The sequence below is a fragment of the Delphinapterus leucas genome, chromosome 1, assembly GCF_059928025.1.
Source record: "Delphinapterus leucas isolate spDelLeu-1000000601 "Yukka" chromosome 1, BTC_Dleu_Yukka2, whole genome shotgun sequence".
Classification (NCBI taxonomy): Eukaryota; Metazoa; Chordata; class Mammalia; order Artiodactyla; family Monodontidae; genus Delphinapterus; species Delphinapterus leucas.
This window is the reverse complement of record NC_143129.1, coordinates 64103745-64368198: the sequence shown is the minus strand read 5'-3', so window position 1 is coordinate 64368198 and position 264454 is coordinate 64103745. Positions and strand designations below refer to the sequence as shown.

The following is a 264454-nucleotide window of genomic DNA, read 5'->3' as shown; positions in this document are numbered from 1 at the left end:
CAGAATTGAGTTCAACTGTAGGACACCCTGCTGGTCTCCAAGAACTGCTCGACAGTGTGGGGGGAAAGCCCACACACACGCTGGAATTGGGAGAACACTTAACGTAGGAACTCATAAGGAAAAACTGCTCCACTGAATATAATCTGAATGACTTCTTGAAATGCTTTTCTCTCCCGTGAAGCAGAGTTGACACTTTAGCGTTCCTCATGAAGCTGGCTGGGGAGGTTCAGTGCCCAGGGTGAAACATGGCAAGGTAAACTACCCAGGCAGCCACAGGGGCAAACCACGAGGACTCAAGCTGGAGCCTGAACCTAATCTCAAGTACTGAATACATTGTGCCACGAGACTAAATATACAGACTATGGCCAAACCATCCACAACAATAGAACTCTGACCCGTAACTTCTGCAGCAATCAGATTAGAACACTCAGGACCAGCACGTGGTCAATGAGTGCCAGCTTCTCTAACTGTGGTCCCCACTCCAACCCAGGACCAACAAAGAAAATCAAATATACTCCCCAAACCAGTCACATGTGATGACTTGCTTCTCGTTAGCCCGCCTCCACCTTCCCCATGCCGACAACCTCCAATAAGAGTGAATCATTCCCCTTTTCTCACTCTTAAAAAAAACTCCTCTGCCTGCTTTTAAATCTCTGCCAAATGCTAGTGATGGTAGCTGAGTTTCTTGCTATAGCATGCTGTGTCTTCATGCGGAAGGCTGTACTACAAATTTAACAAATAAGAAACAGGCAAGGAAACATCAATTGATTAGTCCAAGGTAAAAGAGCTCATAAGTGGCCGAGTCAGGACATAGCTCTGCAGAACATACATCCAGGGCTCTTAACTTCACCATTTAAGCCTGTGGTTTCCAATGTTCAAATAAATGGCTTCAGAAGTCTTAACAGTGATATCGTGAAAGTCATACTGCAAGGATATTGCTCCATGAAAGCATCCGTGTCTCTCTTTCTCACCCTATGAGTGTGTATGGACCTGCCTCTCTATCCACACACATCTTTCCTGCTTTGTCTGGGATTTTGAAACTCTTTTCCATCATGTAGACCACTAGTTTCTGAACCTCCACATGCATCTTTTTCCGTGTTTATCCCTCCCTCTTCTCTGACCATGACTATTCCAGATGTACTCTGTGGCCATAGTGTAGAACAGATTCAATAGAAAAAAAGGGGCTCTCATTCCTCACCTTGGAATTATTCCATAAATCATACTGGGAAACAGTTTTATCCCATTCATAAAGATAAATGAATTTAGTTATGTCCCAGAAACCTAGCAAAAGAGAAAACTTATTACACACTTCGGCCTCTTGCTCATCCTTTAAATCAGAAGGACTTCTAAGGCATTTCAACTTAAGAGTAATTTTACATTTTCAGAAATTCTTTTTAGTGTATACAAATAGTACCACCTACTGGGCCTAACTTTTTTTACAGTCCAACACTCCAGGTCTTTCAACATGCCCCCCTGGGGGGGTTGCATAGAGAACTGAAACCAGTGCAGAAGTTCTGCCACTTACTAGCTGTGTGAACTTCAGCAAGTTACGTACTTTTCCAAAGCCACAGTTTTCTTTTCTACTGCATAGAAATTATAACACATCCTACCTCGTAGGGTGTTATAAGGATTAAATAGTGTAATCCACATAAAGTACTTAGCATAATTCCTAGTAAGTATTTAATAACTGACAGCTATTATTACTATTATTACCTAAGCAGGATGCACATTTTATTGCTTGCCTTATTTTTTCTGAGCCACAGACCTAGCGCCTCAATGGACATTTCAAACAGAATATGCCATGAGCTTCTCAAATGCAATATGTACAAAGTTAACCTCATTATCTTCCCCAAAAGCTCCCTTACTCAGTCCCTGATATCATCCTCCTTATCCTCTGCAGGGAAAAAAATGTGTTTCAATAAGTAATTATGTAAAATTGCACAGCTTAAAAATAAATGGTACTTAATAAATATTTGTTTCCTTCTTTCACAGTCAAATAAATAAATAAACAAGCATTGTTGAGAGCACTCCTTTCGGGGTTATCTTATTTTGATTCTGAGAGCTATTTTGAAACTGTAAATTATAGACAATTAATAGCAATGCAAAATAATTCTTGTCTATAGACATGTAAATTATATCCAATAGAGGTTTAAGTGGCATTCCCCACTGTGAAAAACATTAGTTTTGCCTTCATTCGCATGTTCATTTTAATATTCCTGATCTGTAAATGTGAGCTTCTTTTGAACTAGTGGTAACATCTTACCAATTCCCTCTTTAACAGCAAGTTAAATAAAATCTTTAAACTGTGTTCACTTTATATTTGTATAAGAGGCATGATTTTGCCTCCTTTGAAAATTATCTTTTAATACCTCTCTCAAGGAATAACAATACTATTCATCCACAGTTTTCCACTGAAACACAAAAGTCACCTTGACGCTCTGACCCTCACACCCCACATCTAACAGTCAACAATTCGATCAGGTGTGTCTCTAGTTCAGAGAAGGGATCACGGGGAACTGCCTGTAAAGCATTTAGCCCAGTACCTAGTGTACAGTAAATACTCACCTAAAGGTAACTATTATTAAATCTCACAGACTTGTCTGTCTCTTACCCTCCCCCCTTCCTCACTGGCTAGTTCAGGCCCATTTCATTTCCTGTCTAGGTCACTGATTCCTGTTCCACTTGTCCCCCTGGCCCCATCTCCCCTCACTTTTCCATCCTCCCCCACAGAATAATGTAAGGGTCTTCCCATTCCCTGTAGTGGTCATTGTAAGAGGAGATAAGCTTAAGAGCTTCTATATTCTCCCAGTCCTAGGGCTCACTCCCAATCACTGCTTCCCAGTTTAGAAAGTTTCACGTGTAAGCTGTAGACAATCGAGAAAAACAACACCCTTTACGGTTGTCCTGTCCTTGATAAGATACATTATTATTTTCAAACAGTCTCTAACTTCAGAACATTTTGATTTTTTTTTAAGTCTACACTTAGTTTGTTCTCTTAAGAAAAACTTGATTAGTGATTTTAAAATAGACCTAAAAACTCTAAGCCAAAAGGAAAAATATAATGAGACAATTAGCTTGTATCAATAGGCTAAGACTATTGAGCACATTTTCCTACAGAGTAAAAGTTATACTGTTTACGCAACGTTTTTATTTCTGACATCTGTTTTCATGGAAGTGCCAGCAGCCTTTATAAAGAGTGTGACTGTGATTGGTTATGGCCAGGTTAGTAAACAGAGAAGGAGCAAGGGCAACATGTGGATGGAGAAAGAAACTAAGCCTCAACGTCAGCAGAGGGGAACACATGTCACCAACACGCTATTCTACAAAATCAAGACATAAAAGGAGTCAAAGGGAGACATTCCAGAACATTAGAGAAGGAGGGTGGTGATTGTAGAAGGAAAACGTTACTAAACGCAGATTGGGGCAATTTGGTGGTGTTCACCAAAATGTTAAATGCACATATCTTCTGGCACAGCAGGGATACATCTTAGACTCTATCCTATAGAAATAGTTATGTGTACAAAGTTGTTTATTGCACTGCTTACAACGACAACAAAGGGAAATAGTGTTAGTAGTGGAATGGTTAAATAATTTGTGAAACATCCTAACTTTAAGAAACAGAGACTCAACTAACTGGCATAACAAGGAAACACTGTGGCTCATATAGTTGGGAGTCCAGTGGTAAGATGGGCTTCGGGGTTGCCTACTCCAGTGGCTTCAGTGCCATTTCTCCACAGTTCCCTGGGATTTGCCCTTCTGCTGGGACCAACATCATCCTCAGCTTGTGAAGAGAATAGTTGTTGCAATTCTAGGCTACAACCTGTAGAAAAAGAATCACTTCCAGAATTCTTCCAGAAGCAGATTATGGCAGACAGCAACCTGTATTTAAAACGTCTGTTTACTCCTTCTTCCCGGTCACATGGCCACCTAGCTAGGGACAACCCTTCCCAGTCTTTCCTGCAGCTGGTGTGGCCACGTGATCACTTTCTTGCGAATGGAAAGTGAATGGAAATAATATGTGTAATTCCTCCTTCATTTACTTAAAAGGAAATTGCTTACTCTGGATTTCCTCACTTTCTCCTTTCTGCAAGTTGTATCGTGTTCATGGCAGCAACCCAGCTTCAACCATGCAAAGGACAAAGTCCTCAGAGATAACAGAGTAACAAGATAGAAGGAACAAGGTTTTCTGAGTGACCCAGGCAAGAAAGCTTCCTTACCAGCCTAGAGTGGTCAAATTGTTGCATGACAGAGAAATAAAATTTTGTCTTATTTATTCCACTGTATTTAGGTGTCTCTGTCACATCAGCTTCCCTTTTACGCTAATAGAAATATCTTAAAATCTCCAGTGAATCTCCCCTCGTGTCTCAAGTCCTCATATATAAATTGAATCAAAGCCTGCTTCTAAGGCAATCATGTGCTAGGGGGTTGGGATTCTCCTTTGACCAAAAGACCCACACATGGAGCTGGGGGTGGGGTCAGCTGTCTCTGAGAGGCTCAGAGCTGCATGGAGAAGGCATGAATCGACCTCTAACTCAATTTCTCTCTCTTCCCCATTACTCCTGTCATAATTCTCAATGGTTTCTTTAAGATAGATTTTATTAATTTTTAAATTTTATTTATTTTTGGCTGCATTGGGTCTTCGTTGCTGCACACAGGCTTTCTCTAGTTGAGGCGAGTGGGGGCTACTCTTTGTTGCGGTGCACCGGCTTCTCATTGTGGTGGCTTCTCTTGTTGTGGAGCACAGGCTCTAGGTATGCAGGCTTCAGTAGTTGTGGCTCGCAGGCTCTCAGTAGTGGTGGCGCACGGGCTTAGTTGCGCCACAGCATGTGGGATCTTCCCGGACCAGGGCTCGAACCTGTGTCCGCTGCATTGGCAGGCAGATTCTTAACCACTGCGTCACCAGGGAAGCCCAATTCTCAGTGATTTCAAAATCAACTATACAATCCTTCCATGCCATGTCCTCTCAGCTCCTTAGCCCACTCTCTCTAACAATCTTATCCTCCACTTGTCTCATCCACCTACTACTACGTTCATATGCTAGACCAGTGCTGCCCCATAGAACCTTCTGCCATCACATCCGATCTTCAGTCTCCAATGCAGTAGTCACTAGCCACGTGTGGCTGTCAAGCACTTGAAATGTGGCTAGTGCCAAAGAAGAAATGAATTTTTAACTTTATTTAACATTAAGTCATTTAAATCTAATTTTAAAAAGCTACATATGCCTAGTGGCTATTGCATTAGACAGTGCAGATCTTGACTGTGTTATTCTCAACAAGTGTAATTCTCCACAATCTGAATTACAAACATCCTACTCTCCACCAACATCATCATATTCTTCCAGATAACTCTTCCAATGTAATATTCTCTTCAAACTCCTGGGACTTGCAATCCACACACTCTATCATCTTTCACTGTCCCACCTTCCTTTATTTCTCATCTCCCTCATTGCCCAGCTTAGAGTTCATGATCTTATAACATCACATTTGCATACACTCTCAACTCCATTCATTCACACTTGGAAGGCAGGACTCCAACTCTAGCCAAAATCCAACTCTCCACCTACTTCAAACCCCACCTGAGCACTTAACCTTAAGTAGAGGAAAAATGCTCAGCACGCTAACTGATCACTCTTCAACTCACGCTTACCCTACTGCCCCACAAATCCTGCTAGATTTTTCTACTTCCTTCACACCTCAATCTCATCTCCAAGATGACTATTCTATATCATCCCTTCTCACTACAAACCTCTACCATTTCCTTCTCACCTCTCTCTCAGATGAGAAAATAGTAGCAATTAGCAGATAACTTTGACAGATTTCCACCAACTTCTCTCCCAAATTGTTGAGTTTTCCCTTTCTACTGGGTCATTCTCCACAGTACATAAAAATGCCTTATTATTCCTGTTTTTTAAAAACCCTTCCAAACCACACATCTCTTTCAGCAAACGCTTTTGTACATCAGAGTAACATGATCTGATTTATGATTTAGAAAGATAGTTCTGGAGAATGGATTATAGGGGAGCAAATGCAAGTAAGAAACCTAATTAAAAGGCTATTTCAGGACACTAGTTCCAGCAGTAGTAAACTCAATAATGTTGATCATTCTTAAAACAGGACCCTTTGGAGGCTGGAAAACTATCACAGAATAGGACAAACTAAAGAGACCTAACAGCTAAATGCAATTTATAAACTTTGATTGGCTATTTTTTTAATGTTTATTTATTTAGTTAGTTAGTTAGTTGCTCTGGGTCTTAGTTGCAGCAGGCGGGCTCCTAGGTTGAGGCTTGTGGGCTCCTTAGTTGTGGTTCACCAGCTCCTTAGTTGCAGCATGAGGGCTCCTTAGTTGTGACATGTGGGCTTCTTAGTTGTGGTCCACTGGCTCCTTAGTTGAGGCATGTGAACTTTTAGTTGCAGCATTCATGTGGGATCTAGTTCCCTGACCAGGGATCGAACTCAGACCCCCTGCATTGGAAGCGCAGAGTCTTAACCACTGCACCACCAGGGAAGTCCCTCGATTGGCTCTTTAATCAGGAGATATATAACCATAAAAAGTGGCGTGTGGTTCAATGTATGCAAATCAATTAATGTGATACACCACACTAACAAAATAAAGGATAAAAATCACATGATCATCTCAATAGATGCAGAAAAATCATTTGACAAAATTCAACAGTTTCATGATTAAAACTCTCAACAAACTAGATGTAGATGGAATTTACTTCAACATAATAAAGGTTATATATGGCAAGCCCACAGCTAACATCATACTCAATTGTGAAAAACTGAAAGTTTTTCCTCTAAGATGAGGAACAAGACAAGAATGTTCACTCTTGCTACTTATATTCAATATAGTACTAAAAGTTCTAGCCAGAGTAATTAGGCTACAAAAAGAAATGAAAGTATTAAAATCAGAAAGGAAGAAGTAAAATTATCTGTTTGCAAATGACATGATTTACATATAGAAAACCTTAAAGATGCCACACACAAAACAAAGTTAGAACGAATAAACAGAGCTATGGTGTTTAGAACAGTATGGTACTGGCATAAAGACAGACATAGAGACCAATGTAACAGAATAGACAGCCCAGAAATAAACCCACACATATACAGTCAGTTGATATTTGACAAAACTGCCAAGATCACACAAGAGGGTAAAGAGAGTCTCTTCAACAAATGGTGTTGGGAAAATCAGATATCCACATGCAAAGTAATAAAACTGAACCCTTCCCTTATACCATGCCAAAAAATCAACTCAAAATATATTAAAGTCTTAAATTTAAGAACTGCAACTATAAAACTCCCAAGAAATAACATATTGGAAAAGCTTTTTGACATTGTTCTTTTTTTTTTTTTCACCTGCTTTTAATGCTAACCTTGTTAAATTAGGGAAGAAAATAATGTTTAAAATGTCCTGTTAGGAGAATGCAACTTGAAATCGGTTCCTTAAAATCAGCTTAATTTTTTAAACATCTTTATTAGAGTATAATTGCTTTACAATGGTGTGTTAGTTTCTGCTTTATAACAAAGTGAATCACCTGTACATATACATATATCCCCATATCTCCTCCCTCTTGCGTCTCCCTCCCTCCCAACCTCCCTATCCCACCCTTCTAGGTGGTCACAAAGCACCAAGCTGATCTCCCTGTGCTATGCGGCTGCTTCCTACTAGCTATCTATTTTACATTTGGTAGTGTATATATGTCCATGCCACTCTCTCACTTCGTCCCACCTTACCCTTCCCCCTCCCTGTGTCCTCAAGTCCATTCTCTATGTCTGTGTCTTTATTCCTGTACTGCGCCTAGGTTCTTCAGAACCTTTTTTTTTTTTTAAGATTCCATATATTTGTGTTAGCATAAGGTATTTGTTTTTCTCTTTCTGACTTACTTCTCTCTGTATGACAGACTCTAGGTTCATCCACCTCACTACAAATAACTCAATTTCATTTCTTTCTATGGCTGAGTAATATTCCATTGTATATATGTGCCACATCTTCTTTATCCATTCATCTGTCAAGGGACACTTAGGTTGCTTCCATGTTCTGGCTATTGTAAATAGAGCTGTAATGAACATTGTGGTACATGACTCTTTTTGAATTATGGTTTTCTCAGAGTATATGCCCAGTCGTGGGATTGCTGGGTCGTATGGTAGTTCTATTTTTAGTTTTTTAAGCAGCTCATGCAGCTCAATATCAAAAAAACAAACAACCCAATCCAAAAATGGGCAGAAGACCTAAACAGACATTTCTCCAAAGAAGATATACAGATTGCCAACAAACACATGAAAGGATGCTCAACATCACTTATCATTAGAGAAATGCAAATCAAAACTACAATGAGATATCACCTCACACCAGTCTGAATGGTCATCATCAAAAAATCTACAAACAATAAATGCTGGGGAGGGTGTGGAGAAAAGGGAACCCTCTTGCACTGTTGGTGGGAATGTAAATTGATACAGCCACTATGGAGAACAGTATGGAGGTTCCTTGACATTGTTCTTAGCAATGATTTCTTGAATATGACACCAAAGGCACAGGCAACATAAACAAAAATAGACAAGTGGGATTTCATCAAACTAAAAGGCTTCTGCACAGCAAAGAAAACAACAGAATGAAAAGGCAACCTACAGAAAGGGAAAATGTTTGCAAACCATACATCTGATTAGGGGTTAACAACCAAAATACAAAAGGGACTCCTACAACTCAATAGCAAAAAACAAATAACCCAATTTAAAAATGGGCAAAGAACTTGAATGGACATTTCTCTAAAGAAGACATACAAATGGCCAACAGGTATACTAAAAAGTACTTAATTTCACTAATTATGAAGGAAATGTGAATCAAGACCACAATGAGATTATCACCTCACACCTGTTAAGATGGCTATTATCAAAAGCAAAATAAGAGATAAGTATTAGAGAGGATATGAAGAAAGTAGAACCCTTCTACTCTGTTGGTGGGAATGTAAAATAGTACAGCTGCTGTAGAAAATAGTATGGAGGTTCCTCAAAAAATTAAAACTAATATGATATCGCTTATATGTGGAATCTAAAAAAAGGGTACAAATGAACTTATTTACAAAACAGAAGTAGAGTCACGGATGTAGAAAATAAACCTATGGTTACCAGGGGATGGGGGGGAGTGATACATTGGGAGATTGGGACTGACATATACACACTACTATATATATAATAAGAACCTGCTGTATATAGCACAGGGAACTCTACTCGATACTCTGTAATGGCCTATATGGGAAAAGAAACTTTAAAAAAAAAGAGTGGATATATGTATATATATAACTGATTCACTTTGCTGTACGCCTGAAACTAACACAACATTGTAAATCAACTATACTGCAAATAAATTTTTTTTTTCAATTAAAACTAGAACTACCATATCATCCAGCAATCCTACTTCTGGGTATTTGTACAAAAGAATTGAATCAGGATCTCAAGAAGATATTTGCACTACCAGGTTCATCACAGCATTATTGACAATAGCCAAGATATGGAAACAACCTAAATGTCCATGATGAATGAATAAAGAAAATGTGTTATATACATACAATGAAATATCATTCAGCCTTAAAAAAAAAGGAAATCCTGCCATGGGTGACAACATTGATGAACCTAGAGACATTACTGTAAGTGAAATAAGACAGTCACAAAAATACAAATCTGTATTATTCTATTTATATGAGGTATTCAAAATTGTTACACTCATAGAAGCAGACAGTAGAATGGTGGTTGCCAGAGACTGGGGGGAGAGGGAAAGGGAGAGTCCTTGTTCAATGGATATAAAGTTTCAGTTATTCAAGATGAATAAATTCTAGAGATCTGCTGTTCAACATAGTACCAGTAGTTAACAATATCTTGTGCATTTTAAAAATATACTAAGAGGGTATATCTCATGTCAAGTATTCTTACCAAAAACAAAGGGGCATGAGGAAACTTTTGGAGGTAATGAATGTGTCTATTACCTTGAGGGGTGATGGTTTCACAGATGTATGAATATGTCCTAGCTCATTAGATTATATACATTAAATATATGCAGATTTTTTGTATATCAATTATACCTCAATAAAGCCATTGAACCTAAAATGAGTGGTATACAGATAAATGTTTTAAAAATGGGTGGGGAGGGCTTCCCTGGTGGCACAGTGGTTGAGAGTCCGCCTGCCGATGCAGGGGACATGGGTTCGTGCCCCGGTCCGGGAAGATCCCACATGCCGCAGAGCGGCTGGGCCCGTGAGCCATGGCCGCTGAGCCTGCGCGTCCGGAGCCTGTGCTCTGCAATGGGAGAGGCCACAACAGTGAGAGGCCCGCGTACCGCAAAAAAAAAAAAAAAAATGGCTGGGGGTGTGGGGAGATCACAGATTTGTAGTGTTTGCCAGTTTCCATGATGTAAATACCCCCACCATGAACAATGTCAAGCTATTGTGTAGAGCATTACTGTGTGTAATGCCAAGCTATCACTGAACTTGGAAGAGATGCATATTCTCACTCTGCAAGCCAGCTCCAGTACACCACTAGATAAGAACATTTTGGGGACAACTGGAGAAATCTGGACTGTATGTTGGATGATGTTATTGAATTTATACTTTCTTAGTATAGAAAGGGAGAATGCCCTTACTCTTGTGAAATATGTGCTGAAATATCCTGATGGCATCCTGATGTTTGAAGACTACTTTCAGATGTGTGTGTACAGGTGTGTGTGTGTGTGTGTGTGTTTCTGTACGTGTGGAGAAAGAAAGAGAGGGGGAAGAAAATTTCAATGTGTCAAGTGGTTGCTAGTTGATGAAATGGGTGAAGGATACATTAGTGTGCATTAATAAAATTGTTCTTTCAACTTTTCTGTGGGCTTAATATTTTTCAAAAGAAAAATTAATTTGTTGCCAATAGAAGATTTTATATAAAAATCTGAATTTGCAGTTTCTATTGAAAGGAACCTAAAACCTTGCAATTTGGGGCTTATGCTCTCAAATTACACCATTTAGCTGAACCTAATAGGTGGGGGATGTGCTTTCCAGTCAGATCTTATCTCGGCCCTCTTCCCTCATTTGGTTACCTTCCTGACCCCTGTGGGCATCTGCATTTGATGTCCTGGTCTGGAAACTGTTTAATGAGCTTAAGATGGTATTTTATGCTTGTTTCCAAGCACTCAATGGAGAAGAAAAAAAAAAAAAAGATGTTGCCTATTATTATTATTCCCAGTGCTTACTTCTGTAATTATTCCTCTTCTTAGATATTAGCCCTAGGCTAATGCCTAAAACCAATTTTACGCTTTTTCAAACAGGTTTTCAAACAGGTTTTACCAGCTCCCTCTGCTAACCCTTTCCAAAAGGATGAAACAGCTTAAATTCCTTGTAAGTTCTGAATTTTGAAATCACACTTCTGGGGTTAAGGAACTCTAGACTTGGGAGAACTTGATGACGTGATAGTCACCTAATTGACTTTCTCCTATGGACAGTTCCTATGATGGCTCAAGGGACTAATTCAAGAGTCAGAATTTAGTACGTAGAATGTCTGTTTCACTGGGGATTGTGGTTTGGAGTGACTTGGCGCCCTCTAAAGGCTACAATGAGAAGAGCAGTCGCTTACCACGTGCTCCCCTTTAAGTTTAGGGCTCCGTCGGAACTGTGACGTTTAGGAGGGTGGGGAAAGGGGCAGAAGTCGTTTGTGGCCTTCGAATCTGAAGGCTTTATTCTAACTCGTCATTTAGCCCTCCTTCGAGAACACGGAAGTATCAAGCTGGTGCCCTACACAACTTTTTTTTCCTCGGTGAGTATACTTTCTGCTGTCACTAGCATGACAGGAAAAACGGATGGTTTTTGTTTTAAACCGAGAGTACTTTGATTAAAGTCAGCATTAGTTTTTTATTTTTCTTTTAGAACAAGGAGTTTGTGTTTGGAATTTTTTTTTTAAGACAAACACTGTCTTTGGCTTTGGGCTGTGAGAAATAATTTGTCAAAATATCTGCTCTATGCCAACAAGGTAAGTGTCCTGGATTTTTTTTTTTTTTAATGGGGAAATGTTTCCAGAAGCTGCTTTCACAGAGGATGAATACTTTCCTTGGTGAGTACACTCCTTAAAAATGAATGTGATCTTGTCCTTCGAGAGCCTCTTGATTAGGGTTAAAGCAGCAGAATTAGAGAAAACCAGGAAGCAAAGGAACGTGCTAAGGAAACAAAGTTATGTTGTAGGGGGAAACCACCCTGAAGGAAGGTGTGGGTGAGAATAACAGAATCATGGGACTGTCTGTGATTCCAGGCTCACTTCTGATTTCATCTTTTGGATGAGATGGAATTGTGAGGCATTGGGAAACACAAAATACTCCACAAGTGCTATGTTAGGAAATACTGTAGCAAAGGAAGAGCACTGGTAGAGTGATAATAAGAAATATAAATAGATCCAAGTCCAAACTAATATAAATCATAATCAGCTACATAATTTGCTAATCATCCAAGTCTTTCCACGTCTCAAAAATGATTCCTGCATTTTCTGGTCTGTCAGGTATGGGATGGGGTTTTCATGTTGTTCAAAAGTCCAGTTCAGGGCTTCCCTGGTGGCGCAGTGGTTGAGAGTCCGCCTGCCGATGCGGGGGACACGGGTTCGTGCCCCGGTCGGGAGGATCCCACATGCCGCGGAGCGGCTGGGCCCGTGAGCCATGGCCGCTGAGCCTGTGCGTCCGGATCCTGTGCTCCGCAATGGGAGAGGCCACAACGGTGAGAGGCCCACGTAATGCAAAAAAAAAAAAAAAAAAAAAAAGTCCAGTTCAGTAGTTTAGAGCTTCTTTCGATTAAGGAACTAAATGTCAGCAACCTTTTGACCTACAATGGACCTTATGTTTATAGCCCACTTTACAGTTTACAAAGAGCTTAACACACCTTATGTCCTCCCGCCCCTTCAAGCCTGCAGTCTTCTCTCCTGCCTTTCAATTCACATCTACTTTGGACACCAATTATTTGGCACTTAAACAGTCTCTAAATCAGTCTGTAAAGGACAAGGTGTTTTTTCCCAGGAAAAATACAGCCTACTATGTGTCTCTAACTAGGTCTCCAGGCATAGCTAAGCAGCCCAAGAGTGTCTGCAAGCATTTGTACCCAGAGCACACTGCTATTACAGGACGTACCACATGATATCATGTGTGTCAGCCTCTCTCCATATAGTGGCATCTTCCTGTGGACAGTCACTGGGTCTATATTTATTACTATTATTTAAGTCACTGGCTCTTAATCATCTTGGGGATCCCCACGCTTGGCTCAGTATCTGCCCTTAGAGGTACACAGGGTGCATCTGTTGAGTGAATTAATTTGCTGCCAGTCTATTCACTGCAGCACATTTTGCATTTTAACCAATCAATTAACAACTATTTCTTTCATATTATTATTGCAAAAACACAGCACAGAGGGATCTGCCAATTCCAGACCTCTACCTAGTGCCCTGGAGGTTTAAATGTTCTTATTGGTGGAGGCCATTTATTTCTGATTAAAAGCCACCTAAACCTTTTACTCAATCCAAAGGAAGTCATAGGTATGTTTGCCTATATGTTTCCAAACTTGTTGATAAATTTTATCTGCATGAGCTGTCTTTTCCGGGAAGAGAGGAAAGGAGGGAGTCAGTTAGGGAGGTGGGAAATGAATGCTGAGTAAATATTTGGTGCTAGGCAGCTCTGTGTAATTATTATCACTGTTTAAGACCCAAACAATCCTTCAATATGGCTATTTTTCTTATTTGCAAACAGTAAATCTTAAGGTGTGTAAGTGGGTTGTTTGGGGTCACATGCCTAGTCAGTGGCAGAGACAGAGTTCAAACCCAGTTCTGCTGCCTCCAAAGTCCATTCTTATTGCAGCCTGCCCAACTCTTCCAAATCAAAAGAGACTTCTAAATAAACAAAAAGTTTCAGGGGGAAAAGTGTAAATTTTGCTATAAATAATGAAGCCAGGCGTGAAGGTCTCAACCTTACAAAGGGTAGGGTGGCAGGTAAGATTTGGAAACAGGCAGCTCTGAGAAATCCCTCTGATCCTTGTTGCAAGTCCCTGCCTAGATCCTCCTCTGGAACCAGGTGAGTCCGAAGGGTCCAAGGGCTCAGCAGTCTTCTTCTGCCCTCTGTAAAGTCAGTAACTTCACTTTGGTTTTGTGCCTGGGGGTTCTGATCTGGCTAGGAGGCAAACTACAAAACCAAAAGGACAAAATCCCCCAAGCCCAACCAGAAGGTGTGGCAGCAAACCTGAGCTCAGGTGAGGGAAAAGGCTTAGGAGCAGGAATCACAGGACACTTCAGGCTCTCAGACCAATGAGATGTGCACATCCAGGCTCATACTCAGATACCCTAAGTCTCTCCAGACTCAACCTCTTATTAGCAGAGTGGCCTTAAGTCGTGTTCAGTGATGATGCTATATGTTTTCCCATTTACTGGTATTCAGGGCTCAATAAATATGTTCTCCCTAGGTTCCTCAAGGCAAACACCACTATGGTAAGTGTCATGACACTACAAAGGTCACATAAGAGTTATACAGCAAGATCTCTCCTCAAAAAGTACCATGTCTTCATAGGCAAAGTCAAATCAGTTAAGTATATTTTATAAAGCAAATACTTTGAGGTCTCAGCTACTCTTTGTGTGTTTCTCAGACTGGCCACGAGGGTTGAGGGAAAGGCAGCACTTGAGTGAGGACACCTGACACTTCAAAGTCTTCCATGTGACATAAACCTGATTTGCTGAAATCAACTCGGTGGTTAGCCCATCTGATCAAAGCAAAAGCTATGTTGATGTTTGCAGAAGCCCAAAACATAAAATCAAGAAAAACTGGTTATAAATCCCCATGACACACTCACACTTCCTCAAATCTTTCCTGACAACACGGCATCCCCATTTCCATATGACCATATGACCACAGTTCTGTATTATAGTGAGTCAACCTTTCTCTGTGCAAAGTTAAGAACCTCCCCTAAATGCATGTAATATCTCTTTTGCTGGCAGGACATGGTCCATGACTAGCTATTCTTTAGAACTTTAGACGCTTTGAATAAAAACTAACATTTTTGCTTGTTGCAATTCCTAGCATTTCAGAGGGACTAGGTGTTAGCAAAGAGTCCTTTTAATACTGAGAGGATCTAAAGTCTTAAGGGGATCAAGGTCCTGGCTACACTAGCTAAAAATAAGAGCAAAATTTAATTGAGCACTTACTATGTAGCAGACACACTTCTATCACCCTTCCAACATATCTCAGTCATTTAATTTCATAACAAATATTTTAAATTGGTATTATTATTTCCACTCCCATTGTGCTGAGAAAACTGAGGCACAGAGAGGATAAACAACTAGCCTAAGGTCATACTGTAAATAAATGAAGCGAGGATTCAAACCAAACCAGTATGATTTCAGAGCCCTCATCTTTAAACAACATGTGATTCTGCCTCAGCTCAAAGATGAAAGGATCACTGTAAAAGTTGACTTCTATGACAAGGGTTCCCTTCTAGCTTTGTCATATAAAGATGCTCTGCTCAACCTATCTCATACAGAACACACCATGGCCAAGCGAGTTGCAGTGATTGGAGCTGGTGTGAGTGGCCTGTCCTCCATCAAATGCTGCTTAGATGAAGACCTGGAGCCTACCTGCTTTGAAAGAAGTAATGACATCGGGGGACTGTGGAAGTTTACTGTGCGTAGTTCATACCCTCCCACTTCCACCAATCATAATCTGGCCGTTTGCTTTGTCCCTGCCGAGGCATGGTCGCTTTAGCCTACCTTGGTGATCATTACGGGAGCAGCTCACGGCAGCAACACAAGTTTGTTATGGTGTTGTGCTGACCCCAGGCAGGATGCAGTCTGATAGGTGATGAACTTGGACAACTGGCAGGGTAGGGACAAGAGACAGTTGGAGGAGAGAGGAAGAAAGAGTTAAGTCTAATACACAAACATAGTATTGGAAGTTACGATGATTTCTGGAGCAAGGACATTGTAAGACAAAGTAGCAGCGTGTCACATTGGGTAGCTGAATGGCATTGGTGAATATGGAGCAGGTGACACTTTAGGAAGGACAGAAGTTGGCATCAGGGAGTGGAGCCCCAGCCCCCAGGCATTGTTCAGGTCTTTGGGAAGAGAATTGGCAAGGGTGAGGCAAGAATCCAGACCTTGAAAGGTCTAGGGGGTATTTTTCACATTATCAGAAGAAAAAGAACACAGGCACTAATCCACCCTTCTTAGGAGTGTAATATGCAGCCTAGTGGGGTATGCTCAAGGCTAGGCCAGCTATTAGGTGACTTGAGCATCAGGAATTGGGGCTGGAAATGACTAAATACCCCCTGCCTCTGGCCAAAATTGGTCCTGGTTACTGGGAATAGCAGGGCCTTCAGAGGGAATAAAGGGACCTGCCTCAGTGGTAGGGTATAAGGTGTCAGAAGACGGGAGGCCCAAGTACTAAATGCTTTGGTTGGGGAGAGAAGAGCAGCCTTTAGTGGGAGCTCAAGGTTGGGGAGGGTGCTTCAAACTGATATGAATGAGGGAAGCCTTCTTGGAGTAGGCAGCATTTGCCAGTCTTTGATGGATGGTGAAGAAAACAGAATAAGCAAACACATGTAAATGATCACAACCCTAGGATTATAGCATACTGGGGGAAAATAATTTTTTCTGGTGTACTATGGGCCTCTTCAAGCCACCAAATGTCAATGTGGAAGAAAGTATTAGGTCTGCTGTTTTACCCCATGGTTGGTTTGGTTTCCTTCTCCTATTGTAAAGTGATATAGATTAATTTTAGAAAACAGTACTGAGTTAAACAAAAGAAAAATACAAACTAAATATAATATCAATTCTCATGAGTCAGCACTAACAAAATTTTGATGTAATTTTTTCCAGTCATACAAATACTTTTTTTTTTTTCAAAAATGCAATTGTAGTATTCATTTTCATCCATTCAACAAGTACTCGTGTTGTCCCTCTACCAGGACCTATGGGAAACAAGATGGACAAGGACCCAGCCCTCCTTACTGTCTGGTGGGGAACAGAAACAGTAAACAGATCACTACAATGCAGTGTGATTGGTTCTGTGCTCAAAGTACAGTGTGCTGGGGCAGGGCGCAATAGCTACCTTGTGAAGATCTGTTGGGTCATGGAAGGCTTCTTAGAGAACATGATGGTGAAGGAAGAGACTTGAAGAAGAAAACTTCGGCCACGAGAAGTTCACCGGTGCCTTTAATATAGATCTTTTTGTTTTGTTGTTTTGTTTTTGAGTGACAGAGATCGAGACAAGACAACAAGTTGAGAAGTCCAGGAGAAAACACAGGCTGCCAGTATGTGATGATTCTTTCATGACGACTGAGATAAGACAGAGAGAGACAAGGCTGGAAGGGGATACAGGTTGAAAGGGAGTTTTGTTTTGTTTTGAAAATTTGAGTCTTCAGTATTTTAAGTGTGGATGGGAAGGAGCCAATAAAAAGAGAGCGGTTGAAAATATCCATAGACAATAAATAGAAAAATTAGTGAGGAGTTCCTTAAACAAAGGCAAGAGGAAGAGGTGCAGAGCATGAGTGGACGGAATAATCATGGCAAGGGAAGAAGGAGAAGATAAGCAAGATAGACCGTGGGCCTGTGTTCATGGAATATTTTAAGGGCAGTGCCATTCTTGGAGAGCCCTATTAAATGTTGTTAGCTTCTTTGTAGATTGAGAAAGATATCATATTTAACAATTCCAACCCCACCAATGATTTCTGATAACTATAGCATGGAGACCCAATGCTAACTTTTCCAGGAACTCTTTGGAATTACAAGTGGAACGCTAACTGCTGATGATCTCTGTTCTCTTCCTCCTATCCCCCCACCACCCCATCAAGCTAACTGTGCTTTCACCACAGGAAACTTCTAAAGATGGGATGACCAGGGTCTACAAGTCATTAGTGACAAACGTCTGCAAAGAAATGTCATGTTACAGCGACTTCCCCTTCCAAGAAGATTATCCCAATTTCATGAAGCAAGAAAAATTTTGGGACTACCTCCAAGAGTTTGCTGAGCACTTTGACCTTCTGAAATACATTCGGTTTAGAGTAAGATACCTTGGGTTATGGAAGGTTAATGAGTAGGGGCTGGCCCATTCACCAATCTGATGGAAATGGGATACTTAAGTAAACTTCTTCCTGACTTTCTCTCTATATGAATAAGGCAGATAATAATCCTGCTGGTCATGTTTTACTCAAATAAGTCACTAAAATACTGAATTTCCTGGTTCTTCCTCTAAATTCAGACTCTCATTCAGGATAAAATTTAGAATGTTTTTGAGAGGAAAGGAAAAATGGATTTTGTTCATGAAACCCATTGGGAAGAAATGACTAGAAGTCTGAACCACAGATATTATAATGGGTCAAAACTCATTTTCCTAAATTTTTTCAACATTCGGTGTTTTAATTCATCTCCTTCTCACCAGGAATAAAAACTGAATGTTTCTTCCTTGCAGTGAAGGCATTCAGATGTTTTGGGTCCTAATCTATATGACCACTTTTGAGACTTTGCACAAGTTATTTAACTTCTCTAGGGAAAAGATAAGCCAATGTTAACAGACCTCCTATCGTGGGACTGACTTGGCCCACTTGAAATAACAGACATGGTTACCATAGGGTCATTGTATGAGGTCCCAAGATGACTGATGGAAAGCGAGTGTTTGTCTTTTGCTTTCAGACCACAGTGTGCAGCGTAACAAAGCGTCCTGACTTCTCCGAAACTGGTCAGTGGGATGTTGTCACAGAGACAGAGGGGGAGCTGGACAGAGCTATCTTTGATGCTGTCATGGTTTGCACTGGACACTTCCTGAATCCCCGTTTACCTTTGGAGTCATTTCCTGGTGAGTCATTTCTGCCTGAAACCAAGCCTACTCTTCTGGGTTCTTCTAGAAGTTACTGATTTGTAATTGGAAATACTTCCTCGTGATTATAGACAACTTTATGTTTACCCTCAGAAATAATATGTACAAAATAACTTTGAAAGTTATAAAACACTATAGAGGTGTCAGATTTTATTATTTACTTATTAATATAAATGCTGATGTTATCATTTAAGTTTTATCATGCCTGTCTGATTCAAGCTCAGTGATCACAGAAGGCTCAAAACTATCAGATTGGTCATGAAAAAAAATAGGCTTTGAATTTCGTCATTAAATTACAGGTCATTTGAATCAGGAGTGACCTGTAATTCAAGAACTTAAAGGAAGTGAAAATACAAGGAAACTTGACAGAATTTTTTTTAAGAACTAGACCAGAAATTATACATACAAAGAAATATTGTCACCCTTCAAAATAGTCATCACAATAAGAATCCATCCACCTCTTAAAGCAGGGCTATCCACACAAAGGAGTTTTAGAAATTCCCCTTTGGAAATGCTTTTGATCCAATGGCACATTCTTTTTAATATACTCACAATTAGCAAATCTCCATCTTTTGAAGTCAAGTGAGGATTACTAAAATGTAGTGAAGCTACTCTTCTTCCGTTACTCATAAGTGGCCCTAAAGGCAATTGAGTATGAAGTTTTGAAACTTCTTTTAGGAATTAAAAGAACCTTTAAGAAACGAAGATGTGAAGAAGAAAGTCTGCAAACCTTAGACAATAAAAAATGAAATATAAATCTTAAAACATAATCTCAAATTAACAAACTATTCTATTTTCAAAATGTGTTAGGGACCAAGGGAGAATTCAGTACATAATTTTACAAAGAAGCAATATTGTAAATGGTGGGTCAGCTTCAGGCTTGCTGCTAGTCTATGGGCTAAACACATAATCACATAGTACCAAAGGAATATATAACTGCCTCTGTAACAATGTTTCTATGAGGAAATGTGTCACAAGTGTCAAATAAGAGATGCTTTTGGAATTAAGTGTCTTGTCAGGTTTAAGGTGGCTAATCCTTTACTCCTAACTACCTTCAGTCCCACTGCGACTATAACTAAAGAACACTGCTGCAAAACAGCAATCAGGGGCTGAGAGGTGATGATCTTTGTGGCAGTATGAAGTGTCCAGACTGGCAGAAGTGGGCCCAAGGAAAGAGACTGGCTAAACATAAACTAGAGTAGCAACATAGTTTTGGATCATCTTGAGAGCAGACATTTCTACATACTTTAATGACCTCAGGGAGGTGGGGGAGGAATAATTGTAGTAGAAATATTGAGGTGCCCCTTTCTTTTGCCCTAAAACCCAGATATTGGAGAAGGAAGAAACCCACACACGTAGATTTTAGAGGCTCCCCCTGAGGGGGTCTTGGTTTATGACCAGACTTTAGAAGAATCTGTTACGGGGGACAGCAGGACAGATAATCCCAATTTCCTCTGTGTTTCCAGAGTGAGGTATCTTGGTGAATGGATACGATGTAAACTTTCCAGGAAGTTCTGGTCTGCTACAGTTCCCTGCAGGCAATAGCCCTGGATAAGTAGCATTTAGCATAATGGTTATGAACAAAGCTCTGGATCCAGACCCTGTGCTAGTTGCTTAATCTTGGATGAACATAACCTCTCTAAGCCTCAGCAAAGTGGAAATATAAGTTCCCATCTCAGAGTAGTGATGAGGATTAAATGAGATCATCCATGTAAAATACTTAGTATAGTACAGAGCACACAGTAAGCACTCTATAAACAATAGCTACTACTGTTACGAATCATGACCTTTAGTAAGCTATTATCCACCATCTGAGAATTGCTTGGAAGAACCTGCTTCCTAAGAAGCAGATGCGTCCCCCAGACGAAGAAGTATTTGTCCCTCTTAGTTAAGTTATAACCCCAGTTATAAGCCTCAGCAGCCATTCCATCTCAGAGTGCTGGATCCTTCCAGAGCCCATACAGGAATCACGGGATGGGTGGCACAAAGTGCAGTTCTGCAGGTCACCCCTCTTGATTCTTTTCTCTCCCACACCAAGAAGTTGTGTAAACGTGACTCTCTAAACACACATCAGTTGTAATCATTAGTTACAGATTAGTGGTCGCAAATGCCTAATTATATTTGATCAATTATTAACAAATGTTCTTAAACTCTGTGAGCGTTGTGCATGGACTTCAAGCTTCTGGTCTTCCTTCTCCTAAGGTAGTTTCTAAGCATTTTTCAACACATAACAGTAGGGGAATAAGTATAAGATGAAGAAACCACAATAGCAAACTATTCCAGAGATATTTGCTGACAAGGCAAACTAGGCCCTGTGCCTCCTAGCAGACCGTTTTTTTTTCTGAATTAGTAGTTTTGATTTACCAAATAGATTCCTTTGGGGTAGGGGAGGGGGCAAGGCATTATTGACGTATCATTGATTCAGAACTACCTATGCATTCCATACTTTTTCTTGGGTCCCCTGCTCAAATATGCAATTATGGAGAACCTATTATTTGAAAAGCATTGTGTTAGGTACATACAAAATCTATGAACCAAGGTTGAGCCCTCAGGAAGCTTCTCTCCAGCCAAACCTCAGTGAATAGGTTGAAGCCCCACTCTCTAATGCATTCGAGGCACGTGTTCTTCCCCCTTCTTGAAACCCTCTTAGGGCTTCACTTTTCAAATTCCTAATCATCTTTCTAATGTCATTCTTTGAAAAAAAAAAAAATCACCTCCTCCAGGATGACTTCCCTGGCTCAGTCTAGGCTGATGCCCCACTGAGGGCATCGTAACACCTCCTGTTCTGGGGGGCAGCATAGTATCATGCTTGACAGCTGAGCCCAGAGTCAGATGACCTGACTTCCCTTCCGGCTCTGCTACTTACTATATGGCCTTGGGCAAGTTGCTTAACCTCTCTGTGCCTCCACTCTCAGCATCAGTAAAATTGCATCATAATACTGTTCACCCTATGGGGTTGTTGTGAGGTTTAAATTAATTAATAGGTATAAAATCCTTAGAAGAATGTCTAGGACTTGCTAGTAAGGTCTGAATAAGCGTTAGTTAGCTCTTGTCTGTTTACCTATTTCTCACTCGAGGATGAACTCTTTAAGGGTAGAGACTGCCTTTTATTCTCACATCTCCTAAACCTAAAACCTGAAACAGTGCCTTGGGCTATACAATGTTGAAAGTACAGGTCATGTAATATAGAGTTATTAACCAACTGTACTTTTTCTTGTAATGTCCCTGCAGGCCTCATCTGTGGGGCTTGTCCTCCTGCCCTTGGTTGCAATTTCAGGCCATTCCCACCGCTTTTCTGCTCACTCTCAAATAATGAAAAGTCCTCCTCTGTCATCTTTTTTGTTTGTTTGGCCGTGCCATGCAGCATGTAGGATCTTAGTTCCCTGACCAGGGATGGAACCCGTGTCCCCTGCAGTGGAAGCAGAGAGTCCTAACCACTGGACTGCCAGGGAAGTCCCCCAACTTCTCATTTTTATAACTGAAATGTTCTGTCTCGTGTAATAGTAAAAACTGGCAATTACCTGTAATGATGAAGCTTCTCCCCTCCCCCAGCCGGCTCCTGCTTTGTGCTGACAGCAGCAGTGAGAAGAGATGGTGCGCTTGGCTGCTCTCTTCCTCTGCCAGTTCCTCCTCCAAACCTTTCACTCACCAGCTGCAGTCTCTGGCCCTTCCAGAATTGGAGTCAGGGCAAGGACAAGAAGAAGTAAGGGGGCAGGAAAAGTCTTTCTTCACTGGCACCAACCAGGTGCTAGTTCTCTCAGGCCTTGGGGGTGTTTAAGATCCATGCTTTGTGGGGTGCTTTCCTAGGCTCTGCTCCAGAGAGACTCCCCATGACTAGGGATCGTTCCGTGCAGCCCCTGTTGCTACAGACCAAGCACTCTCAGACTGGCCACTTTACAAGTTCCTAAACCCTAGCTCCTCCCCAGGTCATTTCCATAGACTATCTATTAAGGTCTCATTGCCAGTCCAGATGGCTACCTTGTGCAAAGTCCCTTTAAATTGGCATCAGACAGGCTCTCTCCTACATGGCTTTCATCTGGTCCACATGAGACATGTATTCCACACTGTCAGCAGTAGTAGATGAAAAACTTGCTACTGGTGCAGCCACCCCTTGCAGGCAGTTCCAGTCACAGCCTTTCAAGCGTGGGTCACACACCAGTCTCTGTACTCCATAGACTCCAAGGGTCGAGGTCTCACAGGGGTCTCCCAGAAGCCCCTCGAATATGGCTTCGTGTCAAGGAGACAAAAAGTGCAACAGCACTTTAAAATCCTTTCCTGAAAGTCTCCAATTTCCAACCTCTGGCCACTTTGACTTCAATCCCTGAAAGTGAGAGGCAAAGGATCACAAAACCGGTCTGCATACACCTTCTTTGCAAATTCTGCCTAGTGGGTTTAGCACCTCCCCGGGAATGTGGCAACTATTTGTTGCCATATTTAGTGCATTTAGTTTTCAGCTTTGGGGGCCTCAGCAGGCAAAGACTCCTATTAAAACATTGTGTTATATATAGTAGCTCTTCAATAAATGTTATTGAGTAAATGAATGAATCAGTGACTGTCTGGTAGGAGAATGATAGGTTCCAGGAGACAGTTTCATCTTTTTACATTAAAATTGCAAAAGTACTTGAAGTATTGGGGTGAGAGGCTGAGGAACCCTTTAAAGTGCAGCACCTCCCTTTCTGATTCATTGTCAGTGCTTCATTTCACCGGTCACAGGGTCTGAAGGTGGCTGGCCCCATCGCTGTTTATTTCCTCTGCCACCTCTCATTGCTGAAGCTGTTACCACCGACCCTTTCGAGCTGGTCCCCAATGAGGGTCCTCCTGCCCGGTGCTGTTCGAGCCAAGAGGTCAAATTTGGTTCAGAAGCAGAGGAAAGCTTTATTCTTTGATCAGAGAGTGGACAGGTGCGAGATCTGGCTCTAGAGCAGGCGACCCCCAGGACGTGGTGGGGCTGCTTTGCAGGGTTCTGTCAGCAGGGAGAGGGCAGAGACAGGCACAGGCTCACACTCCAGATCGAAGTTTGGACCCAGAGACTCTGCACACAGCCCATCACCGCCACCACCTTCAACTGAGGGTCACGTACTGCACTTCTGCACACTCCCCTGAGCTGAGGCATCAGCATAGCCATTTCACACTAGGAACTCAGGTCTGAAGGGCCAGAAGCGAGGCCTCTGCACGCAGCACCCTGTGAGCAAGTGACACTAGACTAAGCACAAAGGAAAAGACAAAAAGGTTAAACTTTATCTTATTACCCAGACTAGGCTCTGCTGGTGACAAACCCCTCCTCTCTTTTGTCCTTCTCCTCATTCTTGAGGGGCGCTAGGGGGCGCAGGTCCATCTTTTGTACCCCCCGGAAGAGGACCAGACTTCTTCCCAGATGCCTTTAGATGCGTTTGATGGTCACCAGGCCTCAACACTAACTGTTCATATTGCTGAGCGACCATCATTTATCTAACCCTTTGGAGACAAAGGACACCAGATAATTTAAGATGCATGGTCCAAATATTAGCAAGAGCAAGATTTTCCTAAAAATGCAGGTATCTAGGTCTTTTGCCTGTAGGCAAACGTGCCCTGATATGGAGGCTCACTGCAGTGGCCTAAGTATCCCTGGTCACACTTTGTTGTTTTTTTGGAAGAAAAGCTTCAGGTCAGAGAGAGGTTCGCATGAGTCAGGGGGAGTCCATGGCCCCAGGTTGTCTCTCCGGAGGTAGCGTTTAGGGTCCTCTTCACTCAAGGGTGATGTGCCCACAGAGCGATCCCTGCAATGTCAGGGCAGAGTAGGTGGTTAGGGTCACCGAGTGGGGTCCGCTCCCCTTAGGACTGAGCTGGTCTTGCAGGCTGCTGGTTTTCCAGGTTTTTAGGTGTCCCCAGTCTCCTTGCCAGAATGGGTAGAGGGCCAGGTTGGTGGGTGCAGGCAGCACCTGGTTACCATATTCCATGAAAGCTTTCATAGTTTCTCCTCCCTGGAGGGCACACTTGAGTTGTTCCATTTCAAGTTAAGGCGTCCCTTCTCTCGGGCTCGGGTAGTGGCTGTACCATAGATGAGTTCAAATGCACTTAACTTTCACTTATCCCTTGGGGCTAATCACATGCGGAGCAGGGCAACTGGAAGCAACTTCATCCAGTCTTCTTGAGTTTCTGGACATAGCTTGGCTAAGGCCCATTTCAAAGTCTGATCGGAGCTTTCTACTCTCCCCAACAACTGAGGTCTCTAGGCTGAGTGCAAAGTCCGCCCACAGTGCCCGTTATCCCCTTCATCACTTGAGACACAAATGCTGGACCATTATTACTTTGTAGGGACCCTGGAAGCCCAAACCTGGGAATTATTTCTTTTAGTAACGTTTCTATACACCCAGAAAAAGAGTACTAGCACCAAGAGATACCTGAAATTGCCAGGTACTCTCGCCATGCCAGTGAAATCAGTCTGCTAATCTTCCCCAGGATATGTCCCTCTGGTCTGAATGGGCCTCACCTGGGGGCCTCTAGGGGGTCTGGTGTTGGAGTTGTTCATTGTGCAGATGGGGCATGTCTCAGCTATCCGACTGATTATACTTTTCATGCCAGGAGTTACCATGACCTCAACTAGCCAATTATATACCTGTAGTGAGTTCCTTGATGAGCCTCCCTGATGGCTTGACAAGCTGCAGTTTGGGTGAAGAAGTATTGCCCGTGTTCACTAACTAGCCACCCATGGCCTCCTAGATCTCTGTCGAAGCCCCATTTTCAGGCTCTGTTTAATTCTTCCTCTGTGCAGATTGAGGAACAATTGGATGGATCTGGCCTTTGAGGTATGAGGGGTAATTGCCAAGTTACTGGTTCTAGGGCTGCCCGTTCAGCAGTTGCATTGGCCTTGTCATTTCCCTTTATTACCTCTGCATCCTTCTCTTGGTGACCCCTACAATGAATCACTCACCTTTTTTGGAAGCTGTACTGCTTCTAAGAGCTTCAGTATTTTTAAGCCATGTTTCACCTGTTTATCCTCCACAGCAGGCATACTTCTTTCCTTCCAGATAGCCCTGTGTGTGAAGGATGGCATATCCTGGGAATCTGTGTAAACATCCGTGTAAAATCTTCCCTAAGACTCAGGTGAAGACTATCAACTAGGCCTTTTGGACAGAAGTCCCTGGGGGTAGGCTTCTTGCTTCTATGACTTAGGTCTGGGAGGTCACTGCCTATCCTGCCAGCCTTTTTCCTTCTCTCATAAAACTGCTCCCATCTGTGAATCATTCCTCTTCAGTGTTTGGGAGAGGTCACTTCCTAGGTCAAGGCGACTGGAATACATCTTGTCTATGGCTTCTATATAATCATGCTCCAAGGGCCCTATTTCTGTGGGTAGCAGGGTAGCAGGATTTAGCCTGTGACAGTTTTTTCATGGTAACAACTGGGTTGTCTAAAGGCATAGCCTGAACTTGAATCAACTTTCTGGGGGTTAGCCATTCTGTTCCCTTAGAACTTAACTGAAGCCTGAACCTGGTGTGGAGTCCGTATAGTGATTGGCTGACCAAATGTTAACTTTTCAGCCTCCTTTAGCAGGGTTGTAGTAACTGCTATTGCTGGTAGACAAGAAGGCCATCCCTTAGTAGTTTGATCTAATTGTTTGGAGAAATAAGCAACCACCTGAGTAAGGGGTCCCATTTTTTGAGCTAATACCCCAAGGGCGATTCCCTTTCTTTTATGAATGTAAAGGTCAAAGGGTTTAGCTAAATTTTGGAGGGCCAGGAGAGGAGTCTGAAGTAACTGCTTTTTCAGTTCTTCAAAGGCCCCTTCACATTCTGAATTCCATTCAAAAGGATCATTATCTTTTCTTTTCAACTTTTCATACAGAGTCCCAGCTATTAAACCATAGTTAGGGATCCAGATGTGGCAAAACCTGGCCATCCCCAGGAAACGCCTAAGCTGTCTTTTAGTTTCAGGAGGGGTGAGGCAGCAAATGACTTCTTTCCTTTCCTGGGTATGCTTCTCTTGCCTTCTGTGAGAATGAAGCCTAGGTAGGTCACCCTAGTTTGTGGTGTTTGAACCTTTTTCTTGGATACCTTATATCTTTCATCTGCTAGGTTGTTCAGGGTGGTTATAGTATTTTTGTCAGAGGCCTCATTAGTAAGGCTGGCAATCAGAATTTCGTCTACATACTCGAGGAGGGTTCCCTCCTCCAGATGTAGATCTTTTAGGTCTTTAGCTAAAGTTTCCCCAAAGATGGTGGGAGAATTTTTGAACCCTTGAGGCAGGACTGTCCAGCAGTATTGTTGTTTTTGTTGCATGTTTGGGGCCTGCCACGCAAAAGCAAAACTTTCTTGTGGCTCTGTGGTTAATGGAATACAGAGGAAGACATCTTTTAAATCTGATACAGAGCCCCAGGTCCTGGTGGACGGTAAAGCGGCCAGCAGGGTATAGGATTAGACACTACTGGGTATATATCTTCAGTGGCTTCATTGACGGCCCTGAGGTCCTGTACCATCTGGTATTTCCCATTGGGTTTCTTTACAGGGGGAATGGAGGTATTACAGGCTGACTGACATGGTATAATAAGGCCCTGGTCAGTTAGGCCCTGTGACACGGGCAGTTCCCAACAAGACCTCCCAGCAGAGTGGGGTACTGTTTTCTATTAGGCCATGTATGTACAGATTTTAGATGGACTATCATGGGACTGGCTCCTACAGCTCATCCCATCCATCCCTGGGCCCAGACCTCGGCATTTATTCCAGGGAGATCAACTTGCTCTGTCTGGGGAGGTTTGTCCTCAGCCATTAACATTATCATCTTGTGCCCTTTGTCTAAGGGGACACCAGTCTCCCATTAGGTGTATAGTAGCTCCCAAGATATCTCTTCCTAGCAGAGGTACGGGGCACTCGGGAACATGCAGGAAGGAATGGGTGAGCCTGTGTTTGTCCAGTTTACATTCTGATGGTTCTATGAATGCCCGTTCTTGGACCTTCCCTGAGACCCCCATAATTTTACAACTCTTGTGACTGAGTTTACCTGATCTGGTGTTCAGAACTGAGTAAGTGGCATGAGTGTCAACTAAGAATTCAACAGGCTTTCCCCCCATGTCCAATATTAGCTGGGGCTCCTAGGGGTCAGTTGGTGTGCCAGCTTAGCAGCCCCCTGGCCCCATCATTCTTCATCTATCTGGCACTCCCTTCCAATGACTCAGGGTAGGTGGTAGTATAGATTCAGAGGCATTTCCTGAATGCACTTCTGCACACGGTCTGCTGAGCTGAAGTGTCAGGCACAGCCATTTCACACTAGGAACTCTGGTCTGAAATGCTGGGTACAAGGCCTCTTCACATGGTATCCTATGAGCAGGTGAAACTAGACTAAGTACAAAGGAAAAGAAAAAGGTTAGACTTTATTACCCAGTTTCTACTTTTATTTCCAGGGAATTGTTAATGGACTTTGCCAGTGACACAGCCACCACTGTAAATAGCTCTGCTTCCACTGTTACTACCATTCCTAGTTTATATGAATCCATGGTTTATGTCTGTTATATATGCCAAGGAGATAATTACCAAAAAAAAAAATCAAGAGGAGAAATATTTGGTAGCCCTTTTCATATATAGTATATCAATATCGTAATAGTGATACTTCCATTGACAGAGTGTTAGGAGCTTGAAAGATCAGTTAGAAATACAAATATAAATAACAAAAGAATAAAGTATAAATAAGCATACAGTATAATAAGACATTAAGCATATAATAAGACACAAAGTAAAATAAGCATGAAGTAACAAGCCTAAATCACAAGAATAATTACTTTATTTACATGAGAACATGCCACACAATTTCTTTTTGTAAAAAAGAAAATTTCTTAATTCAATTTGTAAACATGTTATATACATAAATCACATTCTGATAGAATATATCTATTGGGTAAAATAACATGCATCAACAGTCTACTTCTTGTCTAGGATGTTCAGGTCATGCATGAGATGTTTCTTATTATTGTCTGCAGTAAGCTTGATTTCCCTAAGTAATTGCTTTAAAACGGAACACGCATGAAATATAAGTTCTCCTATGTTTTTAACAAGGCATGTTATACTAAATCAGTATCTGAGCTTACAGCATCCAGTGGGATAGGGGATGATATACTGGTTCTACTGCCTGCAATTGGGAGCAAGAACAAAGGGCTGCCATATTTCTGGGACTTGCCTTTTCCCACAGACCCTATGCCTGCCAACGAAGGAGTTACAACTCTAGATATTTCTGATCCCTCTGTCCCTTCAGGAATCCATAAGTTTAAAGGCCAGATCCTGCACAGTCAAGAGTACAAGATCCCAACAGGCTTTCAGGACAAACGCGTCTTAGTGATCGGTCTTGGGAACACTGGAGGGGACATTGCAGTGGAGCTCAGTCGAACCGCAGCTCAGGTACACCATCTCTGAATCTGCACTCCCACCCCCAGCATCATTTCTGGTGTCTGGAGAGTGGTATTCAAGATTATAAAACACACCGGCCAATCGCTAAATTATGTGGACACAGGGTAAGTGAAAAAAAAATCTTGAAAATCCCTAAGCCTCTCATAATGCACGCTTTACAGAACTGAAAAGATGTCCAAGAGATGTCCAAGAAGGGTCTAAGAAAATTGTGTGGATGCCAGACCACTAAGTATTTTTCAGAGGTACCCCTGAAACAAGATCAAATGAGCAAATTGTTCTACCCATGCCAACTGTCTTTCTTTCACACTCTCTCTCTGTAATTCTGGAAAGAAAAACCATGTAAAAAGAGAAAGGGGAGGTTTTTTTCTGAACATCTCCAAGTTTTCAATTAGGAGTCAGATTTGTACTTCGTTTTGAGGTAAAAGCACCCGTTACTTTGCCCAAGAAGTATGCATAATGATTTTAGAAATTCCAAGCATAGATCCACAAATTAGAAATCTATTCCACTTTATCATAAATTATAGGACAATGATTAGATTTAGAAATAATAGATTTTTATTTAATTTAGTTAAAATTGCTTGCTCAAAACCTCACTTTAAATCCTATATTATTTACATGTAAAACATTGCCAGCTCAATAGCACATGTCTGCTAGTACTATAATTCTTTACTTTAAACATGATGAAAATACTTAACCAATACATAGACCAGGTCAAACTGATTTATGAAAATAATGACAGCAGGGGGAACACCTAGTCATTTGTAGATCTAGGTACAACTTCACCAGTCTTCTGTTGTTATAAGACCAGAATGTTATAAATCGTTTGAAACATATTGAAGAAAAATACTACAAAAATGATGCACATGTATTTATCCTTCTTGCCTTACTTTTTAGGTTCTTCTCAGTACTAGAACGGGTACCTGGGTCATCAGCCGCTCTTCAAATGGGGGCTACCCATTTAATATGATGGCTACAAGACGCCACAATTTTACTGCACAAGTTCTGCCTTCATGTGTACTAAAGTGGAGTCGAGAGAGGGGCTTGAATAAAAGATTTGATCATACGAATTATGGACTAAATATTACTAAGGGGTACTTATATTTTTATTTAATGGTAAAGTTATTTAATCAATATTTCTCATTCTATTTTATTCAGAACTCAAAATGTTCAATAATTGTGACATTGCCTTTGTTTATCCTGTTCTAAGCTTATTCTTTTAAGACAATGTCTATCAGTACCACAGAAGTTCTTGAAATAGGAGTACTCTCTGTCTGGTAGCAAAATAGTAATTGATGAGGCTAGAAGAAAATGAAGGATGGAAACTTTATTTCCAGTTTGAAAATTATGCAATTTAAATTGGCCTTGAGGGTTCACAGGATGGCTGCCATCCACAAATAGAATATTTGCAGCAACAGTGAGTGCAGATGGCCAGCTCTCACTAACCTTTAATAAATGTCTACTCTGGCTGAACGATTAGAGGTATGAATTGCCAATAGGAATTCCTAGAGTTATATATTTTAATACACATCTATATAGAGCTACACATTGGCAAGGAAAAGGAAAACTTTGAAATGCATGTAAAGTCATTAAATGTGATTTTTATTATATGCATGACCCAAATATTTTTTCTTGGGTAAGATGGCTTTCAACTTACAAAGAAAATTAATAACAACGAATGATTCAACATGTAAATTTTATAGACATTATGTCTGCTGCAATTAGGTAGAATGTTCATAATGAAAATATTTATTATGAAAATCTATCAGATTCAATTTTTTTAATCCAAAAATTTTTTTGTAATTTCCTCTTTGCCAAATGCCAATCCTTTGAGGCCTGGGTGATGTGGACCCAAAACTGACTATCAAATGGACTGTTGTGTACTTGATCCTGACATTGCTCCAGAAATTAGACCCAAGAGATAGAGAATTTTAAACCCCACAGGAAAGAGTAGGTTTAGTCATTTTCTACATGCCTTCTACTGGGAGCAGGAAAACAAAAGATGTTATAGAAACAGTAAGTCAGATAGACAACTTTGAATTAGACATTGGTCAATTTACTCCCTTGACGTGGCAGATATTCTGAATTGACTAAATAAATCATTTGCTGAGTGTCTTATAAATATAACCACAGTGAATAATTTTCTCCTCTGTGTCAAAGGAAAAAACCAAAAACAATTGTGAATGATGAGCTGCCAACCTGTATCCTCTGTGGGACAGTCACTATGAAAACCGGCGTGAAGGAGTTTACAGAAACCTCTGCTCTCTTTGAAGACGGGACAGTGGAAGAAAACATCGATGTTGTGATCTTCACTACAGGATACACCTTTTCTTTTCCCTTTCTGGAAGAACCTCTCAAAAGCCTTTGTACAAAGAAGACATTCCTGTATAAGCTGGTCTTTCCCTCAAACCTAGAGAGGACAACACTGGCTATGATTGGCTTCATCAGCCTTACAGGATCCATCTTAGCAGGCACAGAGCTCCAAGCACGATGGGCCACAAGAGTATTCAAAGGTACCTGGACTCTATTTAAAGCCCTATGTGAACAAATGAGTCTTGAAACCAGTCCCCTGAGATTTAGCTAAAATCAAACAAATGTGAGTTAAAGTAACATAAAACATCCAAAAAAATTTTAGTGAAGAATTAATTTTATATATGTGTAATATTATGATGGGTGTGCTTATGTCATTAATGTGACTGAGTGGAAAAAGAGGCTTTGACTCTGTGGATAGAATAAATTTGGACAACAAAATAAAATCACATTTCTCAGAGTAACTGAAAATATTAGAAGCTTCAGGATCCTGTTTTATACTACTCTAGTCAAATCAAGTCTAGTTTAGTCCATTTACTCCTAAGTCTTTCCATTTATGACTATCAGTAGAGTTTTATATTGCTTCCTAAGAAAGACACTGAAATAATATACACTGTGAATAAAGTTGGGGTCTAAGGAGATAGTGACTTTTAAGCAATGCCCATAAAAACACTGTAGACACTGGACACAGATTGCTATCAGTTATCACTGTAAGAGCAGAGGTGACAGAGTCAGGGCTACTGGGGTCCAATCCCAACTCATTAGCTTTGCGAGGACCTCTTTAAATCTCAGTCCCTTTTTCTGTAAAATGAGGATAATAAAACCTGTTTCACGGAGGTTTTGTAAAATGAATAATGTCTACAAAGCAATTAGCACAGTTCTTGGCACAGAGTAAATGCTCATTAACTTATAGCTGTTGTTCTTACTATTGCTATTATTATCATACCTCTGTAAAGTAGGGCAAGTTTTAGATTCATAAGCATTTTAAAGAATTCCATTTGTAACTGTATTATTGCATTTGTAAAAATATAAACAGCAATCACAGTTGAGCCAACCAGCTGTCCTTTAGCAGAATTATACCCTTAATGAATAAAAACAATCACCAATAATTTATAAATAGCATATAACACAATATTAAGTAATATTGATTTCTGTCACACTGTAAAAATGCATTAGATATCAACCATACTTTAAAATGTTCTCCTAAATTGACAAACATGATATTTTAACTGGGAGGGTGAGGAGTGGAGGGGAGGAGAAGGTGATTAGGAAATCTCATTTATTTGTATTACAGAAAAAATTCCATGGCATTTGTGATTAAATTATTACAAATGTTTACTTAAGGCTAATTAAAGTGCTTTCACAGCATTTTCCAATTATATTAAAACAATAGCAAAGATCAATAAAACTAAAAGCTGGTTCTTTGAGAAGATAAACAAAATTGATAAACTATTAGCCAGGCTCATCAAGAAAAAGAGGGAGAGGACTCAAATCAATAAAATTAGAAGTGAAAAAGGAAAAGTTACAACGGACACCGCAGAAATACAAAGCATCATAAGAGATTACTACAAGCAACACTATACCAATAAAATGGACAACCTGGAAGAACTGGACAAATTCTTAGAAAGGTATAACCTTCCAAGACTGAACCAGGAAGAAATAGAAAATATGAACAGACCAATCCCAAGTAATGAAATTGAAACTGTGATTAAAAATCTTCCAACAAACAAAAGTCCAGGCCCAGATGGATTCACAGGTGAATTCTATCAAACATTTAGAGAAGAGTTAACACCCATCCTTCTCAAACTCCTCCCAAAAATTGCAGAGGAAGGAGCACTCCCAAACTCACTCTGCGAGGCCACCATCACCCTGATACCAAAACCAGACAAAGATACTACAAAAAAAGAAAATTACAGACCAATATCAATGATGAATATAGATGCAAAAATCCTCAACAAAATACTAGCAAACAGAATCCAACAACACATGGAAAGGATCATACACCATGATCAAGTGGGATTAATCCCAGGGATGCAAGGATTCTTCAATATACGCCAATCAATCAATGTGATACATCATATTAACAAACTGAAGAATAAAAACATGATCATCTCAATAGATGGAGAAAAAGCTTTTGACAAAATTCAACACCCATTTATGATAAAAACTCTCCAGAAAGTGGGCATAGAGGGAACCTACCTCAACATAATAAAGGCCAAGTATGACAAACCCACAGCAAACATCATTCTCAATGGTGAAAAGCTGAAAACATTTCCTCTAAGATCAGGAACAAGACAAGGATGTCCACTCTCACCACTCTTATTCAACATAGTTTTGGAAGTCCTAGCTATGGCAATCAGAGAAGAAAAAGAAATAAAAGGAATCCAAATTGGAAAAGAAGAAGTAAAACTGTCACTGTTTGCAGATGACATGATACTATACATAGAGAATCCTAAAGATGCCACCAGAAAACTACTAGAGCTAATCAATGAATTTGGTAAAGTTGCAGGAAACAAAATTAGTGCACATAAATCTCTTGCATTCCTATACACTAACAACGAAATACCAGAAAGAGAAATTAAGGAAACAATCCCATTCACCATTGCAACAAAAAGAATGAACTACCTACGAATAAACCTACCTAAGGACGTAAAAGCCCTGTACTCAGAAAACTATAAGACACTGATTAAAGAAATCAAAGAGGACACAAACAGATGGAGGGATATACCACATTCTTGGATTGGAAGAATCAGTATTTTGAAAATGACTATACTACTCAATGCAATCTACAGATTCAATGCAATCCCTATTAAATTACCAGTGGCATTTTTTAGAGAACTAGAACAAAAAATCTTAAAATTTGTACGGTGACACAAAGGACCCTGAATAGCCAAAGCAGTCTTGAGGGAAAAAAACAGAGCTGGAGGAATCAGACTCCCTGACTTCAGACTATACTACAAAGCTACAGTAATCAAGACAAAATGGTACTGGCACAAAAACAGAAATGTAGATCAATGGAACAGGATAGAAAGCCCAGAGATAAAGCCATGCACCTGTGGTCAACTAATCTATGACAAAGGAGGCAAGGATATACAATGGAGAAAAGACAGTCTCTTCAATACGTGGTGCTGGGAAAACTGGACAGCTACATGGAAAAGAATGAAATTAGAACACTCCCTAACACCATACACAAAAATAAACTCAAAATGGATTAGAGACCTAAATGTAAGACCAGACACTATACAAATCTTAGAGGAAAACAGGAAGAACGCTCTGTGACATAAATCACAGCAAGATCTTTTCTGACCCACCTCCTAGAGTAATGGAAATAAAAACAAAAATAAACAAATGGGACCTAATGAAACTTAAAACTTTTCACACAGCAAAGGAAACTACAAACAAGATGAAAAGACAACCCTCAGAATGGGAGAAAATATTTGCAAACAAATCAACAAAGGATTAATCTCCAAGATATATAAACAGCTCATGCACCTCAATATTAAAAAAACAAACAACCCAATCAAAAAACGGGCAGAAGACCTAAATAGACATGTCTCCAAAGAAGACATACAGATGGCCAAGAGGTACATGAAAAGCTGCTCAACATCACTAATTATTAGAGAAATGCAAATCAAAATTACAATGAGGTATCACCTCACACCAGTCAGAATGGGCATCATCAGAAAATCTACAAACAACAAATGCTAGAGAGGGTGTGGAGAAAAGGGAACCCTCTTGCACTGTTGGTGGGAATGTAAATTGATACAGCCACTATGGAGAACAGTATGGAGGCTCCTTAAAAAACTAAAAATAGAATTACCATATGACCCAGTAATCCCACTACTGGGCATATACCCAGAGAAAACCATATTTCAAAAAGACACATGCACCCCAATGTTCATTGCAGCACTATTTACAATAGCCAGGTCATGGAAGCAACCTAGATACCTGGCGACAGAAGAATAGATAAAGAAGATGTGGTACGTATATACAATGGAATATTACTCAGTCATAAAACGGAATGAAATTGGGTCATTTGTAGAGACGTGGATGAATCTAGAGACTGTCATACAGAGTGAAGTAAGTCAGAAAGAGAAAAACAAATATTGTATATTAACGCATATATGTGAAACCTAGAAAAATGGTACAGATGAACCAGTTTGCAAGGCAGAAATTGAGACACAGATGTAGAGAACAAACTTATGGACACCAAGGGAAGAAAGTGGGGGCAGGGGGTAGGATGAATTGGGATACTGAGATTGACATATATACATTAATATGTATGAAATAGGTAACTAATTTTTTTAAAAAGCCACAATGAAATATCGCCTCATACCTATAAGAATGGCTATTATCAAAAAAACAAAAGATAACATGTGTTGACAAGAATGTGGAAAAATTGGAACCCTTCTACACTATTTGCGGGAATGCAATAGTGCAGCCACTATGGAAAATAGTATGGAGGTGGCTAAGAAATTAAAATTAGAAGTACCATATGACCCAGCCGTCTCACTCCTGGGTATATATCCAAAAGAATTGAAGTCAGCATCACAAGGAGATATCTGCACTGCCATATTCATGGAAGCATTGTTCCCAATAGTCAAGATATGGAAACAACTTAACTGTCCATCAGTGAATAAATGGGTAAAGAATATACAGACAATGAAATATTACTCAACCTTAAAAAAAAAAATCCTGCCATCTGTGACAACATAGATGAATCTGGAGAACATTATGCTAAATGAAATAAGTCACAGAAGGACAAATGCTGCATGATCCCACTTATATGAGGAATCTGAAATAGTCAAGCTCATAGAAGCAGAGAGTAGAATGGTGGTTAGCAGGGACTGCGGGAAGGGGAATGGGGAGTTGTTGTTTGATGAGTATAAAGTTTCAGTTATGCTAGATGAATATGCTCTACAGATCTGCTGTACAGCACAGTGACTATACTTAACAATACTGTATTACACACCAGAAATTTTGTTAAGAGGGCAGATCTCATGTTATGTTCAATGAAAAAAAAGAAGACAATCCCAAAACAAAAACAAAAACACAGAAGACTCTTAAGTACCTGGATTTTTTAGGTATTTTATAATGAGCTCAAAAATGCTTATCAGAATGACAGAGCTCGGCCCTGCCCCCTCCCCCGTTCAGAAAAAAAAAAAAAAAAAAGGAATGACAGAGCTGAGAAAACAAAACTTGATTAGATCACACCATAGCAGTGATTGCAAGCCTCTCCAGAGAGCCTCCAAGAGGCAGTCTGGGAACCACCAAGTAAAGTCTTTCCAGCTTTATACAGGATAAAATGATCCCAGTGGCAAGTATACTACAGAGCTAAGTCAGACCTTTCTCATGTAGGTTAGTAACCCCACACCCTGGGGTCAGCAGCTTGGCAACTGACAAGGGCAGGACTGGCCAGAAAAGAGAGACTGTCCGTGTCTAGGTGGATTATTGAGAACAAGCACATCCTCACAACAGCTCAAGCAGACACAGCCTTTGTGAGATTGAGACACTGCCTGGCCCCTTCCATGCCTGAGCCTCCCCATGTAACAAAATGAAGACATACCAAAGCAGGGTTATAAGAACGGGGTCATTTTAAGTGTTTACAGTTAACCAGCTAATAGTTTTAATGCACACACACAAATATAATGTGGAGGTATATATACAGTATAATATAAATAATATTATATGTCAATATATGTAAAGTGCAAGTGCAAGCAGATGAAGAGGGGCAGGTCCTGATGACCAGTGCAGTGCAGGCTCAGCCACGGGGCATCTGTCCTCACAATTCCAGCAGTACAGTACCCTGCTTAAGTGAATTCAGAGGGGGAATTTACCTCCAAAAAATTACCCTCTGCACTCTAATTCCATTCTAAGCTTTGATGACCACATGTTTTGAGGTTGGAGCAGTGGGGGGCCAGAAATCAGGGGGAGGAGAACTCAACAGAAGAGGCACATGTGACTTTACTGTTGTTTCTGACTTTTCTTACAGGACTCTGTAAGATACCTCCATCTCAAAAATTGATGGCTGAGGCTACGAAAAAGGAGCAGCTCATAGAAAGGTATGAAATATAGCCTGCTACCAATATATTCCATTACAAAAAAAAAAAAGATTTTCAATATAAAAGCCATTCCTAGAGAAGCAATGTGGCAGGATGGAAATAATTGCATTATGAGTCAGAAGAATATGTTTTCAGTCCTAACTCATCCACCAACTAGATTTGTGGTCTTAGATGTGTCCAGTGGAGGGACCAGGTCACTCCACTGAGCCTGGCCCAGGACAGATGGCAATCCTTTGTTCACTTGCCCCCAAAGCCCTGTTCTCTTTGTTCTCCTACTTCTCAGGCTGCTCTTTCTAGGCATTTACAGGTGTCTCCTCTTCCTCACTCCTAAAAAATGGTGGACCCCAGCCTTAATCCTCAGACCTCTTCTCACTTCTATTAACACTACTCCTAGGTGGCCTCACCAGGCCTGTGGCTTTAAACGCCATCATACACTCATGGCTCCCAAACTTGGATCTCTAGCCCAAATCTCTCCTCGGAACTCCAACTCTTTTTTTTTTTTTTTTTGCGGTACACGGGCCGCTCACTGTTGTGGCCTCTCCCGTTGCGGAGCACAGGCTCCAGACGCGCAGGCTCAGCGGCCATGGCTCACGGGCCCAGCCGCTCCGCGGCATGTGGGATCTTCCCGGACCGGGGCACGAATCCGTGTCCCCTGCGTCGGCAGGCGGACTCTCAACCACTGCGCCACCAGGGAAACCCGGAACTCCAACTCTTAATCCAACTCCCTCTAGATAGCTCCACTTAGATATGTAATAGGTGTTTGAAATTTAATATGTCTAAAAACTAACCCTCGACCTTCACCTGCACATGGGCTGCTCTGAGACTTTCCCCTTCTCAGTCAATGGCTACTTATTCCAGTTGAACAGTCAAAAACTTTAGAGTGACCTTTTTTTCCTCTTTTTCTCTCACATCCTCAGCAAATACTGTCAACTCTTACCTTAAAATAAATTCAGAATCCAGACCCTTCTCATGACCCTGGCTGCTACCACCCCAGAACAGGCCACAATCATCTCTCACCAGGACACTTGCTGTCACCTCTTATCTGGTCTCTGTACCTCCCGTCTGCTATTCTACAGTCTAACCTTGACGCTGCACAAGAGTGACCAATGCTAACATTGCTCTTCTGTTGAAAACCCTCTGACTGCTTCCCATTTCACTCCCAGAAACTTCCCTGCAGCTCTGCACCCCTTTAGGCAACCAGCTACCTCTATGCCCTCATTGCCTCCTGTGCTCCCACCTCACCCATACTGCTCCAGTCACTCCAGACAGCTCCCTGCTCTTCCAACATGCCAAGCATAGCCCCCTCAGAACCTTTGCACTTACTGTTCCCTCTGTCTGGAATGTTCTGACCCCACCCCGTACCTGTAGGTTCACTCTGCTCAAATATCACCTCATAAGAGAGAAGCCTTCTCTGAGAACACTGTATAAAATGGCAAACCACTCAGTCTCATCATTGCCTCCTTCCCTTTACCCTCCTTTATATTTCTTCATAATTCCTATTACCACTTGATATATTCTATATCTATTTGGCTGGGGTTTTTTTTCTACAGCCTGATGATTTTCCCTGTTAGAATGTAAGTTCCTTGATAGCAAGGACTTTGTTTTACTCACTGTTGAACTCCCAGCACCTAGGATGGTGCCTGTCATGTGATACACACTTAAGATTGATTGATTAATTGAAGGAAAGAATGAATAATTGAAAGAATGACATTGGCACATCATGAAGGTTTACTAACAACAGAAATAAGTGAGAACAGAGCCTTCATATACACTATACAGTTGACCCTTGAACAACACAGGTTTGAACTGCATGGGTCCACTTACGCGTAGAATTTTTTCAGTATATTGGAAAAATTGGGGGAGGTTTGTGACAATTTGAAAAAACTCACAGATGAATCACAAAGCCCAGAAATACTGAAAAAATGAAGAAAATTTAGGTATATTATGAATGCGCAAAATATATGTAGATACTAGTCTATTTTATTATTTACTACCATCAAATATACAAAAATCTATTTTAAAATTTATCAAAACTTGCACACATAAACACAGACCATGCATGGCACCATTCACAATCAAGAGAAATGTAAATAAATGTAAAGATGCAGTATTAAATCATAACAGCAGAAACTTAACTGTAGTATATACTGTACTACTGCAATAACTTCATAGCCACCTCCTGTTGCTATTGTGATCAGCTCAGGTGTTTCAACTATCAGCTTAATATGTCATGTGATGCTAATCATCTCTGCAAGAGCAGTTCATCTCTCCAGTAAATTTCGTGTCTCAGTAAAAAGTGATCTCTTGCAGTTATCACGTATTTTCCGTCGTGTTTAGTAAGCCTTGAATAATACCACAGGACCCATACAAAAGTGTCACTAGTGATGCTAGAAATGCTCCCAAGGAGGAGAAAAAAGTCATGACATTACAAGAAAAAGTTGATATGTACAATAGATTGAGGTTTGCTAGCTGCAGTTGCCTGTCTTTTCAAGATAAATGAATCCAGCATAAGGACTGTTATTTTAAAAAAGAAAATTTGTGAAGCCATCGCTGTAGCTATGCCAGCAGGCATGAAAACCTTGCACTTTTTGTGAAATACCTTTTAATCTTGTATTGAAAATGCAGCTTTTATATGTGTGCAGAATTACTATAAGGAAGGCATAGTTATAGACTAACATGACTTGAGAAAAAGTGAAGTCATTACACAACAACTTAAAGCAAAAGAAAAGTGAGGAAGATTGTAATGCCAGAGAAGGATGGTTTGATAACTTCAGAAAGAGATTTGTCTTTTAAAATGTCAAGATAGGGACTTCTCTCATGGCGCAGTGGTTAAGAATCCACCTGCCAATGCAGGGGACACGGGTTCAAGCCCTGGTCCGGGAAGATCCCACATGCCATGGAACTACTAAGCCCACGCGCCACAACTACTGAGCCTGTGCTCTAGAGCCCATGAGCCACAACTACTGAGCCCACATGCCACAACTACTGAAGCCTGCGCGCCTAGGGCCTGTGCTCTGCAACAAGAGAAACCACTGCAATGAGAAGCCGCACAGCACAACGAAGAGTAGCCCCCGCTCACCGTTAACTAGAGAAAGCCCATGCGCAGCAACGAAGACCCAATGGAGCCAAAAATTAATTAATTAATTTTTTTTAAATGTCAAGATAATGGGAGGAGCAGCTTCTGCTGACCAAGAGGCAGCAGACAAAGTTCCAAGACACCAAGACAATCATTGAAGAGAAAGGATACCTGCTTGAACAGGTGCTTAATGCAAACAAAAGTGCCCTATTCTAGAGGGGAAAAAAAGGCCACAAAGGACATTTATTAGTCAAGAAGAGAACTAAGCACCAGAATTTAAGGCAGGAAGGCATAGGCTAACTCTACTGTTGTGTTTAAATGCAGTCAGGTTTATGATTAGGACTGCCTTATCTATAAAGCTGCTAACCTCAAGCCTTGAAGGGAAAAGATAAATACCAGCTGCCAGTCTTTTGGGTGTACAACAAGAAGGCCTGGACAATGAGAACCCTTTTTCTGGATTGGTTCCTTCCATGCCTTGTCCCTAAAATCAGGAAGTTCCTTGCCAGTAAGGGACTGTCTTTTAAAGTTCTTTTGATATTGGATAATGCCCCTGGCCACCCAGAACCCATGATTTTAACACAAAGCGCTGAAGTGCTCTATGGAAGGAATTGTCAGTGCTATGGAAGAAAACAGAACATCAGGAAAGTCTGGAAGGATTACACCATTGAAGATGCCATTGTTGTTATAGGAAAAGCCGTGAAAGCCATCAAGCCTGAAACAATAAATTCCTGCTGGAGAAGACTGTGTCCAGATCTTGCGCATGACTTCACAGGATTTATGACAGAGCCAATTAAGAAAATCATGAAAGAGATTGTAGATATGGCAAAAAAAATAAAAATAAAAAGCAGGTGGTGAAGGGTTTCAAGATAAAGATCTTGGAGAAATTCAGGAGCTAATAGAGAGAGGGCTTCCCTGGTGGCACAGTGGTTAAGAATCCACCACCAATGCAGGGGACACTGGTTCGAGCCCTGGTCCAGGAAGGTCCCACATGCTGCAGAGCAACTAAACCCGTCTGCCAGAACTACTGAGCCTCCGCTCTAGAGCTCACGAGCCACAACTACTGAGCCCACGTGCCACAACTACTGAAGCCCGCATACCTAGAGCCCGTGCTCCACAACAAGAGAAGCCACCGTAATGAGAAGCCTACACACCGCAATGAAGAGTAGCCCCCGCTCACCGCAACTAGAGGAAGACCCAACACAGGCAAAAAAAAAAAAAAAGAGCTTAACAGAGGGAATTCCCTGGTCATCCAATGGTTAGGACTCTGTGCTTCCACTGCAGAGGGCAAGGGTTCGATCCCTGGTCTGGGAACTAAGACCCTGCATGTCACGCACAGTGCGACCACACACACACACACACACACACACAAAAGAGCTAATAGAAACCACACCAGAGGAACTAACAGAAGACAACTTGATGGAGATGAGTGCTTCTGAACCAGTGCAAGATGATGAGGAAGAAGACATAGAAGAAGCAGTGCCCGAAAACAAAGTGACATTAGACAATCTGGCAGAAGGGCTCCAATTATTTAAGACTGATTTTGACTTATTTTATAACATGGACCCTTCTATGATACAGGCACTGAAACCAAAGCAAATGATGGAAGAAGAATTGGTACCTTATAGAAACATTTTTAGAGAAATGAAAAAGCAAAAAAGTCAGACAGAAATTACAGTGTGTTTCCATAAAGTCACACTACATGTACCTGCCTCTTCAGCCTCCCCTTCATCTCCTCCACCTCTTCTGCCTCTGCCACCCCCGAGACAGCAGGACCAAGCTTCCTCTTCCTCTGCCTCCTCAGCCCACTCAATGTGGAGATGACGAGGATGAAGACCTTTATGATGGCCCACTTCCCCTTAATGAACAGTAAATGATCATCATGCCCTACCGTCAATAGATTTATCTGTTGTGTTTGTGTGTCTGTCTTCGTGTGAAAATCTAAAAACTGCACGGCAAGAACTGTATGAGAAGTTTTTGTGTCATCATCGTCATCATTGCTTAAGTATTTGTCATGCAGAACATCATGTGTAAGACTTGTACTGAAGTGGGTAGCCCATCCTTACATAGGTATAAAGTGAGTGATATTTACAGTAATATAAAATTAATAATGTGTTAGTTTTCTTACTATTTTCTAACTTTGCTTTCAAAGAATTACATTACTGTACAGTATGCCTCTTTCTCTCATATTTGGAGAAACTGTCTATCAGCCTGTCATCACAGGTAAGTGGGTTTTTTTAATGTAACAATGTTTCCAATACTGTACTATGAATATGACTGTAATGCTGTATACCATAAAAATTTTATAATGATTCATTCATGAGTATATAGGCTAGGGTTCCATGAAATAATCACATTGCTGCTTCTTTTTCATTATCAATGTATGATTCATTATACTTGTAAATAAATATGAATTTCTTTTTCACATTATCTTTTCATTTTTGATGTCTAGTGTTTGGGATACAAACAACATCTGCAGTATTTTGTATCATATAAGACAATATTGATATAGTTACCAATAGACAATTCATCTTATAAACAGATGACATAAACTCATGGTATTGATGAGTACAGTACAGTACTGTAAATATATTTTCTCTTCCTTATGATTTTCTTAATAACATTTTCTTTTCTCTGGCTTACTCACTCTATTATAAGAATACAGTGTAGAAGCATACAACATACAAAATATGTGTTAATCTACTGTTTATGCTGTCAGTATGGCCTCCAGTTAACTACTAATAATTTATTAGTAGTTAAGTCTGAGGAGAATCAAAAGTTTCATGTGGATTTTCAACTACATGGTGGGTTGGTGCCCCTAACTCCCTCGTTGTTCAAGGGTCAACTGTACTTATATCTGTGTCATGTTCAGTACTGCTACACCAATTACGGTCCTCTCAACTCAAAATTAACATCAATAAAAATAATTTAGGTAGCTATATATGTGATGCTTTCTTATCATGTTTATTTATTCAACAAATAAGATATTTGAACTGATCTGATTTTATCCTCCTATCAAATTCAAGAACCTAAAACATTATTTAAATCTCCTCTTCCAATTGCCTCCTTCTACCATCTCCTTTAACAAAATTAATTATGCTCACAAATACCCTATGCAAATAAACTCCTCTTATTTTTTTCTCTTCAACACAGAAAAACATTCCTGACATGGCTTGACTCCAATAGACAGAAACAAAATGGTGGGAGGTGGGGTAACTCATAACTTGAAAATCAAAAGTGATCCATCTTCTTTCCTATCAGGGGTTTGATGAAAGATACCATTGGAGACAAACTTGACTACATTTCCTACATGGATGAACTCGCTGCCTGCATAGGCACGAAGCCCAATGTCCCACTTCTGTTCCTCAAGGATCCCAGACTAGCTTGGGAAGTTTTCTTTGGACCATGTACTCCTTACCAGTATCGCCTAATGGGCCCTGGAAAATGGGATGGAGCCAGAAATGCCATCCTGACCCAGTGGGACAGGACACTGAAACCCTTAAAAACTCGAATAGTTCCCGATTCCTCCAAGCCTGCCTCCATGTCACATTATTTGAAAGCTTGGGGGGCACCTATCCTGCTCGCCTCCCTTCTACTGATCTGTAAATCTTCACTTTTTTTTGAAACTGGTGCCAGAAAAACTATGGGACAGAATTTCTCCTTACTTAATAAGTATTTGGCGAGGATAAATCTGCTTGGTTATGAGGGTTGTACCAAGTCATATTAATTCTATTCCCAAATATCTTGTGTTCTTCACTTCTCCATCATAACTGTTATCATCCAAGGTTAGGTCTAATCATCTCTTATCTGAATTACTGTACTATCTTTCTCTCTAGTCTCAGTATCCCCTTTTTTTTGCCTCCTTTACCTAAGCAATTATTCTAAAATAAAAAATATTGTCATTGTTTCTATCAAGATCCTGGCAGGAATAAGATAGAACTCAAATTAGGTAATTTAATATAAAGATTATGTCAAGTGGTTTGGGCAGAGTGTAGGGAAATCATAAGTAGAATGAAATTCTGCCAGACTAGTAACAATGAGGTGCTTCTACCATCCGTAGGCCTAATGAGGAAAGGGGAGAAAACAATTATGAATGAGAGAGAGAGAGAGATTATGTACAGAGGGCCACCTCTCAAGAACTATGACCTCCAGCTGACCAATGAAGGCAGTCCATGGTGACCCCAAAAGGGAAATTAATTGCCGAATCTTAGGCTCTTCCATCCCGCTGCCCGTGCTCCCCAGTGGCCTAACCCAACCAAAATTTAGAATGCAAGGTTACTGACTATTGTGGATTTAATTGCACACACACCCCCCCCCGCACCAGAAGATATATTCAAGTCGTAACCCCTGGTACCTGTGAATGTGACCTTACTTGGAAGTAGGATCTTTGCAAATGTATATAAGTTAAGATGAGATCATACTGAAGTAGGGTGAGCTAAATCCAATATAAAAAGAGAATCCTTATAAAAAGAGGATAAGACACACAGAGACACAGTCACAGTGGAGAATGCCACGTGAAGACAGGCAGAGATTGGAGTGATGCATCTAAGGATCGCCAAGCAAGCAAACACTGGAAGGTAAGAGAAAGGCACAGATCAGATTCTCCCTCAAAAGCTCCAGAGGGAGCAACCCTGCCAACAATTCCGGACTCCTAGCCTCCAGAACTGTGAAAGAATAAGCCACCCACTCTGTGGTACTTTGCTATGGCAATCCTAGGTTACCAATACACCCACTGATGTGTTAGGAGGTGAGCCTCCGAAGCCACAGAGCAAAGCAAAGATGATGGGGAGTGTATAGGAAAGGGCAACCAGAAAGGATCCAGAGCAGACATGTTGCTTTCCAATGTAAAAATCCTTCAAAGTTTGTCCCTTGATTAGAGATAATAAATTCCTTAGCCTGGAAGAGGAGACTCTTCATGACCTGAGTCCCTTTGCCTAGGTCACCAGAATCCTGTCCTGCAGCTACCCCTCCACTTCAAACCCTGCCATCTAGTACTACCAGACTACGGACTGTGCTGTACCTCCTCACTTTGGCACAAGCTGTTGCCTCTTCCAGCCCCTCGAATCCATACCTGACTGTCTTTCTAGAGAGAGCTTGATCTTCGCCCTCTGTGAAGCCTTCCCTGATTCCCCAAAGCAGAGTTGACTGCCCCTTCGTAATGATTGTGCCTCATGTACTACTCTGTCATTGTTCTGTTCTTACTACAGTATAATTTTCTTTTTGTGTCTGTCTCCTAATGAATGGTGAGTTCTTGAGAGGAACCATGTTCAGGTAAAACACTGCCTGATAAAAAGACTGCAAAATAAATATTTGATGACTGAACAGTGACCTCACTGGCTGACGTTCCTTGTCTCTCCTCTTCTACCCACATTCTTTTCTTCTGCCAACTTGATAAATTACCTCAGATTACCTCAGCTCTGCAAATGAACAAGGACAGTCCACCAACACCATTTCACAGACAGTCTTTGTGGCAATCAGAATAAATACAACTAACTAATCCATAACTGGGAGCCAGGTGTACTGGTTCAAAGTGCTAACTCTAGTATTCAACCTGGATTATAATCCCAGCTCTTCCATTAGCTGTAAGGCCTTGGCCAAATTACTTAGCCTCTCTGAGCCTCAAGTGTCCTCAGCTGGAAAATGAGGAGAAAAGAATAGTATCACCTACCTCAAAAGTAAACATTAAGTTTACTTAACAATATAGCGTGTTACTTACACAGTAAATTGCCTATTAACAGCTGAGGAGTCTGAGGACATTTTTAATTCTCTGAATTAAAGGATTTGAAAATGATTGCCTGTTGCCTAATCAGAGAGTATGGCCTTTGCTCTCTGTGGATTGTCTGGTAGCACTTTCCAACTACGATTACTCTTTTGTCCTTGTGCCCCACCCCCACCCAAACCTTGAGGTGTGCTGCCACCACCATCGCTGCCACTATCACTGCACCACCCTCATGCTTCTCAGATGGACCTTCCAGGATGCAGCAAGAAAATAATAGCAAAGGAAGAATTATTCTCAATCATCAAGAGTGGACCTCCTGTCAGAAGAACCTAGGGGCAAGACAGGAATAAAGACACAGACCTACTACAGCATGGACTTGAGAATATGGGGAGGGGGAAGGGTAAGCTGGGACAAAGTGAGAGAGTGGCATGGACATATATACACTACCAAATGTAAAATAGATAGCTAGTGGGAAGCAGCCTCATAGCACAGGGAGATCAGCTCGGTACTTTGTGTCCACCTAGAGGGGTGGGATAGGGAGGGTGGGAGGGAGGGAGACGCAAGAGGAAGGAGATATGGGGTTATATGTATAACTGATTCACTTTGTTATAAAGCAGAAACTGACACACCACTGTAAAGCAATTATACTCTAATAAAGATGTTAAAAAATAATAATAATAATAAAAAGAGTGGACCTCCTGATATAACTTGTTGATGTGTCTCTAGGTTTTTATTGGCAACAACCCCCAGTCAGAGAAGCACCTAATTCCCAATCTTCAAAACGAGCTAAAGCTGTCCAACAGGAGCAGTGTTGCTGGAGGATGGAGGAAACAGTGCCCACCAAACTGAGAAGGCATCTTGAGACTGAAAAATACGGCAGGTGGCTCCGTATAATCAATGGATCAGTTTATTATGGGGTAACTTACTCACAGGGTGGGATCTGAATCAGGCAGACAACGATCCGGAAGCATTCACAGCTGCACTCCATACCACCAAGGGGCCTTTGGAACAATTTTATAGTTTACCTAGGGTTTGGGGGGGGGGGTACGTGCTTAGATAAGGGACATGCATTCCTAAGCTAAGATTTATGAACAGGTTAACTAGTCTCGTGAGCACCAGAATATGTCAGGGAAGGTTTTCATTATTGTTTGGGGACTAACGGAGCATAGAGGCCACCTGGTCCTAGTGATTATTAAACAATATCTATTAACTACAAAGCCCCTGACAACAGAGAAGTGATTCACTGCACAGTACAGCCCTGGGTAGGGTCAGTGAAAGGACAGGAGAAATTGTAAGGGCCCAAGATGACACCAGTTCTGGCTAACAGCCATACACGTATCATATTTAAGCTATCTATACCCAAGTTCTTGAAGGAGAAAACAAAACTTAGATGTCTTTATTACCTCATTATTTTTAGTGTTGCTATCTTTTTCCATGTAGTGATCTTTAGATGAGAAATCAAACACTCACAGAAGTTAAATTTGCCCTGATTCACACAGCAAGCAGAGGCAGAACAGGGATTTGAACCCACATAGATGTAACACTAAAGCCCAGGCTGCGTCGCTAGTTGCCTTGGAAAGCAACTCCTCTATTTGCCTCTTACCACCTCAGTTTGCTTGTCGACGAAGCCCAAAGCTGGACACCTCCTCCTTCAGGAAGCCTTTGTCTTCCTGCTGTTTTCCTTCCTCTACACCTTGAATATACTTCTAAACACTGTCCCAGTTCTCAAAGAACAAGTGATACCAGGAAAAGGCTACTGCGTAGGAGTCATTTTAACTGGGAATCATATTTTCATGGTAAATAGTTGGGGAAATATCAGGTTTTATCAAGATATCAACTTGAGGGGCTTCCCTGGTGGCACAGTGGTTGGGAATCACCTGCCAATGCAGGGGACACAGGTTTGATCCCTGGTCCGGGAACATCCCACATACCGCAGAGCAACTTAACCTGTGTGCCACAACTACTGAGCCTGCGCTCTAGAGTCCATGAGCCACAACTACTGAGCCCGTGTGCCACAACTACTGAAGCCCGCGTGCCTACAGCCCATGCTCCACAACGAGAAGCCACCGCAATGAGAAGCCCGCGCACCGCAACGAAGAGTAGCCCGCTCTCGCCGCAACTAGAGAAAGTCTGCGCACAGCAACGAAGACCCGACGTAGCCAAAAATAAATAAATAAATTTATAAAAAAGCAAAATATGACAACTTGAGAAATGAAACAGATTATGAAAGTTTTTGCTTTGTCTCTTATTGAACCAAATTTTAATTATAATTGCAACTCTGTACGAATGAGAATTACCTCATTATCTGAAAATTTACATAACAGCAAATAAAACATCCTCCACCTCATATATTCTCACAACAGTGTACATGGAATTTAATTTCAGGAATCCTCAAATCCTGATAGTGGAGATACTGAGATCTGCTTTAAGAAACTCAGCCCAGCTCTAGTCTGACCATTCCCGATCAAGTATTTCTGATCAGATCTCACACACAGGGAAGGAACGACCGATCAAGTGACTGACCTGTTGTGCTGCAGTTCAATGGGAGAGGTTGGAAAATCCAGCTAGGGCTCTGACTTGGGCCTTTAAAATGGTCATGGTTGCAGCTGATGCTGAAACAGTCTCCCTCAGAAGGGGCGGCAAGGAGTCACTCCTCGGTTGAGAGTGAAACACAGGTCCCAAGGATGACTCATAATCCTATAACATTTAGAAATATTATTATTGGGCTTCCGGGAAGATGGCGGAAGAGGGCTTCTGGGAAGATGGCGGAAGGGTAAGACGCGGAGATCACCTTCATCCCCACAGATACACCAGAAATACAGCTACACGTGGAACAACTCCTACAGAACACCTACTGAACGCTGGCAGAAGACCTCAGACCTCCCAAAAGGCAAGAACCCCCCCCACATACCTGGGTAGGGCAAAAGAAAAAAGAAACAACAGAGACAAAAGAATTGGGACGGGACGTGCACCAGTGGGAGGGAGCTGTGAAGGAGAAAAGCTTTCCACACACTAGGAAGCCCCTTCGCGGGCGGAGACTGCGGGTGGCGAAGGGGGAAAGCTTCGGAGCCGCGGAGGAGAGCGCAGCAACAGGGGTGCGGAGGGAAAAGCGGAGAGATTCCCACACACAGGATCACGGCCGACCGGTACTCACCAGCCCAAGAGGCTTGTCTGCTCACCCGCCGGGGCAGGTGGGGCCTGGAGTTGAGGCTCGGGCTTCGGTCGGAGCGCCGGGAGAGGACTGGCGTTGGCGGCGTGAACACAGCCTGCAGGGGGTTAGTGCGCCACGGCTAGCCGGGAAGGAGTCCGGGGAGAAGTCTGGACCTGCCGAAGAGGCAAGAGACTTTTTCTTCCCTCTTTGTTTCCTGGTGCGCGAGGAGAGGGGATTAAAAGCGCTGCTTAAAGGAGCTCCAAAGACGGGCGCGAGCCGCGGTTAAAAACGCGGACTCCAGAGACGGGAATGAGACGCTAAGGCTGCTGCTGCCGCCACCAAGAAGCCTGTGTGCGAGCACAGGTCACTATCCACACCCCGCTTCCGGGGAGCCTGTGCAGCCTGCCACTGCCAGGGTCCCGGGATCCAGGGACAACTTCCCAGGGAGAACGCACGGCGCGCCTCAGGCTGATGCAACGTCACGCCGGCGTCTGCCGCCGCAGGCCCGCCCCGCACTCCGTGCCCCTCCCTCCCCCTGGCCTGAGTGAGCCAGAGCCCCCGAATCAGCGGCTCCTTTAACCCCGTCCTGTCTGAGCGAAGAACAGACGCCCTCCGGTGACCTACACGCAGAGGCGGGGCCACATCCAAAGCTGAGCCCCTGGGAGCTGTGAGAACAAAGAAGAGAAAGGGAACTCTCTCCCAGCAGCCTCAGAAGCAGCGGATTAAAGCTCCACAATCAACTTGATGCACCCTGCATCTGTGGAATACATGAATAGACAAAAAAATCATCTCAAATTGAGGTGGTGGACTTTGAGAGCAAGATATATGATTTTTTTCCCCTTTTCCTCTTCTTGTGAGTGTGTATGTGTATGCTTCTGTGTGAGATTTTGTCTGTATAGCTTTGCTTCCACCATTTGTCCTAGGGTTCTATCCGTCCTTTTTTTTGTTGTTTTTTTTAATTTTTTTTCTTTTAATAGTTATTTTTTATTTTAATAACTTTATTATATTTTATCTTACTTTATTTTATTTTACTTTATCTTCTTCCTTTCTTTTTTCTTCCTTCCCTCCTTCCTTCCTTCCTTCCTCCCTCCCTGTCTCCCTCCCTCCCTCTCTCCTTTCTTTCTTTCTTTCTTTCTACTTCTAATAATTCTTTCTTTCTACATTTTCTCCCTTTTATTCTGAGCCGTGTGCATGAAAGGCTCTTGGTGCTGCAGCCAGAAGTCAGTGCTGTGCCTCTGAGGTGGGAGAGCCAACTTCAGGACACTGGTCCACAAGACACCTCCCAGCTCCACATAATATCAAATGGCGAAAATCTCCCAGAGATCTCCATCTCAACACCAGCACCCAGCTTCACTCAACGCCCAGCAAGCTACAGTGCTGGACACCCTATGCCAAACAACTGGCAAGACAGGAACACAACCCCACCCATTAGCAGAGAGGCTGCCTAAAATCATGATAAGTCCACAGGCACCCCAAAACACACCACCAGACGTGGACCTGCCCACCGGAAAGACAAGATCCAGCCTCATCCACCAGAACACAGGCACTAGTCCCCTCCACCAGGAAGCCTACACAACCCACTGAACCAACCTTAGCCACTGGGGACAGACACCAAAAACAACGGGAACTACGAACCTGCAGCCTACAAAAAGGAGACCCCAAACACAGTAAGATGAGCAAAATGAGAAGACAGAAAAACACACAGCAGATGAAGGAGCAAGATAAAAACCCACCAGACTTAACAAATGAAGAGGAAATAGGCAGTCTACCTGAAAAAGAATTCAGAATAATGATGGTAAAGATGATCCAAAATCTTGGAAATAGAGTAGACAAAATGCAAGAAACATTTAACAAGGACCTAGAAGAACTAAAGATGAAACAAACAATGATGAACAACACAATAAATGAAATTAAAAATACTCTAGATGGCATCAATAGCAGAATAACTGAGGCAGAAGAATGGATAAGTGACCTGGAAGATAAAATAGTGGAAATAACTACTGCAGTGCAGAATAATGAAAAAAGAATGAAAAGAACTGAGGACAGTCTCAGAGACCTCTGGGACAACATTAAATGCACCAACATTCGAATTATAGGGGTTTGAGAAAAAGAAAGGGACTGAGAAAATATTTGAAGAGACTATAGTTGAAAACTTCCCTAATATGGGAAAGGAAATAGTTAATCAAGTCCAGGAAGCACAGAGAGTCCCATACAGGATAAATCCAAGGAGAAATACGGCAAGACACATATTAATCAAACTGTCAAAAATTAAATACAAAGAAAACATATTAAAAGCAGCAAGGGAAAAACAACAAATAACACACAAGGGAATCCCCATAAGGTTAACAGCTGATCTTTCAGCAGAAACTCTGCAAGGCAGAAGGGACTGGCAGGACATATTTAAAGTGATGAAGGAGAAAAACCTGCCACCAAGATTACTCTACCCAGCAAGGATTTCATTCAGATTTGATGGAGAAATTAAAACCTTTACAGACAAGCAAAAGCTGAGAGAGTTCAGCACCACCAAGCCAGCTTTAAAACAACTGCTAAAGGAACTTCTCTAGGCAAGAAACACAAGAGAAGGAAAACACCTACAATAACGAACCCAAAACAATTAAGAAAAGGGGAATAGGAACATACATATCGATAATTACCTTAAATGTAAATGGACAAAATGCTCCCACCAAAAGACACAGATGGGCTGAATGGATACAAAAACAAGACCCATATATTTGCTGTCTACAAGAGACCCACTTCAGAGCTACAGACACATACAGACTGAAAGTAAGGGGATGGAAAAAGATATTTCATGCAAATGAAAACCAAAAGAAAGCTGGAGTAGCAATTCTCATATCAGACAAAATAGACTTTAAAATAAAGACTATTAGAAGAGACAAAGAAGGACACTACATAATGATCAAGGGATCGATCCAAGAAGAAGATATAAAATTGTAAATAATTATGCACCCAACATAGGAGCACCTCAATACATGAGGCAAATACTAACAGCCATAAAAGGGGAAATCGACAGTAACACATTCATAGTAGGGGACTTTAACACCCCACGTTCACCAATGGACAGATCATCCAAAATGAAAATAAGGAAACACAAGCTTTAAATGATACATTAAACAAGATGGACTTAATTGATATTTATAGGACATTCCATCCAAAAACAACAGAATACAGATTTTTCTCAAGTGCTCATGGAACAATCTCGAGGATAGATCATATCTTGGGTCACAAATCAAGCCTTGGTAAATTTAAGAAAATTGAAATTGTATCAGGTATCTTTTCTGACCACAACACTATGAGACTAGATATCAATTACAGGAAAAACTGTAAAAAATACAAACACATGGAGGCTAAACAATACACTACTTAATAACGAAGTGATCACTGAAGAAATCAAAGAGGAAATTAAAAAATACCTAGAAACAAATGACAGTGGAGACATGACGACCCAAAACCTATGGTATGCAGCAAAAGCAGTTCTAAGAGGGAAGTTTATAGCAATACAATCCTACCTTAAGAAACAGGAAACATCTCGAATAAACAACCTAACCTCTCACCTAAAGCAATTAGAGAAAGAAGAACAAGAAAACCCCAAAGTTAGCAGAAGGAAAGAAATCATAAAAATCAGATCAGAAATAAATGAAAAAGAAATGAATAAAAGAATAAAATATCTAGGAATAAAGCTACCTAAGCTATATTCCTAGATATTTATATATATATATGTATATATATATGTGTATATATATATATATATATAGTGTCTGAGTCCTAGTAGGTGATTAGTGCATACATCACCTTCCCCTTCTCCCAAGGGGATGCTGGCAAATGTCTAAAGAAAGTGTAGTGTTTGTAGATTCTCACAGTATAAACACCCCCACCATGGTGATTTCAACCCATCAACCTGGACACAGAATTGGAAATATACATCCACTTGCCCCTCATATCCCTGTTCTCCACCTCTATAATTCCTCCTCCTCTTTCATAGCTCAACTGAAACACCTGTTCATCAGGGGAGATGCCCTGTTCCCCAGGTTAGGTCAAGTCTCCTATTATTTTTTCTTATAGTATTGTGTGCCTTTGCTTCAGAACCCTTCTCACAATTTGTAATTACACATTTATAACCATTAGTTAATTAACCTTTATCACATCCATTAGAGTGTAAGTGCCGGAAAGACAGAGACCATATCTGTTTTGGCCTCCATTATTTCCCCAGCACCTAGCTCAAATCTGGTACAAAATAAGGGTTCAATAAATACATGTTGAATTAATCAAGCAACCAAACAACTGAAGATGGATAGGAGGATGGATGGATAGATGGATGGATGGAACTGAATTTTTGTCCCTCATCCAAATTGTACATAGTTACTTCCCCTCTAATTGGTGCTCAGCCCTCCTCTGAATGCTTTTGCACAAAGTTTCTCAAATCAGTCCTCTCCAGAAGTAAAGCATTGTTTGATGGTTAGAGAGACGCAGTACGGGTGCAAACTTCCTGAATGGTAGTCATCTGACTACCTGACACCTCTGTAATTGAGACAGTTCTCCAGAGTCCACTTTGGAACTTGAGTCCACATCCAATTTCCTTCTCTTCTGCATATGTTTCTGTAAAAAGAAAAAATTAATAAATAGAAACCTCAATTAAGTAGAGTTGGGAAACCAGGAAGGGGAGCTCTCTTGCCCTTAGCAGAGCCCAACAGGAAGAAGAAAGACTCCTCTTCTTTCCTGGTAAGGACTCAGCCAATGAAAAGCCATGGACTCTTTTTTTAATATCGCCCTCCCAGCTTCCTTTTCCCCACTATAAAAGTGTTCTCCTTCCCTTGCCATGTGGAGACTTTCATATGGCTCGCCATGGTTGCAGACCCGGAATTGCCATTTTCTGCTGACCCCAATAAACTCATCTTTCCTGGAGAAATATCTAGCAGTCTGTTTGCTTTACGTCAACATTTCTTACCACTACTCATACGTAATGCCTTCTATCCAAGTTCCAGATTAAGATCAACATTTACTCAGCTTGACTCTTCCAGAGAATTTTCATTCATAACTAGAAGTATTTTTTCATTTTCAGAATTATCTTCTCCACTATTCAAAGGCAGCTTGGTTAAACTAAGTAGACTATCCCTCAAGAAAAGAAATATCCATTCTGAAGTATCTTCTAGTATGTTGTATAAAAAATAAGTCTTATTAAAACTTCTGGTTAAACATGGCATATAGAACATGTGATTATTTTTATTTCGTCTCTTTAAAACAACAGTAAAGGGGGAAAAAAGACAACAACAGATGGGCAATGTCATCACATTTTCAATAGATAAAAAGCATATGGAAGGTAAGTAACTGGCTAACAGTAGAGAAAGTTTACAGCCTAAATTAACATAGACATAAATATCATAAAAGGCCACAGAACCTTAGGAAAGCTCAGGATCTAGAGGCATCCAGCATGGCAAAGGGCAGGGATGGGGCAAGTAGATAAAACCAGGAGAGTTAAAGTCTCCATTCTGAAGGATGAGCCCCAGATCCCTTCTCCCTGCCCTGCATCCAGGCATAAGAGTGGCACTTCTCTGGAAAATCTGAATGGCTCTAGAGAAAAATTTCTGGATTCTAACTTTTAGGGGACCCCAGCAAAAAAAGTGGAGAGCCTAAAATCCCAGCTGATTACATCATGATCAATCCCACTGGCAGAAAAGTCCTGCACAAACACACAAAGTCACAAATCAACAGTTTGGTACTGTGCTCTGAAATGTGAACAAAAAGACAAGGGTCAACATATGTTTCAGGAAATCATCTCATACAGAAGGCAGGGACCAAAACAAACACAGAAGAAAAGAAGTTGAAGGAATAAAAATAATGCGTGAATTAACATCCAAAGAATTATAATTCAGGAAATTCAGGGAATTAACGTCAAAAGAATTATAATCCAGTGGTTAGGATTCGGTGCTCTCACTGCTGAGGGCGTGGGTTCAATCCCTGGTCAGGGAACTAATATCCCGCAAGCTGCATGGCACAGCCAAAAACAAACAGACAAACAAAAAAAGAATTATAATTCATGTCCTCTGAGAGAAAAAAGATAGTGTTGGGCCCATAAAACAAGAACAGAATATTATTGTAAGAGGAGCAATAGAACAAGAAGGAGCTTGTAGAAATCAAAAAAAAAAATGAATAGAAGATAAAGTTCAGGAATTCTCACAGAAAGTGGGACCAAAAAATAAAATGATGGACAATACCAAAGCAAAGAAAATTTAAGGACCCATCTAGGAAATTTAACATCTGAATAACAGGACTTTCAGAAGAAGAGATTAAGCATGATAAAATTATTGTAGGGAAGCAAAATTTGCCACCCCAAAATGTACCTCTTTGGCATGAGGATTATTTTTAAGAAACAGAAGTCTCAGGAAGTCTTTCTTTTTACCTCCCCCTTAGTTGCATAAAGAATAGATAAAGGGTCTGTTCCTGGAATAGTGCTATTACCAGAGAAGTCTACAAAAAATATGGGCTAGGTGTGCTGGGGGAGACTTGGCAGGACCTAGAGATCAGAGGCCACTCTGTGTCCCATTGTCTCTGTATGGCCCAGCAAACACCTGTTTTCCAAACATTTTCTTTTCCATCTCCATGTGAATTGCCCTCCTCCCCTTTAAAGTCCCAAACTACTACCCCAATATCCTGTTTAGTCTTCAGCTGAAGATGGTATTTAATGTGAGGGCTTCGGCCATTTTGGTGAGTTACTCAGTTTTTCTGGGTCTCTCCCATGTATATGTTATTAAATTTTTGTTTGATTTTCTTCTGTTAATCTGTCTCATGTCAGTTTAATACTCAGAGCAGCCATGAGAACCTAAAGGACTAGAGGAAATCCACGCCCCCCTCCGCCAACTGAAGACTCAGTGGAAATGCCCACTGAGCATGCAGCACAATGAATGAAAAAAGCCTCAAAGTGAGGCATGGTGGAGTTGTTTTAGACACATGAGGTTTGAGCAGCTGTTACAAATACCAGGGAAAATATCACATAAATAGTTCAATACAGGAGTCCACAGCTCAGGGGAGAAGTCAGGGTTGTGATGAAAATTGGAATGCATTAGCTTGTAAAAAGTATTTGAAGCCAAAACATTGAATAAAATAACCTACGGAGAGTTAAATAGAAGAGGAGAGAAGGGGGACTTCCCTGGTGGCACAGTGGTTGAGAATCCACTGGCCAGTGGAGGGGACACGGGTTCAATCCCTGGTCCAGGAAGATCCCACATGCCGTGGAGCAACTAAGCCCTTGAGCCACAACTACTGAGCCTGCGCTCTAGAGCCCATGTCCCACAACTACTGAAGCCCGTGTGTGAGCACGTGCTCTACAACAAGAGAAGCCACCGCAATGAGAAGCCCGCGCACCGCACCAAAGAGTAGCCTCCCGCTCACCGCAACTAGAGAAAGCCCGCGCGCAGCCAAAAGTTAATTAATTTGTTTATCTATTAATTTTTAAAAAGAAAGAGAAAAAGGAGAGAGGGGAAAAGGAGAAACAGAAAAGAGAGAAGGGAAGAGACTAGGGCTCAGAGCAGAGTCCAGCAGAGGAGATAAATGCTATGTCTCAGGGAACCGGAGAAAAGAGTACTTCAGAAGGTGAGCAAGATCAACTGTATCAAAGGCAACCAGGATGGAGGAAAATAGGAGTACATAGGAGATTTGATTGTTGGATTTACTGAGTTGGAGAGCACAAGTGACCTTAGTTAGAACTGCACACCTTTTAGCAGCATTAATTTTTTCAAGGAGTATAGTGGGATAGAGAAAAATGTGGGATATTAATAATTTAAGTGCCAAATAATGTAAAACACTGTTTTAGTGTTAAAATAAATGTGGACAATTTATGGAACAGAATACAGTATTTGCATTATTTTTTGAGATAAATCAGGGGACTTCAAAGAAATTGGGCCATGTGAGGGCTTTGCTGCCATATGTTCCTTCTCTCCCAAACCTCACAGAAGTATTTTGCTCAGTGCCCAGGGCTGCCCAGACTTAGTAATATTAAAGTATTAATATTATACTTTGGTGGGAAACTTTGAGAAGTCCCACCCAAAACATGAATACATTAACAAAGAGCTCCCCCTTGTGACTCAATTTTTAGAGAAGCCTTCAAAAGCCACACTACTATATTTAAAATAGATAACCAACAAGGACCTACTGTATAGCACAGGGAATGCTGCTCAATATTCTGCAATAACCTAAATGGGAAAAGAATTTGAGAATGAATAGATACATATATATTTATAACTGAATCATTTGCCGTACACCTGAAACTAACACAACATTGTTAATCAACTATGCTCCAATATAAAATAAAAATTCAAAAAAAAAGAAAAGAAAAGAATATTTGGGGTGAAATATTAAAAAGTCACATCTTTGGAAAAAAAAAAAAAAAGCCACCCTTCGGGAGACAAGATTGATAGACAAGCCAGAGCACATTTGGTGAATCCTCATGCAACATTGACGGATCCAACTCACATACTGCTAATCTTGGGCAGCCTCCTGTCACTGTAGACTGTATTAATGTCTGCTAAATATTTGAGGAAATTTTCCCGTAGAGCTTTCTGAGAAGTCATTTACTATGTTTACATTCAATTAAATTAATCGTATGCCTGTTTTTCAGTGGGGGTCACAACAATGAAGGGATTGGACTAGATCAGTGGTTTTTAACTTCGCTGTTATCTACTTCAGGGGATCAAAGATAATTGAGTGGGAGGAAAAAACTAAAGCATGGCTTCTCCTCAACCCAACCCACACTGCTGCTTTTTATCATTATTTTTTAACATCTTTATTGGAGTATAATTGCTTTACAATGGTGTGTTAGTTTCAGCTGTATAACAAAGTGAATCAGTTATACATATACATATGTTCCCATATCTCTTCCCTATTGCATCTCCCTCCCTCCCACCCTCTCTATCCCACCCCTCTAGGTGGTCACAAAGCCCCAAGCTCATCTCCCTGTGCTATGCGGCTGCTTCCCACTACCTATCTATTTTACGTTTGGTAGTGTATATATATCCATGCCACTCTCTCACTTTGTCACAGCTTACCCTTCCACCTCCCCATATCCTCAAGTCCATTCTCTAGTAGGTCTGTGTCTTTATTTCTGTCTTACCCCTAGGTTCTTCATGACAATTTTTTTTCCCCCTTAGGTTCCATATATATGTGTTAGCATACAGTATTTGTCTTTCTCTTTCTGACTTACTACACTCTATATGACAGACTCTAGGTCCATCCACCTCACTACAAATAACTCAATTTCATTTCTTTTTATGGCTGAGTAATATTCCATTGTATATATGTGCCACATCTTCTTTATCCATTCATCTGATGATGGACACTTAGGTTGCTTCCATCTCCTGGCTATTGTAAATAGAGCTGCAATGAACATTTTGGTACATGACTCTTTTTGAATTATGGTTTTCTCAGGGTATATGCCCAGTAGTGGGATTGCTCGGTCATATGGTAGTTCTATTTGTAGTTTTTTAAGGAACCTCCATACTGTTCTCCATAGTGGCTGTACCAATTCACATTCCCACCAGCAGTGCAAGAGGGTTCCCTTTTCTCCACACGCTGTCTAGCATTTATTGTTTCTAGATTTTTTGATGATGGCCATTCTGACTGGTGTGAGATGATGTCTCATTGTAGTTTTGATATGCATTTCTCTAATGATTATTGATGTTGAGCATTCATTCATTTGTTTGCTGGCAGTCTGTATATCTTCTTTGGAGAAATGTCTATTTATGTCTTGTGCCCATTTTTGGTTTGGGTTGTTCGTTTTTTTGTTATTGAGCTGCATGAGCTGCTTATAAATTTTGGAGATTAATCCTTTGTCAGCTGCTTCATTTGCAAATATTTTCTCCCATTCTGAGGGTTGTCTTTTGGTCTTGTTTATGGTTGACTTTGCTGTGCAAAAGCTTTGAAGTTTCATTAGGTCCCATTTGTTGATTTTTGTTTTTATTTCCATTTCTCTAGGAGGTGGGTCAAAAAGGATCTTGCTGTGATTTATGTCATCGAGTGTTCTGCCTATGTTTTCCTCTAAGAGTTTGATAGTTTCTGGCCTTACATTTAGGTCTTTAATCCATTTTGAGCTTATTTTTGTGTATGGTGTTAGGGAGTGTTCTAATCTCATACTTTTACATGTACCTGTCCAGTTTTCCCAGTACCACTTATTGAAGAGGCTGTCCTTTCTCCACTGTACATTCCTGCCTCCTTTATCAAAGATAAGGTGACCATATGTGCATGGGTTTATCTCTGGGCTTTCTATCCTGTTCCATTGACCTATATTTCTGTGTTTGTACCAGTACCATACTGTATTGATTACTGTAGCTTTGTAGTATAGTCTGAAGTCAGGGAGCCTGATTCCTTCAGCTCCATTTTTCATTCTCAAGTTTGCTTTGGCTATTCGGGGTCTTTTGTGTTTCCATACAAATTGTGAAATTTTTTGTTCTAGTTCTGTGAAAAATGCCAGTGGTAATTTGATAGGGATTGCATTGAATCTGTAGATTGCTTTGGGTAGTAGAGTCATTTTCACAATGTTGATTCTTCCAATCCAAGAACATGGTATATCTCTCCATCTATTTGTATTATCTTTAATTTCTTTCATCAGTGCCTTATAATTTTCTGCATACAGGTCTTTTGTCTCCTTAGGTAGGTTTATTCCTAGATATTTTATTCTTTTTGTTGCAATGGTAAATGGGAGTGTTTTCTTGAATTCACTTTCAGATTTTTCATCATTAGTGTATAGGAATGCCAGAGATTTCTGTGCATTAATTTTGTATCCCGCAAGTTTACCAAATTCATTGATTACTTCTAGTAGTTTTCTGGTAGCATCTTTAGGTTTCTCTATGTATAGTATCATGTCATCTGAAAACAGTGCCAGCTTTACTTCTTCTTTTCCGATTTGGATTCCTTTTATTTCCTTTTCTTCTCTGAATGCTGTGGCTAAAACTTCCAAAACTATGTTGAATAAGAGTGGTGAGAGTGGGCAACCTTGTCTTGCTCCTGATCTTAGTAGAAATGGTTTCAGTTTTTCACCATTGAGGACAATGTTGGCTGTGGGTTTGTCATATATAGCCTTTATTATGTTGAGGAAAGTTCCCTCTATGTGTACTTTCTGCAGGGTTTTTATCATAAATCGGTGTTGAATTTTGTCGAAAGCTTTCTCTGAATCTATTGAGATGATCATATGGTTTTTCTCCTTCAGTTTGTTAATATGGTGTATCACGTTGGTTGATTTGCATATATTGAAGGATCCTTGCATTCCTGGAATAAACCCCACTTGATCATGGTGTATGATCCTTTTAATGTGCTCTTGGATTCTGTTTGCTAGTATTTTGTTGAGGATTTTTGCCTCTATGTTCTCACTGATATTGGCCTGTAGTTTTTTTCTTTGTGATATCTTTGTCTGGTTTTGGTATCAGGGTGATGGTGGCCTCATAGAATGAGTTTGGGAGTGTTCCTCTCTCTGCTATATTTTGGAAGAGTTTGAGAAGGATAGCTGTTAGCTCTTCTCTAAATGTTTGATAGAATTCGCCTGTGAAGCCATCTGGTCCTGGGCTTTTGTTTGCTGGAAGATTTTTAATCACAATCTCAATTTCAGTGCTTGTGACTGGTCTGTTTATACTTTCTATTTCTTGCTGAAAGTCTCGAAAGGTCATGCTTTTCCAAGAAGTTGTCCATTTCTTCCAGGTTGTCCATTTTATTGGCATAGGGTTGCTTGTAGTAATCTCTCATTATCCTTTGTATTTCTGCAGTGTCACTTTTTTCTTCTCCTTTTTCATTTCTAATTCTGTTGATATGAGTCTTTTCCCTTTTTTTACTGATGAGTCTGGCTAATGGTTTATCAATTTTTTTATCTTCTCAAAGAACCAGCTTTTAGTTTTATTGATCTTTGCTATCATTTCCTTTATTTCTTTTTCATTTATTTGTGATCTGATCTTTATGATTTCTTTCCTTCTGCTAACTTTGGGGTTTTTTTGTTCTTCTTTCTCTAATTGCTTTTGTTGTAAGGTTAGGTTGTTTATTGGAGGTGTTTCTTGTTTCGTGAGATAGGATTGTATTGCTATAAACTTCGCTCTTAGAACTGCTTTTGCTGCATCTCATAGGATGTGGGTTATCGTGTTTTCATTGTCATTTGTTTGTAGGTATTTTTTGATTTCCTCTTTGATTTCTTCAGTGATCTCCTGATTATTTAGTAGTGTATTGTTTAGCCTCCATGTGTCTGTATTTTTTACAGATTTTTTTCCTGTAATTGATATCTAGTCTCATAGCGTTGTGGTCAGAAAAGATACTTGATACGATTTCAATTATCTTAAATTTACCAAGGCTATATTTGTGACCCAAGATATGATCTGTGCTGGAGAATATTCCATGAGCACTTGAGAAGAAAGTGTATTCTGTTGTTTTTAGATGAAATGTCCTATAAATATCAATTAAGTCCATCTTGTTTAATGTGTCATTTAAAGCTTGTGTTTCCTTACTTATTTTCATTTTGGATGATCTGTCCATTGGTGAAAGTGAAGTGTTAAAGCCCCCTACTATGATTGTGTTACTGTCAATTTCCCCTACAATGGCTGTTACCATTTGCCTTATGTATTGAGGTGCTCCTATGTTGGGTGCATAAATATTTACAATTGTTATATCTTCTTCTTGGATTGACCCCTTGATCATTATGTAGTGTCCTTCTTTGTCTCTTATAATAGTGTTTATTTTAAAGTCTATGTTGTCTGATGTGAGAATTGCTACTCCAGCTTTCTTTTTTTTTTTTTTTTTTAAACATCTTTATTGGGGTATAATTGCTTTACAATGGTGTGTTAGTTTCTGCTTTATAACAAAGTGAATCAGTTATACATATACATATGTTCCCATATGTCTTCCCTCTTGTGTCTCCCTCCCTCCCACTCTCCCTATCCCACCCCTCCAGGCTGTCACAAAGCACCGAGCTAATATCCCTGTGCCTTGCGGCTGCTTCCCCCTAGCTACCTACCTTACTACGTTTGTTAGTGTGTATATGTCCATGACTCTCTCTCGCCCTGTCAGAGCTCACCCTTCCCCCTCCCCATATCCTCAAGTCCGTTCTCCAGTAGGTCTGCGTCTTTATTCCTGTCTTACCCCTAGGTTCTTCATGACATTTTTTTTTTCCCCTTAAATTCCATATATATGTGTTAGCATACGGTATTTGTCTTTTTCTTTCTGACTTACTTCACTCTGTATGACAGACTCTAGGTCTATCCATCTCATTACAAATAGCTCAATTTCATTTCTTTTTAAGGCTGAGTAATATTCCATTGTATATATGTGCCACATCTTCTTTATCCATTCATCCGATCATGGGCGCTTAGGTTGTTTCCATCTCTGGGCTATTGTAAATAGAGCTGCAATGAACATTTTGGTACATGACTCTTTTTGAATTATGGTTTTCTCAGGGTATATGCCCAGTAGTGGGATTGCTGGGTCATATGGTAATTCTATTTGTAGTTTTTTAAGGAACCTCCATACTGTTCTCCATAGTGGCTGAACCAATTCACATTCCCACCAGCAGTGCAAGAGTGTTCCCTTTTCTCCGCACCCTCTCCAGCATGTATTGTTTGTAGATTTTTTGATGATGGCCATTCTGACTGGTGTGAGATGATATCTCATTGTAGTTTTGATTTGCATTTCTCTAATGATTAATGATGTTGAGCATTCTTTCATGTGTTTGTTGGCATTCTGTATATCTTCTTTGGAGAAATGTCTGTTTAGGTCTTCTGCCCATTTTTGGATTGGGTTGTTTGTTTTTTTGTTATTGAGCTGCATAAGCTGCTTGTAAATATTGGAAATTAATCCTTTGTCATTTGCTTCATTTGCAAATATTTTCTCCCATTCTGAGGGTTGTCTTTTGGTCTTGATTATGGTTTCCTTTGCTGTGCAAAAGCTTTGAAGTTTCATTAGGTCCCATTTGTTTATTTTTGTTTTTATTTCCATTTCTCTAGGAGGTGGGTCAGAAAGGATCTTGCTGTGATTTATGTCATAGAGTGTTCTGCCTATGTTTTCCTCTAAGAGTTTGATAGTTTCTGGCCTTACATTTAGGTCTTTAATCCATTTTGAGCTTATTTTTGTGTATGGTGTTAGGGAGTGATCTAATCTCATACTTTTACATGTACCTGTGCAGTTTTCCCAGCACCATTTATTGAAGAGGCTGTCCTTTCTCCACTGTACATTCCTGCCACCTTTATCAAAGATAAGGTGTCCATATGTTCGTGGGTTTATCTCTGGGCTTTCTATCCTGTTCCATTGATCTATCTTTCTGTTTTTGTGCCGGTACCATACTGTCTTGATTACTGTAGCTTTGTAGTATAGTCTGAAGTCAGGGAGCCTGATTCCTCCAGCTCCTTTTTTCGTTCTCAAGATTGCTTTGGCTATTCGGGGTCTTTTGTGTTTCCATACAAATTGCGAAATTTTTTGTTCTAGTTCTGTGAAAAATGCCAGTGGTAGTTTGATAGGGATTGCATTGAATCTGTAGATTGCTTTGGGTAGTAGAGTCATTTTCACAATGTTGATTCTTCCCATCCAGGAACATGGTATATCTCTCCATCTATTTGTATCATCTTTAATTTCTTTCATCAGTGTCTTATAATTTTCTGCATACAGGTCTTTCGTCTCCTTAGGTAGGTTTATTCCTAGATATTTTATTCTTTTTGTTGCAATGGTAAATGGGAGTGTTTTCTTGATTTCACTTTCAGATTTTTCATCATTAGTATATAGGAATGCCAGAGATTTCTGTGCATTAACTTTGTATCCTGCTACTTTACCAAATTCATTGATTAGCTCTAGTAGTTTTCTGGTAGCATCTTTAGGATTCTCTATGTATAGTATCATGTCATCTGCAAACAGTGACAGCTTTACTTCTTCTTTTCTGATTTGGATTCCTTTTATTTCCTTTTCTTCTCTGATTGCTGTGGCTAAAACTTCCAAAACTATGTTGAATAAGAGTGGTGAGAGTTGGCAACCTTGTCTTGTTCCTGATCTTAGTGGAAATGCTTTCAGTTTTTCACCATTGAGGATGATGTTTGCTGTGGGCTTGTCATATATGGCCTTTATTATGTTGAGGAAAGTTCCCTCTATGCCTACTTTCTGCAGGGTTTTTATCATAAATGGGTGTTGAATTTTGTCAAAAGCTTTCTCTGCATCTATTGAGATGATCATATGGTTTTTCTCCTTCAATTTGTTAATATGGTTTATCACATTTATAGATTTGCGTATATTGAAGAATCCTTGCATTCCTGGAATAAACCCCACTTGATCATGGTGTATGATCCTTTTAAAGTGCTCTTGGATTCTGTTTGCTAGTATTTTGTTGAGGATTTTTGCATCTATGTTCATCAGTGATATTGGCCTGTAGTTTTCTTTCTTTGTGACATCCTTGTCTGGTTTTGGTATCAAGGTGATGGTGGCCTCATAGAAGGAATTTGGGAGTGTTCCTCCCTCTGCTATATTTTGGAAGAGTTTGAGAAGGATAGGTGTTAGCTCTTCTCTAAACGTTTGATAGAATTCACCTGTGAAGCCATCTGGTCCTGGGCTTTTCTTTGTTGGAAGATTTTTAATCAGAGTTTCAATTTCAGTGCTTGTGATTGGTCTGTTCATATTTTCTATTTCTTCCTGATTCAGTCTTGGCAGGTTGTGCATTTCTAAGAATTTGTCCATTTCTTCCAGATTGTCCATTTTATTGGCATAGAGTTGCTTGTAGTAATCTCTCATGATTTTTTTTTATTTCTGCAGTGTCAGTTGTTACTTCCCCTTTTTCATTTCTAATTCTATTGATTTGAGTCTTCTCCCTTTTTTTCTTGATGAGTCTGGCTAGTGGTTTATCTATTTTGTTTATCTTCTCAAAGAACCAGCTTTTAGTTTTATTGATCTTTGCTATTGTTTCCTTCATTTCTTTTTCATTTATTTCTGATCTGATTTTTATGATTTCTTTCCTTCTGCTAGCTTTGGGGTTTTTTTGTTCTTCTTTCTCTAATTGCTTGAGGTGCAAGGTTAGGTTGTTTATTCGAGATGTTTCCTGCTTCTTAAGGTGGGCTTGTATTGCTATAAACTTCCCCCTTAGAACTGCTTTTGCTGCATCCCATAGGTTTTGGGTCGTTGTGTCTCCATTGTCATTTGTTTCTAGGTATTTTTTGATTTCCTCTTTGATTTCTTCAGTGATCACTTCATTATTAAGTAGTGTATTGTTTAGTCTCCATGTGTTTGTATTTTTTACAGATCTTTTCCTGTAATTGATATCTAGTCTCATGGCGTTGTGGTCAGAAAAGATACTTGATACAATTTCAATTTTCTTAAATTTACCAAGGCTTGATTTGTGACCCAAGATATGATCTATCCTGGAGAATGTTCCATGAGCACTTGAGAAAAATGTGTATTCTGTTGTTTTTGGATGGAGTGTCCTATAAATATCAATTAAGTCCATCTTGTTTAATGTATCATTTAAAGCTTGTGTTTCCTTATTTATTTTCATTTTGGACGATCTGTCCATGGGTGAAAGTGGGGTGTTAAAGTCCCCTACTATGAATGTGTTACTGTCGATCTCCCCTTTTATGGCTGTTAGTATTTGCCTTATGTATTGAGGTGCTCCTATGTTGGGTGCATAAATATTTACAATTGTTATATCTTCTTCTTGGATCGATCCCTTGATCATTATGTAGTGTCCTTCTTTGTCTCTTGTAATAGTCCTTATTTTAAAGTCTATTTTGTCTGATATGAGAATTGCTACTCCAGCTTTCTTTTGGTTTCCATTTGCATGGAATATCTTTTTCCATCCCCTTATTTTCAGTCTGTATGTGTCTCTAGGTCTGAAGTGGGTCTCTTGTAGACAGCATATATAAGGGTCTTGTTTTTGTATCCATTCAGCCAATCTGTGTCTTTTGGTGGGAGCATTTAGTCCATTTACATTTAAGGTAATTATCAATATGTATGTTCCTATTCCCATTTTCTATATTGGTTTGGGTTCGTTATTATAGGTCTTTTCCTTCTCTTGTGCTCCTTGTCTAGAGAAGTTCCTTTAGCATTTGTTGTAAAGCTGGTTTGGTGGTGCTGAACTCTCTCAGCTTTTGCTTGTCTGTAAAGGTTTTAATTTCTCCATCAAATCTGAATGAGATCCTTGCTGGGTAGAGTAGTCTTGGTTGCAGGTTTTTCTCCTTCATCACTTTCAGTATGTCCTGCCACTCCCTTCTGGCTTGTAGGGTTTCTGCTGAGAGATCAGCTGTTAACCTTATGGGGATTCCCTTGTGTGTTATTTGTTGTTTTTCCCTTGCTGCTTTTAATATGCTTTCTTTGTATTTAATTTTTGACAGTTTGATTAGTATGTGTCTTGGCGTATTTCTCCTTGTATTTATCCTGTATGGGACTCTCTGTGCTTCCTGGACTTGATTAACTATTTCCTTTCCCATATTAGGGAAGTTTTCAACTATAATCTCTTCAAATATTTTCTCAGTCCCTTTCTTTTTCTCTTCTTCTTCTGGAACCCCTATAATTCGAATGTTGGTGCGTTTAATGTTGTCCCAGAGGTCTCTGAGACTGTCCTCAGTTCTTTTCATTCTTTTTTCTTTATTCTGCTCTGCAGTAGTTATTTCTACTATTTTATCTTCCAGGTCACTTATCCGTTCTTCTGCCTCAGTTATTCTGTTATTGATCCCATCTAGAGTACTTTTAATTTCATTTATTGCGTTGTTCATCATTGCTTGTTTCATCTTTAGTTCTTCTAGGTCCTTGTTAACTGTTTCTTGCATTTTGTCCATTCTACTTCCAAGATTTCGGATCATCCTTACTATCATTATTCTGAATTCTTTTTCAGGTAGACTGCCTATTTCCTCTTCATTTGTTAGGTCTGGTGCATTTTTATCTTGCTCTTTCATCTGCTGTGTGTTTTTCTGTCTTCTCATTTTGCTTATCTTACTGTGTTTGGGGTCTCCTTTTTGTAGGCTGCACGTTCGTAGTTCCCGTTGTTTTTGATGTCTGTCTCCAGTGGCTAAGGTTGTTTCAGTGGGTTGTGTAGGCTTCCTGGTAGAGGGGACTAGTGCCTGTGTTGTGGTGGATGAGGCTGGATCTTGTCTCTTTAGTGGGCAGGTTCACGTCTGGTGGTGTGTTTTGGGGTGTCTGTGGCCTTATTATGATTTTAGGCAGCCTCTCTGCTAATGGGTGGGGTTGTGTTCCTGTTTTGCTAGTTGTTTGGCATAGGTTGTCCAGCACTGTGGCTTGCTGGTCGTTGAGTGAAGCTGGGTGCTGGTGTTAAGATGGAGGTCTCTGGGAGATTTCCGCCGTTTAATATTATGTGGAGCTGGGAGGTCTCTTGTTGACCAGTGTCCTGAAGTTGGCTCTCCTACCTCAGAGGCAGAGCCCTGACTCCTGGCTGGAGCACCAAGAGCCTTTCGTCCACATGGCTCAGAATAAAAGGGAGAAAAAGTAGAGAGAATTAGTAGAAGTATGAGGAAAGAAAGAAGGAAAGGAGGAAAGGAAGGAAGGAAGAAAGAAGCAAAGAAGGAAAGAAAGGAGGGAGGGAGGGAGGGAGGAAGGAAGGAAGGAAGGAAGGAGGGAAAGAAGGAAAAAAGACAGAAAGAAAGAAGATAAGTAAAAATAAAATAAAGTATAATATAGTTATTGAATTTAAAAATATTTAGAAAAAAAAAAAGGGACGGATAGAACCTTAGGACAAATGTTGGAAGCAAAGCTATACAGAGAAAATCTTACACAGAAGCATACACATACACCTTCACAAAAAGAGGTAAAGGGGGAAAAATCATAAATCTTGCTCTCAGAGACCACCTCCTCAATTTGGGGTGATTCGTTGTCTAAAGGAGGGAAGGAAGGAAGGAAAGAAAGAAAGAAAGAACGAAGGTAAAGTATAATAAAGTTATTACAATTAAAATTAATTATTGAGAAAAAAAATTTTTTTTAAAAACCATGGACAGATAGAGCCCTAGGACAAATGGTGGAAGCAAGAGTATACAGGCAAGGTCTCACACAGAAGCATACACGTACACATTCACAAAAAGAGGAAAAGGGAAAAAAATCATAGATCTCGCTCCTAAAGTCCACCTCTTCAATTTGGGATCATTCCTTGTCTATTCAGGTATTCCACAGATGCAGGGTATATCAAGTTGATTGTGGAGCTTTAATCCGCTGCTTCTGAGGCTGCTGGGAGAGATTTCCCTTTCTCTTCTTTGTTCTCACAGCTTACAGGAGCTCAGCTTTGGATGTGGCCCTGCCTCTGCGTGTAGGTCGCTGGAGGGCGTCTGTTTTTTGCTCAGATAGGACAGGGTTAAAGGAGCCGCTGATTCGGGGGCTCTGGCTCACTCAGGCCGGGGGTGGGGGGGGGAAGGAGGGGCACTGCGTGCGGGGCGGGCCTGCGGCGTCAGAGGCGGCGTGACGTTGCGGCAGAGGCCGGCGTGACGTTGCAGCAGCCTGAGGCCCGCCGTGCGTTCTCCCGGGGAAGTTGTCCCTGGTTCCCGGGAACCTGGCAGTGGCGGGCTGCACAGGCTCCGCGGAAGAGGGGTGTGGAGAGTGACCTGTGCTCGCACACAGGCCCCTTGGTGGCGGCAGCAGCAGCCTCAGCGTCTCCCGCCCGTTTCTGGGGTCCGCGCTTTTAGCCGCGGCTCGCGCCCGTCTCTGGAGTTCCTTTAAGCAGCGCTCTTAAACCCCTCTCCTCGCGCACCAGGAAACAAAGAGGGAAGAAAAAGTCTCTTGCTTCTTCGGCAGGTGCAGGCTTTTCCCCGAACTCCCTCCCGGCTAGTCGTGGTGCACTAACCCCTTCAGGCTATGTTCAAGCCGCCAACCCCAGTCCTCTCCCTGCGCTCCGTCCAAAACCGAAACCCGAGCCTCAGCTCGCAGCCCCGCCCGCCCCGGCGGGTGAGCCGACAAGCCTCTCGGGCTGGTGAGTGCCGGTCGGCACCGATCCTCTGTGCGGGAATCTCCCGCTTTGCCCTACGCACCCGTCGCTGTGCACTACTCCGCGGTCCCGAAGCTCCCCCCTCCGCCTCCCGCAGTCTCCGCCCGCGGAGGGTCTTCCTAGTGTGTGGAAACTTTTCCTCCTTCACAGCTCCCTCCCACTGGTGCAGGTTCCGTCCTTATTCTTTTGTCTCTGTTTTTTCTTTTTTTCTTTTGCCCTACCCAGGTACGTGGGGAGTTTCTTGCCTTTTGGGAGGTCTGAGGTCTTCTGCCAGCCTTCAGTAGGTGTTCTGTAGGAGTCGTTCCACGTGTAGATGTATTTCTGGTGTATCCGTGGGGAGGAAGGCGATCTCTGCGTCTTACTCTTCCGCCATCTTCAAGGTCCCCCGAAGTGGAGAAGTTGATAGGAAACTAGCATGAACATGCAGTCCACAGCGAAAGACTCCAGCTTTCTTTTGATTTCCATTTGCAGGGAATGTCTTTTCCATCCCCTCACTTTCAGTCTCTATGTATCCCTAGGTCTGAAGTGGGTCTCTTGTAGACAGCATATACATGGGTCTTGTTTTTGTATCCATTCAGCCCATCTGTGTCTTTGGTTGGAGTACTTAATCCATTTACATTTAAGATAGTTATTGATATGTATGTTCCTATTACCATTTTCTTGTTTGGGGTTTGTTATTGTATGTCTTTTCCTTCTCTTGTGTTTCCTGCCTAGAGAAGTTCCTTTAGCATTTGTTGTAAAGCTGGTTTGGTGGTGCTGAATTCTCTGAGCTTTTGCTTGCCTGTAAAGGTTTTATTTTTTCTTTCGAATCTGAATGAGATCCTTGCTGGGTAGAGCAATCTTTCATCACTTTAAAGATGTCCTGCCACTCCCTTCTAGCCTGCACAATTTCTGCTGAAAGATCAGTTGTTAACCTTATGGGGATTCCCTTGTGTGTTATTTGTTGTTTTTCCCTTGCTGCTTTTAATATGTTTTCTTTGTATTTAATTTTTGACAGTTTGATTAATATGTGTCTTACCGTATTTCTCCTTGGATTTATCCTGTATGGGACTCTCTGCACTTCCTGGACTTGACTATTTCCTTTCCCATATTAGGGAAGTTTTCAACTATAATCTCTTCAAATATTTTCTCAGTCCCTTTCTTTTTCTCTTCTTCTTCTGGGACCCCTATAATTCGAATGTTGGTGTGTTTAATGTTGTCCCAGAGGTCTCTGAGACTGTCCTCAGTTCTTTTCATTCTTTTTCCTTTATTCTGCTCTGCAGTAGTTATTTCCACTATTTTATCTTCCAGGTCACTTATCCGCTCTTCTGCCTCTGTTATTCTACTATTGATCCCTTCTAGAGTATTTTTAATTTCATTTATTGTGTTGTTCATCCTTGTTTGTTTCCTCTTTAGTTCTTCTAGGTCCTTGTTAAATGTTTCTTGCATTTTGTCTATTCTATTTCCAAGATTTTGGATCATCTTTACCATCATTATTCTGAATTCTTTTTCAGGTAGACTGCCTATTTCCTCTTCATTTGTTAGGTCTGGTGGGTTTTTATCTTGCTCCTTCATCTGCTGTGTGTTTTTCTGTCTTCTCATTTTGCTCATCTTACTGTGTTTGGGGTCTCCTTTTTGTAGGCTGCAGGTTCGTAGTTCCCGTTGTTTTTGGTGTCTGTCCCCAGTGGCTAAGGTTGGTTCAGTGGGTTGTGTAGGCTTCCTGGTGGAGGGGACTAGTGCCTGTGTTCTGGTGGATGAGGCTGGACCTTGTCTTTCCGGTGGGCAGGTCCACGTCTTGTGGTGTGTTTTGGTGTGTCTGTGGTCTTATTATGATTTTAGGCAGCCTCTCTGCTAATGGGTGGGGTTGTGTTCCTGTGTTGCTAGTTGTTTGGCATAGGGTGTCCAGCACTGTAGCTTGCTGGTTGTTGAGTGAAGCTGGGTGTTGGTGTTGAGATGGAGATCTCTAGGAGATTTTCGCCGTTTGATATTATGTGGAGCTGGGAGGTCTCTTGTGGAGCAGTGTCCTGAAGTTGGTTCTCCCACATCAGAGTCACAGCACTGTGTCCTGGCTGCAGCACCAAGAGCCTTTCATCCACACGGCTCCAATGCAGGAACTCGGCAGGGCGGAGACTCGGGCTCTCCTTCCCGAGGGTGGGAGAGAGGAAAACCCGGGACCCGTTTTCTCTGGAAGGTTCCAAAAGAAAGGTGCACACCCCCTCTCCACACTGCTGCTTTTTTATCTGTTTTACATATTGGGGTACCCAGTAATATTTTATTGAGGGAAAATTATACCCTGCTAAAAATTTAAAGGCCCGTCATTCCTACTAACTCTAATAGAAGAGGATTCTGTGTGTAAACGTTATACTCAGTCATTTCACGCTCATCCCTGGTTCTGCATCCAAGTGGAGATGCCCAGGAGGTAGCTGGATATTCAGGTCTGAAGCACCTGAAAGACAGTGGGTTCTCATAAAAAAAACAAGGGTTGGATAATATAGAACACTGCATTTCTGTGATAAAGTCAGGAGGAGCATTTCTTATAATGTTGCTCTGTGTATTAAATGATGTTATAAGTCACTAAAAGCAATTTTAGGAGGGACCAAAATAGCCAAGTACGAGTAAGCAGGTATCTGATAATCTGGAAGGACTACATATCCTTTAGAAATCTTCCCTGAATATTATTCCTCTCAAATGAGTTTTTGGCAATGGTTCAGCTCCCTACAGATACATGGCCAATTAAGGGAGTATCTTTGCCAAAGTATATAGAAACATTTGCACAACTATGAGGACTCAAACCTCTATACCATAGAGCTTGCCTGCAATAACTTTAGCCTGAAAAAAATCCTATGCTCCAATATAAAATGAAAATGTTACCAATTGCAACTGGTAAAAGAAAAATCAATGAAATATTTTAATTTTAGCAGTGCACTTTGCAGTGAACCCTTCAAGATATTATAGTTGAAATATGTAATCCTGGGTAATTAAATGAATTAATCTGCTTGTTTATTTTATTTTTAAAGAACTGGCTTTTTAATTATTTTTTATTTTATTCATTTGTTTTGGGCCATGTTGGGTCTTCGTTGCTGCGCGCGAGCTTTCTCTAGTTGCCGCGAGCAGGGACTACTCTTCATTGCGGTGCATGTGCTTCTCATTGTGGTGGCTTCTCTTGTTGTGGAGCATGGCCTCCAGGCGCGAGGGCTTCAGTAGTTGTGGCACACAGGCTTAGTTGCTCCACGGCATGCGGGAGCTTCCCGGACCAGGGCTCGAACCTGTGTCCCCTACATCGGCAGGTGGATTCTTAACCACTGCGCCCCCATGGAAGTCCCTGCTTGTTTATTTTATATGAATCAATTTAACGTTAGAGCATACTTCCTGAAAATGTTATATAAAATAGGTATAGTGCCTGCCCTTTTAGAGCTTACATTCAAGTGGAAAGATAGAAATTAAATCATCACAAGTAAATACGTGATTACAGACTGAAAAATGCTTTGAAGGAGCAGTCTAGTAAGAGAAAATGACAGACCTAATTTAAACTGTGAAGGGATTTTATCAGGGAATCTCTCTGAGGAAGTGACATTTAAACTAAAATGTAAAAGATTAGTAATAGCTCTCCAGCTAGAGTGGAAGGTTAAAGGTATCTCAGGCAGAGGACAGCAGTAGGAAGTCCTTGAGGCAGAAGATAGTACAGCGCTGCTGGAAATCAGTGAGCAAGATAATTGGGCAGGGAGGCAAAACCAAACAAGCCAAATAAAGCAAGACCTTATAGGTCATGGGATGGGTGTCTGCTTTTACCGAGATAATTGTTGTAAACAAAAAGTACCACAAAGGTTTTTTTAACAGCCTTATTAAGGTATAATTGACCTACCATACAATTAATCCATTGTAAGCCTACAGTTTGATGAGTTTTATTACATTTATACAGTTGTGCAGTGATCATTACAATCACCCAAAAAGTTCATTTGTGCCCATTTGCACCTATTTGTTCCCACCCCTACATGAGACAACTAATCTGATGTTGTTACTGAACCTAAATTTTGCACAGCAAAGCCAATCTACTGACGTAGGATTGTGGTGAAGGAAAGCACAACGTTATTGCAGGGGACCAAGCAAGGAGGGGCTTTTGTACCCAGGAGGGTCCCAAAGGGTCCTGCTCAGTTTCGATGTCTGTCTCCACAGTTTTCTCTTTTTTAGAAATTTCATAAAAATAGAATCATATACTATATAGACTTTTGTGTCTGGCTTGTTTCATTTAGCACAATGTTTTTGAGATTCATCAATGTCATTGTAGTTTTGAAACAGGAAGGAAGGGGCAGGGGACAACCTTTAAAAGAATGACATAGCCCGAGGACACAACATAAACTGATTAGAACCAAATAGGTCCAAGATGGCAGGTGAGTCAACTTCCACTAGACCTTGAGCCTCAGTACACACTCATTGTAACACACCAGCAAGCTAAATGACTCACCCACAGGTGCCATGACAGTTCCAAGGCCAACCACAAAGGTCAAAAAGTGAACCCAATTCCTGGAAATCCCCGTCCCTTCCCCAAAATAGCTGGAACACTCCTCCCACTCATTAGCCTATGAAATGACCTACCCCTATAAAAACTGACAACCCCATACCCTGGTTTCACTCTCACCTTCTGAGATGGCTAACACTCTGTGGAGTGTGTTTCTCTCTAAATAAATCCACTTCTTTTTTTTTCCATATTTTTCTTATTTATTTATTTATTTATTTTTAGCTGTGTTGGGTATTCTTTGCTGCACACAGGCTCTCTCTAGTTGCAGCAAGCAGGGGCTACTCTTCGTTGTTGTGCGCGGGCTTCTCATTGCAGTAGCTTCTCTTGTTGCAGAGCACGGGCTCTAGGCACGAGGGCTTCAGTAGTTGTGGCTCACAGGCTCTAGAACGCAGGCTCAGTAGTTGTGGTGCACAGGCTTAGTTGCTCCACGGCATGTGGGATCTTCCCAGACCAGGGCTCGAACCCGTGTCCCTTGCATTGGAAGGCAGACTCTTAACAACTGCACCACCACAGAAGTCCAATAAATCCACTTCTTACCTATAACTTTGTCTTTCACTGAATTCATTCTGCAATGAGACATCAAGAACCTGAGCTTCATTAAGTCCTGAGACCAGGTGTGTGATCTCAGTTAAAAGATCGTGGGTTCGAGCTTCCCTGGTTGCGCAGTGGTTGAGAGTCCGCCTGCCGATGCAGGGCACATGGGTTACTGCCCCGGTCCGGGAGGATCCCACATGCCGCAGAGCAGCTGGGCCCGTGAGCCATGGCCGCTGAGCCTGCGCGTCCGGAGCCTGTGCTCCGCAACGGGAGAGGCCACAACAGTGAGAGGCCCGCGTACCGCGAAAAAAAAAAAAAAGGATCGTGGGTTCAAGTCCTAATCTGAGTTACAGTTTCAGTTTGTTCCTTTTTATTGCTGAGTAGCACTTGAAGGTGTGCATATAACACACATTTATCCATTCACCAGTCAATGGACATTTGGATTGTTTTCAGGTGGTGTCTATTATGGATCTGGATGCTATTAACATTCATCTACAAGTCTTGGTGTGGACATTGTTTTATTTCTCTGGGGTAGAGAAGTGGAATTGCAAGGTCCTATGGTAAGTTCCTGTTTAACTTTTAAAGAAACTGCAAAGTGGTTGTGTGATTTTACATTCCCACTAGAAATACATGAGACTTCCAGTTTCTATATAACCTCATCAATACTTGTTATTGTCTGATGAAATAAAATCCATATTTTATAGCAAGATGAGAAAAATTTAAACATAAAATTTTTCTTTGCCATTTCACCCTCCTGCCTCCCCTTTAGTAGGTATTGTGCCTCTGCATTAACCAGGACTCTTTAGGAGATAACATTCCTTCTTAATCTCAGCAAGGGTCACAACTCCTTAGGAGATAACAGTCCCTGATCTTAAGAGGCCACCCACTACTTTGTACCTGTAGATCTGAATTGTGCAAACTGTCAAGAATACATCATCATTTAATGTACAGCACTCTGTCTCAAAAACTTATATAACTGTGCTTTGACCTTTAATAGGCAGAACAGTCCTCAGCTTTCTGAAAGACTTCTTCCCGGGTTACTATCCTCAATTTGGCTCAAATAAAATTTTCCATTTCTTTCTTAGATCGACTGATTAATTTTTTCATGGACAGTCTGACTTTTTTATCTTATTTTAGTGGGTGTGTAATAGTATCTCTTTGTGGTTTTAATTTGCATTTCCCTAATGAATAATAATGTTGAGCATCTTTTCATTTTTATTTATTTATTTTTAATTTAGCTGTAGTTGAGTTAAAATATTGTGTTAGTTTCAGGTATACAGCTTCAGATTCTTTTCCATTATTGGTTATTACAAGATCTTGAATATAGTTTCCTGTGTTTTACTGTAAACCATTGTTGTTTGTCTATTTTATATATAGCACTGTGTATCTATTAGTCCCACACTCCTAATTTATCTTTCTCTCTTCCCTTTCCCCTTTGGTAACCATAAGTTTCTTTTCTATGTCTGTGAATCTGCTTCTGTTTGTAAATTTGTATTATTTTTTTAGATTCCACATATAAGTGGTATCTTATAATATTTGTCTTTGTCTAACTTATTTCACTTAGTATAATAATCTCTAGGTCCATCCATGTTGCTGCAAATGGCAATATTTCACTCGTTTTATGGTGAGTGATATTCCATACCACATCTGTATCCATTCATCTGTCGATGGACATTTAGGTTGCTTCCATATCTTGGCTATTGTGAATAGTGCTGCTATGAACATTGGGTGCATGTATCTTGTTGAATTATCGTTTTGCCTGGATATATTCCCAGGAGTGGGATCGCTGGCAACTCCATTTGTAGCTTTTTGAGGAACCTCCTTGCTGTTCTCCATAGTGGCTGCACCAATTTACATTAACAACAGCGTAGGAGGGTTCCCTTTTCTCCACACCCTCTCCAGCATTTGTTATTTGCAGACTTTTTTTTTTTTTTTGGCCATGCTGTGCAGCTTGCAGTATCTTAGTTCCCTGACCAGGGGTAAAATCCATGCTCCCTGCAGTGGAAGCAAACACACAGAGTCTTAACCACTGGACTGCCAGGGAATTCCCATTTGTAGACTTTTTAATGATGGCCATTCTGACCAGTGCAAGGTGGTACCTCATTGTAGTTTTGATTTGCATTTCTCTAATAATTAGCGAGGTGGAGAATCTTTTCATGTGCCTGTTGGCAATCAGATATATTTTTTGTAATAGGGAAGAACAAGTCTGACTCCATATTGGATCTGTTTCTTTAACTTTTGTATTCTATCGCCCTGCAGCAAGTTAATCACTAAAGGAAGGTTGCCTATAGCTTAAAACATACATTAGGATTCATCTCCAGGAACCCTGCCCCCATGCCTGAATGTTAAGCTAAAACACTTTTGTTTAGCTCACAGAAAATATCCTGACCAGACCCACCTGTAAATGGCTGCAGGAAAGAATATTAACACATCTCCTCTGGAGTCTGGTCAGAACCAGGAAATAAGTGCAGTAGCTTATTGCCTTTTTAACTTTACCTTCTCACCTCCCCATCTCTGTACCATTAAAGAAACTAGCACTGAAACCCAGACAAGCTGTTTCTTTAGGACATTAGTCTGCTATACAGATCCTGGTCTGCTGGTTTTCTGAATAAAGTCACTATTCCTCACCCCAACACCTCATCTCTCCATTGATTGGCCTGTCATGTGATGGGCCATACAAGCTTGAACTCTGTAACATTGAAGGAGCAGAAGTTTTTGTTTTGTTTTTTCATATTTATTTAATTATTTGGCTGTGCCAGGTCTTAGTTGTGGCATGCAGGCGGGATCTATTTCCTGACCAGAGATCAAACCTGGGTGCCCTGTATTGGAAGCATGGAGTCTTAACCACTGGACCACCAGGGAAGTCCTGGAGCAGGTGTTTTAATTCTGATTTTCTGGCATGAAAATAGATTCAATAGAGACACCATTTTCTGATACAGAGCAGATAAGATAAAAATCAGATTTGAGAATGGGAAATTAGGGGTTCAATTTAAGTACTTTTGAGATGTTTGTGAATAAAAATACCTAGAGAAAAATGACAATGAAAAAATGACAATCCAAAACCTGTGGGATGCAGTAAAAGCAGTTCTAAGAGGGAAGTTTATAGCTATACAAGCCTACCTCAAGAAACAAGAAAAATCGCAAATAAACAATCTAATCTTACACCTAAACTAACTAGAGAAAGAAGAACAAATAAAACCCAAAGTTAGTAGAAGGAAAGAAACCTTGAAGATCAGAGCAGAAATAAATGAAATAGAAACAAAGAAAACAATAGCAAAGATCAATAAAACTAAAAGCTGGTTCTTTGAGAAGATAAACAAAACTGATAAACCATTAGCCAGGCTCATCAAGAAAAAGAGGGAGAGGATTCAAATCAATAAAATTAGAAATGAAAATGGAGAAGTTACAACGGACACTGCAGAAATACAAAGCATCATAAGAGACTACTACAAGCAACACTGTGCCAATAAAATGGACAACCTGGAAGAAATGGACAAATTCTTAGAAACGTATAACCTTCCAAGACTGAACCAGGAAGAAATAGAAAACATGAACAGGCCAATCACAAGTAATGAAACTGAAACTGTGATTAAAAATCTTCCAACAAACAAAAGTCCAGGCCCAGATGGATTCACAGGTGAATTCTATCAAACATTTAGAGAAGAGCTAACACCCATCCTTCTCAAACTCTTTGAAAAAGTTGCAGAGGAAGGAACACTTCCAAACTCATTCTACAAGGCCACCATCACCCTGATACCAAAGCCAAAGATAATACAAAAAAAGAAAATTACAGACCAATATCACTCATGAATATAGGTGGAAAAATCCTCAACAAAATATTAGCATACAGAATCAAACAACACATTAAAAGATCATATACCATGATCAAGTGGGATTTGTCCCAGGGATGCAAGGATTCTTCACTATATGCAAATCAATCAATGTGATACACCATATTAACAAATTGAAGGAGAAAAACAATATGATCTTCTCCATAGATGCAGAAAAATCTTTTGACAACATTCAACACCTATTTATGATAAAAACTCTCCAGAAAGTGGGCATAGAGGGAACCTACCTCAACATAATAAGGGTCATATATGACAAACCCACAGCAAACATCATTCTCAATGATGAAAAACTGAAAGCATTTCCTCTAAGATCAGGAACAAGACAAGGATGTCCACTCTCACTACTACTATTCAACACAGTTTTGGAAGTCCTAGCTAAGGCAATCAGAGAAGAAAAAGAAATAAAAGGAATACAAATTGGAAAAGAAGAAGTAAAACTGTCACTGTTTGCAGATGACATGATACTATACATAGAGAATCCTAAAGATGCCACCAGAAAACTACTAGAGCTAATCAATGAATTTGGTAAAGTTGCAGGATACAAAATTAATACACAGAAATGTCTTGCATTCCTATACACTAATGATGAAAAATCTGAAAGAGAAATTAAGGAAACACTCCCATTTACCATTGCAACAAAAAGAATAAAATACCTAGGAATAAACCTACCTAGGGAGACAAAAGACCTGTATGCAGAAAACTATAAGACACTGATGAAAGAAATTAAAGATGATACCAACAGATGGAGAGATATACCATGTTCTTGGATTGGAAGAATCAATATTGTGAAAATGACTATACTACCCAAAGCAATCTACAGATTCAATGCAATCCCTATCAAGTTACTAATGACATTTTTCACAGAAATAGAACAAAAAACCTTAAAATTTGTATGGAGACACAAAAGACCCCGAATAGCCAAAGCAGTTTTGAGGGAAAAAAACGGAGCTGGAGGAATCAGAGTCCCTGACTTCAGACTATACTACAAAGCTACAGTAATCAAGACAATATGGTACTGGCACAAAAACAGAAATATAGATCAATGGAACAGGATAGAAAGCCCAGAGATAAAGCCACACACCTATGGTCAACTTATCTATGACAAAGGAGGCAAGGATATACAATGGAGAAAAGACAGTCTCTTCAATAAGTGGTGCTGGGAAAACTGGACAGCTATATGTAAAAGGATGAAATTTGAACACTCCTTAACACCACACACAAATATAAACTCAAAATTGATTAGAGACCTAAATGTAAGATGAGACACTATAAAACTCTTAGAGGAAAACATAGGAAGAACACTCTGTGACATAAATCACAGTAAGATCTTTTCTGACCCACCTCCTAGAGTAATGGAAATAAAAACAAAAATAAACAAGTGGGACCTAATGAAACTTAAAAGCTTTTGCAAAACAAAGGAAACTAAAAGCAAGATGAAAAGACAGCCCTCAGACTGGGAGAAAATATTTGCAAACGAATCAACGGACAAAGGATTAATCTCCATAATATATAAACAGTTCATGCACCTCAATATTAAAAAACAAACAACCCAATGCAAAAATTGGCTGAAGACCTGAATAGACATGTCTCCGAAGAAGACATACAGATGGTCAAGAAGCACATGAAAAGCTGCTCTATATCACTAATTATTAGAGAAATGCAACTCAGAACTACAATGAGGTATCACCTCACACCAGTTAGAATGGGCATCATCAGAAAATCTACAAACAACAAATGCTAGAGAGGGTGTGGAGAAAAGGGAACCCTCTTGCTCTGTTGGTGGGAATGCAAATTGATACAGCCACTATGGAGAACGGTATGGAGGTTCCTTAAAAAACTAAAAATAGAGTTACCATATCACCCAGCAATCCCACTACTGGGCATATACCCAGAGAAAACCATAATTCAAAAATACACAAGCAAAAAAAAAAAAATACACATGCACCCCAATGTTCATTGCAGCACTATTTACAATAGCCAGGACATGGAAATAACCTAAATGCCCATTGACAGATGAATGGATAAAGAAGATGTGGTACATATATACAATGGAATATTACTCAGCCATAAAAAGGAACGAAATTGGGTCATTTGTAGAGACGTGGATGAAACTAGTGACTGTCATACAGAGTGAAATAAGTCAGAAAGAGAAAAACAAATATATTAACACATATATGTGGAACCTAGAACAATGGTACAGATGAACCGGTTTGCAGGGCAGAAATAGAGACACAGATATAGAGAACAAACCTATGGACACCAATGGGGGAAAGCAGCTAGGGGGGTGGTGGTGGTGGTGTGATGAATTGGGAGATTGGGATTGACATGTATACACTAATATGTATAAAATGGATAACTAATAAGAACCTGCTGTATAATAAAATATATAAGATAAAATTCAAAAATTCACACACACACAAAAAAACCCTTCAATGCCTTCCCATTTCACATAATGCCCTTGACCAGTATTTTGGAATGTATACATGGGGGAGGGAATCTGACATGATTAAGGTAGAGGGTCCCTAAAGATAAATGAGTTTATGGGAACACTGTAGGGAGGACAAATCACACTCTCACAAGTTACAACCTGGGATTTTCTCATTTCCTCTCAAAACCCTCACATTTCCTCCTCCCTTCCCATTTTCCATGCCCAAGGGAACTTGAACTTCTCAGGGCAAAGCTAGCCAGAACTATTGAGTCAGTCCCAGTTCTTCTTCTTTCCCACCTCAATGAAAACCTGTGTCCCGGGCCAGAGTGCCTTCTATGAAAGCTCACCTGAGGCAGGATGTGTACAGAAGGATCCCTTTACTATACAAGCACTAAGGAAGCAATAGAGCCCAGTGGTTAGGAGCACAGTCTTCAGAGACCCATAGGTCAGCACTGGAGTCTTGACTTAACCACTTCCAAGCTGTTAATACCTTTCTGAACCTCAGTTTCTCATCTGTAAAAGGATACAGGAGTACCTACTTGAGTTCCTGTGATTTTTTTTTTTTTTTCCACACTGCAGGTCATGTGGGATCTTAGTTCCCTGACCAGGGATCAAACCTGTGTCCCCTGCAGTGGAAGCATGGAGTCCTAACCACTGGACAACCAGGGAATTACCAGAGTTGCTGTGATAATTAAATGTGGCGTCTGACAATAGTGATGGCTCAATATTAGTATTAAAACCTTAATTCTAGAAGCTAGAAGTAAACCTCCTTCCTCCCCTCTCCCATACAAAGGAGTGAGCACAAACCTCATATTATTCTATTAGTCATGAAAAAATTCTAGATACAAATTAGATATAAATATAACAATAACCGTAATTCCCTACTGTTCTAGTTTGTGACTGTGTAACAGTGTACTTTCTGCTGGGCCACAACAACCTGTGGAAACAGTGGGGAGGACAGGGTTTCTGCTGTCTCTACCACTTCTACCCCCACTCTTTTCTTTTTTTTTCTTCTGTGCACCGTCTTTTGTTTAACGAGGCCACTCTTTATTGGAGTATAATAGCTTTACAATGGTGTGTTAGTTTCTTCTGTATAACAAAGTGAATCAGCTATACATATACATATATCCCCATATCTCCTCCCTCTTGCGTCTCCCTCCCTTCCCCCTAATCCCACCCCTCTAGGTGATCACAAAGCACCGAGCTGACTCCCTGTGCTATGCGCTGCTTCCCACTAGCTATCTATTTTATATTTGGTAGTGTATATAGGTCCATGCCACTCTCTCACTTCGTCCCAGCTTACCCTTCCCCCTCCCCGTGTCCTCAAGTCCATTCTTTATATCTGCGTCTTTATTCCTGTCCTGCCCCTAGGTTCTTCAGAACCATTTTTTTTTTTAGATTCCATATATATGTGTTAGCATACAGTATCTGTTTTTCTCTTTCTGACTTACTTCACTCTGTGTGACAGACTCTAGGTCCATCCACCTCACTACAAATAACTCAATTTCGTTCCTTTTTATGGCTGAGTAATATTCCATTGTATATATGTGCAACATCTTCTTTATCCATTCATCCGATGATGGACACTTAGGTTGCTTCCATGTCCTGGCTATTGTAAATAGAGCTGCAATGAACACTGTGGTACACGACTCTTTTTGAATTATGGTTTTCTCAGGGTATATACCCAGTAGTTACCCCCCACTCTTCATTCAGTCCCTGAACCCTTCCTTCCACACTGGGAACGTCCAGCCTAGTCCAAGCCCCTTGCTCTCTCTTGGAATCTTTAGGGGATGGTGGTAGCTCCCACCTTGTGTCCTCCCAAGACGGTCGTGCAGTTTCCCAGTCACTACAAATGGCCTCAACCTCCTGACTCCTATGCATACACTTGGCTTCCTCCCCCATGGATCACCCCCTCCCCCCACCCACTGCTTCACAGGAGCCTGACACCCCTACCCAAGTAGATTTTCTGCTTCCTTCGCTTCTGTCCCCCTCATGTCACTAGTCGTTTTCATCACTGCTGGTGTCTGGCAGGGTGCTGGCCTTGCCTCCATTTTTCAGGCAGAGTCTAAGCCATTTCTCAGAGTTCTTCTCAGGAGTCTCAGCCTGGACCAGCTGCAGAGAATCCACTTCCTTCCCTCTTCCTGAGGTCCCAGGAGACCCACAAGTCACTTTGGCCCTTCAAACAAAATGAATGACCTCATCACATTCTAAGTGCCTGATGCACAAAAGCATAGACACCACCCATCTGGGCTTTCCAAAGCAGTGTTAAGCAATAGTGTATAACCAAATGTAACTTATTCTTCACAGACTTTTTATATACATAAGTTCAAAATTAAAGAAAAATATTTTTGGTCAAAGTATCTATTTTGATTTTGGGTTCCATATCTAGAAGAAACTATGTTGATTTCTGAGTGTGGGGCATGAATCGGGAACTGGAGAAGAGGGAAACAAGGATAAATATGAAAGATTGTTGTCTATAACAGAGTATATTGGCAATCACACACTTACTGAGAACCTATTAGTTTCAAGAACATGCTAAGAGATGGTTGTGGATATTATACTTTTGAATATGAGGCTCCCTGGTATCTGAGAACTCATAAAATAATAAAGAAGACAGGTTACACAAATATCTGTAGTATACAGCTGGCCATGAGAAGTGCTACAATTATGCCAATTTTTGTGAGTGATTAGAGAGGAAAGGGTTCCAATTCATTCTCCACACCGCCATTAAAATGAACTTTTTAAAATGGAAATTTCATCATGTCATTTTCTGGCTTTAAACATCTCCAGTGACTCACCAAAACCCTCACAAAAAAGAACAGATTTGGCTTACAGGGTGTCTGTCTCATCTCCAAACTCTTTTAGCTGTCAGCCATATCAAACCCATCGCTCTCAACTACTTACAAACATGCCCGTTCTTTGAAGCCTCTAGGCCTTTGCACTTTCATTTTGCTCACGGTCTCCATTTCCTCTTCTTCCTCAACTACCAGCATCTCCACTCTACCCAGCTTGGCCTAAATACAAATCATCTCTTGAGTCCAAATGAAGACCTGGTCAGGAAGTGTTCCTTGATCTTCTCAAACAGGGTTAAGTGCCCTTCCCGTGCACTCCCGCACACACGCTCCACTAGATGTTCACTTATCATACTCTTACGCTAAACTTTTTACATACACAAAGACCATGATCCTGTCTTATTCATCTCTATGTCCTAAGTATCTTACCTTGCCTAGAACATAGTTATTCAATAATCACCTGTCAGAAAGCTGAGTATGGAAATTCTTCATGATGAAATTCACTTAGCAGGCTTCAGCCCGCATCAGCCTAAAATTTCTAAGAAGTGAGGCGCACAGCTAACGATCTCAGGCCTTTAAATGCACAAGGCTCAGCATCCAGACCTCACCTCTGAACTTGAGACTCAGGGACTATGTAACTCAGAGTTGCATGGAGCAGCTCTACAGTCGTTCAATCATACTAGGCATCAAACAGTTGGCTAAATTGGCTGGTTACCAAAATATAGTCTCCCCAATACCCTCATTCCCATATTGCTCCACTGCTTCTTTCCCTACCATACCTGTAGCCTCTCTGTACCCTAACTCATAGAATGCTTCCTCAATCCCTTAGTCATAATTAAGACCTGACTCTGGTCCAAGACCACCAATTTCCTGCTGCCTAGCTGAGGTGGTTGACCATTTTCCCACCCTACGTACCTAAAGGTGGGTAAGTGAGGTTAATGTCTTCCTTACTCCCAATCGCACTTCCAGGCCTTCACTGTCCTTGAAGTATCACTGTTCCTGTGACAGTTGTTCTATCTCTGACATCTGTTTACTTTACATGCTCACATTCTTGAAATGCCTGGTAAATTGGCACCATCTTGGAAGGCCTACATGTCCGTTTGGATAATCCTTCTAATATTCTAGTTTTGTAGCATCTTGATACCTCAATAATGACTGTTTTTACTTCATTCAGGTTTCCATCCTTGTGATCATACCTGGACCTTGTTACCACCTGGAATTGTTCCATTGATTAGATTTTTAGCTATAATAATTCACTCTCTGACTGTGGACTCCCATCTTTTAAGCACCATTATTTCTGACTCTTACTAGACAGCCCTACCTTTTGACCTTTCATTTCTCTCAATCAGCCTTTTCCCCTTCTGAACCCAGGATACTCATGTAATTGATCATATGCACAATTCTTTCATGAAATCATCAATTCCAAGGCACACCTATCTTTACATTCTGGATTATCTTCTATGCCTATGATTATCTTCTTTGCTACAACATTGGGACAATAGGCAAAACTGGATAGAATGATACACATTATACAGATGGAACCACTGTAAAAATTAATGATTTTCAGCCTCAACTGGGCCTTTTGTGATTTCTCTTATTTCCCCTTAAATATTATTCTAAACCTTAGCAAACTTTATCAATTCTCCTTTCCCCTCACTTCCAGCAAGTGATGTTTATCAGATTCCAACCAATTGACACATCTACAATTTTACCTAGATTCATTCTAATCCTCACTAACTTCCTTCCAATTTCAGAAGATGAGATATCCTTTCTTAACTGCATTCCCTCTTGCCTCAGGCAGAATGCTACCTCTTTCCTATATTACTAACCTCTTTATCACAGCTGACTCCTGGCCAGGGCAGAGGACAACAAACTTTTTCTGTAAAGGACTAGATAGTAAATATTCTAGGTTTTGCAGGCCATATGGTCTCTGTCACAACTACTCAACTCTGCTCTTGTAGCATGAAAGCAACCATGGACAATACAAAATGAAAAAGCAGGGCTGTGTTCCAATAAAACTTTATTTATGGACAATGAAATTTGAATTTCACATGAAATATTATTCTTCTTTGGATTTTTTTCAACCATTTAAAAATGTAAAAACCACTGTTAGCTCATGCAAGATACAAAAAACAGGAGGTAGGCCATATTTTGCCAACCTCTGCCTTAGCCTATATATAACAGTGGTTCTTAGAGTGTGGGCAGAACAGCATGAGCATCTCATGGGAATTTGTTAAGAATGCAAATTTTCCTGCTCCACCCCAGACCTACTGGATCAGAAACTGTGAGTACAACCTGCAATCTGTGGTTTAACAAGCCCTCCAGGTGATTCTGATATACACTCAAGTTTGAGAACTACTAACCTCTAAACAAACTCTCTGTTTATATAAACAAGTCTCTCCTTCCAAAAAAAAAAGTTCCCTGACTCTGCACCTCAAGCTCTTTTTCTCCTCTTTTCATCCAAAATTCCAAAGTGATCTGTCAATCCTTGTCGTCTCCATTTTCTCATACATTTATAAAATGAGGGTAAGAATACCACCGAGTAGTTGTAAGAACTACTGAAGATGATTGTTAGAGGTCATTCCACATTTCCATGGTGGGGGAAGGTGGGTAGGATTTCAACTTCACATCCCAGGAGAGAGAAGTATGGAAGGAACATCGCCTATGTCCCCAAACCCCCTCACTCACTCCTCCACGTGGAAGAAGAGAGTAAACTTACAGGTGAATCTGGGAGAGGGAATGGAGCCTGCTCTGCTCACATGGCCAGGTGGAACCTATATATCTCCTTTCTGCAAAGTCCAAAAAGGCATCTCCAAAGGCGAGCACAGCCCTGGGGAACAAAGCTTGGTGACTGGAAGATACCCTGTGGGAACTAGAATAAGACACACCTTCTCCAGGTGGACAGAGCCCAGGACAGGGTCCCGAGGGCCACCCCCAAGCCCTGTTTGTTCAGCTCCTGATGGATTCATTCTTTTCAGTCTCTAAGTTATCAAGATCTGTTGATGCTTCAAGCCTCTATAAATATCCCCTCAGGGCTTCCCTGGTGGCTCAGTGGTTGAGGGTTCGCCTGCCGATGCAGGGGACACGGGTTTGTGCCCCCGTCCGGGAGGATCCCGCATGCCGCGGAGCGGCTGGGCCCATTAGCCACGGTCGCTGAGCCTGCGCGTCCGCAGCCTGTGCTCCACAGCAGGAGAGGCCACAGCTGTGAGAGGCCCACGTACTGCAAAAAAAAAAAATAAAAATATATATATATATATATATATATCCCCTCAGACTCAATGAAATCAGACAATCTTGATAGAAATTTTTAAATGGTCATAGGTGGCCAGTGGGGCCCTGTACTTGCCCAGGACTGCCAGGACAACTTTCCCTATTCTTTCTATCTGCTGACCAACATCACAAGGGAAAAAGTGTTATGGGGTGTGTTGTTCTAAAACATAGGTGTTTAAATTTCCATCTTTCCTGGCTCCTAAGACCAGAAATGCAATATTTAATGCAGACAACAATCTTGCCTCCATCTTTGCTTTTGGAAAGAATTTTGCTTTTAAAAAAACAAGAACACACAAAGAATGTGCCAAGTCTGAGCTTTATTTAAAGTGCTGGTGAAGTGTCAGAGGAAGTAAGAGGATCATGGAAGTCCTCCCACATCAGTGAGAAATAAGTAGCATTTTTATAGGTGGATACGGAGGGAAAGAAATCCTAAGTGAGGGAACAGTATGAGAAAAGTGAGAAAAGTGTGGAGTGCCTGGAGCATAGAAGAATTGAGAGTTAGCACAAAAGGTAGGCCTGAAATTCTGGCAAATTCTTGATATTTATATGCCATGCTAAGCCCCTTCAGGGCTAAAGCTATTTAACTCATCCCTTTTCTTTAATGGTTCTAATAGAGTGCTTTGCGCATAGCAGCAGATTATTAAATATTTGTTACGTGAAAGAGCAAATGTGTGAAATTACATTTACTCACGCTTAGCTGAGTCAGGTGGCCTAACAAAGCATGAGGAGCCCCAGAAGATGGAGCAAGCTGAGAGTCAAGCTAGGAAATTTGCATATGAGTTATCCGATGAACTCATCAAATGAGTCAGAAACCATTTTCCCAATGTTCCTGTACAGTCAGATGGCAAAGGCAAACCTTATTTGCTTCCAATAGCTTTAAAAACAAACAAACAAACAGTTATTGCAAAAATAAAGCATGTTCATTTTCAAAAATTTGGGACATACCCAAAAATATATAATAAAGACAATTTAAATCCCTGTAATTTCACCAACTAATGATGTAATATTTTAGCAAGAACATTTTCTCATGTCATTAGATTCTTTGAAAGTATGGCTTTCATTAATATAATTTTCTATTAATGCACACATCAAAATATTTTCAATTTATTTAACCATTCCTCTATTATGGAACATGTAGTCTTCAAATATTTATTGCACTTGTGTAAATATATCTTTATATACATCTCTAATGATTTCCATACCCAAGAGTCCTAAAAATAGTCTTACAAACCTTATTAAAGCATAAAAGAAGGCCAGAAAAGAAAGAATATCACATTCATGCTGAATAGTTTACCAGTAAAAATGTATAGTTTCTTCTAAAAGTAACATATACATTTAACATATTTTCAGTCAAAATTTCCAGCACAATTTTGAAAGGAATGTGACAAATTGATTCTAAAAAAGTATAAAGGAAAAAAAAGTACAAAGAATAGCTAAGGCACAGGTAGTTAAGGCAATTTTGAAAAAGAACAAAGATGGAGGACTTTTCTTACCAGATATTAAGACATACCACAAAGCTACAGCAACAAAAATAAGTTAATACTGGCATAAGAATAGACAAATGGATCAATGGAATAAAATAGGAATCCAGAAACAGACCCACATGTATATGGAAACTTTCTATATGATAGAAGTGATATCTCTAATCAACAAAGATAGATTATTTAGGAAATGATGCTAGGAGAGCTGACTCACTACATGGAGAAAAATACAGCTGGATTCCTACCTCATACTACATAGAAATGCTAACTGTAGTAGATTTTAGATACTTTAATCTGAAATGGAATCCAATAAAGATCAGAAAGTATATAAAAATATTTTTCTGACCTTGAAATTAAGAAGGAATTAGTAAGGAAAGCCTAAAAACCATAAATCATCAGGGATGGGGGAGAATTTGTGGATTTCAGTATATTAAAAAAAGGATTTCTTTTCAAAGAAGGACATCATAGACAAAGTTAACAAATGACAGCCTACAAGAATATATTTGCCACCTCTAAAACTCAAGGAATTAGTATGTAGAATATACAGAAAACTTCTGTATATCAACAAGTAAGAAGCAGGAAATTCAATAGAAAATTGGACAAGGAATTAGAATAGGCAAATCACAGAGGGAGGAATCTGAGTGTCTAAAAAATCTATGAAAAGATGCTCAAACTCTCTATTAATCCAATAATGCAAGTTAAAATAACGAAATAGCACTTTATAAAAATTTTAAAGTTTCATATCAAGAATTGATAAGGGGCTTCCCTGGTGGCGCAGTGGTTGAGAGTCCGCCTGCCGATGCAGGAGACACGGGTTCGTGCCCCGGTCCGGGAAGATCCCACATGCCGCGGAGCCGCTGGGCCCGTGAGCCATGGCCGCTGAGCCTGCGTATCCGGAAGCCTGTGCTCCGCAACGGGAGAGGCCACAACAGTGAGAGGCCCGCGTACCGGAAAAAAAAAAAAAAGAATTGATAAGAATGGGACTTCCTGGTGGTGCAGTGGTTAAGAATCCGCCTGTCAATGTAGGGGACACGGGTTCGAGCCCTGGTCCGGGAAGATCCCACATGCCGCGGAGCAACTAAGCCCGTGCACCACAACTACAGAGTCTGTGCTCTAGAGTCCATGAGACACAACTACTGAGCCCGCGTGCCACAGCTACTAAAGCCCACGTGCCCAGAGCCTGTGCTGTGCAACAAGACAAGCCACTGCAATGAGAAACCAGCGCACCGAAACGAAGAGTAGCCCCCGCTCGCCTCAACTAGAGAAAGCCCGCACAACAAAGACCCAACGCAGCCAAAAATAAATAAATTTATTAAAAAAAAAAAAAGAATTGATAAGAATGTGGGGGAAGGTTACTCTCACATGCTATTGGTCTGCAACTATTAACTGAGGCAGCCACACTAGACAGTGAATTACCAGTAGTTATACAGTTAAGTATGTCCCAGCATTCACACTCCTAGGAAGATACCCCACAGGAACACGCATGCAGGTCTTTATGTGGGAATCTGTAAGAGGATGTGCATCTCAGCATTGTTTGCAACATCAGGGAGTTAGAAGCCACCTGGGGGCTAGTAGACAGGGCTATAACTATCAGCTGTGCTGTATGGCAGCAGTCAGAATTAATGAACAAGATATACATTTAGATCTACGGTTAGCACTTAAGACATGGTATCAACTGGGAAAAATGTAAGAAACAAAATAAAATGGATAGAACTGTAACAATGTAAATTTAAAACACTCTAAATAATATTTAAGTCTCAAGCATACTGGTGGATACCTATGAGAGATAATAGAAGTAATGAGAATGGGGAGCAGAAATAAGCAGGAGAAGAGAAGGCCTGGTGTAGACCTAAGATAACAGAGTGTGATTGATGCTATTCTTTCAGTCGCTCAGGGAAAAAAACAAACAAACTTGGAACTGTTAAAATAATCAAACAAAAAGGCCATAGACTGAGGTGGCTCCAGTGTCCCCATAGCCTAGGTAAGCAAACCTAAACCAGAGTCAATCCTGTGAATGCCTCAAGGTTAAGAAGAACAACAAATCACAAACAGCCAGCTAGGCTTTCCCAAATAACGCATCCGTTAAGTTAAAGCCATTCAAATAATTTCCTTGCTTCGCTTCCTTGTTTCCTCTATAAAAGCTTTGCCCCTAGTTCCTGCCAGTGGAGTGCTCTTAACCACTTCCAGTTTGGCACTGCCTGATTAAAATCAATGTCTGCTCAGATAAACATAAATATTTTAATATGCCACAGTTTATCTTTTAACAGAACTAGCCCTGATTTCTTTCTTTCTCTCACAGCCCCACATTCCTTTCTCTCACACCCCCACATTCCCCCACATAAATCCTTTATCTTCCAAATATATGCAGAATTCAATCATTTGTCTTTCTTTCCATCAATATCACCCTGGGCTTAGTCACCATCACCTCTGGCCTACTTTTGGCAACAGTCTCTTAACAAGTTTCTTTGCTTTTGCGTCTGCCAGCCTTTGGTCTATTTTCACTACAGTAACCAGAATGATCCAATTAAACAAGTCAGATCACATCAATTTCTGCTCTAGGTCTTCCGGTTTTCTGTCTCATTCAGAGTAAAAAAAAAGCAAAGTCCTAATGACCCACAAGGTCACATGAGCTGGACTCGGCCCCACTCACACACACCTGCCTCTCTGGCCTTATCTCTTAATCTCTCCCCTTGGCCACTCCCTCATGCCACACTAGCCTCCTGCTCTTCTAGAACATACCAAGCACACCCATTATTTAGGGCCTTTGCAGGTAGGTGTTTATACTGCTTCCTGGAATGCTCTTTCCTTAGTTACAAACAGCTCATACCCTCACCTCTTTCAGATCTTTGTTTAGAAGTCTTAGTGAGACCTTCTCCAACAACACTATTTAAAATTGCAACCCTCAAGTGGACAAAAGATCTGAACAAAGTGGGCAAAAGATCTGAACAGATACCTTTCCAAAGAAGATATGCCAATGGCAAGTAAGTACATGAAAAGATGCTCAACATCATGTCATTAAGGAAATGCAAATTAAAACAATGAGATACCATGACACACCTAGAATGGCTAAAATCCTAAAAAATGTTTATTGTATAAACATTTATACAATAGTATTCTCTAATTCACAGTACATATTCGAGTAACATCGATTGTTCCAGCAGTGCCTTCTATAGATTTTTTTTTTCCTAATCCAGGACGCAATCCAGGATTATGCATTGCATTTAGTAGTCACGTATCTTTAGTCTCCTTTAATCTGGAACAGCTCCTCTGTCCTTTTTTTTTCTCTTTTTGGTCTTTCTTCACTTTGACATCTCTTAAGACCATTTATTTTGTAGCTGTCCCTCAATTTGGGTTCGTCTAGTTCCTCATGATCAGATTCAGATGATGGGTTTTTGGCAGGAACACCGCAGAAGTGATGTGTCCTCAGAGACACGAGATGTTGGTCTGTGCCAAGGTTAGTGATGTTATCTCTTGCTTAAGGTGGCGTCCATCAAGTTTTTCCAAAAAGGGAATTTTGTAAATTTCATTCACTGCTATATTTCCAAAGCCTAAAATGGTGCCTGGCACATAGGCACTCAAAAAGAATATGTTGAATGAATGACTAAATGACTTCAACTCTGTGGAGTTGAAAAGACAAAGACGAGGATGTGGAAGAGAAAGGAAGAGGAGGAAGAGAAGGAGGAACAGAGGAAAGCAGTACGCTTACGGAACAGATCATCAGTATGCACATCTGAGGTTCATAATTATTCAAAGGATTTCCAGGGCATTTGTATTAATAATAATACCATCAATATTATGAAGTTTCCAGACCTATTATACTCTTGCTAGTATACCAAACACATTTTCTTTTTCTTAAAGGGTAATTATTGTTATTTATTTATTTTAGATTTTTTTGGATGTGGACCATTTTTAAAGTCTTTATTGAATTTGTTACAATATTGCTTCTGTTTTATGTTTTTTGGGCCCCAAGGCATGTGGGATCTTAGTTCCCGACCAAAAAACCGAACTTGCACCCCCTGCATTGCAAGGTGAAGTCTTAACCACTGGACCGCCAGGGAAGTCCCCAAACATATTTTCTAATGTACTTCTTAATGATATAGATTTGTCCCCAGTAATTACTCATTTTAAGAATATCCTAATTCTAAAAGTATTCTCAACTCTTTCAGGAGGAAAATCTCCTAAATAATATAGTAGAGAAACCACAGAAGCCTATTTCATAGATTATCAAATTTTATTATAGTAAGCAATCTATCTCTTATGTAAATATAATTTACTCTCAAGTCATCTCTAATTTGGTTTGTCTTGCAATTATAAAACAAGCAGTGTAAAAAAAAAGGTCACATGTTCAAGCAATATGCTAAGAGAAGTATTGAAGGACATGAGAACACTATTCTCAAAAAGTTAATTTTGTCAATTTTTATTGACTAAACAAGCAAAAGTCAATTTTGATCAGCTCAATGTCCATAAACACTTACAAATAAGTGAAACAAAATTGTGTGAACCATTTTGTTTTAAATCGTATTTTAAAAGCAATCTTGAAAGTGAAAATTTTAAGCTTGATTTTTAACTATCAACATAATAAATTTTAGCCTGCATAAAGAAGGATTTTTTTCTCTTCTGATTTTTAAAAAAATTACTGAAAAACTTAAATCATCTCTGCTGTTAACAAGTTTTCTCCAGCTCCCCACAACGGGGGTGGGGGGGGAAGCCCTTATAAACAAGTGTGTGAAGTAGAGACTCTTTGAAAGTCAATCCTTCTAAAAATCAGTTTCCAGGCTAATTGCTTCAGTCCCTCAGGGTTAGAAAATCTGCGTGCAGTTATTTCCCATATACCTTTGGGACTTTATTATATAAACAGATAATGACACACTCACCAGACAATACTTAACTGAATGATGGGTATGTTTTCTCTTATTTGTAAGTTCTTTCATAAGAAAAATGCAATTCTCTTTGTTTGACATAAATTTGAACACCATAAAAATGAAGTCTATTTGATAATTGGATTAAAATTTTGGATCTAGCTTCCTATTTTCTAAATGTTTCTTCATAACTCTTCAAATAAATTAATATTTAACAGGCAAAATTATTTGTACCTAATATGATTAGAAAGGGAGTAAACTTGGAAGTGAAACATCTACTAAAAAAAAATTAAAATTCAAAATATTTATGTGTGGGCATGATTAAAAGAGGAATTCCATTCGTGTTCAAACATCATCTAGAGAAAAAAAATTATCTGTACGTGAAATAGTTTATACTCAATGGTGACATCTCACCTAAATGAATGATTTTACTCCCACCAAATACTCTTTGATATACACCAATTTAATCTCTTATGCTTCTAATCTGTGGTGTTGAGTCCGATTCTAACCTTTCAGGCAGTGTTCCTTTTTCTGTAATTAATCATTTTTTCAACCTAAATATTTCAGGAAAGTAATTTGTGCAGAATTATCAAAAGGAAGTGAAACACATTCAGAGCCAGAATGACTAGTGTTTCACTCCTGAAGGGGTTTTTCAAATCCCAGAGCAGAATCATGGTTTTCCACTAAAGGGCATGGACATTCGAGGCACTCTAATATCCAGGGATCTTCCTTTCTACATTTTCCTGAACAAAAAAAAAAGAAGAGGAAAAAAAAAAAATTCAACCACTGCCATCCCAGTTAGACACAACAAGCACTAGTCTAACAATTCCAGCATGCCATTTTTATATACATGCAGCCCACAGGCAGCAGCACATAATAACATCCTCCTCCTCTCACCTCCCACTCCCTTCTGAGGGATGAAACACTGAAGAAAGTGAACAAGTGGATAAGCCAATTTAAGAAATTGTGGGTGAAGTTAGAAACCTGCTTGAGGATGCAAAATCTTCCAAACTGTGAGACTCCAAAACCATGGAAAACCTTGGTTCTTATCTGAAATGTCATGGCACTTAGAATCTGTACTAGCCAGTTTGCACTTAACCATATTATTAACTGATATTGTTAGTTCTCTTTACATATAAATCTTCACATTTTCTCAGTCATTAAGAAAGAGGAAGATCTCACTTTGCAAAGTAATTTTTTTTCAGGAACATTTGTTTGTAAATTATATTTTCATAGATAAAACATAATTGAAATACACCATTGAACCTAACAATTTAAGGATTCTTGCAATACCTTTAATCATTCACTATTAACTATTTAATTAGGTCCACTTGGTGCTTCGTACTCTGGTGTCTGAAAACCTCTTTATATTTGTTCACTTGTTTATTATCTGTTTCTCACACCAAAATAAAAGCTCAGTAACTTAAGGAACATTTTTTAGTCTTTTCCTCTGCTTGATCTACTGCACCTAGAACATAATAGGAGCTCAATAAATATTTATGGAGTGAACATGTGCCAGCACCTAGTGAAATGTTTTTTCTCCCTCTATAAAGCCACCTGAGTGTCTCTCTGCCGGCCATAAAATCCCAAACTGCTGTTACCCGAGTTACTGTCACACTGCTTTATGGAACTTGAACAGCAGTTCACTAACAAACTGCCTCAAAGATACTCCCGAGACTACAATTTGCTTATGTCATCAATGTTCTCCCTTGGAGTACTCATATTATTCCCTTTGTGCAAATCTGAGATACACAAGAATGAGTTTAGACTAGACGCTAACTCTTGGAAACTTTTACAAATTTTAAAATTTTGATGTTAAAACCAAGAACCCACAGTTACTCTGACATAGATTGGGTTACCTCCAGTCCAAAAAGTGAGCATCAGCAGATGCACGGGGGAAGTGCTGAGCTAAGCTTGGCATTCTTCAAGCAGAGCCAAATAGGAATTTTCCATAGGTACAGACAACCCGGAAATGGAATTAGGCAAATTTTAACCCATCTATCTCACCCTCTGCTTGCATAGAGACTCACAGAAGCAGGAGCTGCTCTGGCAGCCAGCGATTAATGGAAAAATTGGTTCTTCTGTATGTAACCTGTTCATAAGCACCAATCCTCTCTCTTGCCATCAATGCTTCTCCTGCTACCAACCTTACCCAGATTTCTGGGTGCTCCTTCTCTTCTCAGAGACTATCCCTGATATTATTTTGACTTGATTTCATTCAGATGGAAATGGCGAAAAGTGTTTTCCAAACTTGCCTGATCATAAGAATATCTGGAATATTTATTTTTAAATGTAGCTTCCAAGGGACTTCCAGAATAATTATAGCTGTGTAAATCAACATCGTAAACCTCCTGGAAAGTATACAAAACAACAAGGAAAGCAATAATAAAACATAAAAACAAATATATAATTTGTGTATGCAAATGTTCATAGCAGCATTATCCACAGAGCCCAAAAGTGGAAACGACCCAAATGTCCATTAAAGAATGAATGGATAAACAGAATGTGGCATAATATACAATGAAATATTATTCAGCCTTAAAAAGGAATGAAATTGATACATGCTACAACATGGCTGAAACAAGCCAGATACAAAAGAACAGATATTGTATGATTCCACTTATATGAGTTACCTAGAGTAGTCAAACTTACAGAGACAGAAATTAGAACAGTAGGACATCTTCCTTTTGGGTGAGAGGAAAATGGAGAGTTAGTGTTTAATGGGTTAATAGAGTTTCAGCTTGGGATGATGAAAAAGTTCTGCAGATGGATAGTGGTGATTGTTGCACAACAATGTGAATGTACACAATGTCACTAAAATGTACACTTTAAAATTGTTAAAGGGGTTTCCCGGTGGCGCAGTGGTTGAGAGTCCGCCTGCCGATGCAGTCCGGGAAGATCCCACATGCCGCAGAGCGGCTGGGCCTGTGAGCCATGGCCGCTGAGCCTGCGCGTCCGGAGCCTGTGCTCTGCAACGGGAGAGGCCACGACAGTGAGAGGCCCGCGTACCGTAAAATAAATAAATAATAAATAAACAAAATGGTTAAAAGGTTAAAGTTTATGTGATATATATTTACCACAATTAAAAAACCCACACTCCATTTTTAGTGAGACCAGGTAACAGATATAATCTGCAGATTCCAAAACATGTCAGGGCAGCTAAAAGCAGTTGGGAATGGACAAAATCCATGTGAGAGGAAGTGAGGAAGAGAAATTTGAAGGGTGGTGAAAAACCCTTATATTAGAGCTCAGAAAATAGCAGGAAAAATAATTCACTTTCTTAGGTGAATAGCTCACTTTCAGCTAAAAGGCAATATCATTTCTTTGCCAAAACTCTTGTGGAAATTTGGGTGAGCAAGGCTCTAACCAGAAGCCTTCCTGGACACGGTATGGTCCACAAGAGAAGTATGGGTGGAGGGACTACCCAAAGAGTCACACAGCTAATTCAAATCTTTAGGAGTAGTATGCTTCTGTAGCAACAGAGAAGAGAGAACCTTTGGGCTATAAAACATCAAAAGCCACCTTCACCCACCTCTCTTGCTGTGCATAATCTGCAAGAAGGTGGTTTATGAAAATCTAACTCATTCATTATTAGGCAATAAAAAAAGGTTCTGGCACTCCTGGGTTTCAGCACTAAAAATAAAAAAAAGGTAAAAGTTCTGGCACAGAACGATACATATATACTTTTTTTTTTAATGTGGAAACATTACAAACTTATCAGTGGGCAAGTCATGCTGACCAGGAGAAAAATAGCTATCAAGAAACATGAAATTTTAACCAAAATTTTCATCATGAATTCAAGAAATCTTAATGAAGTAATTGTAGCTCTGGAAGACACCCACAAAGTGGAAAGACAAGAATTCTGGAAAGAGATGATGAGACTATAATAGGAGATAAAATGTGAACAGAAAGAAGTACAGGAAAAAGCAAACCCAACAGAGATGAGTACGACACAGAGGGAACACAGGGAGAATAGACACAGAAGGAAAACACAGTAAGGATCACAGAGTATAAAAATAAGAAAAGTGATATAAAGATTTTAAAGGAGAGAGCATTATACAAGAAACAAGTAAAGAAGCACCAACACATGCATAATTTAAATCCTTGAAGAAGAAACCCAAAATAATGTCATAACAAATAGTTAAAGATATCCAGGAAAACTTTCCTGAAATAAATGAGGACATGAATGTACACTTTGGAAGAACATACTAAGTACCAGAGAAAATTCATCTGAAAAAGCCGTCAATGAAAAATTAATCAGTCGATCTAAAAAAGAAATGGAAAGTTTTATTCGAGCCAAATTTGAGGAGTATAACCCAGGAAGAGCATTTCAGAAAGCTCTGTGAACTGTTTTGCCCAACAGAAGTCAAGGCACAGTTATATAAGTTTTTTGAGACAGGGGGCTATACATCAAACGACGTATTATTGACAGTTTACATAATCCAGATCTAAGTGCCATGGAAGGAATGTTATCTTTAAGGAATTGTCTTACTGATGCTAGGAGAATATTGCTCTTTATGGTTGAGCAGGTATTTTTGCCGACGGGGAAGTTTGGTTGATGCATAATGCAGATACATAATGCACAGTGGGGGAAGAGAGGAGGCCAAAGGGCAGGGAAATTTTTTATTTAAATTTTTCTTGTCTTGCCATAAAATATGAATTTTATTTCACAAGCATATCCTAGGAAAGTTATTGGACTGAAAATGTAAATAAAGAATACTTTGGACAGCCAGGCAAAAGACTAAATCATTTATAAAGGAGAAAAAAATCAGGATGGCCCCAGGTTTCCCCACAGCAATGTTCAATTCCAGAAGACGTTGGAGGTTTGACTGGAGCCAGATTTCTCTTTTTTCTTTTTTAAAAATCTATAGTTAACATGGTACTGAATTTTTTTAAATATTTATTTTATTTATTTATTTGGTTGCACCAGGTCTTAGTTGTGGCCGGTGGGTTCCTTAGTTGTGGCATGCGAACTTTTAGTTGCGGCATGCATGTGGGATCAAGTTCCCTGACCAGGGATCAAACCCAGGCCCCCTGCTTTGGGAGCAGGGAGTCTTAACCACTGCGTCACCAGGAAAGTCCCCCAGATTTCACTTCTTAGGGTTGTGCCTGGATTTGATAATTCACTGATTAATTACTTAATTCAACAAACATTTAGAAACCATTCAATAAATGTTTGTATATTTGGACAATAGACGTATCATCTGACAACCTATAATTTTCCTGAGGATTAAAATCACATTCTAGGGACGTCCCTGGCAGTCCAGTGGTTGGGACTCTGGGCTTCCACTGCAGTGGGTGCGGGTTCAATCCCTGGTAGGGGAAGTAAGATCCTGCATGCTGCACTGTGCTGCCAAAAAAGCACAAAAGATATTCTATTAGTTTATATGCCCTTGGGAATTTTAGAAGCTCACAAAATAATATGAAAGACAAACAAGTAAATTATCACAATACAATTTGATAAGGGTCAAAAATCATGACAGGAACAATAGGAAAGTTGTGTTCAGATGGCAAGAATTTCAGGGAGAGGTGGAAGATGGCCTACTTTAGGGCCAGTTCATTATGAAATTTGACGTTAAATTATAGGTGACAGAAAGTCAATGAAGGGTTTTAACTTTGGGAGTAATAAGGAGAAAGTGTGTGTCTCTCTGTGCTGTGTGTTCACATGTGTAGGGATAGGATTCTTATTGGGCCTCAGATGCACAGGGATGAGTTAATCACTTGATAGGTCATGGCATAGTACCATTTTTTTTGGTCCTTTTATTCTCTTTTTATCCTCATATTCTTTTTCATTTCCCTTAACTCCTACCATATGTAATCATATTATGTTTAATGATATTTTTTGTTTTATGTGTTCTTACAAAATGTACATGTACTTTTAATTTCTGTAAATGATAGTTTGTCACACAGTTCATCTCTTTAGGGTTTTTTTTCTTTTTGTTGTTGTTTTTTTTTTAGTTTTTTTTTAAAGGGCCTTTTTAAAAATTTTATTTATTTATTTTGGGCTGCATTGGGTTTCGTTACTGTGCACCAGCTTTCTCTAGTTGCAGTAAGCAGAGTCTATTCTTTGTTGCAGTGCACGGGCTTCTCATTGCGGTGGCTTCTCTTGTTGCGGAGCATGGGCTATAGGAGTGCGGGCTTCAGTAGCTGTGGCACGCGGGCTCAGCAGTTGTGGCATGCAGGCTCTAGAGCACAGGCTCATTAGTTGTGGTGCACGGGCTTAGTTGCTCCCCGGCATGTGGGATCATCCCGGACTGGGGCTCGAACCCATATCCCCTGTATTGGCAGGCAGATTCTTAACAACTGCGCTGCCAGGGAAGTCCTTTAGCATTTTTTTATGTTTATTTATTTTTGGCTGTGTCGGGTCTTAGTTGCGGCACGTGGGATTTTTCGTTGTGGCGCCCAGGCTCTCCATTGAGGCACACAGGCTTTTCTCTAGTTATGATGTGCAGGCTTAGTTGCCCCTCGGCATGTAGGATCCTAGTTTCCTGACCAGGGATGGAACCACGTCCCCTGCATTGGAAGGTGGATTCTTAACTGCTGGACCACCAAAGAAGTCCCTTTAGCATTTTTTTCTAACTAAACATTATGGTTTTAAAGTATATCTGTATGGCTCTGTGTATATCTAATCTGTTTATTGTAATTGTTATATAAGGGTGTGCATTCATCACATTTTACTATCCACTCTCTAAATGTTGAATGCTCAACTCCTCACTACCATACCAAAAAAAAAAAAAGCTACAATGAACATCCTCTTATGTGTCCTGTTATACATCTGTATGAGAATTCTTAATTTGACTAAATCATGCCAGGCTGCTCTCCAAAGCAGCTACACCGGTCTACATTTTCACCAGTAATGCATTAGGGTAAATTCCCTCACCTTGCTTAAACTTTCTAATATTTGCCAGTTTACTTGGTATAAACTATTTCATTGCTGTTTTCATTTGCATTTCTCTGATTACCAATGACCAGCTTCTACTCATAAACTCATTAGCTTTTCTAGTTTCCTCTTCTGTAAACATCTTTGGCCCTTTTTTTTTTTTTTCTTTTTATCCTTAGCCCATTTTTTCATTGGGGTTGCTGTCTTTTGTAAGAATATTTTAAAATATTCTATATATTAATCCTCAGGTAGGTTTAGACATTACAAATTCTTTTTCCTATTCTTTCCTTTGTTAACATCATTTACAGAAATACTCAGTTTTGATATAATTGCCTTTGCCAATTTTTTTTCCTTACAGCTGAGGCTTCTGTTCTATTTTAAGAAGTCCCATCTGACCCGAAATCACAAATATATTCTCTTTCGTGTTCTTCTATTAACTTTGTCATTTAGCCTTTCACTTTTAGATCTTTAATCCATCCATAGCCCACTCTTCTATATGGTGTTAGGTGGGAAGTAGGTTTTAATTTTCTTCATATAGTGAGCCAATTTCCCCCAAATTATCTTTTTAATAATCCATTCTTTCTCTCTATTGATTTGGGAGCAAATTTGTTTTTTTTGTTTTTGTTTTTTTTTTTTCTTGGAAGTTAATTGACTGGCAGTTCTGCAGGGAAGAAAGATTAGAAATAGGGATGTCAGGTAAGATATACTGCTACAATCCAGATAGAAATAAGAACTTGACCAAAGACAGTAGCATGAGGGTTGGGGGTAATGGATAGAGAGGAGTATCAGATTTGAGAGATATTTCTGGGTTGGAAATGTGGGATGAAGGAGAGAAAGGAGTCAGAAACAACTTCAGTTTTGAACTCAGCACATTCTGTGGCTAGAGATGCCACTACTGAGGTAAGGACAGAAATGTGAACAGGTTTTGAAGAGAAGAGATGAACACAGTTGCAGAGGTGTTGAGGCTGGGGTGCCTGTAGATATGCTTTGGCTCTCACATTATTTAAAAAATAATGTGTTAATTAAATAACATCATTTAATAACTGGGAGGTTTTATTTTTTTTAAATCTATATTCAGCTTCTTTCAAAAGATCAGGACCACCGTAACACCAAAACTGCTTCTCTGTTTGGCTTCAGCTGAATGTAGCAGGAGCTCCACAGCTCCCCACAGTCTGCACTGGACCCTCAGTTCCTATAGACATTTGGGATTGGGATCCTGATGTATGCAAAGTGATGAGGTGGCACAAAAGTGTGGATGTTTTCCATAAACAGACAATTTGATTCCAGGGTTCAGCCATTTACTTAACTGCTCTAAACCTGTATCTTCTTATCAAAAAATGGGCAGAGTACCCATCTTACACGGGTTTCTTAAGAGAGTTTAAAGAGAGAATGCATGTAAAGCTTAACAGTAATTGTTAGCAAATGACAGCTAGAAAAAAATCCCATTAAAAATTGGAAATGCAATTCCAGAGCTGAGGAGAGAATCAGAGATATGAGCCATTGTGTATAGCTCTGTCCTACAATCTACAAATCATGACGTTTTTTGTTTTTTTTGTTATTTTGGCCATGCTGCAGGGGCATGTGGAATCTTAGTTCCCCAACCAGGGATCGAACCTGTGCCCCCTGCAGTGGAAGGACAGAGTCTTAACCACTGGACTGCCAGGGAAGTCCCATGACTTTCTTGATGATTGGAATGTCAGAACCTCTTCTCTATCACAACCCCATCTTCACTTCTTTAAATCCCTAAAAGTTGACACATAGAAAGAATTTCATAAACATTTGTGGAAAGAAGGGAGAGAGGAAGAATAGGTGAAGGATCTGAAAAAAAAAAAAAAGGCCTTTTCTTTCATTTGTAAAACAGAAGAAAAATCGAAGTTACCAACTTACCTACGTTTGCTCCTGCCAGCCCAGCCCCACCTCCCTGCAAATACAAATGTTAACTAAGGCGTACAGTTGCATTCTGTACTCTCAGTTCCCAGGAAAAGATTGCAAAAAGACACACAATTAGTCTTGTTGGCTGCAAAATATATCTCTAAGCCTCCCTGAGTAAAATACTATTTGGACAGTATTTAAAAATTATTTCTTATATGTAATTAATAATACCAACAGAACCCAAAGAATACAAAGACATAACGATTAAGATTAAGTGAAGAAAGCTTCAAAGAAAAGATTGTGGGGGTTGTTTTATCTTTTTCTGTTGTGACAAATATATATATTATATATATATTTATATAATATATATATATATAGTTCTGAATTCTCCACAGCAACATTCAACTCTGTAAACACATTTTGCTCATGCTTCTGCTAAACAACCACAGTTACTTTGAACTCATTTCTTCAGGATACCCTGGTATTTGTTCTTTTTATAGTATGTAAAATTGCACTGTTAGTGTGGTCCTGATCTTACTCTTTGTAGCTAAGGAAAATAACCATGTTAAGTTTGAGAATGTGTTAACTCCCGTGGGGTGGGGGGGACAAAAAAAAACTAGGCTAAATTAAATTATAAAGTTTTAATATGATTTTTTTTTCTTTATTTTGGCTGCGCTGGGTCTTAGTTGCAGCAGGTGGGATCTTTGTTGAGGCACGTGAGATCATTTAGTTGCAGCGTGCAGACTTCTTAGGTGCTGCATGTGGACTCTTAGTTGTGGCATGCGGGCGGGATCTAGTTCCCCAACTAGGGATCAAACCCAGGCCCCCTGCATTAGAAGCATGGAGCCTTACCCACTGGACCACCAGGGAAGCCCCTAATATATTTTAGAATGTCATGAATTTTCAAAGCTAGAGGATAAATTATCTGACAACAACTAGGTCATCTTCAACTATAAATAAACATTATTGCCAGCTAATTCCAAAGATTCACCTAACATAAAAACTATAGGGTAGGTTCTTGAATGCAATGATTTGGCTGGAAAACCCAGATTATCCTTGGAAAGAAATGAGCACCAGCAGAGAAAATAAAGGGTGATTAGCTAGGAAAGGAGTGCTATGAAGGGTATCCTATTACCAGATGAAGGAACAGGCATTTGGTGCCAAATCACCTGTTATTATATGCAGATGTATAAAGTCCAATTGTTTTACACTGTCTCAACCAAAAGATCATTATGGTCATTATTCCCAAGAAGCTAGATTCAAAGACACTTAGAACTGGAAGGGAATTATTGAGATCATCCAGTTCAGTTTGCTCATTTTCCAATAAGGAAACTGAAGATCAGAAATGTGACTTGCTCTCAGTAACCAGATCATGTGCTCCTTTTGAACCCCCTTGCTTCAGCAGCAACTGCACCAAGCATAAGTTATTCAGTAAGTGGTGCTAAATTTGTATTCATGAACAAAGCATGGGAAGGGTCATTTTCATGGTGCTTATATTCTAGCTGTGCTTTTGGAAGAAGGTTTGTCAACAGAAAGATTTCTAAAACAGGGAGAAGTAAGAATATGATGTAGAATGTGTCACTGAGAAAAACCTTTAAAAATTTTTATTGTGGAAATTTTTAAAAATTAATGAGAAGAGAATACAATGTATCCCTAACCACCTTAAACAATTATTGACATTCTGCCATTCTTATTACATATGCGTTTCCTCCATTTGTTTTTTCTTTTTGCTTTGTTTTGTTTGCCTAGAATATTTTTAAAGCAAAACTGAGACACTGTATCATTTTACCTATAAATATTTCTATATGTATCTCTAGGAGATGAGGATTTTTAAACAACATAACCACAGTAACATTATTATACCCTTAAACAGGCTAACATCTAGTCCAGGAGAAATTTAGTTCTATGAGAGTATTCAAGAATTGATCAAGATCTCAAGTCTTTCAATAAGGCTAAGAATTCAAAAGAGGAGAACTTCAAAACTAAAGATTGCAATCTCATTTTTTCTTGTATTGCTCTGCAAATACAAATCTGGATACTCAGATTCCAGAAGAAGATAAAAATAGTCTATGAATCAAAACCACTAATCATATCCTGTTATTTTTAGTTATGTTTCTTCCTGATATTTTAATTCAAAATCAGTTTAATATATTTAATCACACTTTTTTTTCAGGGAAAAAGTATTTTAGGTTGAGGTAGAAAATTTTGACCAAAAGATACATTTAAAGCTAAATTAAGGTGGTTGTCAGAGCCTATATCCATGACCTTGGATGAGGTGTTTACTTACTCACTTGGAAAGTCTCGCGTTAATAGTCTATTCTACGACTCAACTATCTGCCTCAGAGAGATAGTACAAAAACACCCTCAAAAAACTCACACCTGGAAATGTAAAAAATCACAAAAAATATATAAATGGTAATTGGGTGATAGGTCACATTACCCTCCATACTAAAAGCAGACACTAATAACAGGAATGTTGAGATAGCTTGTAAAAACATCTGGCTCTGAGTAAACTTAGAGTCAAAGTAAAGTACCAGAGTTTTACTTCTGTTGGAATATTTAGAAAGACCCCACCATACACAGTAGATGCTCAATAATATTCACTGACTGGATTTAATGCTGGAACCAAACTTTTGCAACACAGCAACTATTAAATTCCTGATTATGTAAAATGCAATGGATATGTATTATTCTACATCCTGGAACTGAATAGGAGAAAACGTTTTTCTTATACATGCTTTTGCTCTGCACTCAGCACTTTTTCTGCTGTCCCAAACCTATACGTTCATATTCAGGGTTCATGCTGAATTTGTGTTTGTGTGGATGGAGACATCCAGTGTCTCTACTTCATCCCCATCCCCAAATTTCAGGGAAGCCAGAGGACTGTCCACAGAGTGAGTGATAATGGGGGCATTTTCTGGGCATTGATAGAAAGGTACTTACCAACACTTTATTTTTACACTAATTCTTCAGGATAGACAGCCTACTTGGTAAGGATATCAGACCTCTCCAGACAATTCTATTTCATCTTTTCCTGACCTAGAATACACTAAACCTGAGTAGACTTTATATTATCATGTATGCTTATAATTACATACCAGCTTATATATAAACACATTCTATCAGTCCACATGTTTGTCTACCAGCACACTTTTACTCCCAACAGTAACATGAAAAAAACAATAGCACTTGGCCCGTCTGTGAAGCCTTAGGCTGTATTTTGCAGGAGGGATGATATGGACAAATAAATTTATATTACCTAGAGCCAAAATCAAACCAACAAACAACAACAAAAACTGATGTGGCTTGACTAAGTTTTCCTTATTAGCTATGCTCCTCTCCCAATCATCTTTGTGAATAGGAACAGTGCCTTCAGTATATTTGCTTTCTTAGAAGAGTCCATCAGAATCACATAAAGAATTTTTTAAAAACATGAGTCCCCAGGACCTTGCAGCCCTTTACCACAAATCCCAGAGTGTGAGACCCAAGAATTTATGAACTTAACAATTCCTCAGGTGCTTTTTCTGTGGCCAGCACCAAGAGTGTGTGAGAATCACTGCCCAGAATACCTAAAACAGCACTCTACACATAGTTATTTTATATAAATGTTTGATAACTGAATGAATGAATAAGTCAAGATTGTGGAAATTAGCAAATGCATGAGTTCTAACCACACCCAAGATCTACTGGTTTACGTACTTTCTAAGTGTCTTGCATCTTGCATAGTCTGGCCTAGATAGATACTGACTCAACTCTGATCTGTGTAATCTCACCCCCATTCCACCCTGAGCAGCCAGCAACAATCCCACTTAGCCAAGAAACAGTGATAAGAAAACTGCTTTATTTTTACCCCTTGACTGGTAAGGTAAACAGACTGAAATCATAAACCCTAACCTCACAGAAATACCTCCTGGCATTCAATGTAACTACTTATTGGTTATCTACTATAGACTTTATATATGTCATGCACAGTATAAGATACAAAATGATTACAAGGCTTGATACATGTCCTTGAATATTTTACATTCAAAGTTGATAAGACAAAAGGATGTGTCACGTCCTGTGCTGGGAGCTTTTTGATATCATCTTATTCATTCCTCAGAGCAATTCTATGGAGGGAAAAGTATTATCTCTATGTTATAGGTGAAGAAATTGAGGCTTAAAGAGGTTAAATACCATTTCAAGGTTATATATTGGCAGTTTGTATCTGAATTTCTCTTCTTTCTGACTCCAGAATTCAAGCTATTGCCCCAAAACTACTATGCACCGTGCAATGGAGATTACTATCCATTCAACATCCACCCCAGAAGTATGTAATAAGCGTTTACTATACACTAGGTCCTGGCATAGATGCAGATCACACAGGGTCTCTGTCTTCATACAGTTTCTAGTTTAATTGGAAAGGCAGACATTTAACAGTAAACACAACAAGGATTATAAGGGAGAACTAGAACTAGAACTAGAACTATAAGGATGTTATACAGGAACCTGTAACCAGGAACTTATTTTGGTCTAAGGATTCAGGAAGTAGCTGAATCCATGTAAACCCAGGAACTCCACTTCCTAGCTGCACAGTTTGGGGGAAATTACAGTTCCTTATTTGCAAAATAATGACAACACCAGTTACAGGTTTTGTGAGGGTCAAGAGATACAATGTATACGGGCTTCCCTGGTGGTGCAGTGGTTAAGAATCCGACTGCTAATGCAGGGGACACGGGTTCGAGTCCTGGTCCAGGAAGATCCCACGTGCTGTGGAGCAACTAAGCCCATGCGCCACAACTACTGAGCCTGTGCTCTAGAGCCTGAGAGCCACAGCTACTGAAGCCCACGTGCCTAGAGCCCATGCTCCACGACATGCCACCGCAATGAGAAGCCCGTTCACCACAATGAAGAGTAGCCCCCGCTCACCACAGCTAGAGAAAGCCCACGCGCAGCAACGAAGGCCCAATGCAGCCAAAAATAAATATATAAATAAATAAATATATTTAAAAAACCAGAAAGAGATACAATGTATGTAAAGCACAGAACCTGACAAAATAACTACTCAATAATCATTAATTAGCAGTTATTTAAAAGATTCATTCATATTTAAGAATATACAAAAGCAGGGGTAAAACAGAGAGAAAAAGAGCAGTAGAGGGAGAAGGAAAATGCAGGGCAAAGGCCCTAAGGCAAGACGGGCAAAGCATCACATAACTTGGTTTAAGATCCAGTCCTGCTGGCTAGAAAGTAGAGAGCTCTGCCAGAGAAAGCTGGAAAGGCAGGTGGGGGACCACAGCAAGCCTTCAGGTAAAGATTTTTACCTTTATACAGAGGCAACTGAAGCAATTAAAGGAACTTAAGACAAGGAAGAAACTTGTTGAGATTCAAATTTTAAAAGATTACCCCAAGGGAGGGTGGAGTGAATTTCTGTTTCCATTTTTTTTTATTGCACATATATATATATATATATATATATATATATATATAATTTCCAACTAGCTTGCACATGCAGCTTTTGTAATTTAAAAAATAATAAGATCAGTGATGAAAATGTTACCTTGATTGTGGTAATAGTTTCATTTGACTACAAATGACTAAGGAATAATATACATTACACTGTATTCCATGTGCGATGCCAAGAAAATTCACCAATTTTACCTAGACTACATAATATCCCAGTGTACATTCATCCAAAGGCTCCTCTTGCCCCTGGGGTAGAATCCAGACTCAGCTTAGAAGGCTCTTTGCGGTCTGGTCTCTGATCACCTCTGCAGTTTTGCTTCTTACTTCTACTTCTCTTTCGCTTTAAGCAACAGAGCTACCAAGATACTTTCTTTTTTTTTAAGATTTTTTTGATGTGGACCATATTTAAAGTCTTTATTGAATCTGTTACAATATTACTTCTGTTTTATGTTTTGGTTTTTAGGCCACGAGGCATGTGGGATCTTAGCTCCCCCACCAAGGATCAAACCCACACCCCCTGCACTGGAAGGTGAAGTCTTAACCACTGGACCACCAGGGAAGTCGCCCAAGATACTTTAAAATCCTCAAACATGCCATGTTCCCTTGGGTTTAGGGGTGTCTTTCCACATGATGCTTCCTCTGCCTGCACCATTCTTCACCCTTCTCTATATGCAAGTCAGCTGCCTCTCTTTCCCCAAACACTGTCCCACCAAATACTGCAATTACCTCCCCCATCACAGACACACACTCACTCTTAACATACACCCATATATGTAGCTAATTCCTATAAAATGTTAGGATACATCTTCCCTGACCAGCTCTCTCTGCATATTTGGTTTAGGTGCCCATTCTTCTGGCTCACATGGCACCTTTCAACTCCCTCATCAGAGCATTTATCACCATTAATTATAATTGCTTGTAATTTTTTTTAACCTCACCCCTTTCTCATCCCACTTGATTATACACTCCCTGAGAGCAGGAGTTTAGACTGTCTTATTTGTTGAAGGAAAAAAGAAATAAAAGTTAAGTATAACATATATAAAGTTAAATGCCCCATACTAAAATTAAAGCAAATAATACAGATTTATGATATACATCATGACATTTACAAATAGCAAATACAGTTTGAGTAATGTATTAAGAATTCCCCCCCCCCAAAATAAAAAATGCTTATAGGGCTTCCCTGGTGGCGCAGTGGTTGAAAGTCCGCCTGCCGATGCAGGGGACACGGGTTCGTGCCCCGGTCTGGGAAGATCCCACATGCCGCGGAGCAGCTAGGCCCGTGAGCCATGGCCGCTGAGCCTGCGTGTCCGGAGCCTGTGCTCTGCAACGGGAGAGGCCACAACAGTGAGAGGCCCGCGTACCGCAAAAAAAAAAAAAAAAAAAAAAAGAATTCCCATTCCATTTATTTTCTGCGATCCACTTCAAAAAAGGTAAACTCTTCCCCTGACATTAGGTCATCTCTGTGACCTAATAAAGTTCTATGCAATACTTATTAGCAAGACTGATGCCAATTCTTTAAAGCAAAATTCTCTCTGGGCTGATTTTTTTTGGGGGGGGGGCACACCTCACGGCATGCAGAACTTCCCTGACCAAGGATCGACCCGCCGCCCTCTGCAGTGGAAGTGTGGAGTCTTAACCACTGGACCACCAGGGAAGTCCCCTCTAGGCTGATTTAAGGAAATTTTCTTCTAATACAAGGCAACAATAGTTATGATTTGTAAACAATGCACTTCATCCTAAAAAGCCCTTAAACCCTTAACTAGTACCATGGGCTGGCTGACCAGCCCAGAAGTCACACTGCTAGAGAACAGGCAACAGGCTGTTGCTCATTGTTTTTTTCTTCCACCGTTCCTAGAAAAAACTTACCTTTTGCAAATTTGGGTGCTGAACAAAAAGCAATAATAAAAATCTTGAGCCCAAATTTTCTTTCATTCTTCGACTTTAGATAAAGGTCAAAATGTTAAGCAAATAACTAGAACTTATATTTGCATGGTACCACGTAAGCGTAAATACTTTCTCACTACCTCCTCATTTCATAACATTGATAAAGTTGGATAATTAATGCATTGCTGAATTGTTGATTCAATTCGAATTTTAAGGAGAGTGACTGGGGATTTCACTCTAAATCAGTAATCTAGTTACTTTAGTGTTTTTAATTGTATCAGACCAAATTACTGATGATTTATTACTTAATGATTTTAAGCAACTGTATTTCTTGCTTTTGGTGTTAATCTTTTAACAATGGATAGTATTTGTTCATGCTTATTCTTTCTGTGCTTTTTAAAGAATCCCTTTAAATCACCTTCTGTCATTGAGTTGAGGGAGATTTCACCAGCAATGGTCATGCAGCATAACACTCTACCAGCAAGAAAAGAGCCAGATCTAGTTAACAGCATCAGTCACTGTACCTGAAGGTCACAGAGCAAGTGATAAAGAGATACAGCCCTTCAGTGAAGGGTCAGAGAAAGTATGCAAAGAACCTTCCAGACTGCATCAGCTTTGAAGTTAGACCTAAGTTCAAAACACCAACTCTAGCACCGATTAGCATTGTGAGCTTAAAGCAAGCCCCTTATCCTTTTTGAGCCCAGTTTTATGATCCGCATTGCAATTTGCCACGTAAAATGATATGTGTAAAGGACCCAGAACAGTGCTGGCCAGCAAGCATGTGATAATTTGCAGCTATAACAGTGTAGAAGAAGTTAATGCAGCACTAACAGTCCAGTGAGAACCACAGAACTGATGTGTTCAGTTGCTGCCAGGGGCTCCTAAGGCCTAACTTCTTGGTTTGCTGCAGCCTGGCTAACCCCTCAAGATTAAAAGAACTTTCTCTGGCATCAGAAAAGGCTCCCTTCCTGTTAGTGGTCTCCAGAAAGGGCATCTTCTCAGGCAGATTGTAGAGATCAAAAGGAGATTTTAATGTGGAAGAACTTTAGAACTAAGATCTATGGCTCCACTTCATTGCAGCCAGCATAGGGTGACCAACAATCCCACTTTGCCCTGGACTGAGAAGTTTTTTGGATCATGGGACCTTCAGTACTAACACCACAAAAGTCTCATGCAAACTGAGATGATTCATTATCCCAGCATTTTCCAAGGTTGGGCAGGTGGCCTGGTAACATGTAGCCTAATAGGTGGTACTATTTTATTAATCATGATTAACACTTTCCAATTAAAAATCTCATACAGGTAATAATGAATATTGAAGAGTTTCATTTCACTGCAATTTACCCAGGCTGTTAAATACTTTGAGAAGCTTTTTCTCAATTCTCTTTCAATCACTATTCCTCTTTTCTTTTCTTCCTATCAAGACAGTGCCCTATAAAGTTAACAATGGTCCAATCCCTCGAGTATTGTGCTTACTATTAATTCCCATTTGAAGCAATTATCTCACTGATACTCTCAGCAACTCAAAGAAATATTTCTGAAATAACTGTTTAACCCCAGCAGAAATAAAAATGGAGAATACAAAGAAATAAAATCTGAACTGGGTGTGAACTACCGATACTCTGTAACACATGAAATTCTATTTTCCAATAGAAGCCTGAAAGTTATTCAAAAACCTAATCCCAGTGCTAACAAAGAAATGTACTATCATGAAATAATGCCATTTACAGCAACGTGGATGGACCTAGAGATTATCATACTAAGTGAAATAAGTCAGACGGAGAAAGACAAATATCATATGATTTCACTTATATGTGGAATCAAAAAAATCTTCCAAAAATGATAAAAATGAACTTATTTACAAAACAGAAACGGACTCACAGACACAGAAAACAAACATGGTTACCAAAGGAGAAGTGATGGGGGAGGGATAAATTAGGAGCTTGGGATTAACAGATACACACTACTTTAAATAAAATAGATAAACAACAAGGTCCTACGTATTGCACGGGGAACTATATTCAATATCTTGTAATGACCTATAATGGAAAAGAATGAGAAAGCATATATATATATATATATATATACATATATATATAATTTTTTTAACATCTTTATTAGAGTATAATTGCTTTATAATGGTGTGTGAGTTTCTGCTTTATAACAAACTGAATCAGTTATACCTATACATATGTCCCCATATCTCTTTCCTATTACACCTCCCTCCCTCCCACCCTCCCTATCCCACCCTTCTAGGTGGTCACAAAGCCCTGAGCTGATCTCCCTGTGCTATGCGGCTGCTTCCCACTAGCTATCTATTTTATGTTTGGTAGTGTATATATGTCCATGCCACTCTCTCACTTTGTCCCAACTTACCCTTCCCCCTCCCCGTATCCTCAAGTCCATTCTCTAGTAGGTCTGCATCTTTATTTCCATCTTGCTCCTAGGTTCTTCTGACCATTTTCTTTTTTTTTTTAGATTCCATATATATGTGTTAGCATATGGTATTTGTTTTTCTCTTTCTGACTTACCTCACTCTGTACGACAGTCTCTAGGTCCATCCACCTCACTACAAATAACTCAGTTTCGTTCCTTTTTATGGCCAAGTAATATTCCATTGTATATATGTGCCACATCTTCTTTATCCATTCATCTGTTGATGGACACTATATATAGATTTTTTTAAAAAAGGGAAATGTACTACAACCTTACTTCTCTTAATTACTATGTAGCAATAAATGATTTGAATTGGTGGCTTCACTTTTACATTTTATATACAATTGGTTGGGCAGCAAAAAAATTAAAAATGACTTATACTTTGAGAAATGCTACAGGCAGCAGCCAAAGTTACAACTTTAGAGGTAATAATTGAGTACTGTATTTACATCCATCAGCAATATATCAATTTTCTATTATCTGCCCTAAAACATTAAGAAATCACCTTTTCTGTATCTTCAATTACCACCTGCCTAGTTTCCTTTGTAATCTTTTCTATTCTGCATTCCCTAGACCCACTCCCTTTCCTATTGGTCTCTGGATCTGTGCCCTTTATCATTACTCACTACCTGACTTGTAACTTCCAGCCTAAGGCAAAACTGTGAACCAGTAAGTCTCTTTCCTCTAGTTCCTTCCTCTTCCCCTCCTTTCTTCTCCATGATATTCTCTGTTCATTAATGACATTATACCCTCTTGATTTAAATCCACTGCTCCAAGAACTTAGTTTCTCCTCTTAGCTAAGAAAATTGTTGGGAAATTTTGGGTGGACAGTAGACTGCACTTAATTCAAATTTCTTTGACATATGACTTGTGATAAATGAACACTTTTAGCCAAAAATGTACCTTTTATTCCATTATAAAAAGGGGTTGCTGAGCAAATTAATAATAGTCTGATAAATAATGAAAATCTTTATCCTTTACATATATTTTTATATAACATATATAGTAATATATTTAGTATATAACATCTTACAAGTTGGCAAAAGGTAATTTTTCAAAGCACTAGCAATATGTTTTCTTTATTAGCAAAATTACAATATCTGTTGAGGTTTATATAATGAGATTACATTTTCATACAGTATTTGGGTATTATGGTTTTCATTATAACAGGCTCATACTATTTCACAATTTTACTAATTAAGATTTGCTGGGCCATTGGTGAAAGGAAACCAAAATTGTCATGTGCACATAAATATTTAAGAAACACTATTACTAATGAAGAATGATACCTTCATTGGTTCTTTTGTTTTTCACCTCATACCCCATAAATGTTCAGTACCTATGGGTTTATAGAATCAATCCCAATGAGAAGGGTAGAAACAATAAAACCGCTAGCAAATAAGCCTGGGCAATCACAAACAAAGTAGGTCATACTGTTTGGAGAATCAATTTGTTTTCAGTAAGAAACTAGGTTGCCCTATTTCATATATCAATTGGCAATATGATGTTAACCTAAAATTAATGTTTAAAAAGCAGAACTGGAAATTAAATGCAAGTTTTCATTCAAACTGTCATGAAAACATTTTTGTTATGACAAATTTATCTACACTAAAAGGGTGTTAGGAGAGACGCAAATAATCCAAAACAAAATAAAATTTTTAAAGAGTATTATTTGGCTTTGAACACTGTACCAATATCTAGAGATTGCAGTCAGATTTTCCCCAAGATATTGGAAATAAGGATAATACGACTGCTTCCTGGAAGCTAAACTTTAAGATTATATACAATGCATATGAGCAGAAGTAGGCAAAGTCACCTTTAAAACACAAACTGGGGCTTCCCTGGTGGCGCAGTGGTTGAGAGTCCGCCTGCCGATGCAGGGGTTCGTGCCCCGGTCTGGGAAGATCCCACATGCTGCGGAGCGGCTGAGCCCATGAGCCATGGCTGCTGAGCCTGCGTGTCCGGAGCCTGTGCTCTACAACTGGAGAGGCCACAACAGTGAGAGGCCCACATACCGCAAAAAACAAACAAACAAACAAAAAAAAAAAACCACAAACTGGCCTGACTTGATTGTAACTTGACTTTTAATGAAGAATATTGTTAAGAGGTTTGGGTAGCCATGGAAACAGAGAAAAGAGCATACAGGGTCACTTTAGGGTCAATGCCCATCCAAATGCTGTCAGGAGAGAAGGAGCCCAAATCAACAGTGCAGCAGGATGCCCCGACTATATTGGAGATCAATGTACAAAGTTGCAACCATTGGAAACTGAGTATTTCTATCTCTGGGACAAAACAGTCCTGTCATGGAGTTACATGAATCAAGAAGTGTCTGTACACACAAGTCCACTTGTTCTGAACCTGTGCTCATCAAGCAACCTTCTGTTAATGCCTTTGGTTTCCTGAGTAGGTTTGTCTACATAGAAAATGCACTGGCTTTGCAATCTTGAGTATTCAGGTATATAAATTACAGCTCTTGGAAATTAATAACTATTCTAGCTGTATACACCAGTCTTGTGACCTCTGTTAAGGTAAGTTCATCTGATGGCCGGAGCTGTTCTACATTGCTAATGAAAGATATTTCTGTTCTAAAATACTCTAGACAACATCCTAGAGTATTTTGGAAAATTCACCAAAGTTATGCTTCCCTGTCTGCCTGGGGACAGTCAGCAGGCCTTTCACTGGCAATGACCCTATATCAGCCAAGCTTTTCCATTTCAAAAGACTATTGATTATCAGTGGGGTGGGGGTTGAGTGCCTGTGATTTACCTCTCTTTATTATTTTATTTATTCCAACATTGCTACAGTGACAATTTCATGACCACAGTGGTATAGAAGACAGCTCAGACCAGCACAGGTGGTAGGTAACCTTTGGATATAAAATATACCATAAACAATTTATAAAGTGGACACAAGTTACCATCTACTACACATCCACCATATGTTTAAACACAGTATTATCATTACAGTCCCTCACTTACAGATATCCTTGCCTCCCTATGTTACACTGCCTGGTAAAACTCAGCATGGGTGAATCTTTCTATCTTTTCTGTAGCTGTACCAAAGAACTAACATTGCTGGAGAAATCATATGAATAAACTGAATGGCATATTTTAGATCCATAATCACAACTTCAAAAAATGCTCTCAGCAGATCATGCGAATCCTACTCTTCCTCACACTAGGTTTACTTTTTCACTCTCTGAGATAACTTTTGAATCTCCTTCTCCTCAAACTCCTACATACCAAGCCCTCTCATCAGATTACTTTGCTCCCTACTTCGCTGAGAAAATAGAAGCCATCAATGGGACTTCCCTTATGCTCCCACCATCAAATCATCAATTGTCCCTAAAGCTGCAACTATCTTCTCCTCCATCAGTGCTCGGGACTCACCTCTTCACACCTTCTCATGGATTTCTCTCTTTTAGTTTCCCTCTCTCTATTACATAATTGCCACCTCTTCCCTCTTCTGGATTATTCCTATTATCATACAAACATGATCTATTGTCTCCAATGTTTTAAAATGTCTCTCTTTACTCCACATCTCTCCAGCCACTACTTTCTTTCTCTGTCATGACAGAGTTCAAGTTCTGGAAAGAATGGTTTATCTATAGTCTCCACTTTCTCAACATCTATCTCATTTTTAGCTCACTACCGTATGGCTTTCTGACCTCACTGCTCCACCAAAAATTCTTGTAAAGATACCAGTAACCTCCATGTTGCCAAATACAATGGACACTTCTGGCTCCTTCTTCATAAGACTTGACCTCTCAGCAGCATTTAACATAGTCGATTGCTCACACTTTCTTACAATACTCTCCTCTCTTGGCTTCTGTGACATCATCCTCTTGGGTTTTCCAGTTCTCTGGCATCTGCTCAGTGTTCTTTGCTTAATCCTCCACCTCCACCTAACCTCCAAATGTTGTTGTTCTTTAGGTCTGGCCCTTTATTCTTTTGTTTCTCTAATCTTCTCTCTGAGTTATCTTATCTCTTCCCACTGCTTGAAACACGTGAAGTACATATGAAACATGTCTATGAAGCCCAAATCTCTATCTCCAACCCCAACCTTCCCTCTGAGCCCAAGACATCCATGTCAACTGCATACTTTATCTACAGTTGGACACTATGGGAACACCTCAAATTTAACATGCCTAAAATCTAATTGTTCTCAATTTTTTCTTTTTAATATTTAATTTTTATTGCTCCACCAACCAAACTTCTTTCCTTCCCTCTCCCATCCCCATGGTCTCTATAAATGTCACTGTCATCCACCCAATTGTTCAAGCCATAAACCTATGTCATCGTTGTTTCTTTTTAATTTTTGGCCGCATTGTGCAGCATGCAGGATCTTAGGTCCCTGACCAGAGATGGAACCTGTGCCCCCTGCAGTGGAAGTGCAGAGTCTTAACCACTGGACTGCCAGGGAAGTCCCTAAATCTACGTCATCATTGATTCTTCTCTCTTCTTCACACCTTCCCCTCACTTAGAAGTGATCATCTCCCACAAGCAAATATATTCTAGCTCTAAAAATATATACCAAACCTGTCTACTTCTCTCCATCCCACAGCCTCTTATCCTACTCCAAGCTACTATCATTCTTCACTACTGTAATTACTTCATTACTGCCTAGTGGGGCTCCTTGCTTCTATTCTCACCTCCCTTTAATCCATTCTTCACACTCTTCACTCAGCAGTAACGGTGAGCTCCTTAAAATGGAAAATCAGACCATGTGACTCCCCTTCTTAAAATCTTCCAATGACTTTTCACTGTACCTGGAAGACATTCTGAACTCCTTACCCTGTCCTCCAAGGCCCCTCTAAGCCTAGCCCTTGTCTCTCCTTTTAGTTTCATCTTGTGCCACTCTCTCTTAACTAAGCTCCAGACAGACTCCTCCTAGTTCCTAGAACATTCCAAGCTCTTTCCCAAATCAGGGCACTTGTAATTGCAGTTCATTTGGTCCAGAGCACTTTTCCACCTACTCTATGCATTGCTGAGTAGGTCCCTACTCTTATCACTTAGGTCCCAGTTTAAATGGCACCTTCTCAGAAAGGTACTCACTGACCACATAAAGTAAATCTGGAGTGACTGTCTTCCTGGTTATTCTTTTCTTCCTTCCTGTTTCCCTTCCTTCCTTCCCTCCGTCTTTCCTTCCTTCCTGACCTTCTTTTCTCTCCCTTTTTCTCCCAGTTATTCTTTACCTTAATATCCTGTTTGTTTCCTTCACTGCACATATCCGAATCTACTATGTGATCTGCATCACTACACTGTTTCATTAGGACCAAGATCTTAACTTTTCTTTACCTTTGTATCCCAGTACCTAGCACATATAGTAGGTGCTCAATAAATATTTGGTGAGTCAATAACACAAACTTGAGAAGTAGGTGTTATTATCTCCATTTTACAAAATGAGAAAACTGAATTTGAGATGTTAATTTATCCATACTACATAGTAATTAATTAGCAGAACTGTTCATTCATACCTGTTTGAGTCTTATTTTAAAGCCTAAAAAATATGTAATCCTTTCTGTATCTTAAACGCAATGCTATATATATTTACATAAGCATGCACACTATATACACACATGTATGCACTATATATGTATACACACATTTATCATTTGTTTCTCATAACAATTTTATCACTCACAAAAATTTTTCTGATTGTAAAATCTGGAAATTACAGAAAGCCATGCATAAAATATTTTTAAACATCTGATGGCTCTAAGAAAACTATTGTTAAAGTGTTTAGCATTATAAACATTTCAGAGTACTTTTTTTTTTTTTTTTTTTTCTGCGGTATGCGGGCCTCTCACTGTTGTGGCCTCTCCCATTGTGGAGCACAGGCTCCGGACGGACAGGCTCAGCGGCCACGGCTCACGGGACCAGCCGCTCTGCGGCATGTGGGATCTTCCCGGACCGGGTCACGAACCCGCCTCCCCTGCATCGGCCACATCAACCACTGCGCCACCAGGGAAGCCCCAGAGTACATTTTAAAGTCTTTTTTTTTTTCTATGACTAAGCATATATGTGTGTTTTTAATAGCATATTTATGGCATAAGCGTATTATGGCTTAAGCATTCCCTTGTCCTGAATTTAATGGCTTCCAAATATTCCATAATATTGGTGTAACATAATGCATTTATCTCTGTATCTTTATTAACAAACAGGTTTTGGTATTATGAATACTGAGTATTGTATATGTACATTTCTAGAAAATACCGATACTGCCACATACCAAGGTTAAAGATTATGCATAGTTTTATTTTGATACACACTGCCAAAGTGTTGTTTTAACCAATTCACACAACTATCCAGCACCTACAAGAGTGCTCACTTCCGTGAGGCATAACAACCTGTAATTGAGGTCTCTAAGAGTTCCTGGAGAGATCTCAGGCGAAATCTTCACCCTGCATCTTGAGCTCTGATCGCAGGAACTCCCTCGGTCCAGCAAGCGGCGCCGTCTCCTTCCGTCGAGGTTGGGTCGTCACGGAGACCTCACGTGATCCGGCCGTCTCTGCGCCGGGGGGCGGTCTTCCGGGGATTTGCCTTACGTACGCCGCCGTATGACGTCGTACGTAGGGGCTGGCTAGCCGCCATCTTGCTTCTTTTTCTCGCTTGCTATTTCCCTCTCGAGAAGGAGCGAAAGTGCTTTGGTGGTTTGTCCATCCGCAGCTTCGGCTCTCTGGGGCCCGGGGTCCTTCCAGCCGACCCCTACCCCTAGTTTCCCCTTCCCCTTCCCCCTATCAGAGCTCTGCGGAGCCCCTCGAAGCGCGCAGACACACTCAGCTTGACACTCATCCTGGCCGGTAAGGAAAGCGAGGGCGTAGGAGCTGCGATCAAAGCGGGCCCTATCCGGGAGGGCTGGCGTGGGGCGGCCCGGGGCGTGGGAGCGCACCCTGACCCTGGCCCCCAGAGACGAGGGAGCCGCGTGGAGAGGGCCTTGGGTCCGGGCATCCTCTTTTTCTCTTTGGCTACCATCATCTCTGCTTCTGGGGGAGCCTCGGCCTCCTGCTTGGGGAGCGGGAAAAACCGGAGTCAGACCCGCCCCATGTGGTCTGCAGCGGGAGTTCCGGACCCGTCGACCTCCTCCCACTCAGGCCCTGTAGGGGGATTACGCGCGTTGCCGGGTAAGGGAAGGGAGTTTCCTTCCCGCGGGATAGGCGGGTGCGCGGTCTCTTTTCCTAGTGTGGGTATGTGTCCCCCCAAACAACTCAGAGGCTCATCTAGGCTCTTTAATGCCTACCTCTTCTTCATGTTTAGTGAGGGTGAAAATTGCAATGAGTAGTGTGCGGGAGAGACCGGGTTAAAGGCCGGGCTCGGTGAGAGGCTCTTCGGGGAATGAGGACCAGTCCTACTTCCGCTAGGAACGTGCTTCCCCAACTCCAGAGGCGGGTTCGGATAGTCTTTTCTCACCCTAGGCCTCTGCATCCCCTAACCTGCTTGGTGAATCTCACTCCGCAGCTTTCTCTCTTTGAGGTAGCATTAGTGTTGGTGTTACGGTAAAGGCCCCACTTTAGGGCTTGAAGAAAAGGGCATAGGGGGCCAATAGGAGCACTGATAAATTCTTCCTTCCCTTGAGAGGAATGTGTCTAATTCCTTTAAAGGGATGTGTATATGTTTTGACTTGATCTGAGATTCTTTTGAGGTTTCCGACATGTCTGATGTTTGCTGGCTTCTAAGGCTAGCCGGATTTCCGCATTGACCGATCTTCAGCCGATGTCCATAGATTCATACCTCGCCAGGGTACTTAGAATTGTACAGTAGGCAACTGTGCTGTAAGATTTTCATTTGGAATGCCCCCAGAAGAATCGGGATTTTTGATTAAATGCTTGATAGCTTATTCCCGCAAATAAAAATGATAGGGTGATACTTAAACGCCCACTAAGGCCAACTCCAGCATTTGTTAGAAGTAGATTAACCTCCTCTGTTGGTAATTAAGATGCTGCTCAGACTGGAGCCATTTTTAGGTGTGTGTCATAAATGCACTGCAGCATCTTTTCTGGTTCACTTCAAATGCATTGATCCCCTAAAAAAAGGAATAGGTTGAATTTGAGTTTCTAGCATATAGTGAACGAGTAATTCTCTCCTTTTCCATAATGGAATTTTCAGAATATAGACTTTTTACTTTTACTTTTGTGTTTCGGTATGTGGCTGTTTTCCCTCCACTAGTTGACCTTTTACCATGTACTGAGCACATAAATAAGCTCTTTACAGACATTCTCTTTGTTAATCCTACAGCAAGCCTTTGAGGGAGGTACAATCATCATCCCCATTTTACAGATGAGGAAATGAAATCTGAGAAATTAAAGTAGTTTGACCAAGGTCACACGGCAGTTATTAATGGTGCTGTATATATTCAAACCCAGGTTGTCTAAACGCAAAGGGGATGCTCTAAGCTGTCAAACTGCCTCCCTGTTTCTTGTAATTTTGCGAACTATAGGACCTAAATAAGATACAGCATTATTAACCTAGTTTTTGTTTTCCTTGACTTAGTATAGAAACATGGTTGCATGTGAAGGTTAAAGTGTTCCAAGGTGTAAAAAATACATTATAGCTACTCTGGGGATAGAAAAGCCAGTCGAGTAAAACTCAAATGCTGTGGTATGACAGATAAGTTTTAAATTTTGATATCTGGTCTATATTATTGATAAAATATTTCCTCATCTGTAAAATGGAGATGATAATAGTAGTAACTCCTTCAAAGGCTTGCTGTAGGTTTATCACAGATAATGTATGTAAAGAGCTTATTACTGTGCTCAGTACATAGTAAAAGGTCAACTAGTAGTGGAAGGAGAATGACAGAATACTGGTAGAAGAAAATACTCTTCTTCCAATCAGTGGGTAACCTGTGTATTCTCAGAATGGAGTATACCTTTGGGAACTTAAGAAATAGTTTTACTTTTTTTTTTTTTTTAAAGGCTTTTTTGGACTTAAATATCTTTTTTTTTACACTTATATATTGGGTTTTGTTTCTTAAAGATTTCTTCATGTTCTAGAGTCAGTACCACTGTGATCAGTATATTGGGCATAGCTGAAAATACAGAAGTTCTGCCTCATTCAAAGTCCCTGTCTCCCCTCTACCCCTACCCCACCCCACCATCCTTATGGTAAAATGTCTTTGAAGATTATATTATGTCCTCCTCTCCCTCCAAGTGCTTTCCTTCTTCCCCCAGCCCCCAAACACCACTTCAGTTTGTAATTCAGTTGAGGAACTCGTTTTTCAGATGCTATTTATGCCATATTTGTGTAAGGCACGAATTGATCATTCATAAAATGTTGACACAAACTGGTATAGAACCCTATTCTTACCATGAAGGAGATCCAAAAGTTGTGTCTGCCTGAGTTATGACTAATATACTCTCAGTAAAGCGAGCCTTGTCATCTTATGAATAGGCTGACACAATGAAAGCTTGTCTCAGTCTGTGTTAACTGTTGCTTCGAAGTCTTGAGAATTAATAAGTTAGTTTTGAGTCATAACATTTAAAAATTCTCAATAATGCCATTGATGCATCAGTCAGGACATCTTTGGGGGTAAAAGTGTTCTCTAGAGAGGGTGATTTCAGTAAAGTTTTTATTGTATGTGTGTCCTCCCCCCTTCCCCAAAGGCTAAATGTAGTCTGACCTTTTTGCCAGTTATATTTCTAGTCATTATTTTGCTCTAGATTGACAGAATGCCTGTCACATTTTGGGGGCTTTGTGTGCACATATTTTCTGGCAAATCAGAACAATGGCTATTACTGAGTTTCAACAGTTGTCTAGTTGACAGAAACTTTTATGTGGTTAGCCTATACCTAGAGTTGAACACAAGATAGCAGTGGAATTATTACTGTTAATGTAATATACTCACCCATGTGTGGTGCTGCTAGGTGCTCTACATTAAAGAAGAGCAGGACATAATCAGCATTTGTGAAGCACATCTAGTATTAAAAAAAAAACACTATTGAGTTTTTTTTTTAATTTATTTATTTTTGGCTACGTTGGGTCTTTGTTGCTGAGCATGGGCTTTCTCTAGTTGTGGCGAGCGGGGGCTACTCTTCGTCGCGATGCACAGGCTTCTCATTGTGGTGGCTTCTCTTGTTGCAGAGCATGGGCTCTGGGCACGTGGGCTTCAGTAGTTGTGGCATGCGGGCTCAGTAGTTGTGGCTCGCGGGCTCTAGAGCACAGGCTCAGTAGTTGTGGCACACGGGCGGCTTAGTTGCTCCGCGGCATGTGGGATCTTCCCGGACCAGGGCTTGAACCCGTGTCCCCTGCATTGGCAGGCATATTCTAAACCACTGCGCCAACCAGGGAAGCCCCAATACTGGGCATTATTTACATAACATTATATAGTAGTTTTCTGTTTCTTGTCTGCCTTCTGATATTAGTCTGTTTTCCTTTACTAGACTGTTTCCGTGTCTTATCACTTTGTACAGTGGTTGGCATGTATCTAGAGTTTATTATATGTTATTGAATAAATGAGATTAGGAAACAGAAAGATTAGACCCACAACTAAGGTTCAACTGACAAATGCCTTAGTGGAGCAAAAGAATACCCCGGTCATTTTTCCCCCTTTATTTACCTATTAGAATAGTATCAGATGCTTTCAAATAGTTTGTGTTTATGTTCTGTACATTGTGAGATTTCTTTGCATCAGATTATCCTTACTAATTTTTAGATTTATTCAACAAACATTACAGATTCTTTTAATTTTGTAAGGCACAGTGCATGAGAGGAAAATGGCTTTTGGTTCGTACTGCCAAGATGTTCACAGTCTTAAGGATTAATATTAAAAGTTATCATGTGATCTTTGGATTCATACCAGAATATAAAAATAAAGATATACAGACAGGTAATGGAAATTTGGGGCAGAAAATTCATATATGGAAAATTGTCCATAGTATAGGTCGAGTGCCCAGTTGGTTACAAGTAAAGGCATGATGGCCAGGAGGGACTAAGAATAATTGTAATTATTAATATTTAGTGAGCACTTACCATGCCAGGCACTGAGCTAAGAACACTTTGAGGTTTATCTCTTTCATTCCATACAATAAGCCTAGAATGTGGATTATTTTATTCCCATTACACAACTAGAAAACTGGATTTAAAGAGATGTAGTAATTTGTTCACAGTTACTTAGCTAGTAGGTGAGATTCAGATTCTTGACCCAGAGCCTGAGTGCTTAACTTCTATACTACATGGATTTCCCAGTGGCCAGTGTTTCTCAAACTTTAGTCATTCACAATTTTTGCTTTATCTTCAAACCATCTGTCAATATTTTTGTTTAATTTAGCTTCTATCTTTTAATTAAGTGAGTTTAAAAGAAAAATTTATGTGATTATTTGGTGTTAGAGTTTTTTACCCCCAACATGTGTTAAACATGTAATTTTAAATATTCCTCTATGGACTACTTAAAATCATCTAATATACCATCAGTACTCATTTGTATCCTACCCTTTGGGACATAACTGCTATAAGAAATGAATACTGCATAGGATCAGGCAGCAGTTGGAATTAATGAAGGCCAGAAGTGATGAAAGCCTAAAAATAGAATAGATTCATCAAACAGGAAATGGCAGCATTACAGGAGTAGAGATATAAATTAGAGCCTTAACTACATACTTGGGACAACCATTTCCAGGATGAACTGCAAAGTGGAGTGGGTTTATTTAGACAGAGAAATGTAACAGGATGTCTAAGATAATCTATGACAAGAGAAGGAGAACAAGAATGAATAACTTAAGAAAGAAGTCACTACAGAAATCAGGGTGGAAAAGGAAAATCTCTATAATAGGATTGTGACAGCCAAATGTAGCAGAGTTCAGAAAAATATGTGAGATAGGGCTCTTGGATTTGGCTTGAGTGATCCTTGGTGACCCTAAGAGAATTTAAGTCAATTAATGAGGCTGAAAGGTTATAAGCAGGGAGGAATAAGTAGTGAGACCTCTTGATTTTTAGGTGTGTTGAATACTCAAAGTGAGCTCTGGACTAGGAGTTTGAAAATCTGGGGTTAATCCTTTTGTCACTTGGGGGCAAGTGACTTGGCTTCTTCAAGTTGTGGATACACTATTCATCTGGAAAATAAGGATAATATCGGTTTCTCCTATCTTAGAGGATTGTTACAAAGATCCCATTAAATGTATTTCTTATACTTTTTGAGTTTAATATTCTTTGATATCACATGAGTCTTAACCACATTTAAAACAAAAGGGACGCGTGAAAAGTAGAAAGTTGAATTACTGGAGGATAGGTTCTCAACGAGATTGGAAGATCTCCTCATGGTGCATATGTAGTTAGAGAATGGGTGTCTAGGGAGGTTAATAATCGATCTTCCCCCTCCTTTCCTAATGAATAATCTGAAAGTGCAGGGCTGCTGTATATGGTTGTACCATTTGTGCACTGCACAAAGATACCTGGCTGAAGGAGGCAACAAGGACTGAAATCTAGCCCTTGATCTGCTTTCAGAGTCCTGTGCCCTGGCTAGGCCTCCAGCAGAAATTGTGCCTCCACTTCTCTTCTCCCTCACAAGACATCAGCCCTCTCACCAAGATGAGTACCTGTATCTTCCCAGAGGGTGTGTTTTTCTATTTGCACAAAGGCCCTGTGGAGGCCAGTGCTCCTTAAGGAGACATATTAAGGATATGTTTAGAACAACATCAAAAACATTTGGGAGACTGGAGAAATGGTCACTAGGAACAGAAAGCTTAGAACTTATTATGAAAATGGGTTAAGTAGTTGCCCAACAGCAAGTACAGAATTCCAGTTTATCCAGTGTATTTTAAAGATGGGCATTGTAACTTATTAAGTGTTTCTAGTAATTTGGAAACAAATAATGTTTATTAAAATATCATATGTAGATTATCAGCTTTCAAAGAGGAAAGAGAATATATGAATAAAACTATACTTAACATTTTAATCTTCAAAAAACCACTTTATACTTTTTCAGTTGCAATTACAATTTACATTTTTGGCAATATGACTATTGTTGCTTGGCCTATATTTGTATATATTTTTAATGTTATTTATTTTGATGTTTGAACTTTTTTGGGGGGCTGTGTTGGGTCTTCATTGCTGCGTGCGGGCTTTCTCTAGTTGTGGCGAGCGGGAGGCTCTTCGTTGTGGTGCGCGGGCTTCTCATTGCAGTGGCTTCTCTTGTTGTGGAGCACAGGCTCTAGGTGCGTGGGCTTCAGTAGTTGTGGCACGAGGGCTCAGTAGCTGTGGCTCATGGGCTCTAGAGCGCAGGCTCAGTAGTTGTGGCATACGGGCTTAGTTGCTCCGCAGAATGTGGGATGTTCCCGGACCAGGGATCAAACCCGTGTCCCCTGCATTGACAGGTGGATTTCTTTTTTTTTTTTTTAAACATCTTTATTGGAGTATAATTGCTTTACAACAGTGTGTTAGCTTCTGCTTTATAACAAAGTGAATCAGTTGTACATATACATATGTTCCCATATCTCTTCCCTCTTGCGTCTCCCTCCCTCCCACCCTCCCTATCCCACCCCTCTAGGTGGTCACAAAGTCCCGAGCTGATCTCCCTGTGCCATGCGGCTGCTTCCCACTAGCTATCTATTTTACGTTTGGTAGTGTATATATGTCCATGCCATTCTCTCACTTTGTCACAGCTTACCCTTCCCCCTTCCCATATCCTCAAGTCCATTCTCTAGTAGGTGTGTCTTTATTCCTGTCTTACCCCTGGGTTCTTCATGACCTTTTTTTTTTTTTTTCCTTAGATTCCATATATATGTGTTAGCATACGGTATTTGTTTTTCTCTTTCTGACTTAACTTCACTCTGTATGACAGACTCTAGGTCCAGGCAGGTGGATTCTTAACCACTGTGCCATCAGGGAAGTCCCTTGGCCTGTATTTTTAAGTAACTGGGTTTTTTTGTTGTTGTTGTCATTGTTGCTGTTTTTGCAGTACGCGGGCCTCTCACTGCTGTGGCCTCTCCCGTCGCGGAGCACAGGCTCCGGACGCGCAGGCCCAGCGGCCATGGCTCACAGGCCCAGCCGCTATGCGGCATGTGGGATCCTCCCGGACCGGGGCACGAACCTGTGTCCCCTGCATCAGTAGGCGGACTCTCAACCACTGCGCCACCAGGGAAGCCCTAAGTAACTGTTTTTAATGTTAGGTTTAAACTTTGTAGATCTTAATTGAACATAATATGAAGAATTACTTCTGAAATGGGACAGGTAGAGAAATTTTATTTTAAAAGCAGGGAAAGGATGTTATTGAAATAAGCCTTTTGACAGAGATGTGGAAGGTTGGTTATATTGCTGTATAAGTGTTATAATTTTGATTAAGAAAAATTGGATTTTTTGATATGTGTAGTTACATGTAGCCCACACCACAATTAGGATACAGAATGTAGAAAGATGAAATATCTCCCAACTGTAGAATCAGAGTCTTCTGACATTTTGGAGACACAAAATATCTCTCCTGATGAAGAAAGCTATTGAGTAAGGATTGAAAAGTCAAGAATAGCTTATATGTGCTGATTGCTTGATTTCCTGACCTGACCAAAAATTAAATAAATAAATTTCTTTGGTTGTATAGTTATATTTATGGCAAATTTGAAAACATGGAAAAAAATGAAAGTAGAAAGTAGGAGAAAGAGATGGGTAGGTTAACATGTCTCAAGACAGATCATTTTAATGGTAGAGGAATAGAGCCAGTGCTTGGTGGGGAGGGATGCTAACCCATTCTCTACACTTAAAAATTTAAACTTACAATTCCAACCCTTAAAGGCAGCCCTTTAGTTATATGAAAGGTTTAGAATAATTCATGATGTTGGATGAGCATCATGTTGGATGAGCAACAGAATGCTTCTCTTTTTCTCCCATAAAATCCAACATACTTGCCTTTCAAAAAATAAAGTTGACTAAGAACTTATTTATGCATTAGTTTTTATTTACTATGTATAAGTTTTGAAAATGTTATTACTGTTTATTAAGCTCATTATTAAGTACCAGACACCATCTGACAGCTTTATACCCACTTAAATCTCACAGCAGACTAGAAGATATAGCCAACAGATGAGGAAATAAAAATTCAGGATTATATTTAATGACTGTGGAAATGCTTATGCCATAAATATGTGTATGCCACAATTATGCTATAAAAACATGTAGCTACTAAATGTTAGAGCTGGGATTTAAACTGAATCTGTTGTAAGAGAAGTAATTGTGTAATACGAACAGTTTTAAAATACTACAAGTTGTCCAAAAGAGTGCTCTGGCAGTCACCTTATAGAGTAAGTGATAGACACGCAGCTTTACTTTGCTGGGATAGTAATTTATAATACAGAAGATTTGATAGCTACATTTCTTTTCTGATAAGGCTTTCTTGGCCCCAGAAACTTAATTCACATATTTCAGTTTCTAAGAACAGTCTGAGCCCTTCTACCATTTTGATTAAAATTGGAACAGATTTATTGGTATTACACTTTGTTTTTAAAAATAACAATTTTTAATGCTTTTGCTGTAGTGCTATTTGTAGTAGAGGCAGTCAACGTGGTGATATTCTTAGCTTTACTATTATAATAGCAGATCTTAAAAATATTGGATGTCACTCTAACTTTATTTTTTTAATTTATTTTTTATTGAAGTGTGGTTGATTTACAATGTTGTATTAGTTTCAGGTGTATAGCAAAGTGACTCAGTTATACACATATATATATATACATTCTTTTTCAGATTATTTTCCATTATGGGTTATTACAAGATGGTGAATATAGTTCCCTGTGCTGTACAGTAGATCCTTGTTGTTTCTCTTATATATATAGTAGTGTGTATGTGTTAATCCCAAACTCCTAATTTATCCCCCCACCCTTTCCTTGTTGGTAACCATGTTTGTTTTCTATGTCTGTGAGTCTTTCTCACAGAAAGTGATATCTCACATGTAAGTGATATCATATATTTGTCTTTCTCTGTCTGATTTACTTCACTTAGTATGATAATCTCTAGGTCCATCCATGTTGCTGCAGATAGTGTTATGTCACTCTGAATAACTAAGTGATTATAACAGTTAGCAATGGAAGTGACCTTAGAAGTTGACCAGTTCAACCTCTCACTCAAAGCAGAAGTTACCTTTTAAAATATTTTTGATAAAGGCTTATCTTGCTGTTGCTTGAACATATCTGGTGCCCAGGAAGACACTGTAGTTAACCTTTAACAATCATTTTAAGATCTTCTAAATTTCCAAATATTTGAACACCATGATAGCATTCAAACCTCTTCACTTTCTCTTGGCTTCCATCATTTGCACGAGGATTTGGCTTTCTTTTCAGAGCTCTTTTTTACCCCACAAAGAAACAGTTATGTATCTCTTCACGAGAGTTACTGTTTCTCTAAAAAACAAAACAAACTCTGGGGATGAGACAGCAGGAGAGATAGGGAGAGATGTCTAAGCTTATTTCCTAGAAGCATCCTTCTCTCACATACCTCATGGCATTGTGGCATTTTGTGCCTCAGGAAAATTACTTATCACTTCATTTCACAGCTCTTCGGGTTGCTTGGCTAATGGTGAAAGTAGAGAATGAGTTTAAGATATAACTTGTTTCCACCTATGGGTAAACTGAACAGTTACGAAGTTTTTCTTTTGTATCCAATTTAGTTTGTTTTTAATGTTTGTCTTAATGAAGACCAGAATTGAGCGTAATGCTCTAAACAATGTGATAAACACAAGATTCAGTAGAACTGTCACAATTCTAGATTTGTGCATTAGATTTCTATCAAAGTAGCAATTTTTGTAAAGCAGTGCTGTCACACTACTAGCTGTTACTAACTGTCCTGTTTTATATGAACAGGCTGGGTCTGTATTTTGTATTTATGAAATTCAGTTCTTGAGCTATGACTAACTACCTATTCTTTTTTTTTGGTACGAGGGCCTCTCACTGTTGTGGCCTCTCCTGTTGCGGAGCCTGTTCCGGATGCGCAGGCTCAGTGGCCATGGCTCACGGGCCCAGCCGCTCCGCGGCACGTGGGATCTTCCCAGACCGGGGCTCCAACCCGTGTCCCCTGCATCGGCAGGTGGACTCTCAACCACTGCGCCAACAGGGAAGCCCACTACTTATTCTTAAATCCAATTTAATTTTATCCAGCATTCCAAGAAAGTCATTAAATCTTAAGAAAATCATTAAGCGCATTGTTACTCTTTCAGATGTTTGTGTCATATGTGGTGTCTACTTTCCAGGTCTTTATTCAAGTTTTTGACAAAAGGCTTTGAAAAGGACAGGGTCCAATATATTAGTTTTTCTGGTCACATTACTTCATATTGACTTACTTGAATATAAAATAATTTTCAGCCTCAAATATTATATGATCCTCATTTGTATTTAAGGAGGAGTGTATAAAGACTAGTACTTTGATTAATGTGTTTAAAGTCAAACTGCGGGGGGGGAGTTAGTCAAAAGTAAACTTTTTAGAAAGGTAATATTTTACATTATAAATCAACTATACTCCAATAAAAATTAATTAAAAAATTTTTTTTAAAAAGGTAATATTTTGTGAATGCTGATTGACCTGGAACTCAGAGGAGTGTGGTGAATGTCTTGACTTTTTATTTTAAATGGAAAATTTAGTTAAAATTTGAGTTATAAAATGCTGTTTTCTGAAGTTAATACATCAATCCCCTCTATCTTTGTTAGCTACCATGAGAAAATACCACAGGTGAGGTGGCTTAAAAAACAAAGTTATTTTTCACAGTTCTGAAGGCTGGAAGTCCAAGATCACGGTGCCAGTGTAGTCGGGTTTGGCTGAATGCCTTCTAGCTGAGTCCTCGCATGGCTGAGTAGAGCTCTGATGTCTCTTCCTCTTATAAGAGAACTAATCCCATTATGAGGCCCCAAGTTCATCACTTCATTTAACCCTAATAACCTCCCAAAGGTCCCAGCTCCAAATACTTTCTATTACATTGGTAGTTAGGGCTTCAACATATGAATTTTGGGGGGACACAGTTCAGTTCATAGTAACCCCCCCTTTTACAGTCTATAATGCATTGATTTTTATGCTTTTTACATTGTTATACTTCAAAATAATATTTCTACAACAGTTGGAATACATTCATTAATTGAGATATTACTATGTTTTGTTGCTTTAATTTTTTTATCCTTGATATTCAACTCTGTATTGTAACGGAGTAAGTTTTTTTTTTAATTAATTAATTTTTTGCCTGTGTTGGGTCTTCATTGCTGCTCACGGGCTTTCTCTAGTTGCAGCAAGCAGGGGCTACTCTTCATTGCAGTGCACGGGCTTCTCATTGCGGTGGCTTCTCTTCTTGTGGAGCACAGGCTCTAGGTGCGCGGGCTTCAGAAGTTGTGGCACGTGGGCTCAGTAGTTGCGGTTGGTGGGCTCTAGAGCATAGGCTCAGTAGTTGTGGCACACTGGCTTAGTTGCTCCGCGGCATGTGGGATCTTCCCGGACCAGGGCTTGAACCCGTGTCCCCTGCACTGGCAGGAGGATTCTTAACCACTGCACCACCAGGGAAGTCCCCAGAGTAAGTTTTGATACGAAAAACTTGAATCTTTTAAAATCTCTTAACCTCAAATGACATGTTATTTATTATGTATTTTAAAGGTTTGATGCTTATCTCTTCTATAATGAAAATTGAGTTCTGATTTTCATATGGTGAGGTTATCTTGGTTACTGGCTTTGACAGTAATCTTGGCTCCATCACTTCCTAGCCTTATGAGTTTTACTTCTCTAAGGTTGTTTCTTCATTGGTAAGTTTTGGTGACTTGGGCTTTGAGCTCTTCTTATTTCCAGTCTGATATTTTTACATTCTAAATCTCTAGAGCTCAGATTTTAAAAATTTGGCTTCAAGAGACATTACAAAATTAGAATGTATAGAAATTGGATCCCTCTTTATGTTAGAAATGGGAGAAATAAATATAGAAGATTATTCAGGGTTTTAAACTAGAGGTTAGGGAAAATGGTTATGGTGAAATTGGGAAGAACATGTTTGGGAAAGCAGATAAGCTTTTAGACTTTTTTGGGGGTTGGATAGTCTTAATCTCAAAGAAATGTTGTAAAAATAATACAGAGAATTTCCATATTCGTTCATTCATATTCCCTGATTGTTAATAGTTTGCTGTATTTGTTTTACCATTCTCTGTGTGTACATGTACCTATGCACACACTCACATATATGTTCTTGACCTTTAATGTCTTGGTCTAAACGCTGTCATTACCTGAAACGTTACATTCAAATCACAAGCTCCTATGCCTCCACTTTTCATTCAGTACATTTTCTCCTGCTCTTTTTATTAAATGAACAGAGCAATCCATAGTAAGCTTGACTCAGCAAGCATTCAATAATCACTACTGTTAAGAGCTTTTATTCAATCTTTTTGAAATTTCCAGTTCCTTCTCCTCTCCTCCTTATTTTTTTCCAGCTTGTCTTACTTCACTCTCTGATTTAGACTTCCATGAAATGTTAATCTAACCATTCTCCTAGCAGTATCCTCATCTCCCTTGCTTTTCTTTACACCTGCCTGGCGCAACTCTAATTTCTTATTCGATCCAGCTGCTTTGTGCCTCCCACCACCCCCTACTTCTAGACATGCTGCTGGACATTGTTAACAGTCTTCAAACTGCACAGGCTTGGGAATACTGTATATTCCTGGTTTCCAGCTTCTACTCAGGTTTCAGTGCTGCCTGTCAATGCCTCGTTTTACTAGTTGGCTGTCTTTTCTCCCAGTTCTTTGCAAATCTTTTCCAGCCTTCTCAAATCTCCACTCAGTTGATGAGATCGACATGTCTCTTTTTCATTTGTTCCTAGTAGTGCCTGATTAGTAGGCACTGGGTAAATATTTTTTTTGCGTGGATGGTGGAATTAAACATTTTTAGTGTGTAGTTCTGTCAAGAAACTCAAGTGAAGATGTTTTGTTCTATACGCAATTAAAAATGAATGTCTAAAGATTGTAGCTTGAAGGAAGGATTTGGTTGGGAATTATCCTTACTGAAGCAGTGAACAGTAGATGAGATGGCTAAAGAGGTAAGCACATAGAGAAGAGAGCTGACAAAAGCAGCTGACGTTTATGTAGAGGGATAGGAAAAAAAAATGAGGCAGATGTCAGTCACAGAAACCAGTGAAAATGGTTTACACAGAAGCTCTTTATTTTTATATTTGTATGTGATACTTGACTATTATTAGTATATATTCTTCCTATATTTGTTCAATAAAACATTTGTTGAATGTGTCCAGCAGGCTCATCTGGAAATGGTTGCAGTTTCTTTTTAATGTTAACAATTTGAGTGGGACATTGTGCTGTGTTTCCCAGAGGAACTAAACAATCACCATAAGAATAAGGAGGAAAGAGGTAAACAGAGGCTGGATACATAGAAGCCCATGGAGGCCAGAAAGATTATGATTCTGTCATTTAATTGAATTTTGCAAATTGGTGATTTTCAAGAGTATGAGGTTCCTCCCTCCCCCCAAATATACTAGATTTTAAATATCACTTAATATTTTTGGTATCAAATACTTCTAATTCTTTTGTAATCGTAGGTGAGTCACCTTAGAATCTTACAATTTTTGGCACTGATGGAATTTTAGAGGTGGTACCTAATCTCCTCTTGATGTGGAAATCTCTTACAGATTTTTTTTCCCACAAATTTTCCACCTACAATACCTATCCTTTCATGAAAACCATCTTTTTGTTACCACTGTTTGTTATTCTTTCATTTCAAAAAGTTTATGTTTATATTATGGTAAACTTCTGCCTTCCAAATTTCCCTTGGACCTTTTGGAAAGTCTGTTGACTTTAAAAGCACTGGCTTCCTTTTTTTTTTTTTTTTCTTTTTTCTTCCTTTCTTCCATCTTAACTTTTTTTTTTTGGTCAAAAAAGGTAATATGTATTTATTCAAAATTCGGAAAATGTAGGTGCATGTTTTGCTACATCTAATTTCAGTGAAAAAAATGCTAGTTTCTTACCAGCATTGCTCAGTTATAGAACCTTGAATTTAGAGAGATGTTTACTTTCTCTTTCCTTAAACAGAGAAAGGGAATGTGTTATTCAAAAAGCTTTATTTTGGAGACTGACCCTCAGCCCTTAATGATTTAGATTTTTTTAGGTACATAGTAGACAGGGTAGTAATATAAAAAATGGGTTTTTTTTTTTTGGCCACGCCACACAGCTTGAGGGTTCTCAGTTCCCTGACCAGGAATTGAACCTGGGCCACAACAGTGAAAGCCCAGAATCTTAACCACTAGGCCACCAGGGAACTCCCAGAATGCTATTTTTAAAACAAAGACAAGCCTTTGCTCAGAATTCAGTGGTTTCCCATTGTTTCAAAAAATTTTTTTTTTTTTTTTTTTAGTGGTACGCGGGCCTCTCACTGTTGTGGCCTCTCCCGTTGCGGAGCACAGGCTCCGGACGCCCAGGCCCAGCGGCCATGGCTCACGGGCCCAGCTGCTCCACGGCATGTGGGATCTTCCCGGACCGGGGCACGAACCCGTGTCCCCTGCATCGGCAGGCAGACTCTCAACCACTGCGCCACCAGGGAAGCCCAAAGATAAAGTTTTTAATCCTAATAGGCCCACCTCATCCAACCTTCTTTCTCTCCTTCAACTGTCCCTTTCTTACTAGCTTCTGCTTCCCCAGCTTTTTTGAACATGGTTAGCATATCAGGGCCGGAGGTCCTTTGCATTTGGTTTTTCTTCAACCTTGAAGCTGCCTGTTTGCCCTTTAGATCCAAGTCAGAAGCTCTCTCCTCAGAGAGGCCTTTAGTGATCAACTTATCTAAAGTAGTTCCACCCTTTCTAAAGTAGTTTCCACCCTTTCATGTTGCCCTGTTTGGTTTTATTTATGGCATTTGTCACCATCTGAAATGATTTTATTTACCTATTATTTGAATCACCAAACTAGAAAGTAAGACCCGAGAGAGCAGATTCTTATCCCTTGTATCTCCAGTGCACAGAATAGCATACATAGTAGGTGTTCAGTAAATGTTTCAAAATATGGATCACTTAATGACTGACATAGATTATAAATAAATTTTATCACATACCATATTGTAGTGAATATCCTTACGTGTATGTGTATTTTGCACGCATTAGTATTTTTTTAGGATAGATTCTTAGACTTTGTTTTAAGCTATGCTGCTGGGTTCTAAACCATTCTCAGCTCTCTACCCAAGCCTTACAAAACAGACCACAGACTGGATTTGGCCATAGGCCTTAGTTTGCCAAAGCCTGTCTTTAGTTCATTGTAAATAGCATGTGAATTGTCTCTGTTTAATGTCAGAATTCCCTTGTGAAATCACCTGGGCCAGACACTTCGGGGGTGGGCAGCTTTTGGACAACTTTTTTTTCCATTGTTTTTACCTGTTTATTTTGAGCCAAATCTGGTAATTTCTGTTTTCCTAGAAAACCCTTATTTCAAAGCCTTCTCTTCATGTGTGTATTTTATATCATCTTTCTCATTCTTAGTGTTAACTTAAAATTAGAGTGATTCAGCTAATTTATATATATTTTTTCCAAAAGAGCCAGCTCTTGAATTTATCAGTAGTTATTATTGTTTTTTTTTTAATTTGATTTTTCTTTTCTGCTTTTTTTTGGGTAACTTTTAAAACATATTGTTTTGTCTGGTAATGAAAGTCCTTAAGAGCATTCCTTTGAATTATATGATTCTGCGCTTTATGGTTTGATAAGAGGTGTGTTTGTTTTTCACTTTCAGTTGATTTTCTTCTACATTTCTGGTTTTGTCTATTAACTTTGTAGCCACAGGAATATTAAACTACTTTCTTATCAATCCCAGGAACAAAAACAGTTTGTTGATTCCTTGTTTATTATGTTCTGACATTTTTTTTTCTGCTCTGGTATGAACTGTATTATTACATTGTTCTTCATTATTCCTTCTCAGAGCTACTGATTTCTCCAATTTCATATCTTGCCAGCCTGTTTCCCTCCCTGCCATCCCTGCCCTCTTCCCTTGTACAAATGAAAAACACTACTGTAGGGACTTCCCTGGTGGGGCAGTGGTTAAGAATCCGCCTGCCATTTCAGGGGACATGGGTTCAATCCCTGGTCCAAGAAGATCCCACATGCCGTGGAGCAACTAAGCTTGTGTGCCACAACTGCTGAGCCTGCGCTCTGGAGCCTGCGAGCCACAACTACTGAGCCTGCGAGCCACAACTGCTGAAGCCCGCACACCTAGAGCCCATGCTCCGCAGCAAGAGAAGCCACCGGAATGAGAAGCTCACGCACTGCAGCAAAGAGTAGCCCCCACTCGCCTCAACTAGAGAAAGCCCGCACACAGCAACGAAGACCAAATGCAGCCAAAAAAAACCAAAAAAAAAAACTATTGTATAGCTCCTATATTAATATTCTACTTTACTTCTGACATTTCTGGTCACCACGTGGAGAGCGGGGTTCCCCCCACCAAGCAGTTAGATTCTCCAGCCACTATCAGGGTGTCCTGAAATTTAACTCAATTCTGATCTAACTACCCAGAGATAGCATTATATCCCAGAGATTAATAAGGGCTCAGTCCCACAAGACTGTCCCCCCAAATACTTCAGATGCCAGTTGAAAGTCCAGATTGTTACGATTGTTAACCATGCTGCTAGCTAACTGGCTGGCTGGCTGTAAATCATGTTTGATTAATTTGCTAGAGCAGTTCACAGAACTCAGGAAAACAATTTACTTACTAGATTACTGGTTTATTACAAAAATATTAAAGTATGGGAGTGAATGAAAAGATGTACAGGGCAAGGTCCAGAAGAGTCCCAAGCACATGAGTTTTTGTCCCTGTGTAGTTTATGGAACTCCATCCTCCAGGAAGTGCTCCCAGCCTTAATGGAGGCATGAATAATTAAATCTTTGGCCATAATTAAATCTTTGGCCAATGGTGATTAATTCAACCTCCAGCTCCTGTCCCTACCCTGGAGGAGAGGAGGATGGTGTTGAAAGTGCCAGCCCTCTAATCACTTGGTTGATTCCCCTGGCAACCAGCCCTCACCCCTAGAGGCCTTCCTGGAGTCACTACACTAACTTATCCTCAGGTGTGGTTGTAAGGGGCTTGTTATGAATAACAAAAGATACCTTTATCTCCTATTATTTAGGAAATTCCAAGGGTTTTAGCCCTGTGTCAGGAGTGGGGATGAAGACCAAGTATAATTTTCTTATAAATCACAATATCATACCTTGCATTCTACACTCCACTTACAATAAATTTGTGTAAATATCTGTAATAACTTCATTTCTAATCCCTCTTGTTTGCTTGGAATCTGGGGGTCCTTGATCTTTTTAAAAATATTTTTTATTGACATAAAATAAACTGCACGTACTTAAAGTATACTATTTGATGCTTTGCATATACACATCATGAAACTCTTACCACAGTCAAGATAATGAACATATCAAGAAAAATTTCCTTCTGTTCCTCCCAGTTCCTATCCATAGGCAATCACTGATCTGCTTCCTGTACCATAGATCATTTGCATTTTGTATTGTCGACTGAAAAAAAAGCACAACCTAAAAGTTGAGAATTACGTTTTATTTGGCGGACAAAACTGAAGACTTAAGCCTGGAAGTTAGCCTTTCAGTTAGCTCCTAGGGACTAGTCCAGAGAGGTAAGGGAGGAGCCAGGATATATAGAAGTTTTGCAACAAAACCCAGGTAGTTGGAACATCAAAAAAGGTTAAGGTTAATTAAAGAAAACCAGACGTCTCAAGTTAATGAATTTAGCTCTTTTCTAGTATGGGAAGATGCAAGGGTCTGGGCTTATTGAAATCATTCCTTTGATATGCACCTTAACTCTCTAGGACCAGTATCCTCCTTTTTCTCCACCCTGGATCCCCTCAGGGTGCACAGTTGGCGGTGGCTGCTGTAGCTACTGGCTTGTTGGCCTGCGGCAACATCCTTTGTTTACTGATATGGGAGGCAACATTTTTCATCCACAGTTGAATTCAGTATATAGTGTATATGTTGGGAGTCTAGCTTCTTTCCTTCACCATAATGACTTTGAGATTTATCCATGTTGTTACATTTATCAGTAGTTCATTCTTTTTTATTACTTGGGTATTCGTTCCATTTATGTATATACCACAATATGGTTATCCAGTAACCTGTTTGTGAACAGTTGGGTTGTTTCCAGTGCTTGCCTATTACAAATAAAACTATGAACCAGAGTACAAGTCTGAGTCTTCATATGGACATATGTTTTCATTTTCTTGTATAAACATTGGGAATGGAATTGGGATTGTACGGTTTGGGGATGTTTTTTCCTTTTAAAGAAGCTGCCAAACTGTTTTCCCAAGTGGTTATACCATTTTACATTCCCACGAGCAGGCTATGAGAGTTCCAGTTCTTCCACATCCTTGTCGACACTTGGTATAATTATTCCGTAGTTTTAGCCAATACAGTAGAAGTATGGAGTTATCTTACTGTGGTCTAAATTTGCATTTCCCAAATACTAATGGTGCTGAAATGCTGAATATCTTTACACGTGTTTATTTGCCACTTGTGTATGTCTGGTGAAGTGTCACATCCTGTGCCCTTTAAAAATAATTGGGTCATGTGTTTTATTATTGAGTTCTGAGAGTTTTGTACATATTCTGGATAAAAGTATTTCGTCAGATACATGATCTGCAGATGTTTTTTCCCAGACAGTAGCTTGTGTTTTCATTGTCAACCGTGAGAACTTTCAAAAGGCAAAAGTCTAGTTTAAAAATTTCATCTTTTATGGATTGTGAGCCCCGCCCCCACCCCCACCGCATGCGGCTTGCAGGATCTTAGTTCCCCAGCCAGGGACTGAACCCACGCCTTTGGCAGTGAAAGCTCTGAGTCCTAACCACTGGACTGCCCGGGAATTCCCTATGAATTGTGTTTTTAGTGTACTATCTAAGAAGTCTTTATATTTAACCCAGGGTCACAAAGATTTTCTCCTATGGTTTCTCTAGAAGTTTTTATAGTTTCAGGTTTTACCTTTTGTCTGTGGTCCTTTTTAAAAAATTTGAGATATTTTTAACATATGATGTCATATAAGTTTAAGGTGTATTTTTGTGCATTTATTTATTGCAGTGTGATTAATTATGCACGTGATGTGTGGAGGTTAAGCATTAGCTTAAACTCCACACATCACGTGCATAATTATCATTTAAGATCTTAGCTCGAAAAATCTACAAACAGTAAATGCTGGAGAGGGTGTGGAGAAAAGTGAACCCTCTTGCACTGTTGGGGGCAATGTAAATTGATTCAGCCACTATGGAGAACAGTATGGAGGTTCCTTAAAAAGCTAAAAATAGAACTACCATACGACCCAGCAATCCCACTACTGGGCATATACCCTGAGAAAACCATAATTCAAAAAGAGTCGTGTACCACAGTGTTCATTGAAGTTCCGTTTACAATAGCCAGGTCATGGAAGCAACCTAAGTGTCCATCCACAGATGAATGGATAAAGATGTGGCACATATATACAATGGAATATTACTCAGCAACAGAAAGAAACGAAATTGAGTTATTTGTAGTGAGGTGGATGGACCTAGAGACTATCATACAGAGGGAAGTAAGAAAGAGAAAAACAAATACCATATGCTAACATATATATGGAATCTAAAATAAAAAGGTTCTGAAGAACTTAGAGGTGGGATAGGAATAAAGACGCAGACGTAGAGAGTGGACTTGAGGACATCGGAAGGGGGAAGGGTAAGCTGGGACGAAGTGAGAGTGGCGTGGACTTACATATACTACCAAATATAAAATAGATGGCTAGTGGGAAGCAGCCACATAGCACAGGGAGATCAGCTCGGAGCTTTGTGACCACCTAGAGGGGTGGGATAGGGAGGGTGGGAGGGAGACGCAAGAGGGAGGAGATATGGGGATATATGTATATGTATAGCTGGTTCACTTTGTTATAAAGCAGAAACTAACACACCATTTTAAAGCAATTATACTCCAATAAAGATGTTTAAAAAAAAAAGATCTTAGCGGCTTCGAAATACATATACAATGTTGTTGGCCATAATCATAATACTGTACATTAGCTCTCCAGAACTTACCCCATCTTCTAACTGCAAGTTTGTACCCTTTGCTATGGTCCATTTTGCATTGAGTTTTGTATTCATTCATTCATTCAGCTAGCTAGCTGCACTAGGTCTTAGTTGCGGCATGTGGGATCTTTGTTGTGGCATGTGGGATCTAGTTCCCTGAACAGGGATGGAACCCTGGGCCCCCTGCATTGGGGGCACGGAATCTCATCCACTGGACCACCAGGGAAGTCCCAAGTTTTGTATATCTTTCTGTATTCTGTTCTGTTGATCTGTTTTACACTGTTATTACAGTGTCTTCATTGCTGCTTTATGTCTTTATAAATCAGGTGACATTGGCCCTCCAACATTATTTTTCTTTTTAAAATTCTTTTGCTTATCGTAGAAAAACTCCCTCTGAGGTTCTGTTTGGGATTGCTTTGAATCTGCAGATAAACTTGGCAAGAATTGACATCTTATTGTTGGGTCTTTTGACCCACAGATATGGCCTATCTCCATTTATCTAGGTCTTCTTTAGTGTTTTGTAGTTTTCAGTATACAAATATTGCACAATTTTTGTCAGATACATCCCTAAGTATTTCCTAGTTTTAATTGCTGTTATAAGTTGTACTTAAGTTTCTGATTGTTCGTTGCTACTATGCACTGATATAATTGATTTTTATATGTTGATCTTGTATACAACCTTGCTTAACTCTTCTTAGTTCTAGTAGCTTTTTTTAGACTTAGATTTTCTACGTATATGATCATGTCAGCAAATAGACAGTTTTATTTCATCCTTCCCCATCTGACTTCCTTCCCCCCCCCCTTGTCTTACTGCACTGGCTTAGAAATTCTAGGACAGTGTTGAACAGAAGTGGTGAGAGTTGATAGCCTTTCTTTGTTCTTTAGAACATGGGTTAAGCATTCAGTCTTTTACCATTAAGTATGATGTTACTATAGATTTTTGTTTTTTATTAGTAGACTATTTTTTTAAAATAGGTTGTAGTAGATGCCCTTTATCAGGCTGAGTCTTAATTTCCTGAGAAGATTTTATCAGGAATGGGTGTTGTGTTTTGTGAGATACTTTTTCTGCATATATTGAGATAATTGTGTGTTTGTTTTAGTTTACTATATGGTGAACTGTGGCCTCTCCCACTGCGGAGCACAGGCTCCAGATGAGCAGGCTCAGCGGCCATGGCTCACGGGCCCAGCCACTCCGTGGCATGTGGGATCTTCCCGGACCGGGGCACGAACCCATGTCCCCTGCGTCAGCAGGCGGACTCTCAACCACTGCGCCACCAGGGAGCCCTCTGTTGAGTTTTGAAGGTTAAACCACCTCTGCATTCCTGGGATAAAGATATTTAAATAATAAAAAAGTGTTTTTCACACATTTCTTACTTAGTTCCATTTCTGGTGCTGTTCATTCTTTTCTGTAGATCCAGCCTTCTGTCTGGTAACTTTTTTTTTCTTTCTCCTGTTTGAAGGACTTAACATTTCTTAGAGTGTAGATCTGCTAATGATGAATTATTTCATCTTTCTTAAGGCTGAGAAACTCTTGTTGGTCATTTTTGAAAGTATTTTTGCTGGATATGGAATTCTATGTTATCAGTTTTTTCTTTCTAAGTATGTGGCTGCAACATTTTCTCACTTGCATGGTTTCCAACAAGGATTCTGCTCAAATTTTTTTTTTTTTTTTTAAACCTCTTAGTTTAAACCAGGGATTGAACCCGCACCCTTGGCAGTGAAAATGTAGAGTCCTAACCACTGGCCACCAGGGAATTAATTCCCTCTGCTCTAACTCTTATGTTTGTTTCTCTTATTGCTTTTCAGATTTTCTCTTTATCATTAGTTTTGAACAATTTTATTATGATGTGCTTTGGTATGGTTTAGTTCATATTTCTTATGCTTGGACTTCGTTGAGTCTTTTGCATCTGTATTTATAGTTTTCATCAGATTTTGTAAGATTCTGGCCATTATTTTTTCTTTCACCCCACCTCCTTGAGTGACTCTAGTTACACATAGATTAGGCTGTCTAACTCTGTCTCAGGGCTTATCTTTCATGTCTCTGTATTTAATCTTTTTACTTGTTGAACATATAGAATGCAGTTATATAAAATAACTTAACATTTTTGTCCACTAATTCTGATACCTGGGTCAGCTAGATTGGTTTCAGTTGATTGATTCATCTCTTCAGTAAGGTTCATATTTTCCTGCTTCTTTGCCTGCGTAGTTTTTAATTAAATTGTTCAGTGTGGATTTTGCCTTCTTGGATGCTGGATATTTTTCCATTTTTAAAATAAACATTCTTTAGATTTGCTTGGGACTCAGTTACCAGAAACAGTGTGATTTAAAGTCTAGCATGTGAGAATTGGTGCTATTCCCAGTCCTTCCTGAGCAACAGGCACTGTTCCCTCTGATTATTTCATATGGTTCTTTCCTGGCTTTGGGTGGTTTCCTCACACACGTACATATTGATACTCTGCTGAATACACAAGGGGGAACAGATCCTCTGCAGATCTGTAGCATTTTCTCTTTGTATACCTCTCTTCTTTCCAGTGTTACATCCTAGCTACCTTGGTCATCCTGAATGCCCAGCTTCATTTCTTCAACTTAGGGAGTCTCCCAGCCTCCACTTGGATTCTATTCTGAGTTCCCTTCTCAGTGCCATGACCTGGGAGCTCTCCAGGCAGTAAGCTCAGGAAACCATAGGGCTCACTTCATTTCTTTCCTCTCTGTTAGGGATCACATCAATTCAGTATCTTAAGTTCTTGTTTTATTTATATATAAGTAAAATTACACACACCTACCTGCACTGGACAGTATATATAAACACATTACATATGCATGTGTATGAAGTGATTCAGGTTATATATATATATATAAATTCTTTTTCCTACTCTTTTCCATTATGGTTTATTAGTTCCCTGTGCTATACAGTAGGACCTTGTTGTTTATCTATTTTATATATAGTAGTTTGTACCTGCTCATCCCAAACTCCTAGTCTATCCCTCTCCACCCCTCTTACCCCTTTCGTAAAACCACAAGTTCTCTATGTTTGAGTCTGTTTCTGTTTTGTAAATAAGTTCATTTGTATCATTTTAGATTCTACATATAAGTGATATCATATGGTATATGTCTTTCTCTTTCTGATTTCACTTAGTATGATAATCTCCAGGTCCATCCATGTAGCTGCAAATGGCATTATTTCATTCTTTTTTATGACTGAGTAGTATTCCATTGTGATACATACCACATCTTTATCCATTCATCTGTCGATGGACATTTAGGTTGCTTCCATGTCTTGGCTATTGTAAATAGTACTGCTGTGAACATAGGGGTGGGGTGCATGTATCTTTTCATATTAGAGATTTCTCTGCATATAGGCCCAGGGGTGGGATTGCTGAAAGTGCCCGCATATAACTGGCAAACCATTAGAGTGCAATTGGCTTTTCTGATTTATCCAGTCTTATTGTTTATGGCTATAAATTCTTTGTCTTTAGAAATGCATGATCTTTTATAGAAATAGGTACATTGTGATAGTTTGTTCTTATCTTTGATTGAATTATCTTTTGAATGCATTTGTACTAGCTTCAATCATGTATTTATGATTTACTTTTGGAGGGGGGTAGTAGGTACTATAAAGCCTTCTTGGGTTTTATACTGGAGAGGCTCATAGGATATGAAAGAATAAATTTATTCTCTATTCTAATGGCCTGAGAAGCTGACTCTCTGGCCATATTTCTTACCTCAGAATATACCCAGTATGTATTTTGTTTATCTGTTTGGTGAAAGAGCATGTACTGAAGGGCATACCATATAGGCAGTAGTTTATTAATAGGGGAAGGAGAAACTTTGTACAGAATTTTGAACCTTAAAAAGAACTACTCAAACTTGAATTTTATTATATATTTACAGGAATTTTCTTTTTTTTTGTATTTGGAAAATTCTTACAATTTAAAGGAAATTTTTTAGTTTATTTAACTCTTAAGTAGGAAAATTAAGGTTCATTTTGTGATTATTTCCAGGCTCTAACGTTTTGTGATGGCTGAGTTGAATTAGATATTCTGTCACCCTATGGTTAAATTGTGTTATGTTAACTTTGTTTTCCTTGTGTAAGCCTATGGACAAGCTGAACTGCCCTATCTTGTTAATTTTGTTTACTTATAAAATTGAACATTTTAATACATTTGCTTAGTGGTATTTCTCTATAGTGAATTGTTTTTTCATATAGCATTAATGTTTGGGTTTCTGCAAGTTTTTTTCTTCAATTTGTTGACTTCTTACATAACATTTGCATTTTGTCAAATGTTGAGATATTTTTTTTCCCTGTTGACTCTCAACTTAATATTTTTAACTACAGTTTTCCTCTCGTGATTTGTGAATATTCGGTAGGTTTGCTTCTGAAACGTTTAATGTGAAATACATGCCTGTGTTGTAGGTAAAGTGGAAACTTTATTCAAAACAAAGGAGAAATGTAAACAGGAAGTAGAATTATGTAGGAACACAGAGTTCTGGGCTGGAGATATAAATTTGGCATGATCAGTTGGTAGTTGAAGCCTTAGAATTGGATGAGATTTCCTAAAGAGATGAATTTAGAAGGAGAAAGAAGGTGAGGACAGGATGGGTAGCACAGAAGGAAGGATTGGCCTTAGATGGAATGGGAGGAAAGATACACTTCCTTTATTGCAGTGGTTCTGAAGACTGCTTACATATTAGAATTGACTGAGGAGCATTTTCAAAATAAGGATTGATGATCAGATCCCACCTCACATGCCTAGAAACTTTTTTTTAATAAATTATTTATTTTTGGCTGCATTGGGTCTTCCTTGCTGCACGCAGGCTTTCTCTAGTTGCAGTAAGCAGGGGCTACTCTTCGATGTGGTGCACAGGCTTCTCATTGCAGTGGCTTCTCTTTGTTGCAGAATATGGGCTCTAGGCGCACAGACTTCAGTAGTTGTGGCATGCAGGCTCAGTAGTTGTGGCTCACAGGCTCTAGAGCGCAGGTTCAGTAGTTGTGGCACACGGGCCTAGTTGCTCCACGGCATGTGGGATATTCCCAGACCAGGGCTCGAACCTGTGTCGCCTGCATTGGCAGGCAGATCCTTAACCACTGTACCACCAGGGAAGTCGCAAACTGGTATGTTTTAAATCCCCAGGTGATTTTAATGTGTGGCAAGAGTTAAGGACCGACCACTGCTTAGCATATATTTGTTTGTAGTAAGTCAGTGAATCTTGAACTTTTGTGTTTTTCAGAATCACTGGGAGGGCTTTCTAAGGCACAGTGGTTGGCCCCATCCTTAGTTTGATTCAGTAGGTATGGGTTGGAGCCTGAGAATTTGCATTTCTAACAAGTTTCTAGATGATGCTGAGAACCACTGTAACAGTAGGTGAAGGAAAGGAAACCCTTAGGAAAGATGGATGTAGATGCTGGTGGGCTTGTAGGTTTGCCCCTAGGAAGTTTAAGGAGTTTCTTTCTTAACGTTGCGTTGTTTATGATGTAGGCACGTTAGGGTCTCCACTAAGAGTGCTGCATGAGTAGTTGTAGTGTTAAGAGGGGTTTGAGGATTCTTAGGTGTTAAAATTGCCATCAGATGAGGGTGAAAGAACAAGTTGACTTTTTATTATATGTCAGTTACTTTTTTTTCACCTGAAGAAAGATCTCCTTGAATCTTAGTTTTGTCGTCTAATGAATATGCACTGTCCTCTTTTGTCACTGGAGCTGAATATTCTTCCTGTATATCTTTGACCATGTTATTGGTGAAAATATGTCAACAGGATAGATTCTCGGAGTATATAGATAGCTCTCTTCACACCGTCATCGTTAGCACCCTTGGGATAAAATTAGTTATATACATTCTGCCACATATGATTGTAAGCCATCTTATATTCATTAATGCAGTTCTTTTGGTTTCAGGTGAGTCGTTTTCACAATTTATTTCAAGGAAAGATGGTCTATCGTAAATGTATACTTGGAGAAGCTAAGTGATTACAGTTACATGGGGAGGAGGCGGCATGGTGTAAATGGACTGACACAGAAGCCTTGATTTCAAATCCAATCTTGTTTACCTGTGAACATCAGTTTCCTTATCTGTAAAATCAGAATACTAACTGTATCATAAAGTTACTAGACTGAAATGAGATAACAGATGTGAAAATTATTGATAAATTTTATGGAACGCCATAAATATTGTGGCAGGTGATATGAATATAAAATCACGTCTCTGCAGGTGATGCTTATTCTGCAATTGACAAATGTAAAACCAGTACATAAAAAGATTTTTATGATGGTAGGGTCTACACAGGCATTCCTTGACTTTGAATGCTTTTTGCATTATATACTACTCTGTGTTATCTTTAGCTCCCATGCTTTTAGCTGTTGATGGTTTATTGATAGAATTCACCGCCTCCTGTCCTGCGTCCACCCTGAAAACAAAATAAACAAAACAAACAGAAAAAATCCAACTCCTAAGGTTGATAATGTACACCTCATTAAATTGAAGGAAAATAGTATGAGAGCTAATTTGTGTCTTTTGCCCTGTTTATTATTAAACTAGTTTTTAATTGGGTACATGAGTTCCAAAGATTAACATTCTCTTTGTATATGAATGTTCATTAAAATACTATGTACTTCTAATAACTTCTTATGTACACAGAGATTTGTTTTGACAAGTGTACACCATTTCTTGAACACTTACTCCATAGCCATGAAATAGAATATTGTTTTTATGTACTTGGGGTTTATAAAGAAGTATTCTACCCTTTGCAGAACATCGAGAAAATAGAATGTTCTTTCTATTCTAAACTGTTAAACTAATAGATCTTTGTTAGACACATACTGCCTGAAAACACAGGCATGCAGTTTATAGGGAAACGCTGTTATCCTTCTGTCATGTTTGGATTCCATATGTGTAAGCTGATCATGCCAGTCATCTCAACCCTATTAAGTTGAATGATATTTGTTTATTAAATAGAAAGACATTATCCATAGATTCACTGTATTTGAACTGTTCATCTCAGTATGGATTGAAACCCTTATTCTCTATAGTGTAGTTAAATGGTTACAAATCATAAACAATATACTCACCAAGCACATGGAAGTTTATTTTGATTAATTTTCTCACATTTTGGTTGTTGGAATTTTACAGTATTAAACAGGCTCTTGAAATTATTGTTGATGTGAGTTATTGAAGATTGACTTAATTTCTCATGTTTTTATTTTTCAGAATTTCTGTGAACATTTGAATTTACTAACAGCATTTAGTAAACTAATTCTAAAGTTTTCCTCCTTGTTTTTCTTTCTTATGTGCATCTTAAAGACTGGTTTTAAGGGGTGTGGCAGGACGTTCTGGACTCGATGAGTTTCCACTGAAATGTCGGAGAAGTCAGGCCAGAACACAAAAGCAAAGGATGGGAAAAAGTATGCGACACTCAGTTTATTTAATACTTACAAGGGTAAATCATTAGAAACTCAGAAAACCACAGGTGAGTAAAATCAAGTGGCATTTATATTTTTTATAGTTTTCATGGTTTTGTTTTATTACTATAAATGACACACTAGAGCTATTGCTATTAGGATCTAGGGCAAACATATGTTAATGCAGCCCTGTTTACATTGGGCTTTTTATATACGTACACATCTTTGAAGGGATATGAATTTTTTTAAGTTGAAAATTTATAAATGTTATAAAATATTTTTTTTTCCTGTTTGTTGTCATCAGAAAATAAATAAAACTATGTGGTTCCAAAAGGGAGACTTGGTCAATGAGATTAATAGGCATAAATATTAGTGGATTTATTCTACCACTTTTAGTTATGGAGTAGAGAGTCCTGTGGTTCCTAGTTTTGTTTTGTTTTTTAATACCTTGAACCCAGTGTTTACAGTGAAGAGTGAAAACTGGACCATGTACACATGATAGCTGTATGGTGCATTAACAGTGTTCATTATGTACATAAAGGTAGCATATTTCTTCTTTTCTAAAATTTATTCAAGTATAGTTGATTTACAGTAGTGTTAATTTCTGTGGTACAGAAAAGTGATTCCATTATACGTATACATACAATCTTTTCATATTATTTTCCACTATGGTTTATCACAGGATATTGAATACAGTAGGACCTTGTTGTTTATCCATTCTGTATTTAATAGTTTGCATCTGCTAACCCCAAACTCCCAGTGCACCCCCCCACTCCCCTCCCCCTTGGCAACCATGAGTCTGTCCTCTATGTCTGTGAGTCTGTTTCATATCATGTTTATTTAACATACGAAGTTTCGAGTTTAAAATCGATTCCCTGGAAAAATTAAAAAACAGCATGGTCAGTGTTTTCTTTTTTGTAGTTTATAGGGTTCAGTTGTTAGAATTTTCTTTTTTTAATGTACTATTTTATTTATTTTCTGTATACTCTTTATTTATTTATTTTTGGCTGCCTTGGGTCTTTGTTTCCGCACGCGGGCTTTCTCTAGTTGTGGCGAGCGGGGGCTACTCTTCATTGTGGTTCCCAGGCTTCTCATTGCGGTGGCTTCTCTTGTTGCAGAGCATGGGCTCTAGGTGTGCGGGCTTCAGTAGTTGTGGTGCATGGGCTCAGTAGTTGTAGCTCATGGGCTTAGTTGCTCCGCGGCATGTGGGATCTTCCTGGACCAGGGCTTGAACCCGTGTCCCGTGCATCGGCAGGTGGATTCTTAACCACTGCGCCACCAGGGAAGCCCAGAAGCGTGGAGTCTTAACCACCGGGCTGCCAGGGAAGTCCCAGTTATTAGAATTTTAAAAGCATCTGTTCAGTGGCTTGATAGTTAATTTTAGTATAATTTCTACATTGGGTTATGTTGCAGGTTTGTGGCTTAGTTTTAATTTTTTCATTTTAAAATAGAAAATAATAATTCAAGATCCCGTTAATTCCTCTTGTCTTTTTATTTTGTTTTAAGAATAAAATAGTTACTAAGAAAGTTGATGTTACTGATCTTTAGTTGCAGCTCGACATGGATTGCAGAGTCTTGGAAAAGTTGGTATTTCACGGCGTATGCCTCCACCTGCTAACCTCCCAAGTCTCAAAGCGGAAAACAAAGGCAATGATCCTAATGTGAACATCGTACCTAAAGATGGCACAGGATGGGCATCAAAACAAGAGCAACACGAAGAAGAAAAGTGAGTCAAAGTCTGTTAAAGAATGAAATCATTCCCCTTTCTTTGTGGGAACTTATGTTTGAGTTCGTTACGTGCTAGGTGTTGTGCTATGCCCTTTTTTATATAGTCAACTTTTGTGTAATTTTTCCTATGCGTGGGTTTAGTGGCAGTATTTTTGTGTCAGGGTAGAACAGTTGACAGAATTGCTAATCACAGTTTTCCTTGTATCATACACTGTCGGGCTCCCTCCTATCCCATCTTCACCAAATCAGGCATTCTCTTTCTAAAATGATTTAAGAGTTGATTCTGTTAACTACTTTTCATGAAGCTAAGAGTTTCTGTCTGCCTGATTCATTGAAACTATACCTGATGCACATCATAGGTGCTCAGGTAATATTATTTGAATGAATAAAGAATTCACAAGAAAGCTGGCATGGAATTAGTAATATCCCGCTTAATCATCATTCATTCAATAAATACTTAGCATTCTGTGTCATGGATTATTCAGGGCTCTTGGTTTATTAAATGACCAATCTAAGTAGTGGTAGTTTTTAAAAATAAGACAAGAACATGAGTACTTAATGCTTTTTGCCTATATCTGTTACTAAATTTCTATATTCTGGTTTGGGGAGCTTTATATAATAAATACAACTGCTTGGGTGAAGCTTACTAAAGACTTATTGTTCTCTACTTCTTAGTTGTTATAGAATTATTTTATAGTAGCAAGTCAGTTTTAGGTCCAAGTATACCAGAAATATATTGCATTTCTTAAGCCTGTTAACTGCCTTTTTCATTTTTAAGCCTTAACTCATTACAAGAGTTGAATAAAACTGTAGACCCCTTTAAAACACCTTTTACTCGTGGGGATGCATCAGGCAGGTTGCTGTTACCTCTTTTGATTAACAGTAATATGTACAGGGGTGAAACTGTTGACTGCCAAATGGAGAGCTTGCTTAGCCTTAGCCCCTGGTTAATCCCACCAATCCAGACTGTATGTATGACTATAATGTTATTCCTAATTATAAATGTTCACTTCTTCAAAGCAAATTTTTGGTAGCTATGTTCAGTAATGAGTGCTTCTTTTTTATCTTTCTTTCTTTCTTTCTTTCTCTTCTTTCCTTCCTTCCTTCTTCCCCTCCTCCCTCCCTCCCTTCCTCCCCTTTTCTTTCCAAAGTTAAAAACAAAGCTGTTATCTCCTTGGGTTATTCATGGGTAGAAATGAAAGGGGACAAAATTTAAAGGAATGTTGCAGAGGGAAAACATGGTGGCGTGCATCTGAGTAAATATGTAGCCAAAATAATTTGTATACAGATTTAGCTTAAATGCAATATTTATTTTATTTAAACATATAATATCTGAAATAATGGATTCATATTTTTTTTAAGAGCACCAGAAGTTCCACCAGCACAACCAAAACCTGGGGTTGCAGCTCCCCCAGAAGTAGCACCTGCTCCCAAATCATGGGCCAGTAACAAGCAAGGTGGGCAAGGAGATGGTAAGTGGACATTAGCTGGGGAAACTGGTTAGGTTTGATAGTTACTGAACAGCCATGCAGGAGGTAAGGGGCGAATTATGGTGTTTTGGCAGGGGTAGAGAACACTGTCAAAAGATATTATCAGGCCCTGAAAAAAAGGGTCTTGTAAAAATTCTCTTGGGCTACTTAAGTTTCAGTGTTAAGAGCCATGTATGAGCCAATAATAGGGATTAAAGAAGGTCTTTAAGGTACCTTGTGCCCCACATTACTCTGTCTTTACCCTACATGACCAGAAAAAATCTTGTGCCTTCAGCTCTGAGACATAAAAGTACCCAGACGTTATGTTGATTGCTAGAAACCATATTATTTTCCATCTGTGCCCCTAAACCTCTTTTGTTTCAAATATGCTGTTCACGATTTCCGTGGTAGAGAAGACCTAGAGAGTAGCCATAAAGCACAGTAGCTGTAATACTTCCCTCCCTACTAGAAATGATTGGAATCCCCAACAAAACTTAATTTTCCCACTTGCAAAACATATCTATAAAACATTGTATGGAAAAACCCATCTGGGCCCTCAAGCTAATAAAATCAGCTCTTTTAAATTTATGGAAGTATAAAAATAAATAGGCGGGCAGGTAGGTAGATAAGGTGAATGAGTGAATAGTGAGGTGCAATCAGTATCTCCGCAATAAATTAAAATGAAGCATTTTAGTCTCACCATGATACTTGTGTTGATTCATAAATTCTAGCAATATTATTTGAACTGATTCTTAGAGTTATTTATTAGTAAAGGAATTTTACTTATGTTGAAAATGAAAGGAGTCATAATAAAAGAGAAACAGAAGTGAAATTCTCCTTACTTTCCTCATTATCTTTAATGAGTCCACTGGAACAATGTCTGGCAGATTCCTTTCTTAGATTTTTATTTCCTCATGGCTGTTCATTAACTTTCCAAGGGATTCTAATTCTAGATAAATTTAAAAGTTTTATGGATACAAACAGTCATCGTTGAAATGTGGAATAAATTATCAAAAAAAGACAGAGAGCTCTATCCTGGGAGGGTTTTTGAATTATCTTCAGTATAAAAGTTACATGTAATGTTTTTTTAAAAATATCCATAGGAATCCAGGTGAATAGTCATTTTCAGCAAGAATTTCCCAGCCTGCAGGCAGCTGGGGATCAAGAAAAAAAAGAAAAAGAATCAATTGATGACAACTATGGACCTGGACCCAGTTTACGCCCACCAAGTAAGAATACTTTCTGTTTAATAAAAATACAGAATGAGATTATATTTGTGTTTTATCTTGTGATATAACCTCCTGTCTGCTATTGTTGTATGTATGATGACTCACCTAGTTTGAAAAGGCAGATAGTAACTGTAGTTGCTTGCCACTCAAGTATGGTTTTTACATGAACAGCATCAGTTTAACTTGAGAACTTGTTGGAAGTATATGTCTTGGGCCTCACACCCAACCTACTAAATCAAAAGTCAGCATTTTAACAAGATGCCTAGGTGACTTGTTTGCACATGAATATTTGGTCATTTTTACAATAGTAAAATTTTTTAGCACACATCCCCAATATGCAAATATTTGTTTATAATTTATATCCATTCGTTTGCTTTCTGTTAATATTCTGAAATCAAACCAAGGAACCAGTCAATTTGGATAGTAAGAGATACTCGTATTATGTACATTATAAAGCAGAAACTAAAAATAGAAATATAAAATCTTTGAGAGATTTTAAAACATCTTATTAATTATATTGGATTCATAGTGTTGTCACCAAATATCTCAAAGAACCCTGTACCATGTACAAGTTCCTATTTACAGTAATGATTACAAATCCATGTTTTTGATAACCTAATACATTTTCTATCTCTTTGGCTCATTTCTTGCCAGGTCTGGGTAAATCACCTTGTTTAATTTTTATTTTTAATTACTGTAATGCCGTTGATGAGTTTGTATTAGGAATAGATGTGTCAGCTCCACTGTTCTCTTGTTTAGTTTCTTTTCACCAGTTACCTGTTGCTGTGTAACAAATTTGGCAGCTTAAAAAGACAAACTGAGCTGGGCTTACCATTTCACACAGTATCTGGGGGTCAGGAATCTGGGAGCCACTTAGCTGGGGGTTCTAGCTCAGGTTTTGTTGGTTCTCTGTCAACAGAATTGCAGTGAAACTGTCATCTGATGCTGACTTGACTAGGGCTGCTGTTTTAAGCTCTCTTATGGTGGCTCATTTGTATGTGGGCGGCTCACAACGGATTTCCTCAGAAAAAATAAGGAGGGACAGACAGACATCTCTCACCCGAGATGGAACCCCTAGGCTTTCATAGATAGCCTGTTCTCAGAGAAGACAGCCAACACTCCTGCCTTATTCTACAGGTTACACAGACCAATCCTGGTACACTGCTGAGAGGGGACTACACAGGGTGTGAATAGCAGGAGGTAGAGACCATTCGAACCAAACAAGATTTCCTTGTAAAACCATTTATCTCTTTTATTTGGTTAAGTGTAGTTGAATCAGGTAATGCAGTCACTAAATCTGCTCACTTGGGCACATGTAACTAGCAATAGTAGACTGAAAACGAATGAGAGCATGCATCACTGTCAATCCTTCTGGGTTATGGAACTCCCTCTGCCCTTCTTCAGGACACCTCAGGTATAACAGTGATTTTAATCTCTGTATCAAAAATTGGTGAAGCTTAATAGGGAAGTTCTAATATTTTCTTCCCTGACCCCAGTATTTGCTTTTGGTGGTACCCTCTGAGGCAGGGGTCCCCAACCCTTGGGCTGCAGACCAGTACCAGTCCACAGCCTGTTAGGAACCAGGCCACACAGCAGGAGGTGAGCGGCTGGCGAGTGAGGAAGCTTCATCTCCCATCACTCGCTCCCCATCACTCGCATTACCACCTGAACCATTACCCCCCTCCCCACGTTCGTGGAAAAATTGTCTTCCATGAAACCGGTCCCTGGTGGCAAAAAGGTTGGGGACCGCTGCTCTGAGGTACATCCTCTCTGCTTTGGAAGCCACTGCTCTTGACTACCTAAACACCTTCAAAGTCTAAATTTCTAGTACAGCCTAGATTAGACTTTCACTATTCCTTCACTATGCTTACTTGCTTAACTTCTCTTGAAATGTGCCTAGTTTGGTTTCACTCTGTTCCATTTTCAGATTTTTTTCTTATTTTTTCTCTCTCTTCATACCAGATGTTGCTTGTTGGAGAGATGGTGGTAAATCTGCTAGTTCGCCTTTAACATCTGACCAAGATGAAAAGTCTGGCCAGGATGAAAGCACAGCTGGAACATCAGAGCAAAATGATATCCTCAAAGTGGTGGAAAAGAGGATAGCTTGTGGTCCTCCACAGGCTAAACTGAATGGACAACAGCCTGCCCTTGCTTCCCAATACAGAGCTATGATGCCTTCTTACGTGAGTATTGTTGAATCAGCAAGTGGTTAAATAAGAGGTTTTTGATCTGGATTCCAAGGAAAGAATTGGAATGGGAAAAAGTTGAAGTCTTTATTTTCATTAACATCTAACTAAAAATTAAAATTTTCTTTATGAATTTAGGAATCAAATCACAGAAAGTATCAGTAGTACCCATGTTTTATCCTTAGGGATCATAGGTATTTTCATATCACATTACATTGTTTTTAGGTATTGCAAATATTGTTTATACTCAGCATTCCTTCAAAATAGTTATTAGTGTTATTTAATGAAGCACATACATTACTGTATCACAAATTTGTTTTTTAAATATTGTGGTAACAGAATTTTAGTATAATTGTTTCCTTAGTAATACTGTGTTTTTAATTATACATTTAAAAACATTTCTGTGAGAAGAGGTCCGTAAGATTTATCAGACTGCCAGAGGGATTGTTCATGGCACAAGAAAAGGTTAATACCTGCTTTAGTTCTAAAGTTTTTATTAGTATACCTTGAATTTTTTAAAAAAAACTTTTTATAATGGAATATTTTTAACATTCAAAAATAGAAATGATAAAAGAAAGCGTGAGCTTTCTTCAATGGTTATCGATTTGTGGTCCATCTTTTTTACCTGTTTCTCACCACCTGGGATTACTAAAATCCTAGATATATCATCTCATCCATATATATTTTAGGTTATATTTTAAAAGATAAAGACTAGGGGAACATCCACAGTGCTTGGTAACAGTGCCATTACCACACCTAAAAAGAAATTCTTATTTATTTATTTATTTAATTTTTTTTTTTTTTTTTGGCTGCGTGGGGTCTTCGTTGCTGCGTGCGGGCTTTCTCTAGTTGTGGTGAGCGGGAGCTACTCTTTGTTGAGGTGCATGGGCTTCTCATTGCAGTGGCTTCTCTTATTGTGGAACACAGGCTCTAGGCTTGCGGGCTTCAGTAGTTGCGGCATGTGAGCTCAGTAGTTGTGGCATGTGAACTCAGTAGTTGTGGCTTGCAGGCTCTAGAGCGCAGGCTCAGTAATTGTGGCACACAGGCTTAATTGCTCCGCGGCATGTGGGATCTTCTTGGACCAGGGATCGAACCCGTGTCCCCTGCATTGGCAGGTGGATTCTTAACCACTGTGCCACCAGGGAAGTCCCTGAAAATTCTTTTTAAAATACCAAGTCAATATTCTAGTTTCCCTGATTATCTCATAATTAGGATCCAGGTAACATCTATTCTTGAGATGGTTTATATTTTTCTTAGTAATCTTCTTACCTATGGGTACCTCTTTTCCTTTATCGCTTGTTTTCTTTGGAGCATACCTATTACAATTTATTTGTTTTCCTGTACAGTTTCTCATAGTCTGGATTTTGCTGATTCTATCTTTGTAGTTTCATTTAATATATACTTCTGAGGGGAATTCCCTGGCTGTCCAGTGGTTAAGACTCCATACTCACAATACAGGCACGGGTTCGATCCCTGGTCAGGGAACTAAGATCCTGCATGCCACACGGTGCAGCCAAAAAGAAAAAAAGAAAAAAGAAACAAAACTTAATAGTGGTTGCTTCTTGGGCAGGGGAAATTTAAAAAATAAACAAATATATATATATATATATACACACACATATATATACACTCACACACATATATATATACTTTTGACCCCCATATTTCCTATAAATCAGTAGTTAGATTTGGTGCCCTCATTCATTCGTTTGCTCTCAGTCTACTGTGAAATTATATGGCAAGTTACATGTGCTCAAGTAAATAACTTTACATTTTTTGAGAAAACCATTAATCTCAAAGGAAAGAACAATCTAGTTCATACGTTTATTTTTCTTATGACTTAACTCCTAAGTAGTCAAGGTCCAACCATATTTTCTATTTTTTCTTTGTATCATTATTACTTAACCATTCTAAGGCAGAGGGAAATAAATTATTAAATACAATTACTTGTTAAATATTTTCTTAGAAATTTGGGGTGTATGATAAAACAGCCTTATGTGCTAACCTGACCTTGAATAATGATTTGCATCCAAATACTTGTCTCCTAAGATTTTTCAAATTGTGCTTCCAAGGACCCCTGCCTGAATTTCCGGGCGTAGGGGTGGAATGGGATAAGGGGGAAGGTAAGAGGGGAGACCAAGTGAGCTTTGTTCCCAATTTCATCAATGAGTTTATTCAAATAAAATGTTTCACTAAACAAAAACATTTAAAACACCATTATTATGTGTTGAGAACTTATAGTTGTTTCTGCATTTTTTTTTTTTTCTGGCTGTGTTGGGTCTTCGTTGCTACGCGCAGGCTTTCTCTAGTTGCGCGAGCATGGGCTACTCTTTGTTGCAGTGTGTGGGCTTCTAATTGCGGTGGCTTCTCGTTGCGGAGCACAGGCTCTAGGCGTGTGGGCTTCAGTAGTTGCGGCATGCAGGTCCTAGAGCACATGGGCTTCAGTAGTTGCGGCATGCAGGCTCAGTAGTTGCAGCGTACGGGCTCTAGGGCACGCAGGCTTCAGTAGTTGTGGCTCGCAGGCTCTAAAAAGTTGGGGTGTATGCAACTCTAGTGCAGGCTCAGTGGTTGTGGCGCACGGCTTAGTTGCTCTGTGGCATGTGAGATCTTCCAAGACTAGTAATCAAACCCATGTGCCCTGCATTGGCAGGCGGATTCTTAACCACTGCTTGTTGCAGAGCACAGGCTCTAGGCACGGGCTTCAGTAGTTGCGGCACGTGGGCCCTAGAGTGCATGGGATTCAGTAGTTGCGGCATGCGGGCTCTAGGGCACGCAGGCTTCAGTAGTTGTGGCTCACAGGCTCTAAAAAGTTGGGGTGTATGCAACTCTAGTGCAGGCTCAGTAGTTGTGGCAGATGGGCTTAGTTGCTCCATGGCATGTGGGATCTTCCAGGACTAGGAATCAAACTCGTGTCCCCTGCATTGGCAGGCGGATTCTTAACCACTGCACCACCAGGGGAGTCCCCTGTTTATGCAGTTTTTGTGGCAAATTCCTAAATTTCAAACATTTATTAATACCACATGAAATTAATATCTATGCCTAAATAATCAGAAAGATCTAATGCAACTTATCCTATGAACATTTGCCTCCAATATTGTATTTGCTAATTTCAGTGTAAAGTGTGATGCAACCGAAAATTCTCCAGTGTTCCCCAAACAAAAAGCGTCTCCTGTTGTGTTTCAGCTGTTGCTTATCTTAATTAACTTTTGCTCCAACCCTGCTTAGAAATTTCTTATTTACACAGCACAATCATATAAACATAGCCTTTCTTCTAGTATAAAGTAATTCTCTCATCAGTTTTTTTTAAAGAAAAACTAAACTATTTCAGGATATAAATTATGTATTTAAGATAATACAATTTCATTTTTTTAAACATAATTTAACCTGGATATCAGCAAATAGTAAATAATCAAGCACTCCTTGACACTTCTTCCCTTCCAAATCATAGGATGAATCCTTTGGTGTTATTATTTGTCTTCATAATCTTAGAATTCTCCTAAAGTCAGATTCTCAAAGCCAAGTTCCCGTGGAGAGCATCATCTTTGGGCCTCTGTATATAATTACTATCTGTGTAATGACTCAGAATCCACCTATGCCCCACCCATAGAAAATCTCTCAATTAGCTCCCTACCCACTTCCTCCTTCAACTCTGTTGGGTTATGGACTATCCTTTTATCTGAACTGAGTTCCTCTTTATCAGCAAATCTGCAAATCTACTCTTGCATTAGGATGAGGTCTCACATTATATCATTTCAAGTATTGATATTTGAACTTGGTTAAGAAACTGAAGTTTTCTGGGGTGCATGCATGTCGTCGTTTTTACTTTTTCATTTCAGTACACAGTCATTTTTATGTAACTTAATTAATGGGATAACAGACGTTCTTAATAAGATGTGTCCTAGTTATTACCTGTATTTGTAATGACTTGGTGGAGGCAGTAGATATTTAAATGGCTTGTTATTGAGGGTGAATGATCATCTATACCAGTAGATAAAATTAGTTATTGACAGTACTGTTTATTTTAATCATTTCTATAAATTATAAATTCAGGCTTAGTCAGGGTGATCTTTTTTTAAAAAAAATAACTGGGTAGCTAGATTTTATCAATTTTTGTTTCTTTTATACAGATGTTTCAGCAGTATCCAAGGATGGCCTATCCTCCTTTACATGGTCCCATGAGGTTTCCACCTTCTTTAACTGAAACAAACAAGTAAGACTATTAAATGATTAAAGTTTACAGGGTATATGTATACTTGTTAAGATTTTCTGGAGGTTGAGTGGATTATGGGGATTTATTATTCTGTCCTCAAGGTGCATTTGCCATTAACAAGTAATTGGCTAACTTTTGTAAGACAGAACAAAAATACTTTATTCTTCTAAAACTTTAAATCAGCTGACATAAAATTCTAAAAACTGAAAATTGTGGCCCCAAAAATGGATGGCACTTGTTTACTCCTTCTTCCTTCCATGATGTTGTTAACCCCCATTCTCTCTTTTTTTTGCTTAGTGTATTTTGAGATTAGTATTAGTCTTAGCCATATCATCCTTTAACATATATTTGTTTTATTTTAGATGTTTGAAAACTTTGCTATTAAATATCTGCATAAGAAATATAATTATGTATTGTCTTAAATTTCTTTGTTAATTTTATAATCTCTTCATACATGTCAGGTGCAAAATATTTTGTATATCACGGTATAGAAAACTAACGCTGAATTGAAATGAACTAAATTCCAATCTTTTAATATTTTCCTAATTTAGTATCATTAAAACTTAGTATCCTTTTCTCTCATAACCTGTCACTGGTTAGAGGCCTTCGAGGAAGAGGCCCACCTCCTTCATGGGCCTCTGAGCCTGAACGCCCCTCCATCCTTAGTGCATCAGAACTGAAGGAGCTTGATAAATTTGATAACCTAGATGCTGAAGCTGATGAAGGTTGGGCAGGTAAGAGGCAAGATTAATTAAGCACTTTTAGTTTTTAGATGCTTTGAAACAGTCAATCTGAGTTCTCCTTAATTTAATAGGTGCTCAGATGGAAGTAGATTATACAGAACAGCTGAATTTCAGTGATGATGATGAGCAGGGAAGCAGTAGTCCTAAAGAAAACAACAGGTAAGTTGTGATATCTCTTACTAATAATAGTATGAATTTGTTGATGTGACATGAGCCATTTACGCAGAGAAGTTTCATTAACAGGTATTTGTTCCCCGCTTATAGAATTTCTACATTCTACTCCAAGGAGTTTTACTGAGTGGGAAGGCGATTAATGAGCCAAATTTTAAAAGTACAGATAATCAAGGAATTAAGAGTTTGATGTTTCTAAAGAAAATACATATTTTTAAAGAGAAGCTATTTAGATGCTTGCCATCTAATTGGAAATATTTTGAGAAACCGTATTTGGGACCATTTAAAACTTTTTACTTACTTGACCTGATCCATATTTATAAAATTGGAGAAAAATTACTTGGGTTACAACAGCTGCTTCAAGTCTTTGATTTTTTAAACTTAGCAAGGAGCAATAAGGTCTTTGAAAATAGGAGCTTTTTCTCTTTTTTTCTGGAATATAGGGGCATCAGAGTCAGGAATATATGGGTTATGTAACATAAAAATTGGGCTCTTAAGATAAACAGGAGTTTGCATGCACATATTGGTATAATTTTTCAGCCATAGTGTTATAATACACTGCTGTTTCGTGATCAGTTGTGAGATGCCTACTAAAATACTGTAGTTTGATTTCTCTTTTCCATTAAATCAGAACAAATTAGAATACATTAATTAATTAATTATCTGGAATATTAGTTGTGTTCAGATGAGAGTTTTGGGTGGGGGTAATAGAAAATGATGGAATCATATTGTGTGTCAAGTGTGAGTGTCCGTATTTGATAAGTACTATATCGCATCTTGTATCTTGTGGTGATAATCTGGCCAAGCCCAGGCCCCATCACATTATAGATATATAGCATATATTTCTTGAATGAATAAATTAGCACTGCTAGGTTACAACACCATCTCATTCCTTGATACATTTTCCCCCTGAAATTGTATGGAAATAATGTCTTTTTTACGTTGAGAAAATGCATTTACTTATGGTACATTCTGTCCACTCTATTTTTTATTTCACCTGGATTTTGATTCTTCAGTGAGGATCAAGGTTCAAAAGCCTCTGTAAACACTGAAAACCGAAAAGAAGCAGATGAAGTTTTCAACACTAAGTCATCTTCTCAGATACCTGCCCACCCATCAGTAGCAAAAGGTCCCTATGGGAAAGGACCTCCACTTAATCAGGTTTGTTGGACTCATGGAGATTCTTGTCACTGCAGACAAGTGACAAGGATGAATTAATCATAATCATAGAGTTAGTTGGAAAAAGACCTAGGAAATGGGAACTATATATTTTTTCTTAAATAGCTCTAGACCTAAACCATAATTTTATTGCATACCAACAGGAATTATCAACGCAGTAGCTAAAATTATCAAGTAGAAACTAAAGTTTCACTCTTCCTTCTTAGAGCAGCTTGGGCATGTCAGAGTGGAGGGATAAATTGTTTTTCCAAACTAACATAACTGAAGTGCTTTATAGTTTACTGAATGCTTTGTAAATCCTAGTTAGTATTCATGTGTGAAATTGTATGTTATCTGAGTAGGGAAATCACACTAGGGAGTAGAGAAATCTATGTAGTCTGAGCCATTTTGAAGAATGTTGTTAAAAAGGGGGAAGTATGTGGGCAACAGATACACTTGATCCTACCTCAAAGATGTAGCAAGAACTGCACTGCAAAGTGAGAATTTAACAGGGCTATCTTCCAGAGAGCCTACTTAAGTAATTCATAGTATACTCAGCATGTGTTTGTTGAATTCATACCAAACAGATGGAGGAATCGGTGCCTTCAGGGAGGTAAAAGTAAGTAGCTGACAGTGCCGTGATAGGGTGCACATAGTTCTTAGAAAATTCTATGTAAAACATTTCGTAAAAGACTTGATACTTGAAGCAGGAATTAGCCAGTAAACAGAGGGAAGAGGGTGATTCCAAGCAATGGGAACATGTTCAGGGTAGAGAAGTATAGTAAAGCATGGCCTAATCAAGAAGTCCCCAACAGTTTGACATGGGAGAGGAGTATGAAAGCTATGTAAGAACTAGTAGTTGTTAAGTCTTGTATGCTATACAAGAGGTTTGAATTTTATTCTTAAGGCATTGGTTAGCCATTGGAAAATAAATTTGTGAATTCTGGAAAAGAAGGATTTTTAAAGTAATTTTTAAATAAAATCTGTGTTTTGTGTGACTTTTAACTTACTGGCATAATGGGGAATGATAAAAGAATAGAAAAATATAGACCATATCTTGATGTTTTGATTTGCATGCGTGTGACACTGATATGTATAATAACAAGTGAATAGTCTATATATATCTGTTTCCAATGTTTTAGATGTTTCTTTTCCTTATATAAATTTGAAAGGTTTAGTTTGCCATTAGAAAAAATATTGGGTTTATGTGAATAAAAATTTGAAATTAGAGGCATACTTCTTCACAGCCAGATTACCTGGGCTAAAATTCTAGAATTTGTACACTAAGATTCTACTCTTAACAAAGTTAATTTGAGATTGTAACCTTAATTAAAGTGGCTGAGTGATTGTATAGAACATAAAGTTATTTTGTAGAGACTGATGTACTTTTATTTAAAAAGAGAAAAGGATAAAGATGTTTTACTTTTTGCAGTCTTTTGGTCTCACTGGAAAACATTGCAGTCAGAAATATTTCAAGTAGATATTTTTTATCTTACTTTGTAAAAATCCTTTTCTTTATAATAGGAACGTGGACCATCTTCACACTTGCCACCACCTCCAAAGTTGCTTGCACAGCAGGTAAATTTTAACTAAATGCTTGTTAATGGTCTGTGTGTATTATTCGCCCTATTTTAATGGAAACGTCCTCTGTTTCTTATTTATAATTTTTATGAAACAGTTGTTGACTTTAACCTTGTAGCTCCTGCATGTCTTCCTCTTTAGCCTGTCCCTCTTCCTTCTCAGCTGATAAGCATATTCCTAATTTTTCTAAGAAAATAAGAAGCAGCTCTTCTTCCCATTTGAGTACCCTTCCTGGTCTGACTTCTTTCCTGTTGCCCTTGCTCCTGAGGACGACCCTTCTACTTGTTCTCTGGATCCCATCTTCTATCAGTTACCAGTAATATTCTCTCTCATCTTTAAAAAAAAGTTTTAAACACCAACCCTTCTTTAACTCCCACTACACTCCATTTCCCCAGTTTCCTACCTGTATCTCTGTTCCCCTTCATGGCAAAATTGTTTTAGTGAGCTGTTTACACTTACTGGCTTCACTTTGTCTCTCATTAACCCTCTCAAGTTATGCTTTCATCTCCCCACTATACCTTTGAAACTGTTAGTATCAAGGTTAGTAATGACTGTTGCATCTTGCCAAATACAGTTCTCTTGTATTCATTTACTTAATCTCAGCAGCAGTTGACATAGTTAATCTTTTCATCCCTCCATCCTTCTTAAAACTTTTTGAAAACTTGCTTTTGAGACATCATACTGTTTTGTTCTCTTTTTAAAATTTATATTCCTTTTGGACCTCCTACACTTAAACCTTTGGGTGTCGGAGGGCTCAGGGCTGTGTTCTCATTTCTTTTTCTAACTATATTCTTTCCCTGGGGGATCATCTGATGGCACTCAGTAAGTATCTTGAGCCCTTAAAGCTCTATGCTGACTTCGAAAGTCATGTATTCAACAATCGGCTCAGCATTTCCACTTGGATCTCTGGTAGATATCTGACAGTTAATAGTCCAAACCATAACAACCCCCACCCACACTTAGGCAGTTCGGCTACTGTCTTCCCTATCTTAGATAACGACATTGCTGAGGTTAAAACATGGAAGTCCCTCTTAAATCTTTCTTCTTTTTTACCTTACATCCAACCTAATCTATCAGCAAATTGTCACCTCTACCTTTAGAATATATTCCTATACTGAGTACTTGCTGCCACCAGATATATTTCATTTGGACTTAACAGGTCGTCTTGTTTTCCTGTCTTGCTGCCTTCTCACCCACTACGTCCACCCCGAATTCTCCTATAGCAGATACAACTTTAAATATGTATATATTTATATATTTTATATTACATGTATATGTTTTACATACACACATACACACACACACACACACACATACATACATACACTAGGTCAGTTATTCCTTGCTCAGGTTCTTTTCATGGTCTTTAAAGTTTCTGTCTCCTTTTCTGATTTCATCTACTTTTCTCCCTCTCTGTTCTTACCACACAAGCTTTATTGCTCTTGTTTTAATTTTACCCTCAAGACATTTTATTTGCTGTTGCCTCTCACCAGAAGACTCTTTCCGAGGTTCTTGCTGTGATTGAGTTCTTTGCTCAGGTGTTAACAATGCACAGGCTTCCCTGATCACTGTACAATGACAGTGCACATACCATCACCATCACTGTCATCTCCACCAGTCATTTTCCTTTTAACCACTGAATGCTCTTTGTAGCATTTCTATACACATAGAAGCTAAAACTAAAACATCTGGCAGAAAATGTAGAAGAAAGTCTTTATGAACTTGGGCCAACAAAAGTGTCTTAGATAAGACAAAAAATGCAAGAGTTAGAAAGAAAAAGGAAATCGATAAGTTGGACTTTGAAATACATCTCTAAGGCAAAGAAAAGATATCACAGGAAAAATATTAATACATCTGATGAAGAACTTGTATGGGGGGGTGTGTGTGTATTTAAAAGCCCTTACAAGTCAATAATAAGACAAAAAGTCCAACAAAATGATTTGGACATTCACTTCATAAAATAAGGTATACAGATGGCCAATAAGCACATGAAAAGATGTTCAATATCTTTAGTCAGCAGGAAAATGGAAAGTAAAACCACATTGAAATTTTGTTACACATCCAGAATTTAAAAGGCTGATGACACCAAATATTGGGGAGGATGCAGAGCAGGTGACACCCTCATATATTGCTCGTGGAGCTGTAAAACCTTGTAATCACTTTGGAAAACAGTTTGGCAGTTTCTTATAAAGTGAAACACATAGTTACCATATGACTTGGCAGTTCCACTCTTAGGTATTCATCTAAGAGGAATGAAAACATACATTTACACAAAGACTTAGGCATGAATGACCATAGCTGTCTTATTTCTATTTAAAAAAAAACTAGAAGCGGGCTTCCCTGGTGGCGCAGTGGTTGAGAGTCCGCCTGCCGATGCAGGGGACACAGGTTCATGCCCCGGTCCGGGAAGATCCCACATGCCGCGGGGCGGCTAGGCCCGTGAGCCATGGCCGCTGAGCCTGCGCGTCTGGAGCCTGTGCTCCGCAACTGGAGAGGCCACAACAGTGAGAGGCCCGCGTACCGCAAAAAAACAAAACAACAACAAAAAAAAACTAGAAGCAATCCGTATGTTCATCCACAGATGAAACAATATGCCTATGATGCCATACTATGCAGCAATAGAATGGAGTAAACTCCTGCTACACACAGTGACCTCAGAACCATTACCCTGAATGCAAGAAGCCAGATACAAAACAGAATATAACTTGATGTATCCATTTTTGTGAAATTTTAGGAAAGGCAGATCTACTCTATACTGCCAGAATTAGATTGCTGGTTGCTTGAGGTCAGGGATGCAGGCAGAGGACTGATGAAAATGCTCTATATGTTGATTGGGGCAGTAGTTACCTAAGTTTATCATTTGTCCAAACTCATCAAACTATACAGTTAAAATATATATATCACATTTTATGTAAATTATACTTCAGTGAAGTTGCTTTTTAAAAAATGCTTACTCTGTGAGTTTAGTGTAAATTAGGTGTGTTTATATAATTACTTTGTTTTTGCAGCTTGTCTTTCAAGCTATAGATGAAGTAACTAAATACCAGAGAGATTAAACGGTTTGCCTAAGACAGCACTGTTAGTAAATGGTAGTCTGGATTCATGGTTTGTTTGGGTTTTTTGTTTTGTATTCAGTCCAGTGTTTTCACCATATCATTGTTTTCTCTTTTGTAGGGATTCTGACTAATGGCTTTTAAGGTTTCTTCACACTAATACTATTAAAAATCTTTTTTTTGGCTGCGTCGATGAGCACGGGCTTCTCATTGCGGTGGCTTCTCTTGTTGTGGAGAACGGGCTCTAGGTGCTCAGGCTTCAGTGGTTACAGCACATGGACTCAGTAGTTGTGGCACGTGGGCCCTAGAGCACGTGCACTTCAGTAGTTGCGGTGTGTGGGCTCATAGTTGCGGCATGTGGGCTCTAGAGCGCAAGCTCAGTAGCTGTGGCGCATGGGCTTAGTTGCTCCATGGCATGTGGGATCTTCCCAGACCAGGGCTCAAACCCGTGTCCCCTGCATTGACAGGCGGATTCTTAGCTGCTGCGCCACCACAGAAGTCTCCAAAATCAATATTTTTTAAACAAATTTTTTAGTTCCTTGATATTGCAGCTCTTCATGTGCTTTTTTTCATCCTGCTTGTCTTTGCAAAGTTGCTGGCATTTTTAGGCTTTGTAGTAATTGTTTTAGAACACATTAGTTGAAAATTAAATCATTAAAACTCAGCCTCTCAGGTCATCCTCCCATTCTCCACCACGGGATCTAGATACGCCTTTCTGGATCTTTCAGTTTAAAGATAGAATTCTCTCTACCCAAGCTGCTTTTTAGGAATTTCCTCTCCTTTGGCATGTCAGCAGCAGCAATGTCTCCATGTCCTTCACTTAGCATCTTTGACTGTGTGCTCTTTCCTTGTAACTGTATCTCAGTCTTCTCAGGGCTCATGTGGTGCCGTGTTGCATCTTTATGGACTTCTTTTCTCCCTCTTTAGGCATTCCATCTCTGGAAGTTCCTGCTAAAGCACTCACATTCTAAATTTCCTTTGTCTCTAAATTTAGATTAAATTCATGTTGTGACAATTTCTAATTTTATTCAACAAATACTGAGTGAGCAGTAATGTCTGGCACAGTAAATAGGTACACACTCAGTAAATATTTATTAGATGGCTGGATTAATTATTCTCGAAAATTAACTAGATTTACTATTTTCCCCACATTGTTACTTGTTTACGTTTTAATGTGTATGTTTTTCAGGAAAATTTCTGACACACTGGAGAATTTTGCTCCTGCTCCGTGTCTATGATATATCCTTTGTTGTCATACTCATCTGATAATTTATCTTAATGTTTCAGCATCCTCCTCCAGACCGACAGGCAGTACCTGGAAGACCAGGCCCTTTCCCCCCTAAGCAACAGGTCCCGGATGAAGATGAAATATGGAAGCAAAGAAGAAGACAACAGTCAGAACTTTCTGCAGCAGTGGAACGTGCTCGTAAACGGCGTGAAGAGGAAGAGCGAAGAATGGAAGAGCAAAGGAAAGCAGCATGTGCAGAGAAGCTTAAACGATTAGACGAAAAGCTTGGTATAGTGGACAAACAACCCTCTCCAGAGGAAATTAGAGAAAGGGAGCGAGAAAAAGAACGAGAAAAGGAACGGGAACGTGAGAAAGAACTTGAAAAAGAACAAGAATGGGAGCGAGAGAAGGAGCGGGAAAAAGAAAGGGAAAGGCAACAGGAGAAGGAAAAAGAACTGGAGCGAGAGCAGGAAACACAGAGAGAAATGGAGAAGGAAAGAAAGCAAGAAAAAGAGAAAGAACTAGAACGGCAGCAAGAAAAGGAAAAAGAACTGCAAAAGATGAAAGAACAGGAAAAGGAATGTGAGTTGGAGAAGAAAGAAAGGGAGAAAGTGGAGGAAAAAATTGAACACAAAGAACCTACTTTAGAGCCTATGGTAGAAAAACCAGAAAGTGAAAACAGCTGTAACAAAGGTATGATAGTCTTGTTTGTCTTTATATAAGCTTTACAAAAGGCTTCATGTTACATGTGGATATTGGATATTTTTGTATTTTTAAAATATGTAATCCGAATAAAAGTGATTAGTGTTTTTTGGATAAGGTTGAATTTTATTGGATACTTTAAAACGTTTTTTTCTGTAATTTTTTTTATTATGATAAAATACATGTAACATAAAGTTTAGCATCTTAACCATTTTTAGGTGTACAGTTCAGTGGTATTAGAAACATTCATAATGAACCATCACTACCATCCATCTCGAGAACTCTTTTCATCTTTTTTTTTTTTTTTTTTTTTTTTTTTTTGCGGTACGCGGGCCTCTCACTGTTGTGGCCTCTCCTGTTGTGGAGCGCAGGCTCAGCGGCCATGGCTCACGGGCCCAGCCGCTCCACAGCATGTGGGATCTTCCCGGACTGGGGCACGAACCCGCGTCCCCTGCATCGGCAGGCGGACTCTCAACCACTGCGCCACCAGGGAAGCCCCTCTTTTCATCTTCTTAAATTGAAATTCTGTATCCATTAAACAGTAACTCTCCCCAGCCCCTCCCTGGATGGTGATTCTGCTTTCTTTCTGTGTGAGTTTGACTATTCTCAGTACCTCATCTAAGTGGAATCATACAGTATTTGTCTTATTGTAACTGGCTTTTTTTGTTTAGCATAATGTCCTTAAGTTTCGTCCATTGTAGCATATTACAGAATTTCCTTCCTTTTTAAGGCTACTAATCATCATATAAATACACACACACACCACATTTTGCTTACCCAATCTGTTGATGGACACTTGGGTTGATTCCATGTTTTACCTATTTTAATTAACACTGATGTGACTGTGAGTGTACAGATATCTCTTTGGGACCCTGCTTTCATTTATTTTGAGCACAGGCATACCTCAGAGATGTTGCAGGTTAGGTACCAGACCATTGCAATAAAGCAGATATGGCAATAAAGCAAGTCACATGAATTTTTTGGTTTCCCAGTGCATATAAAAGCTATGTTTACACTATTCTGTAGACTGTTAAGTGTGCAGTAGCATTCTGTCTAAAAATATATATGTGCTGTATGTACATACCTTAACTTAAAAATACTTTATTGCTAAAAATGCTAACCATCAATGAGCCTTCAGTGAGCCATGATCTTTTTGCTGTGGGGGTGAGGGAGGGTCTTGCCTCAGTGTTGATGGCTGCTGACTGATCAGGGTGCTGAGGTGGGGGCGCTGTGGCAATGTCTTAAAATAAGACAACAGTGAAGTTTGCCACATCGAATGACTCTTCCTTTCACAAATGATTTCTTTGTAACATCCGTTCTGTTTGATAGCATTTATCCACAGTAGATCTTGTTTCAAAATTGGAGTCAGTCCTCTCAAACCCTGGCAGTGCTTCACCAACTAAGTTTATGTAATAATGTTCTAAATCCTTGGTTGTCATTTCAACAGGCTTCACAGCATCTTCACTAGGAGTAGATTCCATCTCAAGAAACCACTTTCTTTGCTCATCTATTGGAAGCAGCTCCTTATCCATTCAAGTTTTATTGTAATATTGCAGCAATTCCGCCATATCTCAGGCTCCACTTCTAATTCTAGTTCTCTTGTTGTTTCCACCACATCTGCAGTTACTTCCTCCACTGCAGTGTTGAATCCCTCAAAATTATCCAGTACTAAGTTGAATAAAAGTGGCAAAAGGAGGCACCCTTGTCTTGTTCCTGATCCTACAAAAAAAGCTTTGTCTGTCAACATTGAGTGTGGTATTAGTTGTGGGTTTCTCATAAGTGGATTTTATTCTGTTGAGGTAGTTTCCTTCTGTTCCTGGTTTGAGTATTTTTATCATAAAAATGTGTTGAATTTTGTCGAATCCTTGTCTGTGTTAATTGTGATGATCATGTGTTATTTTCCCTTCATTCTGTCAGTGTATAATATATTGATCGATTTTTGTATGTTAAACCATCCTTGCATCCCAGGAATATATCCCACTTGGTAAACGGTGTATAACACTTTCAGTATACTGCTAAATTCTGTTTTCTAGTATTGTGTCGAGAATTTTTGCATCAGTGTTCATAAGAGATATTTGTCTGTAGTTTTCTTGTAGTGTTCTTGTTTGGCTTTGGTATCAAGGTGATGCTGGCCTTGTAAATGAGTTAGGAAGTGTTCCCTCCTCTTCAATTTTTTGGAAAAGTTTGAGAATAATTGATGTTATTTGTTTAAATGTTTGGTGGAATTCGCCAGTGAAGCCATCAGGTCCAGGGCTTTTCTTTGTCGTGCGAATTTTGATTACCAAGTCAGTCTCCTTACTAGTTAAAAGTCTATTCACATTTTCTATTTCTTTGTGACTTAGTCTTGGTAGATTTTTTGTTTTTAGGAATTTGTACATTTCACCTAGGTTATCCAGTTTGTTGGTGTACAATTGTCCATAATTCTCTCATAATCCTTTTTATTTCTGTAGAATTGGTAATATTGTCCCCATTTTCACTTCTAATTTTAGTAATTTGAGTCTTCTTTTTTCCTTAGTTCACCCCCTCCCCACCCCAGCTAAAGATTTGTCAATTTTGTTGATCTTGTCAACGAGCTAACTTTTGTTTTCATTGATTTTTCTCTATTTTTCTATTCTCTTATTTTCTTGATCTCTGCTGTGATTTTTATTTCCTTCTAGTAACCTTTGGTTTAGTTTGTTCTTCTTATTCTCATTCCTTAAGTCGTAACTCTAGGTTACTGATTTGAGAGCTTTCCTGTTTTTTAATGTAAGCATTTATAGCTATAAATTTCCCTCTTTGCTTTGCTTTTGCTGCATCCCAGAAGTTTTGGTATGTTGTGCTTTTGTTTTCATTCATCTCATAGGTATTTTCCAATTTCCCTTGCACTTTCTTTTTTGATCTTTTGGCTGTTAAAGAGTGTATTGTTTAATTTCCACAGATTTGTGAATTGTTCAGGTTTACTTCTGGTGATTTCTAACTTCATTCCATTGTGGTTAGAGAAAATATTTTATGTGATGTCTGTCTTTTTAACTCTTGAGAGTTGATTTGTGGCCTAATGTGATCTGTCTTGGAAATGTCCCTCGAGAAAAATGTGTATGCTGTTTTTGGGTAGAGTGTTCTGTATATGTCTGTTGGATCTAGTTGGTTTATTAAGTCCTCTTTTTCCTTATTTATCTTCTGTGTGGCTATTTTAGCCATTATTGGGATTGGAATGTTGAAGCCACTATTTTTTTATATATATAAATTTATTTGTTTATTTTTGGTTGCATTGGGTCTTCGTTGCTGCACACGGGCTTTCTCTAGTTGCAGCAAGCTTGTGGGTACTCTTCGTTGCAGTGTGCAGGCTTCTCACTGTGATGGCTTCTCTTGTTGTGGAGCACAGACTCTAGGCACATGGGCTCAGTAGTTGTGGTTCACGGGCTCTGGAGCGCAGGCTCAGTAGTTGTGACACATGGGCTTAGTTGCTCTGCAGCATGCGGGATCTTCCTGGACCAGGGCTCGAAGCTGTGTCCCCTGCACTGGCAGGTGGATTCTTAACCACTGAACTGCCAGGGAAGACCTAAGCCTCTGACGATTAATGTGCAACTATTTATCCCCTTAATTCTGTCAGTATTTTGCCTCATACATTTTGATGGTCTGTTACTAGGTGTGTAAGTGTTTTATAATTGTTGTATCTTGCAGTATTGAACCTTTTATTAGTATTTAATGACTTTATCTCTTGTAAAACTTCTTTGATTTAAAGTCAGTTTTGGGGCTTCCCTGGTGGCACAGTGGTTGAGAGTCCGCATGCCGATGCAGGGCACACAGGTTCGTGCCCCGGTCCGGGAAGATCCCACATGCCGTGGAGCGGCTGGGCCCGTGCGCCATGGCCGCTGAGCCTGCACGTCCGGAGCCTGTGCTCCGCAACGGGAGAGGCCACAACAGTGAGAGGCCCGTGTACCACAAAAAAATAAAAAATAAAGTCAATTTTGTCTCATGTTAGTGTAGCCACCCTGCTCTCTTTTGGTTACTGTTTTCATGGACTATCTTTGTCCATCTTTTCATTTTCAATTTATTTACATATTTGGATCTAAAGTGAGTTTATTGTAGATACCATATAGTTAGATGACCTTTAATTCTATTTTGTCTGCAAAATTATATTAGCTTCATAGTTAAGAGATGCTGATTCTTCTACTCTTTTCTGATTCCAAGACATTTAACTACTAAATAAAATCTCATTTGTTCACATGTGTTAATACCTCTAAAACTTAAGTTGAATAGAGGTTAATGGGAATTTTGGATTGTCATAATTAAATGACTGTACTCAGTTCATAATTTCATATTTGTTTTTCTACCAGTGGGAATAGAAAAACTTCCATAGGTCATTTATATGCTTACCAGACAGTAATTATGCTTTTTGAAAAGAGCCTTTGCTGGACTTCCCTGGCAGTCCAGTGGTTAAGAATCTGCGCTTCTACCTCAGGGGGCATGGGTTCAACCCCTGATTGGGGAGCTAAGGTCCTGCAAGCCACACAGCGCTGCCCAAAAAAACCCAAAGCCTTTGCTAGCTATAATCAGCTTTTTTGTTCTTTCCCAACTTAGCTTATAAACTCTAATTAATAAAACTTTGCTCCAAACTTGCTGTGAAATTCAGTCTTAATGAATAGCTTGAGTTAACAGTGATTTAAAGTAGAAATAGTTTTATTTCAGTATATTTTCTGTTACGGAAATACTGAAATTTTTTTTACCTCAAAACCCATGCTCTTTCTATAAGACCCTGCTGCTTGAAGTTATAAAGCTGTTTAAAGTTTTGCTTTAAGTTTTTATCTATATTCTGGATTACCTTCAAACTTGGTCCTTAATGTAACTATAAAAGAGTAAGAGTGTTTTATCTCAATTTTTTTAAAAAAATAAGATACAGCCCATGTGGATTATTTGTTTAGTTACCAGATTTCACAAATTTTTATATTAAGCAGTCTAGAGATAAGTTGATATTGATAATGGGCTTTTATTAATATATCTTAAGCACTTTGCTCAAAACACTCAAAAAAGGTAAAGTAAAATTTCTCACCACAGAAATGAAAAACATTTGTATACTTTAAAATTGATGAATTCTGAAAGAGAACAACCTTAGGGAATCTCATTCACAGTTAATGAGAAAGGACCATGGATTAGAAATAAGGAAATTCATTTTAGTCCTAGTTCTGCCAGTGAATACATGTAATGACCCTGATTAATTAATTTAACCATCAGCAGCCACTATATATACTTAATTAATTATGCTTTTGTTTTTAATAATCGTTATTTAGTGACACTTTTATTTTCATTCACATTTTATATGTCTTCTGGTGGCAGTTTAATTTTAGCTGGGTTTATCATGAGATGTACCCATTTCATTTTTAAATGTTGCACCTACTTGGCTCTCTTTTCTCTCTAATATTTTATTTTTTTAGCATTTTTAATATTGAATGTAATACAGACAAAATGTGATTTGTGATTCTTTACTGCATCATTTTACCATTGGCATTACATTAGCTTTCCCATTAAAATCCACCCCTAATTATCTGAGAAAAGAATTTATAATATGCGTGGCTTTGTAGTTCTGACAAATGGCATTCTCTAGAATGTATATATGGCTCTGGTTTTCTTTGGGATGAGAACTTTTCTTGTGTGGGGGGGAATGTGTATGATTCTCCTTCTTGTGTATCATAATTGATACCCTTTACATAAAATAATGATTTTAAACTCTGATGACAACAGAGTGATCACCATCTATCTTCAGATATATCACAGAATAATGATTTATATATTTGAAGATAGCTGGTGATCACTGTTGTCATCAGACTTAGATTCATTAGCTTTCTTTATAGATAACATCCCCTGATCAAAAAAATTTTTAAGTAAACCAGTGTGTTCTATTTTAAGTATTTATAGGCCATTTGTGTTTTCACCTAAGTCCTAGAGAACCCCAAGTAAATTTTGACAGTAGTGTTAATATTTAGTGAAACAGTGCAAAATAGGTAGTATTTGAAATGGTTTATTATCACAAAATATCAAATACAGACATTTGTATGGTAAAGCATTTGGGCATGTGATTTCTGTCTTAAGAATCCAGCTTTGAGAAAGTCTAGGGTTTTGTTAATCTAATGTTACCTCATTGATGGTTACCAATATTAAAATACAAAAGTGTTTTAGAGTAAGGATGCTTTTTTCCTTGTTAACTTTTTAAATATATCAATCTAATTATTTCACTCCAGTACAAACAACATGTATTTGTCAAGTGTCATTGATGAGTATAATTATCTTTCACCTTTTCTTTGGGCAGAGGATGACCCAGTCTTCAGTAGACAAGATAACAATCGCAGTGAAAAAGAGACCACACAAGCAGCACATGAAACAGAACCAGAATCAGGGTCTCAGCCTCGGCCTGCTATATTATCTGGCTATTTTAAACAGTTTCAGAAGTCTTTACCACCACGATTCCAGCGGCAGCAGGTAACAATAAAAACATTTTATCTTGTATGTGTGATTAAAAAGGTTTATTGTTCAGTAGTATAAGAAATAATATGACATAAAACTCAAAATACACAAAGCATACAAATTTTCCCTGAAAAATTTCCTCCTTTTAAATTAGTAAAAGTTTGTTGATAAGGGCTTTACTGTGAAACTGCTGTGTCGTTCCTTTTTTCCACCTGCCTCATTTATAGAAACCATCTTCCTTTCTAGGAAGTGGTTTCTGCAGTATAATTAATGAGTGATTAGTTGCTTAAGTCACGTGTAAGGCAAAATGTCATAACTTATTCTTTGTTCTTTTGTCTTGCCACCTCTCACTGTCACATGTGTTTGGAATTCTTTTCCCTCAAGGTTTCAAAAAAGCCTGTTTTCTGATTGATTATATTAATTTATCACATGGAACTAAAGTCTCAGATGTAGGGTCCTGCTTTTTTTAGGAACAGATGAAACAGCAGCAGTGGCAGCAGCAGCAGCAGCAAGGTGTACTTCCACAAACGGTTCCTTCACAGCCATCCAGTGGTGCTGTCCCTCCACCACCACACAGACCTCTTTACCAGGCCATGCAGCCTCACCCTCAGCATTTGGCTTCTATGGGTTTTGATCCAAGGTGGCTCATGATGCAGTCATACATGGATCCGCGAATGATATCAGGTAGACCTGCTATGGATATTCCACCCATTCATCCTGGTAAGTTTAAGTTGGCATTGTCTCATGGCTCACTTGCAGTTTTGCAAGTTCAAAGTTTTTCATTTTCCCCACGTTTTTAGTCTTAATTCCTTTGAGAGTTATAATCTAGTAAGAACTTAAATAGAACTTTTTAATCATAAAGTTATGTGTCTTCTCTCAGCACAGAGTAGTTAAATGCCAGGTACCGTACCAACAGTGTGGTAAGACCAAAGGGAAAATATATTTTCTCTCTTGCAAATACTATTTTAAAATTTTCAGGTGGAAAATTGCTATCTTAGTTATAATATCTGTTATTCGCTACATTGTTTTTATTCCTTCAGGTGTTTCAGCATTTGAATTTTGTCCATATATTATATATTACAGCTTTTCAATTTTCTCTATCATTTGCCAGCCTAACACTTGGATTTCCTAATAGTTTAGCTAAAAACAGATAAAATAGCAGTCTTTATCAGAATAAATCCAGATAATCCAGTACCAAGACAGTCTAGAGGAAAATTTAGAGGTGACAAAAATATGATCAAGAATCACATCTTTATTTTAAAATTTACACTGAAAATTTTAAATTTAAGAGGCATAATTTATAGCATATTGATCAACTAAACTAGATTAATGGGATTTTCTATAGAAAATGTTTTTCTGAACATTTATCACTTGGTGTAATTCTCATAATGCTTAACATGCGTAGAGTCACGGTGCTTGTTATCTGATTTTTATAGGCATTATCTTTTCTTTCCTTTAAAGTAAAATAGGCTGTTCTTATGGTTTTGCTTGCTTTGCTTCCTCAATTTTTAAATCTATTTAAAAGCAACGATAAAAATCTCATTCACAGAAAAACTCAATATAATTTTCACTGATTATTTTTTTGAATTAACCAGTTTTACTTGCCAAAAGTATTTCTTTGTTTTAAATATAGAATGTCCAAATAGTAATTAAGTAATAATGTAGATTCTACGTCTATAATGATTTTGTTTCCTTCGTTCTCCTACCCCCACCCCCCAATCTTTTTCTGATCTTTTGTATAGGAATGATTCCTCCTAAGCCATTAATGAGAAGAGACCAGATGGAAGGGTCACCGAGCAGCTCTGAGTCATTTGAACATATAGCTCGCTCTGCAAGAGATCATGCAATTTCCCTCTCTGAGCCTCGTATGATGTGGGGGTCAGATCCCTATCCTCATACTGAGCCTCAGCAGGCCACCACTCCCAAGGCAACAGAAGAACCTGAGGATATAAGGTAATTATTAAAATTATTAGTAGACCAATAGAATATTGTGGGGAAACGAAAACTGTGTAGTCTCTCTGAAGATCTTTCTGATTTAGGACTGAGCCACCGATCTGATTTTCTCCCATTTTAGTATGCCTTATTTCATTCTAGGACGTATTTTCCTTTTTCTGGCATTTCTGTATTGATTAGGGCATTTTATAACGTAGTTCTGTACACTTAGTTAAATGCTGAAATTCAGTGGTAGATGTTAAAATTGGCAAGATTCTGCTGTTGATTAGGTACTTGACATGTAATGTGGCTAAAGTGTGGATGTAGTTCTTCCACTAACGAGAAATATGGTAGACATTTAATTATTGATATCTTATGGAAGTTTTCTAAGGCTGAGTTAAGGACAAACACTAATTTATAGAGTTACTTTGAAGTGTCAGACAGTTGGTGATCTCTAACAGTTTATAATCATGAAGTTAGAACTTCTGCCCTTTTAAGGAGTATGTTATGGTGTTCTAAAATTCTGATTCAGTGGGAAAGATGGACCTACTCTAGTGCACTCTCGTTATAAGTGGAAATGACTAGTTTCGGTATTAAAAATTCACATCAGCATGGTCTAAACTTCCTCTTAAGGAATGAGCTTCATTTGTTTTTAATTGTGGGGGTAGAAACATAGCATATCTGCCCTCCTATCAAAATTTTAAGTGTGTAGTATAAGCATAATTTTGTACAACAGATCTCTAGAACTTTTTAATCTTGCACAACTGAAATTTTTTACCCATTTAATCATACTCATTTCCGCCTTCCTCTTAGTCCCTGGCAATCACCTTCTGTGTGGATGAGTTTGATTACATTATATAGTATATATAAGTGGAATCATGCAGCATTTGTCCTTCTGTGACTGGTTTATTTCACTTAGTGTAATGTCCTCATCCATGACATAGCATATAGCAGGATTTTCTTTCTTTTTTTAATACTAAACAACATTCTATTGTATGCATTTACCACATTTTCTTAAGCCATTCATCTGTCGGTAGGCATTTAGGTTGTTTCTATCTGTTGGCTATTATGAATAATGTTGCACTAAACTTTTTATAGAGACATAAAGCTCTTTATGATTAGGATCCATTTTTTTCTTTTTAAATTAGAGGGGTTATTTTGCTGTACATGTACCTGTGAGAAAGATTTTTGCCTTCATGGCTGTTATTTCTTTGAATTCTCCTTATCATAGGCCTGAAGCCCCATTGGATCAGGAACAGATAACTGCTGCTTATCCAGTAGAACATAGTCAGTTAGAGGCTCATCCAAAAGCAGACTTTGTCAGAGAATCAAGTGAGACAGAAGTACAGAAGTTTTTAAGCAGATCAGTGGAAGACATTAGACCTCATCATACTGACACAAATAATCAGCCTGCTTGTTTTGATGTACCTGATCAAAAGACTGTATCCATTCAAGAAGAGCGAATTTCAGCTGGAGAAAGTCAGCCTGCCCGGAAAAGAAGTGTTTCCCATGGATCTAACCATACTCAAAAATCAGAGGAGCAGAGAAATGAGCCATCTGCAAGCATTCCTAAAGTAACTAGCAGATGCATTGATTCAAAAGAACCAGCGGAAAGGTCAGAGGAAAAACCAAAGAAAGAGGGCTTTATACGATCTTCTGAAGGACCAAAACCTGAAAAACTGTATAAATCTAAATCGGAAACTCGTTGGGGCCCAAGGCCTAGCTCCAACAGAAGAGAAGAAGGTAATGATAGGCCTGTGAGAAGATCAGGTCCTATTAAAAAACCTATACTTAGAGATATGAAAGAAGAACGAGAGCAAAGGAAGGAGAAAGAAGGAGAAAAGGTCATCGAAAAAATGGCAAAACCTGAAAAGACAGAAAAGAAAGAGCCTCTTCCTCCACCCCCACCACCTGTGGCACCGCTTCAGCCACAGTCGGTTCCACTGCCACCTCAACCAGAACCAGAGAAATTTCCTTCAGTAGAAACTTCACCTTCAACTTTGGTGCAAAAGCCACCTCAGGATACTGAGAAGCCTTTGGAACCTGTAAGTAGTGTTGAGGTAGAGCCTGCAGCTAAAACTGTAAACCAGCAAACTGTCACAGCACCAACAGTCAAGGAAGAAAAGCAACCTGAGAAAGTCATCAGCAAAGACCTTGTTACAGAGAGGTCTCGACCAGATTTAAGACCAACAGCTAAGAAAGAATCAACTTTACCCCCTAGGGCCTATTGGAAAGAAGCTAGAGATAGAGATTGGTTTCCAGATCAAGGGTACAGAGGTCGAGGCCGAGGTGAATATTACTCCAGAGGGCGAAGCTATAGAGGCTCTTATGGAGGGCGTGGCCGGGGTGGTAGAGGACACACTCGAGACTATCCTCAGTATAGAGACAGTAAGCCACGAGCAGAGCATGTGCCCCCAGGGCCCCTCAGACAGCGAGAAGAAAGTGAAACACGAAGTGAGAGCTCTGATTTTGAAGTAGTTCCCAAAAGAAGAAGACAGCGAGGTTCAGAGACTGACACAGACAGTGAAGTTCATGAAAGTGCAAGTGACAAGGATAGTTTAAGCAAAGGTAAACTTCCCAAAAGAGAGGAACGGTCTGAAAACAAAAAACCTGTAAAGCCTCCATCTTCTTTCAAGCCTGAAAATCATGTCCGAATAGATAATAGACCTCTAGAAAAACCTTTTGTAAGGGATGATGATAAATCTAAACCAGGCTTCCTTCCTAAAGGAGAGCCTACAAGGCGAGGCAGAGGGGGAACATTCAGACGTGGTGGAAGGGATCCTGGAGGTCGCCCGTCACGCCCTTCCACTTTACGAAGACCTGCTTATCGGGACAATCAGTGGAACCCAAGGCAGGCAGAAGCTCCTAAACCAGATGATGGAGAGCCACCAAGAAGACATGAGCAGTTTATTCCTATGCCAGCAGATAAACGGCCTCCAAAATTTGAGCGAAAATTTGACCCAGCTAGAGAGAGGCCCCGAAGGCAGCGTCCTACCCGACCACCGAGGCAAGATAAACCTCCCCGATTTAGACGGCTAAGAGAGAGGGAGGCTGCTTCAAAAACCAATGAGGTGGCAGTGCCCACAAATGGCACAGTTAGTAATGTGGTTCAAGAACCAGTTAATACTGCTGGGGATGTTTCTGGGAATAAGACACCAGACTTATCTAATCAGAACTCTTCAGATCAGGCAAATGAAGAATGGGAAACAGCTTCTGAAAGCAGTGATTTCAATGAGAGGCGCGAAAGGGATGAAAAAAAAAATGCTGATTTGAATGCACAAGTGGTTGTAAAGGCTGGAGAGAATGTTTTACCTCCAAAAAGGGAAATAGCAAAGAGAAGTTTTTCTAGTCAGAGACCTGGCGTAGATCGCCAGAATCGGCGTGGCAACAATGGTCCACCCAAATCCGGAAGGAATTTCTCAGGTCCTAGGAATGAAAGAAGAAGTGGCCCACCAGCAAAAAGTGGAAAACGAGGGTGAGTATTTTGTGTTAGATATAATTAATTATGCACCTTCTCTTTTTTTTTTTTTGGCCGCCATGCGGCTTGTGGGATCTTAGTTCCCTGACCAGGGATTGAACCTGGGCCCTTGGCAGTGAAAGCACAGAGTCCTAACCACTGGACCACCAGGGAATTCCCTACTTTTGCACCTTTAGCGAAGCTAAAAGTATACTTCTTGGTTGAACTGTGCAAAGGAACTAGTCTATAGAGGGCCAAGACATTCTTCTCCTAGAATTTTTTTCTATTCTAAAAGTGTAAGGGTGCTTGAGAAAGAGGTTAGTGTGTCTCAGGAGTCTGCCTGTTGTTACGTTACATTTCTCAAAAGAGTCCTGTTAGGAATTTGTAGGTTTGGGAAAATCTACACACCTAGGGCAGGACCTATACAGTGTCTTCCATTTGGTAAATCATCTTACTGATGATGAGCAGCCTGCCTTTATTTCTTGGTTTCTCTTTGGAAAACTGGTGCTTACAGGTGTCCTCTGGGACTTAAATTAATATGTTGTAACCATATACAGTCACTCTGTACTGGTTTCTAGAGAGTGAATGTTGAAACTTAAGGATAAATTATATTCCTCACTCAAGTTGCAAACCTACAATAAATGATCCAGCTTAGAGAGAGGCCTAGAAAGCAAAGTCCTGCCCAACCACCAAGGCCACCAGTAACATAAATACCATGTCATTGGTGGTGTTTTTAAAAGAATTTTTGTCAGCTATGCTAAACTTGGTCTTTTTTTTTAAATATTAAAATGTTGGTTATAGTAAATTATTATGTTTAGTATTAGGAAACATTATAAAGTAGCGTTATTCCTAGTTTTAAATCTAGGCTCTGGTATTTACTAGTGGTATAAACTCTGCTTCCTCAGCAGTAAAAGGGGGAGAAAGTAATAGTACTTATAAAAATGTGTGAAGATTTAGTGACATGATATTTGTGAAACACTTAATGTAACACCTGGTATATAGTAAGCAACTATTATTATGGCCTGCCCGTTTGTTCTTTTTTTTAAAAACCAATTCCCAGATTTGCAGCCTGAGCTGGTAGGAAATTTATTCAGGCAAAGTATCTTAATCTGCATTGGTTAGTTACTGACACTTAGCATTTCAGGTTACTATACCAGTCAGCGAAAATGTTTTTGCTTTCTGATAAGTTAGAAGAAGTTCCAGGGAAATAATACTAACAGTTGTGTTTGAGTACCTGCTTAACACAGAATTTAAATCTCCCTTTAAAAGTCAAAAGAATAGGATAACATATAAGTTAAAATAACAATGTATCAATAGTTGTTGACTGTAACCAAACTATTAGAATTTCAAGTAATAATACTCAAGGGAAAAATTGATCAGATTTGTGTGCACTGTAGATCTCAACTACTTAGCAAGACTTTTGTGCTATGTAGATGATAACAACTTTGAACCTGCAGAAATAGCAGTTTGGCTGGAGTGAAATGAATGTTTTGCAAGAGTCCCATTTAGAAGAAATTAATTCATTCTTCACCTGTTTGAGGTCATGCTTTTTGTCAGGCTCTTGTTAAGCTTTTATCTTGAGTAATACTATAGACTGAGCTGGAAATGAATTGGTAAGGCCATTTTTCATGGTGTATTTTCATGAAGTTTTTATAAAATGAACCCAAGAAAAGAATCTGTTAGGTAAAAAAAACACTCTGTAGAAATACCTTTGGTTTTGTGACGTGAATCGTTTCCATATTAAAACTGGTTTTTAAAATGTTTACATGTATATAAATCTGATTGAACTTTTAAAAAAAAAATACTTGTAAGCATAGAATTCTTTAAAAAGAAATTTTGATATGCTGCCCTCTTGTGGAGAAGATCCACTAGTGAATACTTTGGACTAGCTTGGATCACAGAAATTTTCTGCTATAAACAATGTTGATAGCTCATTTATCACATGATAGACACAGTAAGAATAGACACGATAAGAACCTTCAGAGGATAATTAGAATTCTAGAATTTAATTGCTGGAAAGAATCCTAAGGAGCTTGTCTTATCTCCTTTACTGGGAAGCTCCATCTTAGTGAAGTTGTACCCAACCAAAGTCACTAAAGCTTGTTGGTTTTAGAGTTAGGGTCTTCTATCCCACTGTTATTTCTTCTTAGATTGAACTTTAGAAACTGCCACTAAGAGCATTTTTCTTTTGTTCGGATATGTAGAGGTAGTAATAAAATCTCAAATTATTATTTTGTAGGCCATTTGATGACCAGTCGGCAGGCACAGCTGGTGCTGATCCTGTCAATGGCAGCTCTGCACACCACCAGGAAGGAGCCCCTAATGGTACAGGACAAAAGAACTCCAAAGATTCTACTGGGAAAAAAAGAGAAGAGCCCAAACCAGGCCCTAAAAAACCCAAAGAGAAAGTGGATGCACTATCACAGTTTGATCTCAACAACTATGCAAGTGCGTCTCAGGTCCCTTTTATATATCTATCTGTTTATCTATTTGTTACATTTAAATAGATACTGTAAATAAAGAAGTCATCAAAAAAGAAAGAGTTGGACTTCAAGGTAGAGATAGAGACTGGTTATGAATCACCAACTGATATAGCTTTAACTGAAATAACACCAGCTTTTAGCATAGGCTTGAGTGCTTGATAAAATTCTTGTTAAAGATAATCCACAGAGTTTCACTGTTCTTCTTTAAAAAAAAAAAAGGAGGAAATTAACCACTAAACAGGTGTGGGGAAGCACAGAAAACCAAATGTGAAGATGCTTAGTTATATCTGTACATATTCTGTGTCTGAAAGGAAAGAAATATTAACCTCAGTGAGTTATGACCTTGATAAAATTGGCATCTAAGATACGATAAATAGAGAATAAATAATAGGATGGGAGGTAGTGTTGCTATGGATAAATGCTTTCAGAAAGCCATAGAGTGATAGGATATCAAATGTGAAGGATAACACAGCAAGAAGGAAATATTTGATGAAGAAGTTAACAAGGAGATTCCTTGAGTAGACACTTATATTGATACATGTAAAAATGTGCTATTTGCCATTCATTCAGATGAGACTTAAGCTGGAAATACTGAATAAGATTGAGAGATTTACTAAGTTAAGACCAGATAGTAGTAATGGGAAACTTGGGTTAGGTACTTTTGTTATATCAGTATTAGAGATGTAGATGAGAGTTTTCTTTCATCTAGTTAATACTTATTTATACATACTAAATTTGATTTGGGCCCAGGACTTTAGCATTATTATTTCTAGACCAGTGGTTCTCAAAGCGTGTTCCTCAGACCATCAACATCACCTGGAAATTTGTGAGAAATACAGAATCTTGGGCCCTACCCCAGACCTGCTGGATTAGAAACCCTTGGAGTGTGAAGCAATCTGTGTTTTAACAAGTTCTCCAGGTGATTCCGATGCACGCAAACTTTTGAGAGCTAATTCTAGACTACCATTTTAGGATTCATGTGGGAAAGAAATAAACTTATCTTAATTGCGCGTTTTAAGAATTTTTAGAACTGTGGTTCTTAACAGGAATGGTTCTGCATTTGGCAATCTCTGGAGATATTTTTGGTGTCAAAACTGGTGGCCAGATGCTGCTGACATCTTAGTGGGTATAGGCCAGGAATGCTGCTAAACATCCTACCGTGCACAGGACAGCTAGCTCAAAATGTTAATACTGCTAAAGTTGGAAAGTTCTGATTTAGAGAGAGCAATTAAAGTAAATCCATAGGAAGCTTGGATGCTAATCTTATTGTGGTCCATGAGAAGAGATTAACATCCATCTAAACACTACATTTGGAAAATGATAAGTGAAGATTACAAAAGTCCACAGAACATGGCAGATTTCTCAAATATTTGTTTACTAGTCTCTCTTTTTCCAAACAACTTCTGGAGTAGAAATTTTGCAAAGTATTATATTATTGGATTAACACAATATAAAAAGGTAAGAAGTCAATTATTTCTGAATTGATAATGGAAATTGAGCTATTAGTTTTAACTTGTTGAAGTTAATTTTAAGAGTCATCTTTAGGTTCCTTTCCTAAAAATGTTCTATAATTTCCTAAAAATGGTCTTCCTAATAATGTCCCGTTAGCCCAAAACGTTGCAAAGCACCAGGCAAGAACAGGGTGTTGAGAACAAAGTATTGTTCACATGTCCGTAAATGCTTCATGTAATTGAGTGAACTATTCAAAAGGTTTCTAACGGAGCTTTTAGGCAAGAAAATTAAAATAATGAGTGATGGGGCTTCCCTGGTGGCGCAGTGGTTGGGAGTCCGCCTGCCGATGCAGGGGACACGGGTTCGTGCCCTGGTCCGGGAGGATCCCACATGCCGCGGAGCGGCTAGGCCCGTGAGCCATGGCTGCTGAACCTGCACGTCCGGAGCCTGTGCCCCGCAGCGGGAGAGGCCACAAGTGAGAGGCCCGCGTACCGCAAAAAAAATAATAATAATGAGTGATGGCATGACTATGAAGATGAGCTTTAAACACACACACTTTTTAGTTTAAGTGAAAAACCGAGATGAATTTAGAATTATGAAGAGGTCTCTTCACAAGTCTGAAATACTGGAGTGCATGACATCCTTAGAAATGTTGGACCAAAACCTTGCATTGAGATGAGCATATGCTCCATTTTACACAGTTAATTTCTTTTTTTTTCTTTTGACATCTTTATTGGAGTATAATTGCTTTACAGTGTTGTGTTATACACAGTTAATTTCTTAAAGGATTTAGAACACAAGTAGAAGCGTCATAGATAAATCAGAATCAATTGGCTTTTTCCTTTGAAATTAAACTTTTATTAGAAAAACATTAACAGTAATAGGTTTATAAAGAGTGAAAGCCAGTCTTAGTATTTATTTTTTGTTTCCCTGTCAGTGTTTCTATAAATGCAAATTTTTAGCTATTTAAAAGGAACTGTTTGCCAGTAGATTCCCTATGATCCACTCCATGGTCATATTCTCTTGCCAGGCCCTGCAAGTTATCACCATTCTGAATTGTATATGTATCATTCCCAAGCGAGTATCTATTTTTATTATGTGTTTCCCGATCAGAACATATTATATATTTATATTTGCAAAATTAAAATAATTTATTTGAATTGCCTCACCCTTTTCTTATATTTATTGTGCAAACATTATGCCTACAACCCAAAATCACATCACCTGGACTATTTTTATTTTTCTTCTAAGTATTAGTTAATGGATCTAGATTTCTTATACTCACTGGAATATAGAATAATTTAACAAGATAGCCAGAATAATTGTTAGAGAATGAGTTGAAAGTATATCTTGAATTATTCTTCCACTGGGTTATTATGATGTATGTACATCTATGCCACTTTACATTCACATGGAACTTTAACATGTGTTTCATGTTTTTAACAGCTCCACATTATAGACAATAGTCTACGTAAACTAGAGGCATTAAGAATCATAAGACCAGCTTAGTTGTTCAACACCGCATTGTTAGCACATCAGCCTCTCAGAGCTTATTACATCCTTTGAAAAGGGGAAACAATAGTAATACCCACCTCTTAGAATGGTTAGATGCAAATGAGATAAAGTGCTATGTAGATCTTTACAGCACAGCACACATCTTGAGGCTGGGAGAGGTAGAGGTTAAGTGATTTGACTACGATAAGACAATTTTGATTTTTCTTTTTTTTTTTTTTTTATAAATTTATTTATTTTTGGCTGCGTTGGGTCTTCGTTGCTGCACGCGGGCTTTCTCTAGTTACGGAGAGCGGGAGCTACTCTGTTGTGGTGCGTGGGCTTCCCACTGCGGTGGTTTCTCTTGTTGCGGAGCACGGGCTCTAGGCACCCGGGCTTCAGTAGCTGTGGCTCACAGGCTCTAGAGCGCAGGCTCAGTAGTTGTGGAGCACAGGCTTTGTTGCTCCACGGCATGTGGGATCTTCCCGAACCAGGTCTCGAACCTGTGTCCCCTGCATTGGCAGGCGGATTCTTAACCACTGTGCCACCAGGGAAGCCCTTGATTTTTCTTTTAAAAAACAAGGCATTACCACTATATTGCTTAAGAAAAAAGGATGTATAATATATCATTCAAAGTAGATAGTCTCAGGACTTTTATTTTTAACCTGTTTATGAAATTTTTTCATATATCTATGAAATCTTTTCAAATTTTGCTGCTAAATGGCCATTTTATGGTGTGGGAAATGAGTTATATACTATGAGTTATGAGAACTAGATCTTTGCCATATCTTTTATTTTTTAATCACTACTGGACTAAACATTTCTATTTATCTCTTCAGTTGCAAAAAAATATCATTTTAAATCTTTTTGTATATCTGTAGGTGTTGTTATAATTGATGACCATCCTGAAGTAACAGTAGTTGAAGACCCCCAGTCAAATTTGAATGATGATGGTTTTACTGAAGTTGTATCCAAAAAACAACAGAAACGTTTACAGGATGAAGAACGCCGAAAGAAAGAAGAACAAATCATTCAGGTATAGCGTTTCAATTTGTTACTAGTTATTTAGATTGTTGCCCAAAATATACTAGGAAATGGTCAAGGTTTCTATCCACCTATAAGGTCAGGGCTGCAGTTATTATTCAAGTTTTGAGAATGACCTGATTTTTCACAACTTTAAACTTTTTAACCAGAATGAGGTAAATTTTAAGTAGAATGTAATCACTAGCTCACCATTTGCCTTAGAGAAGACCATCTTTACTTTATTTCAAAATATATCTTATTTGCTCCATCATACTTCATTGCAGTTAGGGTTAATTTTAAATCATCTTGGAAACTTAATGAATACAGCTGCCATGAGCTCTAATAACTTGCAGATTCTTGACCTATACAAGTTTCTGTTGTAATCTAAATTAGTTCTTTGAAATACATAGTATGAATCATGATACATTATTTCCTTTAGATCAACCCAACACCCATTTTACTAAATGCTGACAGAGGATAAAAATAAATAGAGCACATAGGTCATAGCGATAAAGAGCCCTAACAGGTGAGAGGCTTAAAAGCAGGAAACACTGTAAAAATCCTATGTGGTTGGTAATATTGAGTTTAATTCAATATAATTCTTGGGACTAGATATTTTCAGAAGTCATTTATTTGTTATTATTGTTTAGGAAGATACATTAGTGTGTATTTTATATAGCATAATACCTAGCAACACTCCCAGGATTAATGCTTCTGTGGCAAACGTGAGTTGAGTGAAGTCAGTAATTTTTTGTCAGGTGGGGTCAGATTTTGCTGCCAAATGAATTTAGTGCGAATTTCCTTAATTTCTTTAACTTCAGAATAGTGGAAAAGAGATTGTGGACCTGTATATCAAGAATATATAATACATATTTGTCTTTTTTCCCCTGTAGCATCTTGTAATTTAAAATCTCATTGGCAACCTTGATGTTTTTATTCTATCAAGTAGCTATATTGTAAAGTAAAGGAGCTAAATTAGCAGTAGATAGCTTTGTTGGAATGTCTATTTATGAACTATTACTTTCAGCTGTGTTACTGACAAATGATTCCTGCAAATTTTTTAAGGTCTGGAATAAAAAGAATGCAAATGAAAAAGGAAGAAGTCAGACTTCTAAGCTCCCGCCAAGATTTGCCAAAAAACAGGCTACGGGAACCCAGCAAGCACAGCTTCCAGCTTTGGCTCTAGCCTCAGCTCCAGCTCCAGGTTCAGCCTCAGCTCCAGGTCCAGCCACAACTTCAGCTCCAGTTCCAGCCTCAACCCCAGCTCCAGTTTTAGCATCGCCCTCGGCTCCAGTTCCAGCTCCATCTGCAGTCCCAGTCTTTACCTCCACCTCAGCTCCACTCCCAACCTTAGCCTCAGCCTCAGCTCCAGTTCCAGCCTCCGCCTCAACTACAGCCACAGCCTCTTCTCCAGCTCCAACTCCAACCCCAATCCTTGCCTCCGCTTCCACCCCAGCCTCTGTCCCCATCCTTGCCTCAGCCTCAATTCCTATCCTTGCTTCAGCTCTATCACCAGCCTCAGCTCCACCTCCAGCCACCTCAGCCCCAGCTGCCCCCACCTCAGCCCCGACTGTCCCTGCCTCAATCCCAGCCCCAGCCCCAACCCCTGCCCTAGTCCAAGTCTCAGTCCCAGCCCCTACTGCCCCAGCCCAGACTCAGGGACAGACTCACAAACCAGTCCAGAGTCCACTACAGACTACAACACAGTCTTCAAAACAGCCACCTCCTTCAATTAGACTACCTTCAGCTCAGACACCTAATGGCACAGATTATGTAGCCACAGGAAAACCCATCCAGACCCCACAGTCACATGGCACTCTTACAACTGAATTATGGGATAACAAGGTGGCCCCACCAGCTGTGTTGAATGACATCTCTAAGAAATGTAAGTGTGCAACAGGAAGTGAGGGGTGGGAAATGGCAAGGGAATTGGGGGTTTTCAATTTTATTTATATACTCAGTATGTTTTTTCCTAGGCATTTCTTTTTCCTCAGTAGGAAGCAGTAACAGTAATCTTTTCTTAGCTTTCTTTCTTAACACCTTTGTTTCTAAGACAAGTGTGTTATATTTTTAACAGCCATATTTTATGGACACAACTCTGTGTTGATAAAACAATGGTACAATGTTTTGGAGGAGATTATTTTGGTATGCAAGAATCTCTTTAAGTATTATATACCATGTGAAAAGTCATTGTTTTATTATCTAGCTACCATTAAAAGAAAGGGTTAAATGGATTAAAGATTATTAGCCTCTAAATTTTAATGGTCATATTTCCTGTGGCTTCTCCTTCTCAGTAGGTCCCATTAGTCCACCACAGCCACCTTCAGTCAGTGCATGGAATAAGCCCCTAACATCATTTGGATCAGCTACTTCATCAGAGGTAGGAACAGACTTAATAATGGATTTTGTGGGGTTAGTGTGGCAGAGTTTCCTTAAAACAGTTTCTCAAACTTTGGCATGCATCAGAATCACCTGGAGAGCTTATTAAAGTAGATTGCTGGGACCCATGCCCAGAGTTTCTGATTCATTAGTTCTGGGCTAAGGCCTGAGTACATTTCTTATAAGTTCCCAAGTGATGTTAATGCTACTGAATCTCAACAGTTATAAGCTGCTTCTCACCTTTAGACATATTAAGGTTAACATTTTAAAAGTTCTAGCTTTGTGACACAGAGAGTATAAGTGCAATTACTATTTTCTGGACTGTTCTATGTTTTTAATGATATGCACGTTTGAATAATCAGTATAGTTACCTAGAAGCAGAGTTTCCGGGAAGTTGTTCTAACGTAATTTCTCAAACACGCAGTATTGGTAATTGACTATTTAGGCCAGCAATTCTTCATTCACTGAACAAACATTTATTGAGCACTTGTGATGGTATCAGGCACTGTCCTAACCTGTGGCCTTAGAAAAAGTGGGTGGTGGTGTGAAAACAGAATAAAAACCCTGTGCTCATGGGGCTTCCATTGTAGTTGGGGAGAACCAACAATAAATAACACATAGAATGTTAAATGGTGATCAGTGCTGAGGAGAAAAGCAAAAGCAAGGAAGGTGTATAAGGAATTTCCCAGGCGGTGTGGAGACAGCTTAAAATAGGGTGGCCAGAAAAGGCTACTTAGGTGACACTTGAATTAAAGACTTGAAGGAGGTAAGAGAGCATGCTATTCAGTTGTCTGAGGAAAAGTGAATTCCTGGTTCAGAGAATAGTAAATACAAAACCCTAACACAGGAGCATGCCTGGTGTGTTTGAAGAGGTCCATATGGCTGGATTGAAGTAAGGGATGAAAAGAGAACAGATGAGGTTAGAAAGATAAAGGTGGAGGATCTGGTAGGGACTTCGGGCATGGTAGGAAGACAGTAGATAGTTTTGAGAAAAAGAGTGACAGCATCTGACTTTTTAAAAGACTATTCTTAGTAGTCTGTTAAGAACAGTCTGTGGGAGCAAAGAATAGATGGTAAGATGCTGTTGCAATAATCAAATGATGATAGCTTAAACCAGGAAAGTGACATTAAAAGTGATCAGAAATGGTTGGTTTCTGGGTATTTGAAGATAGAGCTCATAAATTTACTGATGAATTAAATGTGGTATGTGAGAAAAGGGAGTCAGTTATCTCCAAAGCTTTTGACTTGAGCAACAAAAGGGATAGAGTTCCCATCAGTTGAGATTGGGAAGCTGTAAAATGAGTCATCATTGGGGAAGAAGATCAGGGAATTCAGTTTTGAACTTGTTAGATTTAAGATGTTTATTACACATCTAAGTGGAAATGTCAAGTAGGTAGTTGAATATAAGAATTTGTAGGGCTTCCCTGGTGGCACAGTGGTTGGGAGTCCGCCTGCCAATGCGGGGGACACTGGTTCGTGCCCCGGTCCGGGAGGATCCCACATGCCACGGAGCGGCTGGGCCCGTGGGCCATGGCCGCTGGGCCTGTGCGTCCGGAGCCTGTGCTCTGCGGTGGGAGAGGCCACAGCAGTGAGAGGCCCACGTACCACAAAAAAAAAAAAAAAGAATTTGTAGTTCAGAGAAGATAGTCTAGTTTGACTACATAAATTTGTAAGTCATTAGATGGTGCTTAAGTGATGACGTTGGTTGAGGTCACGAAGGGAGAATGAGTTCTAAAAGTAGTTAGAAAAAGAGAAGAGAAACAAAAACCGAGTCCCAGCTCAGGGAGTTGCGAGAGATGGAGAAGCTAAGTGATGAGAAAAGTGTCCTGGAATCCAAGTGAAAGATGAGTTTAAAGAGGGATAAATCAAGTGTGTCAAATGCTGCTGGAAAGTCAAGTAAGACAGACCCTGAGAATTGACAGTTGGCATTAACAATGTGGAGATCACTGGTGACTTTGACAAAAAAAATGTTGGTGGAGCACTTGGGTGCAAAAGCCTGGTTAGTGTGAATTTAAGAGAAAATGGGAGAAAAGATGAGTACAGTCGTCCCTCAGTATCGCAGCGGGATTGGTTCTAAGATCCCCCACAGATACCAGAGTCCAATGATACTCAAGTCTCTTGTATAAAATGGCACGGTATTTGCATATATTTATCTCTAGATTACTTGTAATACCTAATACGATGTAAATGCTATGTAAATAGTTGGCGGTTTGCAGCAAATTCAAGTTTCACTTTTTGGAACTTTCTCAGGTGTTTTTTTGGTTTTTTTAATCCAGGGGCGGTGGAGCCCATGGATGCTGAGGCAAGGCTGACTGTGTAGAGAACCTAGAGTAGTTTTGCCGTTAAAGGGGAGCAGAGAAATGTCAAGGAAGATACAGTTAAGAGATTTTGTTTTTCTTCTTTTTTCCTTTCAGGGAAGTCTTCCTGTTGTTCCCTACCCCCAGTTCAGCTTTCTGACTTAGGTCTGGAGTAGGCCTCATCATCTGTTTTGATTTTTTTAAGTTCTACAGAGAACTCTTTGTAAAAATAGAATTAAGAGTCACTGGATTCTGTATCTGAGATGCCCAGTTTAATCATTTTTCCTCTGCCTATTTGTTTTGACATTATGATTAATTAGAACATTTCTTGTACAGAAAGTTGATTTTTCATTACTAATGAGAAGGATGGAGTAGAAAGTTTCTTTTGTTTTGGATGAGTGTACTGGTTTAATAATTTTATTAAAATGTTTGGTCCAGGTTTTTAAGTTGACATTAAAGTACAGGAACCATAATCTCTCAGCTGCAAGATTTTTGTTGTAGACATTCCACTACAAGTTGATAATACTAGAAGGATGCTTACATTCTTCTTCAGCCTCTTGGAGCACCAGGATATTTTGTTGGTATCTCATTTTTCTCATGCATATTTTTCTTCATCCTCTTTATGTTCTTTATATTTTCTGGATAGAATGATTTTATCATCTCTCCTTGTCTTATCTATATTTTATAGACATTTTTTGTTTCAAAGAATATAATATTGTCTAACGTTCTCTAAGTCCCATTAACTATTTTAACTAGTCCCATTAACTATATTAACTATTTTCCTATTCATTTAACTATTTATAAGTTCTTAATTGTTTTGTACATAAAATCAATAGCTTTCAGTTATTAAGTACTGCACCATTCTCTCTTCTAAGATTAATTGTACATTTATATTGAACTGACTAGAAAATTTCAACATTGACTAAAACAGAGATGTTTATTCTAAGTTATATCAGTACTCTTTGTCTGTAGTTGAAAGTGAATGTTCAGATATTAAAAATAGATCTGGATGACATGCCTTATTCCTACTGTTGACATTGTTATACTGATAAGTATAACAATAACCTTACACAGTAATTGACACACTTAATTCAGGGGTAGCAAAAATGATATGAAATAGTGATTTGATTATAAGACCAAGGCCTGAAGTTTAACTTTGTCCCTAGTTTTGTCTTTTTGTTTGTTCTTCCATGAAAAGGTTAAGTACAGTTTTTGTGGTTTCAGTTAACTGCAGTCAACCACAGCCTGAAAATATTAAATGGAAAATTACAGGAAAAAACAGTTCATAAGTTTTAAATTGTGCACACCCTTCTGAATAATAGCGTCATGAAATCCAGTGTTCCCACCCACCCATTAGTCATTTAGTAGCCATCTTGGTTATCAAGTTGGTCGTTTTGCTGTGCTTGTGTTCACATAACCCTTACGTAACTTAATAGTGGCCCCAAAGCGCAAAAATAGTGTGACTGGCAATTTGGATGTTCTCTTACTGTGCTTAATTTGTAAATTAAACTTTATCATCAGTATGTATGTATAGGGAAAAAAACACAGTATGTGTACTGTTGAGTACTGTCTGTGGTTTTGAATGTCCACTGGGGGACATTGTTATAAACATCCTCAGGCTTACAAAACCCCATGTCATCTAACCTTCTGCTTGTCCATCTTCTGCCACTGTTCCTAATACCTGCTGTGTTCCAGCCTCACTAGTTGTTTTTTGTGTTTTTTTTTTTTTAATTCCTGACCTTTACACTAGATGTTTGCTCTGCCAGAAACACCTTCCACTAATCCTGTAGTTTAGATTCAGTTTCAGTATGACCTCCTAGGGCCTTTTTCTAAGTGGTTTAACCATATTTTAATTTTTGCATATCCCTTATCTAACTTTTTAGTTGTTTATTTTCTTCATCCATTATAATGCAAGTTAGATTGGTAGTGTCTGCCTGGATCAGCGCCTAGCACAAAGAAGGTATTACATAAATTAGCAGTTTAATTGATGAATGAATTTCTGATGTGTGTGCATGCCATTACCAATCACGAAGTACTTTCATATATATTAATTCATTTTATTTTCAAAGCAGAAGTGGGTGACACTGGAATTCCTATCTTTTTTCTGCTCCTCCATTAATTCATTCCTTTATCTCTTGCTGGTGGTGCCTTTCTGTATTTGTTTTACATTTGTTTTAAATGATGTTTTACATTTGTTTTAACTTGAAGCTGTGATTTGCCCTTCAACCCAGGGCACTTAAAGCCAGGACTTTAAAACTTAAGTCTTGTCCTAGTTTTTATTTTATCCGTTGTTTTCTAATACAGATCAGTAGGGTTAAGGGAGTGTTCTCCTAAAACATAAACCAAGGTCAGTTAATCTCAGCTGGATGTAGATTGCTTCAGACCTTCTATTGTACTTTTAAAATGTGTGCTATTACATAAATCATTCAGTCAAATTTGAACTCTGCTTTGAAGCAAGTATTTTTTTTTAAGTTTTTATCATTATAAAACCAGAGGGTTTTTTTTAATATCTTTATTGGAGTATAATTGCTTTACAATGGTGTGTTAGTTTCTGCTGTATAACAAAGTGAATCAGCTATACATAAACATATATCCCCATACCTTCTCCCGCTTGCGTCTCCCTCCCACCCTCCCTATCCCACCCCTCTAGATGGTAACAAAGCACAGAGCTGATCTCCCTGTGCTATGTGGCTGCTTCCCACTACTAGCTAGCTGTTTTACATTTGGTAGTGTATACATGTCCATGCCATTCTCTCACATCTGAAGCAAGTTTTTAAATGTTCTCTTACTAGGGAACAAAGAATAGTCAAGAAAGTGGAGTTGAAATTGGAATTGACACAATTCAGTTTGGTGCTCCAGCTTCAAACGGGGGTGAAAATGAAATTGTTCCTGTGCTTTCGGAAAAAACTACTGACAAAATATCTGAACCTAAAGAACAACGGCAGAAGCAGCCACGGGCAGGCCCTATCAAAGCCCAGAAGGTAAATATAGTTCATGTTCCAGGTATAATTGTATGAAAGCCACTAACACTTAAGGAGAATAAATAAGTTTCAAAATTGGATTAGTTTTCAATGAATGTCTTTGATCATGATGTGTTTTTGTCATAAACATTGAATTTAGCTTCCAGATTTGAGTCCAGTAGAAAACAAAGAACATAAACCTGGTCCTATTGGAAAGGAACGTTCATTAAAAAATAGAAAAGTAAAAGATGCCCAACAGGTGGAGCCGGAAGGACAAGAGAAATCAAGCCCTGCTACAGTCAGAAGTACAGATCCTGTGGCAACAAAGGAAACCAAAGCAGTTTCAGAAATGTCTACTGAAATAGGAACAATGATCTCAGTATCATCCCCAGAATATGGCACTAACGTGAAGGTAAGCAATGTGCAATGATTACCAGTTCAGTTGATGCAAACCACGTCTAAAATGAATGGGGAAAGCAGCAACAAAATACTTCTTTTTTTTTTCTTGAGGCATATAATTCTATAGCTTATAAGGGTTATTATTTCTTACAGAGAAGATTTTATTTCATGGTGTGCATATGTGATCTAAAGAAATTCCTTACAGTAAATTATTTTTCTATGGCAACTTAATTCTGGACTATTGAGTAGTTCAAAGTGAAAAAATATTTACCGAAGATTAGAATGCTTTTCAGCGTGTTTATAGACTTTGAAAGAATTGCTCTATATTACTTTTTATTTTGTTAATGGAGTTACAGTGGACCCCTCCTATCTTGCACACTAGTGAGATTCTGAAGTCAGGAAAGATAAACTAAAAGATAAACTTTTAGTAACTCCAGTATAGCCAGTTTTCTTTCAGGGTTGGAACAGATCATGTTTCATTGGTTGAGCACCAGAGGAATGGTTGACTTGCATTTAGGAACTACACTGAATGAAAGATGCATATCTTTAGAAATACTCATTAAGGCAAGATACACTGAGTGACTTTATGGGGACTGACACTTGTGGGAGTAGCAAATTTATATCTGCCATTTGGTGTTCACTCTGGAACATGTATTCATGGAGAAGAAAGGTAGATGGAATCTTTCATATTACTTGAATATTTTTCTCTTTTTAATTGCCATACAACTCAGTGCATAGAAGTGAAAAGCTTGTGTGACCTAACTGCCATGTTTAAAGAAGAGATTCATGATGATAAACAAGGAGTTTATCCTAAAACCTAATTAATTGTGACAACTAAGATCTTGACATTCATTTATCCATGTTTTATTTTGAAGAAAATAAAAAATCAATAGTTGAAAGTAAGCTATAGATTGAGTATAAGAACCACACAGAGTTCTTTTAGAAATCCATAGAAATAACTATTTGACACTGTTGACAACCTCCTAGTACTATACAGTATATTTTTTAAATGTATAGGACCCCAGCAGTGGTTGGAATGTGGTAGGTCCACGTTTGTTTTATCCCACTTTTGGCCTTTAAGATTTGAGTCTTAAGATCTGCTCTCCTCTCCTGCTTTCTTCCAAAACAAATTTACAACTGTTAGGCTGTTATTAGAAAGTGACTCTTTAATTCAGTTTAAAACGTATTTTTTTCTATTACCACTCCACAGGAGTCTGTAACAGACTATACTACACCTTCTTCCTCTCTGCCTAACACTGTGGCTACTAATAATGCAAAGATGGAGGATACTTTGGTTAATAATGTAAGTAATCAACCTGAGATGTGGCAAGTTTGAATAGGAACCTGGCTATTGTTATCTAATACACACTTTATAACCAATATTTAACCCTTCTCAGGGAAAAAGTTGATAGTAAGTTTGTATTTAGGAGCACTGTAATATAATTAGGGGAAATAGTCAAAGCTGAGTTGTTGCTTTTCCCCTGAAAGTCATCAGCTTTATGTTTAATATACAGGCTTGTGATGCTGAGGCTTGGTTTCATAAGCACTAATCCTATTAACCTGGTTTGGTAAGAATTTTTGTTCTTAGCTTTCACATTCTACAGATTCAGCATTTATTTGGTTGGTAATTTTGTTCTTAAATGACACCTCTTTATAATGCAGTGAAAGGTCATTTCACTTAAAAAGACAATTAGATTATTACCAAAGATTTATGTGTTTCTTTTTGAATTTAAAAAATTATACTGAACGTTAACAACTTCATTCCTCTTGTGAAGATTGAGCTATAATGTATATCTTCATATAGCCTTAAATGCTCTATTAACACATTATGGACCAGGGGATTTTTGCAGAAACTAACGCCTGTGGCCGTAATATGTCTCCATTCAAAAATGTGTTAAAAGATGACAGTAAGTTATGTAAATTTAGCTCTAGTATCCCAAAGCAACCATGTTATAATTCAAGACTCTGTTAAAAACCAGTACAGTCCAGTATTTGGCCTAGTTCACTAACTGACAGGTGAAAAATTGTGAGCCAAAAAAAAGTTAGGTAACCTCCCATGGAAGAAGAAGAGCATTTTAGAAGTTACGTGTATGGCTCTTGTTTTGGAGAGCAGGTATGGTGGAAATTCATCTGGTCTCTTTTTTAAATATAGCCTTCTATATTAAACAAAGGCTTCTTTTAAAAAAACAACCTTTACAGATATATTTAAAGATCTCTTAAAAAGCTTTAACTCTATTATTTTAGAATAAAAATCTCAATTATCTTTTATTACAATGTCTTTCCCATGTTTTCTGTTTTTCTCTCTGGCATCAGGTATATAGACTTTTAGGTGATATGCATTAGGGATCATTTAATCCAACTTTTGTAGTCCAGCTGAAGGAAAAAGGAGAGAAAGGAGGAAGACACACATTTTCTCTTTGTGATAAGAGAACACTTTTGGAGCTGATTAATTTGTCCAACTTAGTTATGAAGCTTCACTTCATATGCCAAATCCTCTTCCCCTGACCTTTTGGAGAAAGGTTTATTTAACTTCTTATAGGAAGTAATAGAAAACTTGGGAAGGGCAGAAAGACTTTCTGTCAGTTTACTTCCTGATGTCACTACATGGATTCTCAAATATTGAATTAGTAACATTTCAGTAAGGTTTAATTATACTTGAATCATGCTGTCTTTTCTCACTTTAGAAAAATGTAGAGTATGTTACCTTTTCCAGAAAGTATATGATGCTTTCTGCCAAACAACTCTTTTCTAAAAATATAATTTATAAAATATGAATATGGAAGGGAAGATCATTATTCTTAGAACCCTTAAAACTCATTGAAAATATCCATATGAGCATTTTAATGGTTTCTGTCTAATCTGCAAGGCTAATTAACATAGTGACTTGTACACAGAGGACTACTGAAGGGAAGACGCCCAGTCTTGTGTTTAAGTAAATAGTTTATATTTGATTTTTAGCAGTGTATCCAGAGTGTGTTTGAAAACAAGATCAGTTTGGGTCAGGGAGCATTATAAAAGGTGATAAGTTTGGAATGATTTCACAGTGTTGCTTATTTGTGCCAAGTTTGGTGGTGATTCTGAGTTTAACGTAGTGTTAAAAACAAACGTCCTACATGGGAAAAAATTTTAGGACCTTTTGAAATGTCCCTTTCTAATTCATTAGTCTGGGGGCTCCATTTTATGCATAGAACTTTTGTCTTTTTAAAAATTAAACTGGGGAATTCCCTGGTGGTCCAGTGGTTGGGACTCTGCACTTCCATTGCAGGGAGCACGGGTTTGATCCCTGGTTGGGGAACTAGGATCCCACAAGCCGTCTGGTGTGGCCAAAAAATTAAAAATTAAAATTAAACTGAAAAAAAGCCTTATTTCCCGAGGCTTAACGCACTTTTTAAGGATCTTAGCTAATATTTATTGGTTGTAGTACCTTATATTACAATTGTTTTGAATCTTGAATGTCTTGAAGATTTAAATGCAGGTGGTGTTTTGATTATTATGGCACAGCTATTTTAAAGATTTATAAAATAATCTCCATTAGATTGTCCATAGTACCACAAAGTGATTGTCTTAAACCCACCCCCAACAACTCAGTCATTGTGTTTAAACAACTGACTGAACCATCATGTAGTAGTACAAATCAATCATATAGTAGTACATAATAAACTCTCAAGATCCAGAGACTTAGAGGAAAAAAAGAGATATGAGTAGTGAATTTCTAGTATCTTCAAGTTTCTAACAGTACTTGCCATAATCATGTCTGACTATAGCAAAGCAATTTGGTTAGTGTCATGAGGTGGGGGTGATACTATATATTTTCCTCTCAACATTACTTTTGTTCTTGAATCTAGTTATAAGTTGACTAGGTTGCTGTAAAGAGAATAATTTCTTATACTTACCCTATCATGTTAAATGCTTCTCATAGAACCTGTGGGTCCTGTAAATGGTGGAAATTATATTACTTAGAGCTTTGCTATACAGCGTATGGTCCAGGGACCAGTAGCATCAGCATCACCTGGGAGCTTGTTTGAAAGGCAGAATTTCAGGCCTTCCCCAGGCCAAGTGAATCAGAATCTGCATTTAACAACACCCCCAGGTGTTTTGTATATATATTAAAATATAGGAAGCATGACCTTTGAGTTTTTACCTTATGTTTGCGACAGATTCTTTTTCTGTCAATTTATGCATAAATAAGCAGATAGTATTTCTTCTCAGAATTTTTATCTAAGATGTCCAGAATTATCAGTTACTATAAATACAGTGTAACTAAGCAGTCAAATATTCCTCTTGGCTCTGATGAAAATAACCTTAGAATACATTAGCATTATCTTTAATGGGGCTTTTGTAGCAGACTTAGTTAGATTATAATATGTGTTGCCTACCTTTTCAGGTGCCCCTGCCCAACACCCTCCCCCTCCCTAAGAGGGAGACTATACAGCAGAGCTCCAGCCTAACTTCAGTTCCTCCCACTACTTTCAGCCTCACCTTCAAGGTATGTACTACATCCATTTCTAAAGGTCCTTGATTATTGCATGCAAGGGGACATAAGTTAACAATACTCTTGGTATTTTTACTAGTTTTGTGTGAAAAGCAGCAACACTAAGCTGAAGAAATGATGTCAAATTATACCTTAAAATTGTATTAGTTTCTAATACCACATAGCAGTGACTTGATATCCTCATATTTAAAGTGAGGCGTATTATGCTTGTGAATTTTGTCTTAAAAGTACAGGAGAGCATTTTATATTTCATGTTTGTACTGAGTTCCTCTTAGAGATCTTAATAATTATTGGATACATTAGTTGTGTAGAAAACAACTAACTTGGTGTTGCATGTTTTTTTATCCTAAGTACTGATAATGGTAAGAATGCTAATTTTCTGTCTTTCCTCTAAGTCATGTGTGAATTGAATGAATGTAATATAGTAATTAAGAATATTTTATGAAGATGTAATTGATTAATACAAGTGATTTTGATTTGATTTTTGTTGGATAATTTTTGAGTAACGGTCCAAAAGAGTTTTACACAACACATGCTTTTTGATGTCAAGAAGTTTAGGCTTTTTTTTTTTTAATCTCCTATTATGCTTATAATTTTGAGCTATGTTACTAATACTTTATTTTACAATTGAGTTATTTGAGAGTATTTTAAATCAGTTGTTCACCTCAAGATTAGTCAGTGGTTAAAAAGTACAGATGTGGAATTAAGTGAGGATTTTTTTTTTTTTAACTGCATTTATTTATCTGTTTGGTGCTGTTTGTTTAGTTTCATAACCTGGGCAAGTATTTATCCTCTACTGTGGCAGGGCTTTCTAATGCTACACTGGTTGCAAGTGAATCTTTTTGGTGATCTTCAGGAGAGGGAGTAACTAAGTTTTTTTAATAATGTGACCAGTGTTTATTTCTAGACTCTTTCTGTTTGATTCTCCAGCCTCCTGACCACTTGTCCCCTTGCCCCCCCAACTTTTTTTTAATATCCCCAACTTCTTTTTAAGAAGCTGCTTAAATACAAGTTTGAGACTATAAGATTTTACAAGACAACCGCATCTGCTTTGTGTCATCTCCATCTTTACCCAGTTCTTACTGTTTACTGCCAGTTCCTACTCAGCCATTTTTGTTGTTTTTCCACCTGAATGACTGTCTTAACCTGTGTTTCATACTATATCTTACGTGATTTTTACCGTTATTCTGCTTAAGGCAGTCTCATTTCGCATAAGCAAATACAATATCATCATTAATTATTCTTCAGGCCAGTTTTTGATCCTTCAGAAAGCCTTTCCACATTGCCTTTCACTTAATGTTTTTAACACCCCAAAAAGAAATAATATGCATTTGAATTAAAGTAAATTTAAATTAAATTGTATTAGCTTAAGGCTTTTTCTGGTTTATTTTTACTTTTTTTTAATTTAATTTTTATTTTATATTGGAGTATAGTTGATTTACAATGTTTTGTTAGTTTTGGGTGTAGAGCAAAGTGATTCAGTTATACCTATACATATATCCATTCTTTTTCAGATTCTTTTCCCATATAAGTTATTACAGAATGTTGAGTAGAGTTCCCTGTGCTATACAGTAGGTCCTTGTCAATTATTTATTTTCACTTTTTTTTGGACACCTTTATTTGAGTAATTTATGAAGTATGGAAATTTCTATTATATGGGTATTGTCAACAGTATACTTGCCAAAAGGAAAAATGAATGTAGTTAAGTAATTATACTTTTTAGTTTCCTTGAATTTCCAAAATTAGAATCTAAATTTTCGTGCTGCTTAAGAAATGAAATGAAACCACCATATATGGGTTAAGTATTATGTAAGATTGATAACCTATAATTTATGTATTTCCCATACAACAAAACTGGTTGTAAAGGCATTGTAGTCTATAACATTGCTCTAAGCTATAAAATCTCAGATTGTACAAGCAAATTGCATTTTGTCTAACTTGCTAAGTGGTGGTGTGGGGGTGTTTTGTTTTTGTTTCTTACCCTCTAAGACTTTTGTTTTAAAATAAAATACATTTGAAACCAGCAAGGTGATTGTGAGGAAAAGGAAAGAGTCAAGCAAACCTAAAAGTGTCCTGTGTTTTGCATTTGTAGTAATGATATTAGCCATCAAGAAGAGGTTATATTATATATAGTGTGTGTTTTAACAGGAAAGTAGGGAGATATGTGATATTTCTCAAATACTTAAAATCAGGTTGAAATTTTTAAAGTTGGTACTTCAGAGACCTACAAACTTCCCAACAGTGGTATTTTTAAATCTTATTTGTGAAAAGTACCCTGGTGTAAGTCATTGCAGCTGAATTTTATAGGTTATCTTAGATTTTTCCTCTCAGCTCAGTATTTTGACTACTAGAACTAAAAACTTCAGAATCTCTCTATTTGTTCCTTTCCTGTTCAAGGAGCCTCAGGATAGTTGAGGATCTACATCTGTGCTCTCCAGTTCAGTATCCACAAGCCACATGTAGTTATTGAGCACTTGAATGTGGCTAATCCAAGTTGAGGTGTGTGCTGTAAGTTTAAAATTAAATAGATGGTGGATCTGAAATGTTAATTTTTTTAATTAAAACATCTCAATGTTTGTATTGATTATAGGTTTTAATTATTATTGTAGATATATTGGGTTGAATAACATATGTTACCAAAATTAGTTTTACCTCTTTATTTTTATTTTTTAAAGTGTGGCTACGAGAAAATTTAAAATTATATGTGGCTTGCATTTGTCTATCTGTTGAATAGCTCTAGATAGATTAAACTAAGCCTACAGGTAAAACCAGCAGCCACAAATACAAATGGTGGCAGTCAGAACCCAAAATGCTTGATGGGGTCTGGAGGTGAAACAAGAAGTGTTTCTACTGTACCCAAGCCTAAAACCTGTCTGGTTACACTGCCTTTTAAAACACTGTGAGCATAAAACAGCCAAACAAAAGGTACCTGTCACTTGCCATTTGAGAACTGTTGGTTTAAAAAGAAAGACTGGAGAGAATGGATATTTATTTAATGGAGGGCCTTTAGTGTCTTTCCTACTAGAATCAGAGCCTTATGTCAGTCCTAAAGGGACATGGTATTTCCATTTCCTTATTGACTGGTAGGAATAGGGACTCAGGTTTAGATGATACAAGAGCTGTGACTATATTTCACTGACCTGTTTGCCAAAGCTTTCAACAAGTTCTCTATAGAGACATAATTAAAGCCCACTGCCTCCAATTTGAGTAAAGGAGTAGAGATAAAGGAGAACGTGAAAGCTTTGAAAGCCTTATGGTCTTAATCTTTATATGTGGTTTTTGAAAGGTTATAGTTGGAACACATTTATGTATATATATTTGTTTATATATGTGTATTAGTTTTGTTAGCATAGTGATTTTCTTTTTTTTTTTTTTGGCTTTAAAAAATGTTCATTTGGTTGCAGATGGAGTCTGCACGTAAGGCATGGGAAAATTCTCCAAATGTTAGGGAAAAGGGATCTCCAGTAACTTCCACAGCACCTCCAATCGCAAGTGGAGTCAGCAGTAGTGCCAGTGGACCAAGCACTGCTAATTACAATTCATTCTCAAGTGCATCGATGCCTCAGATTCCTGTTGCTTCAGTCACTCCCACAACTTCACTATCAGGTAGAGGTCTTGTACCTTTTCTTTAAATATCTTAAATTATTTAAAGTTTCTTATGATCTTTTCCTGTTTACTATCCCTCAAAGTATTATTTGTAAAAGACAGAAGATTGCACATGAGATAATTATCAGCTGGTTTATAAACTTCTTCCCTCCCTCCCCTCTCTTGCCCTCTCCCAATTTTAATTTGGCAAATATTTAATGATGGCTTACTAAAATACTTCGCTTGACCCTCTCTTCTTCCCACCCCAACTCCCAATACAGATACGGGTAAGGAATTGGTGGGAAATTTTCTGTCTTGTTCCTCTAAATTTTTCTGTAAATTTCACCTTTTAACTTTTATTATTTAATTCATAGAGCTAATTAGACCAACTCGGAAATAACACAAAATCACAAAGCTTTTAAGTTTTATGTGATCTGTATCTAATTTAAAGGAGCTCTTGGCCTAAGTCTGTTGGTTTAACATATTTTCTGGGGAAGAGTTACAGGTAGAGAATTTCCAGTCTGTGTTATTTGAGTAAATGATATCCATTAGTTTCGGGGTTTTGTTTTTGTTTTTTAAAGGAGAGTCCATCAGCATCCCAAGTTAGAAGGTGTTTTTCTTTCTTAAATGTTTTTCTAGTGTGTAATCCTTTCATTGAACTATATTTCATATGGGGCTTTATCATTCTTAAAGAACCAGAGATGTTTCTGAAATATTTGACTCTAAGAACGTATACCCTTTTACCATATGTATAACCATGTTTCTTCTACTGAAAATAGAAATTCGTTTTAAGCTTTCCTGATACTCTCTAATGTTTCCAAAACAGTCGGGAAACTCCTTTCCAATACATGTAAAATATATACAACACAGAATTTACTTGCTTTGGCTAGTTCTCATTTAATGAATGCAGTAATGATTTTCAGTATTCTGGCTTTCTGTGCTATTTTCAAGCACCAAAAGGACTGAGGTTGTACTATAGTTATTTTGACATTATCTGGAATCAGATATATGTATTAAGACAAGCCCAGATATTCAAATCAAAGAGAGTATTCCAAGTGTACTTCTTCCCTCTTTAAACCCTTTCAGGCACTCCCCATCACCCATTTCCAAGGCATCTTCATTATGCTTACCAGCTTGGGCCCCAGACTACTTGGGTGGATAGGGGGTGAGGCTATAAAGGAACCAGGAGGAGCGTATGGTAGGAAGATTAGGAAATAAAGGGACTAGGGAGGTTCCTAGTTTTTTCTTTGGAACCCAACTACTTCCTTTCCTTTGGGTCTAGTTTCCCCACATTCCCCTCAACTAGGATAAACTTTTAACAAGGACCTTCTTGGCTGGTCATCCTACTGGTAGATTCAAGTGCAAGAACAGAGGTACCTCAGTCTTGGTCCTCTCTTAGAACATCATTTGATATCTGAAAATAATAATAACTACTACATCACACTTTTGAATCAAATACCTATATTGTCATTTGCTCTAGTATTATTAATAGTTTGTCTTGTTTTTAACGTAAGGAATAGTCTTATAGACTTTTTAGGAGCAATTTACATTAAATTTTTATATTACATTAATAATTGTTCTTAAGGCACTTTATCCTTCTGTATTTTTATGTCTATGCCTGGCCTTTAATAGATGTTCAAATATTTATTTATAAATAAATGAAGTTCTAAAGATTATCCTTAAGGTATTTTGCCAGAAAGAGGAAAAAAATTCTAACCTTAAGTTTATGTGACTTTTTAGGAGCAATTGTGATCTCTCAAGGCCCATTTTGTGCTAATATTTATGCCTCACCATAAATGAATGAAGCTCTTGATTATCCTTTGTGATGATTAAAAAACTAAATATTAGTTTGAGGCTAAACTATAACAATGTTGTAGGCTCTCAGCCTCCATATTTTGTGAGTTTATTTTTAAATTTTCTCCTCATTTTAATTTTGTATTTATATTTCTCCAGATTTTATAGTCTTATTTGCATCTGATAAATGTGTCTTCCTTTTACAAGCCCCCTCATATCCACTTTTGGTCTGAGGTACCGTATATAAGCGCTTAATAAGTACACAGTGGGCATAAATATTAAGTTTCCAGTTTCTGGTTGGTGCTTGAGTTTACTGTGAACATCAGTGGTACTTTAAAATATGCTACATTTCACCCTTATTTTATCCCTCCCCCGAATGTAGGAGCTGGTACATATACTACCTCTTCTTTAAGTACAAAATCTACAACCACGTCAGACCCTCCTAATATTTGTAAAGTGAAACCCCAACAATTACAGACAAGCAGCCTGCCTTCTGCAAGTCATTTTTCACAGTTAAGCTGTATGCCTTCCCTTATTGCCCAGCAGCAACAGAGTCCACAAGTCTATGTGTCTCAGTCTGCAGCAGGTAAGATGTTTGAATATAAGGAATTTAGAAAATGAAGACGTTTTAATGCTTTTTTTTCTCTCTTCCCTTACCTTTCAAGTTTAAATATTTTTTGATCTGCTTTGCAAATTTGTTTCCTCATAGAATTGAGTGCTGTCTCTCCTTGGCAAGCATTCTGGGGTGTGTGGCAATTGTTTCTTACACATATGTTACATATATAATAGACATATTAGTGTCCAGTACAGTCTATATCCATGGATTCCGAGTCTACGATTTAACCAACTGTGGATTGAAAGTAATTCGAAAACAATGTTCACAAAGTTCTAAAAAACAAAACTTGTATTTTCTGCACACAGGTAACTATTTACACAGCACTAACATTGTATTAGGTATTATAAGTAATCTAGAGATGATTTAAAGTATATGAGAGGGGACTTCCCTGGTGGCACAGTGGTTAAGAATCTGCCTGCCCTGGTCCAGGAAGATGCCACATGCCGCGGAACAACTAAGCCCGTGTGCCACAACTACTGAGCCTGTGCTCTAGAGCCCATGCGCCTAGAACCCATGCTCCGTGACAAGAGAAGCCACTGCAATGAGAAGCCCACGCACCACAACAAAGAGTAGCCTCTGCTCACTGCAACTAGAGAAAGCCTGCGCGCAGCAACAAAGACCCAGTGCAGCCAAAAATAAATAAATAAACAAATTGGAAATAATTAAAAAATAAAGTATATGAGAGGATGTGCTTAGGTTATATGCAAATGATATACCCCATTTTACATTTGCAGGTTTTGGTATCTGGGGGGTGGTCCTAAACCAACCCTCTACACATAACCGGAGTTTGTTATCTGAAACCTGACAAATTGATGATAAAGTTCATGAGGAAGAATAAACCTAAGAACAGCAAAGAAGAGAAAAAAATATTTATTGGCAGGGGGTAACTTGTCCTACTAAATGTCACAATGTTAATCTGAGTTAAATAGTAAATAAGCATTTGAAAAATATTCAAGCTCACTAATGATTTAAATTCAAAGTAAAAGGACAGTGAGGCTATTTTTTGTCTTTCCATGTGGGAAATATTAGGAAGATTGATAATACCCAGCATATTTAATACCCACTATCGATAAGGATCCACAGGTATTATTAATAGGCTCTTAAAAGTACATTGCTGGGCTTCCCTGGTGGCGCAGTGGTTGAGAGTCCGCCTGCCGATGCAGGGGACACGGGTTTGTGCCCCGGTCCGGGAAGATCCCACATGCCGCAGAGCAGCTGGGCCCGTGAGCCATGGCCGCGGAGCCTGCAGGTCCGGAGCCTGTGCTCTGTGCAACGGGAGAGGCCACAACAGTAAGAGTCCCGCGTACCGCAAAAAAAATTAAAAATAATAATAAAAAAAAGTACATTGCTAGTGAGCATATGAATTGGCAGAATTCTTTTAGAAAAGTATCTCAGAATATTTTATGTGTACATAGTCACTGTAGTAGCAGTTTCATAGTTGGGAATCTTATTGTACTGGTAAACTTACTTATTAATCAGAGATATATGTATCAGGGTGTTCATTCATTGCAGTATTGTTTATAATGATAATAAATTAAAAACAACATGGGAAGTTCTCCCAAACATACTATTATATAGAAACAGCATAATATAAAGTAGTGAGTATAAACATAGAGAAGAAATCTGTTAAGAATCTATACCAAATTCTTTCAATTATTAAATGTCAATTCTTTTGAAATATTTTGCTAAATTCTAGTTGGTAGATTTAAAATTGGAGTGGATTTGCTGGTAAACAGGTAGGTTCATTTTCAGTTTTAGTGGATTATGTAAAATTTTACTAGTTTATACTCCAGTAGCGGCACTGTATGAGAGTGTCTATTTTCGTCTGCCTTCACAAGTTCTAGAGTTTCATTGTTTTAATTTTGCATATACCTGTCTGAAAGAAGTTTTACATCTTTTTGCATTTGTATCTTTCCACATTTCTAGTTTTTCCTTGGCTGTATTAATTTTCAGAGGGCTCACTTTATTTGAAATCCGCTTTTTGGGTTTTCTGTTACTATTTGGAAAATTCTGAAGTTTAGACACTCATTGCTGCTTGTTTTTCCTGCCAATCTGTAGCTCAAATCCCAGCTTTCTATATGGACACAAGTCATTTATTCAATACCCAACATGCACGATTGGCTCCACCATCCTTGGCTCAGCAACAAGGCTTCCAACCAGGTCTCTCTCAGGTAAGTATCACAGGCTTCTTCCATTCTATATTTGTTTCTTTGCATTTTGTGGTGTGATAGTATTTGGGGGCTCAGTGTAGAACTAGTAATGTATTGAAAAGAAATTTTAGATGTTTACATTTGGTTTTGTTTTAAAATGGAACTGATACATAGCATTAATCTTTTGTTTCATATCTCGAATGTTTATTTTCCAGGTGTTGTCATTTGTGTATATGGTGTTCATATATTGTTTTTTTCATTGCATTGCAGCCAACTTCAGTTCAGCAGATTCCAATCCCTATTTATGCACCACTGCAAGGGCAGCATCAAGCCCAGCTAAGTTTGGGTGCTGGACCTGCTGTTTCCCAGGCTCAGGAACTATTCAGTTCTTCACTTCAACCATATAGGTAAAAGCTTTAAAATTATGTCTGTGTTGTTGGAAACAATGTAATTGCTGAGCCTTCTTGCCATATCCTTTCTACTCCCTCCTTCCCCTCCAAAACTCAATGACCCTCTTATAAACTACATTAAATAATTGTGTTGAGTATGTGTCATGAACTTCAGCCTCAGGTAATTTCTGTCAGTCTTTATTGAACAAAATGAATCGTCAAAGCGTCTTGAAGAAGAGGCTAACAGCAGTCCTATAACAATTAGAAATCACAGAAAATAGCTACTAAAGGACCTGAAAGTTTGAGTGCCATCTCGCTGCTAACAACTCTAAATCCAGACCTGCTCTGTGTAAGAGCTGAGGCATGGCAGATATCATTACAGTATGTAAGGGGGCAGAGGCCAAGGTGAAATATAATAAAAGCGAGAGAGTAGAGTGTCAAAGAATAGAAGTAGTGGTGATGAGTGGTGATGCTCTGTAATGTAGAAGAAACCATTGTTTTGAAAGATTCACTACTGTAAGTTATCTTTGCAGTTAAGCAAGCAATGAAAACTGATCTTTATTGAACTTTTTTATATATGATAGTTATTCAGCCCTTTACATACACTAACTTATTTAGTTTTCACAAAACCATATAAGGTAGATTAAGTCATCCCCATTTGACATTCGAAGAAGTTGTGGGGGTTTTTTTTGTTTTGTTTTTGGATTCTTTGGTATTTTATCCTAATGTTACACTGCAAATAAGTGGCAGAGCCTGGATTTAACCCAGGTGTCTCTCATCTCCAACTTAATGAGAGTGGAAGGGTGGGGTAAGAGTTGAATGACAGCAGTGATCATGGCATAACTCAGTCATCATCATGGTATACCTGTCATTGATACTCATGGTAATGGCCCTAAACCATCAAAAAGAAAAATAAGGGACTTCCCTGGTGGCGCAGTGGATAAGACTCCACGCTCCCAGTGCAGGGGCCCGGGTTCAATCCCTGGTCAGGGAGGTAGATTCCACATGCATGCTGCAACTAAGAGTTCGCGTGACACAACTAAGGAGCCCGCCTGCCGCAACTAAGGAGCCCGTGAGCTGCAAATAAGGAGCCTGCCTTCTGCAACTAAGACCTGGTGCAACCAAATAAATATATAAGTAAATATTTAAAAAAAAAAAATCCTTTCAGGACATTTACTGTAAAGAAGGTTGCAAAACTAGGCATTTCCTTTTGGAATTTTGCATTTTAAGTGGTTCAGGTAGAATTTCCATACTTTATAGATTAAACTTGGCATCAATTGATACAGCTCATTTCTTTCAGATCACGTTTTACTCCTAAAGAAGCTAGGCTCAGCTAATCAAACTTTCTCAAAGGAACGGAGTTATTAGTAAACTTAATAAATGTGGCTCTCACTTCATTTTTTATTAAAGATTATTCAGTAGAATTTAGTACATCTGTATAATTATATAGTATGTTTTATTTTCTGGTATTATTCTGTCATACCAGAGTAATGGTATAGTATGACAGTTTGGGTTTGGTTATTCCAAGAAATTCTCTCTCACTACAAGTAAAATTATTTACCCCAACTGGAATTGTAGGCAATCTCTTTCATGTTATTAAATTTGAGGTTATCTTGAAATTTGTGGTAAAAATTAAAATTTTAAGGCTTCCCTGGTGGCGCAGTGGTTGAGAATCTGCCTGTCAGTGCAGGGGACGTGGGTTCGAGCCCTGGTCTGGGAAGATCCCACATGTCGTGGAGCAGCTAAGCCTGTGAACCACAACTACTGAGCCTGCGCGTCTGGAGCCTGTGCTCCGCAATGGGAGAGGCTGTGACAGTGAGAGGCCCGCGCACCGCGATGAAGAGTGGCCCCTGCTCTCCGCAACTGGAGAAAGCCCTCGCACAGAAGCGAAGACCCAACACAGCCAAAAATAAATAAATAAATTTATTTTTTTTTAAAAAATTAAAATTTTAAAACTTCAGTAGATTTAGAAATAGCAAATAGATTTAATCTCAGAACTAATCTCCTTTTAATTGGTACTGGCTGTTTGAAACATTGTTGAAAAGTTTGCAACTTTTCAGCTCTGTTAAAAAGAGTTTAGTAATTAATAGTAATGTCTTCCATAGCCATGGGAGATGGATTAGCAATGCAATTCTGTATTTGTAACCCCCATTTTAACAATTGCCTTGGAAGATGTATTTTTTTTTTTTTTTTTTCCAGTACGTGGGCCTCTTACTGTTGGGGCCCCTCCCGTTGCGGAGCACAGGCTCCGGACGCGCAGGCTCAGCAGCCATGGCTCACGGGCCCAGCCGCTCCACGGCATGTGGGATCTTCCCAGACCGGGGCACGAACCCAGGTCCCCCTGCATTGGCAGGCGGACTCCCAACCACTGCGCCACCAGGGAAGCCCCAGAAGATGTACTTTTTAAGACCAGACCTGTTCAATAGAAATATAAGCTGTATATGTAATTGTGGCAAATGGGTACTTGGAAGGCACCAGTTTCAACTTTGAAAGTAGTTGTTTGTATCCCTACCGCATCATTCTGCTGTTTCTTGTTCTGAACGTAACTAGCATAGTGTTTATTAACAGGGAATCCTTGAATTAATTTCTGCCAGGACCGGGGTAGTTTTAACAGTATGCTTATGTTTTACATTTTATATTTGAAACAGATTATAAGTGGACATTGTAAAGAATACTTGTGACCCTAGACTAGTGCTCCTGCTTAATGGGTTTTGTTCCTGTCACATGTGTAAAGATTGGACACCTCCATCCCAGAAATAATAGGGCAGTCTGAGGTTAGATTTCAGCATTGTATTTTTTTTGAAACCTTTCAAATGTGCAGTACAGTATTATTAACTATAGTCACCATGCTGTACATTACATCCCCATGACTTATTTTATAATGGGAGGTTTATACCCTTTGACCATAATAGTGTGTTGCATATCTGAACATTGCTAAGAGAACAGATCTTAGAAAGTTCTCATCACAAGGAAAAAAAAATGTGTAACTGTGTGGTGACAGATGTTAACTAGACTCATTGTGATCATTTTGCATATATACAAATACCAAATCATTATGTTGTACACCCGAAACTAGTGTAATGTTATAAGTCCCTTATACCTCAATTAACAAAACAAAATTTTGTGGGTAATCCTGTTGCTAACTACTACTCTGCTTCATTCCATAGAGGTCTTGAGACCTCTTAGAGGAAAAATATATATACATGTATATGTATGTATGTATATACACACACATATATGTGGAAGTAATGAAATACAAATAACGAAAGTCAGAACTATTGGGTCTATAAATTTGAATAGAATGCCATACCAAAGAGAAAAATAGCAGATTTGGTTCTGAGCTAGCTAATGAACACATGAAAAGAGAATTATTCTCATTGTTAAAGAGAAGGAAATCTTACCATTTCCTCAGGAAGAGCAAGCCTTTTCCCAGAACTTTTACATGAGGAGCTTTGCTGTATACAGGGCTCTAAATCTTGAAACAAGTGCTTTAGACACACTCTGCCCCTTTAACTGTGCTGATTAGAGTGTTTGGTCATTTGAGATACTCATTCTTAAGATTCCAGATAGAATTAACTTCTAACACAAGCCTTTTCTCTTTAATACTTCTGTAGATCTCAGCCAGCCTTCATGCAAAGCAGTCTATCCCAGCCATCTGTGGTACTTTCTGGTACTGCCATCCACAACTTCCCAGCTGTCCAACACCAGGAACTTGCCAAGGCACAGTCGGGTCTTGCCTTTCAGCAAACTTCAAATACTCAGCCTATTCCTATACTGTATGAACATCAGCTGGGTCAGGCATCAGGACTAGGGGGTTCCCAACTGATTGATACACATCTTCTCCAGGTAAGGCAGGAGCTAGAATCATGCACTGTCTTTGTATTCCTATGCAGCAAATTATTTAAGAAAACAGTTTTGAAAGAAAAAATGTTAAATGGCGCAGTGGAAAAAACAAGATCTTCCTTTCTATCTAATGCTAAAATTCTTAAGAGAGATTACTTTGAAGTCATGCTCTTGATATCTGAATTGAAAAATATTTCAATCTTACTTCTTACAAAATATTTTCTAGGCTAGAGCGAATCTTACCCAGGCTTCAAATCTTTATTCTGGACAAGTACAACAGCCTGGTCAGACAAATTTTTATAACACTGCCCAGTCACCAAGTGCTCTCCAGCAGGTAAACTATGGCATGGTAAATTTCCTCAATTTTCTTTACTACTATTGTTGTTGTTGCTGCTGTTGCTGTTGCTTTTGTTATTGTTGGGGAATTTAAATAGAACCAAGATGGGGAAGTGGTGCAGTGGTTTCAGACTTCTCTCTGAGATGTCTCGGAATTCCATGGGGTCCACTAGTAGTGGGACATGTTTCAGTCCTATACCACTCCTCTTCTCACCCCCACTTCAATCCATTATGCTTTTTACCTCTTTTTAAAATGGATTTCTGTGTAATCATTTATTTTAACAAAAGATTCCACAAATGTAAAAATTTGAAAACCATTGTCCAGGATATGCAGTTACATGTAAGTGTGATAAATGCTTTACCCATTCGTGCTAGAGGTGAAGGAAGACCCTGAAGACCACCACACCGGTTAATATAATACATAGGACTGTGTGGCAGAGTTATGACAGTAAAAATGACAAACACATTTCTTAAGTATATGAATGTAATAATAATTTTCAGTGAAAAATGTATATTTTTATGAAACTATCTCCTCTGGCAATGTCATTAATCAGCTTACTCTTTGAAAGTTGGTAGAGGGCTGGAGGAGAGAGGCAAGCCATTAGTCATTTTCTCATAACTATTTTTGGTGGCTATTTTAAGGGGTGAGAATTCAAAAAATATCACCACATTGACGTTCAAATTAAATATTATTTGTATGAAAACTGAAAGACTATTTTTTTGTCAAAGCTCATTTTGACCACACCTGAAAACAGTATAAAAATGTCTGTTATAAAAATGAAAGTTGTAACTGCTTTCTTAAATTGTATATTCATAATTTTATTGTATTTTGTGGTTATTAGGCATGTACTATGGGTTAATTCAAAGATAGTCATAATTATTTTATATGTATAGTTTCTCTACTGCTAATCTGTTTTATTGTTGCACATTTAATAAAAGAATGGAGATAGTCACTAAGCAAACTATTTATATGTGAAATATAGTAATAGATTGAAGTATTCTGTTTAAAACATTACTCAAAAGTATTTGAAGAGTCATGTATAATATATAGTAAAAGGGATATACAACAGGTCTAAGCAAATTGTTACAGTTTCTGTTTGCTTATTTTCTAGGTTACAGTACCTTTACCAGCCTCCCAGCTTTCCTTGCCTAATTTTGGATCCACCGGGCAGCCTTTAATTGCCCTGCCTCAGACTCTTCAGCCCCCATTACAGCATACCACCCCACAAGCGCAGGCCCAGAGCATGAGTCGTCCTGCACAAGTAAGCCAGCCTTTCAGGGGATTAATCCCTGCTGGAACACAGCACAGCATGATCGCAACCACAGGAAAAGTAAGTGAAGAGAAATTTACACAGTTTCTTTGAGAATTTAAGGCCATGAGTTTAGATATGCATCTGTGTAGTATATAAAAATAAAATGCATCAGTTTTTACCACCCTCCAAGAATTGTCAAACTCAATATACTTATTTTTTACCTACTCTCTGTTAATGTGTTTGGTCCCCTCTGGTTTTTACCTAATAACAAAGAATTCATAAATTTTGTGGAGGAATTTTGTACTAAGGTTCTTTGCACTTTGCCAGATGAAGTTATCATATATAGAATACTAAACACAGCACTTTAATTTATGGAATTGCAGAAATATTAAGTTTACTTTATGCTCTTTCTCAGATGTCTGAAATGGAACTAAAAGCCTTTGGAAGTGGCATTGATATAAAACCAGGCACACCTCCAATCAGCGGTAGAAGCACCACACCAACGTCTAGTCCTTTCCGGTAAAATGGGCCTTTAAATTTGCTTATAGAATATCCGAATAACTGAGCACCATTTGTTTGTTAGATACTTAATGCCACTTTTCCTATAGTAAGTATAAGACATTCTGATAGTTTTACCAAAATGTTAAGCTATTAAATTTTTAAGAATGTATTTGCTGTACTCTATTTTATAAAGAAAAAAAAATTTAACCCAGGGAAAATCTAGCTAGTGTGCTTTCTCACATCTGCACCTCCAGTGTCTCTTCATTACCACCATAATGTTTGATAACTCACCTTGGTAAATTTGCATCAACTACCAAGTATGATGAATCTACCAAGAGCAATGTCTCTAAAAATCTAACAGCATCATTTATGTGGCACTACCGTACTGACCAGTGATGGCTTCTTTCCAAGGGCTACTTCCACAAGTCCGAACAGCCAATCCAGCAAAATGAACAGCATTGTCTATCAGAAGCAGTTCCAGTCAGCCCCTGCCACTGTGAGAATGACACAACCTTTTCCTACACAGTTTGCACCCCAGGTGGGCAGATATAAGTGAGAAATGAGTATTATTTACTTGCAGATGATTGCTAATCTGGCTAATTCTCTGATTTAATAATCTTGCCGTATTATAACCAGTTTAGAAACAGTTTTTAGTGAATTTATGACATTCAGATATATTCTCTACAATTTTTAGCTAGACACAAGTAGTAACCATATAGTTCTAAAGCAGACAATTGAAATATAGTCAAAAGATTCCCCACACAGCTCTGATCATTCGTTTCAGTCCTGATCCTTTTATCTTTTTGAAGATGACTTTTCAGAGAAGGGTCCCAGTGCTTAACGTTTTCTAGTTTTAAAGTTGGGGGGTTGGGGGGGTTGGTTTTTGGTTTTTTAAGATAACTATATGTAGTTGAGCTGGAAATTCAAAAAGGTGTTCTATTGTATGTGTAAAAATGTTGGCTTCCCTTTGCTAATCATATGGAAGGACTAACGAAAGTTAATAAGCACTCTCATATATTTGTTGAATTAGTATTATTTTCATTTATCTTCAGATTATATTTGGTATAGGTATGTGCCTTTTCTGCAGTTATATCTTTTTTTAAAGATATCCTAATTAATAGCCTTTCTGTCTCCCCTTCAGAATTTGTAGCTGAAATGCTAGAACCAACTGAAGTGCCATAGCATGCTTTGCCTAATTTTTCTGTTAGATTCTCCAAGCATGGCCCATTTGTTCTTGGTCCTTATAGTAGAATGGCACAAACCCATACACTTCCTTTCACTGACAGAATGGGCACAGATTTACTCTGGGATAAGCCAACCTGGTCTAGTTGGCAAATTTTTTCTTTTTTTAACAGTTCAATGTTGTATGTTTTGTTTTTTTCACTCAGATTCTCTCTCAGCCTAACCTGGTCCCTCCATTGGTAAGAGCCCCACATACTAACACCTTCCCAGCGCCTGTTCAGAGGCCACCAATGGCACTGGCCAGTCAGATGCCTCCTCCGCTGACCACAGGCCTCATGAGCCATGCTCGTTTGCCACATGTAGCCAGGGGTCCTTGTGGATCACTATCTGGAGTCAGAGGTAATCAGGCCCAGGCTGCGTTGAAGGCTGAACAAGACATGAAGGTTAGTACAGTGTTAACAGCCAACAGAGCAAGAATCTATCTCTGAACCATGTCTTAAGATGCCTCTGGACCCGTAACTGCATATCCAGGCATTCACTGTCTTAGCAGACTTTTAACCAAACTAACTACTTTTATTCATCCTACCCCGCCCCCCTTTTTTAATTTCTTTTTTTTCTCCCTACCCTCCCCACACTTTTTTCTTTCTTTTTTTTAATGTTTTTGTTGTTTTTTGTTTTTTGCAGCTATAGTCAGCAAACAAGTTAACATTTTAAACTCTGTGGCCAAATGAATTGCTTACAAAATAAATATTTGAGGGAGATCTAAGTTTAGCTACTACATTTTTTGGAAGAGCAAATAAGTAATATGAATAATTATAGGCTTCCCCATTTTCTTTTTTTTTTTCCTCCCTTTCCACCCCCACCCCCATCCCCCCATCCCAAGATATAAATCATGGTTATGTGAAAACTCTGGAATGAGTGAGGCATTTACCTATCTTGATTTTTCTTCCTTCATGAGTCATCCAAGTATAGTTTTCTTCTCAAACTGGTTTCATACCCTTTTTTTTGCCTGCCACCTGAGGCAGCCATATTCCACAACAGATTGTATAGTTGTAGATGAAGAACTCAAAAAGCACTTTGGGATCCTTCGTGATAAAAGGCACTGATAAACTTGAGGTTTGCTAATGCAGAAGGGTGCCTTTAGGAGTCTGTGTGGGGACAGTTTTTATAGCATAAACCTTACCTGTCTGCCTGTACAGCTAGCTGAATCAGTTTATTTCTGTTTCTACACTTAACTTCAGAGGTCTTAATAATTTTGCCAATTTTGTCACTTTATATATCAGGTCAGACAAGAACAAAGAAAAGCTTACTGCTTTCAAATGGGAAATGTCCATAGTAAATGCTTTACTCTGAATTAGAAACATGTTTGTGACAATCCTGTTAGAAAATTCGGTTGACTGAGTAAAGTTTCTTTCTGGGTGGATATCCCTTGTTTCTGATGCTGAGTAATCAAATTTAAAGACTGCCCTGCAGTGAAATGCTTCTTAAATGTTATCCATTTTTAAATAGGCTATGTGCCTAGGATTTCCATCCATTCATAACTATTAAAAATACTAGTATGTGTAGAAATCTTTGGAAACCATTTGGCCTTGGTTTCCAGTTCTCTTGCCTTCTTGGCACTTGATTTTCATACATCCCCATGTTGGAAATGACATTGGAGCTTAATAATGAATGGGCTGGGGAAGGATACAGATTTCATGAAAATTGCTTCAGATCTTTGAATATAGTACAGGTTACCTATGGAACATGAAGGGCTTTTGTTATATGCAAGAGGCGTAGAAACTTTAGTTTTAATTGTGTATGTTATACAATGGTAGAATTTACAGATTGACGTAAGTATATTCTGTGGGGGCACAGAGTCAATAAAACTAGGAAATTATTTTACCAGCTCAGAATATGGTAGGAGCTATCAGAACTTAGTGATCAAGTGAAGTTGTAGTTACTAATTTCTGATGCTCTTCCCCTGCAGAAGAGAGCTGTGGGAAGAGGACTCAGCCACAAGACATTTGGTCCTAGGTGTTGGTAATGCCACAATATAAGTGCTTCCTTTTCATTTTATTGTAGACCACATATTGATAACTAGAAGTTTTAAGTATTACATATATGTTTTCAAATTTGCAAGCAGCCTCCCTAAATAAAATTTAATATCAATAAGCTTTGTTCCAGAAAAGATACAAACCAACAACAATTTCTATTTTATTATTTTATAAAAGGGCAAACTTTGAAAAGATGGTGGGAGGTGGTCCTGTTCTTTTTATATTTTTTTTTATTATTTTTTTAAATCACATGGAATGTTTTCAAAAACAGGAAGAAATCTATCCATTAAAAGCCAAAAGATCAGTGAGGTACTTTGGGGCCAGACCAACATGGGGAAAACTGATTTGTGATTGGTAAAAGAATTTGAACTGAGCTTGATTGACAAGCTTTGGTAATACTGTAGCATTTTCAGTTGTTGTTTCTCATTTTTTAAGGCAAAGCAGAGAGCAGAGGTTCTTCAGTCCACGCAGCGGTTCTTCTCTGAACAGCAACAGAACAAACAGATAGGAGGCAAAGCCCAGAAAGTGGACAGTGATTCAAGTAAACCTCCTGAAACACTGACCGACCCTCCTGGTGTCTGTCAGGAAAAAGTAGAAGAAAAGCCACCCCCTGCACCCACCATAGCCACCAAACCTGTTAGAACTGGACCAATCAAACCTCAGGCAATCAAAACCGAAGAAACAAAATCCTAAAGGCTGTGGGCTGTTGCAGGGGGTTGGGGGAAGGGAGAGGGGAAAGAGGGAGGATGAAGTCAGATAATGCCAGCAGCCAAAGGGGTAAAATGGTCTCTGACGTTATCCTGTCCAGAGCTTGGAGGTGCACAAGGGACATAGGAGCAATTTACACTGACACACAGCTGCTGCACCAGTAAAAATGAGGCTTTGCCAGCTTGCACCTACTATATAACATGCACTCTGTTGATGGCCATGCATCTTCAGTCAGAAATTTATATACGAATACGTGCACACATTCCTTGAGTGCATATAATTTAGAACTAAAATCCTTATGGTTAGATGAAACACCAGAAATATGAGGGCAGTAACATCACAGAGGAATAGCTCAGCCTGAACAATGCAATGATCCCAGCTAAGACATCAGATGTGGTTTCTTTGCTCCGTTATGTTCTTTGGATATGGTTATAGCATTTATAGGCTTGGTGGTGAAGAACAGAAGATAACTGGTGCTGGATAGAGGAGCCTTATTTTTTATTATGGCAGCTTGCTATTTTTGTAACGTGGTGATTGAGTTGAACACAATCAAAGTACAGTAACTGATGTCCCCTTCTTCCTGAATGAGTGAGCAGATGATGAAATATTGTCCTCAGCATCCTTGAACATATCCAGGTGGGCAGTGTTTGGCTACTGCTTCTGTTTGAAAAGATGCTGTGTTTTGGTTGTGGCCCAAAGGTTTGATGTGCTACTTGGCGTTTTCTTTCTTCCGTGGAGCTCTTACGGTTCAGATACAACAGAGTTGGTCAAATACTAGTTAGGTTGAATCTTGCTTGCCTCTACTCAGTCATCTTTGTATGAATCCAGTAGTTTTTTTTATTTTTTAAAACGGTTTTTAGCTGATGTTCATGAAGATCAGTGAGTACCTAGAACTGTGCCACTAAAGAAAGGAAATCCTATCTAAGAAGGTGCATTTCTGCACCAGAGCTGTGTTATAACCATCCTTTGGGCCCTCTGCTGGAAAAGTAGAATCAAGTCTCAAATAATGCCTTTTTAATTATATCCTCTAGTATTATAGATGTAGGACAGTACTGTATCATACCTCTGTGAATGTAAAATATCTTGTATCTGCTTTATGATACGTAGTAGTGACCGTGCTTTATCAGATCTGTTTTTAATGATGTTATTCTAGAATGTTTTCTTTCCAGATGATAATTGAGAAGCTAATTAAAAAAAAAAAATGGTGCCAGGTACCACAACAGTAACAGAATTTGCTGTTTTCTGAGGTTTTGTTTTTTACTTTTTTTTTTTAATGGAGTGCGCTGGATGTCTCTCTAATTTTGTTCAGATGACTGCAGAACCTGGAAAAGCTGTTGCTGCTATTGATGCATAACATACTGCTATTGGTCTTTTTATATAAATAAATAAATCTATATATATATATATATATATACATATATATATAATTTGAATTTTTGGAAACTTTAGCTGTGCTGTCAACTTTGGAGAAGTATCCCAGTTGTACCGTGTTGGGTTGGCATTGTACAGAAATCAACAGCCATATTGGTCTAGAAACATTAAACATAATTTTTTCCATTTGTACAGGGGTAACGCACTGTATTAAATATGTAAGGTCTTATCTACATGGGTTTGATTACAGAAACTAATAAAGTATTCTCTAAATAATGAGTCTTGGAGCTTCTTATCCATTCCTAAAATCTGAAGCAAGAAGGCTTGTCACATACCAAAAAGAGTGATCAAGACTACATTATGCTCTAGGAAAAAAGTCATCATCCCAAGACTTGATTTCTAACTTTCAAAAACTATAAAGCTTATTCAATCAAAGTAAAGATTGTTTCAGAGGATAATGTTTATGGCTCCTGTTCTCAAGGTAGCCATACTCCTGTTGAAAGCAGTCTGCCAAGGAGGAGGAGAAGAGAAGTCTTTCTTGATGATGCAAAGTGCTGAATGTAGAAAATAGAATCGCCATGCTTCTGGCTGGAAATAGAAGGACCCAAAATAGATCTCAGTACTTATATTTGTATTTTTCTTATTTTTGCTAGCACATTCATAGCCGTTATCACCCACACAAGCAGACAGTAAGGGAGTTTGTTTTATCATTCACTCAATTTGTGAAGTGAAGTACTGAGGGATTTCAATTGCCTAAAATCCTGTATCCAGAACGTGTGGCTTCCAGATCCAGCTTTAGGAAAACTAGTAAATTCAGTTACTAATAACCTGTGTGCCTTCTTTACTCATAGATGCTGTGATTCTTAAACATTGAAAATATGCAAGTACTAATAAACCCTACCTTGATGTCCACGCTTTCCAGTCTCAGGTTTTTCTCTAAATGTGCTCTAATTTGGTATGATGGAGAAGGCTGGGAACACAAGCCTCTACCAAAATGCTGTAGTCACTACTTCACATATGTGCCTTCTCACTCACTTCCATTACCACTCTTTCATATTCTCATCCTTAAGTTCAGTCCTCCTAAATTTTAGGACTTCTAGGACTTACAGAGTGACCAACCAGCTGTATAGTTTGCACCATCTTCACTTACAAGCCACCAAGTATGTGCTGTTCAGTTGGTTGTGTTAATTTGAAACCATTAATACCTTAGGCCCTTTATTAGCTAGGATCTACAGTGGAAAAAATGACAATGAAAGTATAGCCAATGAAAGAAAGATATTTGTATAAGTGCTTCTCCACAGTTTGGTCATATAAATCTTATCTCTGGCTTCTCCAACATAGGACACAATAACCCAAAAGATGTTGCAGTTAGTGGTTGACAGTAGACTTGGTCACATAACCTTCTGCCCCTTCAGCCCTTCTGGTAAGGGGGAAGGGGCATGATTTTGTCCTTAGTTAATACAAATTGTGCTCTATGATAGAAAAATGATCAGGGGCTATGTTGGGGAATGAGATGAGTATAGTCTGAAAAGGCATTCAATTTACTTGCTTTCACAGTATAAATTACAGAAAGCAAATCTCCAACATACTCTTGGTTGGGGGCAAGATGTAGAAGGTAGGATCAGAGTATATCATAGGTTTAAAAAAGTTGAGAGTAGATGGTCAGAACCTAAATATATGAGGTATGTCTTTTCTAACAGGTCATCGGTGATTTTTTTTAAGGCAAATAATCCATTTTATTTTTTAATATTTATTTTTATTTTTTGGCTGCGTCTGGTCTCTTAGTTGCAGCACGCGGGCTTCTCTCTAGTTGTGACACGTGGGCTAAAGAGCACATGGGCTCTGTAGTTGTGGTGCACGGGTTCAGTAGTTGCAGCGTGCAGGCATAGTTGCCCTGTGGCATGTGGGATCTTAGTTCCCCGATCAGGGATTGAACCCGCATCCCCTGTGTTGGAAGGCGGATTCTTAACCATTGGACCACCAGGGAAGTCCCCATCAGTGATTTTTTTTATGCTGCCACTGTATCATATTTCATTGCTTCTTGGCATTTTCAGTGTTTTCACTTTTCCATTCCAATCATAGTCAGCAGTTAACCACAGTTGACCTATTTGTGAAAAGCATCTTAATTCTACTTTAGGTGCTTTAAGAAACTTGAGCCATAAAATTTCTGCTTGTGAAATGAAACAAAAGAACTAGACAAAGATATCTTAATGTTACACTGGCTATCTTAGCATTTGCATGCTTCTTTTACGTTGCCAAAGGGAAATGGTTCCTTGGCCCCTTTCCTTCCTCTGTGTGCTGGTCCTCACACCCTCAGGTGTAGGGCTGGGTCTGCTGTTGGTGCTCAAATTAGTGACTGGTTTTCCTAGAATATCCAGAAGATGGTGGCAACAGATGTTAAGCCAAGAGTGCTATTGATTTTCAGCCTTTCTTGAGTTATAATGGGTAAAAGCTTATTTCTGTGGTAGGGTGACCGTGACATGGCATCACTTAGATTCTTAATAGAAGCCCTCAGATCTATCTTTCTTAACTGGGGGCTGTTTAGAGTGGGAAATCAGAAAATATGGATACTTTAATTGCATGATTTTAGGTGTACATTTATTTTCCATCCAACCTTTTGACAAAGCCTATGCCGTTTCTTTGACATGTCTGCTAGAGTCTTTTACATATGGCGAATACAGAATTTCTTTGAATTTTTACAGATACTTTCCATCAGTTTTTTCCACACCTAATTTGACAGGAATTTTTTACAGTGAAAATTGGTAGATATCAAGCAATATAGACAACACATATTGACTAATGCCCATTGCTAGTAGGCTGTTATCGAGGAATGGTTTAAAAAGTTTGGGTAAGATTCACCAACTTAACTCCATATTCCAACATGGAATTACTCCAAAGAATTATTGTCAAAAGCACACATTTCCCTGGACAGGGAAATATCATACCAAAGGAGAAGGAAATTTTACTTGCACTGGAGAGTTTAAGCAAGCGATGAGGCTCTGTTATAATTAGGCAAGGAGTCAAGTATCAACTACGTATGTGTCAGGTGCTGGGAATATAGAAGACAGTTCTTACCTCAACATAGTCTAGTGGTAGCTTGAGGTCTTTCAGGTTGCCATCACTGATACCTGACCTCTATTTCCTGGGTCCCTCAAGCCGTCTTCTTCCAGTCAATCTCTCCCTTCCCCTGCCATATATCCATACTGCTTAACTTGTAAGTATGATTAAAACCTTCTAAAAGTATTTAGGTAATACTAATCTGGTCTTGTTTCTTACCACTTCTTGATACACTAGGTAGTAAGTAGTAGAATTATATGTAAATTTTGGTCTTACTGGTTTCTGAGCAGAAAAAGCGAAGTCAACGATTTGTTCATCTGAGATGAAAAGGGAGTCCCTAAATGAGTTAATATTCAGTGGAGAATTAGAGTGAGGAAATTTCATTAATCAGGCCTGAGGTTCCAGATGAATAAGTCTTAGGTTCAGGTTCAAGGATGATGTAGAGGGACAGAAAAAGGATGGACAGATGTATCTTGGCCCTCTGGGGTTAGATTTGGAAGTGTTCAATTTCAGTTAATTTCACACTGTTAGGTGTGGAATGATACGTGGTTTACTGACTTAGGGTTGTGGTTTTCAAATTGCAAGTACACATACTGTTCAACTGAAGCAGTTTTACTTGAAAATTTTGGCCAAGGGATTCATCTGCTACAAAACACAAGCATTAACATGAATAAGGTTAATTGATTCCAGAGGGGAGCTGCCCTCTCAAACTCTTTAATATGAGAAGCCAAAAAGACGATTGTACCAAGAGTAAAGCCACACTTCCCACAGAAGCTGATAGTGATACCCACTGGGGGGGTTGATTGGGTCTTGAATTTCTATAACCTGGGAATAGAAATGGATGTTATAAAGTTCCCTCTTACACAACTCAGTTACCAGAATTTTATATCCAGCTTAAAGCCTCATGGGGGAAAAACAATTCTCATAGACATTACCACCTTTTTTTCCTCAGCAGCCCAGAATCAGGGCATAGTTCAGGTGCTTGAGTTTTGTTTTAACCCTCCTGGCCAAGTAGGCCTCCCACATAAAGCAATCCTATTCCTAACCATAGAGAAAGGCACACGGGCACTCCTATTTATTCCAGAAACATTTGTGCAGCACCTAACACATGGGAAGCATCATCCTTGCTAGGTCCTAAATGTTTAAAGCCAAAGGCATGATTCCACCCTCCAAGAAGCTCACAGTTTAAGAGACAGTGTGACCAAACAGTAGTGGTACTTCCCTGGTGGTTTAGGTTACTGAAGGGACAGGACCTAGCCACCAGTGCCAGACCATGCTCATACTCCTAAAGTTCCCATCCACATCCATAGTACAAAGGCTTCTCCCAAGTACGTTTTGACCAGAGAACACAGGGAAAAGTGGTAACACAAAGAGTAACACTCTCTGGCCACACGTGTCCAAAACTAGCTTCTTCCTTAGTCCTCCTGCTATGTCTGCATAAAAGTAGGAAACAGAAAATGCCAGTGTGCCAGGGACTGTCCTAATTACCATGTGTCAACTGATGCCTCCCAATACCCTTAAAAGGTATTTTTATTCTCATTTATACTTGAGGAGAATGAGGCATAGATAACTTGCCCAAGGATATGCAGTAAGTGTAGGAGCCAGGATTTGATCCAGGAAGTCTCTGATTCTCAAAGCACAAGCTCTTAACTACTGAGCTGAACTGCTATGAAAACACTGGACTTGAAGTTACTAAGAAAATCACAACTCTTATGTGTGTTTCTCCAGCTCTAAAATGGAAATGATTCAGTCTTCCTCACAGGTTTTGATTAAATGAAATAAAATATATATACATCCACACACACTATGCCTGGTGATTGGCAGGTTGCAATAAAGTGATTCATGCCTTGCTAAATCCACATAGCTTAATCTAAACTAGTATCTGTGCTCTTCAGAAAACTGGAATTTCTAGCCCTTCCACTATGTGAGCATAAAGTAAGTCTGCATCTCAGAAGAGGACACTTACCTGACCACGCTGGTACCCTGACCTCAGCCTCCAGAACTAGATAAGTTATAGAAGAGCTGCCAAGATGGCAGAGTAGAAGGACCCTAAGTTCACCTCCTCTCACGAGCAGACCAAAATCACAACAGTCTGCAGAACGACCATCACTGAAAAAGACTAAAACCTTCCAGAAAAGATCTTCTACAACTAAAGACATAAAGAAGGAACCACAAGGAGACCAGTAGGAGGGGCAGACTGACGATACAATCAAATCCATACCCCCGAGGTGGGTGACCCACAAACTGGAGAATAATTATATTACAGAGGTTCTCTCATAGGAGGGAGAGTTCTGAGCCCCACATCAGGCTCCCCAGCCCAGGAGTCTGGCACTGGGAAGAGGAGCCTCCAGAGTATCTGGATTTGAAGGCCAGCAGGGCTTGATTGCAGGAGCTCCATAGGATTGTGGGAAATACAGACTTCACTCTTAAAGGGTGCACATAAATTCTCACGTGCACTGGGACCAAGGGCAAAAGCAATAATTCAATAGGAGCCTGGGTTGGACCTGCCTGCTGGTCTTGGAGGGTCTCTTGGGGAGGTGGGGGGCAGCTGTGGCTCACCCTGGGGACATAGACACTGGTGGCAGACATATCAGGGAGGATTCATCCGTGTGAGCTCTCCTGGAGGCTGTCATTTTGGAACCAAGACCTGGCCCCACCCAACAGCCTGTAGGCTTCAGTGTTGGGATGCCTCAGGCCAAACAACCATCAGGGCAGGAACACGGCCCCACCCGTCAGCAGACAGGCTGCCTAAAGTCTTCGTGAGCACAGCCACCTCTACACACGTCCTTAGACATGGCTCTGCCCACCATCTCTAGAAGACCAAGACCCAGCACCATCCACCAAGGGGCAGATAGAGGCCCCTCCCACCAGGAAGCCTGCACAAGCCTCTAGACCAGCCCCACCCACCAGGGGACAAACAGAAGCAAGAAAACTACAGTTCTGCGGCCTGCAGACAGAGTCGGCAAACGCAGGCCAGACCCTACCCTGGGACCAGCTGGCCCTTGGCCCTTGGGTGGTAATAAGGGAGTGCACTGCTGGGACACATAGGATGTCCCCTACAGAGGGCCACTTCTCCAAGGTCGAGAAATGTAACTAACCTACCACATACATAAAAATATGAGTAGCAATTTAGACAAAATGAAGTAACAGCAGAATATGTTTCAGATGAAGGAACAAGATAAACCCTAGAAGAAGAACTAAGTGATGTGGTGGTAGGTAATCCACCTGAGAAAGAGTTGAGTAATGATCGTTAAGATGATCAAGTAACTCAGGAGAAGAATGGATGCACAGAGCGAGAAATAAAAGTTTTTAACAAAGAATTAGAAAATATAAAGAACAAAAAAACAATTGAATACAATAACTGAAATGAAAAATACACTGTAAGGAATCAATAGTAGACTAAATGAAGCATAAGAGCTGATCAGTGAGCTGGAAGACAGTAGTGGGAATCACTGCCACTGAACAGAATAAAGAAAAAAGAATGAAAAGAAATAAGGACAGTTTAAGAGACTGCTGGGACAACACCAAATGCACTAATATTCACATTGTAGGGGTCCCAGAAGGAGAAGAGAGAGAGAAAGAGCCTGAGAAAATACTCGAAGAGATAACAGTTGAAAACTTCCCTAATATGGGAAAGGAAACACTCACCCAAGTCCAGAGAGTGCAGGGAGTCCCATACTGGATTAACCCACATTAGAACACACCAAGACACATTGTAATCAAAATGACAAAAATTAAAGAGAGAATATTAAAAGCAACAAGGGAAAAGAAATAACATACATGGGAATTCTCATAAGGTTATCAGCTGATTTTTCAGCAGAAACTCTACAGGCCAGAAGGGAGTGGCATGATAAAGTGACAAAAGAGAAAAACCTATGACCAGAATACTCTACCCAGAAAGGCTGCCGTTCAAATTTGATGGAGAAATCAAAAGCTCTACAGACAAGCAAAAGCTAAGAGAATTCAGCACCACCAAACCAGCTTTACAACAAATGCTAAAGGAATTTCTCTAGGTGGAAAAAAAAAAAAGGCCACAATTAGAAACAAGAAAATTACAAAAAGGAAAAGCTCACTAGTAAAGGCAAACACAGTAAAGGTAGGAAATCATCCACACACAAAGCTAGCAGGGAGGTTAAAAGACAAAAGTAGTAAAAATCACTTGTTTCCACAGTAAGCAATTAAGGGATACACAGAACAATTAGATGGAAAATATACCAAAAACAGTAATCATGAGGAGATGGGAGTATAAATGCAGGGTATCTAAAATGGAGTTGAAATTAAGAGATCAGCAACTTAAAACAAGTGCATATATATATAGACTGCTATACAAGAACCTCATGGTAAAAGCAAAACAAAAATCTATAATAGATATACACACAAAAAAAGAAAAAGGAATCCAAACATAACACTAAAGATAATCATCAAATCACAAGAGAAGAGAACAAAAGAAGAAAGGAGGAAAAAAAGACCTATAAAAACAAATCCAAAAGGAGACATCACAACCAACACCACAGAAATACAAAGGATCTTAAGAGACTACTACAAGCAAATATATGCCAATAAAATGGACAACCTAGAAGAAATGGACAAATTCGTAGAAAGGTACAGTCTCCCAAGACTGAACCATGAAGAGACAGAAAGTATGTTCAGACCAATTACAAGTACTGAAGTTGAATCAGTAATTTAAAAGCTTGCAACAAGCAAAAGTCCAGGACCAGATGGCTTCATAGGTGAATTCCATCAAACATTTAGAGAAGAGTTAACACCTATCCTTCTGAAACTATTCCCAAAATTTGCAGAGGAAAAACAAATGCAGAGGAAAAAATTGCCTCTTATAGGAAAACATAGGAAGAACACTCTTGGACATAAATCACAGCAAGATCTTTTTTGACCCACCTACTAGAGTAATGGAAATAAAACCAAAAATAAACAAATGGGGCCTAATGAAACTTAAAAGCTTTTGCACAGCAAAGGAAACCATAAACAAGACGAAAAGACAACCCTCAGAATAGGAGAAAATATTTGCAAATTAATCAATGGACAAAGGATTAATCTCCAAAATATACAAAGAGCTCATGCAGCTCAATATCAAAAAAACAAACAACCTAATCAAAAAATGGGCAGAAGATCTAAATAGACATTTCTCCAAAGAAGACATACAGATGGATAAGAGGCACATGAAAAGATGCTCAACAGCACTAATTATTACAGAAATGTAAATCAAAACTACAGTGAGGTACCACCTCACACTGGTCAGAATGGCCATCATTAAAAAATCTACACGCAGTAAATGCTGGAGAGGGTGTGGAGAAAATGGAACACTCTTGCACTGTTGCTGGGAATGCAAATTGATACAGCCACTATGGAGAACGGTATGGAAGTTCCTTTAAAAAAACAAAATATAGAATTACCATATGACCCAGCAATCCCACTACTGGGCATATACCCAGAGAAAACCATAATTCAAAAATACACAGGCACCCCAATGTTCATTGCAGCACAATTTACAATAGCCAGGTCATGGAAGCAACCTAAATGTCCTCTGACAGACGAATGGATAAAGAAGATGTGGTACATATATACACTGGAATATTAGCCATAAAGAGGAACAAAATTGGGTCATTTGTAGAGACGTGGATGGACCTAGAGACTGTCATGCAGAGTGAAGTAAGTCAGAAAGAGAAAAATATTCTATATTAATGCACATTTGTGGAATCTAGAAAAATGGTACAGATGAACTGGTTTGCAAGGCAGAAATAGAGACACGGATGTAGAGAACAAACGTATGGACACCAAGGCGGGAAAGGGGGAGTGGGATGAATTGTGAGATTGGGACTAATATATATACACTAATATGTATAAAATAGATAACTAATGAGAACCTGCCGTATAGCACAGGGAACTCCACTTTGCTCTACAGAAGAAACTAACACAACATTGTAAAACAACTATACCCCAATTAAAAAAAAAACAACAGGAATTTCAGGTTGTATTTCCCCCTTTACTCAAGAATTATTTCATACCGTGCTTCCTTTAATAAATATTGAGGAGGGACTTCCCTGGTGGCGCAGTGGTTAAGAATCCACCTGCCAATGCAGGGGACACGGGTTTGAGCCCTGGTCTGAGAAGATGCCACATGCCACGGAGCAACTAAGCCCGTGTGCCACAACTACTGAGACTGCGCTCTGGAGCCTGCGAGCCACAACTACTGAGCCCGTGCACCACAACTACTGAAGCCCGTGTGCCTAGAGCCCGTGCTGTGCAACAGGAGAAGCCACCACAATGAGAAGCCCGTGCATCGCAATGAAGAGTAGCCTGCACTTGCCACAACTAGAGGAAGCCCGTGCACAGCAACAAAGACCCAACACAGACAATTAATTAATTAATTTTAAAAAATAAAAATAAATATTGAGGAATTTTCTGAATAAATAAATAAATTCAATGGTGTCTGTGATAAGAGTGGGCAGTGGACCTAGTATATGGAAATTGTGGGTAATTATCAGAACATTTCAACTGTTTCCATTGGTACATTTTCTCTTTATATTTCTCTTTACATCTGCAAACTGCTGATTCATTCCTTTGCTATTTTCATGTTGGCATATTTCTCCCATGCATTCTTTGCAGGTATTATCTCCAAGATGGTGCCTCAATTGTATCTTCAAAAGGCCATTCCATTGCACTATCGGGGTGGCAGCTTCTAGGTGGTACAGTATGCAATAGGACAGTGGACTCTATGGTTATGCGTCCATTGCCACATCTCCTTTGAGGTAAGGTGGGCTCCTTTGTTCAAAGAGAGGTAGGAACCCTTGAGGGGAGAACACACATTCTGTAAGCTCTATGATGGTGCCAGTTGAGGTCCTGCAGGCAGCGAAGGCAAACCCATATACAGAATGGGTCAGTTCCAGTCACCAAAGGGTTGGATGGTCTTCCAGTCATTTTTCCCTCCAAGCTCCTGACCAACAAGCCAAGTCTTCTCCCATTGCTCATGAGTTTGCAGATATTCTTGGCTTGGGCCCCTTCTCTTTCCACACACAGTAAATGGCCAGATGAATTGCCCAAAACTCTACTGGGACAATTTTCCCTTGTCCCTATCATTTAGGGCCACGACTAACAAGAGGTACAGCAGCCATCCAGTTTTGGCTTGCATCGACGTATTAGATTGACGGGACCAAACCTGAGTTTTCCCCTTCTTTCTAGGCTGACCATAAGGGACACTTCATGCAAACGTAGGGATGATCTGAGGGAGAGGTGCTGTGCAATATTAATGAAAGATATGGGGGTCTGGGCCACCTGCTTGTAGCATGGGCCCTACTTATGCCAGTTCTAGATACATAGCTTATGATAGATTGCTGCTGGGCCTGCTCAACTTACGACCCTGAGGGCCTAACAGAGCTGCTCAAGATGAACAGTCCTGGCCATTTGCTCACTTCACGTCCTGAGGTCAGGTGTTCTGTTTCTCCCAGGAGCCTTGTATCCATAAAACTCCATTGCAGATGGTCTTGCATTGTAATGTTCCTACTGTATCTTGCCACAGAGCTCTTTTTCCCGTCATCAGTACCTTTGGTGGGGTCTTCTAGTCAGTCATCAACCAAGTGGCAAGTGAGTACACTTGCCTCACTGTCTGTACCTGGAGGGGCCTTTCCTGCCCTAGAACCTGCTCAAGTTTGGCAGACTTTCATGTCACTCAGTACTCCCAAGTATGGAATATGCTGCCTCAGAATCCAACAATTGTGCTTTTGTGAGAGGTGTAAGGTGCAATATTTTGTCCTTTAATTTGGAGGTGATGGAACGGCATGACCCCAGATCTCTGGATCCCTATAAACTTCACTGATGGGGTAGACCCACATCGACCTGCTCTAACAAATGTATTACTTGACTCAGCAGCGACAGTTAGGGCTGCAGCTGGGTTGAGTTTGCGGTAATCTTCAGTCTGGTTTATTGTAGAGGGCCAGAGGAGCGAATTAAATGGGGATATTATGGGAGCCAGTATCTCTGCGCCCTTTAGATTTCTAAGGGTGGTACCCATCAGGGCAATAACCACCCAGCACAAGATATTTGATTTACTATATTGACTGGGAGGAGACAGTTTCAGAGACTTTCATTTAGCAACTTAGTATTTCCCACAACAACAGCTCCTACCTCAGGCCCAGGCACAATGGGAGAGGACTGCCGACTTCCAAGTACGTCTGTTCCAATCATAAAAAGCATATGGAAAGCATGTGGAAAGGACCACTGGGTAGGTCCTGGACCCAGTGGACTCACTGTGATTCAAACCTGGGCCAGGACTCTATCCCTGGACTCCATGTGTTCCCAACTCTAACAGAAGGACCATGCTGGCACTTTAAATATCAACGGCAACTTGAATCCTGCATCCAAAAATCTTCGAAATGTGTAGGTAATTCCCAGTGTATGGTTACTTGGGTAAATGGCCCTAGATTCCCCATGAGGAATCATTATCATACACTCGACCAGGGTATTGCAAGGACCTCCTCCTAGAACTTGATTTCTCTTTTATTTATTGATTTGTACATAATTCATTTCTTTTTTTGGCCACTCTGTGCAGCATGCATGATCAGGGATCGAACCCGTGTGCCCTGCATTGGGAAGATGGAGTCTTAACCACTGGACCAACAGGGAAATTCCTGATTTCTCTTTTAGTGACTGTGGGTTATTAAGGTGGCTGCCCTCGGCCTCATCATCCAGCACTGATTTGATTGTAGAAACTGAGCAATACTTGCTGACTCTTCACCATTCCTGGGAAGGCTGTGTTCTATGAACCACTTCTATAGTTGTGTGGGGGCCAAACCACCCAGCTGCCACTCTGGTTTTGCTGCTGGTTATGATAACATTATCCACCTGTTCCTGATCTTTAACCACCTGACCTCTCTTATTTTAGTATCTATTATGCTTGCTGCTATACGTGAGGCCAATTCCAGTCATAGCATCTCCCACTGTCAGCCCTTGCCTACAGGGGACAGCCACCCCTGGGCTTCCTAATGACACTGGAGCCCTTTTGTGCAATACATTCTTTGTTCCTTTGGTAAAGGGAATGTCCGCCATGTGCATCCCCAGAGCCTACTCAACTGGGTTTTCTGCCCTACACAGTATATCCAGTCTAGAATGCCCATTTCTCTGAGCCTTGTGTTACCTTCCACCATCCATCCTGGAATTTGTACTTCATTTGACATGGGCCATCTCTTACTGCCAGCTTCCAAGAGCCATCGTAGCAGCCGGTGAGCACTGTCTCCCAGGGCCCTTGCTGGGGAGTTAAAACATGTATCGCAGGACAGAGCTCTCCTAAACCCCCCTTGAGCCGGCATTCACAGGATCCGGTCTCAAATGTAGATTAATACCAGGCCCAGCTGGTACAGGTTAGCCGAGTGCTGTAGCTGTTTCTTCCTATAGTCCCTTTGGTCCCTTAGCAGTTTCCTGGCAGGCTATGTGGTGACTTGACTCTAGGTATTGGTCTGGCAGCCAGAATGGAGATCCTGAAGGGTGTGTGTGTTACCCTACAACACAGAGGCCTCTGCAGCATCTTTAATCAAGAGGAGTGCTAGTCTCCAATAGGGAGGACTAAACCATCTCGGCAGGCCCTGAGGATTTTCTTATAAATTTACTTATTTATTTTTGGCTGCGTTGGGTCTTCGTTGCTGCGTGCAGGCTTTCTCTAGTTGCGGCGAGAGCGGGCTACTCTTTGTTACGGTGCCCGGACTTCTCATTGCAGTGGCTTCTCTTGTTACAGAGCACAGGCTCTAGGTGCTCGGACTTCAGTAGTTGCAGCATGTGGGCCCAGTAGTTGTGGCTCGCGGGCTCTAGAGCACAGGCTCAGTAGTTGTGGTGCACGTGCTTAGTTGCTCCGCGGCATGTGGGATCTTCCCAGACCAGGGCTCAAACCTGTGTCCTCTGCATTGGAAGACAGATTCTTAACCACTGCGCCACCAGGGAAGCCCTCTGAGGATTTTCTTCATCCCAAGTCTCAGGATCCTGTTTTTTCCCAGCCTTGCTGGAACTAAGAAGTCAGCCTCCTCTGTAATACTACTTTTTTTTTTTTTTTTTTTTTGCGGTACACTGGCCTGTCACTGTCGTGGCCTCTCCCGTTGTGGAGCACAGGCTCTGGACGCGCAGGCTCAGCGGCCATGGCTCACGGGCCCAGCCGCTCCGCGGCATGTGGGATCCTCCCGGACCGGGGCACGAACCCGTGTCCCCTGCATCGGCAGGCGGACTCTCCACCACTGTGCCACCAGGGAAGCCCATGGAATGCTACTTTTATAATTACGTCCTCAGCCTTATCCTCAACGTCTTCTGTCCTTTGGCTGCAGAAACTAAGCTGTTGCCTAAGAGGCCTCTGACTTTCTCACTTCACCTTCAACTGCTGATTAATGACCCCAATCTTTCATCATCTTTCTCAGAAAGAGGCATCGTACTTATAATTGGTTCTTCCCCTGAGCCTCTCAAAAGCTTGAGATATTAAACCTTCCAGTTCATCCTCTTCCAACACAATCCCATCCCAATTCACCATCAATGAAAAAAAATTTTTGGAATGTAATTGCTTTACAATGTTGTTAGTTTCTGCTGTATAACAAAGTGAATCAGCTATATGTATACCTATATCCCCGTATTCCCTCCCTCTTGCACATCAATGAAAATTTTAACCACTGGCCATTACAGCTTGCCAGGGACTGCTAATGCTCCACATACCATCAGTGATAAGGTTCTCTTTGCCTGGTAACCCACAGCCAAAATCTCTTTTTGGAGTCGTCTTCCTTAGACCACTGCTGGCACCCGCTGTACTAGATTGAGTTTCCTGGGAAACACACTGAAATGTAGATTTATGTGCAGGAAGCTCATTGGGGGAGTGCCCTCTGCATCAGTAGCCATGGGAGAGAGAAGCTGAATTGCGATGTATCAATAATTACAACAAAGGCCTCGGTTGATTCTATAGGCAGCTCCTGAGGTAGGATGGGTCTGGGCATTCATACCCCTACACTCGTCAGTCATTGGATGAGGGCTATCATTTGTCTCTAGGGGAGGGGCTGAGGCAACTGTCTTCAGCTGAAAGCAATGCCTGGAGAGGGACTCACCTGAAAGCCATCAGCCACCAACACTCCTAGCATCTGGGGAAACGAGTACCTCAGCCAGAAAGAGGATCTGGATGACGTGCCACAGCATCAGCTACGATGCGCTGGATGTTGTTTCAGGTGTTGAGATACAGAAGGGAGTATAGCAGGCAAAAACCTGTGGTTTTTTTCTATATTTTAAGTGGAGTACACGAGGAAGGCATCACTGTGCAGGCAAAATTGAACAAAGACTTGAAGGAACAGAGGAAACAAGGTATGTAGATATTTGGGGCCGCGTGTTCCAGGCAGAGGCAACAGCAAGTGCAAAGCCTGGCTTGAAGAGGGAGTGTCCCTGGGTGTTCAGGAACACGAGGAAGCCAGAGTGAGAAAAAGGGAGAGTAACAATTGTCGAGGTCAGAGAAATTGGGAGTGAGGGAAGGACGCAAATTGTAATAAGCTCTGAAGGCCATTGCAAGGGTTTTTGGCTTTTACTCTGAGTAAAAATGGAAAGCCATTGGAGGGTTTGGAGCAGAGGAGAAACATGACATATTTTTAAAGGATTGCTCTGGCTGTGTGTTGAAGGAGGGACAAGGATGAAAACAGGCAGGCCAGTTAGGAGGCTTTTGCAATTATTCATGCCAAGGATAATGATGAGTTGCAGACAAGGGCAGGTAACAGTGAGGGTGGTGAGAAGTGGCTGGATTCTGGATATAACTTGAAAAGTTGAGCTCAAAATCCATCTGTTGATGGACTGAATGTGAGTTTGAGAGAGAGAGAGATATAAGACAAAGATGACTTCTAGATTTGAGGCTCAAGCAGCTGAATGGATGGGGTTGCCATTAGCAGAAATGGGGAAGACAGCAGGTAGAGCAGGTTTGAAGGAGTTGATCAAGAGTTCATTCTTAGGCGTTTTGAGTTAAGTGTTTATTAGTAAAATGGAGATGTCAAGTGGACAGTTGATGTATCAGTCTGTAGTTCAGGAGAGAGATCTGGAGAGACAGACAGGATGTCATCATCCTAGAGATGGAATTTAATGATGTGACTAAATGAGATCAACAGAGAAATGAGAGTAGAGAAGAGATTCAAGGACCGAGCCTTGGATGCTCTAATGTTAAGAGTTTAGGAAGATGAAAAGAAACAAGCAAAGGGAACTAAGAAAGAGTAACCAGTGAGGTTGGGGCAGGAGACGTGTGGTGTCCTGGAAGCCAATGAGGAAATGTTTCAAGGGGGAGGGAGTGATTTACTGTTTCAAACACTACTGATGGCTGAGTGAGAGGAGCGATGTTTTGGTAATTCACCACTGGCGTGGATTTGATAGAGGATGGAAGGAAAGCAATTGGAGACAATGAATACAAACAACTCTCCTTCAAGAAATTTTTGTTGACTTGTTTTGCGGTGGGGAAAACTGGATTCAAGACAGAGTTTTAAGATGGGAGAAATAATGTTTGAACACTGATGGGAAAGATCCAGTAGAGAGGGGACATTTGATATTCAAGAGGAGAGGATTACTGGAGTGAAGACCTGATGTGGATGAGAGAGGATGGGGTCAGGTGTCCGAGTGCAAGCGTTGGTCTCTGAAAAGGCATCGATAGTAACGGGAGAAGAGGTAAACAATATGGCGCAAAAGCTGGAAGGTGGGTAGATGGGTGGGTGGTGGGTACTTGTGGAAGTTCTCTTGATTGTCTGTTTTCCTCAGCTGAAAATGAGAATTAGGAAGAAGGGTTGGAGGTTTGGGAAGAGATGAGAAGGTTTCTAGGCCTGAGATAAGTACCCAGTTGAAGTTTGCAGTCATGAATTTCAAGTGAGTAGTCATCAAGGTGTGTGTTGTAGTGTCAAGGGGTAGAGAGGTGAATGTAACTTAGGTTGGCACTCAGCCAAGCAAATGCAGACTAGAGAGGGGGTCAAGGGAGCTGAGAGTAGACTTGAGGTACTCACACACCTGTGTTAGTGCTAATTATCCTGTTACCTCAGCTAGGCATCTATGCCTATAAAAATTATACCCGGCTTATACATCTTGCAGAGATTGAGAATAACTGAATCCCGTTCAGGGTAGAGTGCTAGAGCCATAAATTTTTGTAGCTGTAGGGATGGCAAGATAATATAGTCCCTAGAGGTGTCTCCACTTTGGCTTTCCCAGTTCAAGTCTTCCTGGGAGGCACAGCAGGGTGACCCATCCTGTTCTTCCAGGAGGATTCCTGTCCCTCTTTTGCCTGCATATCCTCCCAACAATCCCTATCCCTTGGTCTTTGTTCCACATAGCTGAGAGAGCCTAAGAGAGAAGTTTCAGTTCCCCTATTGTAAAATTAGTAATATTGGTAGTTGTATAGTTTTCTATTGTTTTTTAGAGAATACATGTTTTCATTTTATTCTATTTTGTGAGTGGAAAACCGCAGTCATTAAATATGTGAACTTGGGTGTTAGGTAGACCATGTTTTGAAGCCCAGCTTTTTTTTTTTTAACATCTTTATTGGAGTGTAATTGCTTTACAATGTTGTGTTAGTTTCTGCTGTATAACAAAGTGAATCAGCTATATGCATACATATATCCCCATATCCCCTCCCTCTTGCGTCTCCCTCCCACCCTCCCTATCCCACCCCTCTAGGTGGTCACAAAGCACCGAGCTGATCTCCCTGTGTTATGCGGCTGCTTCCCACTAGCTATCTATTTTACATTTGGTAGTGTATATATGTCAGTGCTACTCTCTCACGTAGTCCCAGCTCACCCTGCCCCTCCCCGTGTCCTCAAGTCCATTCTCTACCTCTGTGTCTTTATTCTGGTCCTGCCCCTCGTGAACCCCAGCTTTAACACGTTATCTCACAAGTAGCAGCTAATTTCTAATGTGATTTCATTATAGTTAATGGAGAGAAATACAGACTCTCTTACCGCCAAACTGCTCTATTACCAGGGCTTCTTCTTACACATCTGAAGTGTCAACTTCACGTTTGGATGTCAGGGTTCAGAAACATGTTTTAGATTTGTATGGAATATCATAAAGGATGGCTAGCATAGGAGGTAGGGGTTTTTCCAGGTTTGTATTGCTGTTAATCATTCAGATATATCTGACGACAGCAAACTTCCCAAGGGTTCCTACTTAAGAGCTCAGACTTCGTTCTCCAAAGTCGTTGGGCCAAAACAACACCAAACAAACCAATAATTGTTTCTGACATATTCAAACACAATAGAGAAATTTGATTATGTTAGACTTTGGTAATCACATGGCTAAAGGAGACAGATGGGAACAACAATGCTATTGCAGTTTCCGATTTAATTTAAGTAATTGTTGGGTTCCCACTAGGAACTCAACACTGTGCCAAGCCTGGGTTAGGAGGGAGGGAAAAAATAGGGCTCCTGGGCTTCCCTGGTGGCACAGTAGTTAAAAATCTGCCTGCCAATTCAGGGGGCACGGGTTCAAGCCCTGGTCCGAGAAGATCCACATGACGCGTAACAACTAAGCCCATGCGCCACAGCTACTGAGCCTGCGCTCTAGAGCCTGCAAGCCACAACTGCTGAGCCCACGTGCCTAGAACCCGTGCTCTGCAACAAGACAAGCCACCCCCATGAGAAGCTCGTGCATTGCAACAAAGAGTAGCCCCCGCTCACCACAACTAGAGAAAGCCTGCACGCAGCAATGAAGACCCAACACAGCCAAAAATAAATAAATAAAATAAATTAATTTAAAAAAAATAGGGCTTCTACTTTCAAAAAGTATATAATTGAGTTTGTGAGGAAAAGGCTTACATTCATGTTATTACATCAAGGGCAGTATACACACATATTCATATTCATCCTGGGCTAAATGTATATATATGTATATATATATGTGTGTGTATGTGTATATAAACACGAATTTAAACATTTTAAAAGCCCAAAAAAGGTTAAATTAGGGATTTTTGCAAATATTTTCTCAATCCTCACAACTGCCCTTGTAGAGATTATTACTTCTTTTTGTAATTGAAGTATAATTGATTTACAATGTTGTGTTAATTTCTGCTGTACAGCAAAGTGATTCAATTATATATATATATATATATACATTCTTTAAAAATTCTTTTCCATTATGGTTTATCACAGGATATTGAATATAGTTCCCTGTGCTATACAGTAGGACCCTGTTTTTTATCCATTCTATATATAATGGTTTGCATCTGCTAATCCCAAACTCCCACTCCATCCCTCCCCCACTCCCCCTTCACTGGCAACCACAAGTCTGTTCTCTATGTCTGTGAGTCTGTTTCTGTTTCATAGATAGGTTCATTTGTGTCATAGTTTAGATTCCACATGTAAGCGATATCATATGGTGTTTGTCTTTTTCGTTCTGACTGACTTAGTATGATAATCTCTAAGTCCATCCATGTTGCTGCAAATGGCATTATTTCATTCTTTTCTATGGCTGAGTAGTATTCCATTGTGTGTATTTGTGTGTGTGTGTGTGTGTGTGTGTGTGTGTACACCACATCTTCTTCTTTATCCATTCGTCTGTCGATGGACATTTAGGTTGTTTTCATATCTTGGCTATTGTGAATAGTACTGCTATGAGTATTACTCCTCTTTTACGGGTAGGAAAACCAAGGCTTATAGAAGTTAAATTACTTGCCCAAGATTATCCATCTCAAAAGTGAAAGTCATGAAATCAGTCAATACCTTTTATTTCAAAGTCAAAGCACCTGCCGCCTCAGCAGAAGTGCTGAGTCATCAGGAAGGAGTGGGATCAATTATTATGATGCTGCTGGGAGGATGGCTGTACATGAATTAGCTTTTTAAATGTAGTCAGTAGTAACAGGTCATGCTTTCCAGCCTGTTTGTGTGCTTCCTCGTTGCTCATGTCGCCCAAGGCTCTTGCCCTGCTTTGCGCTCAAGACCCATCTCCCCCGCCCCCCCCCCCCCCCGCAACATCTTTGGGGATTTCTCATCAAGGTCAATTCTGCAGGGAAAATCTGTGTCAGCTGCTAACTTATTTATTTATTTAGTTGCACTGGGTCTTAGTTGCAACAGGTGGACTCCTTAGTTGCAGCTCGCGATCTCCTGAGCTCCAGCATGTGAACTCTTAGTTGCGGCACGCATGTGTGATCTAGTTCCCTGACCAGGGATGGAACCCAGGCCCCCTGCATTGGGAGCTCAGAGTCTTAACCACTGTACCACCAGGAAAGCCCCAGCTGCTACCTTTGAAGGGCAAAAATCAATCAATTAACTCAAGCTCTTGAGAGAGATTGACTACAGGAGGATTAAAAAAGTCTGGGAGGCAGTTGGCGGCAGTAGTGGTGGTTTTAGACTTTTCCTTCTCTGAGACGGTGGAGTAACTGACGTGTGGGAACAGAGGCTGCACAGAATGAGGGCATTTCTTCAAAGACCATGAGCTGAGGTGTGGAAAGGGTCATATCCTGAGCTGATCTGGAATCAAAAGGTGAGTCATTTGGGCTTCCTCCTAAGAACAAACCTTTCCAGCCAGCAGACCAGGCTGGCGAGCTCAGGCCATTGCAACTCACGTTCTGAGAACGGCCATGTCACCCCGTAAGTGTGACCAGGTATCCAGGAATGAAGACTCATCCCTTACTCCTTTGGAAATGGCTTGGCACCGAGGCAGAACTGGAGGGTCACTTGACTCTGTACTGGAGTCTTTGAAGCCAGGCAGACGTAGGTTGAGATTCTACATCTATGCCCCCTGGGGAAGCTACCTAATTTCTCTGCTGCTCAGTTTCCCCATTGGCTCAATGGGGATCATAATAACTTACCTTGCAGAGTTACTGTGGTTACCAAACAGAATACTGTAAAAGGATATCCTACATCCGACACTAAAGAGGTCCCACTGCTGTTATTTTTCTTCTCAATATCAAGCCTCCAGTATCTCTGCCAGGTGCATATCTGAATAAGTAGCCTTGTCAATCCTATGTCCCTTTCCTGTTCTTGAGAAGGTAAGTGCTCCAGGAAGAGGGCGGCTCTGCGTGTGTCAGTGATGCCAAACAGCCCTATGAGAGAAGGGCTCCATGGAAGTGGAACTCGTTAGAGGGGAAGCAGCACCGACAGGGCCCAGCTGTGCAACCTGGGGAGAGACAGTTCACCTCTCTGGGCCTCCGTTTCCCCAGCTGTTCCCTGGGGGAAACCATAGCTGCCCTTGGTTTCCATATCACAAGATTGGGTTAATAATACCTGTTCTATCTAAGGTGGGGAGGACCTTGCTCTTCCCCCACAGCAGGTATTTGAATGAGAAAATGTCTGCCTCGTGACAGGGGTGGGAATGGGGGGGGTGGTGGGCTGTAAGGAGGACCCACTGAGAACATGGCAGTGAAAGTCCTCTGCAAAAAAAAAAGTCCTCTGCCATGTTGGACCCAGGCAGAGCAGTCCCAACCCCTGAAGCATGTTTGCTGGTGCTTTTGTTTTAGATTCACAGGTGCGGTGAATCTAAATCCTCTGAGTGCAAGGCCATGGCAGAGAAAGGCTCCATGGGCAAGAGCATTAACCTCCCCTACAGAGACCTGGCCTCCGAGGTGACCAAGCGCCGAATCACCATGACCATGAGGTACTTCCGGGGTCTCTGGTGGGGGTTAGGATGGAACATAAATGCTGATCCTCACCAAGTGCCGTAAAATGCCTCCAGATGCTGGTTTATGTAAATGTATTCATCCATTGCAGCAAGGCAGATTTTTTTTTTACATCTTTATTGGAGTATAATTGCTTTACAATGGTGTGTTAGTTTCTTCTTTACAACAAAGTGAATCAGTTATACATATACATATGTTCCCATATCTCTTCCCTCTTGCGTCTCCCTCCCTCCCACCCTCCCACCCTCCCTACCCCACCCCTCCAGGTGGTCACAACGCAGCACCGAGCTGATCTCCCTGTGCTATGCGGCTGCTTCCCACTAGCTGTCTATTTTACGTTTGGTAGTGTATATATGTCCATCCCTCTCTCTCGCTTTGTCAGAGCCTACCCTTCCCGCTCCCCATATCCTCAAGTCCATTCTCTAGCAAGGCAGATTTTACAGATGAGAAAACACTTTGTCACCCACTGTGGGAAACAGACCCTTGTCACGTGATCCTTCAATAGGCAATGATAAGGGCGCTGGGATGAACTTCAGGTCAGTGGCTCTTGACTGGGGAGTGAGGATCACGTTGATAATCAGCTGGAAGTTATGATGTACCCTCTCAGTGTAAAAATGCATGACTTTGCAAAGTTTGGGAACAGCATGGACTCCCCGAAGCTTGTCCTCATTCCCAGCTAGGCTGTAAGCTCCCTGCAAGGACTGCTTTTCTCCTTCATGACTCTGCACCTGGTGCCCAGGACTGTGCTAGCATGCCCTTAGAAAGGGGAGGCCTCGACAGCTTATCTGGCACAAAGGAGAGGGTTTGCCTGCCTTGGAGTAGTTAGCTGCCTGAGCTGCATGCTGGAGTTCTCAAACAAGTCCACTGCCTGACACCTTCCCCTGATTGTAGGCTCAGTGGATAAAATACAGGATGCCTAGTTAAATTTGGACTTTAGATGAACAACAAAAAGGGGTTTTTTTGGCCTAAGTAAGTCTGTGTGATATTTGTGATATACTTACAGTAAAAAAAAAAAAAGTTGTTTATCTGAAATTCCAATTTAACTGGGCACCCTGTATTTTCCTTTGCTAAATCTGGCAAGCCTACGATGGCCACTGTGGGATGCTCTGCACTCTCTCTGGTCTGAGATCCCCAGATCCAGTCAGGTGCCCAAGACATCTCATATATAAAGGTATATAAAGAAAACATTAGGACTCCAATTTATATGAAAACTGAGCTCTGTTGAAATTGACGTTTGGTTGGATGCTGCACCTTCCCTGTGTGTCAGGAGGTTGTGTGTAGATTGAGACTTTCCAGATGGGAGGACGGGAGCTGCAAAGCTGGAGGAAGGCCACCTTCACTGGACTGCTTCACTCACCCGCAGCGAATGCCAACATGTTGCAGTTTGTCTGTGTGAGTTAAGTGGACTTATAAGTTATTGTGTCTAGTCTTTTTTTTTTTTTTTTTTGCGGTATGCGGGCCTCTCGCTGTTGCGGCCTCTCCCGTTGCGGAGCACAGGCTCCGGACGCGCAGGCTCAGCGGCCATGGCTCACGGGCCCAGCCGCTCCGTGGCATGTGGGGTCTTCCCAGACCGGGGCACGAACCCGTGTCCCCTGCATCGGCAGGCGGACTCTCAACCACTGCGCCACCAGGGAAGCCCTATTGTGTCTAGTTTTAATGAATGCAACCCTCAACAGAGAAAAGTGGCCTAACAAATTTCTGCCAAGAAACCTGGGTTGAAGTCATTCTTATAATGCAGATATGAGTAAACAACAATTGGCAGAGCTGACACTTTTGGTGTGAGTTCTGTGGGTATAGTATGAGCTTAAAAATAATGATTTTATGAAATCTGACAAGTTGGCTCAAAATAAAAATTATTGATTTGAAATAGGGACCTCCGTCCAGTTTGTTCACAGTGCTTCTTGACTTTAGAGTTTGTTGGGATGTAAGATATTAGTGAATTGATTTAAAAAATTATGTACAATTTCTTAGTTAACATAGGTATGGAGTTTTAAACCTTTACAGATGGGGCTGCGTGGCAAATTTGACACCACTGGTTAGACTGTGGAGTGGGCATTGTCTCCAGGGTGCTGTGGTCACTATGTTGTAAAATCCAAAGAGATCCCACAGTTCTGGGGCCTCTCCCGGTTAGCCCCTCCCCATTCCCCCACATCCCCCGCAGCAACATTAGGTAGACATCAGCTCTCACTGGGAGATGCAGCAGTGAGCTTGTGATCAGGAAATCTGAGTTTGGATTCCAGTTCTGTATTTTTTGTGTGTGTGTGACCCATCTCCCTTTTTATTTATTTATCTATTTATGGCTGTGTTGGTCTTCGTTTCTGTGCAAGGGCTTTCTCCAGCTGTGGCAAGCGGGGGCCACTCTTCGTCGCGGTGCGCGGGCCTCTCTCTGTTGTGGCCTCTCCCGCTGCGGAGCACAGGGTCGAGACGCGCAGGCTCAGTAGCTGTGGCTCACGGGCCTAGTCGCTCCGCAGCATGCGGGATCCTCCCAGACCAGGGCTCGAACCCATGTCGCCTGCATTGGCAGGCAGACTCTCAACCACTGCGCCACCAGGGAAGCCCTTCAGTTTTGTATTTTACTGGCCATATGACCCGGGTAAATCGCCTTCTGTCTCAGCTTCCTCAGCTGAAAAACTTAACAGGGGTGAGCTGTCCTTGAGAATCTGAATGTAGTTAGTTTCTAGTTAATTTCCAAGTCCCTAGACCAGAGTAGGTGTTCATTCAGCAAACAGTTAATTCTGAATCTCTAATCACTTAACTGGCTAGTCGTATTCCCTTGAAGGCAGGGTTTGCCCAGACCTGAGTAGAATGGAGATGCCTGGTGCATTCTAGCAGATGGGAAGGAGAACCTGGTAGGCTGGAGGTGGGGACGGGGGCGGGCAGGGGGTGACTAGGCAGAAAGGAGAGCTGAAGTGAGCCTAGGCTGAACTAGCCAGAGAATAGCTGGTATGCAAATAAAACATTGAGAGAGAGAGAGCCTGCCCTGGGCTGAAACTACAGAGAGCTGGCTGGTAGGGGTGGACCCCAGCTACACTGGTTCCATGGGACCATTGGAGATGGTTAAATTGTCTCTGAGAAGAGCAGACACACAAAGTGTAAATAGAGTGTATCTTATCTTTGCCAGGTGATGGCTCTGTAAACGTGGGTAGGTGAGTCAGGATGTCCTCCAAAATGCTGTATGCTCTTTAGGTGCTGGGATCTGGGGGTTCTTTTTAAAAATCCCACCTTTAAATGACATTCAGTGTGCCTTTCTTCCCAGAGAAGAGAGATTTACCAAGAAAAGTGATGAAGCCGGGGAGATACCCTCAGATATGGATTTGGGACAAGCTCGTCCTCCTAGTGCAGCTGGCTCCGAAGTACCCCCAGCCCCACCTCCTTCTCCAACTGAAGACTCCAAAGTTTCCTTCTTAAGCACCTAAAACATCAATCATTTTGAACTAGACTTTGACAGAAAACTCCAAAAAACAGTTTCCATGAAGTCACTGGGGTTGGCTTTGAAGACTCTCTTGGAAAATCTTTGTTCTTTCTTTCCTAGTTTTCTTCTCCTACAACCACTGTTGAGCATTGTTTATCCTTACTTATGCACTTAGAGTAATCTTTGGTTTCTCAAGCCAAGTCTCTGATGTCTCTGTTTGGTCTTTAATTTATGCCACACGGTAGAACACTTATGGTAGTCAGTTGTATTTGAATTAAAAAAAAAATTATCAGGCCTCAGTGTTTGTTACTAAACCTGGATGGGTGAAAATCTGAATTTAAAGATCTGAGCTCCAGAGAACCCTGAGGGGTTTGGGTTTTCAAACCTCAGCCTGGGACGTGACAGTTTTGTGGCCTTTTGTGGCATCTCCTGGGCTTGGACTGGGCTGCATTTCACATTGATGGACGACATTTTCAAAGTTTGTTTCTTGGAGATTTTTAAGTGAATTTCAAACTCTAACAGAAGAAACTTAACTTCAACAGCAGCCAAGCGCAGGGTGGCTTAGTTAGGGAGGAGGGACATACTGCTCAGGTCTGATGCTCAAGACTCCCCAGAGCGCTTCTAAGGACCCACAGGACTCTTCTGAAGAGTCAGGAAGCATTAAAGAGGTGATCATTCAAATCCACTTCTGGGAAATGTCCTCAGCTGCCGTTGGGGAGGGGGAAATTTCCTCCTCTATTCCTCTTGAGTCCTGGTGGTTGGACTAATAGTAAAATTGACAAGACAGATGAACAGGAGAAAGAGAAACAAATTTTAATTCATGTGCATGGAGGTCTCATGGAATTGGGACCAAAGAAGTGGCCAAAGCAGGCAGTTTTTATACTTTTTAGACAAGGAAACAATACATTTGTGAGGAATAGGTAGGACAAAGAAATTTAGGTTTTGGGGTGCTCAATTAATGAAGGATCTAAACAGTTTGGGCTTGGAGTAGTAAATAAAAGAAGTAACAAGATTTGTTTCACAGGCTTCTCAGCCCGAATTCTCTCTCTGACCATAAGTGTGTCTGTTTATGTGAGAGATTTATTTCCTACTTTAAGGGTCAGACAGAAAGGAGGGTCAGAGTATTCCTCTTGCATTGGCCGTTTCTTAAGTAACTTATTTAAGATAAACCATACACCACTGAGGCACATTTTGGGGTGGCCTGCCCTGGCCCCCAACAGGGCCATCTTTTATTGCATTCGCTTCTTCAGAGTCCTTGTGGGCGTTCTCCCTCCAAGCCCACCCTTATGTGTGCTCAGATTCCCTCCCCACATAGCAGGCTGTGCTGTTGATGTGGAAGTCAGGTTCCTTCTTGTGGTCTTCTGCCGCAGCAGTGAAGCAGGGGGAGCAGGCCTGGAGCACCTGTCATCGCCAGCTGGGGGCTCAACACACACATGACCTCATCCTCAGTCAGATGAGAGAACAAGCCTGCACTGTCCAATAGGGTAGCCACTAGCCACAGGTGGCTACTTAAACATAAATTCATCAAAATTAAATATAACATTCAGTTCCTTGCACTAGCCACATTTCAAGTGCTCAATAGCTACATGTGGCTGGTGGCTACCATACTGGATGTTACAGATATAGAGCATACTGTCGTTACAGAAAGTTCCATTACCGCTGGAACAGAGGTTAAGTGAATAGGGTCACACAGCCAGTTAAGCATAGAATCAAGGAGGGAAAATGGTGGGAAGGGGTACCCCTTGAGGTAGTTTTATTTCTGATTGTTTCTGGGCAAGTTCCAGGATATTTTTTCTGTTTATTCATGTGTTCAAAATATTAAGTACCTAAAACAAAACAAAACAAAACAAAACAAAATATTAAGTACCTACTGTGTGAGCTGTACACTGTTCTAGGGACATATTATTTTGGCTTTGTTAAATCTTGGTCATGAGTCTATTTATTTTTAACATCTTTATTGGAGTATAATTGCTTTACAATGGTGTGTTAGTTTCTGCTTTATCAGTGAATCAGTTATACATATACATATGTCCCCATATCTCTTCCCTCTTGCATCTCCCTCCCTCCCACCCTCCCTATCGCACCCCTCTAGGTGGTCACAAAGCACTGAGCTGACCTCGCTGTGCTATGTGGCTGCTTCCCACTAGCTATCTATTTTACGTTTGGTAGTGTATATATGTCCATGCCACTCTCTCACTTTGTCACAGCTTACCCTTCCCCCTCCCCATATCCTCAAGTCCATTCTCTAGTAGGTCTGCATCTTTATTCCCATCTTGCCCCTAGGTTCTTCTGATCTTTTTTTTTTTTAGATTCCATATATATGTGTTAGCATACAGTATTTGTTTTTCTCTTTCTGACTTACTTCACTCTGTATGACAGACTCTAGGTCTATCCACCTCATTACAAATAGCTCAGTTTCGTTTCTTTTTATGGTGAGTAATATTCCATTGTATATATGTGCCACATCTTCTTTATCCATTCATCCGATGATAGACACTTAGGTTGTTTCCATATCCGGGCTATTGTAAATAGAGCTGCAATGAACATTTTGGTACATGACTCTTTTTGAATTATGGTTTTCTCAGGGTATATGCCCAGTAGTGGGATTGCTGGGTCGTATGGTAGTTCTATTTGTAGTTTTTTAAGGAAACTCCATACTGTTCTCCATAGTGGCTGTATCAGTTTACATTCCCACCAACAGTGCAAGTGGGTTTAGGGACATATTACTGAACAAAACAATCGCTGCCCCCGTGGAATTTACACTCCAGTGTGGGAAGACTGACAAAAGGTATATATAATTTAAAAACAACGGATTATATGTTAGGAGATGTTAAATGTAATGGAAAAGACATTTAAAAATAATAAGACAGGGTAAGAAAGATTAGAAGTGGCAGAGGAAGAAGCAGGTGAGTTGCAATTTTATTTTATTTTTTATTTTTTTTTTTTTTTTGGGGGGTACGCGGGCCTCTCACTGCTGCGGCGTCTCCCGCTGTGGAGCACAGGCTCCAGACGCGCAGGCTCAGTGGCCATGGCTCACGGGCCCAGCCGCTCCGCGGCATATGGGATCCTCCTGGACCAGGGCACGAACCCACATCCCCTGAATCGGCAGGCGGACTCCCAACCACTGCGCCACCAGGGAAGCCCGTGAGTTGCAGTTTTAAATAGGGTGGTCTGGGTAGGCCTCATTAGGAAGGTGATATCTGAGTAAAACCTTGAAGACAGTGATGGAGTTAGGTGTGTGGACATCAGAGCAGAGGGAAGAGCCAGTGCAAAGGCCTTAAGACAAAGGTGTATCCAGAGGAGGAGAAGGGGCCAGTGGGGCTTGGCTGGAGTAGAGTGAATCAGGGGCCATTAGTAGATGAAGTCACTGGTGGTGGGGGAAGGAGGTAGATCACGTGGAGCTGTGTAAGGACTGACTTTGAATGAGCTGGGGAGGCATGGAGGGTGTTCAGAAAAGGAGACTCGTGCTCTGGCTGTTTGTGTGGAGGACAGGCTGTACGACGGGAGGAAACAGAATCATTTCAGAGGCTACTGTAGTAATCCAGGAAAAAGACAATGATAATTTGGACAAGTAATAGTTGGGATGGTGAGAAAGGTGGTCAGATTCTAGATATATATATTTGAAGATAGAACCAATAAAAGTTTCTGATGGATTGGATGAGGGGTTGTGAGAGAGAAGAGTAAAGGATGACCCCAAGATTTTTGGTCTGAGCAACCGGAGGGATGGAGTTTCCATCAGCTTCAAGACGAGTAGATTTGGAGTGTCTGAGGGGGTGGGATGGGAAAACTCAGAAATTCCATTCTTGTCCGCTTAATATGCCTAACAGACATTTAAATGGAGAAGTCAAGTGGGCAAATGAATGTATGAATCTGGAGTTCAGGAGCAGTCTGGGCTGGAGATATAAATTTGAGGCATTGTCAGCATAGAGATGGCATTTAAAGCCATGATGCTAGACGAGATCACCAGACGAATGAGTAGATAAACCCTAAAGTGAGCCCTGGGGTGCTACAATCTTAAGAGGTTGGGGCTATGTGATGGTTCATTTTATGTGTCAACTTGGCTGAACCAAGGGGTGCCCAGATTAAACATTATTTCTAGATGCGTCTGTGAGGGTGTGTCTGGATGTGGTTAGCATTTGAATTGGTGGACTGAGTAAAGTAGATCACCCTCCGCAGTAAGGGTGGGCATCATACAATCCATTTAGGGCCTGAAAAGAACAAAAAGGTGGAGGAAGGAGGAATTCACCCATTTTGCTCCCTGCTGGCCTGTTTGAACTGGGACGTTGGTCTTCTACCCTGCTCTGAGATTTACACCATTGGCTCCCCTAGTTTTCAGCCCTTTGAACTTGGACCAGCTTTCCTGGGTCTCCAGCTTGCAGGTGGCAGACAGTGGGACTTCTCCACAATTGCATGAGCCAATTCCTCATAATAAATCTCTTTTTATATCTGAATCTGTATTTATACTTATATATCTCCTATTGGTTCTATTTCTCTGGAAAACCCTGACTAACACAGACTAAAAGGAAGAACCAGCAGAACAAACAAATAAAAATCAAGAAGGAGAAATCCATAATGGAGGAGGAGTTTAATGTCCTGGAAGCTAAGTGAAGAGTTTTCTCCTCCCTTCTGTTCCTCCTTCCATCACCCTCTTCTTCCATCCTGAAGCCAGAAGCAGTAGCTGGTGGAGGGAAAGAAAAGGAAACGTGGGCAGGGCTGTGCAAGCAGGGTTGGCCTTACCTATGTGTGTGCTGTGACCACTCATCACCCAAAAGTGTCTCGTCTTCCACTTTTCATTCAGCAACACCTGGCAGCTACATGTCCTTAGAAGGGTGAATGACTTCATGCACTCTGACTTCTGGGTTTTCTAGGTTTTAAGAGTTTGCTACCAGTGGAGTAGACTGGTAATACCCAGTTGTTATGGGCTGAACTGTCTCCCCGCCACCTCATATGTTAAAGTCCTAACCCCCAGTACCTTAGAATGTGACTGTCTTTGGAGCTAGACCTTTAAAGAGGTATTTAAATTTAGGTAAAGAGGTAATTAAATTCCTTAGGTCTGCTCACCTGAGGTTATGGCTTATGAAATTCATACCTGTGACAGCAAATAAGAACCAAAATAGAGCTAGGGTGAAAGAGGGTAAGTTGGAGAAAAGATGAAAAGATTGTTCGAGAAGGACCAAAATCACCAGGAGATGGGCGTAGGAAGGTATGGATTCCACTGTTTGCCTGCTGTCATCGTGGGCGACACCTCAAAACCAGGTATAATCCTCTCAGTTACACACACACACACACACACACACACACACACACACACACACACACACACACACACACACACACACACACACACACACACACACCAAAACTTTAGCAGGCTGTAATCATACCTCCCAACCCAAAGGAATTACCTGATGGTTGGAATCTGTACTCTTCTCTTCAGCAAAGTATCCCACAAAGTTCAAGGAGAATATTGTGTAAGATTATTTTATTTCACGGGGCAAAGTTGCTGTAATATCCAACTGGACCCCACCTGTAGCATTAGAAGCCACCTGTAGTAAACACATTTTATATATGTTCAGCACTGCTGCAATAGCTGTTCCTCTGCCTTTAGGAGTGCTGCTCGTTATTATAGCTCATGGTAATCAGGCAACATGCAAGAGCAGGTGATGCATGGAACAGGTTCCACGTGGGGAAACATGTTTTTCCCAAACTATTCTCCAAGCATATGTTATTTAGCCACTGAGGGCCATTTATTAAAAACTTTGTGGTTTTCATGAAGAAACTACTATGCATTATAGCTTTTGCCTCAAATCACCAGAAAACTTAAACTATTTTGGTTAAATATCCCTTTAAAAGCTGACAGAAGAAAAGAATATCTGTTATAACGTGGAATCATCTAAATCCCCAGACTGTTATTCCCGCCCAGTTGGACATGGTGACCATGCACATTCTTCTGGGTTAATGCAAGCTTGGAAAGCCAGAAAAGCTGCATGGGCATGGGCTGGCTGGCTGGCTTTCCCCTCAGGAACCCTCAACATCATTTCCTTCTGCCTTTTCTGCTAGCACTTGGCGGCTTTTCACACCTGGGAGAGCCTGATGTCATAGGTGACCATGTTGAAGTTGTCCCAGGCAAAGAGCTTCTTCTCCAGGGGGTTGTAGTCGATCATGCTGCTGTACTTGTAGCGGTTCTTGAACGGGACCATCAGGGCCTTGCTGCTACCGGTGCTGGTGTCGTATGCGAAGTTGACGGTAGCATCAGGCAATGAATAGCTGCTGATGGTATACAAGGTGCTGCAGATGACAAAGGCGTTGGCGACCGACTGCTTACGGATGTTAGTCTCCCAGGTTTGTTCCAGCTCCAGATTCTCTGGGTTCAGCTTGGAGAGGACAATGGCGCCTTTGGCCGCCTCAGTGCTGTAGATCACCCAGAGGCCTGTCTCATCTACTGCCAGGTCGATGTCTGTGTAGCCACCCCAGGAATAGGGGAACTGCCCGTGGTAGCCGGCTCCAGGGATTTCCTTCTCAGCCTTCAGCGTCTCGGTGTGCAGCTCGTATCTGATCACCGTTCTGGACTCCGCCCCCTGGAAGTAGAGGCTGCCCTGGTACACCACGGCGCCTGTGCTTTCCAGCGGCCTGGGCAGCACATGCACCTTGGAAGGGTAGCCCTGCAGGAATTGGCTGATGAGGTCATACTCGAAAACCTGGCGGATGTCTGTGCCCACTGTGTCGATTCTCCACGTGGTCTCCTGGGTATAGGGGTAGGCGGCCTGGGGGTCTCTCATCCACACGCCGTACTTGCCCGTGAGTGTTTCAGCTGTTCTCAGAGTGACAGGTTCTCCTACCCAAATGAGTTCTCCACATCCTGGTGAATTAAAACAAATACCATGTAGCCACCATCTTTCCACAATGTGGAATCATGGCAGAGCCGGTAGAAGTGAGAACCCCAGAGACAGACCATCTGGGTTTAAACCGGGCTTTGCCACGCATCTTCTTATTTTGTCACTTATTGTGACTTTCAATAAGTTACTTTGCTCTCTAAGATTCAGTTTTGTGATTTATAAGGGGAGATAAGAGTAGTGTTTTGGGTAGTAGGGCTGTGGTAAGTTTTAAATGTAATTATACATGTTAAGTGCTCGGTATAGAGTAAATGCCCAGTAAATTTTCTGTGATCACTATGCGATATCAAAGTACAGTTGACCCTTGAACAACATGGGTTTGATCAGTATGGGTCCTCTTATACGTGGATTCTTTTCAATAAATACTTCTACTTGGTATCGGTTGTATAGATGAAGGCTGCACAGAGGGCTTCACACTGTATTTGTAATATTTGACTTAAGCCGGGCAACGTCTCATGATGTTCATTGCATTACTCTTTATGGCTTTCATGTCTGATTTATTTCATTATTATAAAAAATGAGACAATAATCAAGTCATTATAATAATCTCTAAGGGCTCTTTTTCAAGCCCTTCCCCAATGGACCACATACTTCAGCCATCATTTTACTATTTTTTTTTTTTTTTTTTTGCGGTACGTGGGCCTCTCACTGTTGTGGCCTCTCCCGTTGCGGAGCACAGGCTCCGGACGCACAGGCTCAGTGGCCATGGCTCACGGGGCCAGCCGCACCGCGGCATGTGGGATCTTCCCGGACCGGGGCACGAACCCGTGTCCCCTGCATTGGCAGGCGGACTCTCAACCACTGCGCCACCAGGGAAGCCCCAGCCATCATTTTAATATAATAAAATCTCAGTATGATTTTTTAAATGAAGAGTTGGTTGAAAAATTTAAATTTGATCGAATCACAATAAACCTCTGTATTTTAATGGGCATCTCAATTTCCTTACAGAAAGTGGAAACTCTTTGGTGCCCATATCTCAAAGAATCATATTCTGAATATCTCAAAACTCTCCATCCTCATGCATGCCCTCTGTACTAGCAATAACTGTCAACAACATGGATAGTCACTGTCTCTGAAAGACACAGCCCTTGTCTTAAAGTCAGGCTTTCAGGGAACACCTTTCAGAGGGTCAATTGTACTTTTCCTAAATACCCAAAGTTCAGAAAAGATACCTTTAGTAACAGACACTATGCTGGGATGGTCCATGGTGTCTGTCTGGCCCCAAGATAAAGATATGAAGGATCTACTGAAAAATGTTGTTTTTCAGGTGCAATCAATTCTATATGACAATCAAGTGGGTGGAACAAACACATCTCTCATCTTCCCTCAGTGCAGCCCAGTCCCCATCCCAAGTGTAGGTGATAAGATACAGAGCTTTGCTAGGCAAAGATCAATGTCCTGCCAGTGTGCCCTGGAAAGGGAGCAGAAAGGGGGTTCTGTTCCTCTTCCCCTTTCCTGCCTCTGCTCCCAGGGAGGTTATTTGTCCACCCCACTCCCCCATAGTGGGCTGAGCAACTCTGAATGCAGAGCTAGACACAGATAAAGACCACATTGGTACAGAAGAGGAGAAATTTAACTCCATACCAGTGCCTCCCTCTTCACTCCTGGGTTGTCCAGATGGACTCTCCTTCAAGATTCGGGAAGCAGGAATCTCAGTTAACTCTGACTTCAATTCCTGAAAGTCCACGTTCTCCAAATTCCATTTAGAAACTACATTAAAAGAAAGAGGCAAAACTGTACTGTGAGGAAAAAGGCCTAAGGATAGACTATGTTGAGAATGGGATTTAAATAGGCTTCCAAAGACATGAGGATGTTTGAGATTTGTTTTAAGATAATAAATGGGGTCCAGGGACGGGGAGGGACAATGAAACAAGACTGGGCTATGCTGACCACTGTTGGAGCTGGGTGATGGATATGTTAGGGTTTGTATTAGTCTCTCTACTTTTGTGCATGTTTGAAAAATTCCATAATAAAAAGCTCACAAATAATAAATTGCATAGCAATGTGCCTAGCACAGAGTATTCAAAATAAAGTTAGCTTGTACAAAATTAAAATAATTCCCACTAGAAGGTCTGATTTATGAACAGGTGAGGTGTGATGCAGGGATACTGAGAAAATCCTTAGCATTTTCTGGGACGCCAGAAATTCAACAATTAACAATTCTCTGCCTGACTTAAGTGCTCTTGTCTCCTGTCATAATGCAAATGTTCCCGTAAGAAGTAACACATTAAGCTTCAACACGCTCGGCTGAAATATTCTGTCAGATCCCTTTCCAAGACCATTTTAGACAAGGAAGAGAGTGTGCAGGTTTCCTGCAGGAATTTGGGAGACGGTTTGAGCCATGGAGAAGGGAAGAGGTGTGGATGACACTGGTTAGACATTAAGTCATCACAGTGTATCACGCATTGCTACTTTGACTTAGGATTATGGCATACAGCAGCCCTTGAATACAAGGAAAAAGCACAGCCACAGGAGCAGCTGTTTTAAAATGCAGGTTGGATTATGGTTCAGGTATGATGAGGCCAACAGAGCAGGAGACAATTGCCATTAAAAAGATAGCTCGTGATACTCACTGATCCCTAGAGGAGGGGGGACCCCACCCCCATAGAGGGCCACACGGTGAAGCACCAGGGTTCATCAGGAGGGAGGGGGAACATGGGTGAGAGCTTTGTTTTGATTTCCAGGGGAAGGAATGAGTGAGGCAGGGTAAGCAGGTTTAGGATTGGCTACTCTGAATAATTTCTGCAGGCTCTGAAGCGTAGGAGCTGTCCCCAGTTGTCTGGTACCTGGCCCGCATTGATCAGGGCAGGAGAATAGTCGCCCTGAGTGTGGGACCCGATGGAGGAGGGGTTGGGGGTGTAGGCTCCGAATTGGTTCATTTGCATATGAAAGGTGTGCTTACAGGTGAGTCATTTACTATCTTTAAGAGTTGGCTAACCCTCTGAGGGGCAGTCCCTCCTGTTATCAGCAAGACCCAAATGTCAAAAGATATGCTTAAAACATCGGCCTTTTCTCTTGCTGAACGTCTCAGGCAGTCTGACCTGGCCCCCAGCCCAGCCGAATAGCAGGGAGGGCAGTCAGGGCAATGCCTGCGGCTGGGCTCCCACACAGCCCAGATAGTCAGGAAGACATTCTCTGTCTTTCATCACTTGTTAGCTTAACTCTTCTAAATTTACCTCTCAGGCAATGGAACTCTTAACCCCCCTGGATGTGCCACATTTCATCAATCTTCAGCCGCACATTCTTTCACATTTTCACATGTCTGGAATCAAGGTACCCTCTTATAGTCGCTGGTATTCAGCTTAGGTGAACTACAGTACAAGAAAAGGCTCCTGTAAGGAGGTAGGGAAAGCACCCAGCTAAGAAGCGCTAAGGCTTGGGCTGGGCCAGGGCGCTGGGGTTGGCCTTCAGGTGTAGCCCCTCCACCTCCCCTCCCGACCCCACAGCAGTCTCCACCCCTGCCTTTCATGCAGGGGCCTGGCCTCCAGGGGAGTGTGACTGCCCTGGAGGGGGTGCGTGCTCACACCCTGGGACGTTCCTCAGTCTAGACTGGGCCGGGTGACCGGTTATGAACTCTAAGCCAAAACGTGTAGCCAACTGAGGTCATCCTAGATATGCGCTCCACACTCCAGGGGTAATTGGGAGTACCCCTAGGGATGTGGAAGGTCTTCGGTGTCCGCAGCCTTGGGAAGCTGTTTATCCATCCTGTCAGCCAGCCCCTCTGGAGCACCTATTAACTGTTAAGACTAGATGTGGAGAAAAAAGGTGAATAAGATACAGCTGGTCCATGGTTCCCTTTAGGAATGGATAATCTGGCAAAGTCCTCTTAGCCAGGAAGTAACATGGGTTCATTCCAGGCTACTTTGGGAACCAGGATCGGTTGGACCACCCAAACAGTTGCTGGAAAGTCCTGGGAAGTTAATTTGATTCCTTGAATCTCCTTCTCCCTGTCTGAAGAGCTGTGGAGGTGAGGAAAGTCCTCCGTTCTTCCCTCTAAAGATTGCCTTGACCTAGGAGGGTACCCAAGGCAGAGGCTGCTCTGCTAGGTCAGATGTAGGTTCCCTAGACCAGACCAGTCGGGACCTGCGTGGGCAGCATGCGAGAGGAACAGGGTGCCCAAGGTCCCCTGTTCTTCTGTGCTGCCAGGAATAGGTAAGTGTGAGGAAGCCCCTTCCTTTACGAGGGGCTGACAGAGCTGTCTTCAACCGTCCCAGCCTCCTGAAGCCCAGGCCTCTGCCCTCTGTCTGCCTCTCCCAACCGCTTGACTTATCTCTTAGGCCTAAAACACAAGGAGAGAGCCCTCACTCCTGGCTGTCAGAAGCCACCACCACCACCCCCTTGCCTATGCAACCTCTGACACTGACCAGAGGCTCATACATTGTGGCCATTTCTCAAAGTCATGTCACTGAGCGAGTTCCCTGAGATGAGCTGTTTTCCTTTCCTTTGTACCTTTCCTTAGACCACTGTTCCTCAGGATAATTCAAACTTTGTTTCCATTAATTCTCAGAACATAGGAGCTGGTGTCAAGTAACATGAAGTGAGAGAGAAATACTGCAGTGACATCTGTACCAAGCTGGAGAGTTCCCTCACCCCACCCCAGCTCCCTGCCCTTCAGCTCCTTGACTCGCAGTTGCCATCCATCAAGGGCTACTGTGAGCCTGCCCTCCCCTGCACCTGGCTCCTTCCTCTGTGCATCTGATACAAATTATTTCACTCTGTGAGTGTAGCTAGGATGGTCATATAATTCAGTGAGAAATTTTACTGAAAAGAAGATGTATATTGAGAAAAGTAGAGGCACACACCTGCAAGTCAGTGAGAAGAAAATTCAGAAAAATGGGGGACCTCCCTGGTGGTCCAGTGGTTAAGACTCCACGCTTCCAGTGCAGGGGGCTCGGGTTCAGTTCCTAGTCAGGGAACTAAGATGCCACATGCTGGTGCGGAAATGCCCTCTCAGGAATTCCCTGGTGGTCCAGTGGTTAAGAGTCCGCACTTTCAATGCGGGGGGTGCAGGTTTGATCCCGGGTCGGGGAACTAAGATCCCCACAAGCCACATGGTGCAGCCAAAAGAAAAAAAAAAGAAAGAAAGGAAAACGCCCTCTTTAGCCACAGGGAATAAAAAAAAAGTGAGGGGGAAACAAACCCAAACAGGCATTTTCCCAGGTAAATTCATTGAAGACATTTAAAGTACTGGCACTGAAATACTGAAAAACAGCTTCTTTGTGAAAAGAGATGATTAACAGGTATTTATGGCTCTTTCTACATTTCAAAGCAGTTTTATATAAATTATTTATGTGATCTGGTGCCTTCAAAAGTTTTAGAGAAATAGAATAAGGCTTTAGAACTGCAGTCTGCCCCTAATTTAACTATTGCCACCAGTTACTAAGGGCCTCCTATGAGCCAGGTCCTGTGCTAGGCTTTTGCTATCATTACCCCTATTCCACATAACAGTCCTAAGAGGGAACGTTATGATCTTCGTTTTGCAGAAGAGGAAACTGAGGCTCAGAGAGGTTAAGTTACTTGCCCAAGGTCACAGAGCTGGTAAGTGGTGGGACTAGGACTTGAACCCACGTGTGCCATCGTCATGGCAGTTGTGAACCTTTCCACCCTGTGGTGGGGATGTGGGTCAGTTATAAATGTACTGCCTGTCAGTGCTGAATGCACCCTTCCATAGATGCTCTCTCAAAAAAAGAGACATTTCTCCTTTAAAGTGAGTATGATGTTAGGCTTTGTCAGTAGAGGGCGCTAGAGGGACACAGTGGTGGTGGGGGGGCCAGCCTTCTGCAGTGTCCCGCAGGGGCTGGGCTGGCAGCAGGAGTGTGAGGACGTCTGGTGGAGCTCTGCCTCAGGCACTTGCCAAAGACGTTGTTCTTCTGTGACTTTGCAGCCTCAGCCTGGCCATAACGTTTCCACGACCCTCTCAACACCGCACCCAGAGTCCTTGCATGGGGACCCCCGTGCTCTGCAGACCTCTGCAAGCCCCTACGCTGGCTCTGCAGGGCTCCTGCAGCCTTTCCCAGACTCAGGAGATGTCCATTCCACCTCTAGCCTGGGCTAACCGGCCAGCGTCTCTGCTCTCTGATGGGCTCAACCCCACCTTCCTCAATGATGTCGGAACCCATTCCAAGTTTGTCCTTCCTCTGTACCCTCCCTCAGCCCTAGGGTGCCATGTGGGGTTTATTTTATCTCATAGCTGCTCTTTCATCAGTTAATTCTTTATATTGAACATCCCTGACTTAACCTGCTATGTGGTATCTGCCTCCTGCTTGAACTGAGACTGCTACCAGAAGCTCTACACTGCTCAGCACTTTAGGGGGTGACCCACTCCTGGAGTTGACTCAGATTCCAGCAGGTGGCTCATGCACACACAGCTCCCAGGCGATTTTCCCAGAGAGACATCTTCCTGTCAGCTCTTCCTCCCCTACACGTGCCTGGCTGGTGCCCAGTTCCTTTCCTGGTCCCACCAAGGTCCTCAGGGCTCTAACCAGGGGGTCTTTCTCCCTGGCCCCCTAACCCCCAAACCCTTTGCAAGAACCACACCTCATGTGCTTTCTTTGGAGTAAACAAGAATCACAATAAAACATAAGGTCGTGCTTCCCTGGTGGCGCAGTGGTTGAGAGGCCGCCTGCCGATGCAGGGGACACGGGTTCGTGCCCCGGTCCGGGAAGGTCCCGCATGCCGCGGAGCGGCTGGGCCCGTGAGCCATGGCCTCTGACCCTGCGCGTCCGGAGCCTGTGCTCCGCAATGGGAGAGGCCACAACAGTAAGAGGCCCGCGTACGGCAAAAAAAAAACAAACAACATAGGGTCAGAGAATGGCTTCCAGAATGACTGTAAGGCCAGTTCTCAGTTGGCAGATGGGATGGTTGGATTGCAAATCTGCTGGGTGCTGCTTGGCTGTGTCAGCCAGGAACACCTGGCAACGGTCAGATTCCCAGAGTAGAGTCGCCTGGCGTAAGAAGCAAAGCCTGTGGGAGAGGATGCAGAGCCCAAAGGCAGGGAAGCCGTTGCATGAAGGGGCCTGGCTGAGCCGGAAGTCATAGTTGCCTAATTCAGTCCTGCCATGTACAAGCTGTGTGACTTTGGGCAATTGCTCAATTTCTCTGAGCCTCAGAATTCTTAGCTCAAACTATAAATGAAATGATCCTCAGTAAAAATGTAACAAAACTAAAATTTCTCTGGAATGTTTCAAAATCACTCAAATTTCATTCTGAATTGGGAGAAAAACAAAAAGAGGCTATGAAAAGATTAAGGACTGTATTGTATCAGACAGCTAAAAATTTTTAGGGCTTTTGTTTGTTTCTATGAAAATTCAGTCCTGCGGTTGAGAAGTTCATGTCTATTATAAAATTTTGGAAATATTTTCTTCATGCTCTGTCCTATTTATATACTTATATGTAGATATATAAGCAAATGACATTGTAATGATTTTTTTAGTTATTTTCTATCACTGCCTGAAAAGTTAGGTCAGTATTATATACGTGAAGAGGATGAAGAAAAAGAAGGGTGCCAACATAATCACAGGTTGTCGTGAATACTCTAGAAGGTGAAGATTAGCTAGCAGACTACTGTCCTGGGTGCTACTCCAACATATACTGTCTCTGGAATCAATGCGCGTTACAGAAATGATATGTACACATCGACATTTTGATCTATAAATGACATTCTTTTTTTTTGGCCACACTGGGTCTTCGTTGCTGTGCGCAGGCTTTCTCTAGTTGTGGTGAGCGGGGGCTACTCTTCATTGCTGTGCGCAGGCTTCTCATTGCGGTGGCTTCTCTTGTTGCAGAGCACATGGGCTCTAGGCACGCAGGCTTCAGTAGTTGCAGCATGTGGGCTCAGTAGTGGCGGCACGTGGGCCCCAGAGTGCACGGGCTTCAGTAGTTGCAGCGCATGGGCCCAGTAGTTGCGGCGTACAGGCTCTAGAGTGCGCGGGCTTCAGTAGTTGTGGAGCACAGGCTTAGCTGCTCCACGGCATGTGGGATCTTCCCAGACCAGGGATCGAACCCCTGTCTCCTGCATTGGCAGATGGATTCTTAACCACTGCACCACCAGGGAAGTCCCTATAAATGACATTTTTAAACAGTAGTGGAGCTCAAGCAAAAGAAGCCCTTCGTAGCTATAATCCATTTACTGGGTGGTCACTCAGTGCCAGGCACTGTGCTGGATGCTTTCCTGCGTTACTTCTAATTGGGGGGATTATTCTCCCCATCCTGTAAGTGAGGAAGTAAATCTGCAGCACTTGTGTTGAGCAACTCTGGTGCCCCTCCCTGCATATCTTGCCTACCTTTTTCTAGCCATTGCTGTGTCAACCTCTGCAAGAACAAGCCTGGTGCTCACATCTGTGGATCAGGGAAGTGCAATATACCCCATGGGATGATCCTTGGCCAACAGAGTATCGAATCTGGGAAGGAATGCTCCCTTTCTCTGTTGCATTCTACACAGATTCTCAGAAGTCTTGATGGGCTACAGCCTTTGCTGCTCACCATGGGGACCAGTTGAGGAAGGGCCCTCCCCCACTGCCCCATGCTGGTTCTCTTTCCTTCCCTGTCACACTCTCCCCTGTCCCCGATTCTCCTCCCTGGGATCGTGGCCCGTACAAACACTGCACACAAGCCCTCATCCCAGGTTCTGTTCTCTGAGAGTCCAAAGCAGACGAGAAATAAAGGGGAAGGTGGGATTTCTCTTGTGACGCTATAAGCAACTCTAGTTTCTCTTTTGGTAATCTGTATTTTCTATTTATTTAAAAGATTTAAAAGATTATTTAAAAGATTTCTAGACATTTCACTACAGAATTATTACTACAACATCTTATATGCGTATATTATTTCAACTCACACACACACACACGTATAAACAAGTGACTTCTGTGATTCTAAGGACATTTTTTTTCTATGTGATAACTACACAATAAAGAAGATGGTGGTGACAGTTCGAATTACAGGTGGAGTCAGGAAAAGTCCACCTCCTCAGGCCTTTCCTCTGCCCAGTCGGCCTCACTAAGCCCTCAGTCCCACACCCTCCATCCCTCAGTTATTGCCTCTCCTGCCTAAAGCACACCTACACCTGAATCCCAGCCACACCAAACACCCCTTTACTCTCAAATCTAGGACCTTGAAGCACATCTTTTGTTCCAAGCGCTCTTTCCCTGATGTTTAAATGTAACTTTTCTGTCATTCATCTTTAGGTTCTATAAACTAGAGGTCACGTCAGGGTCCTGAAGAGCCACTGAACATCGGGGGAGGGGCTTGAATTCTAGTCCTGGCTCTGCCACTAGAGGGCTGGTGACCGGGAACCTCTGAGCAGCCTCTCTGGGCCTAAGTTCCACATCTGCACAAATGAGCCAGAGGCATCAGATGCTCTCGAGGCCCCCTTTCCAGCTATACATCCTTGTACTAATGTAATTTCCTGCTCACGAAAAACCCACTGCTAGAAAAGAGCTTCCAAGTCTGTAGTTCACTATAATGGGCTGTTGTCTTTATTTCAAAAGTAGAGCAGCTGGAAAGGACAAAAAGAAATATAAAATCAGGGCTTCCCTGGTGGTGCAGTGGTTAAGAGTCCGCCTGTCAATGCAGGGGACACGGGTTCGAGCCCTGATCTGGGAAGATCCCACATGCCATGGAGCAACTAAGCCCGTGCGCCACAACTACTGAGCCTGTGCTCTAGAGCCCACGAGCCACAACTACTGATCCCACGTGCCACAGCTACTGAAGTCCGTGTGCCTAGAGCCTGTGCTCTGCAACGAGAAGCCACCGCAATGAGAAGCCCGCACACTGCAATGAAGATACAATGCAGCCAAAAATAAATAAATAAAACAAATAAATTTAAAAATATATGTATATAAGATCAGAGAACACATTGAATAAATTCCCAAAAACTTGTTAAATGACCACAAGACAATAAAAAAAATGTTTCCTCTATTTTCTCTCTCTCTCTCTCTCTCACACACACACTCTCTCTCTCTCTCTCTCTCTCTCTGTGTGTGTCTCTCTCTCTCATGGGTTCTGTTCATTCAGTTAACAGTCTGAAATACGTAAAGCCTCATAACACTTTTATTAATAATGATTCTTTCATTTGTGCTCAAAGACTCAACTTCAGCAAGTCTCAGCACCATCACTGCTCAGCTGTTCAACCTGGGATCCCTTGGCATCTTGTGATCTTACTTCCCTTCATTGTAAAATTTAGAATTGGATCTCTTCCAACTCTATCAATACAGGATTTTTAAAAATCCTTTATACCTTAGAGTCATTTCATTTGAACCCTACAAAAATCATTATTCACAACAGGAATTTTCATTGCCACGTTATGGATGAGAAACCAAGGTGCAGAGACTAAATGATTTGCCCAAGGTCACACCCAGGCATGGAGCCTTGGGTTTTCTGGTGTCACATCTGTGCAGATTTTGCCTTTCATGCAGAGCCTCTTTAGAAGATAATTTCCCTTCATTTTAATTTGAAGATTTTTCAAAGCTTTTGAAAAGTTGACAGTACAATAAACCCCCCCATGTGTCGTTCACTTAGATTCAACAACTGCTAATATTTTGTCACATTTGTATCATTTTTCTTTCTCTCTTTATATATTTACAGTCTTTGCAAACCATTTGAAAGTAAATTGTAGACATTCTGATGCCTCATCCCTAAGTGCTTGAGTATGTATCTCCTTAGAACACGGATATTCTTCATAACCACAATACCATACCTCACCCAAGAAACGGAACACTAATCCAATAACACAACCTGATAAGCAGTCTATATTCAAATTTCCTCAAGGATCCCAAACCTGTCCCTTGTAGCTTTGTCCCCCTGGATGCAGGGGCCACTCCAGCATCATGTACTGCCTTTGGTTACTACATCTCTACAGTCTCCTTTAATCGAAAACAAGGCCCCCACCCCCAGCTCCCTTTTTTTTTCTTTCTTGATGTCGACATCTTTGAAGAGCCCAGGCTAATAGTCCCCTAACTGGATTTGCTTGCTTGTTCCCTCATAATTGGAAAACTTATTAAACAGTGAATATTTGGGAGCAGAGTTTCACAAAAAGTGACACATATACTTTCTTCCCAACTACTGGGAAGAGTGTCCCTCCTCCCTCAGTGTACACTCATGGACTCACCTGGCAGGGACCAGGATGAACAGAATGACATCTCAGGTAGCAAAAGCCACTTCAAAGTGACTTAAAAGCAGAGGTTCTCAGATTGGACCAAGAGCAGGAAAATTTCCAAAACAACATATTGAGGGAACCCACACTGGGTTGCTGCCTCTTTATTTTGCCCAGGAAGGACACTTAAAAAAAAAACCCTACCACCTATCATCATTTCATAAATCTATTGTCATTTCATAAACAGAGGTCATTTTAACAACAAAAGGTAAGCGTCAACAATCTCTGAACAAAGATTCACAAAAGGACAGTTTTCTAAAAAGGATAGTTGGCAACTTTCTCCTGATCCTATATATTTGCATCTCACCTGGTCTTTATATTTCTCATTTTGCTATGGATTGTGAAAACTGTCACGGGTAGGCACAAGAACTCAGAACTGGGGCTTCCCTGGTGGTGCAGTGGTTAAGAATCCGCCTGCCAATGCAGGGGACACGGGTTCAAGCCCTAGTCTGGGAAGATCCCACATGCTGTGGAGCAACACAACTACTGAGCCTGCATTCTAGAGCCCGTGTGCCACAACTACTGAAGCCCGCGCGCCTAGAGCCCGTGCTCTGCAACAAGAGAAGCCACCGCAATGAGAAGCCTGCGCACCGCAACAAAGAGTAGCCCCCACTCGCCGCAACCAGAGAAAAACCCTCACGCAGCAATGAAAACCCAACGCAGCCAAAAAATAAATTTAAAAAATAATAATAAAAAAGAACTCAGAACCATGAACCTCAACAGAACTCTTGGGAGCTAACTCACTAGCAACATGTGAAAGTGATTGCTTTGCCCTCCTTAATTTGCCTGACTCACGCTAGATGCGTGGTCTCCAGGAGAAAGGAGAGGGCAGGAAGGACAGGCCTGGCCACCTGTAACAGGTTTCCGTGAACCGTGCCACCTTCACCCCATGGTGTTACCTTCCTTGGAGCCTGGTGGCACGTCCTCAGAGGTGCTGCGGAACTGGGGACACAGGCCCCTCCTCAGGCTCGCTACCTCCTCGCTACTGCTTTCCAACCTCCTGGCCAGATCCCCGTTCTCTGCCTCCAGTCGTCTCTTCTCCTCCTCCAGAGCTGACTTGTCACGGACGAGGTGGCTGTAGGCTAACTCCAGCTCCCTCTGCAGCCCCTCCTGGGTGTCCCAGGGCATGGCAGCCTGGCCCAAGGTCAGGCGGTGGAGGAGGGCCTCCAGGGAGCTGAGCCGGGCTTTGGTGGACTCCAGGGCCGCGCGCTGTTCTCTGCTGTCTCTCTGCAGGTCCTGGATGGCCGACATGGCCTGGCCCTGCTCAAGGCAGCTGGACTCATTGGGGCTGGCCACGCTGAAGGTGTACTGGCATCGGCCACTGCGGTCGTTGGCCTTCCGGAACTGTGCTGTCCTGGCACCCACACCCCATACCAGACAGGCCAGCAGCAGCAGCAGCAGCAGCTGAACAGCTGGCATCTCGGGCCTGCAGTGGCAGCAACGTGCACAGAAGTCCTCAGAGCAGCCGCTGGACGAGGCTCCCTCTGGAACTCTCCCCTGCGCCGCGAGGTGTCTGGCTGGGTGGCCCGGCTGATTCCTGCCCTGGCTGCACAGAGGTTTATATATACTGGGGGAGACAGCCCTGCGTGGGGGGAGGATGAGGCGGCCACGTGAGGCTGGGTGAGGCCGTGCACAAGGGGGGGCGCTGTTTTCACACTGCCAGCAAGAGTCTTAGAAAATGACCTTCCAGAAGTCTGTTTTGAATTTCTTTTAAAAAAGAATGTCCCACTTTATGCACCCCACATCCCCATAGCAGTCCTTATATCCCCACCCTGTTTTCCCACATACACTCACACACACCCACCTCATCCAGCATGACTACTTGTGTGTCCGTTTCAACAAGGATTTATTTCTAGTTCCTATCTCCATTACTCTGCAAACTTTATTGAGAACCTGCTCTGTGTCAGGCACTGTTCTAGAAAACGGGGATACAGCCATACCTAAGACACAGTCCCTTTGTCCCTGTAGCAGTGACAGAGATGAATAACAGCCAGGCAGGATACAAAGGCAGCATGCCGCCAGGCTTAAGGGAGCAGCAATGCTTTAAAAGCAGTTAGAAGCAGAATTCTTCCCCCACCCCTCCCTTTAAAACATATGTGGCTATATCTTTGGGAGGACGTTCTGATTCTAGTCTTGCTTCTCAGGCACCAAGGTCAGTGCTAGCCTCTAGACTAGTTCTCACCACATGTGTACGTGTGCATGCAAATGCCATTGATCTCACTGATGATATCTGTGGAAGCCTCCTCAGGAAGATTTTTTTTTTTTTGCGGTACGTGGGCCTCTCACTGTTGTGGCCTCTCCCGTTGCGGAGCACAGGCTCCGGATGCGCAGGCTCAGCGGCCATGGCTCACGGGCCCAGCCGCTCTGAGGCATGTGGGATCTTCCCGGACCGGGGCACGAACCCGTGTCCCCTGCATCGGCAGGCGGACTCTCAACCACTGAGCCACCAGGGAAGCCCAGGAAGATGTTTTTAAATGTATAAAATATATAGGATTGCAAAGGAAACATATATTGAAATACTACTATCAAAAATTTTTTAATTGAAATATACATGTCCTTTTTATTAACATCTTAAAAACAAGGTCAAGCAGGGGGGTATCTAATTTCAAAGTAGTTTTGCACATAAATACTATTGCATGCTAACTGCAACAACTGTAATGAAATGTAAAATGTCTGTGATCTCTATTGGTGGTGACAAAGTCGCAGGTACTGCTAACACAATATGGAAGGAAATGTTAAACCCAAATTTTACTTCAAAAGTGGTAAAAATAAAGATGTAGTTTTTTTCCATCCAAATTCATGAGCTTTCTGGACCCTAGGTTAATAATCCCTGCTTTATATTAATAAATCTAAAGAGAAACAAAAACCCCACCAAATATGCCAAGAAGAGGTCAACGCAAATCAGAACGTGTGCAGCAGCCTCATAGGTAACTTTTTAAATAACATTTGCATTTAAGCAATTGATGTTGTCTGATACCAATAACATCTTAAGTTTTTTTTTTTTTTTTTTTTTTTGTGGTACGCGGGCCTCTCACTGCTGTGGGCTCTCCTGTTGTGGAGCACAGGCTCCGGACGTGCAGGCTCAGTGGCCATGGCTCACAGGGCCAGCCGCTCCGCGGCATGTGGGATCTTCCCGGACCGGGGCACAAACCTGTGTCCCCTGCATCGGCAGGTGGACTCTCAACCACTGTGCCACCAGGGAAGCCCATCTTCAGTATTTTTGAAGTAAATATAATATTTCAGATGTGCCCTGGCAGTCTCTGCTCGAGATTGAGAAAATACATTTTGCTCTAAAAATTCTATTCTTATTTGATTGGTTCTAAAGTTAGACTTGAACTTGAGACACTTGCAAGTGGGTGTCTGTTTACTGCTGACTAAAGGGTACTATTCTCAGTTCCTGAATCAGGTAATAAACATTACCAAAATGATTTTTTAAAATATCTTATAGTCAGCAAGAACCGATTCAAATCTGTTTGGCTTTACTCTTAGGAATGTTCTCTTTCTGTTAAAAGGACTAAGATCGTTCCTGGGCTGCCGACTCCATGGAGGAAAAGAGTTCTGGATAAAGAGAAACGTAAGTAATTTTGCTGCATTCAGTTTGCTCAGGATAACTCTGTTTGTAAAGGAAGAACATAGGACTAGAAATCAGGTTTTCTAACTTCCCTTGAATTGATTTCCTTTTTGTGATACAGCACTGCCTAGGATAATCCAGGAGCACACAATCTGTATTTCCCGGGGCTTTTCCAGTCAGTTCCCAATGCCCTTTAGTGAATTTTTGTCTTTTTCAACCACACTTTAGCCCTCTCTTTTGCTTTATCTCCCCTAAGCTGCAGGCCAGTCACTGTTGAGCTGTGTGGGTGCCAGTCAGGGGTGAAGAGTTTAACAATCCCTGGCATTTTTGCTTGGACCAACCCAGTTTTTGACTGCCAGGCAAAAGCAATCATTCTCAACATTCTGCATGGTTCCTGGCAAATGCCACTGTGCTTAGGGAAAGAAATGTGGCTGCTGGGTTCATTGACCTTTTCTTTATCACTGTGGTTCACTGTCCCGTCTTCCCCCTGGAGCCGGATATGATAAGGACTGACCAGACCCTCATATTCTGCCTTTTTCCCCTGACCCGTCATCACGACCCCTATTTACACCTCACTGCCAGAGTTCTGTCTGCTGCCCGCTCTTAGCATCTCCCTCTCAAAGCCCTCATGGAACACTCGAGCCACCAGGGCACTTACTGATGAGAAAGGACAGGGACTTGCCCAAGGTCACACAGCCAATGAGTGGCAGAACCAGAAAGAAAACCGAGGTCTCCAGGTTCCAAGGTTTTCCATCTTCTCGCCTAAGCCTAGTCTACCCAAGGGCCCACTAATTGCCCAGAATACGTGAAAGACTCCAGTCACTTCTTCAAGGAATCACCGCTCTAGGAAATGAGCTAGCTTCCTATATTCCCATTAATGAAGCAAACCCATGCATACCCTTGAGTTTTCACAGCTGATTTTACAAAACTGCATCCTTTCATGAAATAGAGTTATTTCCCTAAAAGCAGAGAAAAGGGCTCACTAGAAGACACAGGAAACTTTCCAGCCCCGTGAACAGCAATAAACATGTGGTCGGCTTCCTCCTGCCCTTTTCACCCTGCTGCCTTTCACCACCCTCCCCGCGCCAGCGCCCGACTCCCCGCGCCAGTCTCCACCTCCTGGAACCCTGGACATGGAGACCCCTTTCCCTCTGACGAAACCCTGTCCACTCCAGATTCGCCGTTAGACTGTGTGTTCCAGTTGCATTTCCTTTCCGGAGTGTGGAGCCAGGGAGTCTCCAGCTCAGGTGCTCCCGGCAGCCGGAAAGGTGTGCGTCCGGCCACCCACAGAGCTAGGTTTGTGGCCGGAGCAGGCACGGAAGGCGCTGGCCTGGGGCATCCGTGCAAGATGGGGGCAGCAGGGGGCACGAGGGAGCGGCATACTTAAGGAGCATCCGTTACATTTCGTTTCGAGGTTGTGTTTATTTCCATTCTTTTAGCCTGGGGTTTAAGCTGGTTGGCTACTGGTTTTCTTCTGCAGTTCTTCCACGAGAAACTGGAACCTTCATGAAGGTAGAGCTGGGACCACTTGGCTCACCATCTTGTCCCCAGGGTCAGGCAGATACAAGCGCTCAATACATTTTCAGTGGATTCGTGGGTGGGTACATAATTCAAGCAGAAATAGAATACAAAAGCGCCCTCAGGCATGAGAGTAAAGCCATGGATGGTGCCATCTTCTGGGCTGCTCAGGACCCTCTGGGCACCACCCTGGGGTCTGCCAGCAGGGCTCTCCCAGCTGGAGAGGAAGCCTTTGCTGGGGGCACACTCCTCTCCCCCAAATGCACACACATAGCCTCCACTGGGATTATTTTATGTATGCCTTTATTTCACTACGGATAAGGAGGCTTACTACAAAACACTGGTGAATTAAAATGGTAACTTACTACCACGAAAATGAGGACCAGGGAAGGGACTGATGAGACGCAGTCTTACCCGGGGAGCTCAAGGCACCATTCTCCACCCCGCAGCTTTCCTCTGTTTCCCAGGTGGTTCATCATTGAAGTGATTCATTATTAAGCACGTACTGTGTGCTAAGGGCTGTGGCATACACAGGAATATGTAGGAGGTGGACCCCATCCTCAAGGATCTCTCAGGCTGTAACGCTGGGTGGGGCTGGTGGAGTAACCTAAGTGCTGGAGAAGCCTAGGGGAGGTGGGTGTCCCTCATGAACGGGGGGGCTTCACAGGGGAGATGCATCTGTAAAGAGACCTAAAGAGATGACATGTTAACAGTTGCTCAGGTCCTCGGGTTGCGACTGGTTATAGGTCTGCCTTGGGTTCTTTCAGTGTACCTTGTGTCTAATGACAAGCCATGCGGAATCACTTTCAGATTAAACATGTCTATTTCCTCTGTGGCTGCATCCCACCACCCTTTGACCCAAAGCAGGAAGCCGGTGGGGTGGGGGGGGGGCGGATCTTAAGCCATTGAGCCCTGCACATTCTCTTCCATCCAGTGCTTGTCTGGTGCTGTCCAATGGGAGCTGGCCCTGGGCACTGGGGCATCCTCTCCCTATTGGGAGAGAGAGAGACTTACAAGGGTAGGACCCAGCAGCTGCAGCTACAAGGTATAGCCCAGGAGCTTGTCCCTGCCTGGAGAGGAAGGCTTTTATGAGACCTGAATGTATATAGGGACAGCCCTCGTGGCAGTTCTGAGAGCTCCAAATGTCATGCTAGCATCTAGAGAGTGTCAAACCACACTTAAGTTATCACAGTAA

General features: G+C 40.2%; 4 protein-coding genes across 20 annotated transcripts; 3 read left to right on the top strand and 1 right to left on the bottom strand.

The window, feature by feature from the left end:
• The first annotated feature begins 12001 nt into the window (after nt 1-12001).
• FMO4 (flavin containing dimethylaniline monoxygenase 4) lies at nt 12002-45991 on the top strand. Its single transcript, XM_022560066.3, is given in 9 exon segments — nt 12002-15657; nt 17846-18034; nt 18663-18825; nt 29065-29207; nt 30111-30307; nt 31374-31726; nt 37516-37585; nt 43920-44274; nt 44276-45991. Coding segments are annotated over 9 exon segments (1857 nt in total). The 5' UTR covers nt 12002-15342; the 3' UTR covers nt 44348-45991.
• Nucleotides 45992-118266: 72275 nt separating this feature from the next.
• On the top strand, nt 118267-216978 carry PRRC2C (proline rich coiled-coil 2C). Of its 17 annotated transcripts, XM_022560169.3 has the most exons (36): nt 118267-118487; nt 145944-146109; nt 147590-147767; nt 149132-149241; nt 150342-150467; nt 152430-152650; nt 156781-156863; nt 157464-157597; nt 157678-157765; nt 158794-158938; nt 160460-160513; nt 164857-165490; nt 171783-171952; nt 172408-172657; nt 173680-173890; nt 175101-177344; nt 179566-179774; nt 183634-183788; nt 184841-185660; nt 186070-186155; nt 191244-191432; nt 191572-191823; nt 193021-193113; nt 196195-196296; nt 199707-199908; nt 202064-202267; nt 204356-204468; nt 204718-204854; nt 208451-208682; nt 208906-209028; nt 210128-210346; nt 210684-210787; nt 211181-211307; nt 212158-212394; nt 213921-213973; nt 214423-214612. In XM_022560169.3, exons 2-36 carry the CDS (start codon nt 145998-146000, stop codon nt 214493-214495), a joined length of 8490 nt encoding a protein of 2829 aa, XP_022415877.2. In that variant the 5' UTR covers nt 118267-118487; nt 145944-145997; the 3' UTR covers nt 214496-214612. The 17 variants fall into 17 exon arrangements, with proteins under 17 accessions (XP_022415877.2, XP_022415874.2, XP_022415870.2 ...); XM_022560166.3 differs by lacking the exon at nt 213921-213973 and having other exon boundaries at nt 147596-147767; nt 208906-209013; nt 214423-216978; XM_022560162.3 differs by lacking the exon at nt 213921-213973 and having other exon boundaries at nt 147596-147767; nt 214423-216978.
• An 18079-nt stretch (nt 216979-235057) lies between these two features.
• MYOCOS (myocilin opposite strand) lies at nt 235058-244534 on the top strand. Its single transcript, XM_030759831.2, has 2 exons — nt 235058-236694; nt 239973-244534. Exons 1-2 carry the CDS (start codon nt 236600-236602, stop codon nt 240130-240132), a joined length of 255 nt encoding a protein of 84 aa, XP_030615691.1. The 5' UTR covers nt 235058-236599; the 3' UTR covers nt 240133-244534.
• A 595-nt stretch (nt 244535-245129) lies between these two features.
• MYOC (myocilin) lies at nt 245130-259839 on the bottom strand. Its single transcript, XM_022560142.2, has 3 exons — nt 259070-259839; nt 248606-248731; nt 245130-246987 (listed from the first exon to the last, which is right to left on the bottom strand). The coding sequence occupies exons 1-3, from the start codon at nt 259587-259589 to the stop codon at nt 246203-246205; spliced, it is 1431 nt and encodes a 476-aa protein (XP_022415850.1). The 5' UTR covers nt 259590-259839; the 3' UTR covers nt 245130-246202.
• Nucleotides 259840-264454: the final 4615 nt, after the last annotated feature.

What these genes read in the sequence shown, in the direction of transcription:
- MYOC (XM_022560142.2), bottom strand. Translation starts at nt 259,589, where the DNA reads ATGCCAGCTGTTCAGCTGCTGCTGCTGCTGCTGCTGGCCTGTCTGGTA. An exon ending in GCCACCAGGCTCCAAGGAAG is followed by an intron (nt 248,732 to 259,069) that starts GTAACACCATGG and finishes CTTTTAATGTAG; the next exon opens with TTTCTAAATGGAATTTGGAG. An exon ending in GAGTGAAGAGGGAGGCACTG is followed by an intron (nt 246,988 to 248,605) that starts GTATGGAGTTAA and finishes TTAATTCACCAG; the next exon opens with GATGTGGAGAACTCATTTGG.
- PRRC2C (XM_022560160.3), top strand. Translation starts at nt 145,998, where the DNA reads ATGTCGGAGAAGTCAGGCCAGAACACAAAAGCAAAGGATGGGAAAAAG. An exon ending in TGAAAACAGCTGTAACAAAG is followed by an intron (nt 165,491 to 171,782) that starts GTATGATAGTCT and finishes TTCTTTGGGCAG; the next exon opens with AGGATGACCCAGTCTTCAGT. An exon ending in TGATCTCAACAACTATGCAA is followed by an intron (nt 179,775 to 183,633) that starts GTGCGTCTCAGG and finishes GTATATCTGTAG; the next exon opens with GTGTTGTTATAATTGATGAC.
- MYOCOS (XM_030759831.2), top strand. Translation starts at nt 236,600, where the DNA reads ATGGCAGAGAAAGGCTCCATGGGCAAGAGCATTAACCTCCCCTACAGA. An exon ending in CGAATCACCATGACCATGAG is followed by an intron (nt 236,695 to 239,972) that starts GTACTTCCGGGG and finishes CTTTCTTCCCAG; the next exon opens with AGAAGAGAGATTTACCAAGA.